At 38.4% G+C, this 286,778-nt stretch overlaps 17 protein-coding genes, 3 long non-coding RNA genes and 9 pseudogenes across 38 annotated transcripts; 14 read left to right on the top strand and 15 right to left on the bottom strand.

Annotated features, from left to right (window-relative positions):
* Nucleotides 1-3,351: 3,351 nt before the first annotated feature.
* LOC148726638 (uncharacterized) lies at nucleotides 3,352-7,735 on the bottom strand (annotated as a pseudogene).
* A 2,018-nt stretch (nucleotides 7,736-9,753) lies between these two features.
* Nucleotides 9,754-33,685, bottom strand: LOC148726637 (RYamide receptor-like). 8 transcript variants are annotated; one of them, XM_088727846.1, is made up of 5 exons: nucleotides 33,593-33,685; nucleotides 33,115-33,197; nucleotides 32,245-32,341; nucleotides 28,826-28,878; nucleotides 9,754-11,823 (listed from the first exon to the last, which is right to left on the bottom strand). In XM_088727846.1, the coding sequence occupies exon 5, from the start codon at nucleotides 11,784-11,786 to the stop codon at nucleotides 10,728-10,730; it is 1,059 nt and encodes a 352-aa protein (XP_088583972.1). In that variant the 5' UTR covers nucleotides 11,787-11,823; nucleotides 28,826-28,878; nucleotides 32,245-32,341; nucleotides 33,115-33,197; nucleotides 33,593-33,685; the 3' UTR covers nucleotides 9,754-10,727. The 8 variants fall into 8 exon arrangements, with proteins under 8 accessions (XP_088583972.1, XP_088583969.1, XP_088583970.1 ...); XM_088727843.1 differs by lacking the exons at nucleotides 28,826-28,878; nucleotides 32,245-32,341; nucleotides 33,115-33,197; nucleotides 33,593-33,685 and adding exons at nucleotides 17,525-17,839; nucleotides 23,561-28,818; XM_088727844.1 differs by lacking the exons at nucleotides 28,826-28,878; nucleotides 32,245-32,341; nucleotides 33,115-33,197; nucleotides 33,593-33,685 and adding exons at nucleotides 17,525-17,839; nucleotides 21,885-23,534.
* Nucleotides 33,686-37,995: 4,310 nt separating this feature from the next.
* On the bottom strand, nucleotides 37,996-40,688 carry LOC111346294 (RYamide receptor). Of its 3 annotated transcripts, XM_088727864.1 has the most exons (3): nucleotides 40,284-40,688; nucleotides 40,012-40,203; nucleotides 37,996-39,178 (listed from the first exon to the last, which is right to left on the bottom strand). In XM_088727864.1, the coding sequence occupies exon 3, from the start codon at nucleotides 39,140-39,142 to the stop codon at nucleotides 38,084-38,086; it is 1,059 nt and encodes a 352-aa protein (XP_088583990.1). In that variant the 5' UTR covers nucleotides 39,143-39,178; nucleotides 40,012-40,203; nucleotides 40,284-40,688; the 3' UTR covers nucleotides 37,996-38,083. The 3 variants fall into 3 exon arrangements, with proteins under 3 accessions (XP_088583990.1, XP_088583992.1, XP_088583993.1); XM_088727866.1 differs by having other exon boundaries at nucleotides 40,012-40,688; XM_088727867.1 differs by lacking the exon at nucleotides 40,012-40,203.
* Nucleotides 40,689-46,933: 6,245 nt separating this feature from the next.
* On the top strand, nucleotides 46,934-47,922 carry LOC148726636 (uncharacterized protein KIAA1958-like). The gene is made up of 2 exons (XM_088726342.1): nucleotides 46,934-47,051; nucleotides 47,177-47,922. The coding sequence occupies exons 1-2, from the start codon at nucleotides 46,934-46,936 to the stop codon at nucleotides 47,920-47,922; spliced, it is 864 nt and encodes a 287-aa protein (XP_088582468.1).
* Nucleotides 47,923-50,097: 2,175 nt separating this feature from the next.
* On the bottom strand, nucleotides 50,098-60,646 carry LOC148726634 (uncharacterized). 3 transcript variants are annotated; one of them, XR_015989626.1, is made up of 3 exons: nucleotides 60,137-60,646; nucleotides 51,090-51,151; nucleotides 50,098-50,608 (listed from the first exon to the last, which is right to left on the bottom strand). XR_015989626.1 is itself a non-coding variant. In XM_088727948.1 (2 exons), exons 1-2 carry the CDS (start codon nucleotides 60,324-60,326, stop codon nucleotides 54,526-54,528), a joined length of 672 nt encoding a protein of 223 aa, XP_088584074.1. In that variant the 5' UTR covers nucleotides 60,327-60,646; the 3' UTR covers nucleotides 54,480-54,525. The 3 variants fall into 3 exon arrangements, 1 of the variants encoding a protein (XP_088584074.1); XR_015989627.1 differs by lacking the exons at nucleotides 50,098-50,608; nucleotides 51,090-51,151; nucleotides 60,137-60,646 and adding exons at nucleotides 54,480-55,007; nucleotides 59,613-59,898; XM_088727948.1 differs by lacking the exons at nucleotides 50,098-50,608; nucleotides 51,090-51,151 and adding an exon at nucleotides 54,480-55,007.
* On the top strand, nucleotides 52,008-54,098 carry LOC148726635 (uncharacterized; annotated as a pseudogene).
* A 1,609-nt stretch (nucleotides 60,647-62,255) lies between the features above and the next one.
* LOC148726633 (uncharacterized) lies at nucleotides 62,256-63,369 on the top strand. The gene is made up of 3 exons (XM_088727994.1): nucleotides 62,256-62,605; nucleotides 62,774-62,879; nucleotides 63,299-63,369. Exons 1-3 carry the CDS (start codon nucleotides 62,353-62,355, stop codon nucleotides 63,357-63,359), a joined length of 420 nt encoding a protein of 139 aa, XP_088584120.1. The 5' UTR covers nucleotides 62,256-62,352; the 3' UTR covers nucleotides 63,360-63,369.
* Nucleotides 63,370-63,377: 8 nt separating this feature from the next.
* On the top strand, nucleotides 63,378-67,339 carry LOC148726632 (uncharacterized). The gene is made up of 8 exons (XM_088727755.1): nucleotides 63,378-63,460; nucleotides 63,654-63,776; nucleotides 63,962-64,881; nucleotides 65,234-65,319; nucleotides 65,592-65,699; nucleotides 65,912-66,108; nucleotides 66,534-66,602; nucleotides 66,815-67,339. Exons 1-8 carry the CDS (start codon nucleotides 63,396-63,398, stop codon nucleotides 67,161-67,163), a joined length of 1,917 nt encoding a protein of 638 aa, XP_088583881.1. The 5' UTR covers nucleotides 63,378-63,395; the 3' UTR covers nucleotides 67,164-67,339.
* LOC148726631 (uncharacterized) lies at nucleotides 66,815-68,965 on the bottom strand. Its single transcript, XM_088727885.1, has 3 exons — nucleotides 68,677-68,965; nucleotides 68,362-68,577; nucleotides 66,815-68,161 (listed from the first exon to the last, which is right to left on the bottom strand). The coding sequence occupies exons 1-3, from the start codon at nucleotides 68,842-68,844 to the stop codon at nucleotides 67,652-67,654; spliced, it is 894 nt and encodes a 297-aa protein (XP_088584011.1). The 5' UTR covers nucleotides 68,845-68,965; the 3' UTR covers nucleotides 66,815-67,651.
* A 10,757-nt stretch (nucleotides 68,966-79,722) lies between these two features.
* LOC111347547 (RYamide receptor-like) lies at nucleotides 79,723-80,790 on the top strand. Its single transcript, XM_022954777.2, has one exon. It carries the CDS (start codon nucleotides 79,759-79,761, stop codon nucleotides 80,788-80,790), a length of 1,032 nt encoding a protein of 343 aa, XP_022810512.2. The 5' UTR covers nucleotides 79,723-79,758.
* A 9,052-nt stretch (nucleotides 80,791-89,842) lies between these two features.
* On the top strand, nucleotides 89,843-90,436 carry LOC111347546 (uncharacterized). The gene has a single exon (XM_022954776.1). The coding sequence runs from the start codon at nucleotides 89,843-89,845 to the stop codon at nucleotides 90,434-90,436; it is 594 nt and encodes a 197-aa protein (XP_022810511.1).
* Nucleotides 90,437-94,672: 4,236 nt separating this feature from the next.
* Nucleotides 94,673-101,676, top strand: LOC148726629 (uncharacterized; annotated as a pseudogene).
* On the bottom strand, nucleotides 97,525-98,550 carry LOC148726630 (uncharacterized; annotated as a pseudogene).
* A 1,036-nt stretch (nucleotides 101,677-102,712) lies between the features above and the next one.
* LOC148726628 (RYamide receptor-like) lies at nucleotides 102,713-105,789 on the bottom strand. Its single transcript, XM_088727872.1, has one exon. It carries the CDS (start codon nucleotides 105,754-105,756, stop codon nucleotides 104,713-104,715), a length of 1,044 nt encoding a protein of 347 aa, XP_088583998.1. The 5' UTR covers nucleotides 105,757-105,789; the 3' UTR covers nucleotides 102,713-104,712.
* Nucleotides 105,790-127,982: 22,193 nt separating this feature from the next.
* Nucleotides 127,983-134,977, top strand: LOC111345552 (octopamine receptor beta-2R-like). Its single transcript, XM_022952839.2, has 2 exons — nucleotides 127,983-129,300; nucleotides 132,973-134,977. Exon 2 carries the CDS (start codon nucleotides 132,999-133,001, stop codon nucleotides 133,971-133,973), a length of 975 nt encoding a protein of 324 aa, XP_022808574.2. The 5' UTR covers nucleotides 127,983-129,300; nucleotides 132,973-132,998; the 3' UTR covers nucleotides 133,974-134,977.
* A 540-nt stretch (nucleotides 134,978-135,517) lies between these two features.
* LOC111345550 (hemicentin-1-like) lies at nucleotides 135,518-163,173 on the bottom strand. Of its 3 annotated transcripts, none has more exons than XM_088727612.1 (21): nucleotides 163,077-163,173; nucleotides 155,672-156,031; nucleotides 155,060-155,332; nucleotides 154,265-154,558; nucleotides 153,546-153,800; nucleotides 152,876-153,136; nucleotides 152,115-152,426; nucleotides 151,242-151,523; nucleotides 150,450-150,701; nucleotides 149,717-150,013; nucleotides 148,901-149,203; nucleotides 147,940-147,975; nucleotides 146,891-147,151; nucleotides 145,569-145,736; nucleotides 144,918-144,948; nucleotides 143,415-143,593; nucleotides 139,651-139,804; nucleotides 138,580-138,794; nucleotides 138,324-138,497; nucleotides 137,734-137,852; nucleotides 135,518-137,212 (listed from the first exon to the last, which is right to left on the bottom strand). In XM_088727612.1, the coding sequence occupies exons 2-21, from the start codon at nucleotides 155,901-155,903 to the stop codon at nucleotides 137,039-137,041; spliced, it is 4,272 nt and encodes a 1,423-aa protein (XP_088583738.1). In that variant the 5' UTR covers nucleotides 155,904-156,031; nucleotides 163,077-163,173; the 3' UTR covers nucleotides 135,518-137,038. The 3 variants fall into 3 exon arrangements, with proteins under 3 accessions (XP_088583738.1, XP_088583736.1, XP_088583737.1); XM_088727610.1 differs by lacking the exon at nucleotides 163,077-163,173 and adding an exon at nucleotides 160,313-160,462; XM_088727611.1 differs by lacking the exon at nucleotides 163,077-163,173 and adding an exon at nucleotides 160,313-160,462 and having other exon boundaries at nucleotides 138,580-138,791.
* LOC148726627 (profilin pseudogene) lies at nucleotides 139,808-143,407 on the bottom strand (annotated as a pseudogene).
* Nucleotides 163,174-163,200: 27 nt separating the features above from the next.
* Nucleotides 163,201-176,946, top strand: LOC111345547 (putative serine protease K12H4.7). Its single transcript, XM_022952834.2, has 9 exons — nucleotides 163,201-163,776; nucleotides 165,531-165,715; nucleotides 166,609-166,792; nucleotides 167,619-167,733; nucleotides 172,523-172,724; nucleotides 173,309-173,402; nucleotides 174,047-174,164; nucleotides 175,037-175,127; nucleotides 175,590-176,946. The coding sequence occupies exons 1-9, from the start codon at nucleotides 163,370-163,372 to the stop codon at nucleotides 175,703-175,705; spliced, it is 1,512 nt and encodes a 503-aa protein (XP_022808569.2). The 5' UTR covers nucleotides 163,201-163,369; the 3' UTR covers nucleotides 175,706-176,946.
* A 2,525-nt stretch (nucleotides 176,947-179,471) lies between these two features.
* LOC111345549 (hemicentin-1-like) lies at nucleotides 179,472-190,094 on the top strand. The gene is made up of 10 exons (XM_088727690.1): nucleotides 179,472-179,756; nucleotides 181,390-181,749; nucleotides 182,108-182,380; nucleotides 182,742-183,035; nucleotides 183,481-183,735; nucleotides 184,173-184,433; nucleotides 184,883-185,194; nucleotides 185,803-186,084; nucleotides 187,810-188,061; nucleotides 188,500-190,094. The coding sequence occupies exons 1-10, from the start codon at nucleotides 179,690-179,692 to the stop codon at nucleotides 188,802-188,804; spliced, it is 2,661 nt and encodes an 886-aa protein (XP_088583816.1). The 5' UTR covers nucleotides 179,472-179,689; the 3' UTR covers nucleotides 188,805-190,094.
* Nucleotides 190,095-191,889: 1,795 nt separating this feature from the next.
* LOC148726625 (uncharacterized) lies at nucleotides 191,890-202,328 on the bottom strand. The gene is made up of 3 exons (XR_015989782.1): nucleotides 202,190-202,328; nucleotides 192,783-192,948; nucleotides 191,890-192,478 (listed from the first exon to the last, which is right to left on the bottom strand). It is a non-coding gene; the product is annotated as an uncharacterized LOC148726625 (long non-coding RNA).
* On the top strand, nucleotides 194,505-198,268 carry LOC148726626 (uncharacterized). Of its 2 annotated transcripts, none has more exons than XR_015989751.1 (3): nucleotides 194,505-194,569; nucleotides 195,443-197,008; nucleotides 197,802-198,268. It is a non-coding gene; the product is annotated as an uncharacterized LOC148726626 (long non-coding RNA). The 2 variants fall into 2 exon arrangements; XR_015989752.1 differs by having other exon boundaries at nucleotides 194,526-195,985; nucleotides 196,826-197,008.
* Nucleotides 202,329-203,429: 1,101 nt separating the features above from the next.
* LOC111344231 (nephrin) lies at nucleotides 203,430-226,906 on the top strand. Of its 3 annotated transcripts, none has more exons than XM_088727605.1 (22): nucleotides 203,430-203,603; nucleotides 207,036-207,344; nucleotides 208,296-208,568; nucleotides 209,213-209,506; nucleotides 210,125-210,376; nucleotides 210,753-211,031; nucleotides 211,659-211,973; nucleotides 213,214-213,495; nucleotides 213,651-213,902; nucleotides 214,666-214,962; nucleotides 215,838-216,140; nucleotides 216,435-216,464; nucleotides 216,713-216,973; nucleotides 218,271-218,423; nucleotides 218,927-218,957; nucleotides 220,078-220,259; nucleotides 220,694-221,054; nucleotides 221,395-221,597; nucleotides 222,547-222,609; nucleotides 223,523-223,705; nucleotides 224,516-224,577; nucleotides 225,518-226,906. In XM_088727605.1, exons 1-22 carry the CDS (start codon nucleotides 203,543-203,545, stop codon nucleotides 225,716-225,718), a joined length of 4,647 nt encoding a protein of 1,548 aa, XP_088583731.1. In that variant the 5' UTR covers nucleotides 203,430-203,542; the 3' UTR covers nucleotides 225,719-226,906. The 3 variants fall into 3 exon arrangements, with proteins under 3 accessions (XP_088583731.1, XP_088583730.1, XP_088583732.1); XM_088727604.1 differs by having other exon boundaries at nucleotides 203,431-203,603; nucleotides 224,462-224,577; XM_088727606.1 differs by lacking the exon at nucleotides 222,547-222,609 and having other exon boundaries at nucleotides 203,432-203,603; nucleotides 224,462-224,577.
* A 12,859-nt stretch (nucleotides 226,907-239,765) lies between these two features.
* Nucleotides 239,766-242,255, top strand: LOC148726624 (uncharacterized; annotated as a pseudogene).
* Nucleotides 242,256-243,164: 909 nt separating this feature from the next.
* LOC148726623 (uncharacterized) lies at nucleotides 243,165-244,908 on the bottom strand (annotated as a pseudogene).
* Nucleotides 244,909-247,011: 2,103 nt separating this feature from the next.
* Nucleotides 247,012-248,692, bottom strand: LOC111344227 (uncharacterized; annotated as a pseudogene).
* Nucleotides 248,693-248,706: 14 nt separating this feature from the next.
* LOC148726622 (uncharacterized) lies at nucleotides 248,707-249,589 on the bottom strand. Its single transcript, XM_088726340.1, has 2 exons — nucleotides 248,794-249,589; nucleotides 248,707-248,726 (listed from the first exon to the last, which is right to left on the bottom strand). The coding sequence occupies exons 1-2, from the start codon at nucleotides 249,587-249,589 to the stop codon at nucleotides 248,707-248,709; spliced, it is 816 nt and encodes a 271-aa protein (XP_088582466.1).
* A 2,188-nt stretch (nucleotides 249,590-251,777) lies between these two features.
* Nucleotides 251,778-252,358, bottom strand: LOC148726621 (uncharacterized; annotated as a pseudogene).
* Nucleotides 252,359-257,650: 5,292 nt separating this feature from the next.
* On the bottom strand, nucleotides 257,651-263,506 carry LOC148726620 (uncharacterized). Of its 3 annotated transcripts, none has more exons than XR_015989939.1 (5): nucleotides 263,076-263,506; nucleotides 261,967-262,072; nucleotides 259,169-259,211; nucleotides 258,550-258,607; nucleotides 257,651-258,149 (listed from the first exon to the last, which is right to left on the bottom strand). It is a non-coding gene; the product is annotated as an uncharacterized LOC148726620 (long non-coding RNA). The 3 variants fall into 3 exon arrangements; XR_015989937.1 differs by having other exon boundaries at nucleotides 262,020-262,072; nucleotides 263,076-263,500; XR_015989938.1 differs by having other exon boundaries at nucleotides 262,020-262,072; nucleotides 263,081-263,500.
* A 1,674-nt stretch (nucleotides 263,507-265,180) lies between these two features.
* On the top strand, nucleotides 265,181-275,729 carry LOC111328619 (uncharacterized). Its single transcript, XM_088728946.1, has 5 exons — nucleotides 265,181-265,345; nucleotides 272,093-272,745; nucleotides 273,371-274,003; nucleotides 274,732-274,920; nucleotides 275,397-275,729. The coding sequence occupies exons 2-5, from the start codon at nucleotides 272,106-272,108 to the stop codon at nucleotides 275,483-275,485; spliced, it is 1,551 nt and encodes a 516-aa protein (XP_088585072.1). The 5' UTR covers nucleotides 265,181-265,345; nucleotides 272,093-272,105; the 3' UTR covers nucleotides 275,486-275,729.
* Nucleotides 275,730-286,778: the final 11,049 nt, after the last annotated feature.

Here is a 286,778-nt window from a genome sequence, read left to right as displayed (position 1 = left end):
TAGTTTCCCTTTAGAAACTCTATTGACGGTGAGTGGTAAATCTTTATACACAATCTTTAAAAGCGGGAATAGAAACTACTGTTCATCAAAATCGTATTAATCCTTATATGCAGCCTCGAGTATTTCTTTTATTTATATTTTAGTTATTTAACTGAACATGTTCGAGAAAGAAGACTTGAGGATCGACATAGGTAAGGGTTTAGCATCTATGGGTAATCTAGCTGTGATGGTTACCTAAAGTGTGAGAATCGAATATTACTACGAAAAATACACGTCATTTAACAAAACGACATGATTTTTAAGTAGTACAGATGTAGCTCAGATTTACGCATGAGTTAGTATAGGAAATCAATGCAAGCTGGCTGAAGTTATAGTTTTTGTTAAGCTTTAGTGTTCATTTTATTGTTTATATATATATATATATATATATATATATAGAGAGAGAGAGAGAGAGAGAGAGAGAGAGAGAGAGAGAGAGAAAGAGAGATTTACCATAGGTAAATGTAAAAACAATAGGACTCTAAGTCCCCTGCTAGGTTTTTACACCCTGGAAACCCAACCCCACCCATCCCACCCCAGGGGAGGACATCCACCACACAGTTATCTCGTGCGAGGGAAATTAACGTCTCCTACCCCTAACCCTGCAGGAGACGGGACCTACGGTTTATTCGTCCTTATTCGAGAAGACTAGAATGTCTATCCATTTCCTGATATTATAGAAAGATAGCACATTCTCCTCAGTAATTTTAAGACCTTGAGTTTTAGTCCGACCGGATCCTGATCAACAGTCCGGCGCTCTATCCATTACGCTTACCAGGAGGCGGTCATCTCAATCTAATATAAAATTCGGATATATCAACAAAGTTGAAGTGGTAAATTGGCCACCGTAACGATTACAAAAGCTGACGTTTCGAGCGTTAGCCCTTCGTCGGAGCGAATAGAGGAATTGTGGGTTGTGTGTGCTTTTAAAGGCAGAGAATGGAGCTACGTTATTGGTGAGAACATGGCAACGAGAAAAACACGAATAAATTAGTGGAATGAAAAGCGTTCGTTGATTCCTGTGGGATTTAGACTGCCGGTTTGAAAGATGAGCTTTTCTTTAAGATTTTAACGGCTTTCCGTGCTACCTAAGTGTAAGGAAAGACCGCAGATTGCCATATGTTGCTTAGAATGATTAGGTAAATTAAAATGTCTAGCGACTGGTTTCGATGTGTCCTTGCCATTCCTTTCCAGTCTCGAAGGTGTTCTCGGAATCGGTCACCTAGTCTTCTGCCTCTGATAGATATACATAAGATATACATAAGATATACATTGCCATGTATATCTTTTTGCAATATGTGCAAGTTATGCATAGATTACATTGGCGGAGGTGCACGTGAAGTGATTGGTTTTCTTAATGGATCGTTTAGGTCCCGATATTTTATCAGTGTTGTGAATGAAAGGACACGTTTTGCATCGTGCACGAGCGCATTTAAAAGTGCCTGATTGGTCATTAGTCTGAAAAGAACTTCTGACCAAAGAATTGCCTATGTTTTTGTCGCGTTTGAATGAAATGAGCGGAGACTGAGAAAAGATAGTGCTTGTCTCTGGATCGTTTTGAAGTAATTTAAAGTTTTTAAGAATGATGGATTTAACTGAGTGGTTGTGAGGGTGAAACCTGAGAGTGAATGGAATGCGGTCGGAATCTTCCTTATGCTACGTTTGTAGTGCTGAATGTCGATCAATAGGTTGGGCGCGGTGGTAGCCCGCTTGAACGACAGAAACAGGGTAACCAGGTTAATCGAAAAACTGGCACATTGACTCTGATTTGTGGTGGAAATCAGAATCATCACTGCATAAACGACGAACTTTTAGAAACTGAGAAAAAGGAATTGAATTCTTAACGCGAGATGGATGCGAAGACGAATATAACAAGTAATTATGCGAGTCTGTAGGTTTGTAATACACACTAGTGCATCAACCGTTACCTTCAATTGAAACTTTGATGTCTAAAAAGGATAAAGAATTGTCAGAAATTTCCCAGGTATATTTCAGAGCCGGGTGAAAAGAATTGACTGCGGTTATGAATTGAGTGAGCTCCTCTCTGGTAGAGGAGGTAGCGCGGATACAGTCGTCGATGTAGCGACCATAGAGTTCAGGTTTGGACCCATTGCATTGGCTGAAAAAATTGATGTTCGACAAAACCTACAAAAAGATTGGCATAGCTAGGTCCCATTTTGGTGCCCATGGCTACACCATTGATTTGTTTGAAGAAGTTGTTTCCGAATGAAAAACAATTGAGTGTGAACTCTAGTTCGGCTAAGCGTAGTAGTGTTTCAGATTTAGGTTCCTTACCAGTACGTTGATCAAAAAAATGTTTAAGGGCCAGAAGGCCTTCGCCATTAGGAATTACAGTGTAAAGAGACGTAATATCCATGGTGAAAAGAAGTTTGTTTTGGCCAAGGAAATTAAAGTCTCGAAAAATTTGAAGAGCGCGTTGGCTTTCCTTAATATATGATGGTAAAGTTTTGACGATGGGAGCCATAATTTTGTCTAGACAGCTGGAGATAAGTTCGGTAGGGCAACTGCAAGCCGAGACAATGGGCCGACCCGCGCTGTTAGCTTTGTGAATTTTAGGTAAAAGGTAAATACGAGAAGTTCTAGGAGTGGTTCTGATAAAATTTTTTGCTGTGGCCGGCAATTCTTGTTTAGTTATGAGTTGGTTGATCGTATTCTTGACGGAGTTTTGATTGCTGGTAGTGAGGTCTTTGTCGACCTTTTGATAAAAAGAGGTGTCAGAAAGTTTCCGCAAAGCTTCCTTTTGGTAGAGGTCGGTGCGCCAAACAACGAATGAGCCGTCCTTATCGGCCGCTTTGATAACTATGTCTTTGCTTTTTCTGAGACTTTTTAGAGCCGACCACACATGTTGCCTGCACCATCATAACACTTTCCCTTGCAGAAATCCATACACAAGCCAAGTTCTTGAACGGCCTTTAGTATAAGAGTGCCTATAGCTTGACCAGTGACATGATCTTCGCACTCATAGAACCCAACGAATTCTTCTCTGACATTTCTTTCTTTACGTATGATGCACGATCCTTCGCAGTAGATAGCGCTATTTATGCAATAGCGAAAATCAGACCTGAAAAAAATCAGGCCTGTACGGGATTCGAACCACTGACCTGTGCGATACTAGTGCAGCGCTCTACCAATTGAGCTAACAAGCCAACTGGGAGCAGGCCGTTAAGTAGGCCGTTAGGTATCTACTGCGAAGGATCATGCATCATACGTATTTAATACCGCAGTTCAAAATATAAGAACTTCATATATTTATTGTATCTCATTTATCATCCCAGATTTTTTACGAATCAACTTAACGGCCTGCTCCCAGTTGGCTTGTTAGCTCAATTGGTAGAGCGCTGCACTAGTATCGCAGAGGTCAGTGGTTCGAATCCCGTACAGGCCTGATATTTTTCAGCTCTGATTTTCGCTATTGCATAACTAGCGCTATCTACTGCGAAGGATCGTGCATCATACGTGGTTTTGACATTATCTGTAAAACAGAACAAACTTATAATATACAAACGCGTAACTTCTTTTAAAAACTCACAAGTAGAAGACATTGCGTATGAGCTGGGGAATCCATTGTAGCTGATGCGGCGAAGCCGTCTGTGAAAGGTGTGATAACAGGGGTGATGTACTTTTCTACAACGGTTCTCACCCTTTTGTTGTTATTTTTTGTTCCTTTTTGAACCTAAGTGGAATTCGTCCTCTTTGTCCCTCGACCTGTAGGCAAGTCCATTTGGGAGAGGGCCGAAATGTTTCGTGAACTCTGTTTGGTACAAGGTAACACTCCGTAACGCTTTGAAGATCTGGTTTTAACGACATAAGGAGAGCCTCCCTCTGATTTAACATAGTGCTCAGTAAAGGCGTTAGCTCCAGGTGCTGTCACAATAGCCTCTTTAACGCGCGATAGATGTACCCCAGCCTTTTGGAACATTTGTTTCAAGACATCGAATGGGACACGAATAATCCCAGACTGTTCCACAGAAATAGACAACAAATTGTTACGAATGCACTCATCCTCCCCAGTGCCCGGCAACACATCATCAGTAGATCTTACCTCCTGATTGTTAAATTTCTTTAAAACCGCCTGTTTCTGTTTGACAGATTTCCGATAGAACACTATCTCTGGGACTTTGATATCATCATACATGGCATCAACTTTCAACTCTCCTGTACCTATCAAAGCCAGTTCCTCCTCCGTTTGCTGTCCCTTTACGGTTTGTCGTATAAGTCAGACGCAAGCAGGAAGTGACAATCGCTTCTTAGCACTTCTTTCCTATTCTCTTTGAAGAACAGAGTTCTTGCGCTCGTTACCATTTTGATCATAGACGCCTGGTGGGAAGCCAAGGCCCGCCATGGAACAAAATTCTGGTGTCATCGTTTGTTTAATAGGGTCTGCCTTATACTTCAAGAAATAACCCAAGAAACGTTTGCCTTGGGTATGGCGTCTCTCCCAGGACTCCTTTAATGACTGCATTTCCTCATTTAACTCGCCAGGTGTAAAACAGTCAATTAATCCAGGCTGTCGATTGGTCCCGATATTTTTTCCAAAAATATCCATTCGAAACTCTTCAGCGACGACAGCTGGTATTCCCAGCTGGGCCAATTTTGAGCAAATGTTGTCCTTCATGTGGATGTCGCACATGAGATGCAACGCGTAAGGGAGCGGCCGTCCAAATCCTTCTGCAAGGTCCTTCTCGCCGTCGGTTCAATATACAAGAACGTTTTGAATCGGTGCATGTAGCTTAATCATTGTCGATGACAACTCATAATAACTGCCAAGATCCTTTCTATGGTGCAAAAGTACAGGTCCAATTCGTACTGGGTGACAATCTTCCTTAGTCCTAAGGAGCAGGTTCCGGTACGTCGTAAGCGAGACGTAATATTTTCCGAAGTTAAAAGCTGCGTCAACACCAAAGACACAAAGTTTGGCAGGATTAGTGCAGAATCGTTCAATGTCTCTCAACTGCTGTTTTGAAGCAAGTACCACGCAAGGATCAGATAAATTTTCTACTTTTCTAACAAAGGCATTGTCTTATCTCTCGCATCTTCCTTCAACATTTGTAGCAGCTCCACGAATTCATCATCTTCGTTTTGTTGCTTTTTCAACTTTATATTTTTTATTTGTTTTATATCTCGTGCATGCCCACCAGCAGATCTTAATTGGAGGATGCCACCACTTTGTTCAATACTCTGGTGGAAAACTTCCTTGGGAGAATGAGTTTCTGAGAGTTGTTCAAGTCGCTGCCTTATTGTATATGACGTGCGATATAATGGCTTTTGGCTCTTGCTGTTTCCATGGGGTTGAACTTTTACTTGGCGTTACACATTGTCCAAAACATATTAAACCAAGGCCATACTGTGTTATTTGCCGTCTCTACCTGGCTAAAAAAAAGGTCGCATTTCGTCATCAAATCAGACATTTGTAACGTTTAGTTAAACAAAATATTGTTTAGAAACTACTCGATTGTGATTGTACGAGAGTAATACCAATCCCTGTTACTGTACAACTTGTCCACTTTATCGCAAAACGTCCGACCTCAACTACCTAATTTATAAGGTTCCTCGAAGGGTTCCGCAAATGTCCGATGGTAGCACGTAGTTTCGCGAACTTTGTCTGACAACTTCTTAATGTTTCAGTTTACCCGAATTTTTGAATTCGACCTAACAGTTAGTTGTATTTGGTGGCCAAGACATAAAGACCATCAGGGTACCTACCTCTAAGATGTATGAGTATTCTAAGTAACTCTGGGTCACTCTAATTGCGGTAAAACGACCGCGAGCACTTGAATACATTAGCGGCTCCAAACATTTCCTCTGTGACCTTGGTCAGCGGTTTCTTTTTGCTCGGCCTGCTTGAAGAAAAATGTCTTTGTCCCCGTTCCATGCCAGGCACCCAAATCATCGGCAAGTAGGTTCTTCACAGTTTTCACATGTGGTGCCTCCAAATGGACAACAAAAAGCAAATTCTTTGATATTGACGTGAGTACATCCCGTGATGCTTTTGAACTTGGGATGTCTGAGCTCAAAAGGATATCAACGGCTTCTTCTTTGGTTATGCTACTTCGTCGACCCATTTCATACACTGGTAGCAATGGATTATCGTTCCAATACTATACACTGCATTCATCTATTTCACTTTCACCCTATAATGGAATTTTGTTTTCATCAGATGGAATTGATCATCTACATCGATTTTGTCACGTGTGAGCTAAATTGCTTTGAGCGAGCCAGGACTGTGGCAAGAGAACTCTAATGTACTAATTATTAACTATTTATTTTTACAGAAGGATGGCAGGTGTTTGGAAATTTAGTGCGTGCTTATAAGAATTGCAAGAATTTAATAATGAATACCTGAGAGCTTTCATCAGACGATGAATCTTTCCTATTGCCGTCACCTGAGCAACTTGTAGAGCTAAATTAAAAATACTCATGGTTATATACGACAATATAAGGGCATAGGCTAAAAAGGAACGCTCATTACAATGTATGTAAATTCTGTGTTGTTCAACGTGGTAAATACAATGAAGCTCGAAAACAATATGTGCGACTGATACATGTTGGATTTATTAAAGCAGGATGTAGTAATCTATTCAGACTGCAAATAACTCAATATGTTTGCGTCAAAGAAAAGGTCTGGAAGGAGAATGAAAACGGACTGAAAACGGCGAGAGAGACTAGGAAGAGATGGGCGTGTGGGCTCGCGCGCATTGCAGGCGTAAGACTCTTTCGCCACGCTTTACCGATTTCGTTACTGATTTTCAGGAAAAACGCCGTGGTCTTTCATTTCTCGCTCAAAATGACAAAACGTCATTAAAGAAGAAAACATAAAAAACTCACGTTCGACTCTCCAAAGGAAGTGGTTTGGAAGACCCCCTAGTGTCCCCTAAGTAGACGACGTCATCACTGCTATCAGAGCTGAGAGATGAAGGCAAGAGAAAGGAAAGTTTAACTCTTGAACGAGGGCTTAAACGTTATACACTTGCAAACTCATGCCACCAGTACCTCCAACCAGTTTTTTCTGGCGGAAAACGTGGAAAGGTCGTCGCCTGCTCGCGGTATTGATACGATCCTTCCTGTTGTCTTGTTTATGAACGTACGATGCAGATTAGGCATAGACTTTAGTGTAGCTAAATACGAACCGTCGACATATGTTAAGAAGTCTTTTTCATATGGACACCGGCTTGAATCTTTAATTTTGATTGCTTTCCCAAGCCGCGTGAAAAATGTTGTAATAATTTTGAGGCGTTACCAGTTTCCCTCTTGATTGGGAAAATAGTACAAAAAAACTTAAAATAGACGAGTTTAATAAACAACCACGTAGTATAATTGTACGATTGAAGTGGCTAAGTGGCAGCTAGATAAATTATCCTTACCAAAAATGCATTTTACAATTCAGGAATATTTTGAGTGAAATACTCCGTGTATAATTCGCATTCTGACAACATTTCTTCGAGATCGGCCGCCTTACCCCTTTTTTCGTACGTTTTTCGATCCATTGTAATAATGCACATACCTGACCTGCTCTAGTTCTGTGTCCGACGATCCCGACCCTGACCCTGACCCTGACCCTGAAACGAAGGAAACAGTTACTTCAAAGTAAGAAGTAAGAATATGTACAAGGAAGAAGTTAGGGCTTCAAGAACTCACCTCTTCCACATACTAGCCTGGTGTAGCCTCTATGTTCCATTTTACTCTCAGCTGTACTCTTAAGGAACTCGTACGTTTCGCAAAACTTCTCAATTACGTTAGAAGGAAACTCTGCACACGCTGGTTCTACAGACGACTTTTATCGGCAACGGATATGCAGACCCGGATACGTAAGTCCGGAGTGGTAAGATAATTTTAACTAACTTGACAAAGTTCCAGTTTTGTTTTACACATTCTTCAATGATTCGTGGTAACTAATTTCCTGTTACATCGGTTTCTTTGACAATCATAGTGTTAATCTATGCATGCGGTTTTACCAGCGGTTTTACTAGCTTAAAGAACTGATAAATTTGTCATTGCTTGCAAAAACTCGATGAAACAATTCCGGTTGCCGTAAGTGCTCGAAGTCCTGGAAAAAAAATGAGTTTCGGTACTCGTTACTATATACGAGATGTATACGGTCTACACGGTTGTTTTAATGAAATATGACATTGTTAAATGGTATAAATGGCAATTTCCTTTCAAAGTCGCACAGGTTTGCTCTTCATTTCCTTGATAGAAATATCTATGTGAGCACATAGCTCGTTTCGATTTCGCAAAAAGTAGTTTTCTACAAGGTTTTGAATTTAAGGTTAAAACCGTGAGCCCCAAAAACACCTTCAAAAACCACTTTCTAGCAAAGAATTTTATCATATGCTGTCCGAAAATACTTGCGGGTGTTTTGTTGTTCACACCCAAACTAGTAACGCGACATGTACTGACAAGGTCTAGTATAAAATAAGTTCCTTTAATGTATTAAGTAGTTTATTTTGTAGTTTATCCAGATGAAGTCTCCCTTGAAGACAAAAACAGTCGATTAATTGACTCAATTAATCGCATAGTGATGCGCATAGTTGTTCGTAATTTTGTCGATACTAATTACAGTAGAAGTAAAATTAGAGTCCAGAGTCCAGGGTCCAGAGTCCGGAGTCCAGTCCAGTCCGGAGTCCCTAGTACTGGTTTTATCCTATGACAATTTTAATTTCACAAAAGTGCGTGTCAAGAGTTTAAAAACTGTTGACACGCACCTTTGTATCTTCGACTACTGTGAAGTGCGTAGAACTTGCCGATAACTTTCAAGCAAGCCTATCACCACCCTTGTAAAGCGCTATTAATATCTGAAGTACATACTATTAAGTAAGTTTTCATGAAAGTTTGCTGCGGGGTGCAATTTAAAATTTTGGCTAGAAAAACTTTATCCTAATTTGTCAAAGATTTACGATTTCGATAACAAATGAAGAAAGGAGAAGCAAAGTTTACCTTTGTTACCGGCAAACCGCAAAATTTGATCAAATTTAAACAAAATTTTGCAAAGATTGGGTTTGTCTTTGAATTCTTGCTGTTATATTTCAAGATGTACTTTTTATCCGCGGATATGAAATTTATGGTTTACGGAGTATTATTCTGCCTCGGTAGAAATTGGTTTCCTGTTTGTCATCCCCAATATTCGCTATCTATGGTTTTCAACAGTGACAACAACCAAATCATGATCAAACTTAAAATGGACAAAATCTCTGAACAGTCAGAAAGCAAGTTTGGAGATAAGCATATCTAGTTGTATAAAAAATAATTAACAATTGATTTTCTTACCTTACCTGAAGAACTGGTCAAGACTTTCCTTCCTTAGGGAAGTTCGTTTGACTGTCGGTTATTACTCTTGAGGTCGAAGATGAGTTTCTTCTGAAATTCAAAATGTCCGAAGCAAAACCAAGAAAGAAGTGTCGCATACGAAAGGAAAATTCGCCTTGAGTTTCGTTTTTATGAGATTTCGTCACACGCAACATATTGTGAGTAATACCATTTCCTTTACATCAATTTTAGATGCAAATCATTTTCTACTATGAAAAAAAAATTTAGCTATTGAAACAAGTTGTATATGAAGCTTTTCTTCACAAACATCTCTAAATAATTTTCTTCATTCTTTGATATTGTTTTTCACAAAAGCACGAACCGAGCTCTCGACCAAAATTAAACCAGGAAACTCAACCCTAATTGCTTCATAATCATGTCATAATCATTTACTGCCGCATTTTTTTTTTTTAACAAACTCCCTGTATACATTGGGAAGAGCGAAAACATTTAGACCTTCTGCCGCTGAGCAAGACATTTCTGAATTTGATGTTTTACTATATTTTAGGGTTTAAAAGTGATGTTTTATTGTATTTTCTAGGCTGGAAACATAGTTCATAAATTCTATTATTGTATTTTTATTAGGCTCTTTTGAGTGTGATAGTTTATGAAAATTCTTAATGTAAATCAATTCTTTAAGATACAGGGCCCGTATGAAGACCAGCCTTGGGGTTGAATGGGCTACCCTGTGTAAATAAAGTTTGCTTACTTACTTACTTACTTACTTACTTACTTATCCATAATTCCTTTGGATTTGCCTTAACGATTGATAATCGAAATGCGTTCTAATAGCCTAGAATTTAACCATTTTTTATAGAGTAGTCTTCGTATACATGATAACGATAAAAGTAAATACTTTTAAATTTTAATCCAAACTTGTTTATATCGACACGCGTCAGAGGTTACTTGGAGTAGCAAACACTGTCTTAAGAACGCTTTTAAACACAGTTTCTACCTTCACTGAATTAAGTATCACTTGAAGAAAACAAACTTATATCAAACAAAGTGCTTTTTCATTGGCATTTTTTACGTGCTATTGGCCTTGACAACGACATCAGGCTTTTAATCAATACCTAAAAGTGATCTTCTCAATGCGACCGGCTTAATGAATTAAACTATATACTGTAACGATGAAACGAATCAGTCCAGCTTATTTATTAATTTGTGCTGTGTTCTTAGACAAGACACCTTTTATCTCGCCTCCCTCGAGCCTTGAGTATAAGTGGAGACTAAGAAACCACTCGGCGCGTATGTAACTTCTGCAAGTTATGTAGGAGTTGAACCACATAAGTGCTCTTGATGGCGATTTGCAGCTACATGAAGAATCAAGTCTGTGTACCCTATTCATGCACTGCAAGCAGCAGTCAAACACGGGTTGTACGAAATATCTCCTCACCGAAGGTCACGTTTCCATCGCGAATCAACCTTGATTCTTGTCTTTCTCCTTCGAGTGACACCAACCCTCTATTTCTGACGCGTAACCTTGCCCTTAATCGGCTAGTGAGATTGAGAGACTCAGATTGACCTTTTTGATAGGAAAAACTGAAGTTTCTCCTGTTTTGCAACAGATTTCGTAGGGCGGACCAGAAGTCGCGTTTGAAAAATGTATAGAGTAGAGGGTTGGCGAAAGATGTGATGTATCGAATGACCATGAATGCTTCTAAGACAAAATCGAAATCTCCTCTTCCTACGGCGACTAAAAGCATGACGGTAAAATAAGGCAACCAACAGCAGGCAAATATGATGGCCATGGCTGCGAAAACCAAGATGCACTTCCGGTCACTTTTGTTTTTCTCCTCCTTCCGCAGCTTATTGCTCTCTACCGAAGATGGTCGTTGTCTTTTAGTAATCGCTCTGAACATGGCTATGAATGCATAAATCATAAATACGTACGGAAAAAGGAACACCGCAACAAGACAAGCCGCAGTGTGAATGATGTCACAACTTTCAGATGTTTCATTACCATGCCAAGCAAGAGGAATGACAGCAAAAACCATAGAAATGATCCAAACTCCGAGCACTACTTTCAAAATCAATCTCTTGGTCACCACGTAGTGTTTCAGGGGGCTAACAGTTGCCAAGTACTTGAGCGCAGTAACAACCAGTATGTGATAAGAACCTGAAACAGCCAGTAATGTATGCGAAGCGTATGACCCATAGTGCATTCCTTTTGGAAAGATCTCAAAGTTATAAGCAATGAAGTATGGAATGGCGAAAGCGCCGGTGCTGTAGTCACAAATTGCTAGGCTAAGAAGCACATAGTTTGAAGAAGTGCGGAGACGGGGACATCGGTAAAACAAGACAAACACGAGTCCATTAGCCACAACTATTGCTATGGCAATTGGAAGAAATTTGCTCAAGGCCTTGACTCCATCGTCGGACTGTTGCTGAGGTAACTTTGAGGTTACATTGCTGTTATTCATTTTCACTCCTGTTGAACGACGAATGAAGATGAAATGACTGAAAGAAAAAATAAAACAACGTTAAAGAAAGATATGTGATTATATTCTGTGAGTACAAAGAGTAAATTAGTTTTTTTGCAGTACAAATGAGCGCATTTCATTAATTGACTAGAGTAGGTGAGATCAGTGCAATTCGCGATCTAAATCGAAATACTAATATTGATCCAAAAATAAAAACTCATGCTTTTACAATTTTCAGGTCGTCGTGAAACCTGATGCAATTTTCCATGGTTGGAACCTCCATTGTCAAGTGGAATTCTGTGTTCTTGTGCTTACCAAGTAACCCGGAAATGAACAGAGACAACGTTTTTGGTTTTCGAAACTACTTAGTTAAAGTATGTTTTCATGCCAGGAAACGCTTTCGTGTCATTACGGTCACTTAGGAATGTCATGTTCAATATTCCGAGAATATAGATGGGATTACTAAAGCTGAATAAACCATTTTCTTACTAATGAAAACAGCAGTAATTTACCTCAGAGAGTTATTTTAATCTTGTCTTAAATTGTTGATTATGAAAAACAAACGTGTGCGTGCGTATTCCAGAAGTTAATTTTCTTTGTTTTTTTTTTTTTTTTTGTACTTGTTATTTTCTGGTTTGGTTTTTTTTTTTTTTCAGCGGTAAAATAAACATTTCACTGTGCAAATGGCAGAGTTTCTTGTACAGCATACCTATAAAATCCAATCAGCGCAAACACATCCCTATCACTGTATTTGCTTCAAAGAACAAACTCTGCCAAATAACAACCTGTCATCTGTTTCCTTCGTTACTATCGTTACATCTCGTTCGTGGCGCTGCGTTATTAGTTATCGATTTCTCGTTGTCTTCTTTCAAATTATACTTTTCATCTTGATCTTATTATTCTTTAAGAACAAAGTATAAAATTAATTGGCATTCAACTATGAATGGCAAACAAAATTTGAATAAAGAAAAATATATTTACAGTCTGTCATGAGCTCAGAACAGAGAAACAATTCTGAGTTCCCACGATAAAGCGAACTTCAGACTGTCGGATTCCGCGTTCCGATCACGATGCTTCACCATTGAGCTTCGAAATACTCTCTGGTACGTGAAGTTATTATTTTGTTCATACAGATAGGTGACAGGCGTCCAAGCTCATGCTACAAGCATCACTGTAGTTGAAAACTTCATGTAGTTTTATAGAAGAGAAAAAATGGCAAATTTTGAGTTCAGCAGAAAAATACTTTTAAAATATTTTAAATGTGTAGATAAACTTCAAATTTGCGGATTTGTGGTCTTATAATGTACTCTTTGAGCAGTACATGTCAAGGGACAAGTGCAGTTGAAAATATGTTTCCATATATACAATTAAAAACCAGCAACAATGACGTTTGAATGGAAAGCATCCAGAAACGCAGAATCAATTCTGTATTCGGTTACACATGTCAATGCCTTAAAATGATAAACCCAGGATCAAATGAATATGTAGGCAGTGGGTCGGTTCGCTGTAATTGGTGCGTTTTTGGCTCCCTGTCATGTGAGAATTATTCAGTCGTCAGAAGGCTGAAACCGTCAAAGACCACAGGCAGTACTTCTCGATTCTGTGTATTCTTGCCTCGGAAATTTCAATTTCACTTTCATTGTCAATATAATTTGAGTAAAATGTTAAATGACTGACTCATATATCTCCCAGTGTAGTGATTTGGTAAAAAAGCTTTTCGTACAAAATCTATCCATGTTTTAGGTATTTTGTACCTCTGTATATCCGTCCTGATTATTGGTGCATTTTTTAATTAAAGCGAGCTATACATTTTGTAAAAAGGGCTGAACCTTAATAGCCTTGAAAACGAGGCACGTTTGCTATGTTCAAAGGGAGGTGAGATATGGTGATGTAACGAAAACTAAGTTAAAGAAAGTAAAAACCTACAATTAGAACAGTAACTGAGTGCCATGAAAACGAAAGAAAACAAAGTAAGAGGAAAATAAGATAACTTGAACGAGCGATGAAACTTAACATATACATGTGAGTCCTTGCCGAACTTGGCGGTTTCAAGCATATCAGCCCCTCTAGTTAACATTTGCGGAAATGGCAGTCTCCAAAGATTCAGACTTTGATGACTCAATTTGAAACTACCCGCATACTTCTAATTCCTATGGTTAGTATGTCATACACCGATTACAATATCGTCATAACCATGATGTTAAAAGCGATTTTCTTTGGAAATACTGGAGATCTAAAACCAAAATCGCACGCGGAGATGAAGCATCGATTGGGAAGCATAATCATTTCAATGCCTTTTCCGGTATTTTCATGTTAGTTTCAGTTTGAGGTTGAAACTGTCCTCGCGGGGCGTTGTCCATATGCGGGCCTTGTTTATCAGCTCGGATCCATAACCTCAATTAGTTAACTCAAGGCTTGTACAGTTATTGTGTTGTTGGCTCGTTGAGTCTCCCAGCGAATTTATCAAATCAATCCAAGAATGTTCTAGAATCGAATAAAATTAAATTGTCTTTGGATGTCGCTTGTGGGATGCATTGTCAGTCTATGCTGTTTAAAATGAAATGTTTCACAAATTGCCGACTGCGCCAATAAATATCTATAATAAAAGCTGTCTAAAATAAACTTAACAATCCTACCTGCCTATATTGGAGATTTTTCAACAATGAAGACGAACACAGTTTTCCCCTTGCAGGCAAACTACATCAGCGCATGAAAAAAGGGGAAAATCATTTATTTCGGCTCTCGGAGTCTTTCACGCGATCATTCGACTAATATAGAAAGTATTGCTGAAACTTGAAAACCTTTTCTTCACATTGAATACATGTGTAGTTACCTGAGATAACAATAACTATTCAAATCAGCGTTTCAATTGATCACTCTAAAAAAAAAACATATTTTAAAAGGAGTTTTTGATGAAAGCGGCTCAGCGTAATTACTTCCGCTTTTTTTTTTTTATCGACTTGTACGTCCTTTTCTTGATTGGTTTTTCTTTTTTTTTTTTTTTCTTTTTTTTTTTGCTATTTTTTGTTTCTGTTCTGAGCGGTGAAATAAATATCCTCATAGCAAAATGAAGTTTGTAATGATAGATCACCTTTAAAACGATTCATTAAATGTCATTGAAAGGCGTAGAACCTGTCGGCTACTGAAAATTAATAACATTCGCTAATTTTGTCTAAAAAAAGCGTTGTCACTCTATTTATTTCTAAGTGCTTGTTACAGCGAACGATGAATTATCAGCTGTTTCCCAGATCTACTATCTCTTCATCTTCATGAAACCGCAAAAAATTTTAACGTACTGAGCTGTCAGTGTCCTATTTTAATTCATAAAGTTCACATAGAGTTTCTTTCTAAACGAAGCCAGTTCTAAATTCTCAGATGAAAGTATAAACAATTATTATTCATTTCAGATTTGTACTCATTTCCTTACCTTTTCGATGCCAAAGTGTTGTTATGTAAGTACGTATTAAGCTCATTCTCTGTTAAGGGACAAGTCTAATCGAAAGTAGGTATATACCTCTAAAGACCAGAAACGACAAAGATCATCTATGCGAAGGACAGAGGAAGAAATACAAAGCCGACATATTAACAGAGGAAAACTCTCTGGGGGGTCTTTATCTCGAGATAAATTTAGGAACTTTTTAAAAAAATGGTTTTCGTTAAGACAAAATGACTTAATTCAACATTTTAGGCCAATATCGCTGTAAAAACATTTTTCATTAATTTCAATTGTTAATACACACGTGTAGAGATATGCACAACGGACAGTGAAGATGTGAACCATATTTTTTTCCAAACGATTTGTAAATGTTTTGTTTCACGATTAAATGTCGCTTTCTGAATCAAATAAGTTTTTGTTCCTCATTCACATTAATATTCCCGATTATCGGGACTATTTCGTTATGGTTCTCGCCATTAAACCGCCGCTCGGTCAATACGGCTACGCTTCGGTTTGAGATGTTCCTGTAACGACAAAACTGCATCTACGCAGATATTATTAATACATTGGGCTGAAATCATTTGCCTTATATACGATTTTTTTAAAAGTTCCTAAAATTATCTGGAGATAATGACCCCACACAGAGTTTGTCTATGTTAATCAGTCCAGGAAACTTCAGAGTGAGACAAATATGCTTTTGATGTTCAAGTATTTGGCCAGGCTGCGCTCACTCGTTAAAAAAAAAAGTATCTTACGCATTATCCTCTGTGCTAGTGTTTTACACAACTTTCCTTCCTATCACAATTCTCCACCTGCAATTTTCTTCAACTTCGCCAGCTTTCGTGTAACATTTCAAACGACATGAAAGGGTCCGATTTCTTGTACATGTTTTGCCACTTGGAGATGCGTGACCAGCATAATCGACGAATTGAAACAGCACAAGGAAATCTTTTTTACTTTAAAGAAATTTCACAGACGTAATATTTAGGGCCATACTGTTTGTTTATTGTCTCCACGATATGAATACGCATTGGCAACACCCCTGTGAATGAAATGCTTAATGGGAATGAAACCTTTGAACAATATATTTAATAGATATCAAAGCTCGTTCGTGGGTAAGTCTTGGATTATCTTAATCATCTAAACAAGATATCATCCATTATGGTGCAAAACTTCGTTAGCTCTCAATTTGCATTATCTTACCTCGTCATTCTGTCTCTTCCCGATATGTGTATTTTCCTTGTGTAATCAACAGAAATGGACGTCTATATTTAACCAATTCAGGAGAGAAACAAATTTCATTGAAATATGTCTCTAGCACAATCTGACTCTTTTCATTTAGGAGCTATCTCTCCAAATTAGATGACAAAACCTACGGCTATCCAAATTTTTAGTGTATTTCGACTCAACTTCAAAATTTAATTTCAAATTTCTATTTCACCAGACGCCAGCTACCTTCAAAGGTAGACATTAAATTCCACCCGATCATTCACCACTTTCCAAAAAAGGTATGTCTCATGATTCTACAGATGACACGTATGTTTTTCCTTCTTGAATATTGCAACAGAATTAAGGTTAAAAAATAAGTTCCGAATGTTGACGAAACACCAAAATTTCACCTGTTTCGTAAACGTGATATGTTCAACAAGCACAGTTAAAGATCCCTATTTTTCTTTTATTACGGTTAAAGTCAGTTTTTCTTATTCTTTAAGCGCAAGAGTAAAAAACCATTTATGCCCTTTCTCCCTTATAAATTATATGGACAACCCAAACATGCTGCCTTGCCTGAGCTATGTTTACTGGGCAAAATTATAACCAATCAACAATTGGAGTAAATGGCTGTGGGAAAAATCCCATAACCGCATTTATTCAAAAATACTGTTCAATCAAATCCTTGATACAAAGTTTAGCCCAGTAAAGGTGAGGGTACTGAAAACACCAAAAATGCAATCTAATGATTTGAAAAAGAGGAGTGGCTGGGACAAGTGGAGGAGGAGGGATGAAAAAACACGTCTTTTACCACCGTCAAGATGAAAAGAAGTGACGCTCACATGTGAGCCTGTTCACTTGGCAAGCACAAGTATCCTGAAGGGTATTGGCTATAATCCAAATAAATGCCACCCCAAGTCCCATGCCCCCCAAAAAAATAAAAAGTACACAATGGGAAGAAGAAGCATAAACAATCTATTCGCAAGCAAATATTTTCTTTTATATTTTGTCTGATGCGAACCTATTTAATTCTTGGAATAGAGAACAGCTTTTGTACGAGATCAGTTTACATGCAGTTTTTAAATTGTCTCACCTAAGTTCAAATATGCACACGACATCAAGAACATACCACTTCTGGTGACAAACACATTTTCTCGTGGTCATGTTAAATCCTCTTTAACTACTCGGATATTGGTTTTCTACCTCAAAAGCCTTGGTAGTTTTTGAAATAACTCCATTCAGGTATTCCTTCTGTTCAATAGATCTTTTGTTCCCAGAAATGTCACGTTTCTTGAGCTGTTTTTATAATTTCATCAAGACTATCGTTCAGAAAAAGTCTTCTACTTTGAAACAGTTATCTCAGTGTCTTGTCACCATATGGCTCACTGGGTGTCGATGAGGAATGTCCCTGGAAATTGAAGGTAAGTTAATCTTTTCACGATTGACGGTTGAATTTTACGGCTATTCTCTATAAATGGTTATTACCAGGATATTTTTCCTTACTTATTGTATTCGGGTCATTTTGTCTTTTGCTGATGCAATGAAATAAAGTTTGCTGTTAATATACAATTAAATTCTACCTCGAAATCTAACTTGCTTCCTTATACTGAAGATCGTAAAGTCCTTCAGCAGACATCATTGTTGCAACATGCCAATCTCCTGTCCTCCCAGTCGCCTGGCAGTTATTCTTTTCCGAGCAGTTTACTCATAGATTTGAGCACAAAGGACCGGAGATCCAATTTGTCTACCAAATTAAGTGAATTAATTGAATAATCTTCAAAACCTCTACTGCTTTAGGGCCCTCCTAAATGAAAACCTGCATTTTATATTGCTCTATTGATTTCTCTTCTCTGTTAATTTACAATAAAAGCAGATGAAGTCTTTTTAACACTTGAATATTATCTCAGCTTGACTAGACCGAATGGCACGGGCATGGTGAGGTCCACCAGAAACAAAGCTTCAAACGTGTCTATTTCCTACCTTTAGAAATACCTGTAAAATTGTCTATCAGTTTCATTCACTACCTCATTTGTCCCTTAAATCGCACGAGATATCGGATAAAAACTTTCTAATCAGAGAAGCACACAGTGCGATCGTGGTCGATTTTGATTTTCGAGAAGTTTACTCCTAGGTTTGAGCACAAATGACCGGAGATCCAATTTGTTCTACCAAATTAAGGGAATTAATTGAATAATCTTCAAACCTTCCAATGCCTTAGCGTCCTCATTGATGAGAGCTTGCATGCCATATCCCTTGATTCATTTGTCTTCTCTGTTGATTTACATTAAAAGCAGACGAGATTTTTCAAACATTTGGATATCGTCTCCGCTTGATTAGACCGAAAGGCGCGGCATGGTGTCATCAGAAATAATCTTCCCCAATATTCGCTATCTATGGTTTTAAACAGTGACAACAGCCAAATCATGATAAAACTTAAAAATGGACAAAATCTCTGAACAGTCGGCAGAAAGCAATTCTGGAGATAAGCATATCTACTTGTATAAAAAATAACTAAAAATTGATTTTTTCACCTTGCCTGAAGAACTGATCAAGACTTTTCTGCCCTCGGGAACTTCGTTTCACTGTCGGTTATTACTCTTGAGGTCGAAGATGAGTTTTTTCTGAAATTCAAAATGTTCTAAGCAAAACTGAGAAAGTGTCCCATGCGAAATGAAAATTCGCCTTGAGTTTCGTTTTTATGAGATTTCGTGACACGTAACATGTTATGAGTAGTATCAGTTCCTTTGAATCAATTTTTGATGCAAATCATTTCCTATTATGAAAAAAAATGTAGCTATTGAAACAAGTTGCACATGAAGCTTTTCTTCGCAAGCATCTCAAACTATTTTCTTCATTCCTTGACATTGTTTTCACTAAAGCACGAACGGAGCTCTCGACCGAGATTAAACCAGGCAACTCACTCCTAATTGCTTCATAATCATGTCCTCGATTATATTACTGGCAAAACTAATTATCAAATTGTCATAAGACGACGTTAAGTTAATACCTTTTTCCCTTAATCATACATGGTGTTAAATTTCTTCTGGAACTGCGCCATTCATTTTCCCTGGTCATTAATAACAGTTTGTTAAGATCGATATCGTATTCGTCAATATGATTTTAAATGTATATATGATTTTACCATTCAGATCTGATACCATTTTTTTTAATTAAAAAGACACCAGTCTTAAAGTTTGAAGTTATCATGCTTGTATTCAATGTGTTGTATGAAAGATGACGATGCAAACCCTCAAAGAGTGAAGCTGAGTTTTTCCTACTTCATAAATTTTAGTGCCAATAAGAAACAATGAACATTTCGTCTCGTTTCCCACGACTGACAAAGTTCCTCTTTACTATTTGAATATTGTTTTGACGTGGCATGCGGGAGTCCATGGCCAGGCTACGCCAACCGTTTGAGGTGTGATGTTTCACTAGTTTCCATCTGCGCCAAAAAATAATACTGATATATGATGCCCAAAATCTACTTTTACAATCCTACCTAACTGCTTATTCGAGGTTTTTCCCCACTAAAAAGCACAAGCAAAGCTTTTCTCCTTGCGGAAAAACTACATCAGCGCATGAGCGAAAAGGGAGATATCTTTTTTTTCGGCTTTCAGAGTTTCTGGTGCGATTATTAGAGATCGTGGGAAGTGTTATTGAAACTCAAAAGCCTTTTCTTCAAATCGAATACAAATGTAAATACCTTAGATATTAACAGTTATTTAAATTAGTTTTTAAATTTCTTTTTCTGTTCCAAGCAGTAAAATGAATATTCGTAGAGCAAAGGGAAACTGTTTATAATGATAATTTAAATTTAAAATTACTTGTCCAAGTCCCACTCAAAGGCATTAAACATGTCTGCTATTAAATTGTAAATATTCGCTAATTCTTTCAAATCAAAGCCTGCTTAGTTTCAAGTGCAAACTAAGCCGAATTATAATTTTTCAGCTGTTTCCCAAAACTATCACTTTTACGTCTCCTTAATGATAACCTCAAAGATTTTAAGGTGCTGAGTTGTCTGTGTCGTATTTCAATTTATGCTGTTTGTCTAGAGTTTTTGGAGGCTTCTTGACAAAAAAATCAAGTTATGGATTTTCAAATTTAAACACAGGCAGCATTTAAACGTGCTTCGTTACCTCTCCGATGCTAATATGTTGTCCTCTAGAAAAGGTCTCAAGATACGTATATGCTTAGCGATAAGTCAATTGAAAGTAGATATATAATATTTACACCAGAAGCCACAAGGATCTGCTATGACTGCCTTTTTCTTTGGCGGATATTTGAAGAAATATTATCATCAAACTGTTTAACCCCGCTGCCTATGAGTTGTTATTAATAGCAGTTTTTATTGTCCATTTTAAAATCAAATATGTATATTTCTATTTATAACATGATTCGGTTCAGTTTTCGATCTTTTTGCTTTGTTTTAGTTTTTGTTTGGTGAAAGAAGATAGATAACCTCCAGAAATTAATTCGGATCAATCAGAGGCTGAAAACTTGTCTAATGGGAATGAAAAGTGTCGCAAACTCTGGCAAAAGACAGTTATGTCCCTGTATTTAATTTTGAGTGTAAACTAAGCTCAACAATAACTTATTATTAAATTCTCCATTTTGGACATTGCATTCCTAGTTTTCTGATTGGTTCACTCAAATCTAAATCATCAGCTCATTTATTGCCCCAATTTTCATTAGAGTGAGAATGTGAATATTAACTGTAACTAGTTGATTAGCTGCTATTAATTATTTAGTTGTTAAACTCTAGGGCAGGTATGACCACCTACTAGGCTTTTTCATTGCATATGTTCAAGAATCTCGAGTTTCTGTTTCACTTTCACCGGTAATGTTACTGATGAAGTCTTATGTGGCCTGACTTGTGGAACCTCCACTGTCATGTATCGATAATATTGACAAACATTGCAAGTTCTTCCAAAATACTGAACGGAGCTGCCCACGCAGCCCAAGTCTCCGCGTCTAAAACTAACTTATGCATAGACGAATAGGAAAAAAGGTTGAGATTGACAAAGCTTCATACCTAAATAAAAACTCTTCTCAAATCTAAAAAATAGTAAAACTGCACCGTTTCTGCAACAATGTCAAAAAATGGCTCTAATCCAAGCACTCAAATTGAAATACCTAGAAGGATTAAAGAGGCTCCAATCGTTTTTGGAAAATAATCATACTTAATCAAATAATACTCTTAAACTGTCTACGATAACTCTGCATCGAGACAAAACTGCATCATCACAGATATTATTTATACATTGGGCTCAAACAATATAACTTCTATACGATTTTTTTAAAAAGTTCCTAAATTTATCTCGAGATAAAGACCCCCCGGAGAGTTTTCCTTTGTTAATATCCAGGAAGTTTCAAAGTGAGAAAAATATGTTTTTACGTGGGAGCATTTGGCCAGGCGACGCTCACTTGTTAAAAAACAAAAACAAAAAACTTACGCAGTATCCTCTCTGTGCTAGCGTTTTCCACAAGTTTCCTTCCTATCCAGACTCTCCATCTGCAATTTGTTCAACTTCGCCAGCTTTCGTGTAAAGTTTGAAACAACTTGAAGGGTCCGATTTTTGATACTAGTTTTGTCACTGGGAGATGCGAGAACAGCATAGTCGACCAGTGAAACAAAAGAGGGCAAATTTCACGGTCGTGGTCTTTAAGGTCATACTATTTGTCTTTTGTATCCACGATATGAATACGCATTCGCAACACCCCCGTAACTGAAATGCTTAATGGAAATGAAATGTTTATAGAAGATATTTGATAGACATCAAAGCTCCTTCGTGGGTAAGTCTGGGACTATCTTTATCAACTAAACAAGATATCATCCATTATGGTGTAAAAATTGGTTAGTGCTCAGTTTGCATTATCTTACCTCGTCACTCTGTCTCTACACGACATGTGTATTTTCCTTGTGTGATTAACAGATATAAACGTTTACACTTAACCAATTCAGGAGAGGAACAAATTTCACGGAAATGTGTCTCGCATCAGCACAATCTGACCTTTTTCATTTTAGATAAAATCTAGGAGCTGTCTCACCAAATTATATGACAGAACGTACGGCCACGCATATTTAGAATAGTGTATTTCGACTCAATTTTACCATTTCCCATTTCAAAATTTATTTCACCAAACGCCAGCTGCCTTCAAACGTAGACGTAAAATTCGGCTCGATTATTCAACAATTTCAAAATAGTATATCTCATGATTCTACAGATAACACATATGCTTTGCCCTCTTCAATATTGTAACAGAAATTAAGGTAAAAAGTAAATTCCAAATACTGATGAAACACCACTATTGCAGCTGTTTCATAAACGTGATTTGTTCAACGCACACAGTAAAATATTCCCAGTTTTTCTTTTATTACGTTAAAGTGAGTTTTTCCTTTTGTTTTTTGGCGAATAAGAAAAAAACACTATTTTTTGGGCTGAGTTTTACGGCTTTTGTAGATAAATGGTTATTACCAGGAACTCTTTCGTTATTGTATTCGGGTCCTTTTGGTCTTTTGCTGATGAAATGAAATAAAATTTGCTGTTAATATATTATTAAATTCTAACTCGAAATCCACCTTTTTTCTCGATATTGTAGATCGAAAAGTCCTTGCAGACATCACTGTTGCAACATGCCAATCTCCAGTCGCCTGACAATTATTCCTTTCTGAGCAGTTTACTCATAGGTTTGAGCACAGATTACCGGAGATCCAATTTGTCTACAAAATTAGGGGAATTACTTGAATATTCTTCAAAACATTTTATGTCTTAGGGCCCTCCTAAATGAAAACTTGCGTTTTATGTAGCTCTATTGATTTCTCTTCTCTGTTAATTTCCATTAAAAGCAGACGAAACCATTTAAAAAGTAAACATTATATCAGCTTTAGTAAACCGAGTGGCGCGGCACGGTGAGGTCTTTAAAAATTTCTATCAGTTTCATTCACTATCTCATTTGTCCCTTAAATCGCATGAGAAATCGGAAAAAAATTTTCTAATAAGACAAGCACACAGTGCGATCGTGGTCGATTTTGATTTTCCGAGCAGTTTACTCCTAGGTTTGAGCACAAATGACCGGAGATCCAATTTGTTCTACCAAATTAAGGGAATTAATTGAATAATCTTCAAACCTTCCAATGCCTTAGCGTCCTCATTGATGAGAGCTTGCATGCCATATCCCTTGATTGATTTGACTTCTCTGTTGATTTACATTAAAAGCAGACGAGATTTTTCAAACATTTGGATATCGTCTCCGCTTGATTAGACCGAAAGGCGCGGCATGGTGTCATCAGAAATAATCTTCTCCAATATTCGCTATCTATGGTTTTAAACAGTGACAACAGCCAAATCATGATAAAACTTAAAAATGGACAAAGTCTCTGAACAGTCGGCAGAAAGCAATTCTGGAGATAAGCATATCTACTTGTATAAAAAATAACTAAAAATTGATTTTTTCACCTTGCCTGAAGAACTGATCAAGACTTTTCTGCCCTCGGGAACTTCGTTTGACTGTCGGTTATTACTCTTGAGGTCGAAGATGAGTTTTTTCTGAAATTTGTGTTCAGTTTGAGCACAAATGACCGGAGATCCAATTTGGTCTATCAAATTAAGGGAATTAATTGAATATTCTTCAAAACCTCTAATGTCTTAGCGTCCCCTTTGACGAAAGCTTGCATGCCATATCGCTTGATTGATTTGTCTTCGCTATTTATTTACGTTAAAATCAGATGAAATTTTTCAAAAACTTGCAAATCGTCTCCGCTTGAATAGACCGAAAGGCGCGGCGTGGTGTGACCAGAAACAAACGGGATCAACGTGTGCAGTTCTACTAAAAATAATATCCAATTTCTACGAGACTTTTTACCAGAAATTCATTAGATAATTAATTTCTAATTAAATACTTGATTTCTGATTTAAATTTAAATTTCACAAAAGTGCTTGTCAAGAGTTTAAGAACTCTTGACACGCACCTTTGTATCTTTGACTACCGTGAGGTGCGTAGAACTTCCCAATAACTTTCAAGCAAGCCTATCACCACCCTTGTAAAGCGCTATTAATATCTGAAGTACATACTATTAAGTAAGTTTTCATGAAAATTTGCTGCGGGGTGCAATTTAAAATTTTGGCTAGGAAAACTTTATCCTAATTTGTCAAAGATTTACGATTTCGATAGCAAATGAAGAAAGGAGGAGCAAAGTTTACCTTTGTTACTAGCAAACTGCAAAATTTGATCAAATTTAAACACAATTTTGCAAAGATTCGGTTTCTCTTTGAATTCTTGCTGTTATATTTCAAGATATACTTTTTATCCACGGATATGAAATTTATGGTTTCCGGAGTATTATTCTGCCTCGGAAGAAATCGGTTTCCTCTTTGTCTTCCCCAATATTCGCTATCTATGGTTTTCAACAGTGACAACAGCCAAATCATAACCAAACTTAAAAATGAAGAAAATCTCTTAACAGGCAGAAAGCAAATTTGGAGATAAGCATATCTAGTTGTATAAAAAATAATTAAAAATTGATTTTGTTACCTTGCCTGAAGAACTGATCAAGACTTTTTTGCCCTCGGGAAGTTCGTTTGACTGTCGTTTCTTACCCTTGAGGTCGAAGATGAGTTTTTTTCTGAAATTTAAAATGTCTGAGGCAAAACCAAGAAAGAAGTGTCGCATGCGAAATGAAAATTCGCTTTGAGTTTCGTTTTTATGAGATTTTGTGACACGCAACATATTGTGAGTAATACCCTTTCCTTTGCATAAATTTTAGATGCAAATCATTTTCTACTATGAAAAAAAATTTCGCTATTGAAGCAAGTTGCATATGAAGCTTTTCTTCACAAACATCTCTAAATATTTTTCTTCATTTTTTGACATTGTTTTTCACAAAAGCGCGAACGGAGCTCTCGACCAAAATTAAACCAGGCAACTCAACCCTAATTGCTTCATAATCATGTCAAATTTTACGCTGAAAACGAAAATCTATAGGATCAACTTACCTTGCAACTTACAATGTAAGAAAGTAACTAGATGCGCGGGGATCCATAAAAATAAATAGCTTCGACTTTCTCAATTTTAAAGAACTGAAGTGTCAATATTCGATCTAGGTGTGAAACACGGTCAGATAACCTATCAAGCAGACGAACAATCGTAAAGAAGATACTTAATTTACTAACCGTCTCAAAAGTCAACAGAAAATTACTCAGCAATTTCAGAGGGTTGATAAGGAAATGCAACGAGTGTCATCTCTAGACTCATAAAACAAAGAAAATCGAAGGTCTGTCAATCCTTAAGACAAGTTATCTGATTCAGCCAAGCACATTACTGTTGTTTATGGTAAGATAGGTTTTTTCAAGGTTATATTTTTCTCATCACGTCATTTCTGTTTGAAGAATTTGTTGACTTCGACGAGAAAAGTTTAAATTTCACGGAAAACAAATGGTGGAATGGTTTGGAGCAACAGACAGTTAAGGAAATTGATTAATATCCTTCAAACATTGGGGAAAAATTTCCACTTAAAGTGCATTTTCTTATTTTGATCTTAAATAACAGTTGGCCAGAATTAATAACTGTCTTGTTAACTAAAAAATATAGGCATACATTTGTGTGATTTTGCTATTCAGAGTAATATACATGGTTGATGTTATCAGAACTTTTATGGAAAATTTCAAATAATGCTTCTTTTATCTGACTAAGTAGGGGAACATAAAGTGGGGCAGTCTTTTTTCCTGTGTCGTCTTTGTTTGAATAGTCAGCTTAAATTGACGAAGGCTGTAAATATTACTGGTAAAACTAATTATAAAATTGTCATAACACGACGTTAAGTCAATACCATTTCCCCTTAATTATACATGGTGTTAAATTTCTTCTGGAACTGCGCCATTTGTTTTCCCTGGTCATTAATAACAGTTTGTTAGGATCTCTATCGTATTCGTCAATATGATATTAAAAGTATATATGATTTTGCTGTTCAGATCGGCATAACTACTAATACCATTTTTTTTTATTACAAAGACACCAGGCTTAAAGTTTGAAGTTATCACTCTTGTATTCAATCTGTTGTATGAAACAATGAAGATGCAAATCCCCAAAGACTGAAGCTGAGTTTCTCCTACTTCATAAATTTTAGTGCCAATAAGAAACATTGCCTATTTTAAGAGCATTAAAATACTCCCAGATAAAGACATTTCGTCTCGTTTCCCACGACTGAGAAAGTTCCCCTTGACTATGTAAATATTGTCTTGACGTGGCTTGCGGGAATCCATAGCAGGCGCGTAGCGTTCTCTACGCATATACGTACGTGCGCGCTTGAAGTGACCAGAAAAATTTAAAAAAAATGTTGTGTTTGCGTCAGGTTTGCTCAAAATAAGGACAAGACGCTTTCTTCTTTGCTTTTATTCACACAACTATTTCAAACAAGAAATAAAGAACGCAGTATTTTTCGCTCAGTTCACTTAGGTTTCTAGATAATATGTACTTATGCGTACTTGAAAAAATGACCACGCTACGCGCCTGCATGGCCAGGCTACGCCAACCGTTTGAGGTGTGATGTTTCACTAATTGCCATCTGCGCCAAGAAATAATACTGATATATGATGTCCAAAATCTACTTCTACAATCATGCATAAATTCTTGTGCGCGGATTTTCCCTACTGAAAGCACAAGAACAGTTTTTCTTCTTGCGGACAAACTACGTACATCAGCGTATGAGCGAAAGGGGAAGAATCTTTTTTTCGGCAGTCAGATTTTCTGCTGCGATTATTAGAGAATGTGGGAAGTGTTGTTGAAACTCAAAAGCCTTTTCTTCAAATTGAATACAAATGTAATGACCTTAGATATTAACAATTATTTAAATTAGTTTTTAAATTTCTTTTTCTGTTCCGAGCAGTAAAATGAATATTCGCAGAGCAAAGGGAAATCGTTTATAATGATAATTTAACTTTAAAATGACTCGTCCAAATGCCAATCAAAGACATTAACTGACGTCTGCTAAAACTTGAAAGTATTCGCTAATTTTGTCGAAACAAGGCCTGTTTAGTTTCAAGTGCAAACTAAGCCGAATTTGTCAGCTGTTTCCCAAAACTATCACCTTTACGTCTCCTTAGTGATAACTTCAAAGATTTTAAGGTGCTGAGTTGTCTGTGTCGTATTTCAATTCATGCTGTCCATCTAGAGTTTTTGGAGGCTTCTTGACAAACAAAGCAGCTTATGGATTTTCAAATTCGAACGCAGACAGCATTTGAACGTGCTTCCTTACCTCTCCGATGCCAATGCGTTGTCTTTTAGAGAAGGTCTCAAGGTACGTACATGCTTAGCGACAAGTCAATGCAAAGTAGATATATAATATTTACACCGGAAACCACAAAGATCTGCCCATGATCACTGCCTTTTTCTTTAGCGGATACTTGAAGAAATATCATCATCAAACTGTTTAACCCTACTGCCTATGTATAGGTGATGGCATAGGGTCGAGTTAAATTGAGGATTAATATCACGCGTATTTTCGGAAGCTGCTGAACTTGCTCGAGACGTGCAGCGACGAGGGCAATTTCTGCGACTTCCGAAAACACAACTGATATTAATCCTTAATTTTACGAGGAACCATGTGATTACTTGTTTATAATATAAGGGGCAAAATGCTTTCTTACTGATCTCGCGCAAAACGGGACGCCATTGCTACAAAACAAACAGAAATTTCTTTACCTTGGCAGCCGTTGCTAAGCGATTTTTTAGCCAATCGTTTTCAAGTAATTTTTCCCAGGGCAATTACAAAAGCTAAGAAAAATGCACTCTGTCTTCACCAATCAAAATTCAGTAATTTTGCCCCTTATATGATAATATTAGTTATTAATAGCCTTCTTTATTGACCATCTTAAAATCAAATATGTACATTCGTATTTATAAAATGATTCGGTTCAATTTCCGATCTTCTGTTTTGTTTAGTTTTTGTTTGGTGAAAGAAGATAGATAACCTACAGAAGTTAATTTGGATCAATCAGAGGCTGAAAACTTGCCTAATGGGAATGAAAAGTGTCGCAAATTCTGACAAAAGACAGTTATGTCCCTGTATTTCATTCTGAGTGCAAACTAAGCTTAACAATAACTTATTATTAAACTCTCGAGTTTGGATATTGCATTTCTAGTGTTTTGATTCGTTCACTCAAATCTCGATTATCAGCTCCCTTATCGCCCCACCTTATGTGGAAACTGGACTCATAACTGCGTGAACTTGGACTTCTTTGCTTAGGCGTGTTTACAAAGGCATGTAATCTGACGAAGAGTGTTGTTTAATTTAATTTCTGCCTGTTATCTGAAAACGCTCGACATCTTTTAGTGTGGATCTACCACGAACAGTGTGTGCTTTTATATGTAGTTTAAGTGCATGAGAAGAGATATTTACCCCTACTTTACGGAGCATCTTTCTGGCCGCCATGATAACCATGTGCTTTGAAGCTGTCGAAAGTAGAGAGTTTTAAGAATGTTTTAGATTAGCATACCTTTCAGTGACAGTTGTTTTTGATTAGCATAGTAAACATGTTCAAATAGTTTCTAAGTGGTGTAATAGCCTATAACTGAGAACAAAGAGGTTCTTGGGATTGAAAAACATGTGCTAGGGAGAGATGAACAAATAATGTTTGTATTGAGCCTTTTGTGATGTTGAGATAAAGTTATTTGATGTTTCCTTGGAGTCAGATAGTTGTTTAATGATTCTTGTTAGAGTATTAGCGCTTACGGAATCGAATACAAGCTTACCTGGGTGTATACTTCATGATTAGATGCCGTATAGCTGACGCTTCGAGCGTTAGCCCTTCGCTCCGACGAAGGGCTAACGCTCGAAACGTCAGCTTTTCTAATCGTTACGGTGGCCAATTTACCATTTCAACTTTGTTGATATATCCAAATTATTTCGTTACCCCCACCAACGCAGCCCCTAACTGTTTCATTAAAACTATCAGCCTTTACTTGTACAACTTCCACTGTCCTATATTGATAACATCGACAAACATTGCAAGCTCTTTCAAAACTCTGGACGGAGCTACCCACGCAGGCCCAGTCTCAGCGTCTATAGCTAACCTATGCATATACGAGTAGGAGGGAAGGGTGAGATTGGCAAGGCTTCAATCCGAAATGAAACCTCTTCTCAAATCTAAAAAATAAGAAAAACTACGCCGTTTCTGCTGCAATGTCAAAAAATGGCTCGAATCCAAGCCCTCAAATTGAAATGCCTTAAAGGATTGACAGGGCTCCAATCGCTTTTTTAAAATAATCATTGATCTTTTTACTTTTCAGAGATCAAATAATACTCTTAAACCGTGTACGATAACTCTGCATCGAGACAAAACTACATCGACGCAGATATTATTTATACTTTGAGCTCATATAGCGAAACTTATATACGATTTTGTTTTAAAAGCTCCTAAATTTATCTGACGATAATGACCTCCCACAGAGTTTGTCTCTCTTAATATCCAGGAAGTTTCAAAGTGAGACAAATATGCTTTTAATGTGGGAGTATTTGGCCAGGCTGCGCTCGCTCGTTAAAAAAAAAGTCTCTTACGCTTAGCCCTCTGTGCTAGTGTTTTGCACAAGTTTCCTTCCTATCCATACTCTCCATCTGCAATTTGTTAATTCGACTGCGCCAGCTTTCGTGTAACGTTTGAAACAACTTGAAGGAGTCAGATGTTTTATACATGTTTTGTCACCGGGAGATGCGAGAACAGCATAATCGACGAAATCGAAACAAAAGTGAGAAGCTTTTTTACTTTAAAAAAATTCACAGTCGTAGTCTTTAATTTAAGGTCATACTATCTGTCTTTTGTCTCCACGATATGAATATGCATTAGCAACACCCCTGTAAATGAAATGCTGAATGGAAATGAAACTTTTGAAGAAGATATTTAATAGCTATCAAAGCTCCTTCTCAGCTATCTTAATCATCTAAACAATATATTATCCCTGATGGTGCAAAAACTCGTTTGCTCTCTGTTTGCATTATCTTACCTCGTCATTCTGTCGCTACACGATATGAGTATTTTTTGCGTGTGTGAAATCAATAGAAATGAACGTCTATATTCAACCAATTCAAGAGAAAAACAGTTTTCACGGAAATGCGTCTCCCATTCGATCTGACTTTTCTCATTTTACATAAAATCCAGGAGCTATTCCCCCAAATTAGGTGACAGAACATACGGCTACGCATATTTAGAATAGTGTATTTCGACTCAACTTTACCATTAAATTTCAAATTTTATCTCACCAGAAGCCAGCTGCCTTCAAAGGTAGACAACAAATTTAGCCCGATCATTCACCACTATTCAAAAAGTTATCTTATGATTCTACAGATAACACATTTGTTTTGCCCTATTGAATATTGCAACGTAGTTAAGGTTGAAAAATAAGTTCCAAATGTTGATGAAACACCAGAATTTCAGCTCTTTCATAAAAGTGATATGTTCAACAAGCACAGTTCACATGCAGGTTTTAAACTGTCTCACCTAAGTTCAAATATGCACATGACAAAAAGAACATCCCCCTTCTGGTGACAAACACATTTTCTCGTGGTCATGTTACATCCTCTTTAACTAATCGGATATTGATTTTCAACCTTTGAAGCCTTACTAGTTCTTTAACCAACTCCATTAAGGTATTCCCTCTGTTCAATAGATCTTTTGTCTCAAGAAAGTCACGTTCCTTGAGCTGTTTTGGCAATTTCATCACGACTGTCGTTCAGAAAAAAAGGGCTTCTACATCTTGGAGTCTTTGACACAGTTATGTCAGTGTCAGTGTCTCGTTACCATATGGCTCTCTGGGTGTCGATGGGGAATGTCCCTGGAGAATGACGGTAAGTTAATCTTTCCACGATTGATAATTCAATTTTACGGCTTTTGTCGATAAATGGTCATTACAAGGAAATTTTTCGTTAATTATTGTATTCAGGTCATTTTTCTCTTTTGTTGATGAAATGAAATAAAATTTTCTGTCAATATACTATTAAATTCTAACTCAAAATCTATCTTGCCTCCCAATATTTAAGATCGTAAAGTCCTTGCAGATATCACGTGCACTGTTACAACATGCCAATCTCCTTTCCTCCAAGTCGCCTGGCAATTATGCCTTTCCGAGCAGTTTACTCATAGGTTTGAGCTCAAATGACCTGAGATCCAATTTTTCTACCAATTTAAGGAAATTATATGCGTATTCTTCAAAACCTCTAATGCCTTAGGGCCCTCCTAAATGAGAACCTGTGTAGTTCTACTGAAAATAATGGAAAATAATGTAATACAAATTCTGTAGTTCTACTGAAAATAATGGTACATCTTTATCAGACTTAAACACTCCCACATTTGCCCTTAAAACTAGAATAAGGCAAGAAATTTTAAATCAGAAAAGCGTACAGCGCGATCGAGGTCCATTTGAAATTACGGGTGTAGCCCAAGAAACGCATTCATGGAATATCGAATGAAACCTCTAAACTCTTTAGACACATGATATGCTCAAGATTTAAAGTGTAACAGAGTAATTACTATTTCAACAGCGTTCAAACAGGGACTCTTTGGGGTTAACCGTCAGTCAACAAACAAGTTTAGATCTAACGTCAAAAAACCCACCAAAAAAAAACGCCTAAAAAACCTGCTCAACATCAATAGTGAGCGTTTTTAAGGTCCTTTAGAACTTCTCGATCTAGTTGCACCTCACGGGATCTTCTTGATCTTGAAGTATCTTTACAATTGCAGAAAAGATTTCTAATATTTAAACTCTTTGCAATCAATTCTATTAATTGTTGCTGCATGTAGCTGGTAGTTTAAAAATATGGCTCACCTCATTCACGACTTGTTTCTGACCACACTAACCAAAACTAATTCAAGATAAAGCTCACTCTCGCCCATGGAACAATTTCTGAAGTGACGTGGAATTTCTAAAAGTTTATAAATTAGATAATATTGATAATTAAGATAGATGGTCAAAAAATTTAAATCCTAACTGCTAAAGAAGTTAAAGAAGAAGTATGCTCTTAAAACCATATAATGATAATCTCTCCATGGAGTACCAAAAAATTACTTCAGTTTCTGTCAATATACCGAAAAATGGTGAGGAATCAAACTCTTGACGCGCACTTTTATCTCTTCGACTACTGTGAAGTACTTAGAACTTGCTAATCACTTCTGAGCAAGCCAATCACCGCCCTTGGAAAGCACTATTAAAATTTGAAGTACATACTATTAAAATAATATTTATGAAAATTTGCTGCGAGGTGCAATTTGGGATTGTGGTACGAAAACTTTCTCCTAATTTTTCAAAGATTTACGATTTCGACAACAAATGAAAAAAGGAAGAGCAAAGCTTACCTTTGTTACTAGCAAACTGCAAAATTTGATCAAATTTAAACACACTTTTGGAAAGATTCGGTTACTCTTTCAAATCTTACTGTCATAATTCAAGACTTACTTTTCTACCGCGGAAATATAATTTATGGTTTCCGGGGTATCATTCTGCCATGGAAGAAATTGACATCCTTTTTGTCTTCCCCAATATTCGCTATGGTTTTAAACATTGTTGTATTGTAACAGTAACAACAGCCAGATGGTGATCAAACTTAAAAATGGAGAAAATCTCTGAACAGGCAGATAGCAAATTTGGACATAAGCATATCTAGTTATATAAAAAATAAATAAAAATAGGGTTCGTTACCTTGCCTTAAGAACTGATCAAGACCTTTCTGTCCTCTGGAATTTCGTATAACTTTCAGTTGTGAGGGCGTAAATGAGTTTTTTCTGAAATTCAAAATGTCCGAAGAAAAAAGATGAAACTGACGTGTCGCATTGGAAATGAAAATTTGCCTTGGGTTCACCATGACAGATAGTTTCATTTTTATGAGAGTTCGTGAAACGTAAAATATTATGTGTCATACAAACTCCTTTGAATCCGTTTTAGATGGAAAACCATTTCCTACCATAGCTAAGAAATAATGTAGCCATTGGAACAAGTTGCATATGAAGTTTCTCGTAGCAAATATCTCTAAATTATTTCCTTCATTTTTTGACATTGTTTTTCACCAAAGCACCAACGGAGGTCTTGATCGAAATTAAACCGGGCAACTCACTCCTAATTGCTACATAATCATGTCAAGTTTTGTGCTAAAAAAAGACAATTTATAGGATCAACTTACCTTGCAACTTACAATGTAAGAAAGTACTTAGATACGCGGTGATTCATAGAAATAAATAGCTTCGACTTCCTCAATTTTAAAGAATGAAATGCCAATATTCGAGCTAAGTGTGAAATATGGTAAGATGAATTATCTGACAGACGACCAATCGTAAAGAAGATACTTAATTTACCAACCGTCTCAAAATTGAACAGATCATTACTTAGCCATTTAAGAAGATAGACAAGGAAATGCAACGAGTGTCATCTCTAGACTCATAAAACAATTAAAATCGAAGGTCTGTCAATCCTCGGGAAAGTTGTTGGATGGAGCCCAGAACTTTTCTGTTGTGTATGGTAAGATAGTTTTTTTCAAGGTTTTTTTTTTTTCTCATCGCGTCATTTGTGTTTGAAAAATTGGTTGACTTCGACGAGAAAAGTTTAAATTGCACGGAAAACAAATGGTGGAATGGTCTTAAAGCAGCTGACAGTTATGGAAATTTACTAATTTCCTTCAATCACTGGCGAAAAATTTCCACTTAAAGTGCATTTTCATGTTTTGATCTTAAATAAGAGCTCGCCAGAACTGAAAACTTTCTTGTTCAGTAAAAAAAAAAATAGGTACAAATGTGTGATTTTATTATTGAGAATGATTTATATGATTGATGTTATGAGAACTTTTGGGGAAAATTTTAAATAATGCTTCTTCTATCTTACTAAGTAGGGGAAGATAAAATGGGGCGCTTTTTTTTTCCCGAGTCGTCTTTGTTTGAACAGTAGACTGAAACTGACGAAGTCTGTAAACATTGCTGGCAAAACTAATTATTAAATTATCATATGACGACGGTAACTCAATACCATTTCCCCTTAATCATGCATGGTGTTAAATTTTTTCTAGAAGTACATTTATTTTCCAATTATCAGTAACAACAGTTTGTTAGGATCGATATCGTATTAATCAAAAAAGATTTTAAAGCATACATGATTTTACTATTTTACTATTCACATCGGCATAACTACTGATGCCATCAAAGCTTTTAGTAAAATATTCGCCTAAAAGTGAGACATTCAGGTTCCCAAGTAATATCTCGCAGACTCTGTCCTTTAGGTCGTAAGTTTACCTTTATCTCGTTACAAAATTATTGATATGGAAAGGACAGCTTTCTCAAAAACAAGTGAAGCGACTCGTATGTAAACCTGACCTTTTAAAACCACTGCTTATTTCACTCCTTCAAATTGAGATTGTTGGTTAAGAAGACACCAGAGCCACCATCGAGAACAGAGAAGTTATTTGAAAAGTCTTAAAGTTTGAAATTGTCATGCATATACTCAATGTGTTGTGCGAAACAATGCAGACGCAAACTCCCAAAGACTGAAACTGAGTTTTTCCTAATCCATAAATTTTCGTGCCATTAAGAAACATTGGCTATTTTAATATCATTAAAATACTCCTAGATAAAGACAGTTCGTCCCGTTTCCCACTATGATGAGAAAGTTCCTTTTGTGTATGTAAATATTGTTTTGACGCTGGCTGAAAAAGTTTCTACCAGAATGCAAATGATAAGCGTCTTGCCTAAGAAATCTCATAAAACAGATGCTTCAGTATTTATGCTTGTAATAGCTCACCGAAAAAAAAAATCCTTTTTTTTTCTTTTTTCCAAGGACTTGTGATGTACGTATACATAAGACGAGGAGGAACTGTAACCCAAATCTTCTTATAATCTGTTCATGTTGTCCTTCAGCAGCATGATTAAAAACATAAAATCCTAAATTCTACTCTTTGGACAGCAGTTTAAGGCCTCCTTGAAACAGTTCGCACGTTTCCAAATCTTTTTATTTAACAGAAACTAAAACAGCATCCTGCTGTTTGATTTAGTATAAGAGCTAAATGAAGAAAATTAAAAAATTAGTCCATTTCATATCAAGGTTACAAAACTGTCGACGGACTTTTTAAAAGAACTTGTTCCCCGTTCATAGATGGGAAAAGGAATTATACAACAACACTTTCTTAGCTTCGATGATTTAAGAAAGAAAGCAAAACGAAAAAAAAATGGAAAAATTAACTCCCCCAGTCTAAAGCTGTAATGCATATACCAATTTGTTTCTCAGAGGATTTCAGCGTCGATCTCAACTATGTGAATTACATCATTTTCACATCCCAACTCTGGAACCATATATGAAGAGGGAAATTTACTTCTGTACGCTCAAATTTTCTAATTTATTCCATGTAAAACTGCATCGACCAACGAGATATAATAAATGATTTACATGTCTGAAGTTATCTTTCTACCTGATTCCATCTTGGAGTTGGAAAAATTACTTACCTATATTCTCAGAATTCAAACCAAGGGCATCTCCCATCTTAGATTAGGGAGAAATAACGTTTGTCGTTTTACTTTAAAAAGACATGGCTCACAACTTCTTTCCTCTAGAGTTCTGTTAATCAAATCCGTTGGGTAGTTTTGTCGATAGTTAAGTTGACACATTTTTAACTGTCTGCATTGATCACTTCTTATCTCAAAACAAAACTTGAAAAGACAAATAACACGTCTGAAAATTAAAATTTCTGCTTATTGTGTCACCTGAAGAGTGAACGAATACATAGACTATGTAAAAAATAGTTGTCTTGTTTCCAATAAAGTTTTTTTTTTCTTTGACAGCTTTTCATCCTTCTGAATCTACCTTAATTAAAAAACTGCAAAAAAACTCAAGGTTGTAAAATTCACTAACACCTGAGTCCTTCCGTAGCCTCTCGCCGGTTTTCATTTAATTATATCTGTTTTTTTTTATTATTTTTGTCCTATCACTCATTTTGTTTGCCTCTGCTTCTGTTTTGATAAGTTCCTTTCAGAAAAAAAGATATTTTACACTACTAATCGTTAACAACTTTTAAAAAAAGGCGAATTAGAAATACGATAGTTTTTCTGTTCTCTTTTAATAAATGTTTTGTAGAGATTTACCACGCACCACGAATTAAGTTTCTAAATAGAAAAAAACCTTTAAAAAACTGTGCTCAAGCATGCTTAAAACACGACGCCGCCATTTTTTAACAGTTCCCTTTTCAAAATCACAACGCTAGCTCATAACGAGGAGAAGCTGCATTAGTCATCCTCAAAAACAATTATTACAGTCGAGTTTCAATTTCATAATTAATCAAACAAAACGCTGAGAGATGGGAAAATGTGGAGTGCACGTTAGACAGGCTAGTCTGCTAGGCAAGATCCAAAATGGAGGCATTCATCGTCAAAATTTAACCACATGTGAAGACAGTAATTCAAAGGCCAGGCTACTCTTTGGAATCTTAAACCACTGTCAGTGTACAAATGACAGAAGTGGTTCCCAATTTGTGGAGATAGAAATTAAAAGGTATCTGGAGCTTACATCTACTTTGACTTGAAAGCTACAACTTCATTCCGACTCGCGTGAATGATATCTAACATAATCTCTTGATTTCTAACGATTCCCTTCATAATCTATAGGCTAAAAATTACTGACTCTTGATTAACAGCCATTACAAAAAATTTTGATAATACAAGACAAAAATTACGGAAATGTACTTATTATTACCTACTTGCGTTAGAGAAAGTTTTAATTGCTTAGAGAAAGTTTTAATTGGGTATCAAAGGTAATCTACACTTGGTAATTATCAAAGGTAATTATAACAATAGACTTAATAGGACCTATTTGTATAAAAAGGTGGCGTCAAGAGTTAGTATCCTTGGCAGTGTCAGAAGTTTCGTAACAAAAAAGGCAGCAACACTTGTTCACAACGCTTTAATTCTTCCATTATTCGATCGCTGTGACACTGCCTGGAGTAACCTTCCACAGTGAGATATAGATCGACTACATGGACTACGGACTAGATCTGCATGGATCATCACACGTTGCTCTCGCTCATATGAGGCAATAGAGCAGCTGCACTGGCCGATTCTTTCCAGCAGACGCTCTTACCACAAGGCAAAACTCGTTTTTCTATGTCTGTACTCATTAGTCCCTTGTTATTTTTTATTATATTTTACTAGATGTTCGAACATTCACAACTATTTCACAAGGCAAAGTATGAGGCTATCCTTATCAAACGTTAAACAGAATTTTGGGAAAGGGGCCTTTCTTTTTACTGGCGCAATTTGTTTCTTAACAAACTCCCAGTAAACATTGCGAAGAGTGAAAACATTTAGACGTTCTGCCGCCGAGCAAGACATTTCTGAATTTGATGTTTTACTATATTTTAGGCTTTAAAAGTGATTTTTTTTAATGTATTTTCTAGGCTCGAAATGCACCTCTTTAACTCTATTGTTGTATTTTTATTAGGCTCTTTGCGTGTGATAGTTTATGCCAATTCTTAATGTAAATCAATTCTTTAAGACAGGGCCCGAGCAAAGCATTTCTGAATTTGGTGTTTTACTATATTTTAGGCTTTAAAAGTGATTTTTTATTTTTTATTGTATTTTCTAGGCTCTATGTACATGAAGAACCAAGTCTGTGTTCCCTATTCATGCACTGCAAGCAGCAGTCAAACACTGGTTGTACGAAATATCTCCTCACCGAAGGTCACGTTTCCATCGCGAATCAAGCTTGATTCTTGTCTTTCTCCTTCGAGTGACACCAACCCTCTATTGCTGACGCGTGACCTTGCCCTTAATCGGCTAGTGAGATTGAGAGACTCGGATTCACTTTTTTGATAGGAAAAACTGAATTTTCTCCTGTTTTGCAACAGATTTCGTAGGGCGGACCAGAAGTCGCGTTTGAAAAATGTGTAGAGTAGAGGGTTGGCGAAAGATGTGATGTAGCGAATGACCATGCATGCTTCTAAGAAAAAATCTAAATCTCCTATTCCTATGGCGACTAAAAGCATGGCGGTAAAATAAGGCAACCAACAAGATACAAATATGATGGCCATGGTTGCGAAAACCAAGATGCACCTCCGGTCACTTTGGTTTTTCTTCTGCTTCCGCAGCTTATTGCTCTCTACCGAAGATGGTCGCTGTCTTTTAGTAATCGCTCTGAACATGGCTATGAATGCATAAATCATAAATACGTACGGAAAAAGGAACACTGCAACAAGACAAACCGCAGTGTGAATGATGTGACAACTTGCAGATGTTTCATTACCATGCCAAGCAAGAGGAATGACAGCAATAACCGTAGAAATGATCCACACTCCGAGCACTATTTTTAAAACTAATCTCTTCGTCACCACGTAGTGTTTCAGGGGGCTAACAGTTGCCAAGTACTTGAGCGCAGTAACAACCAGTATGTGATAAGAACCTGAAACCGCCAGTAATGTGTGCGAAACGTATGTCCCATAGTGCAATTCTTTTGGGAGAATCTCAAAGTTATAAGCAATGAAGTATGGAATGGCGAAAGCGCCAGTACTGAAGTCACAAATTGCCAGGCTAAGAAGCACATAGTTTGAGGAAGTGCGGAGACGGGGACATCGGTAAAACAAGACAAACACGAGTCCATTAGCCAGAACTATTGCTATGGCAATTGGAAGAAATTTGCTCAAGGCCTTGACTCCATCGTCGGACTGTTGCTGAGGTAACTTTGAGGTTACATTGCTGTTATTCATTTTACTTCTGTTGAACGACTAATGAAGATTAAATCACTGAAAGACAAAAATAAAACAACGTTAACGAAAGATATGTGATTATGTTCTGTGAGTACAAATAGTAAATTAGTTTTTTTGCAGTAAAAATGAGCGTATTTCATTAATTGACTACAGTAGGTGAGATCAGTGTAATTCGCGATCTAAATCGAAATACTAATATTGATGCAAAAATGAAAAGTCATGCTTTTATAATTTTCAGGTCGTCGTGAAACCTAATGCAATTTGCAATGGTTGGAACCTCCAATGTCAAGTGGAATTCTGTGTTCTTGGGCTTACCAGGTAACCCGGAAATGAACAGAGACGACGGTTTTGGTTTTCGAAACTACTTAGTTAAAGTATGTTTTCATACCAGGGAACGCTTTTGTACCATTACGGTCACTTGGGAATTCCCTAGAGAGGCCGACGAAAGACTTGTTTAGTGCCCCCTGTCCATGAAAGCTGATTAATATTCTCTTGGAACACCTACAAGCCCTAGCTTTCCTCGGTATGTTGCTCATACGTTGGTAACAGATTAAACTCGTATACATTCCATGTTCAATATTCCGAGAATATAGATGGAATTACTAAAGCTGAATAAACCATTTTCTTACTAACTAAAACAGCAGTCATTTAACTCAGAGAATTATTTTAATCTTGTCTTAAATTGTTGATTATGAAAAACAAACGTGCACGTGCATATTCCAGAAGTTAACTTTCTTTTTCTTTTTTTTCTTTTTTTGTACTTGTTATTTTCTGTTGCTTTAGTTGTTTGTTTCGTTTGGTTTGGTTTTATTCCAGCGGTAAAATAAACATTTCGCTGTGCAAATGGCAGAATTTCTTTTACAGCATACCTATAACATCCAATCAGCGCAAACACATCCCTATCACTGTATTTTCTTCAAAGAACAAACTCTGCCAAATAACAACCTGTCATCTGTTTCCTTCGTTACTATCGTTACATCTCGTTCGTGGCGCTGCGTTATTAGTTATCGATTTCTCGTTGTCTTCTTTCAAATTGTACTTTTCATCTTGATCTTATTATTCTTTAAGAACAAAGCATAAAATTAATTGGCATTCAACTATGAATGGCAAACAAAATTTGAATAAAGAAAAATATATTTACAGTCTGTCATGAGCTCAGAACAGGGAAACAATTCTGAGTTCCCACGATAAAGCGAACTTCAGACTGTCGGATTCCGCGTTCCGACCACGATGAGCTTCGAAATACTCTTTGGTACGTGAAATTATTATTTTTTTCATACAGATTGGTGACATGCGTCCCAGCTCATGCTACAAGCATCACTGTCCTTGAAAGCTTCATGTAGTTCCATAGAATAGAAAAAATGGCAAATTTTGAGTTCAGTAGAAAAATACTTCTAAAATATTTTAAATGTGAAGATAAACTTGAAATTTGCGGATTTGTGGTCTTATAATGTACCCTTCGAGCAGGGTATGTCAAGGGACAAGTGCAGTTGAAAATACGTTTCCATATATACAATTAAAAACCAGCAACAATAACGTTTGAATGGAAAGCATCCAGAAACGGAGAATCAATTCTGTATTCGGATACACATGTCAATGCCTTAAAATGATAAACCCAGGATCAAATGAATGTGTAGGTAGTGGGTCGGTTCGCTATAACTGGTGCGTTTTAGGCTCCCTGTCATGTGAGTATTATTCAGTTCATTCATTCGTTCATTCATTCATTCTTTATTCACACTTATTCTACTGAAAATACAACAACGAGAAAGTGAAAAAGTAGAAAAAAAAAAAGAAGAGAGTTCTAATTATACATGAATTTACACAAAGCAGTGGAAAGAGTGTGTAGTAGCCAAAGGAGCCAAGCTGTCGAGTTGGCCACTACCACAGAGCAGTTACAGATGGGTGAAAGTTAAATACACTTAAGGAGATAGCACATATAATAAGTAGTTAAAATAGTAAAATAGAGCTCTATGATAGGTTAAAGTTGTTCAAGATGTCTGCCTGCTAAGTAGGAAGAGTTTATATTCTTTTTTAAAGCTTTTGGCAGGGAGACACTTTATTTTAATAGGTATCGTCTGTACAAGTTTTGATTAGTGGCATACCTAGTAGAGTAATTATGGACAGCTGAAGCTGGTTGGGCTAGATCGTAGAGGACTGGAGGAATATTCTTTTTTTGATATTGAATTTTATGCACAAGGGAGCCAATTTTTAATTTAAAAATATTCTCTAATCTTAAGATTTCTAATAGTGTAAAATATGGTGTAGAACTTTCTCTTTTGCTAGCAAAGAAGATGCTGCGGATACCGTTGTTTTGACCTATTTTAATTTTATTTAACCTGGTTTGGTATGCAGTTTCCCAGCACATCAATCCACATGTTAGATATGGATATATGAGAGTATAGTACAGTTGTTTGAGTGTGCTAACAGGTAAATAGTGTCTAAGCTTAGATAGAATCCCGACGTTTTTTGTTATTTTATTGTTTATGTGCTGGAGCTGAGCATCCCATTTTAAATGTTCATCAATAAAAAGCCCCAAATATTTTATCTGAGTTTTTTTTTTTTTTTCGCAAGCTGTTATTCTGATATTTGTTCTCTTTTTAAGTGAAGTAATAATCATATAATTAGTCTTCTTGAAATTGATTGACAGCATATTTGCTGCACAGTATTTTAAGACTTTTCTAAGCTCTTCATCAATAACTGATTGGAGCTGCTAAGGGTCTTTTGAAGAATAAAACATATTTGTATCATCTGCAAAAGTCCTAAAAGTTAATTTCTCTGAAGACCTAGGAAAATCATTAATATACAACAGAAACAGCAACGAACTTAGTGTGGAGCCTTGGGGTATACCGCATGTAATAGTTTGCAGGCTAGATTCTGTATTACCAACTTTGACATATTGCTTACGATTAGTTATATAGCTCGAAAACCATGCGTAGGGGACTCCTCGGATCCCATATTTGTATAATTTTTCTGAGAGAATATGATGTTTAATTGTGTCAAAGGCCTTAGAAAAGTCTCAGAATATACCACATGTAATTTGTTGACTGTCAATTGCTGACTTCGAGTTCTCTACAGTTTCGAGAATTACATCTTCCGTGGAATATCCCTTTCGAAAGCCAAATTGATAGTTAAAAAGTAGACATTCTTTTACTAAATAGGACACAAGCTGGTCATATACTAGTCTTTCCAGTACTTTACTGAAGGGAGAAATAACTGCTATTGGTCTATAATTACCTAACTCAGATACACTACCGCTTTTTTCAGAAGGCTGAAACCGTCAAGAACCACAAGCTGTGCCTCTTGATTCTGTGTATTCTTGCCTTGGGAATTTCAATTTCACTTTCATTGTCAATATAATTCGAATAAAATGTTAAATGACTGACTCATATATCTCTCAGTGTAGTTATTTGGTAAAAAAGCTTTTCGTACAAAATCTACCCATTTTTTAGGTATTTCGTGCCTCTGCATATTCGTCCTGATTATTGCTGCATTTTTTAATTAAAGCGAGCTATATATTTTGTAAGAAGGGCTGAACCTTGATAGCCTCGAAAACGAGGCACGTTTGCTATGTCCAAATGGAGGTGAGATACGGTGAGGTAACGAAAACTAAGTTAAAGAGAGTAAAAACCTGCAATTAGAACAGTAACTGAGTGCCATGAAACGAAAGAAAACAAAGTAAGAGGAAAATAAGATAACTTGAACGAGCGATGAAACTTAACATATACATGTGAGTCCTTGCTGAATTTGGCGGTTTCAAGCATATCAGCCCCTCTAATTAACATTTGCGGAAATGGCAGTCAGAAAAGATTCAGACTTTGATGACTCAGTTTGAAACTACCCGCATACTTCTAATTCCTATGGTTAGTATGTCATACACCGATTACAATATTGTCATATGCATGATGTTAAAAGCGATCTTCTTTGGAATTACAGGAGATCTAAAAACCAAAATCGCACGCGGAGATGAAGTATCGATTGGAAGCGTGGTCATTTCAATGCCTTTTCCGGTATTTTCATGTTAGTTTCAGTTTGAGGTTGAAACTGTCCTCGCGGGGCGTCGTCCATATGCGGGCCTTGTTTATCAGCTCGGATCCATAACCTCAATTAGTTAACTCAAGGCTTGTACAGTTATTGTGTTGTTGGCTTGTTGAGTCTCCCAGCGAATTTATCAAATCAATCTAAGAATGTTCTAGAATCGAATAAATTAAATTGTCTTTGGATGTCGCTTGTGGGATGCATGGTCAGTCTATGCTGTTTAAAATGAAATGTTTCACAAATTGCCGACTGCGCCAAATAATATCAAAAATAAAAGTTGTCTAAAATATACTTAACAATCCTACCTGCCTATATTGGAGGTTTTTCAATAATGAAGACAAACACAGTTTTCCCCTTGCAAGCAAACTACATTAGCGCATGAACAAAGGGGGAAAATCTTTTATTTCGACTCTCGGAGTCTTTCACGCGATCATTCGACTGATATAGAAAGTATTGATGAAACTTGAAAACCTTTTCTTCACATTGAATACATGTGTAGTTACCTGAGATAATAATAAATATTCAAATCAGCGTTTCAATTGATCACTATAAATAAAAACAAATATTTTAAAAGGGGTTTTTGATGAAAGCGGCTCAGTGTAATAACACTAGGTTTTTGTCCGCTTTTGTTTTGTTATCGACTTGTACGCTCTTTTCTTGATTTGTTTTTTTTTTTTTTTTTCTTTTTTTTTGCTAATTTTTGTTTCTGTTCCGAGCGGTGAAATTGATATCCCCATAGCAAAATGAAGTTCTTTGTAATTATAGATCACCTTTAAAACGATTCATTAAATGTCATTCAAAGGCGTAAAACCTGTCGGCTACTAAAAATTAAGAACATTCGCTAATTTTGTCTAAAAAAAACCTTGTCACTCTATTTATTTCTGAGTGCTTATTAAAGCGAACAATAAATTATCAGCTGTTTCCCATATCTACTATCTCTTCATCTTCATGAAACCGCAAAAAATTTTAAGGCACTGAGCTGTCAGTTTCCTATTTCAATTCAGAAAGTTCACATAGAGTTTCTTTCTAAACGAAGCCAGTTCTGATTTCTTAGATGTCAGTATAAACAATTATTATTATTATCATTATTATTATTATTATTATTATTATTATTATTATTATTATCATTATTATTATTATTCATTTCAAATTTGAACTCATCTCCTTACCTTTTCGATGGCAATGTGTTGTTATGTAAGTACGTATTAAGCTACTTCTCTGTTAAGGGACAAGTCTAATCGAAAGTAGGTATATACCTCTAAAGACCAGAAACGACAAAGATCATCTATGCGAAGGACAGAGGAAGAAATACAAAGCCGACATATTCTACATTCGGAGGAAGATATAAACAGTCATATAAAATGACATGCAGCTGGTTCGTTTACTGTCATTGGTGTGACTTACACGACTTACGTCAGGGGACGAGTGTAGTTCAAAGCACGAACGAGCAAATGTATTCATATATCAGAAACAATAAAGTTTTCTACAAAGGAAAATTTCAAATAAATAACAACACGAATATCGAATGTAGCAGGTGGTTCGCTGTTATTGGTGTGGTTTAGCTCTCACCTTCGTACTTACTTTCAGAGTTTACACACGCGCCGGTGTACTTTGCCCTTGGCTCTAACACCAGAAGCCGTGATTTGCTACGATCTCCCTTAGCAAAAATTGCGAAGTATCGAGGGGGCTTCAGAATAAACGGTGCTCGTACCTATAACACCCCTCCGAGAAACATTAGAAAAGTAGAGACACCCAGCGAATTTAAAGGTAGATTAAAGCGCCGTCTTAAACAATAAACGGTTTTAATGCTTTAATGTCTTTATTTGTAGCCCTATGAAATTGGATGCCTCTGCTTAAATATAAGTATGAATAAAAGATAAAACTGATCTGGACTCAAAAATTTATTCAAAAGCACTGAAAAAGTTGCTAAAGCTTTGACATTTATCGTCAAGTAAAGATAGAAGGACAAAAGAGAGATCTGGGTATCCCACAAGGAATCAATCAAGCGCTCTGCGTGGATCAAGGATCAGCAAAATGAAGTGAACTACTTTTTCTCGTGCTTCCTACTTTCGATATGCTGAATTTGATCCAAAAATAGACTTTTTTCTTGGACAATAGGACGATTAAAGAACGATTGGACAGAGCACCCCAGGAGAGGGGGGAGGGGGTAGTCTCCGCGCCCACGCTGAAGGTTAAAGCTACCTTAGGCATACAAGATTAACTAAAATTGGCATTGATTCTGCTATGATGTTACAAAATGTCTTGAATCAAATGCTCAAAAACTGCTTTAAAGGTTTTCTACATTGCCAGAAATTTGGGACAATATGGCAAAGGTGGTTCTTGTGTTACAAACAAAATGGCGCCGAAACAGTATAAGAAAATGTATGGGAAAAGATTGTTTTTTCAAAATAGCTGTCTAAGAATAAGATATTCCTTCGCTGCGTACTTGGAAATGCAGCCTGCATCGGTTAAAGCGTCCATCACTACGTTAGAGCGTCCATCAAATACTCAACTTCAAGCCTGCCTACTCTCAAAGTATACGAGTAAACTCATAATTCTGACTCCATTTCCCCATACAAACTCTTAAAATCTGCTTCGACTAGGTGTTACAATTTTTTTTTTTCTTCGTGGGAACAACCTTGTTAAGATTCGCATTCTGCAGAAGTTTGCTTAACTAAATCGCTCGTAAACGGTCCAATATGTTGGCCCACAAATTTTCCTCGAGCCAGGAAACTCTTCGTATTTTCACAGAGCTCAAAAGCCAAATACGCCATTTTTAAATACCCCAGTTTTAGGAAGGAAGAACACGAAAGATACAAGTCCCAGTAACTGCACAATTGGGCCGCCATTTTCCTTGTTTTCACGTCTCCTTTGGCGTTCTGGGACAGAAAGGTACCAGGCCTTTCTCTCGTAGGGTTTTAAGAAAATAGAAAGTTACGTGTCCACTACACTTCCCCCGCCGCCATGTTGAATTGTCTGTAAAACGATATACCGCTGACATTTTGTAACGGGCTCGTAATGTCCCCGATTTCTGGTGATGAAATCAGATACTGCTCTACATTGGGAAAAAAACTGCATTAATGCAGGCATAGTCTACATAATTGGGCTATAATCACCCATATCTTCAAAGAGAATAACTTGTAGGCTTTTAAATTTTTAATTTATTTTAGGAAGTAATCCAGAATTTTAAGATGAGAAACGCATGTACAGACTTATTATTATGACCCACCCATAAAGGTCCTTGGTCAGGCTATGCCAACGTGCAACTTAAAGGGAAATGCCTTACGCCTTGATTTCTCCGTTGGTGGTTTGCAGAGGTTTCCTGTGATACTGCTTGCTCTCGCCAGGTTTTGTGCATCGTTTAAAACAATCTCAAGGGATTTGATCTTTTTGCGCGGGTTTTGTCACCAGGAGATGCAAGAATAGCTTAACCGAAATATTTCATTATTCTAAAAAAGTTTTCGTAAAACGTTTGACGATATAAAAAACAGTAATTAAAAACCTTTGCACGAATTGAGTCCAATTGAATCAATGAGTAGAAAGGCTTTTAATTAGCTTTGGTATGTCTCTTTGTATGTTATTACTGTCTTACACCTGCAGAAATTTTAATTCTTCCTACTCGCATATATATATATATATATAGTTAATATAATGTCAGAGCTAAACAAAGAGTTTCCCGCAATTTGATTGGTCGACCGGTTGCTTATATGACGCTATATAAGCCGCTCCAGGCGGTTTATATAAAGCAAAAACAAAATGGCTTCCAACAGACGGTTTGCAAATGTTTCAAATGAGGAAATTACGGAACTTGACATTGGTGCAGTTCCTAAGTCAACGCAGTATGCAACAAAGTATTGTGTTAAAATTTTTAAAGGTAAGTCAGCCTCTTTGAACTTATTAGTTTTTTGAAACGGTACAAAAAGCAAAAGTATCGACAGCTGGAGCTAAAATAGTCAACAGGTACATCACAATCGCAAACTTTTAATTTGCCTTTCACAGAATGGTTTGCGCAACAAACCAAGTTCAAAACAGAACTTGAGTGCATGGATATCCACGGAATGAACAAATGTCTTTCGAAGTTTTATTTGTCGGCAAGAAAACGAGACGGAGGCCATTACAAGCAAACAAGTTTGTTGTCAATCAGGGCGGCCTTAGATCGTTATCTACGCTCATCTCCACTCAGCAAGACATTCTCAATTTGCGACGGAATTCAGTTTAACGAAGTAAATAAAGCTTTGAATTCTTACCTTAAGCACCTTGCCAGCACCGGTAAAATTGCCGGAACAATCCACAAGAATCCTTTGACGGCTCAAATTGTCCAAAAGTTGTTTGAGAGCGAAGAATTGGCGAGTGCAGATACGAAAATACCTCGCGCTTTGCTGCAGACATGGCTTTATGTTTCGCTATATTTCGGTAAAAGAGGTAGCGCAAATCAAAGTCTTATGAAGAAATCCATGCTTCGCTTGGCAGTTACAGCCGCAGGTGAAGAGTACTTTGAGCTCAATAAAGAAGAACCAGGCGCAGTACTTTCCACCAAAAATCACACGGGCGGCGTTGAGGGCACTGAAGATCACGCAGATGGAAAAATATCTTCAAGCCACAGTTCCAAGAGATGCCCAGTTCAGACCATCAAGTCGTATCTTTCGCATCTCATTCCGGAAGTAGAGTTTTTATTCCAACGGCCCAAGGCAGAATCTACAAGGTTTAATCCAGAGAAAGTGTCTGGTTCGAGAGGAAGGTGTTAGGCCATAACACGCTTGAAAACATGCTTAAAACCATGTCGCAAAGAGCAGGGATCCAGCCGTATTTCACCAACCCTCCCTTAGGGCGACCACGGTCACCATTTTGTTCTCGGAGAACGTGGAAACTCGACAAATAAAAGCAGTCACAGGCCACAAAAGTGAAGCAAGCAACCAAAGCTACTGCGAAAGGCCCACCTTGCAACAATTCCAGCACATGTCGTCCGCGCTAACCTCTTTCATCAACAGGAAAGTAAATACACCACCAAGAGCCGCGTCCAGCTCCTCAGCTTCGAAATCAAAGAGAGATGTGATGGCCCGAAGCAGTCCGGTTCCACCAGGAGAAACCAGTGTCTCCACCATTCAAAGCGACGAAAGCGTCCTAATTTCCAACGGAATTAATCCGAGTTCGATTCTGCCATCGGGGAACTTCCACGAATGTTCATTCAACATTACCTTCAACATCAACAAGTAATGCGATGAAATTTCTTTCATCCTACAAACTTTAACCTGCTTTCTTTTCAATTACGTCTTCCAAAGTAATGCTTCGCCGCAAATTTGAGTGCAGCTATTGCTTAGAGACGTGCTTTAAGTTTGAATAGAAGCTGAAAATTTAACGCAATGCAAAGTTTGTTTGAAGTTTGAGTCATGTGATTCATCATTCGCACGCGGGGTCCCCGCTGGTGCATGTGACCTTTACACCGGAAATAAAATGTTATGATTTCCGAATTTCTCTGTTGTTCAGCTCTGACATTATACTAAAACAATTATTCGCCTCAGGCTCGGTGAATATTGTCGAATAACTGTTCAATATATATATATATAATTCATGGTAATTAGAAGTTTCACTGAAAGCGAACACTGAAAGCGAAGGGGTTGCCGAGGTCAAGGGATGTTTTAAATGTACTAGAACAAGATGCGATCTTTCTCGCAACTTCTTGGTTGAATCTAATTCCTTTCTAAGTTTTCAAACAGGCAAAAGTTAGAAGATACGATCGAAACTTTCCTGTGATTCTAAGAACATAATTTATTTGGTTTCGTGCAAGAAATGTCGCCTAGAATACATTGGTTCCACAACAAATGACTTTAGGGTTAGATTTCGCAACCACAAGTCTGCTATGGTCACTAAGAAAAAGACCTATGAAGTAGCGGTACATTTTAACAAAACACCATATGATTTAAGCGATTTCTCATTCCAATGCATTGATCAAGTGCAGGCAACAGTAAACAATTCAGGTAACATCGAGAAACTTCTAATTACCAAACAAGGATATTGGAGCGCACAGCTGTTCTCTCTGGCACCCTTCGGCTTGAATAAGCGCCAGGAATTTTACCCCAAAAAAGAATAAACTTTAATTAATGCGGAGAATTTTTTCAAATTGGGCGGGCATCAAAGGTTCCAGTCTTAGCGTTAATTGGGAATTTTAGTACAATTCTCGCCTTTCAAGTCAACGCTGGTTCCTTTACATTTTCAGTGGATTCGACTATTTTTCCATTTCTTTTTATTGTGATAATTTTTCGCGTAGTAATTACTGTGTTTGTTTATATGTGTCAGCACGCCCTATATAAATCTATTTAAGGAATTTTTAAGTCATTGTATTACAACTGATGAAGGTCTCGGACCGACACGTTTTTTATTAAAGGTTTTAGACTTTTTATTGAGTATATGTCTTCCTTCGCTCGAAGTTGTCCGTCCTCGTGTGCCACACTACTTCTCTTATATATATATATATATATATATATATATATATCGATATATATATTGAGTTCGAAAATACAACGACTACGCTTTCATCCTACAAGCCTGTTTTCTGATTGCTCACTCATCAGGGGATTTTTTTTCCCTACTTTTATGTATCGAGCACTGAAATACGGAGAAATTGAAACACAGACTTCCTATATACTAGATATATAAATTCATTGTGACATTCTTACCATTCACTTGAAACTGACCGAGGTTGATGAAAACATAGTATTTTGCTATTGATTTTTATTGTAAAAAGACGGTAAAAGGGCTTCCATTTGAGTAGGAGAAGGTAAGCTTTCACTTTGAAAAGAATTTCATGCTCTTAATTGCTGCTATATGAAAACGTTGTAGAAACACCTTCGGTACTGAATTGCGTATGGAAAATGAAACATTCGAGGAAGATGTTTTTAGAACAGGTCGTACAAGCCCTTGCGTGATCTCGTATTCAGCTATCTTTATTATTATTAAAACAATACATCCATCTATGGCGCCACAATATATTTGCGCTCAGTTTGCATTATCTCGGCCTTTGTCCTGCCTCTTCGCGATATGAGTATTTTCAGTGCGTAATCATCAGAAACTTGACAACCTCATTTTCACATTTTGATCAATATAAGAGTTATCTGGGAAACTTAGCGGGAAAAGATACGGCTGAACGTATTTCATAAAAGCGTATATTTACTGAAATTTGCCATTTTTCTTCAATTTACTACACAAAAATGCCAGCTGCTTTCAAAGGCAGGTATCACATTCGTCCCAATTATTCACCACTTTTGATTAATGAGAGTATTTCTCAAGATCTTAAGGATAAAAAAATTGTTTTGTTATCTTAGACATTAATTGTAACAGGAACTAGGATGAAGACGCCAACTCCTTTCAAATGCAGATATCACATTCATCCCAATAAGTCACCACTTTTGATAAAGGAAAGTACGTCTTATGATGCTACAGATAAAAAAAAATTAAATTTTGTTTTGTCTAACTTAAAAATTGTAACAGTAATTAGGCTAAGGAGTAAGGTCGAATGATAAATGGTTAAGGCTTTTCTGTACACATTGATGAAAGACCAGAACTTTGCCTGTTTCGAAAACATTCCATCTTTTTCTAACACAATAAAAGATCCACAAGTTTTCTGTACGTTTGAACTCAATTTCCTCATATAGGGAAAGAGAGGAAAACATTTTTTGCCGGGGGAGAGCTTGCTTAATTTTTATTTGGGACGTTAAAGTGGCTTTTCTGTCAGCTCAGTTTGAAACATGCAGGTGATCTCTAACTTCGATGGTCCTTAAATGGGTTGAAAACTGCTTTAAGTTGAAACATACATGCATGCATGAACCAGAATATTTAAAATTCACTTCTGGATTCAACTCTATTCTATCGCCGGTAGTATAATAAAAGCTGTCTAAAATATGCTCAATAATCCTACCTGCTTATGTTAGAGGTTTTTCAACAATGAAGACGAACACAGTTTTTCCCCTTGCAGACAAACTACATCAGCGCAAGAAAAAAGGGGAAAAAATCACTTGTTTCGGCCCTCGGAGTCTTTGACACGATCATTTGACTGATATAGATAGTATTGCTGAGACTTGAAAACCTTTTCTTCAAACTTAATACATGCGTGGTTAGCTGAGATAATAATAATAATTATTTAAATCAATTTATCAATTGATCACTATAAAAAAACCAAATATTTTAAAATGGTGTTTTTGATGAAAGTGCCTGAGCGTATTAAGGCTAGGTTTTTTTCCGCTTTTGTTTTGTTATCGACTTGCACGCCTGTTTCTTGATTATTTTTGGTTTGCTATTTTTTTTTTCTGCTCCGAGCGCTAAAATAAATATCCTCAGAGCAAAATAAAGTTGTTTGTAACATTGACAGGTCACCTTTAAAAAAACTCATTAAATGTCATTCAAAGATGTAGAAAATGAAAAACATTCGCTAATTTTGTCGAAAAAAAACCTTGTCACTCTATTTATTTCAGAGTGCGTATTAAAGCGAGCAATAAATTATCAGCTGTCTCCCATATCTACTATCTCTTCATCTTCTTGACGATACCGCAAAAGAAAATTAACGTAAGCAGCTGTCTGTCCTACTTCCTGTCATACAATTTACCTTGAGTTTCTTTCTAAACAAAGCCAGTTCTGACTTTTTTTTAAAAATTGGAATGCAAACAATAATTATTCATTTCAAATTTGAACTTATTCCCTTACTTTTCGATGCCAATGTGTATTTACGTAAGTACGAATTTAGCGACTCGTATGTTTGGGGACAAGTCTAATCGAAAGTAGGTATATACCTCTTAAGATCAGAAACGACAATTACCATCAATGTGAAAGACAGAGGAAGAAATACAGAGCCAATATATTCTAAACTCGGAGGAAGATATTAACAGTCATATCAAATGATATGCAGTTGGTTCGTTTGCTGTCATTGGTGAGTTTTAAAACGCTGCCTTATCCATTTCAATCATCATAGTTAATCTCCCTCAGATCGGTGCTTTTTTATTTTATGCATACATCCCTCGAGTTGCTGCTTAAAAGAATCAACCACTTTTTCCATTTCACAGGTCAGCAACCCTTCAACCATCGATGAGTACACCCTATCGTTCTATGACTCAAACACTACTCCAAATCGAGACAAAATGGCATTATACAGCTATCATTTACACAATTCTTGGTTTTCACCCGCGTGACCACCGTCTTGACGAAGGTTGCTATCCGCCATGTTGGTGCCCAAACAAACGCGCTCGGTGGAGAGGTCACAGTGCGAAAGTAAGCTTGAAAGTGGTTCTTTGTATTGTTTTTCAATGTGGAAGTAGAAGTGACCGGGATAAAGGGATTAGATTTTATCGAATACCCTCACTGACAACCAACAAAGGAGAATTCGAAGAAGAACTGACTACAGAGCGGAGAGAAAAATGGATAAAAGCGATTAGTCGTGGAGACACGGAATCGAGAGACGTGCTTAACAGCGATAGGGTATGTGGAAAGCATTTTGTTTCTCGAAAGCCAGCTCCTTACTGGCATAAGCACGACGTGGATTGGGTTCCCACATTGCAACTTGGCAAGAAAATGTTCGCCCTAATTTAGACTATGATGCGAATGCAAAGAGAGCTGTTAGGGCAAAGAAGCGAGAGCAACTTTCTGTCGAACGACAAGAACGCGAAGCGGCAGAGAAACGTCCAAAGCTTGTGGAAAGCAGCCTTCCTGTAGCTCAAATCGACTTTAGTCAGCCAAATACTTCGACAGAAGAAGAAGAGGAAAATCGAAACGAGGGGAACGAGGAGGCCTTTTCTTCTCATCTGGCGGCCATAGCAGTTAGCTAAAGGGTAAATCTCAGCTCGACCCAGTGGACGTTGAGCAGAAAAGAGGCATTGCGAATGTTAGAATTCATGTTGAACGTGTTATTTGGACTGCTTAGACGGAAATTTACAATCTTGGAAGGTACCTTGCCAACTGACTTTCTGATATGTAATCATGAAAACTCCATGTGACAAGCGTACTGCATTGGTGGATCATATGATAAGAGTTTGTGCAGCGCTTGTTAATTTCTGTTCTCCAATTGTGCCATTTGATTAGATCAACTTCACATTAGATACCTCAAGTCTTCTATTAAGCCACCTGGGTGTTTTCAAATTTATTTCAGGGGGTGTAATAAAACTCTAGCAAAGTGCAGCTCAAAGAAAACTATCAGGATACAATATGATATGATATTATGACTTAACTTCCTGATATGAGTTAAAGCTGCAAAGTTTTGCTTCCAAATTTGCTTAATCAACAAGCTCCAAGATACCTAAACTACATGAAATTTTCACGACACCTTAATTTTTAAATTTGCAAAATTTAAGTGTTACAAAAAATAATTGTCATCAACATGACATGAAGCGAAAGTAAAGTGACACATGTAAAAATCAAGAAATGATACATGTAAGGTGATTACCACTGAGTGTGAAAACAGTTTGCAAGTGCAAAAGAAAGTAAATATGGAGTTAACTTTGAAGATGTGTATGTTGACCTGGAGCTATATGTAAAATAAGGTCATGGACTCTTGGAAATCTCCTTTCCCCTTTGAGGTGTGTGGGTATAACATTTTCTTTGAATTTTGCTTTTGCAAACAAAAAACCAACAACAAAAACAAAATAAAGGGAAAGTTTTGTTTGAATGTTATTCAGGGGTCAATTCAATAAAATTCTTATAAGTGTAATTTACAGCTGTGCATAGCTATTGTTTTCAACCTCTGAAACAATAGAAACACTTATGAATTACAACTGTGAAGGTTTTTTTTTTTAACTGATGCCAGGTCTTGATTAGTACATTTGGTTGTAATAAGTTATTAAGAGAACATATTAGTTAAGTTGCCATTTGGAAACTAACTACTTTTATTAGCCAATGAGGCACCCAGGGAACAAAAATTAAAAGATATGCACATTTCCATTCATGATAGGTATTCACATATGTCATTGTTCATCCTTAGTGGGGTAGGACTAAATTGCAAAATTTATTCAACTGTGAAGGGTAGTTTACAGAGTCATAGCCAGTGGCATACCTCGAATTTAAAAATTTGGGGCACAGGGTGGTAGTTTAAGATTTGCAGGCCGCCACATTGTAGTAGTTTTTAACAGTTTTATTGTAGCATTATTTTTTTTGTAGACACAAAATTTACTTTAAAGCTTATAGGCTGTTTACACCCCTTAAAGTATTGATTGATACGCTGAGATACTTTCTGCAGGGTGAGGTACTCTGTTACTCACTGTCAAGCATAATAAGTAATAAAAAGCTAGACTGTCAAGTGCCAGAAAAAGTCAGAATATTTCACATACAAGGTAAACAAATAGCATTACCTTATTGAATTAAATAGCATAAATTTAATTACTAATTTTTTCTAATTCTTTAGAAAACTGTGAAAACAAGATTTGCAGAGACTTCGCAGAGATAATGATACCATCCTTTTCTGCAATGATCCGAATGTTCACAAGAGGATCGTTCATTCGCTGTGAATGTCTCACCTTGGCCACAACAATAATCCTGCCCGCGATTTCCTTCCCTTGAACGGACACAACGAAACCAGAAACCACCTGGTTGTACGCTTCCAAACTTTTGAAGGCCTTAAACTGCTTGTTTGTGTAGTAGCTTGTCTCTAAAACTAGATAGGAAGGCAAGTCCAAGACTTCTATGGGAGGCAAACATTCCGAGCTGAACTGCTCGCTCGGTATGGTCGCTGGATCTACGCCAACCACAGAAATTTTCTTCAAATGGCGCTCTCGGACGTGACTTTCGAGGTTATCTACGTAGGATGAAAGTACTGGTACCTCATCGTGTGATTTTGGGTCGCTTTCTTCGGAAATATCTATTTGTAAGATGAATTATTTGAAGACTTTGAACGCGAGCGCTTAGAAATGGCATAGATTTCCCTACAATTTCACACCACGCATGGGCACCAACATGGCGGAAATCTAATTTCCATAAGCAAATGACGTTAGCTGAAAACCAAGAATTGGCTCGGATCCCTACTCCAAAGATAATAACTTTTGTTTAGAAAATCACTCCAACAAAACTTCTCGAATTTAGTATCCAACAATTTTTATAGTGGAAAGAACATGTAAATCATGGTTTCTGGTACAATGAAATATATGAAGTTCATATATTTTGAACTGCGGTATTAGATACATATGATACACGATCCTCGCAGTAGATAGCGCTATTTGAGCAATAGCGAAAATCAGACCTGAAAAAAATCAGGCCTGTACGGGATTCGAACCACTGGCCTCTGCAATACTAGTACAGCGCTCTACCAATTGAGCTAACAAGCCAACTGGGAGCAGGCCGTTTAGTTCATTCGTAATAAGTGGTTCGAATCCCGTACAGGCCTGATTTTTTTCAGGTCTGATTTTCGCTATTGCTTAAATAGCGCTATCTACTGCGAGGATCGTGTATCATATGTATGGTTTCTGGTGTTGTTAATGGGACCCAAGGCGATATGAATACTGCTTAAGGTAATATATTAAACAAAATCATGCTTCCACCGGGAGATATCTGTTTTTTTATACTTCTCCTGTACTGCGGTTGTTAGGTTTCACTCGGCGGACAACTAAAATGGAGTCTTTCCCTTAAAGTAACGAATTGACTCAATTTATGAGCAAAACAAAAAAACAGGGATACTATTTTTGACTATCCTCGAGTTGATCAAATATTTGGAAGATTATATACGATATCAATAAAACTGTATATCTAATATATATTTTCAAACAAACACAAAATTGTTTACCCTAAGTGTCTGTGAGTTGTTTATATAAGCATCTTAATTAATTAATTTCAAAGACAAATATGTACATCAATATTCTATGGCGCGCTTTTTGTGTCAAAATTCAAATCCTCGAGTCAGACTTGCTATTTTTCTATTCGAACTTCTTGTTTGACAATTCAGATACGCTATTTTTTTACTGAAACATCCATTGTTTCAATTCAAAGCAATATCTCTTCGATTCAGTCATACTGTTTTTCTATTCAAACGTGCAATCCTTCGTTTTAAAAATGGTTTTCTACTATCCAAACATTCAGTCGTCTAATTCAAACATGCTACTGTGCATTTCAGATTTTCCATCTCGCAGTTCAAAATAGTCAGTTCCCCAAGTAAAAATGCTATCTTTCTATTCCAATATGCAATTCTTTACCGCAAACCTGCTACTCGTCAATTCAAATACACTATTCGCCAGTTCAAACAGGCTTTTTGTCGACAGAAACACGCAATCCTTCATTTTGAAACAATCGTTCTGCAATTCAAGCACTCTACCCTTCAATTCAAACCGGAAATTCTTCCATTCCAACGCTTAATCTTTTAGGTCAGATTTGCTGTTCGACTATGGAGACATCCAGTTGTTTAATTTGGTAACCCTATTCATCACTTCAAATATTCGAACTCCTTTTCCAAACATTCAATTATTCAATGCGAACATGATACTCGTCATTTCCAATACGCAATCCTTCAATTCAAACATTCAAACCTTCAACGCAAACACGCTGTCCTTCGTCGTCACCTAGAAACTAGCCCTGCCACGCATACGTATTGGGAAGAAAGGCGAGGAAAAAGAATACGACCTATAGCAGGAACTGTGGAAAGGTAGATTGGCGGAAAATGATCCCAACTCTTAAAACATGGAGCGGCGGAAAATGGCCCAAAATCCTAAAACACGGAACGGATGTCAGGGCATGTTGTGCGAATTTTGTACAAAGACACTCAAGCGCTTGGCTCATTCAACCCCACGACGATAACGCGCGTCACCAAAACTAAGTGTTATCAATTTTTTTTTCTTTTGCTGAGTGATATGAATAATAATGAACTATTATACATGAAAGATAGCTGCGTTTTCGCCTTGTAAACCTGTTTAGTTACCTTTTGTTATGCTAAATTTGCCAAGAGTTTTAGTCGCGGCATAAAAAGTCGCACAGCATGTGAAGACTAACTTGACATACCACATTACAATAAATATAACAACGTTCAGCCCCAGCTCCAAACTTTGACGAGCGTGAGAGCAAGCCCTCGTTACGAGCCCTTCAATACGAGCGTTTCTTCACCCACGAATAAGTTTTGGGCCTTGAGTAACACCAGGTGAAGAGAGGTTTGCAGGGAGTCACGCCCGTGGGAATTTCACATGGCGTGAAAAGACAAAAGAAATTTAGCAAAAGAAAGCCGTCATGAAGAATTTGAAGAATTTCTTCGCGACCAGGTGTCCAAAACACCACCACTTCCCCTTCAAGAAAAGATCGCCCTCGAAACGGCGACTTGCACATTTCCATGACCTTGGGATCGTCCACCGCGATATAGAGCCTGCCAGTATGCTGGTCTCCAACCAGCATTGTTGCACTTTAAAAGACAGCAAACTAGACGAATTAGTGAAATAGCCTCTTTTTTGTCCACAAAGTATATTTCTTCCGCTGATATGTAAGCCGTAAATTTAATAGTAGGATGGTGGTGTTTTGGGCTTGCTCTCACGCTAGTCAAAGTTTGGAGCTGGGGCGAATAGTGTATTTGAATTGACGAGTAGCAGGTTTGCGGTAAAGAATTGCATATTGGAATAGAAAGATAGCATTTTTACTTGCGGAACGGACTATTTTGAATTGCGAGATTGAAAATTTGAAATGCACAATAGTATGTTTGAATTAGACGACTGAATGTTTTGGCTGTAGAAAAACAATTTTAAAACGAAGGATTGCACGTTTGAATAGAAAAACAGCATGACTCAGTCGAAGAAATATTGCTTTGAATTGAAACAATGGATGTTTCAGTAAATCTGAATTGTCAAACAAGAAGTTTGACATCGCCAACTATTTCGGTCACGACAATTCAGCGTGCCTTACGTGACTCCCTCTTACCGCTGTTCTTCTTCTTGTATCTTGTATCATATCGCCGCGAAGTGAGGTACAGAATATATTGTTTATATAACCAAGATTTTAACACATACGAAAGCCGCTGAGGAAAATAACTTGCTTTGAAAAACGTAGTCCACAAAATTAGCTTTCAAACGAGACTTTTTTCAAGAAATTTAGAGAAAAGACAGTCAAGATATCGTCTTTCGAAAACAGGGGATTTTGCAGTTTTATCGTGGACTTCGGTTTGTTAATTTTCTACTGTTTTGCGGCCTGAAAAATCGCTCTGAGCTTCAAAATTTAAATTTTGAACCTAGAGAGGGTCTACTACAGAGGTCGAGTCCGGTAAATGGAGCTCCTAGCTCTAGAAATGATTTACGCCCTCTTGATGCTGCGGATTCACGCGTCTTCGCCACCAAAATTATAAGGTTTGTATGGAATATACCTTCGTTTTTGAGAGACAGTAAAAGGAAGGGTTTACCACACTCGTTTTATTGTTGTTTATTTTTTAACAGATTGCTTTTACTTGTAGTATCAATATCCCGGTCCGGCAAATTGAACAAATAATTCATGATTGCGAATATTTACAATTTTTATGTGCCTTCCATACATTTCTCTATAAAATCGGCAGCGATGTTTACAGACATTTTGTTTTGAAACCGCCTGTCTACCGCAGGCTCGTGACCGGAACAGTTCGCGATGAAAGAAAAATAGCAAGCCTGACACGAAGTTTTGAATTTTGACACTAAAAACGCGCCATAATATTCATGCAATGATGCAGATCAATTTCAATCTTTTGTTATTTCCTAATATCCTTGTTCGGTGAAATAAATTTTCACGTAGCAGAAGGCAGAGTTATTCTCAATAATATCATCAACGAAAATTAATTCCAGATTGTGCTGGAAGGGACGAGGTAAACAAACAAGAATGCATTCAAGCTCACATCTAATATAAGAAACCGTTAAAAGTTCGCATTGGAAAACTGTCATTGACATGTAAACATTTCAACGAAATTTTCTCTGAAAACATTTTGTAACTGAAAACCTTGGAGGGAAAAAACTGAGGAGCAATCAAAGTCTGTAAATCTTTAATCACTAAATGGAAAATTCAGTCCGCGTATTCTTTCCAGAAAACCACAACAGAATATAGGAATCTCAACAATTAAATTTTGTCGCAGTTGCATACAGTCGAACCTCGATTATCCGGACGTTTTCTCTGGTCCCAATTTTGTCATGAATATTTATTCACGATCAAGATCCGTAACCATATTCTCTTCAAAACTACAGCGTTGAACAGTTCAGTATAGGCGATGGTCTTCGTTAAGACAAAATGACTTAATTCAACATTTTAGGCCGATATCGATGTAAAAACATTTTTCATTCATTTCAATTGTTAATACACACGTGTAGAGATATTCACAACGAACAGTGAAGATGTGAACCATATGTTTTTCCAAACGATTTGTAAATGTTTTGTTTCGCGACCAAATGTCGCTTTCTTGATCGAATCAGTTTTTGTTCCTCATTAACATTCATATTCTTGATTATACGTCTATTTCTTTGTGGTTCTCATCAATAGATTCACTCACCATGTAACTATTGCTCGGTCAATACGGCTACGCGCCAGTTTGGGATGTTCCTGTAACCACTCACTTTCAGTTATTAAGAAGTTTATTTCCAGCACGTGCTCAAGGAATAGTTTGTTAATGAGCTGTTTCCGATGCTACAACTGCTACACGTCATTCAGGGAGCCGCGTGAGATTTTAGCATATTTTAAAAGTTGTCTGGATCTTATTTCAAAACATGCTCACTACCTTTATTTCATGCTTCTTTGCACACAAGACATGCTATGGCTATTCGATAGTAACTGCAAAATTTTTGAAAGTTTTCTTACCTTCTAGATGCCGAGGTGCTTTCTAACGGCGTGCGACTTAAACAACTTATGTCAAGGGACGAGTATAGTTCAAGGTACGAACGAACAAATGTATTCATATAACAGAAACAATAAAATTTTCTACAAAGGGGAAACTTCAAATAAATAATGACACGAATGTTGAATGTCGCAGGTGGTTCGCTGTTATTGGTATGGTTTAGTTCTCGCTCTCACACTTACTTTCAGAGTTTGGGTAAGCGCACTTTGTCCATGGCTCTAACGCCAGAAGCCGTGATTTGCTACGATCTCCCTTAGAAAAATTGCAAAGTATCGATAACACCCCTCCGAGAAATACCAGACAAGTAGAGACGACCAACGAATTTAAAGGCAGACTAAAGCGCCGTCTTAAACAGTAACACCTGCGGCACATGTTGCCTTGAAACTTAATGGCTCTTATTCCAGATCCCCGTGCGCGGTTTAGTTGGACAGCGGTTTCCTATATTAGCATACGCGAAAGAGAGGCTCTTGGGTCAAGCACCTCTGAAGACTGCTAGGAGAAGTATATAAAAAGCTAAGACGCTGTGAAAATTTGGGTAAAACGTCATGATTAGACACTGTGTAGCCTTTGGTTGTGCGAGTTGAAGTTTCCGCTATCAAACACAGATCATTTCCAGAAGTGGCTGGTAAAACTCCCATGAGAGAACATTTTTTTGATCAACCTACTGATAAGGAACCTAAATGTGAAACTCTACTACGCTTAGCCGAACTACTGCTCACGCTCAATTGTTTTTCGTTCGGAAACAACTTCTTCAAACAAACCAGTGGTGTAGCCATGGGCACCAAAATGGGACCTAGCTATGCCAATCTTTTTGTAGATTTTGTCGAACATCAATTTTCAGCCAATACAACGGGTCCAAACCTGAACTCTACGGTTGCTACATCGACGACTGTATCGGTGCTTCCTCCTCTGCCAGAGAGGAGCTGACTCAATTCATAACCGCAGTCAACTCTTTTCACCCGGCTCTGAAATATACCTGGGAAATTTCTGACAATTCTTTATCCTTTTTAGACATCAAAGTTTCAATTGAAGGTAACGGTCTACGCACTAGTGTGTATTACAAACCTACAGACTCGCATAATTACTTGTTATATTCGTCTTCGCATCCATCTCACGTTAAGAATTCCATTCCTTTTTCTCAGTTTCTAAGACTTCGTCGTTTATGCAGTGATTACTCTGATTTCCACCACAAATCAGAGTCAATGTGCCAGTTTTTCGATAGATGTGGTTACCCTGTTTCTGTCGTTCAAGCGGGCTACCACCGCGCACAACTTATTGATCGACATTCAGCACTACAAACGTCGCATAAGGAAGATTCCGACCGCATTCCATTCACTCTCACGTTTCACCCTCACAACCACTCAGTTAAATCCATCATTCTTAAAAACTTTAAATTACTTCAAAACGATCCAGAGACAAGCACTATCTTTTCGCAGCCTCCGCTCCTTTCATTCAAACGCGACAAAAACATAGGCAATTTTTTGGTCAGAAGTTCGTTTCAGACTAATGACCAACCAGGCACTTTTAAATGCGCTCGTGCACGATGCAAGACGTCCCCTTTCATTCACAACACTGATAAAATATCGGGACCTAAACGATCCATTAAGAAAACCGATCACTTCACGTGCACCTCCGCCAATGTAATCTATTGCGTAACTTGCACTTATTGCAAAAAGATATACATCGGCGAAACAGGCAGAGGACTAGGTGACCAATTCCGAGAACACCTTCGAGACGTGGAAAGGAATGACAAGGACACATCGAAACCAGTCGCTAGACATTTTAATTTACCCAATCATTCTAAGCAACATATGGCAATCTGCGGTCTTTCCTTAAACTTAGATAGCACGGAAAGCCGTAAAAATCTTGAACAAAAGCTCATCTTTCAAACCGGCAGTCTAAATCCCACAGGAATCAACGAACGCTTTTCATTCCACTAATTTATTCCTGTTTTTCTCGTTGCCATGTTCCCACCAATAACGTAGCTCCATTCTCTGCCTTTAAAAGCACACACAACCCACAATTCCTCTATTCGCTCCGACGAAGGGCAAACGCTCGAAACGTCAGCTTTTGTAATCGTTACGGTGGCCACTTTACTACTTCAACTTTGTTGATATATCCAAGTTATCCCTTGAGAGAACACTCCTTTAAAGGATCCCTTCCAACCACAATACATTGCGCGCGCGATATGTGAAATCCGCCATTTTCTCTGCCATCTGGTATTGGACAAGTGGTGAAGCGGAAAGAAATCCTCGTTCATCCGAGTACATTTGCCTGACTGAGGCCTTAAATTTCCTCAATCGCGTTCCAAATTTATTGTTCTTTCTATTTGACTAGTTATTTCTTAATTATTTTTTCTGTTTGGGAGAAAATTTATCGGGTAAACCGCAGGTCTTCGATGGCCTTTCATGTTCCTCACCGCGGACGACCACAGGCAACCGAGGGAACAAAAAGAATTATCCTTCGAGAGTCAACTTTTCGCCTGTGGAATGAAAGGAAAGAAATGTTGAATATCAAGGGGCTAAGTAACAGCCAATTTGCCGAGATTTTGCTCCATCAAAACATTGAGGAGCTTCGTGCGAGGACGCTGAGGAGCAGTTCCTGTCAAGAACTGCCAGCTGAAACCTCTATCGACAACGGACCCAACTCAAGTAAGATTTGAGTTCCGTTCATCAGTCTATTTCTCTTCAAGGCTGGTGCACTTTCATTTTGATTTTTTCAAACTGTGTTATCTAAATCCAGTAAACAAAAACTGTTTTCCACTTTTTAGCATTGAGTTTGATTTTGGTCGACTCATTTATAAATGATGTTCTGTATAGGTAGACGTGAGCTCTTCCAATCTACCCCTTTGAGCAAAAGAGCAAGGATCGAAATTGATGTATCTCCTGTAGTTCCGGGCAGAAACGAAGAGGACACAAATACACTGTGAGTACAAGCGTTTTACATCAGTTTTACTGAACTTTTAGCCTCAAACTAATGGTAGGCTGGATGAATGTGTAGCTGAAAGTATTATTCTGACCTGCTTTCCATCAAATTGACATGCGAATAAACATAAATATCATTCTTATTGCATACGACACCAGTGCTTCCAGGGAATTTCTAATATGATTTGTTTTACACAAACAAACCTTGGCCAACTTCTTGTGGTAATGTTTCAGTTGTCTTTTTATTGCTATGATGATGATGATGATGATGAGGATGATGATATCGTAATTCTTTAATTTTTAATTATTATACTTTATTACTTTTCCTCAGTTTTCTAGCCCTGAACATTCACACAAATCGTGTTTTGAATTACCACTGCATTGTAATTTTGGACATTGTTATCTTTATTTTCCTCTCAGTGTCGATATAACTGGGGTATCCGTTGGGCAAGAACCAAAAAAAGATGATTTTCGGGCTTAAGAAATCTCAGTGTCTGCAGTGTCACTTGCGCAGGCTATGGCTACCCTCAATCCTGAATTTGGGAGTCTCAGAGGAGATCCTTTTGTGGATGATAGTATGGGGTATGTACATGTGTATTAATTGATTTAACTTTACTGCAAATTTAGGATCATGTTTTGGTTATATATCTTGATCCTCCACTGTTGAGTGCATTGAACACAACATCTTTTCATGTTCAAGATGTCCCTCATGATTATTTCTAATGTCAATAACAAACAATATTTAAGCTTTCATTGTTTTGTCCTTTGTTCCTAGTTCTGGTCCTGTTTCAAGTGATGAGTCCATTGACAGTTCTTTGTCTGATTATGAATCTTCTGATGCCCTGTCCAGTGAAGGTGAACGTGAAGAAGATGACCTGTATCAGCCTCTGTCTTTCAGGTCAGTAAATATCAAATTGATGAAAAAGAAACATCTTGTACTTATTCTAGGGATTGTAAGGTGAAATCCTGAGGTATAAGATTAAGGAAGATTATTTTGGCAGTCAAATGTAAAACTGCCCATATGCCGCAAGAATTTGAAATAATATTAATTTTGATGATTTCAACTAATTTATTGCATTGTAGCTCCTATGAGCATTCAGTAGATGAAAGTGCAACTCTGACAGCTATTGAATCATGCCCTATTGCTGAAGGAAAGTCAGTGGTTCGAGGGCATCAAGAAGAACCTGTAAATACCTGTTCTGATGTTCTACCAGAAATGGTATCTCGTACTTGTCAAGAACACAAGAAAATGTTACAGGAAACTATTCAGAAGGATTTTAAGGAACTTATGAAGGGCAAAAGTTCATCATTAAAATATCAAGCCCTGTATGAAGGTGCACGAGTGATGGTGGATGTGGAGAAAATTTTGCCATTGTTTGAGGTTCCATGTGGGAAGAAAAGTTGTGGAGAAAAAAATGAAGTTGTGGAGCAAAAGCTTGAAGCTGGTGTGTTGACAGTTATATACCAGTGCAAAAATGGCCATCGTTGTGTCTGGCACTCATCCAAAGTTCTTTCAATCAAAGGTGGGCAGAAAGTGTTTGTTTCATCAACTCTCTTGGCAGCAGCAACATTGATTACTGGAAATAACTTTGAAAAAATCAGCCTCTTTGCATCTTCTTTGAACATGAATTTCATCTCATCAACGACTTTCCATCGTATTCAGACATTTTATGTTGTTCCAAGCATCAAGGAACTATGGGTTGAAATGAAAGGAAAAATTTGGAATCTATTTGAAAAGGACCATTTGGTTCTTTGTGGTGATGGGCGAATGGACTCCCCTGGTTTTAGTGCAAAGTATTGTTTGTACACCATGATGGACCACTTCCTGGATTTAATTGTTGATGTTGAGGTAGTGGACAAGAGAGAGGCAAGTGGCACCTCTTCACTCATGGAAAAGATGGGCTGCAAGAGGATCCTTGAGAGAATGGTGGGAATATTAAATCTTCAGGAGTTGGTGACTGATGCATCTAGTGTTATAATGAAGATGGTCAGAGAACTAAAAAGTAATGTTTTAGTAAATTTTTTCAATTTGATTTTCTATACTTGGCCCCACGTGCTTTGTTACCTCCTTCAAAACATAGGCTAAAATTCATGAAGAATTTTTTTTTTTCTGTTTATGCCAGTTGAACATGTGATGGTTTCTTTTCATTGATGTTTTATTTGTTGTTGTTGCTTTCTATTTGTTGTTCATCTCTCAGCTTTTTTCAATTTTTTTCATCCAATTCTTTCCATAGAGTTGAAAAATATCGGGTTTGCATTCACAGTTGAATTTCAATTATGTTATATATAGTGATTCAAATTTCATTCTCTTCTATTATTATTCACTGTAATCTTAATGTATGTGCTTTCTGACAGGTCAGAATTGTGAAGTGCTGGAGCACTTTTTTCATTCGCTAGATGTGTGGCACAAATCTGTCAAGCTGACAGCAAAGGTGTCTGCTGTAAGTATAATTTTTTAGGTATTGGATATAGATTTGCAAAGGTGTGACTTCAGGGTGGGTGCTGCGCCTCCTATTGGTAAGGCATTAATTCTACTGCATTTCAAGCAAGGAGAAGGCCCTCAAAATGATATTGAGACAACACAAATGTGTAGGTATCTTTCTTGGACTATGAATCCTACTGTATAACTTAATCTCAATCTGGATCCTAATTCAGATACCAAAGTAGGTTTCTGATTTACAGGCCACCTGAAGTAAAATCATTTCTTCCATAGGCCTCAAAAATAAAGGGGTGTGAAGCTTTGGCACAGTGGATCGAGCCAATAAGAAACCACTTTTGGCACTGCACTGAAACCTGTGATGGGGATTTGAGTAAACTAAAGGTAGGTCTATCATAATCAGTAGGCTGCTATGCATGTACACATTGTTAGGTAGTCATAAATGTAACACAATTTTACGTAAAAATGGGTTTTTCTGAGAAGTGTGTTCTAACAGTAAACGACTGGCAAGCAACAGTTGCAGTGTCATCCAACTGTGCTTCAGATGACAGTTATTTACAGGCAAGTAGTGAATTAAATTGGTAATATTGTTGCAGGAAATGTGGATCGGAGTAATCCACCATGTCTGTGGAGAGCACGAGTGGGAGAATGGTGAGTGCTCCCATGGACAGTTGACTGATGTAGAAGAGGGAAAGGAGATTTTAGCTAAAGACTCAAAAGCAGCAGAGGAGTTGCGGAAAATAGTATTTGACGCTGAATGGTTGAAGTCTCTACAACACTATGTGAGATTTAGGTATGTTCTTCCTGTCTGGATGCAGAACACACAACATACATTTGTCCCTAGTTACCATTATGAATGAGTTGTATCAAAAAATAGATGTTCAATTATCAGATTACAAGAATGAAGTTGGAATCATCAAAGCCTACCATGCCATACCAGAAACTTTATTTTACATTCAGACTTGCAGAGTAGCAATTGCTGTTCGTTGAAAACAGTAACAAGATATTTGACATATGTAACCTACCATGAGAAATTCTCACTCAGGGTTTGTTGCAAAATTATCCAAACATTACAACATTTGTTAATTTAATCCTTCACGTTTTATAATCTTTCCCTTCTAAATTTTAAAATTTTGGAAATTATAACTTTTGATTTGGGGCACTCCTGGTATTGGAAAGGTTGATAAATGGTTGTTTTGCTTGTTTTCACTCCTCTAGGCACACAAGTAAACTGGAGAACTTTAACTCTATGTGCCTGAAATATGCTTCCAAACGAATTGCATTTTCGTAAGTAGCAATCATTATTCATGCACATATATTTCAATTTTTTTTTAATGTTTGTTAATACCCCCCCCCCCTTTTACTTGACAACATAATTATTTCGAGGTTAATTTGAGATAGCACAAAAAAAAAAAAAAAGAAAAGAAAAAAAAATTGCCATACACTGCCTCATTTAAGAACCTGCTAATTAGAGAATGAATGATTTTATCTATTCTTAGATATGAAGTCTTCACCGGAAGGTGTTTGTTGGCTGTGCTGGATCACAACTTCCATCTTTTCCGGAAGACAATCAGTGGAAAATTCAAGAAATTGTACTCGAAGCGGTCTGGAAACTGGAGAGCAGAAGCAGTGAAAGAGGACAAGAGCTATAGCTACTGGCCAGCACTATTTGCAGAAATATTGTGTAAGAGAGCCGAGGATCTGGAAACTGCAGCAAGACATGTAACTGTGTCTCCAACAAATCCACAGCACCTTGCCCCAACCATAGCCATGAGGGAGTCACCAACTACTGGAGATTTGGTCGCTGCAAGATTGTCAAGATTCAAACAGCAGAAACAGAAATCTTAGTAAACCCACATGGTGACAATTGTCATGATGAAGAAGTGGGAGGATGATTAATCATTGCTTTATGAACTTTTGAATGTTCTTACAATTAGTTTAAAAATGGTTGAGGAACTTTCAAAAACAGGAGTTTTTTTACTACAATATATAAGCTCTAATAAAATGTTTTTATCCTTGGCCAACTCATAATTGCTGATAAATGTGTAAACATAGATCGAAAATTTTCTCAAAAACCCGTCCGTTTTTCGAAGCTATAATCAGAATTTTTATAAATCATAGTTGGCCTTTGTCTAACAACTCTCATTCATAAACTCGGGTAAGAGAAAGGGGAAATCGTTTTTCCCAAACCAACACTCAAAAAAATTTCATCAGATATTTGAACGAGAGGAGTAACAATTACTAGTAGCTTACCAATGTGGTACACTTTGCAAAAATTTTCGCAAAATTACAACAGTTCATCAAGAACAATAAATAACAAAATGCTTATTCAGCAACTAGGATTGCCTATATCCCATATAAATGCCATCTGGAGCAGGATAGAATCTCCTTATTGTGAGAACAACGCATGAAGGCAAAACACGTCGGTTTCCCTTTCCCAGTTTCCCATATTTCCATAAACAGTACTGTCTGTAGGCTGCCTTTCTAAAGGAATTTGAAGAATAATCCGGTTCTTCGGCCAGTATGTCGAACCTAGCCCGGATAGCTAGCGTCAATACTTCCCGGTCAAGGCAGATGTTTTGAAACATGGCGTATGAAGTGGCACAAGTTCTCTTTCTACAACAAACATTCTCCAAATCTAGAGGCATTGGTCTACAAACTGAACAATCACACCATTCAGGAACATCATCTCGATCAGGACCAGGATCAGGATCAGCAGAGTGTGCTGCAGAGTCGCTGATTTCTGCTCGGATGTTTTTCGCATAATCCAGACTTCCCTTGCCTTGGCTGAGAACTCTTAGAAGGATGTGGTCTTTTTCATCCGTAGCCAGGGTTTTAATAAATTCCTTGTGGAGAGAATGAAAAATGATGGAGTGAACTTGAAAGACAGTAGCATGCTTTCATCGAGAAAAAAATTTCGGGTTATTTTGAAACAAATTCGATTTTAAAGTTGCCGAGTTTACATTGAATGTGTGATTGCTTTGTTGGGAAATGTAACCACCGAAGGCAACGATGGCGTGGACACATATCTTAGAACTAAACTTACTTGTATTTCCCTTTGTGCAGTAGCGGCTTGCTCTTGATGACGAGAAAAAGCACTGGGGTTTCTATTCACCACAACTTCGACCGTCTTGTTCTTGCACGCCGTTCTCTTAGTTCCACACGTGCAGCTGCTGGAGCATTTTATCGACGCATTTTGGCATGGACAGCCAGGAGTTTTAGCCGTCTTTTTGCGGCTACATGAATTCTTACAGGAACAGGTCTGGGACAGGAGAAAATACTTGCTATTGTAAATCGATGAATTTCAAGAAAGCATTTCTGGTCTTGTACTATCCCGCAGAAAATGTAGTATTGAGCTTACCACTCGATTCACGATCGCCAAAGGCAAAGGGACAACGTGAGATGTTGATACGATGGATTCCTCGTTTCCTCGGCCGCGTGGTGCCACAGGCGAACCGTACACATTTACGGGTGTCGATGGACCTTCAACATCGATATTCCTGCTTGTCTCGTGGTCTGTTTCTTCCATTTTTGTCGCAATTGACGTCGATCTCTTGACCTTTCGTCACGTCACGCCGTTTGCGAATCACGCTGCTGGCATCAAAACAATAATAGAGGCGCGCAGGGTATTGTGGTTGGAAGGGATCCTTTAAGCAAACACTAAACTTTATGCAACAATCATTTTGAGCCTGAATGCTTTGTGAAGTCTCGATGAGAAGAGGGAATGCGACTAAAACCGGAAGCTATTGGACAGACATTCAAAACGAAAGCGTGTTCTATCATTGTCAGACGCTAGTTCGACTTTTTGCACGTGTCCATGTCTAAATAAGAGAAATGCTTTATTGTCTACATTCTTATAATCTTCATTTGTTTCGCCATCTTGAGCTTTCCTTTCGATGAAATAGTAGACAACGTTTTGCCTGCTACAAACAGGGAGTTGTCTCCCCCATGTACCAGTGATGACCATTCTGGACGATCAGGAAGACCAGTGCTTTTGACAGCTGCGGTAGGTGGTAATAGTTGTTTTGTTCGCTCTTTCACATGTTTACATGCCAAGCTAAGTGCTGCCACTTTTCACTAAAATCGTCTTCTCATTCGTTCTTGATGTAATCCTGTTTAAAAGAAAAGGTACGCAGACATTAAGATTTTGAAATAATTTGTCATCAGGGTAAAAATGGCAAAATTCGAAAAAAAAATCATGAACTCACCTTCGAGCTAATACGGGTTTCGAAGCTGTCGATCAAGCACATTCATCTTTGGTAGTTCCTTTCCGGTACGAAAGCCATTCTTTCGGCCTATCTTTTGTAAAATCACTTAAGAATTACCGCCTAATAATTTCTCTTTCCCTTTGGCTGATAAGAACGCTGATTTTGGAAATGATCCAGTATTTTCGACGGCCATGCCTATAATTCACTTAGCAAGTCTTGTAATCTTCAGGGAAGTATGCCCGAAAGCCTCGCTTTCGCGCACGCTAATATAGGGAACCGCTGTCCAACTAAACCACGCACCCAGAACTGGAATCAATTCATTGCTCTACCAGCGAGATGATGAGTAACTCTATTTATTATGACAAGTGCCCTGCATGCATCCAGGATCAGCAAAATAAAAGCAAACTACATTTTTTCATGCTTCCTATTTTCGATATGCTGAATTGGATCCAAAAATACACTTGTTTCTTGCACAATAGGACGATTGAAGAACAGTTGGACGGAGCACCGAAGTGGGAGGGAGGGGGTAGTCTCCGCGCCCACATTAAAGGTTAAAGCTAACTTAGGTATACAAGGTAACGAAAAAGAGGACGAGCTTGACTGGACTTGAAAATTGGAATGCAATTTCACCCTAAATACAGCTAAAATCTGCATTGATTCTGCAAAGATGTTACAAAATTTCTTGAATTAAATACTCAAAAACCTCTTTAAAGTTTTTCTAAATCAGACACTGATTTGTCGCGACAAAACTGCATTAATGCAGGCATGTTCTACACAGTAGACTCAAATCATCCATATCTTAAAAGAGAATAACTTGTAAGCTTTTAAATTTTTAATTTATTTCAGGAAAGAATGACCTTTTCAAAGCTTCTCGGTGTTGTATCCAACATTTTTCAATGAGAAATGCATGTAAAGACTTACGATCATGACCCACCCATAAAGGTCCTTGGTAAGGCTATGCCAACGTGCAGCCTAAAGGGAAATACCTTACGCCTTGATTTCTCTGCTGTTGGTTTGCTGAGGTTTCATTCCCATCCAAACTCTTCTAATGTGCTATTGCTTACTCTTGCCAGATTTTATGCATAGTTTAAAACAATTTCAAGGGATTTGATCTTTTTTACTCAGGTTTTGTCACCCGGAGATGCAAGAATAGCTTAAGCGAATATTGCATTACTCTAAAAAGATTTTCTTCAAGCTTTTGACGATATAAAAAACAATAATCAAAAACCTTTGCGCGAATTGAGTCCAACTGAATCACTTCGTACACAGGCTTTTGATTAGCTTTGTATGTCTCTTTGTATGTTCTTACTGTTCGTCTTACAACCGCAGAAATTTTAGTTCTTCCTACTCGCATATATATATATATATATATATATATATATATATATATAATGCATATATAATGCATATATATATATATTTAACTATTATTCCACAAACGCGCGTTGGATATGAGATGATAGATAGCCAACAAGGCGCGTAGCGCCGACTTGGCTATAATCATCTCATATCCAACAACCGCGAGTGGAATAATTGTTTTATTAAAAACGTTAAATTAAGTTATTAAATTTTATTAAATTTTTAGCTCCCTTTTAAGTTTAAGCTGACACGTACGCTTGCCATATTTGTAGATTATGGTATATTGGCTGATATACCATAATGGCTAAGCCAATAAAAAGTCTCGAATTGCATTATCCAATGATCTAGTTTTTAATATTAAAAACTGGATCATTGGATAATGCAATTCAAGACTTTTTATTGGCTTAGCCATTATGGTATATCAGCCAATATACCATAATCTACAAATATGGTAAGCGTACGCGTCAGCTTAAAATCAAAAGGGAGCTAAAAAATCCAGTTTCTTCTTACAAAATAATAATTTCTTGGGGGCGTTTTTAATAAAACAATTATTCCACTCGCGCTTGTTGGATATGAGATGATTATAGTCAACTCGGCGCTACGCGCCTCGTTGGCTATCTATCATGTCATATCCAACAAGCGCGAGTGGAATAATTGTTAAATATAACAAGTTAAAAGGCCTCGAGCCAACAGTGACGCCGCGCCAGAAGGATCCAAAAGGATTCACAGTCCAAACCTCGATAAATAATAGGAAAAATATTGTAGTACACGAGCACGGACAACTTCGAGCTAAGAAAGACATATACTCAAATAAAAAGTTTAAGAAAATTTAATAAAAACGTTTCGGTCCGAGCCCTTCATCAGTTGTAATACAATGACTTATAAATTACTTAAATAGATTTATATAGGGCGTGATGACACATATAAACAAAAACAGCAATTACTACGCGAAAAATTATGACAATAAAAAGAAATGGAAAAATTGTCGAATCCACTGAAAATGTTAAGGAAGCGGTTCCTTATATACTATTTAAGGAATTTGCAAGTCATTGTATAACAACTGATGAAGGTCTCGGACCGAAACGTTTGTATTAGACTTTCTTAGAAGTTTTGTTTGAGTATATGTCTTTCTTAGGTCGAAGTTGTCCGTCCTCGTGTACTACAATATACTCGCATATATATATATATATATATATATATATATAATCGCATATATATATACATATGCTCGCATATATATATATATATACATATACTCGCATATATATATATATATACATATATAAGCGAAATAGGCAACGTAGGATCCATGACAGTGCTCGACAATGAAGGAGCGATTACAGTAGCAAATGAACTACTCAAGTTACGCACATATGGATTTTAATACAGCCTGTTTCGTAGACCAACAAAAGTTGATCAACTCATCAGTTAAACTCCATACACACTGAGGCATCGTGACGCCCCAGTGTGTATGGAGTTTAACTGATGAGTGGATCAACTTTTGTTGGTCTACGAAACAGGCTGTATTAAAATCCATATGTGCGTAACTTGAGTAGTCCATTTGCTACTATATACATATATATATATATATATATATATATATATATATTTTTATATATATTATATATATATTATATATATATATATATATATTTTATATATATTATTTTATATATTATTATTTATATATTTTATATATATATATTTTTATATATATTTTATATATATATTTTATATATATATATATATATATATATATATATATATATAGCGGTTATAAATTAATGACAGGAAGATCGTTTCACCGTTACTCTGAGTTTCACGCAGCTTGCGCTGCGATCGACAGACGGTTTTTATTATCGGTGGAAAACATACCGTGCTATAAAGTCAATGAATAAATAGAAATTATGGTTAAAGTAATAGGAAGTAATTAAGAAGACAAAAGGACTGTTGCTATTGGTTTCGCAAGTAGAACTTGTTTTCATGGCGGCACTTGGAAATGAGTTCTGATCGTTTGTTTAATGAAGTGGATTTGTCCGCGGTGATAATGAGGAATTTTTTGGCAAGGCAGAGTTTGCATGTTCTTGAATTTCCTTTGTAAGCTGCAGCTTTGGGGATTGTCGACCAATGAATGGAGTAGGGAGAGTTGGGTGCTCTTAAGTTCTCAAATCTATTTGGATAGTTCGGTGCTGATAGCGTAGGCTTTGTTTCGGAATGAGAGGGAATGCTGCGTGTATCTTTGTTTAAAAGAATTTTCTGTTAGGCCGATGTAGTTTTTGCCCGTTTGGTCTTTGTCTGTGGTTACTTTAGCCTTGTAAATTAAGGAGGAAGCGAGGCAGTTGTTCTGTAAGGGGCAGGCTTGTTTTACTCTGCAGTTGCTCTTGCGGTCTTGGCTGGTCGAGGGGGGACTCAGGATTTTCTGATTGTGCCTCCTGATAATAGAATCCATGTTGTCCATACAACTGTAGCTGACTTTGATGGTGTTTTTGTTAAAGATTTTGTGGTATTTGGGAGAGGTGGGGAAATGCTTCTGAACAAGTGTAAGGAAAGTTTTACCGACGTTAGTTTGGACGTTTTTGCTGAAGGGAGGGTTGAACTAGATTATCTGTCTTCTTCTTTCTGAGCAGTCACGGGAGCTAGGGGGTGAAGGTGTGGCTGGCTTGAAGTAGGAGAGATGGGTGTTATATCCACTTGATTTCAGGGCGTTTTCGTATGTGGGCTTGGCCTTGTTGAAGACATCTTCGTTACAGGAGAGGTCACAGATACGCCAGTTAATAGACTGTGGAAGGTGCTTGATGATAGAAGGGGGATGGCAGGATTTAGCATGGACGTAGAGGGGATCGTTGTTGGGTTTTCTGTAGGGGCAGAATGTTCCTTTCGTTAGGTTTACTGAGACTTCGAGGAAGTTGCCTGTTTTTAAGTTGGAGTTTATGGAGATTGAAAGGCCGTACTGTTTGAAATGGGCTGATGTTGTTTACCTAAAGCGGTCCGCCTCCGGGCCTGATGCGTTCTTTAGTAAGGCTAGGCCGTCGTCTCTGTAGAGGCCGATATTTGTGTTACCTGTTTTTTTGCTGAGGGTGTCGAGGATGAAAAGACCTACGAGTTCGCATAGTTCGGCACCGTCGTAGCTCCCCATTGTGACGTCGAACATGTTGTCATTTGTTTTCTTTTTCCAGGCGGTGTGGTGGTTTAAGAGGAGGAATTTACGACAGTGCATGATGACGTTGATGTCTTAGTCGGTGATCGTGGTGAAGGTTTTGGCGTAGTTGATGGCATCCAGGAGAAGGGTTTCCGTGATCGAGGGGTAAAAGTTGTCGATATCGAAGACAGTGAACGAGTGCTTATGCTTGTCGGGGATGCTGTCGAACCATTTAATGACGTCCATAGAGTTTTTCCACTGGCTCAAGGAAGTTTGCTGAAGGATGCGGTTGTTTATATTATCGAGGAGGCGCTTGCTTACTTTCCCGAGGTCATTCTTCGCGGGGTTGATCAATCGGCATGTGGGTTTGTTAGGGAAGTTTTCCTTGTGATCTTTTAATGTAATAAATTCTTGTTTAGTTGAGACGCGTTCTGTTCTATCTTCGATGTTGAGGTCAGTGGCTATTTGCTTCTTGGTTGATATAGTTGAGCGCATCAGCATTTTCCTTACGATAAGTCGAAGAGATATATATTGTTGGCTACGAGTGTGTAGAACATCATGGGTAGAACATAACAAACCTGTTTCCTCTACGAATCAAGATGTCGCTTTGCTGCTATACTGGTATTCCAGTTTTACCAATCTCTTTCAAATCCATAAGTTTGAGCACATATGACCGGACATGAAATTTGTTTACCAAATTAAGGGAGTCAATTAAATGTTCTCCAAAACCTCTAATGCCTTAGGGTCCTTCTAATTGGAAACTTGCATTTCATATAGCTCTAATGATATCTCTTCTTTGTTGATTGAGATTAAAAGCAGACGAAGTCTTTTGAAAAGTTTGACATGATCTCAGCCAGGGTAGACCGAATGGCGCGGCATGGCGAGGTCCACCAGAAACAAGGCTTAAAAATTGTGTATTTCTAATTTGTCAGGTATTTCTATCGAAATATCGATCATTTTCATATTTCTATCGAAATATCGATCATTTTCTATCGAAATATCAGGTATCGAAATACCTGACAAGTTTCTTTCTCATTTGTCCCTTAAATCGCAAGATAAATCAGATAAAAATTCTCTAATTAGACAAGCACACAGCAAGCGATCGTGGTTGATATTAAATTACTGACGAAGTAAACGAAAATCCCTAATGGAAAATCTAATGAAAATACGGTGGGGCACATGAAACGCACTAATGGCATATCTAATGAAATCTCTAAGTTCTTCTAACATACGATTAGAGCCTTACTATTCGTATTGTTATCATAATCAGATTATTTTTATATCAAAAGAGGAAATTATAGGCTAGTATTTCTCTACTTCATTCCTTTCGTTCATAAACAGGACACTGTGAACCCACTTGAAACGCTAGTTTCATTTTGACCGGGTAGCATTAGCTACAGGGTTATATCTTATTGGCTACTAACGTTTCGTATTCTTTTTATTTTATTATTTTTTTTTTTATCTCTATTTTTTTGGGGGGCGGGGGAAGGCTGTCGAGCGTTTTGAAACCGTAAAGGGTAAAATTTGAAAAAACTAGTGTTGAAAAAGTTTGTTGTTGAAGATTCAACTGAATTGAAAAAGCTTCCTTTTTACACAATTGACGCAAATACGAATCTTCAACCATATTATTCATTTAACATTTATGTATAGAGCATCCATAACCTCTTTTCTAACCATTTTCACTGCATTACCGCAGTAGAGTAGGACTAGAACGGAACATATGCGAACCATGCGAGTAGTCTACCCAATAAATCCCACCCATCCCACCCCAGGGGAGGACATGCATCACACATTAATCTCGTGCGTGGGGAGTTAACGTCTCCTCCTTGAACCCTCGACCTCTCGCACAACAGTCCAGCGCTCTCTCCATTGAGCTAACCGGGAGGCGGTTAATATAATTCAAAATAAATCCTAATTTTTGGAAAAGTTGCCGAATTTCAAATGCCATCTTGCCTACAGAGTCATCCACGAACTTTTACACAAGTCTCTCACATAGCTAGTAAAGTTTTAGAATATGTTGCAAAATCCTGCTTCGCATTCTCATCGTGCATATTGATGACGTAAGTGTACGCACTGAAACGTAACGTAAAGAATGTATTTCTTTTTCCCAGCGTCCAAAGCGGATCTCAAAGGAATTAACCGTTAACCGAAAAAATGGGCAATAATCAAATGTCAACCACGAAAAAAATCCCCAATATCAACAGCTAGCTTTTTTTAAGGTCTTCTAGACCTCATTTATTTATTTTTCCAAGCCACCTGTTGAATGGTCACATTGAAAATCAACAATAAATGAGTAAAGAAAAACTCCAATTGCCAGGCTAAGTTAATAGGGCAGCACTTTCATACAACATGCTGATTATCTCTACTCTTAAACATTTTATTCACCGAGGTAGAGTTAAAAAATGGTGGGTATTTCCTCGACTAATATAAATTAAAAACGGGGTTATGGAAACTTGCTCTAGGAAATAATTTGGAATTCCAATTCGCAACATTTGCATTTGTCTAAAAGAGCTAAAATTCAATTATGGAAGCCACAATTTCAAAAGCAAATGTAAAAATTAAAAAGGAGCAAGGCTTAATACGTCACAGGTAAACAGTAATTTATTTATCACAATCCGACATAATACCTAGGTTACTCCTTAAAATCTCACTGTCAAATTTCTGGATGTACTTTTGACTCGCGGAGATGAAAATTATGGTTTCCTTTGAAATAAATTGTCTTCCTGTTTTTCTTCCACAACATTCACTTACTACCTCAGATATAATATGGGTGGAAAAATTTTAACATCCAAATTTTTGATCAAACTTAACGAAAACTGAGAAAATATGTGAACATTTGGGGAAAAGCGTCAGCTATTAATCGTGTAGGTTGAAAGTAGGTTTTTCTGCGAATCAAAATGTCGTGTAGAGAAGGAAAATTGCAATACGATCTCCATTACAGAGATAGTTTCATTTTGTCTTAGATGTCATGAAACATGACTTATTATTGAATTAATTTTAGGTACGGAATCATACCCTTAAAGTAGAAAACTGTAGCGATTAAATCAAGCTACCTACCGAGTTTTTCTTCCCAGTTATGTATAGATTACCTTCTTAATTGAAACATACTCTTTTTTAACAAAAAAGAAAACGATGTTCCTGATCAAAATTCAATCTACGAACTTGCTCTTAATCGCGTGATGATCATTTCATGTTCAAAGCTTAAAAGCAGATCATTTGCCCAACGATTTACCATGCAATTAAAAAACTTAGATGCACGGCGATTCAGGAAAAAAGGCTTCGAGTTCCTTCAATTTAAAAGAAATGTCAATACTTGATCTAAGTCAGGTACACGACAAGATGATGTAGTATGCAGCCGACCAATCGCTGAGAAGAAAAAATTTACTTCCAAGCTCAAAATTAAACAAAGAATTACTTAGCCATTTGAGGAGGTAGACGAGGAAATGCGGCGAGTGTCTTCTTTAAAACATTAACTGTTGAGGTCGACGGGACCAGCTTAAAATAAACAGAAAACAACTGTTGTAATGCTCTTAAGAAGACAAAAAGTTAAATTGAAACACCATTTTCCCTAAAACGTAGTGTAAATATCATCTGCGAGTACTGTTCTTTTCCTTCGTCATTAGTGATATTTTGTCAGAATTTGATATCGCGTGCGTGGAACTTATCAACTTTTTCCTTCTCTGGGAGCAGTTTGGGGAATTCGAATCGAGAGGTTCTTTCACTCTGATCGCGCAGCGAAAAATAAAGGCTTAAACGGAGCAATCAGTCATTTAAGTTTCATTCTACATATAAAATTTGATTTGTTAAAAAATAAAATCTCTGTCGTTGTTTTTGACGTTCAAAGTGTCCTCTTCGTTTCCTACTACCCAAAGGCCTTTAAAAAAATTCAAATCTGGGAATTCGCCCCTTATGCCGCCATTTCGCAGGACGGGACGATGGTTTAGTTTTCTATGGTACACAGGCAACTAAACAATAGATTTTTTGACCAATCAGAGCGAACGTTGAGTCTAAGTTATGTCATAATTACTGTTACTCCGGTGCAAGAGGCCAAATGAAAATGTTCCACAAAAGAAAACAGTAAGCGTCTCTTTAAATCGTAAAAAAATGGTTCAAATAATACTTTGAAGATATTGAGGCTCTCTGGAAGCTAGTCAGTTTTTTTAGTATTTTGCAGAATCTTCGATCAAGATAGGTCCAGAAGGTTGAAAATTTTTAAATCTTATCTTACTATTCCCATAGCCTCATTCATTCTTTGAGGCGACATATGGATAAATTTTAATTTTCAGACGTGTCATTTTTATCTTGGTATTAACTAAGAGACTGTCAATACAGTCAGCTTAAAGTGTGTCAACTCTACCTTTTGCAATACCAGCCAACAGATTTAATTAACAGATCTCTAGCATTTGTAACAGGAAGCTCTAAGCTGTATAACGACAAACCTTATTTTTTCCTAATATAATTTTACTCTCAGGATCCTGGATCATTCACTTGCATTCTTTACACTCTTGGGAGAATATTTTATTAAAAGCTGTCACCATTCATTTCCCCTGTAATTTAGACTGGTCTATTCAACCCCAACAGACTGTTTAAACACAAACGTCACGATGAAAAATAATAAATATAACTTTGGAAAAAAAGAACCTATTTTACTTCATGCTTTTCTAGACAACAGGAAGGTCCTAGCTGAGCTCAATCACATAACATACCTCTAGGATTAACAGTCTCGTCATTACACTATTATTCCTTTATGTTCCAATGAAGACACTCGTTGATTTTCCTTCTGTCTGCCTTCTGAAATAGTTAAAAAAAAAGGCTTCAGCTGAATTTTGAATAGGTTAGTAAATTTAGTATCTTCTCGACGATTGGTCGTCTGTATGACAAGCCATCTTAACATATTTCTCACTCAGATTGAATATTGACTTTTCATTGAAGTTGAGGAAGTCGAAGCTCTTTTTTTTTTCTTGAACTGCTGTGGATCTGAGTTCTTTATTACATAGTGGGTTGTAAGGTACGTTGATTGTATAAATTCTGAAGCAAGTAAGAACAAGTCCCCAGTTTGAATCTCAACTAGTGTCTCGGTGAAAAACAATCTCTAAGAAATGAAGGAAGGGATTATGAAATAATGGCGCCAAAAGTCTTGGTAAATAACCTGTTCCACTAACTACATCTCTTTACTGTAAGGAAATGGTTATGCGCCTAAAATTTGTTTCAATGGAATTGGCGTTACACATAACTTGTTATCTTATATGAAAGTTTATAAAAATGAAAATATCTCTGTCCTCCAGCACTTAAGTCGAGTTTTCAATTTGCAAGTTTCACTTGTTTCTTCTCTGTCGGATATTTTGATTTTCAAAACAACTTTTAAGCAACCTCCAACAATAAGAACGGACTGTAATAGAAACTTCCCAAGGGGTAGAAACGCCTTAATCAGTTCTGAAGCCGGAAAGGTAAAGGACTAATTTTGGTTATTTGATGTCATTAGATACTTTAGATTTTTTCTCAGCTACTACTAAGTTTGATCAAGATTCGGCTGTTGATATCGGATACACCACAACGATAATTAAAACCACATTACCTGAAGTAGCGGATATTAGGAAAAAAAAGAAAGTCGATTTATTCCAGTGGAGTATGTATGCCCTGGAAATCAGTAATTTTCAATTCTGCGAAGTAAAAGAACACCTTTTTAACATTATAACGCTGATATTTCAAAGAATGACCTAATATTTCTAGAATTGTGATGGAATTGTTTCATTTTTGCCCTCTTTCAGTGTTTTCGTATTCATTCGTCGTCTCAATGGAAGTAAGCATGAATGACACCAATGCAACCTCAAAGTTTCCTCAGCAACACTCCGACGATGGAGTCAAGGCCTTGAGCAAACTTCTTCCAGTTGCCATAGCAATAGTTCTGGCAAATGGACTCGTGTTTGTCTTGTTTTACCGGTGTCCCCGTCTCCGCACTTCTTCAAACTATGTGCTTCTTAGTCTGGCAGTTTGTGACTTTTGTACTGGCGCTATCGCCATCCCATACTTCATCGTTTATAGTTTTGCAATTTTGCCAAAAGAATTGCACTATGGGATATACGCCTCACATACATTACTGGCTGTTTCAGGTGCTTATCACATACTCGTTATTACTGCTCTCAAGTACTTAGCAACTGTCAGTCCACTAAAACACTATGCGGTGACTAAGAGTTTGGTTTTGAAAATTGTGCTCGGGGTTTGGATCATTTCTACGGTTTTTGCTGTCATTCCTCTTGTTTGGCAAGATACTAAAGCATCTCAGCGTTGGCAGACCATCCATACTGCAGTTTGCATTGTTGCAGTGTTCCTCATCCCGCACATATTTATGATTTACGCATTCGTAGCCATGTTCAGAGTGATAAATAATAGGCAGCGACCATCGATGGCTCAAAATGACATGTCACGGAACCAGAAGAAAAACAACAGTGACCGGAAGTGTATTTTTGTTTTTTTAAGCATGGCGATTCTATTTACATGCTGCTCGCTCGCTTACTTTACCATGTACTATATTGCTATGGGAGTCCCAGTATTGTTCAATGTCTTAGAGGGATTTATGATCATTCGACACATTACTTCTTTCGCCAACCCCCTGCTCTACACGTTTTTCAAAAGCGACTTCTGGTCCGCCTTGAAGAATCTCTTGCGAGTCGATAAAAAGGCCAGTTTTTCTGCTCAAAAAATTCAAACCTTATCTTCTAATCTCAGAGGCCGATTACGGTCAGGATCAAGCGTCAACAACATCACTTGAAAACAAAGAAAAAGGATCAAGAAATATTCGAGATGCTTCTCATAAAGAGATTTGCTGAGTCCTCGTAAACAGCAAACATTAGATTTAATACAGACGTAACCTGTAGATATTATACATGCACCAAGTTGTTTCTTTGTTTCCACTTATATTCAAGGGTGGAGAGAGAAATTGTGAAAGTTATCTCGCCCAACTACACAGAAAAAATTAAGAAATAAGTTGGACTGAATCATTTTATGGTTTGTTCGGCTCATCATTGCAAAGGTAGAACTAGATAAACTCCTTTTAATTCTTTCCTAGTGGCAACAAGACGCCTCAATAGCACGTACAAAATATTTACCACGAGTAAAGCACTTTCTTTTTATATTATAATTTCTTCAAGCGATAAAGAATTCAGTGAGGAATTGAAAACACTTTCAGGGCCATTCAGGTGACCTTTGACGCGTGTCAAGATATAAAAATCGAGATTTAACTCCTTGAATATTCGTAATAGCGGAGCCAATTACATTCGACACTCAAATGCAACTTTTCCTTACAATCCAACTTATCAATAATAAGTATAAGCACGCTGAATCTTGTCTTATGCTGTGAAAAGTTATTTTTATGGTTTTCAAATGAGAGCCAAATATTGTTTGTTGATTATGAATGTATTTCTAAGTGGCCATCATTAGATATCTATGGACACGAGTCAGGAAAATGGGTCTAGCACATGAATTGGTGGCTTACAAGCTAAAGGAGAAGTATGATCTAAGGACGTTGTATAATTTCCATCTCCGCAAATTAGAAAGCGTTTATGTCATTATAACGCTGTCCGAGGTTTGAGATTCCAAAGGGTAACGTGGCCTTTAAAAAAAAACTCCTTCATACTATTCATCTGTCCTAAAGAATTTGAACGCCACCATTTTGAATCTTGCCTCGTAACCTAACCACTTTACTGAAACGAGAGTCTCGGCCCGCATTTTCCCATACCTTGTTGATTTGGAACTGCCCATGTAAGAACATAACAAACTCGACTTAAAAATGGTTTTGGCGATGACCAGAGGAGATATCTTTACGAACTGGCGTTTTCGTTCTACATGTCAATAATCGAATACGAAGACCTCATTTTTCTTCTCTGCTTTTCTATATCAAAAGGTGATCAATACGGTCAGCTTATGGAGAACGACCGGGGAGACTCTATCTTTCTACAAAGACGGCCGATCCACCCACCCCATCTCCCTTTCTCCTCCTCTTTCCAACCATGTCTCAATAGAAAAATCTTCCTCAGCTGAAAAAATTTCACTTTTTATTGTGTTTCATTTGGAATGGATTCAGCCACAAGTAATGTTAAAAGTATGCAAAATAGTTTTTAGGTATACACCACGTAGAGTTATATAGTAGAGATATGACCTTCGTGAATGATTTCACAGGAAAGAAAGCTAGTAATAGCTTAACATTATTGGCATAACATATAATTTCATTAAAAAAAAAAGTACTTTTAGTACTTTTAGTTAAAAATACTAACAACAACTACTCGGCTTTTCTTTAACGAAAGCTTATCCTGGGGTATCTAGAGTTAAGGAAAACAGTTCAATTTTCCAGCCTAAACAATATATTTATAATTATAATTGTGAGAAATTGTAGCAAATGCTTTTGGAAAGTGCTCAATACCCATCAGTGTAGAGCGAAATACAGTTCAAAATTACTAAAATGAAACACGCATGATTCCCTGTAACTCTGAGTTTCGTGCTTACGCACTCTTCAGACAGATTTAATGTCTGACGCGCGCGTGTGCGCGAAACTCAGAGTTGCAGGGAATCATGCGTGTTTCTTTTTAGTCATTTTTAACTGTACTTATAATTATTTTTTTTCTTAGTATCAAGGTAATTACAAGCATCTAGAAAGAGAAAAAATATGACCTTCTTCTTCTCATAGTAAAATATGATCTTCCTGAACGGTTTTACAGGAAAATAAGCTAGTAATAGCTTACCATTATCGACATAACATATACTTTTATGTAGAAAAATCTTGTACCTTTAGTTGATGTCTAGAAATACCAACAACAACTACTTGGCTTGTCTTCAACCAAAGCTTATCCTGGTGTGTCTAAAACTAGGGCAAACATTTCAGTTCGCCGGCCTAAACAATATATTTTTATTTTCTTTGTATCAAGGTAGTTACAAGCCTCTTAAAAGAGAAAAAAAAACTTTGAACTTTAATTGAAATTCGAATAGTTGTCATTTTCCCCAAATAGAGCTGGAATAGTCTCTACTGTCTTTAAGAAGCTTAAAAGATTTACCAGAGCTCCCAGTTCTTCTTTAACTTAGGTATGTAAGCAAATGATTAAAAACCTAAATGAAAGAAAGCTCTGCATAGCTATACGACTTGTCTGATTATTCATTTTCCTAACTGACCAAGCAACAATTTACAGATTGCGTGATTTGAAAAAATATATATGCATACGTACAGTAGAATGCTATTGCAGCAAAAAGATAATTTTTGCAAGCGAGCTTTGAGAATGCCGCACAGAATAGCATGTAAACATCTTTCTTTGCAAATGATGAAAATAGACTCTCCAGTTCTTTCAACGAAGATGCTTAATAAGAATGCAACGCTTAAGCCTTTGAACACGAATCTCCTTGGAATCAAAACGATTTTGACCTCGCACGAGCCTCCGAAGAAAAATCCCTTTGTTAAAAACTGAGTCAAATACACCTCTGTTGGTTGCATTGTGTAAAAAACACGTCTGAAATAGTCTCTATCTTTTTAAAATTAAGTTTACGATTATTTAAAACAAAAGCACATGCGGCTGGACCTCAATAGTACATGGTCCTTTAGTTTTACATTGGGTGCTCGATTCAAATTTTCACACATTATGAGGCAGAAATGACGTGGCATCTTGACAACCCCACGTTCCTCACACCAGGTAACTAACATAACTCATATTCGATACTCCACTTATGTCGTATTCACGTTCCTCACACCAGGTAACTAACATAACTCATATTCGATACTCCACTTATGTCGCATTCACGTTCCGTCGGGTCTTCTGGTTTTGAGATGTGCGTCTTTTGTGTCGACTGGGAATTCCGAGAATCTTCGAGTTCGAGTACCTTTATATATATATATACGGTTAAAATATATTTATATATATATATATATATATATATATAACTAACTGCAGACAGTACTGTTTCGGCCTTCTGGGCCTCATCAGTGCAGTGCTAATGCTAGGATGGAGGAGAACCAATATGGTCACCCCAAACGATCCAACCTTTGTGGTATCGTCTAAGCCATGCCAGAGTGCTCAAACTAGAGTACACTAGCGAGCATGCGCAATTGCAGAGCAATGACTCATCCTAGTTAGAGTGCTCAATTTGGACATGAAAGCAAGGCTTTGTATGCCAAAGAGCTATATCTATATATATATATACGGTTACAATCGTAACAGTTACTTCTGGCAGTTGCCTGACGATTGCTTCGCTAGAGCCATGAAACTCAGAGTTGCAGTAAAAGTTCAAGAAACCTAGATCTTGAAGTATAATTATCCACAGCTCTAGCCCTGCTATCGAGCACTTTTTAGTAGATGATGATCTCATTCCGCTATTTTGGTTATATGCTTATATATTGTTATAATCATCAATGCTCCTCTAAGAGTTGAGCGCTCTTTGAAGTACATTCAAATCAAGTTCAAGAATTTATATATATGTATATATATTAAGCTCATCACCTTAGTTGTGATTTGAGCACTCTCGCATGGCAACATGCCTGCACTTGGTCCCACAAGTGTAGCGCCCAGGCAATGGTTAATTCCAGAGCTTGGCCCAGTGTCTGCACTGCACTGACCAGACCCACATAGGTCGAAACAGTGTGCACCTGTCTGCAGTTAGTATATATATATATATATATATATATATATATATATATATATATACTAGATACATATGTTGAGTTCGAAAAATACAACGACTACGCTTTCATCCTACAAGCCTGTTTCCTGATTGCTCACTCATCAGGGGATTTTTTTTTCTTTACTTTTATGTATCGAGCACTGAAATAATGAAAAATCGAAACGCAGACTTCCTATATACTAGATATATATTCATTGTGACATTCTTACCATTTACTTGAAAATGACCGAGGTTGGGCGAAACATCGTATTTTGCCATTGATTTTTGTTGCAAAAAGACGATAAAAGGGCTTCCATTTGAGTAGGAGAAGGTAATCTTTAACTTTGAGAACAATTTCATGTTTTTAACTGCTGCTATATGAAAATGCTCTGGCAACACTTTCGGTACTGAACTGCGTATGGAAAATGAAACATTCGAGGAAGATGTTTTTAAAGCAGGTCGTACAAGCCCTTACGTAATCTCGTATTCAGCTATCCGTATTATTAAAACAAGATATCCATCTATGGCGCCACAATATGTATTTGCGCTCAGTTTGCATTATCTCACCCCTTGTCCAGTCTCTACGCGGTATGAGTATTTTCTGTTTATAATCATCAGAAACTTGACAACCTCATTTTTACATATTTGATCAATATAAGAGTTATCTGAGCAAATTAGCGGAAAAAGATACGGCTAAACGTATTTTGTAATACTGTATATTTACTGAAACTTGCCATTTTTCTTCATTTTACTTCACAAGACGCCAGCTGCTTTCAAAGGCAGGTATCACATTCGTCCTAATTATTCACCACTTTTGATTAAAGAGAGTATTTCTCAAGATCCTATGGATAAAAAAATTGTTTTGCTATCTTAGACATTAATTGTAACAGGAACTAGGATAAAGACGCCAACTCCTTTCAAATGCAGATATCACATTCATCCAGATTATTCACCACTTTTGATAAAGGAAAGTACGTCTTATGATGCTACAGATAAAAAGATTGAATTTTGTGTTTTCTAACTTAGAAATTGTAACAGGAATTAGGTTAAGGAGTAAGTTCCAATGATAAATGGTTCAGGCTTTTTTGTACATTTTGATGAAAGACCAGAACTTTGCCTGTTTCCAAAACACTCCATCTTTTCCTAACACAATAAAAGATTCGCATATTTTCTGTACGCTTGAACTCAATTTCCTCATATAGGGAAAGAGAGGAAAACATTTTTGGCGGAGAGAGCTTGCTTTATTTTTATTTGGGACGTTAAAGTAGCTTTTCTGTCAGGTCAATTTAAAACATGCAGGTGATCTCTAACTTCGATATTCCTTAATAGGATTGAAAACTGTTTTAAGTTGAAACATATCTGCATGTAAGAACCAGAATATTTAAAATTCACTTCTGGATTCAAATCTATTCTATCGCCGGTACTAAAGGAAATTCTGCCCAACGTGTGGGCTTGTTACATTCTCGATTATTACTTCGCTCTTGATTTTCCGCCTTGAAAACCAAGGTATTTTTTATACGATGAATATAAATACCTATAAATCATTTTTTGTCACCCACGTTATAAATTGTGGAACTATTCTCTAAGACCTTTAACAATAAACTAGAACATGCTAGTTCAGTTATTACCTATGCTTCTCTATATTAGAGTTTGTAAAGTCCTTACAGACATTATGGGTAGAACATAACAAACCTGTTCTTCTACAAATCAAGATATCGCTTTGCTGCTATACTGTCATTTCAGTTTTACCAATCTCTTTCCAAATAGTTTACTAATAGGTTTGAGCACAAATGACCGGAGATCAAATTTGTTTACCAACTTAAGGAAGTCAATTGAATGTTCTCCAAAACCTCTAATGCCTTAGGGTCCTCCTAAATGGAAACTTGCATTTCATATAGCTCTAATGATATCTCTTCTTTCTTGATTTAGATCAAAAGCAGACGAAGTCTTTTGAAAAGTTAGACATGCTCTCAGCTAGGGTAGACCGGATGGCACGGCATGGCGAGGTCCACCAGAACCAAGGCTTCAAACGTGTGTATTTATAATTTGTCAGGTATTTCTACCCAAATACTTGACAAATTTTTATCTCGTTTGTCCCTTAAATCGCAAGATAAATCGGATAAAAGTTCTATAATCAGACAAGTACACAGTACGATCGTGGTCGTTATTAATTTACTGACGAAGTAAACGAAAATCCCTAATAGAAAATCTAATGAAGATACAGCGGAGCACATGAAACTCACTAATGGAAGATCTAATGAAATCTCTAAGTTCTTCTAACATACGATTAGAGCATTACTTTTCGTATTGTTATCATAATTAAATGTATTTTTATCAAAAGAGGAAATTAAAGGTTAATATTTGTCTACTTCATTCGATTCGTTCATAAACAGGACACTGTGAACCCACTTGAAAAACTAGTTTCATTTTGATTGGATAGCATTATCTGGAGAGTTATATCTTATTGGCTAATAACGTTTCGTATTCATTTTAATTTTTTTATTTTTATTTCAATTTTTTTTTCTTTTTTGGGGGGGGAGATGGGGAGGCTGTTGAGCGGCTGTTGAGCTGTTGTTAAAAGGGCAGTACGCTCATACCATATGCTAATTATCTCTACTCTTAAACATTTTATTCCCCGAAGTGGGGATAAAAAATGGTGGATATTTCCTCGACTAATATAAATTAAAAACGGGCTTATGGAATCTTGCTCTAGGGAATACTTTGAAATTCCAGTTCGCAACATTTGCATTCGTCTAAAAGAGCTAAAATTCAATTATGGAAGCCACACTTTCAAAAGCAAACGAGAAAATTAAAAAGGAGCAAGGCACAGGTAAACAGAAATTTTTTCATCACAATCCGACATAATCCCTAGGCTACTCCTTGAAATCTCACTGTCAAATTTCTGGATGTACTTTTGACTCGCGGAGATGAAAATTATGGTTTCCTTTCTCCTTTTTTCCTTTCTCCCACAACATTCATTCACTACATCGGATATAATATGCATTTGATTATTTTTGGGTGGAAAAATTTCAACGTCCAAATTTTTTTCAAAACTTAACGAAGACCGATAAAATATCTGATCATTTGGAGAAAACCATATCTAGTGATAAGAAATAAATTAAAATACAACTCGTGAACTTTACTTTAGAACTGAATAAAGGTGCTCCTTCCCTCGGAAATTTTGTATTATAGTAAACTATTAATCGTGTAGGTTGAAAGTAGGTTTTTCTGAAAATCAAAATTTAAGCTTCGCCGACCGGAAGGAACACCGCAAAAGCTTGCGCCAATTACTGCGGGCCCAGTAAACCCACCCATCCCACCCCAGGGGAGGACATCCATCACACAGTAATCTCGTGCGTGGGAAATTAACGTCTCCTGCCCCTAACCCTACAGGAGACGTGACCTCCATTTATTCGTCCCTATCCGAGAAGACTAGAATATCTAACCATTTCTTGATGTTATAAAAAGGTAGCAAATTCTTCTCAATTATTTTAAGACCCTGAGTGTTGGTCCGGCCGGGGCTCAAACCCTGGACCTCCCGCACAACATTCCAGCGCTCTATCCATTGAGCCAACCGGGAGGCGGTTAAAAATGTCCTTTAGAGGAGAATAATTGCAATACGATCTACGTTACAGAGATAGTTTCATTTTCTATTAGATTTTATGAAATCAGTTATAGGTGTGGAATCATATCCTTAGAGTAGAAGGATGTAGCGATTGAATCAAGATACCTACCAAGTTATTCTTCCCAATCATGTATAAATTACCTTCTTAATTGAAACAGATTTCTTTTAACAAAAAAGAAAACGTCGTTCCTGATCGAAATTCAATTTACGAACTTGCTCTTAATCGCGTGATGATCATTTCATGTTCAAAACTTAAAAGCAGATCATTTGCCCAGCGACTTACATGCAATTAAAAAATTCAGATGCATGGCGACTCAGCGAAAAAGGCCTCGATTTCCTTCAATTTCAAGGAAATGTCAATATTTGATATAAATCAGAAACACGACAAGATGACCTAGTATGAATCTGACCAATCGCTGAGAAGAAACTTAATATACTTTCGAGCTCAAAATTAAACAGATAAAAGCATAGTCATTTGAGGAAGCAGACAAGGAAATGCAGCGAGTGTCTTCTTTAGAACATTAGCTGTTGAGGTCGACGGGATCAGCTTAAATTGGACAGAAAACAAATGTTTAAATGCTTTATAGAAGACAAATAGATAAATTGAAATACCATTTTTCCTAAATCGTATTGTAAATATCCTCTGCGAGTACTGTTCTTTTCCTTCGTCTTTAATGATATTTTGTCAGAATTGATATCGCTTGTGTGGAAATTATTTAAATCATAGTCTATGTGGTTTTACTTTTCAGAGCGACATACCTGATGCTATCAGTCAATTAGTTTTAAATAACTATGCATGTATTCAAAGTGTTTTACGATGCATTAAAATTACAACTTCCCGTTTCGTTAATTAAATCTTTTGGCTGACATTTTCTTGGGAGACACATTTTTTAAGACTTTAATAACCCACACAACACCATGAAGGAGATTTGATGGTAAAAGAAATTGGAAACAACCGATTATTAGTTATTCCATGAGCGGGCATTGAATATCAGATAATAAATATCCAATGAACTGCGTAGCGCAGAGTTCGCTTTAACCAAATTCATATCCAGTAAATGCAAATGCATACTTTTCTTTAAATTAATAACTCGATATTGGTCGGTTTCAGTCACGTGACAGTTATTTTTATGCGCTGCCATGTTTTTGCACCTTGTGGAACGTAAACAATTCGAATTAAGATGGTTTTATGCTTGATTTTTGGCTGCGGAACGAAAAGTGGAAGAGATGAAGGTGCTCAGCTTTCAAAATTTCCTGAAGTAATAACTAACGAAGGGGAAGAAGCAAGAAAATTGTCAGAATTGAGAAGAGAACGATGGATTTCGGCGATAAGTAGAGACGACTTGACAGAATCACATAAAAAAAGATGGTCGCGTCTGCGGGAAGCATTTTGTTTCGGGTAAAGCAGCGAACAGGTGGGATAAGTTCAATGTAGATTGGGTGCCATCGTTATGCTTAGGACATGGCAAAAAACTCTCTGAAAAAAACCTAGATGATTGTTACGGATTGTAGACTGACACCATTAATTGTTTGGCCTGATCGTGCTGACCTTTGGAGAACAATGCCCCAATATTTTCAACTTTCTTTTGGAAACAGAGCTACTGTAATCATAGATTGTTTTGAGGTGCTTACCAACAGACCATCAAACCTCTATAATCGAGCACAAACTTATTCTTCTTACAAAAGTCAAAGAACTGTTAAAATTCTTATTCGGATCACTCCTCAAGGAAGCATATCCTTTGTGTCTCAAGCTTGGGGAGGGAGAACCCCTGATAAACATCTCACAGATAACTGTGGGATACTAAATAAACTTATAACAGGAGATTTAGTCATGGCAGATCGTGGGTTCACTATCCATGAAAGTGTTTTAATGCAAAGAGCAGAGTTAGTGATCTCTGCTTTTACTAAAGGTAGGGATCAGCTAGATCCAATAGACGTCGAAAAAACAAGGGGTATAGCGAACGTGCGAATTCATGTTCAACGTGTAATTGGACTCCTTCAGCGAAAGTACACTATCCTCTCAAGCATTCTTCCAATAGAGTTCTTGGCATGTGATAAAAGAAATGAAGAGAATGCCAAGCCAATGATAGACAGAATTATTACCGTTAATTCTGCTCTAACAAATTTGAGCCCAGGCATTGTACCACTTGATTGATTACTGCATGTTATGCACCAGTCAATTGAAAACACCCTCAACCCCCCACCTACAATTAGGGAGTGCAGGTAAATCTAACAACTGTTGACTGAGGAGCTAATGTAGCATTAATACCATCAATCCCCAGGGGGAGTTAAAATTGTCAAAATTTTCCAGGGGGGAGTTCCAGTCGACTGACGCATTTTATTGACACAGCAAAGACACATAAGTTTTAATAACTATTTATTAAAATTTGGATACCAGAATTTATTTAAAATATCTATGTAACAACCAGTTTCTCACAATTTGTATTTGCCATTTATTCCACTGTTCTGATTGAATGATTACCCATGTAAATAGTGCCTAAATAAGAACTAGTGTGATTTCCTTATGACTGTGAAAAAATTACTAATAGTCAGTGTTTATTAGTGTCTAATAGTCATATTCAAACAAAAGAAAACAAATTTGTCTTATCAATGATTGAGAAGGTAGGGCAGGGTTTGTGTGACAAGCTGATTTACTTTGTGAGGCACCTATTCTGCCTGCTCGGGGTTTGAAGAAATTTATACCCTTTCCTTGTTTAATTGTGTCTCTCTCTCAACTTGATCAATGTTCTCTTTAGTATTGTCAAGCTTTATGGACATGCAGACTTTAAGTAATTCTGGATATGATAGCTCTAAGTATTTTTTGTCAAAAAGATCTGTAACAGTAGTGATGTGCCGACTTGACTTGACGTAGCTTTCAGTATAAGGTTGAACAAGACTTAGTACAACAGGCTTTATTTTGCATTCACTCAACTCACTAAAAAGAACGTCCATATCTCCCTGAGTAGGTACTGGAACTGATTTATCTTTGATTTTAGATTTCTTATTTTCTTCATAAAATTGTTCACAATCATCATTCATGAGATTCTCAATATTTTCATCAAGTTCAGACTTAAGTTTCTTAGCAGATTTGAAATTTATATCTCTCACCCTTGCATATTCAACATCTTGAACAAAAGGGGGAAGAATGCATTGGCATTTCATTTGTGTGAAAGTAAGTTTTTCGTGGATCTTTGTCCGAGAGTCAAGGTAATACAAAACACAAGCAATGTGAGAACACGATTCAGCAAGACCAGCTTTGCAACCCAAGCAATGGGCTCCAATAATGACTCCTCTTTCTTCGGAGATAATCCACACAGTTATCAATGTGTCATTCATTCGCTGTGAATGACGAACTTTCGCAAGGACGACAAATTTCTCCGAGGTCTTGTGACCTTGAACACTAGTGACAAAACCGTTAACCAGCTGGTTAAAAGCTTCCAGACTTCGGAAATTTTTAAATTGATCCTTCGTATAGTAACTTGTTTCGAGAACCAAATACGTCAATATGTCTGCAGATTCGACGAGAGGTAGACAATCGGGATCGAAGTTCTTCCCCTTTATCAATATTGGATCGATACCAATACACTCGATTTTCTCTAAATAACGCTGTTTTAATGCCTCATCAAGCTTCTTTGCGTAGTCAGACAACGGTGTAGACGGTTCTTGGTCCGGGAATTGACTTTTATCTGTTGTATTTTCGCCGGAATCCATGATAATCGTGAGCTAAACTACTAATATCATAGCTTTGGCATAGATTTACATGTCCTCAGAGGTGCACAAACATGGCGGGCGCAATAATGTGTGACGTCACACGAAATCGATCTATTGAGGTGGGTGCTCATAAAATTTGTTTTTATATTTAAAGTTCCGAGGTGATACGACTACCAAAACGGTAAAATAATCACGTGACAGTTGCATTGTCTTACGACCGCAGCTGAATGAAGATCCAGGCAGTTTATAATGTGAACATTTTCACAAAATGCAGTAGTTTTAAATCCGAAAAAACTTTCCAGGTTGCTATCGCCATTGCGTACTTCATTGTTTATAGTAATTTTTAAATTTTTCTAAAATAATTGCACCATGGGATATAAGCCTCGAATGCATTACTGGCTGTTTCAGGTTCTTATCACGTACTTTTTAACAATGCGCTCAAGTACTGTCACTCCACCGAAACACTACGTGATGACCAAGAAATTGGTTTTGACAATTGTGCTCAGGGTTTGGATCATTTCTACGCTTTGTGCTGTCATTTTTTTTGTTTGGCAGTGAGTCTATGATTCACGCATTCATAGCAATGTTCAGAGCGATAACTCATGGGAAGCGATCACCGTTGGTTCAGAATAACATGCCACGGAAGTGTATCTTGGTTTTCGCAGCCGTGGCGATCATATTTAAATGCTATTCCTCAGTTTCCAGATTTTATCATATTCTATTTCTTAGCATGAGAATCCAAATTTATTCCAATGTCATTCGATACATCACATCTTTCGCCAACCCTCTGCTCTACACGTTTTCCAAAAGCGACCTCTGGTCTTGCTTGCGAAGAACACAGAAAACCAATCTTTCTGCACAAAAAGTCAAACCCAGTCTCCTAAACTCACTGACCGATTACGGTCAAGATCAACTGTCAACAACAGAAGGTTGGCGTCACTCGAAAGCAAAAGGACACGGAGAATGAATCGCGATGAAAACGTGATTTTTGGTGAGGAGGCATTTCATACAAGCCATGTTTAACTGCTTGCTGGCATTGCTGCTTGCTGCTTGCTGGCAAGCTAGCTGAAGTTATAGTTTTTGTTAAGCTTTAGTGTTTATTTAATTGTTTTTTTTTTTATTATTTATTTAGAGATTTACCATAGGTAGGTGTAGAAACAATAGGACTCTAAGTCCCCTACTAGGTTTTTATACCCTGGAAACCCAACCCCACCCATCCCACCCCAGGGGAGGACATCCAACACACAGTGATCTCGGGCGTGGGAAAATAACGTCTCCTACCTCTAACCCTCCAGGAGACGGGACCTACGGTTTATTCGTCCTTATCCGAGAAGACTAGAATGTCTATCCATTTCCTGATATTATGGAAAGGTAGCACATTCTCCTCAGTAATTTTAAGACCTTGAGTTTTGGTCTGGCTGGGGCTCGAACCTCGACCTCCCGCTCAACAGTCCGGCGCTCCATCCATTGCGCTAACCGGAAGGCGGTCATATCAATCTAATATAAAATTCGCTGCAACTTATATAAGAAATAGTAAAATAATATCAGAAACCCATGTGCTCCGAGCTAAAAAATAAGACATAAAACGTGGCGAAAGCATTCGAGTGTCGTGCATATGGCAAACATGTGTGAGAATATCGACTTGGTATTACATAACGAAAGCGACATTAGCAGCGCGGTTCTCATTAGAAAAACATGATTTTGAGAAGTTTCATGCTGGATCATATTGTGGCTCATTTCCTATGTTCTGAATCATTTTTCATAGTTGTAGATTAAGGAAATCAGAATTTATGCGAAAAATTTGAACCAGTGCAAATAATGCACATATGTGGTCAAAGTATTTTCATTGCATTGCTATAGCACATGTAATTTACCACAAAATACTAATGAAACTTATTAGAAAAAAGAAAAAATTATGGAAGCGAGTGAAGGCTGGTGGATCACCTGACTTATTTTTGAAATTCAAGGAAATGAGGAAAATTACGAAGAAGCATATCCATTTGAGCTATATTTATAAGTAAATTACCACAACCAAATGTTTAAAAATGCAACGTATGTATGACTGATTCTAAGTTTCCATATCATTCTATCTAATTACTGTTGATTTCTTTTTCTCTTTTATTTTAAATATTTTAATAAAGGTATGCTTGCTGTGAAAATTAGGAGGCTTAAAATTTCAAAAATATACTCTCCAAATTATAATGTTGTTTAGTTTCCCTGGCCTGCCAGTCCAACTACAGTCATCTCAGATAATAGTCTACTTAGTCATAAACACATTGAAAAGTACTGTTACATGCATATATATACTTCTTTTAAGTTTACCTCGATTGCCTGGATTTTCGGTGGGAAGCACTGTGAGAGAAAACCTGGGGCATTCATCAATGGAAAAGTCAAACTCGTGGTCACTTGAGTTAGAGTGAAAATCTTCTGAGTACGTTACATTAGGTTCATCTATTGATGAAAGAGAAATTGTGATTAAACACAGCAGCGACTTATATCAGCACACGAAAACATCACACAATACTTCGAGTATGACATAAGGTTTACATTGATGCATACCTTTAACTATCATAAAATCACTCATCATGATGACACCTTGGCTTTACAGCGAGACCTAGACAAGCTAGGCCAATGGGCTAATAGGTGGCAGATGCTGTTCAATCCTTCTAAATGCTACAAAATGTCTGTTTTCCGTAGTAGATCCCCGGTTGTTAAAGGCTACACTCTTTACAACCAAACCCTGGTATCTGTTCGACAACATCATTATTTAGGTGTTTTGCTGTCTAGTGATCTGCGGTGGAATACTCATGTGGACAATATTGCTAAAAAGGGGAACTCTTCACTTGCGTTTGTGAAAAGGAACTTGTATGCCTGCTCTGAAGAAACTAAACGTGCAGCTTATGTATCACTTGTCAGGCCACATTTAGAGTATGCGTCTGCAGTATGGGATCCTTATAGACAGAATCAAGTGGAGAAACTAGAAGCTATCCAAAGTCGCGCAGTGAGATTTATTAAACATGATTATAGCTATAACACTAGCGTGTCCAATTTGAAGAAATCCCTATCTTTGGATTTACTAAGCGAGAGAAGAAAATCCCATCGTTTACAAATTTTCCATAAATCTGTGAACAATAGTATTGCTTTGCCTATCCCATCTTATTATCAATTGTCTATTAGGAAAACTAGAAATTGCTCGACGAATTCATTTATTCAACCACCTGTACATCATGACTACTACAAGTATAGTTTCTTTCCGAGAACTATAAAGGACTGGAACTGTTTATCACCTGGAACTAGATCACTTAATTATTCAGCTTTTTGCAGTACAAAATTTTTCTAAGTTTAAGCATAGCTATATTGTTAATTACATATTTTATTTATTTATTATTTTTATTAGCTATGTTTATATTTTTATATTTTTATTCTTTTATCTCTTCTTGATGTGTAATAGCGTTGAAGAGTAATAAAGTAGATGTAGATGTAGAGAACTACTGGTTTTGCCTTCCTTCGTTTTTGCGCGTTGTAAGTCCGGATTGAGACCAAGCGATCACAGCGATCGCACAATCGCTTCTTAGATTTCGAACTTTGTATATTAATATCATCTGCAGATGGCTTGGCGTCCATTTTACCTTCCTCTAAAGATGTAGGTCAGCAATATGTTCAAAAGCGAATCATTTCCATTCTTTTCTAAAGGCCCGGCTACATAGTTGTGGCGGCCGACTTTAACAAGGGCTTTTGGCGGGAAATTCACATTTCGTGCACGGCGGTACCATAAGTCAGAGTGTCAAGAGTGTGCTTTTAATGCTTCTGGTCTGATTTCGCAAACATGTCCCGAGAGTCTACCTCGATAAATCTCAGCACTTCAGGAAATTTTTACTCCATCGCCTCAACTCCGACAAGTTCAGACCGTCCGGGCTCGAGGTCAAGCCCAGCTAGCCATAGATTTTATCGATCTTCGTCAGTTCTGCTAATCGTTCTAGCTCCGCCTCCAGACCATTGTCCTCAAGAGAAAGTCGAGAAACGATGCAGCAGGTAATTGCTGGTCTTACAGCTTGCCAAAGAACCGTAGAGAAACTACAAGAGTTTGTGCAGAGCTCAAACGAGCGGATCGAAGAGCTGACTGACAAAGTTAATGCTCTTGAGAGCGAACTGATGACCGATCACGTTCTGGAAGCTAATCAGTCAACCAGTGGTGGTGGCCGCGGAGCAAAGAGAAAGAGAAGTACATCATCACTCGTCGTTCAAGTAAGTATGCTTTTTTTATCATTTGGCTACATATAGGTATATATGGCGATCAGTGTTCGTCAGGATGCGCACATGCTAGCAATTAGTATCGTAGGTTGCGATATAAGTCTTAAAAAACCTTTGACGTTTAACATATATGATGTCACCATTAATTCAAAGTAAATGAGACGATCTCAGTACTCGAGTGACATTTAGAGTGCAATTATACCAAAATTACAGTATATACAGTAAATTCAAACTTTTAAACCGTTAAGGTTCAAAAATAAGGGCATTCAGCTTCGTTACCCACAATGAGGTGAGAAATTTTTGGGGAGGAGTTTAAAAGGTGCCGACTCTTTAAAGTGCTACTGCCACCAAAAATGCACCTTTTCTTTTCTCCTCAGAGGTTGAAAGTACTTACCCTAAGTAACAAATTTGCCAAATCTTAAGGCAAAACTCCATCGAGAAATAATTTTATTTTCCCTGTAGATTCGCGATCTAAACGGCCGCCATTCTTCGAACTACAGAACTCCGCGCGAAGAAGAAGAAACTGGGTCGAGGACGGAAGTGACGTCAACGACTTAGCAAACGTGGCTAATTTGGTATGCCGAGAGAGAGTTGTTTTTCTGGTTCCGCAGGAAAGAAAGAGTAAAATTCGAAAGAACTGTTCCCCGGCTTTCTTTTCCGTATTTATTGTAAAGGCCTGCCTTCGCGACGTTGTGTTGTGCAAGGATGCAGTAATGTTTCCGATATCTCGGCCGGAATTTCCATCCATAAGTCGCCGATCGACAAGACGTTTCGCGCGAAATGGAAGCTTTCGTTGACACACATCGTGCACATTTCAATCCAGATGGTCGCTTCGCTGTTTGTTCTGACCACTTTTCGCTAGATTCCTTTGAAAGGTCAGTCCATGTGGATGGCGCCGTTAGAAGGCTAAAGAAAGGTTCCTTTCCAACCATTTGGAAAAAACCTCGGAAACAGAGATCGAGGAAACTCTTTCGAAGCGAGCTCGTCGCATGGTGAGTAGCACTGAACTTATTTGGCTCTCCCCACATAGAGCGGGATATCTCACGTTGCGTGATTCCTTTTTGCTACCCTAGTAATGTTACTCATGTTCATGTGACTTATAAATCCGTTTTTTTACTTTTACTTATAGGCAATCAAAGAAATTCTGCATGAAAATGTTGCCTCCACCTCTGGGTAACAAGAAATGCACACCCTTCCTGTAAGGGACAGTGGCAACTCAATGCAGGTTTAAGCATGAAAATCATTCACAAACATTATTTTCTTTGTATCGCATTGTCAGCATTATTTCCCTCCTTGACCGCGAAGTACACGGTATGATTTACCCGCTTTCGCTTTGAGGTTCAAAGAAGCAACCTCGAGAACCCACCGGTTTAGGCACACATCTCGGAAACCGGGATGGAGGGTAATACATCGATCCTGTAGGTCCAATTGGTCCATCACCTCGCCGACGCGATCGATTTCTTTGTAGCAAATATATTCCTCTGGCTTAATATGGCCTCCAGAGAACAGAAAGAACATTTACATCTATCAAGCGCAACAACTGTTCCATGAGCTTCTCGCAATATTCTACATTCAAATAGTAAGTTACCTTGGAGAAGTACAAGACATGTTATCCGGCTGAAAACACGATAAGAAGTCTTACGGGTACAAAACACGAAAATAAATGAGATACGAGCAGGAGGAAAGTAAATTTACAGCTGTAAGAGTAATGCATACCATGTACTAACACTTGTGTCACCAGTGCGACGGCGTCGGTATTCCTGTTGTTCCTCTTCTTCACTCGCAGAACTTTCTTTGTACCCTGCGACCTCTTCTTCGGTCGCAACGGGCTCTAAACTGTCAGCGTGAAGATATCCTTCGCCATTATCGTCTGATGGATCTTCAGTGAAGGAGAAGTTTAACTCCGAATCGTCGTCGGAAGAAACAGAAGGAGAATTTGAGCGTGAAGACGTGCCGAATACTGCGTGTTTCCCTCTGTTGTTTTGTTGTTGTTCGCGTGGCGAAGTGAGTCAATGACGTCACAACTAAAACCGCTGTAGTTATTTTCGCGGGCTGTCCTGTGTGTTATTCGAGCAATGGCGGAAGAATATTTAAAGTCTTCTCGGCGCTGTTTTTAGGGAATAACGTCGTCAAATTTGAGAAACTTACGCTTATTCTTATAGTTTAGGGTCTAAATGTGAAGTTAACACCAGAAAATTGGGAAAATAAAATGCAAAAATTTCGTCGCAGTAGCACTTTAACTTTGTCTTGGCGGTACCGCCAAACTATGCTACATCTATTCAAAAAAGGTAGTTTGCGATGCCTCATTCGATAGAACAAGGGTAACACTTTTTTCATCATTCAATTAATGCTTGAGATTACAGCTTTAATTTTCAGTTCTACAGCTTTTTAGAATTGGTTGTCTTGTCTTAGAAGGAAGTTTACAAGCTCCACAACAGCAGAGATGTCGCCAATCAGTACAAGGGAAAGGAAATGTGAGTGTTTTACAAACATTTCAAACATTTTTCAAAGAGCCTATCTTTTTGTGAATTACCGTCTTTTCGTCCAGAAGTCTTTTCGTCCAAGTCTTTTCGTCCAAAAGTATTTTCTCTAAGTCTGTTCGTTTACTTGTTAAGTCTTTTCCCGAAGCAAATAAATAACTTTTAGAAGGCTAGATAAGGCTACAGAAAAAACTTGTTGCGAGCCATTCACGTAGTGATGTTACACTTCGTTTCCCTTTTACGCTCAATAGACGCTTAACAACAAGCCTAATATTCCCATTTCTTTCGCGTGAAATAATTAAACGGCAAGCAAATTTTTACTTTTGCCACTATTTAATAAAGTATATTGCGTTACAACTTCATTCGTTCTCTGTGTATTTATCGTAAAATTCATGACGTTGAATTCGTAAACGAAGATTGGTGACTAAAGGTATCGGTACCAAAATGGCGGCGGCTCGCAACAAGTTCTTTCTATAGCCTTATCTAGCCTTCTAAAAGTTATTTATTTGCTTCGAGAAAAGACTTCACAAGTAAACGAACAGACTTAGGTGAAAACACTTTTAGACGAAAAGACTTGGACGAAAATAGTTTTGGACGAAAAGACTCTCGGACGAAAAGACCGGACACCCTTTTTGTCGAGGGTAGAGGGCTCGAGGGTTTCATGTCGAGGGCGAGGTTACCTTTGTAAAATGATTTTGGGGGAAGTAGAAGAGAGTCCAGCGCCTTGTTACGTGTGAAGTCTAAACACATCTGTCTACCTTTCATTGTGGTCGACTCTCGCATTGGCGTCCTCGGTCAATTTAACGCTATTTGGCTCAGCTTTTCTATTGCAAAATCAGCCATTGGTTATTAACTTGCAATTGTTATTAGATAACCAGCAAAGAGGAATTCCAGTATTGTTGCTTTCTAACCATCCTTACGGCATCTAAACTAGATTGCGCGATCAGAATTAAGTATTTGCTGATAAACTGGAAACATGATATCAGTTTGATCAGTACATCGTTTACAGTGTCCACGTACAAAAGAATTTTATCTCAAGGTAGTTTCAAGATCATTCAGTAATTTACTTGTAGCCCGTATACGGCTTCAGCAGTTGCAAGCACTTCTAGAAATTGGACAGAAGTAAAAGGGGGAGAGGTTGGAAGACTAGATTCCTTAAATCGTCTCCCCAAGAGGAATACTATTCACATTTTTATTTGAATAAAGGCTGATAGTTTCGAAAGAAACTGTTTGGGGCTGCGTCGGTGGGAGTAACGAAATAATTTGGATATATCAACAAAAGTTGAAATGGTAAATTGGCCACCGTAATGATTACAAAAGCTGACGTTTCGAGCGTTAGCCCTTCGTCGGAGCGAATAGAGGAATTGTGGGTTGTGTGTGCTTTTAAAGGCAGAAAATGGAGCTACGTTATGGTGGGTGCATGGCATTTTTATTTGACCATGATTACTTGCAACCCAGGTTAACTTCACCTCACAAAATGTAATATTATCCCAGTCACTTTAGGGTCAGTAGTCCTCACAACAAGAAGGTAACACAGTTAATTGTGGAAGAACTCTGTCGCCGCGGTGGATTCCCCAGAGCTGCGGTCGAAAGTAACTGATCATGACCTATGCATCTCCAGCAAAACCGTAACAAGTTTGAGAGATCAATAATATTCTGCACTTTTAAAAATAGGGTCTCCATAAAACTAATAAACTCATTGTTTCTCCGCAGAAACAGCCAAAAAATATCACGAGCACATCCGCAGATGTGTATTAGGAAAGATCACGGAGGAAGTCAAAATGAAGAATAGAAAAACCTCAGAAAAGAGAGGGTAACTTTTTTCCGTTTTGCTCTCCGTTCGACCAAGGAAATCGAGCGAAGTTAACGAGTCAGCCGTGACTGTTGCGAGCTTTTCGTTTGAAAAAGCCCTTCTATCGGCAGTAGAAAATAATGTGGTCATCTTTCACGGCATACCTCACCGGTGTATTTAATCAAATTTCCATAACTTCAAGCTCCGTCTGAAATTAAACTAAGTTATCCTTATAAAATTGTACAAAGGTCAACTTTTTTTCATAGAAATACGGAAGAAGAAAGAGTGACCTCAAGGGTGAAAAGGAGACCCTCGCTTAGGCTTACCAAGGAGCACATGTCAACGGACGATGATGCCACCAACAGTGAAGAGGAAGGGGGCTGGATTTCAAGGCCCCCTAGACACCGAAGTCACGTGCTGAATAACTTCTTTAGAAAGTAAGTAATGCTCACATGCACTCTCTAAGTTAAGATACGACGTTGAAACACCTGGATCGTGAAAGCTAACAATCAAAATAAGAGCGGGTGGTTTTTGAACACGCCGCTAAAGAAAATTCCGTCAAGTAAAAAAAACTTTATTTATATGAGATTTTATATATTTTTTTTTCTACATGCTTGATGAAAGAAGCCAAAGGGCAGAAAGCTCTGTTAACGAGAGGTGGCAGCGAACGAATTCAAAAGTAGGGGAGGAGGCCCATAAATAGCCACCAGTTGGTACGCCCAAGTGGGTTCTCAATGACGGGTGGAGGGCCCATCTAAAGCAAGTAGAAGAGGAGGAGCCGGCACAGAGGTATGTTAAATATTTAATGCACTTGACTATTGAAAAAGGTGTTAATATCAAAAATATTGAAGACACCTCTTCATGTGTATCTTCCATCGAAAGCAAAAAAATGGTTATTTAGTAATCATGGCCTCCATTCTAGAATTAAATTTTGGAGTTGGATTGGAAGTTATTCACATGACTGATGCATGAAATGACCAAGACCTATAGGAGGATTTACTGTGCATTCTAGCTAATAACGCTTTCGATTAAACTGTTAATGCTTCAACGAACTAACCACATTTTTCTGTATCGTCTACAGATGAAGCGGACGACTCGGGGGACGAGCAAGAAGACAGACACGAGGAAGGCATCTCAGAAGAAGAGATAGAGATTCTGTAGCTCACCGCAAGTTTTTCGAAAATTGCCTTCAAGTTTCGTTTCTTTTTCTTTTGTTAATCTTCAATTTGCCGGAGTTCCTCATGAGAACCATGCGCGCGCATGGTGCCGCTAAATTTAAAACAAATAATTTCATGAAAATAATATCATGAAAACTTGCTTCTTTAATTTGTGTCATAAAATGCATTTATCTCAATTCAACACTCTATACTCCTTTCTGGGTTCCAAGGTTCAATGAATTTCTCTGTTTTTTTTTTTTAATATTTCGATATCATTACGTCGATGCTCTGCTCGGCCGGCATGCAATAAATCCAAACGTTAACACAAATATATCAATTCGTATACCCCGTAAATATTCCCAGAATTCATTCGTCTTTAAGTCGTCTCCGATATGTGTATACGCTGCTTTGTATCCTTAGCTATAAGGAATTCAACATGAAGTATAAGAACCCGTATATCTGCCGAGTATGCATACCAGTATATCGCAAGCCACACACAGTATTCATGATGTATAAGGGCATGAATATAATGAATTCAACATGAAGTATAAGAACCCGTATGTCTGCCGAGTATACATACTAGTATATCGCATGCCACACACAGTATTTATGATGTACAAGGCCATGAATCCTGATATATAAGAAATTATACCACCCGTGCATACTGTCCTGGTATTTTCTTAGCATACCCTGACGCGTATTGATCATTGTACGGACCTTACACCTCCTTATATTTACCGTACCCAATTGAGTATACTGACTGTATACGCCCCAAGGAAGGGTCCTGATACAGAGTATATTATGCAGTGCAACTACTTAGGACCACACTCGTCGACTCGCATATGCAAGATTGCAACATTGCGTGTGTCGAAAAAAATTCTCCTTTTCCACTTAACAGCAGCTGTTTGCCATAGCAGGATGATACTATTAACAACAACAAAAACATTTAGGAGCTTCGAAGTCCTTGATAAGTCGCAAGTAAGCAGGGTATCATAGAAGTTGGACTTACCTAGATCAAAGCAGTCAGAGTAAAATAAATGTTTGTCTAAAAAGAAATATAATACAATCTCATTAGAGTATCGGTTATACGTTTTCATAGAACTCGTCAAAATGCGCGGTAACACCGCGCGCACATGACACGTACCGTCCACTTACACAGGCACGACGTGTCACCTGTCGCATAACACTGTCCAATTACAAGCATGATGCGTATACTGTCCTATTAATACTTAAATCGGACTGGTGATGACCAATCACGTTCAAGAAACCTGTTCTAGAAAAAATTAGAAGGTATCTGGAGCATCATTCCTCTACTTTGACTTGAAAGCTACCACTCCATTCCGACTCGCGTGAATAATATCTAACATAATCTCTTGATTTCTAACGATTTCCTTTATAATCTATAAGCGAAAAAAATACTGACTCTTAATTGACAGCCATTACAACAAATTTTGATAATGCAAGACAAAAATTACGCAAACGTACCTACAATTACCTACTTGTGTTTTTAGAGAAAGTTGTAATTGAGTATCAAAGGTAGTCTAGACTTGGTAATTATCAAAGCTAATTGTGACTTAATAGGCTCATGTGGCCTATGTGTATAGAAAGGTGGCGTCAAGAGATAGTATCCTTGGCCGTGCCAGAAGTTTCGTAACAAAGGAAGCAGCAGCACTTGTTCACAAAGCTTTAATTTTTCCATCATTTGATCGCTGTGATACTGCTTGGAGTAACCTTCTACAGCGAGATATAGATCGACTACAGCGCCTACAGACTAGATCTGCAAGGATCATCACAGGTTGCTCTCACTCATCTGAGGCAATAGAGCAACTGCACTGGCTGACTCTTTCCAGCAGACGCTCTTACCACAAAGCAAAACTCGCTTTTCTCTGTCTTCACTCATTAGTCCGTTGTTATTGTTCATTATATTTTACTGGATTTTCCAACATTCACAATTATTTCACAAGGCAAAGTGTGAGGCTATCCCTACCAAACATTAAACAGAATTTTGAAAAAGGGACCTTTCTTTTTACTGGCGCAATTTTTTTTCACAAACTCCCTGTAAATATTGCGAAGAGTGAAAACATTCAGACGTTCTGCCGCCGAGCAAGACAGTTCTTTTGATCACGAGTTTGATGTTTTATCATATTTTAGGCTTAAAAAGTAATTTTGTATTGTATTTTTTAGCCTCAAAATTTAGTTCTTAAATTCTATTGTTGTATTTTTATTAGGCTCTTTGAATGCGATAGTTAATGAAAATTCTCAATGTAAATCAATTCTTTAAGATACAGGGCACGTATGGAGACCAACCTTGGAGCTACCCTGTGTAAATAAAGTTTACTTTCTTACTTACTTCTTACTCACTTACCTATCCATAACTGCTTTGGACTTGCCTTAATAATTCATAATCGAAATGCGTTCTAATAGCTTAGAATTGAATCATTTTCTATAGAGTAGTCTTCGTATACATGGTAACGATAACGTAAAATACTTTGAAATTTTAATCCAAACTTGTTTATCTCGACATGCGTCAGAGGTTACTTGAAGTAGCAAACACTGTCTTAAGAACGCTTTTAAACACAGTTTTTACCTTTCAGCGGCGTCAAGATTTCACTAATTATGTATCGCTTGAGGAGAACAAACTTACGTCAAACAAAATGCTTTTTCATTGGCATTTTTTACGTGCTATTGATGTGGCTTATTGAAACCTTCACAACGACATCGAGCTTTTAATTAATTCCTAAAAGCGATCTTTTCAATGTGATTGGCTTAATGAATTAAACTATATGCTATAACGATGAAACGAAACAGCCCAGCTTATTTATCCTTTGTGCTGCGTTCCAAGACAAAACACTTTTCATCTCGCCTCCCTCCCGCCTTGGGTATAAGTAGAGACTAAGAAACCACTCGGCGCGCATATAACTTCTGCAAGTTATGCATTAGTTGAACCACACAACTGCTATTGACGGCGACTCAGCACGGAAGCTTTTAACGTGCACATGAAGAACCAAGTCTGTGTTCCCTTTTCATGCCCTGCAAGCAGTTAAACACGGGTTGTGCGAAATATCTCCTCACCGAAGGTCACGTTTCCATCGCGAAGCAAGCTTGATTCTTGTCTTTCTCCTCCGGGTGGCACAAATCCTCTATTTTTGACGCGTGACCTTGCCCTTAATCGGCTAGTGAGATTGAGAGACTTAGATTGACTTTTTTGATAGGAAAAACTGAAGTTTTTCTTCCTCTGCGACGGATTTCGTAGGGCGGACCAGAAGTCGCGTTTGAAAAACGTGTAGAGCAGAGGGTTGGCGAAAGATGTGATGTATCGAATGACCAGAAATGCCTCTAATACAACACCTTCTATTCCTAATAGCATGCAGGTAAAATAAGGCAACCAACAGCATGCAAATATGATCGCCATGGCTGCGAAAACCAAAATACACTTCCGGTCACTTTCATTTTTCTTCTGCTTTCGTAGCTTGTTGTTCTCTACCAAAGATGGTCGCTGTCTTTTAGTAATCGCTCTGAACATGGCTATGAATGCATAAATCATAAATACGTACGGAAAATGGAACACTGCAACAAGACAAACTGTAGTGTGAATGATGTACCAACTTTCAGATGCTTCATCATCTTGCCAAACACGAGGAATGACAGCAAAAACCGTAGAAATGATCCAAACGCCGAGCACAATTTTTAAAACCAATCTCTCAGTCACCACGTACTGTTTCAGGGGTCTGACAGTTGCCAAGTACTTAAGAGCAGTAATAACGAGTATGTGATAAGCACCTGAAACAGCCAGTAATGTATGCGAAGCGTATGTCCCATAGTGCAATTCTTTTGGGAGAATCTCAAAGTTATAAGCAATGAAGTATGGAATGGCGAAAGCGCCAGTACTGAAGTCACAAATTGCCAGGCTAAGAAGCACATAGTTTGAGGAAGTGCGGAGACGGGGACATCGGTAAAACAAGACAAACACGAGTCCATTAGCCAGAACTATTGCTATGGCAATTGGAAGAAGTTTGCTCAAGGCCTTGACTCCATCGTCGGACTGTTGCTGAGGTAACTTTGAGGTTACATCGCTGTTATTCATTTTTACTTCTGTTGAAAGACGAATGGAGATGAAATCACTGAAAGAGAAAATTAAAACAACGTTAACGAAGGATATCTGGTTATGTTCTTTGAGTACAAAGAGTAAACTATTTTTTTTTATTTGCAGTACAAATGAGCGTGTTTCATTACTTGACTACAGTAGGTGAGATCAGTTCAATTCACAATCTAAATCGAAATACTAATATTGATGCAAAAATTAAAAAACTCATGCTTTTAAAATTTTCAAGTCGTAGGGAAACCTACGTAATTTGCCATGGCTGGAACACCCATTGTCAGTGAAATTCTGTGTTGTTGTACTTACCAAGTAACCCGGAAATGAACAGAGAGGACGTTTTTGGGTTTCGAAACTACTTAGTTAAAGTATGTTTTCATCCCAGGGAACGCTTTCGTATCATTACAGTCGCTTGGGAATTCCCTGGAGAGGCCGACGAAAGACTTGTTCAGTGCCCCCTGTCAATGAAGGCTGATTAATATTCTCTTGGAACACTTACAAGCCCTAGCTTTCCTCGGTATGTTGCTCATACGTTGGTAACAGATTAAACTCGAAAACATTTCATGTTCAATATTTCGAGAATATAGATGGAATTACTAAAGCTAAATAAACCATTTTCTTACTAATGAAAACACCAGTCATTTACCTCAGATAATCATTTTAATCTTGTCTTAAGTTGTTGATTATGAAAAAACAAACGTAGTGGGTCGGTTCGCTGTAATTGGTGCGTTTTTGGTTCCCTGTCATATGAGTATTATTCAGTTGTCAGAAGGCTGAAACCGTCAAGGACCACAATCTTTACTTCTTGATTTTGTGTATTCTTGCCTCGGGAATTTCAATTCCACTTTCATTGTCAATATAATTCGAGTAAAATGTTAAATGACTGACTCATACAACTCCCTGTGTAGTCCGGATTTGGTAAAAAGGTTTTACGTACAAAATCTATCCATTTTTTAGGTATTTTGTACCTCTGTATATTCGTCCTGATTATTGCTGCATTTTTTAATTAAAGCGAGCTGTACATTTTGTAAGAAGGGCTGAACCTTGATAGCCTTGAAAACGAGGCACGTTTGCTATGTCCAATGGGAGGTGAGATATGGTGAGGTAACGACAACTAAGTTAATTAATGAAAGTAAAAACCTACAATTAGAACAGTAACTGAGTGCCATGAAAACGAAAGAAAACAAAGAGGAAAATAAGATAACTTATTCAAGGGATGAAACTTATCATATACATGTGAATCCTTGCCGAACTAGTCGGTTTCAAGCATATCAGCCCCTCTAACTAACATTTGCATAAATGGCAGTCTCAAAAGATTCAGACTTTGATGACTCAATTTGAAACTACCCGCATACTTCTAATTCCTATGGTTAGTATGTCATACACCAATTACAATATTGTCATATGCATGATGTTAAAAGCGATTTACTTTGGAAATACTGGAGATCTAAAACAAAAATCTCACGCGGAGATGAAGCATCGATTGGGAAGCGTGGTCATTTCAATGCCTTTCTCGGTATTTTCACGTTAGTTTCAGTTTGAGGTTAAAACTGTCCTCACCGGGCGTCGTCCATTTCCAGGCCTTATTTATCTACTCGGATCCCTAACCTCAATTACTTCACTCAAGGCTTGTAGAGTTATTGTGTTTTTGGCCTGTTGAGTCACCCAGCCAATTTATGAAATCACTCCAAGAATGTTTTAGAATCGAATAAAATTCAAATGTTTTTGGATGTCGCCTGTGGGATGCATGGCCAGTCTATGCTGTTCAAAGTGAAATGTTTCACAAATTGCCGACTGCGCCAAAAAATATTAATAATAAAAGCTGTCTAAAATATGCTCAACAATCCTACCTGCCTATATTAGAGGTTTTTCAGCAATGAAGACGAACACAGTTTTTCCCCTTGCAGACAAACTACATCCGCGCATGAAAAAAGGGGAGAAAATCACTTGTTTCGGCTCTCGGAGTCTTTGACGCGATCATTCGACTGATATAGATAGTATTGCTGAGACATGAAAACATTTTCTTCAAATTGAATACATGTGTGGTTAGCTGAGATAATAATAATTATTTAAATCAATTTTTCAATTGATCACTATGAAAAAAAACAAATACTTTAAAAGGTGTTTTTGACGAAAGTGGCTGAGCGTATTTAGGCTAGGTTTTTTTCCGCTTTTGTTTTGTTATCGACTTGCACGCCTGTTTCTTGATTATTTTTGGTTTGCTATTCTTTTGTTTCTGCTCCGAGCGCTAAAATAAATATCCCCAGAGCAAAATAAAGTTGTTTGTAACATTGATAGGTCACCTTTAAAACAGCTCATTAAATGTCATTCAAAGATGTAGGAAATGAAAAACATTCCCAAATTTTGTCCCAAAAAAACCTTGTCACTATTTATTTCAGATTTATTTCAGATGCGTATTAAAGTGAACAATAAATTATCAGCTGTTTCCCAGATCTACTATCTCTTCATCTTCTTGATGATACCGCAAAAAAGTAAAAAACCTACGCAGCTGTCTGTGTCCTATTTCATGTCATACAATTCACCTTGAGTTTCTTTCTTTTTTAAAAAATTTGAATGCAAACAATAATTATTCATTTCAAATTTAAACTTCTTCCCTTACTTTTCGATGCCAATGTGTAGTTACGTAAGTACGAATTTAGCGACTCGTATGTTTAGGGACAAGTCTAATCGAAAGTAGGTATATACCTCTTAAGATCAGAAACGTCAAAGACCATCTATGCGAAGGACAGAGGAAGAAATACAGAGCCAATATATTCTAAACTCGGAAGAAGATATTAACAGTCATATCAAATCATATGCAGTTGGTTCGTTTGCTATCTTTGGTGCGTTTTAAAACGCTGTCTTATCCATTTCAATCATCATAGTTAATCTCCCTCAGATCGGTGCTTTTTGATTTTATGCATACATCCCTCGAGTTGCTGCTTAAAAGAATCAACCACTTTTTCTATTTCACAGGTCAACAACCCTTCAATCATCGATGAGCACACCCTATCGCTCTATGACTCAAACACTACTCCCAATCGAGACAAAATGGCATTATACAGCTATCATTTACACAATTCTTGGTTTTCACCCGCGTGACCTCCGTCTTGAAGACGGTTGCTATCCGCCATTTTGGTGCCCAAACAAACGCGCTCAGTAGAGAGGTCACAGTGCAAAGTAAGCTTGAAAGTGGTTCTTTGCATTGTTTTTCGATGTGGAAGTAGAAGTGACCGGGAGAAAGGGATTAGATTTTATCGAATACCCTCACTGACAACCAACAAAGGAGAATTTGAAGAAGAACTGACTACAGAGCGGAGAGAAAAATGGATAAAAGCGATCAGTAGTGAGACACAGAATCGATAGACGTGCTTAACAGCGAAAGGGTTTGTGGAAAGCATTTTTTTTCTCGAAAGCCAGCTCCTTACTGGCATAAGCACGACGTGGATTGGGTTCCCACATTGCAACTTGGCAAGAAAATGTTCGCCCTAAATTAGACTATGATGCGAACGCAAAGAGAGCTGTTAGGGCAAAGAAGCGGGAGCAACTTGATGTCGAACGACAAAGAACGCGAAGCGGCAGAGAAACGTCGAAAGCTTGTGGAAAGCAGCCTTCCTGTTGCTAAAATCGACTTTAGTCAGCCAAATACTTCGACAGAAGAAGAAGAGGAAAATCGAAACGAGGGGAACAAGGAGGCCTTTTCTTCCCATCTGGCGGCCATAGCAGTTAGCTAAAGGGTAAATCTCAGCTCGACCCAGTGGACGTTGAGCAGAAAAGAGACATTGCGAATGTTAGAATTCATGTTGAACGTGTTATTTGGACTGCTTAGACGGAAATTTACAATCTTGGAAGGTACCTTGCCAACTGACTTTCTGATATGTAATATTGAAAACTACATGTGACAGGCGTACTGCATTGGTGGATCATATGATAAGAGTTTGTGCAGCGCTTGTTAATTTCTGTTCTCCAATTGTGCCACTTGATTAGATCAACTTCACATTAGATACCTCAAGCCACCTGGGTGTTTTTAAATTTATTTCAGGGGGTGTAATAAAAATCTAGCAAAGTGCAGCTCAAAGAAAACTATCAGGATACAATATGATATGATATTATGACTTAACCTCCTGATATGAGTTAAAGCTGCAAAGTTTGGCTTCCAAATTTGCTTAATCAACAAGCTCCAAGATACCTAAACTACATGATATTTTCACGACACCTTAATTTTTAAATTTGCAAAATTTAAGTGTTACAAAAAATAGTTGTCATCAACATGACATGAAGCGAAAATAAAGTGACACATGTAAAAATCAAGAAATGATACATGTAAGGTGATTACCACTGAGTGTGAAAACAGTTTGCAAGTGCAAAAGAAAGTAAATGTTAGAGTTAACTTTGAAGATGTGTATGTTGACCTGGAGCTATATGTAAAATAAGGTTATGGACTCCTGGAAATCTCCCTTCCCCTTTGAGGTGTATAGGTATAACATTTTCTTTGAATTTTGCTTTTGCAAACAAAAAAACAACAACAAAAACAAAATAAAGGGAAAGTTTGAATGTTATTCAGGGGTCAATTCAATAAAATTCTTACAAGTGTAATTTACAGCTGTGCATAGCTATTGTTTTGAACCTCTGAAACAATAGAAACACTTTTGAATTACAACTGTAAAAGTTTTTTTTTTTAACTGATCCCAGGTCTTGATTAGTACATTTGGTTGTAATAAGTTATTAAGAGAACATATTAGTTAAGTTGCCATTTGGAAACTAACCACTTTTATTACCCGATGAGGCACCCAAGGAACAAAAATTAAAAGATATGCATATTTCCATTCATGCTAGGTATTCACATATGTCATTGTTCATCCTTAGTGGGGTAGGACTAAATTGCAAAATTTATTCAACTGTGAAGTGTAGTTTACAGAGTCATAGCCAGTGGCATACCTCGAATTTAAAAATTTGGGGCACAGGGTAGTAGTTTAAGATTTGCAGGCCGCCACATTGTATTAGTTTTTAACAGTTTTATTGTAGCATTATTTTTTTGTAGACACAAAATTTACTTTAAAGCTTATAGGCTGTTTACACCCCTTAAAGCATTGATTGATATGCTGAGATACTTTCTGGAGGGTGAGGCACTCTGTTACTCACTGTCAAGCATAATAAGTAATAAAAAGCTAGACTGTCAAGTGCCAGAAAAAGTCAGAATATTTCACATACAAGGTAAACAAGTAGCATTACTTTATTGAATTAAATAGCATAAATTCAATTACTAATTTTTTCTAATTCTTTAGAAAACTGTGAAAACAAGATTTGCAGAGACTTCGCAGAGATAATGATACCGTCCTTTTCTGCAATGATCCGAATGTTCACAAGAGGATCGTTCATTCGCTGTGAATGTCTCACCTTGGCCACAACAACAATCCTGCCCGCGATTTCCTTCCCTTGAACGGACGCAACGAAACCAGAAACCATCTGGTTGTACGCTTCCAAACTTTTGAAGGCCTTAAACTGCTTTTTTGTGTAGTAGCTTGTCTCTAAAACTAAATAGGAAAGCAAGTCCGAGACTTCTATAGGAGGCAAACATTCCGAGCTGAACTGCTCTCTCGGTATGGTCGCTGGATCTACGCCAACCACAGAAATTTTCTTCAAATGGCGCTCTCGGACGTGGTTTTCGAGGTTATCCACGTAGGATGAAAGTACTGGTACCTCATCGTGTGATTTTGGGTCGCTTTCTTCGGAAATATCCATTAGTAAGATGAATTATTTGAAGACTTTGAACGCGAGCGCTTAGAAATGGCATAGATTTCCCTACAATTTCACACCTCGCATGGGCACCAACATGGCGGAAATCTAATTTGCATAAGCAAATGACGTCAGCTGAAAACCAAGAATTGGCTCGGATCCCTACTCCAAAGATAATGACTTTTGGTTAGATAATCACTCCAACAAAATTTCTCGAATTTAGTATCCAACAGTTTTTATAGTGGAAAGAATATGTAAATCATGGTTTCTGGTGTTGTTAATGGGACCCAAGGCGATAAGAATACTGCTTAAGGTAATATATTAAACAAAATCATGCCTCCACCGGGGGATATCTTGTTTTTTATACTTCTCCTGTACTGCGGTTGTTAGGTTTCACTCCGCGGACAACTAAAATGGAGTCTTTCCCTCAAAGTAACGAATTGACTCAATTTATGAGCAAAACAAAAAAACAGGGATACTATTATTGACTATCCTCGACTTGATCAAATATATGGAGATTACATACGATATCAATAAAACTTTATATTAAATATATTTTCAAACAAACACAAAATTGTTTACCTAAAGTGTCTGTGAGTTGTTTATATAAGCATCTTAATTAATTAATTTCAAAGACAAATATGTACATCAATATTCTATGGCGCGCTTTTAGTGTCAAAATTCAAATCCTCGAGTCAGACTTGCTATTTTTCTATTCAAACTTCTTGTTTGACAATTCAGATACGCTATTTGTTTACTGAAACATCCATTGTTTCAATTCAAAGCAATATTTCTTCCATTCAGTCATGCTGTTTTTCTATTCAAACGTGCAATCCTTCGTTTTAAAAATGTTTTTCTACTATCCAAACATTCAGTCGTCTAATTCAAACATGCTACTGTGCATTTCAAATTTTCCATCTCGCAGTTCAAAATAGTCAGTTCCGCAAGTAAAAATGCTATCTTTCTATTCTAATATGCAATTCTTTACCGCAAACCTGCTACTCGTCAATTCAAATACACTATTCGCCAGTTCAAACAGGCTTTTTGTCGACAGAAACACACAATCCTTCATTTTGAAACAATCGTTCTGCAATTCAAGCACTCTACCCTTCAATTCAAACCGGCAATTCTTCCATTCCAACGCTTAATCCTTTAGGTCAGATCTGCTGTTCGACTATGGAGACATCCAGTTGTTTAATTTGGTAACCCTATTCATCACTTCAAATGTTCGAACTCCTTTGGAGTTCGAATATTTGGAGCGGCAGAAAATGGCCGGCAGAAAATGGAGCGGCAGAAAATGGCCGGCAGAAAATGGAGCGGCAGAAAATAGAGCGGCAGAAAATGGAGCGGCAGAAAATGGAGCGGCAGAAAATGGAGCGGCAGAAAATGGCCGGCAGAAAATGGAGTGGCAGAAAATGGCCGGCAGAAAATGGAGCGGCAGAAAATGGCCGGCAGAAAATGGAGCGGCAGAAAATGGCCGGCAGAAAATGGAGCGGCAGAAAATGGCCGGCAGAAAATGGAGCGGCAGAAAATGGAGCGGCAGAAAATGGCCCAAAATCCTAAAACACGGAACGGATGTCAGGGCAAGTTGTGCGAATTTTGAACAAAGACACTCAAGCGCTTGGCTCATTCAACCCCACGATGAAAACGCGCGTCACCAAAACTAAGTGTTATCAATTTTTTTTTCCTTTGCTGAGTGATATGAATAATAATGAACTATTATACATGAAAGATAGCTGCGTTTTCGCGTTGTAAACCTGTTTAGTTACCTTTTGTTATGCTAAATTTGCCATGAGTTTTAGTCGCGGCATAAAAAGTCGCACAGCATGTGAAGACTAACTTGACATACCACATTACAATAAATATAACAACGTTCAGCCCCAGCTCCAAACTTTGACGAGCGTGATAGTAAGCCCTCGTTACGAGCCCTTTAATACGAGCGTTTCTTCACCCACGGATAAGTTTTGGGCCTTGAGTAACACTAGGTGAAGAGAGGTTTGCAGGGAGTAACGCCCGTGGGAATTTCACATGGCGTGAAAAGACAAAAGAAATTCAGCAAAAGAAAGCCGTCAAGAAGAATCTGAAGAATTTCTTCGCGACCAGGTGTCCAAAACACCACCACTTCCCCTTCAAGAAAAGATCGCCCTCGAAACGGCGACTTGCACATTTGCATGACCATGGGATCGTCCGCCGCGATATAAAGCCTGCCAGTATACTGGTCTCCAACCAGCATTATTGCACTTTAAAAGACAGCAAACTAGACGAATTAGTGAAATAGCCTCTTTTTTGTCCACAAAGTATATTTCTTCCGCTGATATGTAAGCCGTAAATTTAATAGTAGGATGGTGGTGTTTTGGGCTTGCTCTCACGCTAGTCAAAGTTTGGAGCTGGGGCGAATAGTGTATTTGAATTGACGAGTAGCAGGTTTGCGGTAAAGAATTGCATATTGGAATAGAAAGATAGCATTTTTACTTGCGGAACGGACTATTTTGAATTGCGAGATTGAAAATTTGAAATCCACAATAGTATGTTTGAATTAGATGACTGAATGTTTTCGTTGTAGAAAAACATTTTTAAAACGAAGGATTGCACGTTTGAATAGAAAAACAGTATGACTGAATCGAAGAGATATTGCTTTGAATTGAAACAATGGATGTTTCAGTAAATCTGAATTGTCAAACAAGAGGTTTGACATCGCCAACTATTTCGGTCACGACAATTCAGTGTGCCTTACGTGACTCCCTCTTACCGCTGTTCTTCTTCTTGTATCAACGGGCTCATATCGCCGCGAAGTGAGGTACAGAATATATTGTTTATATAACCAAGATTTTAACACATACGAAAGCCGCTGAGGAAAATAACTTGCTTTGAAGAACGTAGTCCACAAAATTAGCTTTCAAACGAGAGTTTTTTCAAGAAATTTGGACAAAAGACAGTCAAGATATCGCCTTTCGAAAACAGGGGATTTTGCAGTTTTATCGTGGACTTCGGTTTGATAATTTTCTACTGTTTTGCGGCCAAAAATTGAAGGGGCTGAAAAATCGCTCTGAGCTGCAAAATTTAAATTTTGAACCTGGAGAGGGTCTACTACAGAGGTCCAGTCCGGCAAATGGAGCTCCTAGCTCTAGAAATGATTTATGCCCTCCTGATGCTCCGGATTTACGCGTCTTCGCCACCTAAATTATAAGGTTTGTATGGAATATACCTTCGTTTTTGAGAGACAGTAAAAGGAAGGGTTTACCACACTCGTTTTATTGTTGTTTATTTTTAACAGATTGCTTTTACTTGTAGTATCAATATCCCGGTCTGGCAAATTGAAATCGGTAGCGATGTTTACAGACATTTTGTTATGAAACCGCCTGTCTACCGCAGGCTCGTGACCGGAATAGCTGGCGATGAAAGAAAAATAGCAAGCCTGACACGAGGTTTTAAATTTTGACACTAAAAACGCGCCATAATATTCATGCAATGATGCAGCTCAATTTCAATCTTTTGTTATTTCCTAATTTCCTTGTTCGGTGAAATAAATTTTCACATAGCAGAAGGCAGAGTTATTCTCAATAATATCATCAACGAAAATTAATTCCAGATTGTGCTGGAAGGGACGAGGTAAACAAACAAGAATGCATTCAAGCTCACATCTAATATAAGAAACCGTTAAAAGTTCGCATTGGAAAACTGTCATTGACATGTAAACATTTCAACAAAATTTTCTCTGAAAACATTTTGTAGCTGAAAACCTAAGAGGGAAAAAACTGAGGAGCAATAAAAGTCTGTAAATCTTTAATCACTAAATGGAAAATTCCGTCCGCGTATTCTTTCCAGAACACCACAACAGATTCTAGGAATCTCAACAATTAAATTTTGTCACAGTTGCATACAGTCGAACCTCGATTATCCGGACGTTTTCTCTGGTCCCAATTTTGTCATGAATATTTATTCACGATCAAGATCCGTCACCATATTCTCTTCAAAACTACAGCGTTGAACAGTTCAGTATAGGCGATGGTCTTCGTTAAGACAAAATGACTTAATTCAACATTTTAGGCCGATATCGATGTAAAAAACATTTTTCATTCATTTCAATTGTTAATACACACGTGTAGAGATATTCACAACGAACAGTGAAGATGTGAACCATATTTTTTTCGAAACGATTTGTAAATGTTTTGTTTCGCGACCAAATGTCGCTTTCTTAATCGAATCAGTTTTTGTTCCTCATTAACATTCATATTCTCGATTATACGTCTATTTCTTTGTGGTTCTCATCAATAGATTCACTCACCATGTAACTATTGCTCGGTCAATACGGCTACGCGCCAGTTTGGGATGTTCCTGTAACCACTCACTTTCAGTTATTAAGAAGTTTATTTCCAGCACGTGCTCAAGGAATAGTTTGTTAATGAGCTGTTTCCGATGCTACAACTGCTACATGTCATTCAGGGAGCCGCGTGAGATTTTAGCATATTTTAAAAGTTGTCTGGATCTTATTTAAAAACATTCTCACTACCTTTATTTCATGCTTCGTTGCACACAAGACATGCTATGGCTATTCGATAGTAACTGCAAAATTTTTCAAAGTTTTCTTACCTTCTAGATGCCGAGGTGGTTTCTAATGGCGTGCGACTTAAACAACTTATGTTTAAGGGACGAGTATAGTTCAAAGTACGAACGAACAAATGTATTCATTTCACAGAAACAATAAAATTTTCTACAAAGGGAAAACTTCAAATAAATGACACGAATGTTGAATGTCGCAGGTGGTTCGCTGTTATTGGTGTGGTTTAGTTCTCGCTCTCACACTTACTTTCAGAGTTTAGGTAAGCGCACTTCGTCCATGGCTCTAACGCCAGAAGCCGTGATTTGCTACGATCTCCCTTAGAAAAATTACAAAGTATCGATAACACCCCTTCGAGAAATACCAGACAAGTATAGACGACCGACGAATTTAAAGGCAGACTAAAGCGCCGTCTTAAACAGTAACACCTGCGGCACATGTTGCCTTGAAACTTAATGGCTCTTATTTCAGATCCCCGTGCGCGGTTTAGTTGGACAGCGGTTTCCTATATTAGCATACGCGAAAGAGAGGCACTTGGGTCAAGCACCTCTGAAGACTGCTAGGAGAAGTATATAAAAAGCTAAGACGCTGTGAAAACTTGGGTAAAACGTCATGATTAGACAATGTGTAGCCTTTGGTTGTGCGAGTTGAAGTTTCCGCTATCAAACACAGATCATTTCCAGAAGTGGCTGGTAAAACTCCCATGAGAGAACACTTTTTTGATCAACGTACCGATAAGGAACCTAAATCTGAAACACTACTACGCTTAGCCGAACTATTGCTCACACTCAATTGTTTTTCATTCAGTAAATGGTTTGAACCCGGGGGTAACATGTGAAGGTGTAGTCTGATCGTCCGGGTGAGTGTAGTCCTGAGAAGGACTGTTGTCGGTGGTAGTGACTGACGTTTCGACAACCTGTGCGGAAGTCATCATCAGAGTCAAGTGAATGATCGTTGTCAGTAGAATGTTCTTATTCCAGTTCGTGTGAAATGATCGGTTGGTTTTGCCGAGATGTTATTGGCTGTAAGACTCAAGTGACGTAAGTCGGTCGTGATTGGTCTGTTTCGATCTGTCGGTAAAGTTAGGTCGTTCTTTTTCGGTCGTTTGTGATGTTTATGTCGTGAATGAGTCGTTTGTATGGAGCGGGTAGTTGTTGACATCTGTTTAGGGGAATCCACTGAAGACTTCATTAACGCTACCAAGACTGTTCAGATACCTGACGACTACAAACTAGTGTCATTTGATGTGAAATCACTGTTCACAAGTATTCCACTTCAATTGGCATTACAATGCACTGAGACTGCAATCCGACAATCTACCGACCCACTACCGCTACCGACAGACGACATTATGGACTTGCTAAACATTTGCTTAACGTCTACTTACTTTCAGTACAACTGTAAACACTACAAACAGTTACACGGCACTGCCATGGGGTCTCCAGTTTCTTTTGTTATAGCAGAAATTGTGATGCAGAACATCGAGGAACGCCCCCTTTCGACTTGCCGACAAACGATACCGCTTTGGTTACGTTACGTTGACGACACCTTCACCGCCGTTCGACACGACGAAATTGACGCATTCCACCGCCACCTTAATGAACAAAACACTGACATACAGTTTACCAGAGAAGTCGAAGAAAATGGCAAACTTCCTTTTCTAGACTGCCTGGTAAGCCACAACAACAACTCATTACGGACGACAGTTTACAGGAAACCGACACACACCGACAGATTACTAGACGAGTCATCCTACAACCCTACATCACACAAAGCCCCAACTATCAGAACTCTAACACGACGCGCACAACTAGTATGCGACTCGACAGACAGCTTATCCGACGAGAACAAATACCTTCACCGTGTTTTTACGAAGAACAACTACAACAACGACTTCATCCGACGAAACACTCACCGACCCACTACCACTACCGAAACAAACGACACCGCAACCCCTACGACTACAGCAACCATACCGTACATAAAAGGCATGTCTGAAAACATCTCGCGCATCTTACTACCCTTCAATATCCGCGTCGCCCACAAACCCATCACCACACTACGTCAGTTACTAACCAACGTTAAAGACAAAGACGATCCGAGGAACAGACAGGGAACGATTTATAAGATCAATTGTTCCGACTGCCAAGCCTCCTACATCGGTGAGACTGGCAGAAACCTCTCACAACAAGACTGACTGAACACAGACAGGCGACGAGGAAAGGTGATGTCAGCAATCACATTGCTGAACACCATCGACTTACCAACCACAACATTGACTGGGACTCTGCGCAATCCCTAACCTACAGCACTGACTATTTTCAACGACTGACTCTGGAAAGCTGGTTTACTAACTTAGAACAGACTCCCCTAAACAGATGTCAACAACTACCCGCTCCATACAAACGACTCATTCACGACATAAACATCACAAACGACCGAAAAAGAACGACCTAACTTTACCGACAGATCGAAATAGACCAATCACGACCGACTTACGTCACTTGAGTCTTACAGCCAATAACATCACGGCAAAACCAACCGATCATTTCACACGAACTGGAATAAGAACATTCTACTGACAACGATCATTCACTTGACTCTGATGATGACTTCCGCACAGGTTGTCGAAACGTCAGTCACTACCACCGACAACAGTCCTTCTCAGGACTACACTCACCCGGACGATCAGACTACACCTTCACATGTTTTTCATTCGGAAACAACTTCTTCAAACAAACCAATGGTGTAGCCATGGGCACCAAAATGGGACCTAGCTATGCCAATCTTTTTGTAGATTTTGTCGAACATCAATTTTCAACCAATATAACGGGTCCAAACCTGAACTCTACGGTTGCTACATCGACGACTGTATCGGCGCTTCCTCCTCTGCCAGAGAGGAGCTCACTCAATTCATAACCGCAGTCAACTCTTTTCACCCGGCTCTGAAATATACCTGGGAAATTTCTGACAATTCTTTATCCTTTTTAGACATCAAAGTTTCAATTGAAGGTAACGGTTTATGCACTAGTATGTATTACAAACCTACAGACTCGCATAATTACTTGTTATATTCGTCTTCGCATCCATCTCACGTTAAGAATTCCATTCCTTTTTCTCAGTTTCTAAGACTTCGTCGTTTATGCAGTGATGATTCTGATTTCCACCACAAATCAGAGTCAATGTGCCAGTTTTTCGATAAATGTGGTTACCCTGTTTCTGTCGTTCAAGCGAGCTACCACCGCGCCCAACTTATTGATCGACATTCAGCACTACAAACGTCGCATAAGGAAGATTCCGACCGCATTCCATTTACTCTCACGTTTCACCCTCACAACCACTCAGTTAAATCCATCATTCTTAAAAACTTTAAATTACTTCAAAACGATCCAGAGACAAGCACTATCTTTTCGCAGCCTCCGCTCATTTAATTCAAACGCGACAAAAACATAGGCAATTCTTTGGTCAGAAGTTCGTTTCAGACTAATGACCAACCAGGCACTTTTAAATGCGCTCGTGCACGATGCAAAAAGTCCCCTTTCATTCACAACACTGATAAAATATCGGGACCTAAACGATCCATTAAGAAAACCGATCACTTCACGTGCACCTCCGCCAATGTAATCTATTGCGTAACTTGCACTTATTGCAAAAAGATATACATCGGCGAAACAGGCAGAAGACTAGGTGACCAATTCCGAGAACACCTTCGAGACGTGGAAAGGAATGACAAGGACACATCGAAACCAGTCGCTAGACATTTTAATTTACCCAATCATTCTAAGCAGCATATGGCAATCTGCGGTCTTTCCTTACACTTAGGTAGCACGGAAAGCCGTAAAAATCTTGAACAAAAGCTCATCTTTCAAACCGGCAGTCTAAATCCCACAGGAATCAACGAACGCTTTTCATTCCACTAATTTATTCTTGTTTTTCTCGTTGCCATGTTCCCACCAATAACGTTGCTCCATTCTCTACCTTTAAAAGCACACACAACCCACAATTCCTCTATTCGCTCCGACGAAGGGCAAACGCTCGAAACGTCAGCTTTTGTAATCGTTACGGTGGCCAATTTACTACTTCAACTTTGTTGATATATCCAAGTTATCCCTTGAGAGAACACTCCTTTAAGCAAAAACTAAACTTTATGCAACAATCATTTTGAGCCTGAATGCTTTGTGAAGTCTTGAGGAGAAGAGGGAATGCGACTAAAACCGGAAGCTATTGGACAGACATTCAAAATGAAAGCGTGTTCTATCAGCGTCAGACGCTAGTTCGACTTTTTGCACGTGTCCATGTCTAAATAAGAGAAATGCTTTATTGTCTACATTCTTATAATCTTCATTTGTTTCGCCATCTTGAGCTTTCCTTTCGATGAAATAGTAGACAACGTTTTGCCTGCTACAAACAGGGAGTTGTCTCCCCCATGTACCAGTGATGACCATTCTGGACGATCAGGAAGACCAGTGCTTTTGACAGCTGCGGTAGGTGGTAATAGTTGTTTTGTTCGCTCTTTCACATGTTTACATGCCAAGCTAAGTGCTGCCACTTTTCACTAAAATCGTCTTCTCATTCGTTCTTGATGTAACCCTGTTTAAAAGAAAAGGTACGCAGACATTAAGATTTTCCACGGCCATGCCTATAATTCACTTAGCAAGTCTTGTAATCTTCAGGGAAGCATGCCCGAAAGCCTCGCTTTCGCGCACGCTAATATAGGGAACCGCTGTCCAACTAAACCACGCAACCAGAACTGGAATAAGAGCTATTGACTATCTATTTTTAATGCTTTAATGTCTTTGTTTTGAGCTGAGTCACGGCTCCATCATGATTCAAACTAGCCCTGTAAACTGGATGCCCCTGGTTAAATAGAAGTATGAATAGATATATCTTATTAACCAAGCGCGAGGGTCTTACTGGGAGAATACCGGCCCGAGGTCTTGACAGTACGGACCGAGCGCAGCGGAGTCCGTACAAAAAAGACCGAGGGCCGATATTCTTCCAGTACGGCCCCGAGCAAGCTTGGTTAATAAGAGATTTATTATATGACTGCAGTTCAAAGGGACACAAGTGCGGTATCATTCGGGACCATTCGGGACAGTGCCCGGTCCAATAGTTAGAGAATATCGGACCGGCAATAGAGCATTTTGATTGGTTGATTTTAGTTATTGGCCCTCTGACTGCCCGAGTCGTGTAATAAAAAATAAAATTGATCTGGATTCAAATATTTATTCAGAAGCACTGACAAAGTTGCTAGAGCTTTAACATCTATCGTCGAGTAAAGAGAGAAAGACAAAAGAAAGATCTGGGTATCCCACAAGGAATCAATTCATTGCTCTACCAGCGAGATGATGAGTAACTCTATTTATTATGACAAGTGCCCTGCATGCATCCAGGATCCGCAAAATAAAAGCAAACTACTTTTTTTCATACTTCCTATTTTCGATATGCTGAATTGGATCCAAAAATATACTTGTTTCTTGCACAATAGGACGATTGAAGAACAGTTGGACGGAGCACCGGAGGGGAGGGTGGGGGTAGTCTCCGCGCCCACATTAAAGGTTAAAGCTAACTTAGGTATACAAGGTAACGAAAAAGAGGACGAGCTTGACAGGACTTGAAAATTGAAATGCAATTTCACCCTAAATACAGCTAAAAAAACTGCATTGATTCTGCCATGATGTTACAAAATGTCTTGAATTAAACACTCAAAAACCTCTTTAAAGTTTTTCTAAATCAGACACTGATTTGTCGCGACAAAACTGCATTAATGCAGGCATGTTCTACACAGTAGACTCAAATCATCCATATCTTAAAAGAGAATAACTTGTAAGCTTTTAAATTTTTCATTTATTTCAGGAAAGAATGACCTTTTCAAAGCTTCTCGGTGTTGTATCCAACATTTTTCAATGAGAAATGCATGTAAAGACTTACGATCATGACCCACCCATAAAGGTCCTTGGTAAGGCTATGCCAACGTGCAGCTTAAAGGGAAATACCCTACGCCTTGATTTCTCTGCTGTTGGTTTGCAGAGGTTTCATTCCCATCCAAACTCTTCTAATGTGCTATTGCTTACTCTTGCCAGATTTTATGCATAGTTTAGTACAATTTCAAGGGATTTGATCTTTTTTACTCAGGTTTTGTCACCCGGAGATGAAAGAATAGCTTAAGCGAATATTGCATTACTCTAAAAAGATTTTCTTCAAGCTTTTGACGATATAAAAAACAATAATCAAAACCCTTTGCACGAATTGAGTCCAATTGAATCACTTCGTACACAGGGTTTTAATTAGCTTTGTATGTCTCTTTATATGTTCTTACTGTCCGTCTTACAACCGCAGAAATTTTAGTTCTTCCTACTCGCATATATATACTCGCATATATATATATATATATACTCGCATATATATATATATATATATATATATATATATATATAGCGGTTATAAATTAATGACAGGAAGATCGTTTCACCGTTACTCTGAGTTTCACGCAGCTTGCGCTGCGATTGTCAGACGGTTTTTATTATCGGTGGAAAACATACCGTGCTATAAAGTCAATTAAAAAATAGAAATTATGGTTAAAATAATAGGAAGTCATTAAGAAGACAAAAGGACTGTTGCTATTAGTTTCGCAAGTAGAACTTGTTTTCATGGCGGCGCTTGGAAATGGGTTCTGATCATTTGTTTAATGAAGTGGATTTGTCCGCGGTGATAATGAGGAATTTTTCAGCAACGCAGAGGTTGCATGTTTTATAATTTCCTTTGTAAGATGCGGCTTTGTGGATTGTCGACCAATGAATGGAGTAAGGAGCGTTGGTGCTCTTAAGTTCCCAAATGTATTTGGATAGTTCGGTGCTGTTAGCGTAGGCTTTGCTTCGGAATGAGAGGGAATGCTGCGTGTATCTTTGTTTAAAAGAATTTTCTGTTAGGCCGCTGTAGTTTTTACACGTTTGGTCTTTGGCTGTGGTGACTTTAGCCTTGTAAATTAAGGAGGAAGCGAGGCAGTTGTTCTCTAAGGGGCAGGCTTGTTTTACTCTGCAGTTGCACTTGCGGTCTTGGCTGGTCGAGGGAGGGTTCAGGATTTTCTGATTGTGCCTCCTGATAATCGAATCCATGTTGTCCATACAACTGTAACTGACTTTGATGGTGTTTTTGTTAAAGATTTTGTGGTATTTGGGAGAGGTGGGGAAATGCTTCTGAACAAGTGTAAGGAAAGTTTTACCGACGTTACTTTGGACGTTTTTGCTGAAGGGAGGGGGGGGTTGAACCAGATTATCCGTCTTCTTCTTTTTTGAGCGGCCACGGGAACTAGGGGGGTTAAGGTGTGGCTGGCTTCAAGTGGGAGAGATGGGTGTTATATCCACTTGATTTCAGGGCGTTTTCGTATGTGGGCTTGGCCTTGTTGAAGACATCTTCGTTACAGGAGAGGTCACAGATACGCCGGTTACTAGACTGTGGAAGGTGCTTGATGATAGAAGGGGGATGGTTGGATTTAGCATGAACGTAGAGGGGATCGTTGTTGGGTTTTCGGTAAGGGCAGTATGTTCCTTTCGTTAGGTTTAGTAAGACGTCGAGGAAGTTGCCTGTTTTTAAATTGGTGTTTATGGAGATTGAAAGGCCGTATTGTTTGAAATAATCCGATTTTCTGATGTTGTTTTCCTAAAGGGGTCCGCGTCCGGGCCTGATGCGTTCTTTAGTAAGGCTAGGCCGTCGTCTCTGTAGAGGCCGATATTGGTGTTACCTGTTTTTTTTGCTGAGGGTGTCGAGGATGAAAAGACCTACGAGTTCGCATATTTCGGCACCTTCGTAGCTCCCCATTGTGACGTCGAACATGTTGTCATTTGTTTTTTTTTTTCCAGGCGGTGTGGTGGTTGAAGAGGAGGGATTTACAGCAGTGCATGATGACGTTGATGTCTTGGTCGGTGATCGTGGTGAAGGTTCTGGCGTAGTTGATGGCATCCAGGAGAAGGGTTTTCGTGATCGAGGGGTAAAAGGTGTCGATATCGAAGACAGTGAACGAGTGCTTATGCTTGTCGGGGATGCTGTCGAACCATTTAATGACGTCCATAGAGTTTTTCCACTGGTTCAAGGAAGTTTGCTGAAGGATGCGGTTGTTTATATTATCGAGGATGTGTTTGCTTACTTTCCCGAGGTCATTCTTCGCGGGGTTGATCAATCGGCATGTGGGTTTGTTAGGGCAGTTTTCCTTGTGATCTTTTAATGTAATGAATGCTTGTTTAGTTGGGAACCGTTCTGTTCTATCTTCGATGTTGAGGTCGGTAGCTATTTGTTTAGCTTCTTGGTTGATATAGTTGAGCGCATCAGCATTTTCGTTACGATAAGTCGAAGAGATATATATTGTTGGCTACGAGTGTGTAGAACATCATGGGTAGAACATAACAAACCCGTCTCCTCTACGAATCAAGATGTCGCTTTGCTGCTATACTGGTATTCCAGTTTTACCAATCTCTTTCAAATCAATAAGTTTGAGCACATATGACCAGAGATGAAATTTGTTTACCAACTTAAGGGAGTCAATTAAATGTTCTCCAAAACCTCTAATGCCTTAGGGTCCTCCTAATTGGAAACTTGCATTTCATATAGCTCAAATGATATCTCTTCTTTGTTGATTTAGATTAAAAGCAGACGAAGTCTTTTGAAAAGTTAGACATGATCTCAGCTAGGGTAGACCGAATGGCGCGGCATGGGAGGTCCACTAGAAACAAGGCTTAAAAATTGTGTATTTCTAATTTGTCAGGTACTTCTATCGAATACCTGACAAATTTCTTTCTCATTTGTCCCTAAATCGCAAGATAAATCAGATAAAAATTCTCTAATCAGACAAGCACACAGCGCGCGATCGTGGTTGATATTAAATTACTGACGAAGTAAACGAAAATCCTTAATGGAAAATCTAATGAAAATACGGCGGGGCACATGAAACGCACTAATGGCATATCTAATGAGATCTCTAAGTTCTTCTAACATACGATTAGAGCTTTACTTTTCGTATTGTTATCATAATCAGATTGTTTTTATATCAAAAGAGGAAATTATAGGCTAGTATTTCTCTACTTCATTCCTTTCGTTCATAGACAGGACACTGTAAACCCACTTGAAACGCTAGTTTCATTTTGATCGGGTAGCATTAGCTACAGGGTTATATCGTATTGGCTACTTACGTTTTTATTTTATTTTATTTTATTTTTATCTCTATTTTTTGGGGGGGTGGGGGGAGGCTGTCGAGCGTTTTGAGACCGTAAAGGGTAAAATTGGAAAAAACTAGTGTTGAAAAAGTTTGTTGTTGAAGATTCAACTGAATTGAAAAAGCTTCCTTTTTACACAATTGACGCAAATACGAATCTTCAGCCATATTATTCATTTAACATTTATGTATAGAGCATCCATAACCTCTTTTCTAACCATTTTCACTGCATTACCGCAGTAGGGTAGGACTAGAACGGAACATATGCGAACCATGCGAGTAGTCTACCCAATAAATCCCACCCATCCCACCCCAGGGGAGGACATCCATCACACATTAATCTCGTGCGTGGGGAATTCACGTCTCCTCCTTGAACCCTCGACCTCCCGCACAACAGTCCAGCGCTCTCTCCATTGAGCTAACCGGGAGGCGGTTAAAATAATTCAAAATAATCCCTAATTTTTGGAAAAGTTGCCGAATTTCAAATGCCATCTTGCCCACAGCGTCATCAACGAACTCTTACACAAGTCTCTCAGCTAGTCAAGTTTTAGAATATGTTGCAAAATCGTGCTTCGCATTCTCACCGTGAATATTGATGACGTAAGTGTACCCACTGAAACGTAACGTACAGAATGTATTTCTTTTTCCCAGCGTGCAAAGAGGGTCTCAAAGGAATTAACCGTTAACCAAAAAAATGGGCTATAATCAAATGTCAACCACGACAAAAAATCCCCAATATCAACAGCTAGCTTTTTTTAAGGTCTTCTAGACCTCATTTATTTATTCTTCCAAGCCGCCTGTTGAATGATCGCATTGAAAATCAGCAATAAATGATTAAAGAAAAAATCCAACTGCCAGGCTAAGTTAAAAGGGCAACACGCTCATACCACCTGCTGACTATCTCTACTCTTAAACATTTTATTCACCGAAGTAGAGTTCAAAAATGGTGGGTATTTCCTTCACTAATATAAATTAAAAACGGGCTTATGGAAACTTGCTATAGGGAATAATTTGGAATTCCAATTCGCAACATTTGCATTTGTCTGAAAAGAGCTAAAATTCAATTATGGAAGCCACAATTTCAAAAGCAAATGTAAAAATTAAAAAGGAGTAAGGCTTAATACGTCACAGATAAACAGCAATTTATTTATCACAATCCGACATAATACCTAGGTTATTCTTTAAAATCTCACTGTCAAATTTCTGGATGTACCTTTGACTCGCGGAGATGAAAATTATGGCTTCCTTTGAAATCAATTGACTTCCTGTTTTTCTTCCACAACATTCATTCACTACCTCAGATATAATATGGATTTCATTATTTTTGGGTGGAAAAGTTTTAACATCCAAATTTTTATCAAACTTAACGAAAACTGAGAAAATATGTGAACATTTGGGGAAAAGCGTATCTAGTGATAAGAATTAAACTAAAATACAACTCGTAACCTTTCCTTTAGAACTGGACAAGGTGTTTCGTCCATCAGGAAGTTTGTATTACAGTCAACTATTAATCGTGTAGGTTGAAAGTAGGTTTTTCTGCAAATCAAAATGTCCTTTTGAGAAGTTAAATTGCAATACGATCTCCATTACATAGATAGTTTCATTTTGTATTAGATTTCAGGAAACATACCTTTTTATTGAATTAATTTTAGGTGCAGAATCATATCCTTAAAGTAGAAAGCTGTAGCGATTAAATCAAGTTACTCACCAAGTTTTTCTTCCCAATTATGTATAAATTACCTTCTTAATTGAAACATTTTTTTTTTACAAAAAAGAAAAAGATGTTCCTGATCGAAATTCAATCTACGAACTTGCTCTTAATCGCGTGATGATCATTTCATGTTCAAAGCTTAAAAGCAGATCACTTGCCCAACGATTTATCATGCAATTAAAAAACTTAGATGCAAGGCGATTAAGGAAAAAAAGGCTTCGAATTCCTTCAATTTAAAAGAAATGTAAATATTTGATCTAAATCCGTACACGACAAGATGACCTAGTATGCAGCCGATCAATCGCTGAGAAGAAAAAATTTACTTTCAAGCCCAAAATTAAAACAAAGAACTACTTAGCCATTTGAGGAGGTAGAAAAAAAAAATGCAGCGAGTGTCTTCTTTAGAACATTAACTGTTGAGGTCGACGGGACCAGCTTAAATTGGACAGAAAACAACTGTTGTAATGCTCTTAAGAAGACAAATAGTTATATTGAAACACCATTTTCCCTAAAACGTAGTGTAAATATCCTCTGCGAGTACTTTCTTTTCTTTCGTCATTAGTGATATTTTGTCAGAATTTGATATCGCGTGCGTGGAAATTATTTTAAAAGTATATGTGGTTCTACTTTTCAGAGCGACATACTTAACTGATGCTATCAGTTAATTTAAGTTTTAAATGACCATCCATATATTCGAAGTGTTTTATTAAAATTACAACTTCCCGTTCCGTGAATTAAATCTTTTGGCTGACTTTTTTTTAAGAGACACCTTTGTTAAGACTTTAAAATCCCACACAGCACCGTGAAGGAGATTTGACGGTAACAGAAATTGGAAACAACTGATTATTAGTTATTCAATGAGCGGGCATTGGATATCAGATAATAAATATCCAATGAGCTGCGTAGCGCAGAGTACGCTTCAACCAAATTCATATCCAGTAAATGCAAATGCATATTTTTCTTTTAATTAAAAATTCCATATTCAGGTGGGTGCTCCTTGAATTTTTTTTTACATTTAAAGTTCCGAAGTGATACGACTGCCAAAACAGTAAAATAATCACGTCACAAGTACATTGTCTTACGATGGCGGCAGAATGAACATCCAACACTAAGTAGTTTATAATGTGAAAATTTTCACGAGATACACTAGTTTTCAATTTAATTAACCTTCGAGGGTGCTATCGCCATTGCATACTTCCTTGTTTATAATTTTTTTCAACTTTTCTAAAATAATTGCGCTATGGGATATAAGAAGAACACAGAAAACCAATCTTTCTGCACAGAAATTCAAACCCAATCTCCTAAACTCACTGGCCGACTACAGTCAAGACCAACTGTCAACAGCAGAAGGTTGGCGTCACTCGAAAGCAAAAGGCAAGGAGAATGAAGAATGAAACGCGATGAAAACGTGATCTTTGGTGAGGAGGCATTTCATACAAGCCACGTTTAACTGCTTGCAGGCATAAAAAAAAGAAAGCAGATTTAGTTTTGCATATAAGGAGATCTTGCATCAATAATCATTATGTGCTAAGACCTAACGTGCAGATATCAATTATTCTCCAACTGGTTTTTTAGTCTCCGTTTACCTCAGGCGTGGAGAAAGACTTTGTGAAGGGTGACTTGTCCAAGAACACAGCACAAAAATTGATATATAAGCTGGACTGAATCGCTTCAAACTTTGGCTCCTTAAGCTTAAATCAATTGCTACGATAGGATTGGTTTAACGCCTTGACGTTGTTTTCATGGTGACAAATAGGCTCCCCAATAACATGTACCAAATGAAAAACAAATGATTTCATGGCGCTTTGTATGATATCATTTTATATTCCTCGAGCGATACAGAATTCAGTAAATTTTTGAAATCGCTATTGGAAGCAGCCGTTTTAAAAAGTTTGTGCTCACTGAAATGTCCTCTTACGCTTTTCAGGATTAACAATTTGCAATTAAACATCTAGAATGTTATGGATTATGAATGTAAACTTGTGGCTCTCGTTAAATATCTATGAATGCGAGACATGAAAAACAGTCTGCTACATGCAGCGGTGGCTTTAAAGTTAAGAGATAAGCATGACCAAATGACCTTATGATTTCCATCTACCCATGTCATTATGACGCATTATGTGCCAAACGATTTCATAATGAACGACACTAGTTGAACGTCCGCTTTGGCGATAAGCAGAGCAGAATCTCCTTGTGAATGGGCACTGAGGTTTTGCATTTTCGGCTGAGTAGATGATTTGAAAGTGATAGCGTCAAGTTTTTTTGGCACTTTTGGAAACAGTCTTTTAAATATCTAGTTCTCCTTTAGAAACTTCATTCACGGTAAGTGGTAAATCTTTATATACAATTTTTAAAAGCCGGAATAGAAGCCATTGTTTGTCAAAATCGCATTAATCCTTATATGCATTTTCGAGTATTTCTTTAATTTAGATTTTAGTTATTTAACTGAACATGTCGGAGAGAGAAGAATTGAGGGTCGACATAGGTGAAGGTTTAGCATCTATGGGTAATCTAGCTGTGATGGATACTTAAAGCGTGAGAATCGAATATAACTACGAGACTTACACGTCATTAAAAAAACCACATGCTTTTTAGTAGTACAGATGTAGCTCAGATTTAAGCATGAGCTAGTATAGGAAAACAAAGCAAGCTGAAGTTATTGTTTTTGTTCTGCTTAAGTGTTCATCTCAAACTAATATAAAATTCGCTGGAACTTATATAAGAAATGGTAAAATAATATCAGAAACCTATGTGCTCCGAGCTAAAAAATAAGACATAAAACGTGGCGACACTGAGTATTCGAGTGTCGTGCATATGGCAAACATGTGTGAGATTATCAACTTGGTATTACATAAAGAAAGCGACAATACCAGCGCGGTTCTCATTAGAAAAACATGGTTTTGTGAAGTTTCATTACTAAGAATCACACTCTTGGACTCACATATACAAGATTCCATGTAAATGTGATAAAAACATTGCGTGTGTCGAAAAAATTCTGCTTTTAGACTTAACAACAGCTGGTTGGCATAGCAGGATGATTCTATTAACAATATGAAAAACATTTAGGAGCTTCGAAGTCCTTGTTAGGTTGTAAGTAAGCGGGGAATCATAGAGGTTGGACCTACCAAAAACAAAGTAGTCAGAATAAAATAAATGTCTGTCCTAAAAGATCGGACTGGTGATAACCAATCACGTTCGAGAAATCTGTACTAGAAAAGATAAGGAGGGAAGTCTCGGTTACCTCAATTAGGTTGAACTGATCATTGAGGTATCAAAATAGCATTTTCCCGCAAGTGTCGTATCTATAACCCAACTTCTCTCCTAATTTTACCCTTACATCTTTATTCAAGCAATAAAACACCCTTTTATCGATTTATCGGCTGATAAAGCACGCGGGATGTTGGGAGATCTCGAGAAATCCATTAAGTTTGTCGCTGCAATTTTTCCTGACGCAAAAGCTTATCAACTTTTTCCTTCTCTGGGAGCTCTTTGGGGAATTCGAATCGAGAGTTTCTTTCATTTTGATCGCGCAGGGATAAATAAGGGCTTAAACGGAACAATCAGTCAGTTAAGCTTCATTCTACATATAAAATTTGATATGTTAAAAAATAAAATCTCTGTCGTTGATTTTGGTGTTCAAAGTGGCCTCTTCGTTTCCTCCAAACCAAAGGCCTTTAAAAAAATTCGAATCTGGGAATTCGCCTCTTATGCCGCCATTTCGCAGGACGGGAAGAGGGTTTAGTTTTCTATGGGTACACAGGCAACTAAACAATAGATTTTGTGACCAATCAGAGCGCACGTTGTGTCTAAGTTATGTCCTAATTACTGTTACTCCGGTGCAAGAGGCCAAATGAAAATGTTCCACAAAAGAAACCAGCAGACGTCTCTTTAAATAGTAAAAAAATGGTTCAAATAATACTTTGAAGATATTGAGGCTCTCTGGAAGCTAGTCAGTTTTTGAGTTTTTTGCAGACTCTTCGATCAAGGTAGGTCCAGAAGGTTGAAAATTTTTATATCTTATCTTACCATTCCCATAGCCTCATTCATTCTTTGAGGCGACATATGGATAAATTTTAATTTTCAGACGTGTCATTTTTTTCTTGGTATTAACTAAGAGACTGTCAATACAGTCAGCTTAAAGTGTGTTAACTCTACCTTTTACAATACCAGCCAACAGATTTAATTAATTAATATAACAGATCTCTAGCAATTGTAACAGGAAGTTCTAAGCTGTATAACGACAAACGTTATTTTTTTCCTAATATAATTTCACTCTCAGGATCCTTGATCATTCACATGCATTCTTTACACTCTTGGGAGAATCTTTTATTAAAAGCTGTCACCATTCATTTCCCCTGTAATTTACAATGGTCTATTCAACCCCAACAGACTCAGTTTAAACACAAACGTCACGATGAAAAATAAGAAATATAACTTTGGAAAAAAAGAACCTATTTTACTTTATGCTTCTTTACACAACAGGAAAGTCCTAGCTGAGCTCAATCACATAACTTACTCTAGGGTTAACAGTCTCGTCATTAAACTTTTATTCGTTTATGTTCCAATGAAGACACTCGTTGATTTTCCTTCTGTCTGCCTTCTGAAATAGTTAAAAAAAACCTTCAGCTGAATTTTGAATAGGTTAGTAAATTTAGTATCTTCTCGACGATTGGTCGTCTGCATGATAAGCCATCTTAACATATTTCTCACTCAGATTGAATATTGACTTTTCATTGAAGTTGAGGAAGTCGAAGCTCTTTTTTTTTCTTGAACTGCTGTGCATCTGAGTTCTTTAGTACATAGTGGGTTGTAAAGTACGTTGATTGTATAAATTCTGAAGCAAGTAAGAACAAGTCCCCAGATTGAATCTCAACTTGTGTCTTGGTGAAAAACAATCTCTAAATAAATGAAGGAAGTGATTATGAAATAATGGCGCCTAAAAGCTTGGTAAATAACCTGTTCCACTAACTACATCTTTTTACTGTAAGGAAATGGTTATGCGCCTAAAATTTGTTTCAATGGAATTGGCGTTACACATAACTTGTTATCTTATATCAAATCTTATAAAAATGAAAATATCTCTGTCATCGAGCACTTAAGTCGAATTTTCAATAGGCCTTTTGCAGCTGGGGTCACGTGATCAATTTTAGATATGTATTATGGGATACAAGTTGAAGAATACCAGAGATGGAAAGAGCATATCGAAAATACCAAAACGGCCAAGTTTGGGACCGGGAATTACAGAGCACTGTTTATACAATGGTTTGAACTTTCGGAAAATTTAGAGGATTTGTATGGAAAATGTTGCTGGAGAGCAAGGCCTTGCTCTCCAGCAACTTTTACCATATAAACCTTCTTATTTATTAAAAAATTCAGAGTGTCGTCAAATCTCATTTTTGAATAATGGAGGCCTCAAACTTGGCCATTTTGTTATTTTCGAAATGCTTTTTCCTTTTCTGAATTCGGCTAAGTATAGCCCATAATTTCATGAAAATTAGGTCACGTGATGGCTTAGCTGCAAAAGGCCTATTTGCAAGTTTCACTGGTTTCTTCTCTGTCGGACATTTTGATTTTCAAAACTACTTTTAAGCAACCTCTAACAAAAACAACTGACTGTAATAGAAACTTCCCAAGGGATAGAAACGCCTTAATCAGTTCTGAAGCCGGAAAGGTAAAGGACTTTAATTTTGGTTATTTGATGTCATTAGATACTTTAGATTTTCTCTCAGCTACTACTAAGTTTGATCAAGATTCGGCTGTTGATATCGAATACGCCACAACGATGATTAAAACCACATTACCTGAAGCAGCGAATATTGGGAAAAAACAGGAAGTCAATTTATTCCAACGGAGAATGTACGCCCTGGAAATCAGTCATTTTCAATTCTGCGATGTTAAAGAACATCTTTTTAACATTATAACACTGAGATTTCAAAGAATGACCCTTTATTTCTAGAATTGTGATGAAATTGTTTCATTTTTGTCCTCTTTCAGTGTTTTCGTATTCATTCGTCATTTCAATGGAAGTAAGCATGAATGACAGCAATGCAACCTCAAAGTTTCCTCAGCAACACTCCGACGATGGAGTCAAGGCCTTGAGCAAACTTCTTCCAGTTGCCATAGCAATAGTTCTGGCTAATGGACTCGTGTTTGTCTTGTTTTACCGATGTCCCCGTCTTCGCACTTCTTCAAACTATCTGCTTCTTAGTCTGGCAGTTTGTGACTTTTGCACTGGTGCTATTGCCATACCATACTTCATCGTTTATAATTTTGCAATTTTGCCAAAAGAATTGCACTATGGGATATACGCCTCACATACATTACTGGCTGTTTCAGGTGCTTATCACATACTCGTTATTACTGCTCTCAAGTACTTGGCAACTGTCCGTCCACTAAAACACTATGTGGTGACCAAGAGTTTGGTTTTGAAAATTGTGCTCGGGGTTTGGATCATTTCTATGGTTTTTGTTGTCATTCCTCTTGTTTGGCAAGATACTGAAGCATCTCAGCGTTGGCAGACCATCCATACTGCAGTTTGCATTGTTGCAGTGTTCCTCATTCCGCATATATTTATGATTTACGCATTCATAGCCATGTTCAGAGTGATAAATAATAGGCAGCGACCATCGATGGCTCAAAATGACATGCCACGGAACCAGAAGAAAAACAACAGTGACCGGAAGTGTATCTTTGTTTTTTTAGGCATGGCGATTCTATATGCATGCTGCTCGCTCGCTTACTTTACCATGTACTACATTGCTATGGGAGTTCCAGTATTGTTCAATGTCTTAGAGGGATTTATGATCATTCGATACATCACATCTTTCACCAACCCCCTGCTCTACACGTTTTTCAAAAGCGACTTCTGGTCCGCCTCGAAGAATCTCTTGCGAATCGATAAAAAGGCCAGTTTTTCTGCTCAAAAAATTCAAACCTTATCTCATAATCTCAGAGGCCGATTACGGTCAGGATCAAGCGTCAACAACATTACTTAAAATAAAGAAAAGGATCAAGAAAGATTCGAGATGCTTAAAGAGATTTGCTGAGTCCTCATAAACAGCAAACATTAGGTTTAATACAGACGTAACCTGTAGATATTATACATGCACCAAGTTGTTTCTTAGTTTCCACTTATACTCAAGGGTGGAGAGAGAAATTGTGAAAGTTATCTCGCCCAACTACACAGAAAAAATTAATAAATAAGTTGGACTGAATCATTTCATGGTTTGTTCGGCTTATCATTGCAAAGGTAGAACTAGATAAATTCCTTGAAATTTTTTCCTAGTGGCGACGCGGTACGAGGCGCCTCAATAGCACGTACAAAATATTTACCACGAGTAAAGCACATTTTTTTATATTATAATTTCTTCAAGCGATAAAGAATTCAGTGAAGAATTGACAACACTTTCAGCCCATTTAGGTAACCTTTGACGCGTGTCAAGATAAAAAAATTGAGATTCAACTCCTTGAATATTTATATAGTTATATAGTTAGATGAAGTCTATTCTGTAGAAAATGATTGAATGCCAAGTTACAAGAGTGTATTTTAAGATTCGTAATAGCAGAGCCAAGGCAATTCCCAATTACATTCGACACTCAAATGCAACTTTTCCTTACAATCCAAGTTATCAATAATAAGTATAAGCACGCTGAGTCTTGTCTTATGCTGTGAAAAGTTATTGTTATGGTTTTGAAATGAGAGCCAAATATTGTTTGTTGATTATGAATGTATTTCTAAGTGGCCATCATTAGATATCTACGGACATGAGTCAGGAAAATAGGTCTAGTACATGAATTGGTGGTTTACAAGTTAAAGGAGAAGTATGATCCAAGGACGTTATGTAACTTCCATCTCCGCAAATTAGAAAGCGTCTATGTCATCATAACGCTGTCCGAGGTTTGAGATTCGAAAGTGTAACTTGGCCTTTGAAAAAAACTCATTCATACTGTTCATATGTCCTAAAGAATTTGACAATAAACGACACCATTTTGAATCTTGCTTCGTAACCTAACCACTTTACTGTAAAGAGAGTCTCGGCCCGTATTTTCCCATACCTTGGTGATTTGGAACTACATAGGGACTGCCCATGTAAGAAAATAAGAAACTCGACTTAAAACTGGTTTTGGTGATGACCAGAGGAGACATCTTTACGAACTGGCGTTTCGTTCTACATGTCAATAATCGAGTACGAAGATCTCATTTTTCTTCTTTGCTTTTCTATATCAAAAGGTGATCAATACGGTCTGCTTAAGGAAAACGACCGGGGGGGGGGGGGAACTCTATCTTTCTACAAATACGGCCGATCCACCCACCCCATCCCCCTTTCTCCTCCTCTTTCCAACCATGTCTCAATAGAAAAATCTTCCTCAGCTGAAAAGTTCTCACTTTTTTTTGTGTTTCATTTGGAATGGATTCAGCCACAATTAATGTTAAAAGTATGCAAAATAGATTTTAGGTATGCGCCACGTAGAGTTATATAGTAGAGATATGACCTTCGTGAATGATTTCACAGGAAAGTAAGCTAGTAATAGCTTAACATTATTGACGTAACATATACTTTTATTTAAAAAAAAGTCTTGTACTTTTAGTTAAAAATACCAACAACAACTACTCGGCTTTTTTTTGACAAAAGCTTATCCTGGTGTATCTAGAGTTAAGGCAAACAGTTCAATTTTCCAGCCTAAACAATATATTTATAATTATAGTTGTGGGAAATTGTAGCAAATGCTGTTAGAAAGTGCTCAATACGCATGAGTCTAGAGCGAAATACAGTTCAAAATGACTAAAATGAAACACGCATGATTCCCTGTAACTCTGAATTTCGTGCTTACCCACTTTTCAGACAGATTTAATGTTTGACGCGTCCGTATGCATAAACTCAGAGTTACAGGGAATTATGCGTGTTTCATTTTAGTCATTTTGAACTGTACTTATAATTATATATATTTTTTTTAGTATCAAGGTAATAACAAGCATCTAGAAAGAGAAAAACTATGACCTTCTTCTTCTTCTTATAGTAAAATATGATCTTCCTGAACGGTTTCACAGGAAAATAAGCCAGTAATAGCTTATCATTATTGACGTAACATATACTTTTGTGTAAAAAAAAATCTTGTACTTTTAGTTGATGTCTAGAAATACCAACAACAAGCACTTGGCTTGTCTTCAACCAAAGCTTATCCTGGTGTGTCTAAAACTAAGGCAAACAGTTCAGTTTGCCGACCTAAACAATATATGTTTATTTTCTTTGTATCAAGGTAGTTACAAGCTTCTTAAAAGAAAAAAAAATTAAATTTTAATTGAAAGTCGAATAGTTGTCATTTTCCCCAAATAGAGCTGGAATAGTCTCCATTGTCTTGGAGAAGCTTAAAAGATTTACCAGAGCTCACAGTTCTTTTTAATTTAGGTATGTAGACAAATGATTACAAACCTAAACAAAAGAAAGCTCTGCAGAGTTATACGACTTGTCTGATCATTCATTTTCCTAATTGACTAAGCAACAATTTACAGAATGCGTGATTTGAAAAAAATATATATGCATACGTACAGTAGAATGCTTTTGCAGCAAAAATATAATCTTTGCAAGCGAATTTAGAGAATGCAGCACAGAATAGCATGTAAACATCTTTGCAAATGATGAAAACAGACTCTCCCGTTCTTTCAACGAAGATACTTGATAAGAATGCAACCCTTAAGCTTTTGAACACTCCCTGATACTTTTATAATCAAGCGAAAAGGTAAAGGACCCAATCTGATGACTTTAAAAACAAATCGATTCTCCTTGGCATCAAAACGATTTTGACCGAGAACGAGCCTCCGAAGAAAAATGTCGTTGTTAAAAACTGAGTCGAGTACACCTCTGTTGGTTGCATTGTGTAAAAAACACGTCTGAAATATTCTCTATCTTTTTAAAATTACGTTTACGAGTATTCAAAACAAAAGCACATGCGTATGGACCTCAATAGTACAAGGTCCTTTAGTTTTACATTGGGTGCTCGATTCAAATTTTTACATATCAGGAGGAAGAAATGACGTGGCATCTTGAAAACTCCACTTTCCTCACACCAGGTAACTAACATAACTCATATTCGATACTCCACTTATGTCGCATTCACATTCCGTCGGGTCTTCCGGTTTTGAGATGTGCGTCTTTTGTGTCGACTGGGAACTCCGAGAATCTTCCGAACCCTGCGAGTTTAGCCTTACTAGTTGACCATCAACTGTTGCATAGCGCTAGGAATTGAAAAAAGGTAGCTCTATTAAGTAACTTACAGAGAAAGATTCAAAGGGTAAGCTAATGTACTTTTAAGGGAACACGACGTCGCTACATAGCTACAAAACACGGGTGACCTGTGGCTAATCGCAAGACCCCACTCCACAGAAAACAAAGAAGGGGCATGGCTCAAGTGGCGACTTCTAAATCTACCCTTGGTTCATAAAGTTTCTTGTGCCTAACTGCAAATAGTCCAGGCACGAGTTTCGTGTCATGGTTGTGGAGTTTGTTTTCATCGCTGTCTTCCTGTCTTTTTTGAAAGCGGGAACACTTTTTAAAGTAGACAAAAAATATAGAAGACAAACACATATCAAAATGCTATCAAGAAAAATCTAAAGCTCTAAAAAACATGTATCTGTTTTTCACAGAGTTAACCGAGCTAAATATTACAAAGTAATGTCTGAACTGGAGACTGAGCACAGATGAGGTGTTTTTTTTTTGTATTTGTTTTTGTTTTTGTTTTTTTAACGTCTATATCTACCTTTCTTGGTCGTCCTGGCAGAGGTGGTTGATGTGGCATATTTGCTCCGTAAGTTTGAGCTCGTGCCTTTCTGTTGATAGGTATGTAAAAAAATCCTGGTGGTCCGGGTGAACCATTACCTGGGTGAAATTGCAATGAGATATAATAAGGGACCGATCATCGTTCATCGCTTGGAGCGGCGAAGGGGGGGGGGGGGGGGGCTAGAGTATCAATTTACTTGGTCTCCCCACAAGGTTCTGTAAAATTCTTATAACCACCCTATCAGCAGTCAGGTGGCAGTCAATTTTATATAGTCCCTCTTTATACTCTGTTGGTGACGAATGTTCTCGCCTCGTAACCCCCTGAAAACCATGTGATCCTACCCTAGAATCCCCTCTCCCCCTCCCCACCAGTCGATACATAATGGCTGGTCTTTTAGGGCAGGCAATGTTTTATAGTCATGAAAAACCTATACAGTTAACGAAAAAGTATTCATATGTATCAACGGCGCTAACCCTGTTGGCGCTTTTACCGAACAAATACTGGCTTCTATCAGTCATAACGACAGCGAGAGTAATAAAGCGGTACATCAAACAGCACTGTAATCATACTTAGATTTTTTGGGAAGGTGTTGGCGGCCTGCCTGCAGGGCAACATGGCTATGGAGGTTGGTTTTTCTGATGGTCTTTTGCTGGCTGGAAGGCTGGAAGGGTCATCCAGATCTAGATCTCCAGGTGAAGGGTCCTCTTTAGGTTTATCTTTCGAAGGGTTGTGTCGAACAGGTTCTGGGAATAAAAGAGACAAAACCTCGATGAGTTGGTAACAGAAGATTTATCATAATATGATTGAACAGTACTGTGTCCTTACCAGTATTTGCTGAGTCTTGTGGCTCTGGACGAGTTCTCTTAGAAGTCTTTTTCTTTTGAGATGTAGCATAATGTACCGTTGGATCAAGAGGTCCTTTGACCACGCCATTTTGGTGTTTGGTAGGCAAAGGCAAGGTTGACTCTTTCGTTTGAGAAAAAGACTCCTTTTTGCCCACTGCTGTGCAGACAGGATTCTCGATGGCGGTTGTATTTCTACTGCGAGGTAGAAGAGACGAACTTGGTTAAAAACAAAGAAAATTAATAATTTTTCAAGTTGCCAAACAATAAAAATTAAATAAATCAAGAGGGAAATAAAATAAGCTAAAAGTAACCAGCTACGTAAAATATATATAGCATAGCCTCTCGAAAAATCCTAAATGTAACAATCCTTATCCTTGTAGTTAACAGCACTGATCCCTAAGCCAATGCCCTTAGTTACCTCTGTGTGTGATGAAACTCTGTTATTAATAGAAACGAACTATGGAGGAAAGCCTCGGAAAATAGCATTGATGTTCATTACGATACTTTCCTTGCCACTTCGTTATATCGGATTTTATTGCATCATTGCCATTTGGGTACGGTGAATATATGAAGTTCATATATTTTGAACTGCGGTTATAGATACGTATGGTGCATAAATAGCGCTCTCTAGTGCGAGGATCATACATCATACGTATCATTGCCATTGTCAGTCTAATGTGGGCCCACACTTTATGTTCGGAGATTATCAAACTATGGTATTGGCTTCTCTATGCAAAGGTTGTTCAAGGGGTATCTGCCTATTATTATTCTAATAATCATTATCGAATTATCATCATCATTATTATTATTATTATTATCCTTAGTATTATTTAATACTCGTGTGAAACGGTCCCCTTGGAAAGATGACAGAAAACATAAGAAAATAATCAAGATAAATTGGCTATTTCCGGATTTTCCTTTAACGTCCAAATCAGGATTGATCTTAAAAAGTGCCGACAGTATAAAACTTCTACGTCTTTAATTTATCACAAATGTCAGCTTCTGTGGGGGAAATACGATCAAACAATACGCCAAAAAGGCTTTTACTTACCTTGGAGTTCGAACAAGTTCGACGCTTGTGGCAAATGTGTTGAAATCTCTTTGTGGTCCTTTGGCTGGGTAGGCTGAGTCTGGTTCAGGTTTTTCTTTGCTGTGTACAACGTGGCCATTTTGCTCCTGACGAGAGCCTGGCTTGAGTAGTATCTCTGTTTTTTTTTTTTAATAGGAAGTGTGAAGATAAGATCATTATTTAGCAATGAAAGTAAAAGCTGTACGTGAATTTAGATTCTGTTGTGATTCAACAGTTATACATGACTAGATCAAACGTTTGTGTTGCTCTTTAAGAGGGTCTCTATGGGGTAATGGCTTTTACGGCCAAGTGTTAAAATTTTGGCCATTTTACGTTTCACGGTTAATTTTGTTTTTCTTTTAAGGTTAACGGAAGTGGTAAAATTGGTTAAACTGACCATTTTACGAAAATGATGATTACTTTCATTGTTCGAAAGCTTATTTAGTCGCTCAGTTTTAACACTAGAGTCAGGCACTTAGGAAAATTCCGGATTGAGCTGCTGTTGGAACATAATAGTCTAAAATTATGACACTTCCCAAGTGACACATCAATTTTACCCTTAAATGCTAATTTTTTTCGGCCGTATTAGCTGTTCAAGGTGTGTGAAGAGAGTTAGGACGGAACTGACGCAAATGCTTAAAACCACTGAGGTATTTCTCAGATACATCAAACACAACGGCCATGCCTCCAGGAGATCCACACAGTTTTATATGTGTCAACCTGCAGTTTTTTTTTTTGGTTTTTATTTTTCAACTGCTCTCAAGAAAAGACCTGATTCAAAGGCTATCAAAACAATCCTTTCCCATCCCAATCTTAATTTACCGTAAAACATCAAGTTGTCAATATGTGAAATTGTCAGTCACGGTCGTTCCGTGGGTACCACTGTTTCAGTTGAGTCGTTTTGTACACAAAATAATAAAGTATGTTTCCATGTAAGTGTATTTCACGCTAGGTCGGTTTCTTGTTTTAACTAGCAATTCGCTCTTGCACGTCCTACGCGACAATCAACGGCAACATCTGTTCACGTGCTTGCGCGTAATGTACTTTGAATGATTGTATTTGGCAAAGGTACGTTTGGACCAGCGATTTGGGTTCGAACCGACTCAAACTGTGTACAAATCGATTGAATTTGAGTACGAAAGGACCGTGGGTAAGAAGACTGGACTATAATTTGTTGGCATTCATCTACGCTTTTTATCTTTCCTGGATACGCATCGAAGTTGTTATTCCTTTCGTTAACTTAAGCTAAAACAATCCTCGTTCACTGAGGGACTTGATTCATTCAAAGCTCAACATCATGAAAGCAGAAAGTCTGTTCAAACCTTGATAATTAATTTATTAAGAGCAGACTTCGACCTCACAGCAAAGTTAACTTCCTTTTATATACCTGGAATTATATCGACCGCTGATCATTGTGGGATAAACTTTTTGCAGACATGCTTAACAAGTTAAAGGTACCATGTCACGCGTGCAAGGCAAATTAAGGTGTGTAAAGATGGAAAATGCATTGAATTTAGTAAGATAGATGAGGAACATTTAATAACGTCACAAATCGTGATGACCTTGTTAACTCGTAAGCTACACTTGCGATACCTTTTCTGTGTACATGGGTTGCACTGGTTTAAATAAAAGCCTTCACATATCTAACCTGACTGCAATGCATCGTTTAAGACCAAGTACATCAAAAAGCCTTAGAGCTCTGGATAAAGAATTATTCGACTTTTTTAAACATTTGATTGCGTTCAAGCGCAAAACTCCTGGGTGACTTTGATGATGTTCGATTGCCGAACCCAATTAAAGTCAATCAAACGATTGAAGTTCGACTTCAGACTTCTATCACTAAACATTTGATCAGCAACGGCGGGTAGTTTGAACGCACACAAATCAAAAGCATTACATGCCCACGCTCTCCAGATATTCTGCAATCACTCCAACAGCTTTGATGGCCTTTTGAATGTTGTGCGACGGACACCTACAGAGTGTGTATGTGAATGCGATAACAACTGCTGACTTGCTTGCTTGCATAGTCACCCACCGATCCGCAAACTTTGCAAACGCTATTTTCTTGTCTATCTCGCGTATGAATATATAATATTCATAGTCTATGTAAACTCCATCAGTCTCCGTCAACGGTGTAAAATCCATTTCCTTAAAGCACTTTGCAATTCTTTGTGCTCCAGATGGAGGTATTTCCAAAGCACATGGATGCTGGTCAGACGTCCACATTGCGCCACCATCAATCCCAATGATACAAGCTTTATCTATATGCTGTTTGCCAGAATCGTCCCTAGACTGTTCTATAAGATTATCAATGAAACTGTCCCAAGACATGTCAGTCTTCTTCAACAAGACGCGGGATTTTGATAGTCAAGTCGTTTTTACCGTCTACTTAGAAAAGTAGAATGTAGGCAAAAATATACAAAGGAAAAGGAAAATATGACTTAACACATTTTTTTAAAAAGGTATCATGATATTGTTTAACGCTATGGGAGGCGGAAATGACCAGAGGTTCTTGATCACGAATGTAATGGCTATGATGTCATAACTTACATGATACTAATGCGCAAGTGGGCGATGAGAACATTAAAAATGTTGTATTCACGGCATTTTTTGCGACTTTCCTGAAATGTTACCCGAGTTACAACAGAAAAAAGTACACAACAAAGCACTTGAGGAATTAAACATGCATTAGTATTTGTGGAGATCAATCGCTCTGTTCGACGCAAAGAACGATGAAATTATGAACCCTCAAGCTTACGATGCCTTGTTTCAGCAAGAAGGGGCATGATGACATTTTCCACTTGCTGTTAATATTGTCTTGCATCACTTCTATCGGAAAGGCAATATTTATCGTTTAAATCTTTCATGATCGATTTATACGCCTTTGACTTAAGCTTGAATCTGTTTAAAAATATTGAATTTCCGTAATTGCTTGTATAAAATGAACATAGTATACCACGGAAAGTTTGTGCGTGTGGTATGTTTATATCAGAAATCGCACTCGTTCGTTTTCCGATTCTCCCAAGTCGTACGTAAATTCCTTACGGATAAGGAAAAGGAACATATGCGACTCTACGAATTTATCACGACATAAAAATACATATATCTTATTAACCAAGCGCGAGGGCCGTACTGGGAGAATATCGGCCCGAGGTCTTGACAGTGCGGACCGAGCGCAGCGAGGTCCGTACAAAAAAGACCGAGGGCCGATATTCTTCCAGTACGGTCCCGTGCAAGCTTGGTTAATAAGAGATTTATTACACGACTGAAGTTCAAAGGGACACAAGTGCGGTATCATTCGGGACCATTCGGGACCATTCGGGACAGTGCCCGGTCCAATACTGAGAGAATATTGACCGGCAATAGAGCATTTTGATTGGTTGATTTTAGTTATTGGCCCTCTGACTTCCCAAGTCGTGTAATAAATCAAATTATTATCCAACTGCACCAAGAGGAGTACAAATAACGCGACAATCGAGTGCGAATATCCCGCGAAATTGGATAGTTGCTTATTTTGTACTGTAAAAAACTCCCGTTTAACCGATCGGCTGCGCAGGTTACGCTTATCTATCTGCTTCGCTTTTTCCGCCTTATAATAAATGCATATAAAATTAAAGAAGTTGGATAATGAGTAACTTACGAGCCGTTCGGGCTCGTCAAAATGCGGCACAACTCATTAATATACTTTGCGATACCACACACGAAAACATCTGTTTAGGTTCATATAGTGGCAGCTGTTTCCATACCTTCAGGCTGGTATCCATGATTGATAGAGGCATCAAGTTTTTTCTTTTTTCTATCCGTTGAATCCAAGGCCTGCATGGATGCAGCGACTACAAACGGATCGTCTTCTATAGATTCCTGGCCCCCACACGAGCCTCTCCTACTCACTGTAGGAACCACATCTGGACCGCCCACTACATAGCTGAGTAAAAGATGATGATGTGAATTGGACACCGTAGAGAGTTCTTTGCTCTGACTAACGCTTGAAACGTAAAGCTTCTTAACTCTCTACGGTGGCCACATTATTTAATGAGGAATTGTACCTAGCTTTCATATCATCTAATTCTCAATTAATTACTTTATTTATTTACTTATTACTGTTTTGAGAAACAATTTATAGATATCTACTAATTTATTAGTACTTTTCTATATAGTAATGTAAGCGCATCGAGTTTTCTAAATGCGCCCAAAAAGCTTTTTATTATCATTATTAGTATTGAAATTATTATTATTATTATTATCATTATTATTATTATTATTATTATTATTATTATTATTAAACCGAGGTCCGATTATTAATTCTCCCCTCCAGCTACTAGACATCTTGCAAATTAGCTGCGAGAGGTTGGTGGAGATCAAGATAACAGCTTCTACCTGATAATTGATAATAATAATAATAATAATAATAATAATAATAATATTAATGATAACAGTAATAATGATAATAAATCAATATTTAAACAAGATAAACCTATCAGTACAAATAAGTACTATTATCAAAGGGGTCGTGTAAATACTAAAAAAGTAAAAAATGTAAAATGTACGAGTGATAAAATGTAAAATGTAAAAGCGGCACCATTAAAAACTACAAATAAAAAAATCTTCGTTGACTTTTTGCCTAAGTAAGACTAGGGAGTTCAGTTTCCGCATCTCTAACGGTAAATTATTGTAAATAAGAGCACCTAAAAAAAAAACTTTGTCGACCAAACTCCAGTTTCATTTGCGGAAGTTCAATTGATAAAAATCTGTTCCTCGTGTTAAAACTGTGATTTGTCCTTGTAAAATAGTTTTCAAAAGGCGTACATACATTACCAATTAAGCAATAAAATACATACAGACAGACTTTTCCGTTTCAAATAACTGAGTATCTTCATTACCTAGTTATTAGATTATATGTATGGGAGACGTCATATGTTTATCATCTTTGGGAGCTGTCTAAATGACCTTGATCCCAGAAATTCGAAAAAAAACAAAACAAAACAAAAGGTTGGACGCTTATTAGGTATCGTAAGGCTTCTTCACACATACGTTTTTATCCACAAGAGCAGACGGATTTCGCAGGCTGTTAAAGATACACCTATCATTACCGTGTTCATAACTTTTGTGACGACACGATACAAATAATTTTACTGAGATGGGAGATATTCAGATATCAAACCTGTCGTTCTGACTGATGCTATACTCTTTGAACAAACTCTGAAGTACTGAGTAATACGATAAGGTTTTTTTTTTTTTTTTTTTTTTACCTTGACGGTGCATTCTTCTTCCCTTGTCCAACTGTAAAAGGAAATAAGAAAAAATATAGAATAAGGAACAGTGATGAATAATAAGTATCAAATCTATTGAATTCTGGGCTATGAATAGCCCATTTCTGAATTGCCCTTGGCCTCATTTTCAAAACGAGTCCTGGTGCTCATCCTTTCATATGATAATAAGTTTTCATTCACATGCAAACTAAACTAATTTTCACAATAATTGTTGAGCATTAGGCCTCGTTTTGAAAAAGAGGCCAAGGGTAACTCGGAAATGGGCTATTGAACTTTGCTGAAATGGACTGTGACAACAAAATTAGGGAAAACGTTAAAACTCTTCATTTTTCACTTAAACTTCCAGCAATAAAGAGATAACGAAGGGCTCACATACTAAAGAGCTACAACACAACATACACTATCAAATCAAATGATAAATTGTAATGTTCATGAACCAATTTCTTGACCTTTTTCCAACATTAAACGGAAACTCAGTAAAGGTTTTTCTCAAGTTTGTAAGTTTAGAATCCCTACTTTGAACGCTTGGTTCAAATCATAAAGCAACCTATCGAAGTTTAATTCTTTTGTATCTCAAGAGCAGAATGCATGTAGTACTGGTTGAAAAAGAGACTGTTTGCAGTTACTTGCCTTCATCAACTGTCTTGCGACGACGCCTACGTCGACAGAGGCAAAGAACAAAAAGGAGAAGAAGTAATGCTCCTGAACTACCAGCAATGACAGAAATCATCCACGTTGGAAAGAGGAACGCTTTTTTTTCCCTCTTCTCAGGTATGGGGTTAATATGACCGGCTGGCACTGAAAGAGAAAAGGGAATGATTATGTAAACTCAGCACAGATTTAAGACAAGAAAGGTTTATTTTCTGACAGGAAGAAAAGATTGTTTTGTTGTCTTAATCGTCGGAAAAACTTGCTGTTGCATGATCTGTGATGGCTGTTCCAAGATAAGAACAGTTTTCCAAGACTGAAGCTCGAGGAAAACTGTGAGCTTCGAGAAACAGATAACGTCCAAGGAAAAATATGCGAGTACATTTTCGCGTAGAATAGAGGCCATTGTGTTTATAATCCTTTGAATATTTTGCAACCCGCGTAAAAAAAATATTTACGAACAGTGTACTGTTTGCTGCGTGGGATATTTTATTTCGAGTGTTCTCTGTTACAGTTTTTAAATCAAACATAAAATTTCCCTTCTTCTGCATGGGTGGACATCATAAATTATTCACATGCGAATTTGAAGGCGACCTCGCTTAGAAGAGCCCTTAATTAGAGAACAATAGGTCAAGATTGGCCAACTAGGCTTCGTAATACTCACTTTTCTGAGTATTGGAAGTGTTTGCTTCTAAATCAACGCACGGCTTTTTGAAGATTAAAGATGTATTAAGTAAAACCCACACAACGTTTTCTCATTTTAATAAAATTGTAAAGGAAGACTTCTCGCAGTGGACTTAAGGTTTGAAATTTGGGAAATATCATTCCAGTGATATCCGCGGATATCCCCTGTTTGCGCTGGGGAATATTTATTCCTGTCATGCGTCTAGACCAATCATGCGCAAGCAAAAAACATTTGATGGATCATTATTATTATTATGACTGGTATCTTCATCACCATCAGTAACTTTTGATCACAACATTTCCACCGTAGTTAGCTAAGAATGATACTTACCGTCATGCGTTTTTCCAAAGGCAATAGTACCAAACATTTCAAAGTGGTGACGCAGGAAATTTAAAAGTTAAATCATTTCCAATTCATTTTCGTTTATCAGGAGGTGACAGTCTGTTCGGTTTATTTTGACCTATTTTAAGTCTAACAGCTTCCAACCGTGCAGTTTTTGGGGTATGATCGTGGGCTATCCTATGTCTTTACTTTAATGTACTAGTGGCTAGAAGTCAATATTTAATATAATACCATTTTATCCTATCTTGATATCAGATAAAGAAAACTCTGCTCGTACCTACGTCACTATACACATACACAGGATTCTGCTCCCTTGGCCTTCTCATGTCCATTCTGAATCTGTATATCTCCTCGACCCTGAGACCTGTCACTGTGAAGTGTTTTAGAGACGTATCCACATTACTTGCTCTAGAGACAGGCTTCCAAGCACCCTCCCCACCCTGCTGGATTTCAAGGTTCAACTTTCTGACCTCTTTATCTTCTATTGTCCACTCAACCAATATTACAGAGGCGTCATCTGGGTTTCTTGTTGCATTGACTGTAAAATAAAATGACTGAAAATCACACAAGAAATGTAGATTTGCAGTAACTCATCTGTATACATTAGTTCGTATGATGGACGATCCTCGCAGTAGATAGCGCTATTTGAGCAATAGCGAAATTCAGACCTGAAAAAAATCAGGCCTGTACGGGACTCGAACCACTGACCTCTGCGATACTAGTGCAGCGCTCTAACCAATTGAGCTAACAAGCCAACTGAGAGCAGGCCGTTTACATTAGTTCGTTACCAAGATTCTTAGGTGCCCACTAAAAACCTCAAGAAGAAGTATATCACTTATTTATACACACAAAGGCAGTCTGTTGACCACTCTTTTGGCTACATCAACTGTTAAGTCAGAGCTACGGCTAAATAATTGACACAGACATGACAGGGATTAAAAGTAATGCAAAGTCCTATGATATTTAACTAAACCTTTGATTCCTGTCACAATTTTTATTATGTAGGCCATATTTGCCTTATATTAAGTCACCTTTGACTAGCATGAAATAAGTAAAAGCTTTAGTTATTTGCTATACGATAGATGCTCACCAGAAGTGATATCAAATCTAAATATTACATATTTTACCTCATCCTCTGATGAGGATCAGATGTGTAGCAAATCCCATAGACCACGTACGTTTACAATTATAACCTGGAAATCTGTTCAACGGGGCGAAGGGATATTCTTATTTCGAATGTTTTTAAGCCGCAAAACTATTCAAGAAGTTATTGTCACTGAACCAATGAGTCTAACACAGACTGCAGAACGGGGGAGATGCACATACCTTTTCCTCTTTTAGCTGGTATGGGTATTGAGGATTCTAAAAAAGAGCAAAAAAATGTATTAAATTAAATATAAGGTAGACATCCAAAGTGAAAATCTGTCATGTATGGGGAAAAGTCAAAAAACCAGATAGTGGTAATTTTCATAAGGGATTTAACTCAGATCGTCAAATTCTTTTCAGTTACAATAGTGCTGTTTTTACAGAAGAAAAAATCAAGGCATACCACGCATTCTTCAAAGGAAGATGCAATATAAGTGTCGATCCTGTTTTATGAAACCATAAATCGTCCTTGTGTGCGCAAAGACGTTGAATTTCAGAAGTGATGAAGTGAAATTCAGGCGTCACGAGCAAAGGCATAACTTCGAATTTCATACAGTGTACTTGTCAAATTCAAAATTTCCCAGAACCTTTGATTTCAAGGTTGTCTGCATGAGTTGCCTTGAAAATCAAGGATTTTTAAAAAAATGAGCTACAACTTTGCTTTGAAATCAAGGTTGACATGAAGGCAACCTTGATTTCGAGGTTGTCTTCATGAGTTACGTTTACAATCAAGATTGTCTCAAAAATGAGCCAGAATCCCCATTGCATAACTACTGGTTATTTGCTATCACTTTAGATGCTTCTCCTTCTCAGAAGTGATATCAAATCTAGATATTACATTTTTATCTCATCGTTAAGACCGCGTAAATGTACAGTTACGACCTGGAAATCTGTTGTAAGGGGTGAGGGGATGGCCATCTTTGGAAAATTTTCAAGCCGCTAAATCATTCAAGAAGTGATTTTCACTGAATCAATAACTCTTGTCTTAATTAGTCGGTGACACAGACCACAGCCTCAAGCAATGAACATACCTATTCCTCTCTTAGCTGGTATGGAGGATTCTGAAAAAGTGCTAAGAAAATATATTAAAATAGATCTAAGGCAGATATCCAAAATGACAATTTGCCATGCACAAGGTTACCTGGCGTCACAACGTTAACTATGGTTGATTTTTGACTTTTGCCATCTATATTTGAAGCCTGAACAGTAAATTCATAGTCGGTCTTAGGGTTAAGTCCTCGTATGGTGTACATGTGGTTTTCTGAGCGTCCAACATATTGCTCCTCAAAGTCACTGTCGCTTCCTTTCACACGAAAATAAATTGTAAATGTTTGTTCATATCCTCCACTGTATCCAGGTGTCCAAGTCACGTTCACATTCACAGTTTTAGCACCAGCTACTTTAAAAGCCAGGAGTTTCACATCGCGTGGAGGATCAGGGACACCTATCAGACAAAATTTTTATTATTGATTATTGATCCCTAACCCACAGCAATATACAGCTTTAGTCCACCTATGTTGACCTATCTCGAACAGAGGAATTTGTCAAGAACAGATCAGCGAGATACTTCAAAGCTCTGGAAACTACAACGCGTCCATTTTCCCGTGAAAGACCCTACGTACGATCATTTTTCTTGCAGTGAAAGTTCATTACTTTGATCATGGGAAATCGTGTAAGGGTGTATGCGGGGTGATTTATGGGAGCCAGTGATGTTTTGAAAGCTATCAGATTTTCGCCATTCACTCGTCATTTCACTAACCACTTGTCCTTGACCATGCTGCAAGAAGATATTTTGTTGGTCTTAGATTTCTTCTTTAGTATGGAAGATTCCGCTGTGATACACAACTTTTTCATAAAAATGAGAACGCAGACCCGTTCACACGCTTAGCTATAAGAACAACGATAAGAAAGTATTTACTATTAAAACTGAGCATGCAGAGATTTTATTTTCACTTACCTCTTCTTCGTATCGTATATCTCAAGTTGTCGCTTCCAAGAGGGTTTGAGGCCACACAATGGAAATATTCACCCGTGTTGTTGACTGTCACTTTCATGGTAGAAGTGTCGTTCATCTGAGAGATATTTTGGACATAAGAATCATTTTTTACACTCAGATCCGTTCCATTAAGTAGTCTTTTCCATGATGCACGAGGACGCGGGTTGCCACTGAAAGTGCAAATCAAGGTCACATTGTCCCCTTTATTACCAGGTATCACTGTGACTGTGGAGCCGAATACCTTGATCTCTGGGCGCGCTGTAACAAAATCAACATCGTTGGTTGTTTTTATAATACGTATTTTAAAACCAAGCTGAAAAGCAGGGCTTAAAATATATTGTTTTCTCTCAAGCTTGATGAGTAAAGTGGTTTGTGTGGATAGACGCATGACTGTAAAATATATGTCTGTCATAACCATAACGTCAACCGGAAATGAATGAGAGCTGCTATCGTTTGCCTTGAGTGGAGATCGCTTGGAGAAGGAGGTTAAGGGATACAGCCAAAGTTTGGAGTATCTGATGGCTTTGTTATAATGTGGTATTTAAAAAGACATTTAAACTTTGCTCTTTGCCAACATATGGCTGCATATTTCAGGTGATAGCAGCACCTCGTTAGTATCTGTAAGTTCTTTCTATTGTTGCTTCTATTCAGAGCAATTTACCTTTTAGATCAGTTTACCACACATTTCACTTACTTTGAACATTCAACGTGACCTCCTTTGTGTCCTCCCCTAGGTAATTGCTTGCAGTACAACAATACAAACCATTATAAATGTCCTGGGCATTGAGGACATGAAACTGTTCACCAATTTCGAGAACCTCACTAATGCCTTTCTTTTTCCAAACAATTTTAGGTTTTGGCAAGCCATCTGCCCGACACAACATGGAAACATTTCTAGTCTCGTTTACTGTATATAGTTCTTGCGAGGAGATTATTGTTGGACGATCTATGAAAAGATGTAGGACCCAGTTTAGAAGTGGAAATACAGTGTTTCCTCTCAGAAAAAGGAAAAGAGAGATTTTAAACTGAATTTTTTCTCTTACCCACAAGCCGTGACTGCCTGCTATGAATTCAACAAGGCAATAAGCATGATCAAAATACATATAGCTATCGTTTCCTGTCATTCCATTTTTCTTACACAATGGTTACAAGAAATTAGAGACCAAAATTAAGATGTCCAAATGCAAACTTTTAGCTTATCTGCTTATAGATGTTAAAGACGCTTTTAGTACATTTTTAGAATTTAGAACATTCAACGTAAATGTTCCCAAGGCACACCACTAGGATGGTTGGGTGTAAAAAAACAGTTTGTTAAAGATGACATTTTGGTAAAAAAAAAAAAACCTAGAAGTTCTGAGAAATATATGGTTCAGCTTGCCATAATTCAAAGAATCAAAACTGCTCACGCGGCGACAGGTCAGATAATTTCTTTTAAGTACTGTTAAACAAAACGGGAATGAATATGAGCTAACAAATTGGTACTTACACTTAACTGTTAAATATGCCAATGCAGGAGGACCTTCTCCCAGAATGTTCCTGCCAGTGCAAGAATACCACCCAGCGTCAGTTTTTTTCACGTAAGGTTTTGTGAACGTTGCTATATGACAACCTGAGCAGTTAGCTCCCGAAATTCTGCCTCCATTAAACTGCCACATGTGAGCTTGGGTAGATGGATAACCCTTTGTTTTACAAGTGAAAGTTGCATTTGCTCCCTCATCCACGGTGAGGTTTTTAGGGTGATCTGCCATAGACTGAACAACTGGTCGATCTACGGAAAAAAATTATCAGATAAAGATAAGCGAAACTATCGCCTCTTCACAGTCATTAACGACCACTACAACAAATATTTCATACACGTAAACATGGCCACAACACGGCCTTGATGGCGGCACAGTGGTTTTTATGCTGGACAACGGATCGACAGATTTTTCCATCCTTGTGTGACAAGGATGGAACAATCGGATTTCCCATCCCTTGACAGGTGCATGGATGGGTACAGTCAGAATCGCTAAAGTTTTCCATAAATGGGTAGGCATCCTATCAGCCCTTCCCTCTTAGCCATTTTCTGCTCCCCCAGTCCCCTTCCTTTTTTTATCGTCCCCAATACCCAGGGGCATGGCACACCCCAGCGTCACACGTTAGCTGAAAAACAGGTGAGATCTTTTGGGGATGAGTGGAGGAAAAGGCTTTTAAAGTGAAACGCTCTCCCACTGCATGATTCACTATTTTTGCTCTCCTTGCGCCTGCCTCTGCTCGCCTGAAAACGCACAAAAATTTCGCCTGTTCCTTAGGCCAACCAACACGTTAACTGGTTTGTAAATAGACACCTAACCCTTCCCAATAGGTGACACGAACTTACACTCGACTTCGAGTTCTGTAGATTGTATCGCTTGACCAGCGTCGTTGAATGCAAGACAAGAAAAAGTACCACTTTCTCTCCAAGTTAGTTGTTTAATGGTGAGAACTGACTGAGTCGTCCTAAGCTTATCGGACGATACAAGCACTGTGGTGGAGATATCGAATGGTGGTTTAGCGATAAGATTCTTTCCTTTAAATCTCCAGGTAATGTTTGGTGCCGGTTTGCCTTCAGCTCTACATAGGTACGAAGCTGCTTCATTTTCCTTTTTTACATTTTTGGAATCTGGAGGTTTTCCAGAAATGGTCGGTGGAACTGTGAAAAGATTAATCAATGAAAATTGGTGGCAGAAAGGTTATTGTTGTTTAACATTTAATTATGTGCCGATCTGAAGTGTTAAAGAAGAAACTAAGTAGAAAAAAGGAAAAAAGACCGAAATAAAATCCGCTCGGTACGTATTATCTAAATACCGAAATCTTCTTGAGTTACTTGAAAATTGAAAGGCACACAGGAGCATGAAAATAAATTAGCAGTCTAGACGCGCTGAGAGGAATGCTTGTGTGCTTCATTTCCATTTAAGGAAAGGCTCTACAAAGAAAACAGTTGCTCTTTAACTTCACTAGAACGACAGAAACACATCCATGCAGTCACAAGTTTGATAAATCAAAAATGTCTAAACAACAGGAAGAGTTCGAACACTAATCTCCTCTGTTTTACAATATTACAAAAGAGTTGCATTACTAAAAAAAGGCAGTGGTACTAACCTTGCACTGTAATCTTCAATTCTTTCTTAGCGCCTGTTCCTATAGTATTGTTTGGCTCACAGGTGTATATGGTATATTCTTCGTTGAGCTGTATGTTGGGTATTACAAATCTCCCCACATTATTGATAACAGTTTCATTTCTTTTAATGGTGATCGTTGGTGCAGGGTAACCATTTGCACTGCACGTAACCGTCACGTTTTTTCCTTGAACTACAGTGTTTTTAGGAGTTCCAGTAGTAAATGAATGAACGGCAGGGGCATCTGATGACAAAAGTTAAAATGAGTTACACGAAGTCGTCAGATATCTCGTGACTTAGTGTCACTCAGTAAAAGTAAAAAATGGCCAACTGAGGTCTTTAATAGAGTTTCCTGAAAATGAATTTCAAAAGACTGAGCAGTTTTTATGAAAAAAGTGAAAATAATCATGGGTTTTTTACTTCAATCCACTCTGTGATCGGTTTAGAAAACTCGCTATGCAAAGTTGTCATTACTTTGAGCTAAGTTTTATGGTAGTTAACAGAAAAGTGCATTTGCTGTCTCAGGTCGGATTGAAAGGTTTTCTTGGCATAAGTATCCATCCTTCTGTACGGCTGGATCAACTAATATAGCATGGAGCCGATGATACTCTAAGCAAATCTTGTCGACCTATTTTTATGCCATGTAAACTCACATTCTACGTTGACAACTCTTGTTGTGTTTTTGCGTCCAAAAAAGTTTTCTGCTACGCAGGTGTAGTTTCCTGCATCGTTTACTTGTACATTCGTTAGCTTTAGGATGTTATGAATAGCTTTGGTGAGAGTTTTTCCATTAAACATCCAAGAGTATCGAGGTAATGGAACAGCATCTGCCTGGCAAGTCAGAATTAAAGTCTGATTGAATCTCACAACTGCTGGATCTGGTTTTAGAGTTATTTCCAGAGGAGCATCTACAACAAATAAAAAGAACCGTTAGAATCCTGAAATAGCAAACAAATGATAAACAAAGATCTGTTTATTCAAGTACCGCTTTTCTCCATATGATCTCAACATTATAGTAATTGAAGCTTTGCTCATTTAGTCGTCGACCGTGCAGCAACTCTCTCGGCAGATATGGTGTATGACAGCAGGGGAGCTTATCGGAATAATATCACAGTAAGAGACAGAACAACATAGATATTAGCATTTCTTTGTGCTACAAATTCCCAAATGATATCGACAGAAGCACAATGATTTGTTTACTTCACTTACTTGCGCTTCAGGTAAGTCTGTTGGTAAAATGGTGGCTACGGAGGTCTTAATCTTCATTCCCCCATCTTTCATAACCATTGATCACAATTATTCAACATTTAAATAACAGGTATTAAGTTTATGGATACTTCTCAGAGAGAAAGGGACATGCAGTAAAACTTACAATGAACAGTTAAGAAAACGGATTTCTTCTTTCCATTTCCAACGTCATTATTTCCATAGCAAGAGTATCGTCCAACGCTACTTTTTTTAACTTGCTTAACCGTTAGTCTGCTTTCTCCATAACCGAAATTAACGATCGTATAGTCCCTTGAATTGGAAATTTGGTCGTCATTCTTAAACCAGCTGTACTGGATTGCAATAGGGAATGCTTCTGTTCGGCAATAAAACATTGCATCACGCCCTAAATAAAAGGTTTCATTGCGTTCCAAACTGTTAACTTTGTGCTGAGGCTTGTCTGAAAAAATAAGTTATCAAAAACATTCATGTTAGATGAAGTATTAAGGTATGAATTCCGTTGGATTGTTCCAAAAAGGCCTTTGATTCGTTTTACTTCTGTTCGGTCATAAGATAAAGTCTACACACCACGCGGGGTCACTTCGTCTCAAAGTGATGTCCTGATGCTCACAAAAGACGTAACACCTCACTGTTTTAATAGCTGACAAAACCAAAACTTGGAAACAACAACTGATATTAGATCCACAATATGGTCTTGAGATAGTTTTTTTCTTAAGAAAGGGCTTCATCCAACTGACAGATTGCCCATCAAGACAAAAGACGTTCTGTGACTAATGACTATCAGAACATCACAAGCAAGGTCAAAGCTTCCCATGCCTGAACAGATCCAAAATGCATGGAGAATGCAGTTGTTGGAATAATGGAACAATTTTTTTAGAAAATTAGTTTTATGTTGCAGCTAGCAAAGCAGGTTTCGCAAAACTGAATATCTTCTACTTACATCTTACTGTTACACTAACATTATAGTCAGCCCTATATGGACCCAGCGTTGAAGTAGTGACAACAGCTTCACATCGGTACATCCCTGTCTGATACCTATTGGCTGATGTTATTGTGTAGTTGGAGTTGTCGGGACCTTCCTGAACCTTTACGTTGTTTTTATACCAAGTGTAGGATGGTCTAGGGTTGCCACTGGCAACACATAGCAGCGTTCTGGTGTCTCCTTCGGTCATCACGAGGGCTTGCGTCGTGTAAAGTGTGATCTTCGGTTTAACTTTAAAGGAAAAGAAAGAAACGTAACTAGCTGAGGTTTGTCCTTTCTTACCAATTAAAAGCAGAAAAATAAACAGAATCACATCCGTGTATATTTGATTAATATCAGCAATCATTTCCTTTCGATCTTGTTTCTTATAGACACTGGTCACAAACGAAACATGGAGAGCCAACATTTTGAGGGGAAAGAAGGAACGAACAAGGTTATTGGGGGAGAGGGGGAGGAAACATGATTGCGGCAAGTAAAAAAAGAGGAAACGGGAGGGGGGAAATCCTGCATTATTGATCATTTTGTCGCTGATTGCAGTAATTGCCATGACAACTCAAGTTGAAGACTTACCAACTACAGTTAGCTTAACAGCACTCATTATCCAGGGGTTAGATACTGATGAGAAGTAAACCTTGCATTCAAATGTTCTTTCGTCGCTTTCAGCAATGTACCATATAACAAAAGTGGCTTTCTCTGTTGTAGTGGTAACTCTTCCAAAATAATTAGTTGTTCTCGGGACTTGGAGTTGGTTTCCAATTTTTCTGGCAATGAGCTCGTCTGAGGAACCGCTCTTTTTGTACATCAGATCCACCCAAGTAACTGTTTCTCCGTCTGTGTTAAAGTCCCACGATAACGCAAATGAGTTGGTGCCTTTATCCACATAGACTTTGCCATTGCTGCTGGGTGTCTTGGTAAAGGCTGGCTTACAGTCTGCCGAGATAAGATAAAGATGAAGGAAATCAGCTCAAATGATAATAGTTTCAATCAAACTCGCCTGACGCTAATTCGAGCAAGTCTCGTAACATTTTGTAACCCAGACATAATGTAGCCCGCATATCAAGCACTTTACTTGCGATATAAGCCTGATAAGGATCTCTTTCCATGTCCTACGTGATCGCTTTTCAAATTCACTTTCTGCTCTCCTAAAACATTCCGTGTTGTCTCAGGATCGTCGGACTTGCAAAGAGGTTTTGTCCCCTACTGTTGTTTTGGTCGTTTTGGGTGTACTCGTAAGCGCTCAAAAACATTCGTAGTTCCCTCCCCCTTCTGAAGTAAGGTGTACGTAACTCATGCATAATATGTACTTAATGACTGAGGAGAGGGCCGACCTAGAAAAATTTGGCTCGAGTTTTTCCTTTATGTTTTTGCAACAAACGGCCGGATGGCTTTTACCAGACCGGCTCACGTCAACCTATCCGGCCCTACACGTCAGCTTTCACTATAGTTTCCTATGGAATTGCGCGGGGCCGAACGGGTCTTATGATAACTTCCCATATGTTCATGAAAGACACTACACGATAGTGTCAAGCTATACCCTTCTCAATCGAGACGAGATTAAACGATCAAGCAACGGCTGGATCAGATGAATCAGTGGGGGAGCTCTTCATGTAAAATATCTGATCAGGTGAATGCATGTCCAGCAGAGATTTGGAGGAATGGACTTAACGCATAGAAACAAAGAGCATCTCATCGATGCATCCATAACGCCAAACTAAAGGTACATTGAAGCAATTGCTGAGCGTAGGGCAGGTTGGAAAATCTAAGCCAAATGCACCCAGATGAATGAATAATGGCTATCTTTACTTTCTGGTTGCATTTACTTGAGAGGCAAAGACAAATACATATTTGACAAGTTTTTTATGTGTATTGAACAAGGATTAGATGACAAAGGAGCTTATTTTCTTTGATGGTGACACCCGTGAGACCTCAAGCGAGTCACACGACACTTTCATCTATCTTCCATAAATCCAGATTTTCACTCTAAACAATTGTAAACCTGTTCGTCGGCAAGAATCCGTTTATAGAATATCTTTAAGTTGCAAAATACGAGTGTCATTATGTGATGCAACGCATTCATTATAAGATTCCGCTGCACGCGAGAGTTGGATACTTCAAATTAAAGGTCACCTACTACTTCCCTCGAATCAAGAATCATTCCCATACCACTTGCGTGTTGCAAGTATTGGAATACGTTACATCTGTATCGTTGCTTTTGAAAAATGCTACCGTCGTGAGAATCGCGTGATGTTTCGCTTTAAGACTTCCTATCACCATTTATTGAATTTAAGTTAACAAAACAATAGGCAACAAGCAATAATACTTCGACAGAAAACGTGGAGATCGACTTTCATCATAGACAAGGAATTTGAATCTGCATGGATCCTATTCTTTGATGAAAACGAAATCCCGCAGAATCTACTGAACTCTTCTGGGCTGATTGTCAATAAAAGAGAGAGTAATGATAGAAAAATTTTTCTTTCTCATTTATTCCCCTCACCTTGAGCGGATATAACTAGACCCCCAAGTAAGAATTGGCGTTCGTTTCATTAAGCATCAATTTACTATTTTTCGTTTCTCACCGGCTAAAATAAACATAAAAAAAACGCTTTCAAAAACGTTTACATAACCAGCCAGATAACTGGTTTGCTCCTTGCTGGACATCTGTTGTTACAGTAGTAACAGTGTTTAAGCCAATCAAGCAAGTTGTATGACATCACATATAAAAAAATTCAAAAAAAGTAGTGGTAGAAACGCGAACTCGAGCTTTGAAAAAAACCTGTATTCCCAGATAAGATTAGACAACCACCCTGATTTCAAGCAGAGCGCGTTTACGTGTTACGTAATCAAATATCTCTACACGTTTTGATTGATGAATTTTATCACTAATTGAACAAATTTTGTACTAGGTATCGCGCAAATAAACGTGAAAAAAATATCGCATCAGTGGTGTCAGTTGTATGTGTTCTGATATTAACTAATGCAGGTTTTACACTCCAGAAACGATTCATCATTCACACATCAAAATTCTTCTGGAACTTACAAATCATACAGAAGTCGAGTAGTTTTTTATAACCTGAGCTCAAAGTACCTGACTCACATTTGTAAAATCCATATGATCTGAGTTACATAGTAAGAAATGCTTTCTTACATTTTACTTAACGGCATTTATTTGAAGACAGTTGCAGAAATCGTTGTCAGAGAACTAAGAATAAAAGGCTGTTATTACAAAATGATACAATTAAACGCCAAAACCAAGATATCTATCATTTTCTACTCTAACTACTGCGGGGTTTAGATCACATAATAAATTATCATTCAATGATCATCTTCCACCCTACTAGACGCGGCTCGATTTACGAATATTTCATTTCAAAGTGTATAGGATAACTGAAATAATCACCGGCTAGACAAGACATCAACACAAGTCTACAAATTGCATCAGGAAGGAATTAAATGAACTACTCGTTGTCGTTTTTTTTATCAACCCAGAGTCCTCCCATTATCAAGCAAAGTATCGCATGTGGTCAGCTTTGAATTGCTTCCAAAGCGATTTTGGAAGAAATGGTCATAAAGCAGGGTAAATAGGAAAGATCCACAGACTTATCTATTTAAGGCGTTTAAAAATGGCGCAAAAGTAATTTTAAACTGATTCCTTCAGTGGACTTTTGGACCTGATCTCCATCACTAAGTGTAATTTTCATCAAAACGTACTACGAGCATAAATTGAATTAGCTATTGTCGGCACGTTTTTAAAATGCATGTCGTGCTTTAAGTTCGGTCTCAAATCTGCGTTTTCACTTTGCATTACACTTTTTTCCCAATTTGTCTGGTCGTTTGACGTTTGGAGGATTCTTCAAAAGATATGCAAAAATTGAGACAAATCCCACATTTCAAGCGATATCAGTAGAGAAAGTGCCAAGGTGTGAGAAACATCTTACATATTCAGCGATTTCTGTAAAAGAGTATTTTATAGTAATTAAATCGATACGAATGTTGGTTAGGCAAAATGATGTCGTCACCAGCGAGATTAGACGACAAGAGTGGGTTTCGCCTGTACCATACACGAGAAACGCTTGTATTCCTAAGATCTTCCTTCCCAGACGATTCAAGAAGCTAGCATAGAATTTACGTACATTGGAGCAAAGAGCAAGTGGAACTTGTCGCGGTCAAGTTTGTTGAGACAACCCAAGGGATTTATAGCAGGAAATACCTTGAATTATAGACCATTAAAGTAACAAAAGCGTCTGATAAAGGAATTTGACTGCTGTCTCTATTTAAAGAGTAGCTGTGGAAAAATGGTCCTTGCACATTTTCTAACTTATGCTTAAAACTCAGGTTTACAATATTTCAAAAACCCGAACGTATTTATAAGATAAAAGTCACGATTAATTTCTTTTTCTTAAGATGGAAAAGATAGCCTCTACATTGCTAATTGGTAGATAGATTATCAGCAACAGTTAACGCGATTAACAAGAAATAAAACAATTGTGTGATTTTTCTGAAAGATGTAAACAAGAAAACTAAATAAATTCCACATTTTCCTTCCACTCCTTTCTTTGTTAAAATAAGAAAAACAAACTGCTTAGAAAGTACTTTCAGAAACCACAAGGCTGCAATGTTTGCCTAAACACTCTATTAACGTCTTTGCTCAGTTTTCTGTTATCAAAATTTTGTCAGCATTAGCTATAAAAATCTAAAGAAATCTCCAGGGGAGTGAACTTCCCATAGACACAAATGAAATCCACGCGCTCATCCGTTCGCGTGATCATTGCACCTCATGATCGAGACTGAACATGGGAAGTATACTGAGTTAGGTACACGCACAAAAAAAAAGGAATCGAAAATTGTCAAAATTAATATTCTCCTAAACCTCACTATTGCAATATTTTTAATTGTAACAAAGCAAAAAAAAAAAGGACAGTGGTCTTTGAAATGAGAAAAATCTGTTTAAGACTAGGTGGGCTACATGGGGAAACCAATCCTCCCCTTGCCGGCCGGCTGGTATCTACAACGTCTGAGGAAAAACGAGTTGTACACCTCAGATGCTATTTATTTTTTGAGAATCAGTCCTGATATGTTTGACCTATTATTCGCTGCTGATCAATAGACAAGCTTACTTTTTATTGCATAGACAATCACGACTAATCCAAATTTAGTTAGGTGAAGACCTGGTTCGATCAAAGAGTTACTTTCCAATATTACTGCACTTACCTACAAAACACCACTCTAAGGAAGATAAAGACAGCACAAGCCCAAAATAGATCAGCTGCATCATTTTATGCCTTCACGACAAAAAGACTCAGAGAGGCCATCAAACATCGCCAAGACTCTTCGTGAATTTTTTTTTCCATGCAAGAAAACAATCTTTTGCAACCGTGACGACAGCGGGCGCGGATACTACAGCGAGCCAATCAGAATGCGTCATTGTCGTGACTCTTTGGTAAAGTCTCGAAATTTCGCAGCGTGGTGTGAGACCTAATTTCCGGTATCAATCATCATTTATGGAGCTTTTGTTAATTAGATCAAATAACTGTGATAGACAAGAATTTACATGCACCTAACTTGTCAAGGAGTCACTCTTTTGCACTGAAACAAAAAACAGATTTATGTGGGTCCATATGATAATTGAATGGCAGTAAATTTTTAAAGTGGAAGCCAGATTTTCTGATCCAAAAACAAATTGGACAAAGAAAATAAAAAAAACAAACTACGAATGACCGGCTTAAGAAAAACCAACGAGTGGACTTTCGTACTCTGACCTCACGCAAAACTCGACTTAAGTTCTTGGGCGAAGGAAAGGAAAAAAACAAAGAACAAATAATCCTCTTATTTGGCATTTTGTAGAGTGTCGTAGCCATGTGATTTCTCCTTATCTGTATTTCTTTCGTCATGCCTTCAAACGTTTGAAGTTTTACAGAAACCCTCACTCAACTGACTTCTAAGTAGACAGGCAGGCCCTGAGGTATAATTCGAATCGGCATACTCGATGAGACTCGACAAAACTCCTCTGTGTATTCCTTACAGGCGACGCTGCAAAACCTTAGTTAAGCCGAAGGTCAAACGGAGAGAAGGATTAACGGGAATTATTAAAATCTTCGTGATTTTATTTACTTTACAATCTGGACAAACAAAGAGCGAGGAAGTTCCTTAGCTAGTAAAGCTTCCTCGGAGACAAACCTCTTCTCTGGGAAAACAAACCTGCTATTTTTAAAACGCTGGACAAGTTCGACGCATCACGAAACGAAAGTCGAGATGAGAAATCTGTAAGGCGACGTTTTAGCCAGAAGCAGGAGAAATGAAAAGTTTCACAAATGAAATCAGTTGGCTTCTGATTTACTTTCAAAGAGTTCACCAGTTTACTGAGACCCTTGGAGATTGAGGCTCAATCCGTCCCTTTCTGCCTTCCTCGGGTAATTGGAGAACACCCACATTTTGGGCAAGGAAAATTTTTACTACTGATGAAAGTAACTAGCTGTTCTGCCAAAAATTTAACCACCAGTATACTGAGAGGCTAAGAATTTGGACCTTAATTCGTCGTCTGCCCTCGTAGAGCATACAGAGTGCCACGAAGAAGAGATGCATTTTACAAACTGATTTCACCTTTAAACATTTTGCGGAAATTTTCAACGATTTGCGTCATCTACGGGGATTTACTGCGATACTAAGCACAACATATACTTTATAATCACATTTGGGGTCCTGTAAGGCGATCCTCAGCAAGTGTCTCAACAGACAATAGTAACGTTCGAAAGTCTGAGGTCAGTCTATTAATAGAGCACGCTTTGCCTCGCGAACTAATGACTGATGCTCACATGTCATTAAAACCTTTAAAACATGTGGCATTCTATTACAATTACCCGTACACTAAAAAGAGTCTTTATTTCCCGGTATAGTCTGTTATGCGAGTCAATAAGTAACTTGGTCGGCGACGTGGAATTCACAGACAAAGCCAGAGAGTTTGACCTCACACAGCTGAGTTATTTCACTTTTTCACTTCCATTATGTTATTAGTAACTCTCCTTACAGTACGCCATACGATTCTTTTTATTTTGGTTTGGAGAATTTTGCATTAGATAAACTGATTAACAATCGTCTAGTTGATATTATTCTTTATTCTCATCGCTTGTCTGCTTGACATTGTGTTAATATTGTCAGGAGAAATTCTGTCTTGGTCACTCATGATGGTCATACTCTACTGTATGCGGTTTTCGTTTCGTGAATAAGACCATACAGTCACGCAATGCGATCGCGTAACATGGCGGTCTATAATTAAGTTTCAATGCGAGGTTAATTCAAGTCAAAACACAATCTAAATTAATTCCTTTACTCCTTATCTTTGTATTCCTTATTTTTCACTTGCATCGCTGCAAGAGCTCGCGTGTTTCCGTTTTATTTTGTGAGCGATAAGTGGAACTATTACCAGGACAAAGAGGCAAGAGTCCCTACACGATACGAAATGACGAAAAGCCAATAATGTCAAACCGGTTGCTGTGAAAGTGTTTTAAAAGCTCAAAGTTACCCAGGAAAAAGTTTTTTTTTAAGTGAATTTTGGCGAGTTGTTTTGAAGATTCATCGAAATAGCAGAGTTTAGCAAGAGCTTAACTTAGTACCCAAGAAAAGGCGTTAAACAAGGCGAGAATTGTTCGTTTCGTGACGGCCATGATTGTTTTAAATGTATTTTTAAAACGGTGGAGCTTTGGGAAATTAGGTCGGCAAAGAACTAACTAAATGCTACTTCTGCGATCGACACGATGTTCAGTCAAGGCCGTAGGATGGAGCTCGAGTTGGAAAACTAGAGGCCGAAATACTAAAAAGATTGAAAAGTGTTTGAACAATATACTCCTCCTTGAATGGTTTAACTGCATACGAGCGAAAAGTTTCCTCATTGCTTTTATGTTTCCTCGTAATGAAGAAAGTCGGAAAAATACTACGCAACACGTAAAATATCTGCACCGAATAATGTGTACATACTTACAAATTTTTTCCAAAAGTAATGTAAATCCTTTCCAGCCTTAACCATCTGTGTGCCCCCTTACCCGATTTTTAGCTATCCCACTACTTCCATGTTCGACATAGTTTTCTCATGCGCTACACATAGTTGCGTGACACAAAGAAATCAAACGACGTGACACGATAAAGTTGGTAGTCTGGGGTAACGTCATGTCACACAGTCATAATGCTGCTGGCGCGCTCATGTGACATCCCTATGACAAGTCACCACGCTTTGATAGCTGATTTCACTTTTCGTTTGCAACAATCTCAGGCACCATGCTTTATATCTCGAATGCCTCGCTCTGCTTGATATTCATTGTTTTTCTTGGACTCACAAACTGCTCTCAAGCTTCGCTACGATTTCTTCGTGGCCGACCGAAAGGTGGAATGTTAGTTGCTCCTGCAGCAGAACACGTGAATCAAAAGCTTCCTGAAGCACATTGGTTTACTCAGAGGCTGGATCACTTTGATGACTCCAACACGAAAACTTGGCAGCAGAGGTTCTTTTATAACGATACCTTCCATACAAAACCAGGTGGACCGGTTTTCGTCATGATCGGTGGAGAAGGAACGGCGAACCCAATATGGCTGACTGTGGGTGATATGATGAAGAATGCGAAGAAGTTTGGTGCTTTTACTTTCCTTTTGGAGCATAGGTTTTACGGCGAGAGTCACCCAACAAGGTGAGTAAGCGAGGGAAGAAAGCGATTTACAGGATTGTGCACACTTTTGATTAACTTTAAATAAAGATACGTATGATGCACGATCCTCGCAGTAGAGAGCGCAATTTTATGCAATAGCGAAAATCAGACCTGAAGAAAATCAGGCCTGCACGGGATTCGAACCACTGACCTCTGCGATACTAGTGCAGCACTCTACCAATTGAGCTAACAAGCCAACTGGGAGCAGGCCGTTAAGTTGATTCGTAATAAACCCGTGATGATAAATCAGATACGATGAATATATGAAGTTCATATATTTTGAACTGCATATATTTATTGCATAAATAGCGCTCTCTACTGCGAGGATCGTGCATCATACGTATCTATAACCGCAGTTCAAAATATACGAACTTCATATATTCATCGTATTTAAATAAAGAGTGGAGTAGTTATTTACCAAGGACTTAACCCCATTGCACCCTAATATCAATATGCATATTCTCCATACTGTTCTCTACACATTTCCAAGGGCAGGACAAAGAGAACTAGTTGAACAATAAAATGCTTTTTAGTTGATGATCATTTCCTTTATTCTCCTGACCTTAATGTGTGTTTCAGGGGTGATATTTTAAGGAGAAATTAGATAGAAGTCACTTCAAGGGGTCTAAGGGTTAATTGGAACAAAATAACAGTCATGAAAAACACAAGAAAAGCAAAGAAATTATCCTGGTAGGCAGACTGCAATTGTAGCAGTTGCTAAAAAGAAGCCTGAAAAAAATTTAGATGTTGATGGGATTAAATTAAACTCATACTGCTAACTTTTCATTACTGACTAGCTAAGTGGCTAATGACATCTTTGATGTTACAACAATTTCAGTTTGTTTACTTGCCAAAACCATTAGCCAAAACTGAATTTCTACTAGTCTGTGGCTAGTGGGCTACTGTTAGTGTCGATCCCGAAATAAAAAGGAAGCTGAGACTTTTCTGATCCTGAAACATCAAGAGCAGGGTTTTTTAAACAAAATTTAGCAATCAATGTTTAACAAAACTGCATCCTAAACAATCCTTAATTTAGCTGGACCTTTTATCTGAACACTTATTTTGGTGAACAGTGTCAAGGAGGCCAAAAGCTTATAGTGGAAGGATAAATATTGAATTGAATCAACCCTGTTATATAGAAAGCCTGAGGCCCACTGATTGTGGTAAACCATGGTTTGGGTAAGACCTTGTGTAAGTAATCTGCGTTAAGAGACCAGAAGCTATGAGTACTGCTGCCACCTCCCTGGATAAGATGCTAGTCACATCACAGGTTAACCACCCACCCCTCCCCCACCTAGTATTTTATCTAGTGTAGGGAACAGTTACCTGATACCCATTTGTACCTCTGAGTGGAAAGAGACACTGCGAGTAAAATCTTTCACCCAATTAAACACAATGCAATAACTTGAAAAGAAAGCCCATCTGGACATTTCTATCTATATGTATGTAAATCAAACACTGACTTTTAGAAACCATGTTTCCTGACATCACAACATAAGTTACAGCTTACAATTACAAGCTTGTGTGGGGAAATTGGGCAAGCCTGAAGTCCTCATTTGGTTTTATTAAAAGCAGGCCTTCAGCATGTAGCTTGTGGGCCATGGTTTCTATGAGTGCCCTTACTGCCTGAAAACTAAGGGTATGCCCTCCCTTTTTTTGGCTTTGGTTAATTTTGCCCTGACCAGAAAAATTACCTAACGACCCACTAATGTAAATTTTTCTTCTACTTTTCCTAGCGATATGAGTGATTCAAGCCTTAAGTATCTAAATAGTGAACAAGCATTAGCTGATTTGGCAACATTTTGTCAATCAATGGCTGTAAAGTTTAACCTGACAAACAGCAAGTGGATATCATTTGGTGGCTCATACCCTGGGTCATTATCAGCTTGGTATAGACTCAAGTATCCACATCTGGTGCAGGGTGGGTAGACTGTGTCACTATTGTGACTGATAAATTTATATAAAGTTGAACCTCTCCACAATGGCCACCTTGAGGAGAGAAGGAAATGGTTGGTGTGGAGAGGTGGCTATTGTAAGAGGGGTTCAAATGAATGTATGGACAGCCCAACAAGACCTAAAAAAAGTGGCCATCGTGGAGAGGCGGTCATTGTATATAAAGGTGGCCATTAATGGAGGTTTAACTGTAGTAATGCCATTTGCTAATTAAAACTAATCACATGGAAAAGTTTACATTGCACTAAACATTGGCAAACTAGAAGAAGCTTGTGATAACAATGGATCAAGTTACTGGTAATTCATGTTTTCACAAGTCTCTGAACGTTTACAAAGCTTATCAAAAAGAAAACTATAACAAAATTCCTGACAATGGTTGGTTTCTAAAGGTTTGTTAGAAAAAAAGTTGTTAATAGTTTTTATAAAAATAATTGTCACAAATATGCATATAAGTCTGAAACATCGCTGTCATTTTTACTTATCCTCATCTAAACTTACCCATTGAATAAAGGCTGATAGTTTCTAAAGAAACTGTTTGGGGCTGCATCGGTGGGGGTAACAAAATATTTTGAATATATCAACAAAGTTGAAATGGTAAATTGGCCTGACGAAATTTGCTCCGGCGAAGGGCTATCGCTGGAAACGTCAGCTTTTGTAATCATTACAGTGGCCAATTTACCATTTCAACTTTGTTGATATATCCAAATTATAAACTTACCCATTGACCAATAGGAACAGGCATAGTCCCTCGGTTAGTTATTTAAACAAGTTAAATGTTCTCCTCGTATTCTATTCAGTTGATGAATTTTAACAAGTAGTTTTATTAGTATCTTTGTCATTTCTATTCCATTTTCTTTTTAGGAGCTGTAGCCTCAAGTGCTCCTGTCTTTGCAACAGTTAATTTTCCACAATATATGGATGTTGTTACTGCCTCACTTGCAACAACTGGACCAGACTGTGTGAGAAATATTGATAATGCTACAAAAACAATGCAGGCTTTACTGACCACCGAGGAAGGTGCAAAACAACTCACAGAGCTATTTGAGTGAGTAAATTCCAGACATTTGATCATGTGTCACATATGCAGGGCTCAACACTAACAGTAGCCAACTAGCCACAAACTAGTAGATATTCAGTTTTGTCTACTATGCTTTTCAATTTCCACTGGCCAGTTTGGCTAGTAAACAAACTGAAATTGTTGTAACATCTAAGTTGTTACTAGCCACTTGGCTAGTAAGTTGAACATGCTTAATCATCTTCCAGGCAATTTCACATTACCAAAACACTGCTGGATCACACCTTAACATTGTGCAAATTAAGGAAATGGTCCACAACCTAAGAAGCTTTAATTGCTAAACAAATCCTCTTAGTCAAAACCAAAGAAATGTATAGAGAACAGTATGGGGAATATGTATTCTGATGTCAGGGTGTATAGGTTTAAGTGTGCAGAGGTGTTCTAATGCTCAAAGTGGAGGGAATAAGAAATGTTTTCTGATAGTTCTCTCAAACTCTTGTTGTTCGAACTACGAAAAATCAAGTGGAAGTGACTGTAAGACATTCCAAACTGCCATGTCAAACATTTACACTGAAATAAAGAAATCTCTTACATATATGTTTGTACTACAGGTAACTTTTGATTAAAACTTATCAAAAGCTTCTCAGTCCTTTGTTTTGAGTTATTTTTGACACAGTCAACAACACTCGTTGTCTTGTATATTTTGCTATAACTTTGAATTCTCTGTTTTGTTTATCCCCTCCCAATGAGCGACAGTACAGTGATCATACGGCGTATTTCTTTATCAATCAAGAAACTCCTGATGACCCCATAAACTGTATTTAACCATCCTAATTGATTATTCTTTTATTCATAGGCTCTGTGGACCACTTGACAAAGACAGTGTCAATGATGTGGCAACTTTTGCAAATGACTTGTCGGGAAATTTTGCTGGTGTTGTTCAATACAACAAGGATAACAGAGCATTTGAGGTTAGCAAAACTGATTAATAGAAATATTGATTCTCTGTACTCCCCTTCGTACACATCGTTTTTGTTTATTCTGAGAATTTAGTGTTAGTAAATCAAGTTACATCTCTCCTTTGATACTTTCCTCTGTTGTCATGACCCATTTGGGGTAACCCTTCACACCCTAACATCAGTATGCATATTCTCCATACTGTTCTCTAAACATTTCCTGAGGTGCTGACAAGGAAAATTGGTTTAACAATCAAGAGCTTCGTTAGTTGGTGATCATTTCCTTTATTCTCGTGACCTTAATGTGTGATTCAGGGGTGATATTGTAAGGAGAAATTAGATGCTGGTCTCTCCCAGGTATCAAAGGGTTAATGTCCCAATCAATTCAAAGCTTTAACATCCTCCCTTCCGGGCAACCCAAGGGGATTTTGACCGTTGTCCGTACAGGGGACGGGGAATTTGAACCAGCCTTAGTTGGGTGAGGCATTTGAACCGGAGGTGTCAAGTCTTTTCAGCGGAATAGACCGGTTCACGCTCTTGAGTGCATGCTGGGTAATTAGGGCAAGCAAATCCAAAATGGCGGATACGAACAACACTCTTTTGCTCGATCTGAATACTTATAGTTCAATATAGAAGTCACAGCTACATTTTGAGCTCTTTATGTTATTGCCATCTCGCTCAAAAGTCGTTGACAGTTCAATATCCCAACAACACGATCATGGCCACGCACCTCGAAGATTTTTTGGAACTTTCATGTGGGGAATTGCAGTTTTATCTTAAACAGCGAGGTTTGCCCTCTGGAGGGACACACTCGGATCTTGCTGCTCGTGCTTTGGTAGCTTTTGAACATAAAACGCCTATTCGAGATTCGGCCGAAAGCCAAGCCAAGTCACTACAAAATGAACATGTAGAACTACTACGCACATGCGGTATAAAGGATCCGTTATCCATGGTCGATTGGGAGGACTGTGTAACAAAGTGGCCGCATACAAACATTGGTCAAATATTCTCGTTTATACTTGGAAAAAAAGCTTTCGACACTGACTATATTGGTCAATATAAAATCAGAAAAGCGTATTCATACTTTAAAAGTGGTTTTGTGCACACTGTATACTCAAAAACAATTCATGGACAAGACAAAGTTCTGTTGTTTGCATCTGTCACTCCATCTCAAAGAATTCGCGAAGAACCTCATAAAGTGTGGATAATTTGTAAATCTCCCGGTGAAATTCTTGGGGCATATTGTAGCTGTACAGCTGGATACAGTCAGTGCTGTAATCATGTCATAGCCCTTTTATATAAAGTTGAGTTTGCCAACCAGAAAGGTTTCACAGATCCTTCCTGCACAGATAAGGCATGTGTGTGGAATAATACTAGCAAGAAAGACATCCAACCCATGAAATTAAAGGACATGGTGTTCCAAAGCCACAAGGTAGTCAAAGAAAACCCAAGTTATGCTATTAATAGCAAGGAAAAACAGAACTTTGATCCTCGGCCAGAATCCTTGAGGGTTGTTACCGAAGAAAGCAAGCAAAAGTTTCTAGCTTCTCTTCGAAACATAAATCCTGATGCTGTCATCCATATTTCATATGCACCACCAACTTCTGATGATGTTCCCCCATCACTACAAATTATAGCTGATGATATATCCTCTAAAAACAATGGTGTAGATGCTGATGAATTAGTGAGACAATTTCTGGAACAATTATCTTTCAATGACAGTAGCATTAAAGAATTAGAAAAGGCCACAAGGGATCAGGCTAACTCCAGTATATGGAAAGAGCAAAGAAAAGGTAGAATAACTGCATCTCATTTTCATGAAGTATACACAAAGACAAAAACAATTCTTAGAAAAAGAAAGCCAAATTGCAAAGTAACACCTCTTCTTGAGCGAATTTTAGATTGTACCGATCTGTCAATGATACCTGCCATTAAATGGGGAAGAGAACATGAGAGAGATGCTGCTGCATCATTCTTTGCACAAGAATCCAAAAAACACAAAAATGCAAAGCTTCAGACTTGTGGCTTGTTTATATCTAAAACTTACCCTTTTGTGGGAGCTACCCCAGATGGTATTTTTCACTGCGATTGCTGTGGTCATTCTTGTATTGAGTATAAATGTCCATACTCACTTGCAGACATGAAATTTGATGAGCATTGGAACAATACAACTTATCTAGAATTAGTGAATGGGAATATCATGCTCAAGAGAACCCACAGTTATTATTACCAGATACAAGGACAAATGGCCCTAACAGGATGTCCTAAAACCTTTTTTGTTGTTTGGACTCCACTTAGTGGTGCTCATATTGAAATTATTGAGTTTGATTTAAAACTGTGGCAAGATATCATACCAAATCTAACAATTTTTTTCAAGACTTATGTTGCTAGGGTGTTGCTAGGTACTAGGCCTATTTATTATTGTGCTGTCTGTGAAAAACCCTGTCTTGAGCCAGATGAAATTGAATGTGATGATGAAAACAGTGTTCAGTGTGAATGTTGTATGCTATGGTTTCACTGGGCCTGCTCAAATTTTGAACAAGAATCAACATTCATTTGCAGATTTTGCAATGAACAAGCAATAGATAATGATTAAAATTATAGAGTGGAAGCAATATGACCTCAACAAACTACTAAATAGTACAAAATAGTGCGGATGAAACCAAAACATTATAGTATTTAGTATTACTAAAGTTTCAAAGTTATTGTTTGAACATTGTTGTAGCTATATACAAACATGTTTGTGTAATTCCATAAAGGAATTGTATTCTAGAAGATGTGTAAATAAACTTGACTACCATAGCTTATAACCTGTGAGAAAATTGAATGGGAACATTTTGGACTGGTACAAAATGCAAACATAATTGATGAAATGAAATCTATGTACTCAAAGGCTTTTTCATATTACATATTGCTGCACAAATGATGATTATGTCATCCAAATGGGAAAGAATGCTAATGGGAATTTCTTGCTTTAACATAGCAAAGTCTTTAATTCGCTTGATAGCCTGCTCGACATAAATCCGTACATTAGCAATAAGTGATGTGTTCCTAACATCAGCACCTGACATCTGGAGATTGGAATGCTTGGAGGGTGGAATTGTTAGAGAACATTGGTAGTATGCTAACAGGTCATGAATCTTGAATCCCCTGTCTGCCATAACTTGGTCATGTGGCTGAAGATAGTTTAAGAAACCACTGTTTTCTACAATAAAAACATCAGATGACCTCCCACTGAAGGTCTCAGAGACAAATGATATGTGGCCATTTGGTGTTATCCCTATCAAAAACTTTAACGTGTAGTGTTGTTTGTAATTTGACCAACACATTGCCGCATTCTCTAAGCTTGATGGGGTTTCAGAGAATAGTTCTGTGCAGTCAATGATGACTCTACACTTTCTGTAATATCGTCGAAACATATCAGGCATATTTCTTTGAATTAAATACCTATCTGGCCAGGAAATCATCCACTTTAATTCTTTAGACATCAGCTTAACCCAAGTGGTAAAGACAGAGCTGACAGTCGCCTCGGAAACTTTGAACCTTAAAGCCAGATCAAATACAAAGAGTCCTAGCTTGATTCGCATCATGGTTAGCAAAAACTCTTGCTCCAAGGTTAGAGCTCTCTGTACATTATTTGACCTGGGCTTGGTGGTGTCCTTCAAAGCACTTTCTTTGTCTCCTTTCCAGTAGTGCATACACATGGCTTTTTCAAAGAGTGTATTAAACATCAATTGAAATGTTTCTACGTTAGGGAATCCAGTGAAACGCTGGACATCTTGCTCTGTTGTTAAATCAGCAAACTTCATACTTCCGTATGTTAGCGGATTTATTATCAAGCATTGAGTTCCTTCTTCTTTGAAGCTTGAGTTATTGGATGCCTCAGCAGTAGAGACAACTTCGTGTCTTGCCACAAGCTTTCTTTTCTTGGGTGAAGGTTTGTTAGAGTCACTTGGCACCATATACAAAGTTGGAGTTGGTGAGGAGTACGTTGGCTTTCCATATTGAAAGTGATTCGAACAAACAGTCTTGTAGTTGCCGGGTTCGAATCCAACAAGTCCTTTGGATATGCTGGCAATCCATTGGGCTCTTTTCTTTGGATCCTTCGGAATAAAATGCCAGCGAAGATTTTCGACATGTGACCGTTTCACTATCTTTTTTGGATATCTTGAGTCGTTGTTACAACCTCCAACACAACATCGGTAGTTAACCATTATATATCTTATTTTTTGACGCATTAAAATCGAAAATACAGAGCTCAAAATGTAGCTGTGACTTTTATCTTGAACTGTGAATACTAAAAATTGCGACCAGTTCTGAAACAAAGCCGATATTCATTAAGTATTCAGATCAAGCAAAAGAGTGTAGCCGAGCGTGTCCGCCATTTTGGATTTGCTTGCCCTAATTACCCAGCATGCACTCAAGAGCGTGAACCGGTCTATACACGTGTTTTACATGTAATTCAGGAGTTTAAAGATAAAGAGTCTGTTTTCGTGAGCGAATGGCTTAGAAAAACAATCGTCACATCATAGAATAATGTTTCCAAGCGAGAAACCCAACAACAGCGCCAAAAACTATTACGTGACTTTCCTAAATTCAACAACATTGGTTGATCGCACAAAGAATCGTTCAATATTGAGTGGGCATATGAACGTAATTTTGGCTTGGGAGGGGGGGGGGAGGGAGGGGCACGGGATGTTGAAGATTACAACGCACCATAGATCGGTGTAAGTTAACAGATGTAAAACTTTTACCCGCATGAGTGACGAATGTAATAATTTTACCATGATGTTTTTTTTTAAAGGGTGCCACCGGTACTAACATTACAATAAGCACATTGTGTGGCATCATGAACGATGAAGACATTGGAGCTCCATTGGAACGTTATGCTAAAGTGAACTCCTTAATGCTTCATACTTACGGTGAACAGTGCCTTGATTCAAGCTACAAGAACTTAATAGCAGCTTTACAGAACACATCATGGAGCAGCAGTGCATCTGAAGGAGGTAAATTCATCATAATATTGCGTAATATTCTCCTTACTGTACAGATTTATTCGGCGCTCTAAGCTGCACCTTTTTTGGTCGCCATGGCGAGGGGGAAAAATGGCGACTAAAAATTTGCAGCGAAAGTCGCCCCATTGCCGAACTGTATTCGGCGGTCGTATTTAAAGCTGTAACGTTCTCATTGCTTAATGTTTATAGGCTTAAGGTAAGTGAGATATGCGTTTGCATAATATCTTCGATGTCTTTTTAATTTTTTTCCAGCAAGGAAAGTTAGGGAAGATGTCATTTTGGTGGGAAAAACTGTGGTAGCCGCGTTGATGGTCGCCATTTAAACGACTTACAATCTGTTTTTCTTGGCTACATGCATGTCCTACGAGTTTATACTACGAGTTATAACGAGCAATATTTATGTTTCTGGCGACTTCGTAATGCTTGCGTTTTAACATGGAGAGCGAAGTGGGGACCTTCAAACACATCCGACAACAGCACACGACATTTTGTATGTTTACGCACTTTCCCTTTCAGAGAAGAATGTTTACAACAGTTATGTTCCGGTGGTAAGAGCTTTTTTTGTTTTTAACCAGGTCGCCAATGGATGTATCAAACATGCACAGAGTTTGGATTTTATCAGACTTCAGACTCTGAGAAGCAGCCGTTTGGAGATCTATTCCCTTTGAAGTATGTACATGATGGCAATACAGCATTTACCAAAAAAAAAAAAAAAAAAAAATACAAACAAACAAAGATAAACATCATATCAAGACAGAATCGTTGTGTGCTTGAAGAAATTCCACACAACGCTCCTGAATGTCCTGGCGTCCGAATAATGAGTGCTAATTGATAATGTAGTGATTTATTTTCAATTGCGTGTCGAAAGTTATTCCACATTGTATTGGTTTCGCTCTCTGATTTGTCCGAGAAACTCGCACCACTCTACCAACCAAACAGATGCAAAACTTAAGCCAATCACGACTTAGTTGCTCGCGTTTTCCCGCTTTAAGAAGTTTGCTTGCTTTTACTTGTGTTCTCGCTGGCTTTTAAAGGGTTTTTTCTATTCATACGATTGCTCTTTGCGATAGCGTTGGCTTTGGTGTATACAATGGAAAAGCACTCTATAAAGTCTGTCTCTAAGAAATACCTTTTTCGATCAGAACTATTCATGTATTAAAGACGCCGAACGCTGTTGTCCAGCAAAACATAACTTTAACTGTTCTGTTGTTTTTCTATTGGACGTATATCATTTCAGAACTGACATAACATCGCCCATTCATCTTTAAAAACTGTCTTAATTATGACTTATGTTCTTAATGTTTTTTACCAAGGTATTCAATTCAACAATGCATGGATATTTATGGTGCCCAGTTTAACGAAGAGAACATCCAAAGCGGTGTCACTCAGACAAATACTAACTACGGAGGATATGGTATTGCGTCTAGTAAGGTCAGTTGATATTCAACTCAGAACAGTTGGAATCTCGCGCGTACATACATTTTATTTACAGGGCGTGAGGTCCTTATGGGGAAAAATTGACCTGAGGTTGAAAAGGGGGGGGGGGGGGAGAAAGAACCGCCTTCCTAGTTAGCTCAATGAATAGAGCGCTGGACTGTTGTGCGGGAGGTCGAGGGTTCGAGCCCCGGCCGGACCAACACTCAGGGTCTTAAAATAATTCCCACGTGCTCACAAAGCACCTGAGACCAAAGAAAGTAGAGTGAGCGTGATTTTCAGCGCTCTCATCCTAATCCATTTTCCTTAGCAGTTATATTACCCGAGGATGTTTACAACTACCTTTGCAACAGGTTTTATTAGCCGTATTCGCAACAGCGGCCCGTGGGCCGTATCGTAAAAAGCTAGACCGGTCACGAGCGCGCGGTTAGCCAATCAGATTAGCTCAGATGCTTGAATAATTTTCCTATGCGTCACGCGTACCACAAAGAAACTAAGACTCGTTTTACTGCATTCTAAAAGTGGGCCATGGTAAATGTTATCGAAGAAAAATCTTAAATTCCATGTCCAAAGCAGTCCGGGATTGTGACAATTATGCCCTGGAGGATGTGGTGGCCTGACGGTTGCCGCCTTGGATTCCTAGTCGAGGAATCCGCGTTTGGGACCCCATCGAGCCATTTTTTATGTTTTTTCCCAACGATTGTTCAACTAGAGGCTACTCGAAAACGTAACAGTTATTTAGCCTCCAGACTCTTCATTTGAACAATTTCTCACTATGTTATAAGTAGAAATAGTATTTTTCTGTACTGTAAATCTGTAATGTGCAAGAGGGAATGATTCAATGTAAAGTCTACAGTAAATATTTTCAGATTGTTTTCCCTAATGGCTCCATCGATCCATGGCATGCACTTGGTATTATAAAAGATGTGTCTGCCACAGAACAGGCCGTTTTTATTGAAGGTAAGTGAGAGAAGGTGCAATATACATTTGCCAATTTTATTTTGTGATGATTCTTCATGGTTTTTCGAAAACGGATCTTCAAGATTTCCCTTCATTGTGGTGGAGATCGCGTTTACATCAGTTTTTGTTTAGCTGGCTGGATAGCTGAGTGTTCCAGTTTGAGAGCACCAAAAAAAAAACAGCCAGCTACACAGGCTTTTCTTTTTTTCTATCCAAAGTATACGCTATTAAAAACTGAAAGAGGAGAAAAATCAATTCGTGATATTTTATACTTGGAAGTTTGGGAATTAAAAGCCGGAGGATGTCGTTACAAAATACTTTATACCTTTGGCGGCGACGGATTCCCCTGCTTCCTCCCTACCCCCCCCCCCCCTCCCTCTCCCCTCCCCAAGGCGATCGATAATGAGTGTTCCCTTATGTTAATGTCACTAAATTATTGTCATCATTTCTTTGTTTTTCAAGGTACAGCTCACTGCGCCAACATGTACCCAGCTATTCCGTCAGACCCCCCTCAGCTGGTGCAAGCCAGAGAACAAATTCAGCGACACATCATGATGTGGCTGCAAGCGGATTCCTGAATGAATCGATTCGCCACCTCAACATAATTCAAGTCGTTAAGACTTTAAAACTGATTAATAGGTAGAAGGAAATCTTTAAAATATTAGGTAAGAAGTCGAAGGAGCCCTCATAGAGGTATAATTCGCGAAAGGGTGGTAGTAAGTGGAGGAATGAACTTGGAATGTAAATGATAACCTTGAAAATCATTTGATTTTACGGACATTTTTAAAGGCAAATGAATAATGAAATTCTCTTTTGGAATGCTTTATCTTGTTGGAGAGAAACGCTACTGCTGCTCTGTTTTCCCCAACAATCATTTGTGATCCGATGTAGTAGCTCTTCCATCTGAACAACTATAAAAAATTGTGTTTGGATTCACTTGCTATTTTACAAGTACTTAGTGTTTTCAGGGACGAGGCAATGAAGATTATTTTTTAATTTGAAGTTGCTAGCCGAGTAAGAATAAGTTGTTTTACTCCATCTTCGAGAAAAATACTGTTTGTATCAGTTTTAACATAGATATTGTCTGACACTTAAAACCCCTCCTGGCTCTGAATTTCCTAACATTGAAGTTTTTATGTTTTTGATAAATTGTGACTAGTAAGGTAGTTTTTCGTCAGGAATAGACTTTAGGTTGCAGGCGATTCAATACCTTTTTCCATCAGCGGCTGCCGATGGTTTAATTGGCGGTCGGGTCGAAAGGCGTAATTCAAACACGAGACCCTGTTCTCAGGCTCTGGTTTTTCTTCCCGTACCCCTTCTCCCTCGCTTTGTCACTCGTCCCAGATCTTCCACCCGTCCAATATGGCGGCCGAATCTTGGCCGCGCTGAATCCACAAACTACCGCCTGCAAATAGACTCAGGCTGAACAGACGGTGCTGAGAGATTTTACAGGCAGCAGTGGGTCAGCGGTAACCAGCTTCTGTTGAAACCTCTGGTGGTGGTAGAGGAAAGAGTTACACAAGATTAGTTTTGAAAGGTAAGCTTACACTTGCCATCTACAATTTTTCAACAGGAAGACCTAAAGTGGATAGGATAGGATAGGATAGAATAGGATAGAATAGGATAGGATAGGATAGGATAGGATAGGATAACTATTTATACACGGTTTTTCCATCAGTTCATTTTATTCTATACTAGAAACCTTTCTATCTAATCTACAAACCTATCTATCTAATCGTATTCCTATCTAACTACAATAATAATTTGATGATAACAATTCAAATAAAAGAAAGAAATAAAAAATTCTGCTTTTCATGGAGGCCGTGTCTAGAATTTACTTAAAATTAAGATCTTTCTTTAAACTGTGGCAATTTAATTTAGATTTGAAATCGGCATCTCACTCCATTTAATGTTTTAATTAAAGTTTATAATAGCCTTATTCAACCACATTTTGATTATTGCAACGTCGTGTGGGGAAACTGTAACAAAGGCTGCAAAATCGGGCAGCTCGACACCTAATGTCAGTGAGCTATGATAGTAATTTGGATGATTTGTTCCGGGCGGTAGGGTGACGAAGACTCTACTATCAAAGATTGGAACAGAACATGTCATCCCAAGGTTGGGCTAAGATATCCGCATAAAAATTTGCGCTATTAAAATGTTTAAAATGTCTATATGTGCCAGTCGAAAAGCAATTTATAGTGTGTGAATTTCTTAATTAAATTTTGACACGCACTCGATACACATGGTATCAATGTTACTATAAATGTATCTCGCAATTAGAACGTGCGCTATGATTGGTCTAGATTACGAGCAGTCCCTCCTTTTCGGCGAGGTCGGTCGCTCGAGTAAAAAAAAAAATTGGTGAACAATAATTGATTTAGCGTGCCGCGGGAACCTCTTGAAGTGACGCTCGCTTATCAAGTATACTAGTTTATCATTAGAATGACCAAGAAATCAACTCTCAACGCTTCGTGCCCCTTAGGGAAATTCTCCTTTTGCGACCTTCCCTTAGACGGAAAGGTTCGCTTGTCGCAGATGTGGCTCTAACAGATTCGTAAGGCGATCTCACGAACCAACGGTATATCAGCAAGATTAAATCGCACTGCAATTATACCGTTAATTCAACTGGATATGTAGTCAAATCGATTCCTCGACTCCCTTTGTCACAGGAAAAAGGAAGGGAGTTTGACTTCGATTTTGCGCACACAATACCTGCTGTGCTGACATGGAGATTGGTGGGATTAGAAACTTGACTCCTTAACCTTTTAATTCCCACAAGTGACCAAGACAGAGTTTCTCCTTACAATATCAACTCATTATCTAGCAGACAAGTGATGAGAATAAAGTAAAATATTTATCCGGGGATTATTAGTTGATCTAATACCAAAATAATAAGAATCCTAGGGCAGACAGTGAGAAGAATTACTAATGACATCTTGGGAGTAAAATGGTTAAATAACTGAGCTGAGTAAGGTCAGACTCGCTGGCTTTTGACTGTAAATACCACGTCGCCAACCAACCTGGAAAAAAGACTGCCACATGTTTAAAGCTTTTAATGACATTTAAGCATCAGTCATTAGTCGCGAGGCAAAGCGTGCTTCATTAATAGACTGGTCTTAGACTTTCGAACGTTGTTATTGTCTGTTTAGACTCTGACTGAGGGTCGCCTTACAGGACTCCAGATGTGATTATAAAGTATATGTTGTGCCTAGTATTGCAGTAAATGGCCGTAGATGTCGAAAATCGTTAAAAAATTTCCGCCAAATGTCAAGGTGAAATTTTGTAAGATACGCCTCTTCTTCTTTGCACTCTGTATGTTCCAGAAGATGGAGGACGAATGTAGCTCAAAACTCCAAGTAAACTGGTGGTTAAATTTTCAAAAGTAAAGCCAGTTATTTTTTATTTGCTAAAACTCTTGTTGTCCAAAATTTGGGTGTTCTCCAAATACCCGAGGAAGGTATACAGGAAAGGATTGAGCTCCAACCCCTGAGGTTGTCAGTACACAGGTGGACTATTTGGCAGTTTACTAATGCGAAATTAATGTAGGTTGTGAAAACTTTCATTGCTCCTGCCTCAGAATAAAACGTCGCCTTACAGACTTTTCATCTCGACCGGCGACTCTCGTTTCGTGAAGCGCCGAACTTGTCCAGCGTCTTAAAAATATCACCTTTGCTATCCCTGAAAAGAGGTTTGTCTCCAAGGACACTTTACTTGCGAAGGAAAGTCCTCGCTCTTCGTTTCTCCTGATAGTAAAGTAAATAAAATCAAGAAGATTTCAATAATTTCCGTCAATCCTTCTCTCCGATTGACCTTCGGCTTAACTAAGGTTTTGCAGCGTCACCTGTACGGAACCGACAGAGGAGTTTTACATAGTCCTGTCAAGTACGCCGATTCGAGTTATACTTTAGGGCCATGGGGGCTACCCGGCATGCTCAGGAGTCAGTTGAGTGAGGGTTTCTTTACAAAGGCAAAGGTTTCAGGGCTTGACGAAGGAAATACAGATGAGGAAAATTCATATGGCGTCGTCACTCTCCAAAATGTCAAATAGGAGGATAATCTGTTGATTTCTTTTCATTTCCTTCCCTCAAGTACTTAAGTCGAGTTTTGCGTGAGGTCGGAGTACAAAAGTCCACTACAAAGCTATTCTTAGGTAAGTCATTCTTAGCTTGTTTTTCATGTTATCCTTGTCGAATTTGTTTTCCGTTTAGAAAATCTGGCTCACACGTTAAAAATTTCAACGAGACTCAACCATTGAAATCTGTTCCTTCTTTGTCAATGCAAAAGAGTCACTCCTTGGCAAGTCAGGTGCGTGTAAATTCTTGCCTATCACAGATCATATTTGATCTAATTAACAAGAGCTCCGGAAATTGATACCGGAAATTAGGTTCCACGCAAAAGAGTCACGATATAGACGCATTCTAATTGGCTCGTTTTAGTTTCCGCGCCCGCTGTCGTCACAGTTGCATAAGATTCTTTACTTGCTCCGAAAAAAACATTCACAAAAGAGTCTTGGCAGTGTTTAATGGCCTCTCTGATTCTTCTTGTCGGGAAGGCATAAAATGATCCAGCTAATATATTTTGGGCTGGTGCTGTTTTTATTTTTTTCCTCAGAGTGGCGTTTTGTAGGTGAGTGAAAGTGCAATAGTGTTGGAAAGTAAGACTTCGATCGAACCAGCTCTTCGAGCTCATCTGACTAAATTGAGATCAGTTGTGACTGTCTACGCAATAAAAAGTTAGCTTTTCTATCGATCAGCAGCGAATAATAAGTCAAACATATCGGCACGACTGATCCTAAGAAATTAAACGGTATCTGGGGTTTACAATTCCTGTTTCCTCAGACGTTGAGGATACAAGCTGGCCGGCGAGGGAAGGAGTGGTTTCCTCATTAGCTCATCCAGTCTTTTTTTGCTTTGCTACAACTAAAAACATAGTGATAACGCGGTTGAGGAGAATATTAGTTGCGATTCCTTTTTTTTACTTCCCATGTTCAGTCTCGATCACGTGAACAGATAAAAAAGCGGATTTCACCCGTGTCTGTGGGAAGTTAACATCCCTGGAAATTGCTGTAGTTTTTTACAGCTAATTCTAACAGAATCTGGGAAAAAATCTAGGCAAAGACGTAAATAGATTATCTTGGGAAACTGAAATTCCAGCATTCTGGTCTCTGAAACTACACTGATTCGAAGCAGCGTGGTTTCCTCATTTAAAAAAGAAGGGACAGGACGAAAATGCAGAATTTATTTAGTTTTCTTGTTCATATCTTTCATAAAAATCAAACAAATAATAGCACAGTTGAATTGCTTCCTTGTGAATCGCGTTAAATGTTGCTGATAACCTCTCTGCCAATTAGCAGTCTAGAAGCTTTTTGTTTTCCATCTGTTCAAAAAACATTTTTTTAGCGTGACTTTGATTATAAGAATTTGTCGGTGTTTTTGAAATATCGTAAAACTAGGGTTCAAGCAAAGGAAACAGTATGCAAAGATCCGAGTTTTCCACAGCAAATATTTAAATAGAAACTTCAGTCGGTCAAAGTGCCTTATCGAACGCTTTATTTTTGATATTTCCAGTTATAAAGCCTTTAGGTCGATTGTGTAAGTAAGGTGCCGGCACACTTTGGTTGTCTCAATAGATCTGACCGGGACGAGTTTTTCATGTTCTTCTTTTCCGGTGAGAAACGAAAACAGTATATTGATTCTTAATGAAATGAGTACCACTTCTTACAGGGCAGTCTAGTTATTCCTCAAGGTGAGGGATTAAGTGAAAAAATTAATTTCCATCACCACTCTCCCTTTTATTGGCAATCAGTTCTTCCAGAAGAGTTCAGCAGATACTGCTGGGTTTCGTTTTCATCAAAATATAGGATCCACAAAGATTCAAACTCGAGCTCATTGCCTAAGATGCGAGTCGATCTCCACGTTTTTCGTGGAAGTTTTATCGCTTGTTACTTGTTATTTTCTTAACCTCACAACAGAAGGGGGGAAAACCTCTTTGTAAAACCTCTTTGCAAGTCTGCCGGACAACCAGTTCAGACAGCACACGATATGTTAGGAGAGAAGGTAATGAAAGTGAAAAGCGGTCACGTAGGACATGGAAAGAGATCCTTACCAGGCTTCAATAGCAAGCAAACTACTTGATATGCGGGCTACATTATGTTTGGGCTATAAAATGTTACGAGACTTCCTTCAATCAGCCTCATGCGAGTGTGATTGAAACTAATATCGTTAAAGTTGATTTCCTGCGTCTTATCTTATCTCGGCAGACTGTAAGCCAGCCTTTATCAAGACACCCAGCTGCAATGGTAAAGTCTATGTTGATAAAGGCACCAACCAATTTGCGTTATCGTGGGACTTTAACTCAGACGGAGAAACAGTTACCTGGGTGGACCTGATGTACAAAAAGAGCGGTTTCTCAGACGTGCTCATTGCCAGAAAAATTGGAAGCCGACTCCAAGTCCCAAGTACCACTACTTACTTTGGAAGGGTTAATGCTACAACAGAGAAAGCCACCTTTGTTATATGGTACATTGCTGAAAGCGACGAAAGAACATTTGAATGCAAGGTTTACTTCTCATCAGCATCTAACCCCTGGATAATAAGTACTGTTAAGCTAATTGTAGTCGGTAAGTCTTCAACTTGAGTTGTCATGGCAATTACTGCAATCAACGACAAAATGGTAAACATGACAGGATTTTTCCCCTCCAGTTTTTTTCCTTATCGCCTTATTGGCTTGCCGCCTCCATGTCTCCTCCTCTTCCCCCCCCCCCCCCCCCTATAACTCAGTTTGTTTCCTCTTTACCCCTCGAAATCTTGGCTCTGTGTGTTTGTTTGTGACTCACAGCTATAGGCGCTAAGATCGAACGGAGATGTTTGCTCACATCAATCAAATATACTCGGATGTGCTTCTGTTTATTTTTCTGCTTGTAATCGGTAAAATAGGGCAAACCTCAGCTAACTACGTTTCTTTCTTTAACTTTAAAGTTAAACCAAATATCACACTTAGAACAACACAACCCCTCCTGCTGGACGAAGGAAACACCAGTACGTTGCTATGTGTTGCCAGTGGCAACCCTAAACCATCCTACACGTGGTATAAAGACAACGTAAAGGTTCAGGAAGATTCCGACAACTCCAACTATATAATAACATCAGCCACCAGGTATCACACAGGGATGTACCGATGTGAAGCTGTTATCACTGCCCCAGCGTCGGGTCCATATAGGACTGACTACAACGTTAGTGTAACAGTAAGATGTAAGTACAAGATATTCAGTTTCGCTAATCCTGCTTTGCTAGCCGCAATATGGAATTAATTAATTAATTGCTTATGATATTCTGACAAACACTAGTTAAAGAACGTCTTTTGTCTCGATGGGCCATTTGTCAGTTAGAGTAGCCCCTTCTCCCGAATAAAAAAACTATCTTCATTTCGGATCCTATATCAGCTCTTGCTTCCAAGTTTTGGTTTGCCAGATATCTAAGCAGGGAAGTGTTACGTATTTTGTCAACCAGGATATCACCTTGAGATGGGAAAAACAGATGTAAAACGAATCCAGGGCCTATACTTACAAATTTCATTTAACATGAACGCTTTTATTTATTTTCCTTTTTTCAGACAAGCCCCAACACAACGTTTATAGTTTGGAACGCAATGAAACCGTTTATTTAGGCCGTGATGCAATGTTTTATTGTCGAACGGAAGCATTCCCTACTGTAACCCAGTACAGCTGGTTTAAGGATGAAAACCAAATTTCCAATTCGAGGGACTACACGATTGATAATTTCGGTTATGGAGAAAGCAGACTAACGGTGAAGCAAGTTAAAAAATGGAACGTTGGACGATACTCTTGCTATGGAAAGAATGACGTTGGAAATGGAAAGAAGAAATTCATTTTCTTAACTGTTCGTTGTAAGTTTTACTGCATGTCCCTTTCTCTTTGAGAGGTATCTACACACACGTACGTGTTATTTAAATGTTAAATAAATCTTGTAAATGGTTAAGACGAGGAAGTGTAAGGAAAACCCTCCTTAGCCACCACTTTGCCGGCAGACTTAACTGAAGTGCAAGTGAAGTGAAGTGAAAATATCCCTGTGCCTCTGTCCATATCGTTTGGGAATCTATAGCACATAGAAATTCTATTATTTATCTTTTTCTGTCTCTGCGGGAAAATTATTCCGAGAAGCTCCCCTGCTGCCATTCACCCTACCTTCAGAGAGAACTGCGGCACGGTCGTCGACTAAATGAGCAAGGCATTAATTACCATATGGAGAAAAGCGGTACTCGAAAAAACAAACCTCTGTTAATTATATGTATCCATTCCAGGATCTTAACAATTCTGTTGTATGTGTTGCAGATGCCCCTCTGGAAATAGCTTTGACACCAGATCCAGCAGTTGTGAGGCTCAATCAGACTATAGTTCTGACTTGCCAGGCAGATGCTCTTCCATCGCCTCGATATCTGTGGATGCTAAATGGAAAAAATCAGACCAAAGCTGTTTATAACACTTTAAAGCTAACGAATGTACAAGTAAATGATGCAGGAAATTACACATGCGTAGCAGAAAACTTTTTTGGACACAAAAACACAACAAGAGTTGTCAACGTAGAATGTGAGTTTGCATGGCATAAAAAATAGGTTCACAAAACTTGCTGAGAGTATCATCGGCTCCATGCTATATTAGTTGATCAGCCGTACAAAAGGATGGATACTTATACCAAGAAAACCTTTCCATCCGACCTGAGACAGCAAATGTACTTTTCTGTTACCTACCATAAAACTTGGCTCAAAGTAATGACAACTTTGTTTTCTAAACCGATCACAGAGACGGACTGAAGTAAAAACCTACGATTATTTTCACTTTTTTCATAAAAACTGCTCAGTCTTTTGAAATCCATTTTCTGGGAAACTCTGTTAAAGACCTCAGTTGGCCATTTTTTCATTATTGAAATGGTATCTATGCAAAGCCTCTTTACTTTTACTGAGTGACACTTTAAGTCACGAGATATCTGACGACTTCGTGTAACTCATTTTAACTTTTGTCATCAGATGCCCCTGCCGTTCATTCATTTACTACTGGAACTCCTAAAAACACTGTAGTTCAAGGAAAAAACGTGACGGTTACGTGCAGTGCAAATGGTTACCCTACACCAACGATCACCATTAAAAGAAATGAAACTGTTATCAATAATGTGGGGAGATTTGTAATACCCAACATACAGCTCAACGAAGAATATACCAAATACACCTGTGAGCCAAACAATACTATAGGAACAGGCGCTAGGAAAGAATTGAAGATTACAGTGCAAGGTTAGCACCATTGCCTTTTTTTAGTAATGCAACTCTGTTGTAATATTGTAAAACAGAGGAGATTCGTGTTCGAACTCTTCCTGTCGTTTAGACATTTTTGATTTATCAAACTTGTGACTGCATGGATGTGTTTCTGCCCTCCTAGTGAAATTAAAGGGCTACTGATTTCTTTGTAGAGCCTTTCCTTAAATGGGAATGAAGCAGAAAAGTATTCTCCTCAGCGCGTCTAGACTGCTAATTTGTTTTCATTTTCCTGTGTGCCTTTTAATTCTCAAGTAACTCAAGAAGATTTCGGCATTTAGATAACAGGTACCGAACGGATTTTATTTCGGTCTTTTTTCCTTTTTTTTACTTAGTTTCCTCTTTAACAATTCAGATCGGCACATGATTAAATGTTAAACGACAATAACCTTTCTGGCACCAATTTTCATTGATTAATCTTTTCACAGTTCCACCGACCATTTCTGGAAAACCACCAGATTCCAAAAATGTAAAAAAGGAAAATGAAGCAGCTGCGTACCTATGTAGAGCTGAAGGCAAACCGGCACCAAACATTACCTGGAAATTTAAAGGAAAGAATCTTATCGCTAAACCACCATTCGATATCTCCACCACAGTGCTTGTATCGTCCGATAAGCTTAGGACGACTCAGTCAGTTCTCACCATTGAACAACTAACCTGGAGAGAAAGTGGTACTTTTTCTTGTCTTGCATTCAATGACGCTGGTCAAGCGATACAATCTACAGAACTCGAAGTCGAGTGTAAGTTCGTGTCACCTATTGGGAAGGGTTAGGAGTCTATTTACAAATCATCGTTAACGTGTTGGTTCGCCTAAAGGACAGGCGAAATTTTTGTGCGTTTTCAGGTGAGCAGAGGCAGGCGCAAGGAGAGCAAAAAGAGTGAATCATGCAGTGGGAGAGTGTTTCACTTGAAAAGCCTTTTCCTCCACTCACCACTCACCACTCACCCCCAAAAGATCTCACCTGTTTTTCAGCTAACGTGTGACGCTGGGGAGTGCCATGCCCCTGGGTATTGGGGACGATAAAAAAAGGGAAGGAGGCTGGGGGAGCAGAAAATGGCAAAGAGGGAAGGGCTGATAGGATGCCTACCCATTTATGGAAACCTTTAGCGATTCTGACTGTACCCATCCATGCATCTGTCTAGGGATGGGATATCGGATTGTTCCATCCTTGTCACAAAAGGATGGAACAATCTGTCGATCCGTTGTCCAGCATAAAAACCACTGTGCCGCCATCAAGGCCGTGTTATGGCTATGTTTACATGTATGAAATATTTGTTGTAGTGGTCGTTAATGACTGTGACGAGGCGATAGTTTCACTTATCTTTATCTGTTCATTTTTTTCCGTAGATCGACCAGTTGTCCAGTCTATGGCAGATCACCCTAAAAACCTTACCGTGGATGAGGGAGCAAATGCAACTTTCACTTGTAAAACAAAGGGTTATCCATCTACCCAAGCTCACATGTGGCAGTTTAATGGAAGCAGAATTTCGGGAGCTAACTGCTCAGGTTGTCATATAGCAACGTTCACAAAACCTTACGTGAAAAAAACTGACGCTGGGTGGTATTCTTGCACTGGTAGGAACATTCTGGGAGAAGGTCCTCCTGCATGGGCATATTTAACAGTAAAGTGTAAGTACTAATGTGTTGGCTTATATTCATGTCTGTACTGTTCAACAATGCAAAAAAAAAAAAGAAGAAATCTCTGACCTGTTGCCAGGATGAGACAAAGGACCAGTTTTGATCTGATTCCAATTGGTAAGCAGAACCATCTATTACTCAGAGCTTGTTGGTCTTTTTTAGCAAAGTGTCAGCCTTTAAGGCACAAAAAAATGTGTGCACCCAACCATCCTTGTTTTATGCCATGAGAACACTAACGTTCAATGTTCGAAAAGTTCTAAAAAGTGCCCTGAAAGCCACTTCGACATCTATTGGCAGGTAATTAAGCTAAAGGTTTGGATTTGGACATCTTAATTTTGGTTTCTAGTTTCTTGTATCAATCGATAGAATGACATATATATTTATGTATATATATATATTTATTAAAAACTGGATCATATATAATGCAATTCAAGACTTTTTATTGGCTTAGCCATTATGGTATATGAGCCAAAATACCATAATCTAATATCTGTACATTGTAACGTCCGGTTTCTTTTAACAAAATAAAGTCGAGAAGATTTGTCTAACATCTTGGGGGAGCTTTTTTTAATAAAACAACTATTCCACTCGCGCTTGTTGGATATGAGATGACTATAGCCAACTCGGCGCAATGCGCCTTGTTGGCTATCTATCATCTCATATCCGACGCGCGCTCGTGGAATAATTGTTAAATATATATATATATATAAAGTGTAAAATTTTGATGTTCGTAAAACAGTGCTCAATACATAGAAGTAGTGCGATGTATATATTGTGGGAGGAAAAAGACATAAACTACAAGTTCATCCCTACAAGCCTGTTTCGTGGTTACCCACTCATCAGGGGATTGAATGAGAATAATCTTTACCATCGCTTATATACAATATAATATAATTTACATAATCTTAATGATCTAATTTATGCAGCGCGAAATTTAACAGTTTAGTTGTTGCGTAAGGGGGCTTTGTCTCTGTGGCGGCAGGAAGACACGAGTTCTAATTCATTACGTTTGTTTGGTGTTGATAGTTTGGGTCGGCAGATGATTAAGAATTTTTCTTTGAGGCTGAGGTTACATCTTTTACTTGAGCTGTTGTACGGCGAGTGTGATGAGAGAATGCGCCACGAAATAAAGTGTTCGATGTTGTTGTCTTTGAGGGTCCAGATGTGCTTCCTGAATTCGGTGGACTTTCTGTCATATATATATATATATATGACAGAATATATATATATATATATATATAAACACAGTGGTTTCGTGGTTGCCCACCCCTATTGAGTGGGCAACCACGAAACAGGTCTGTAGGGATGTAATGTAGTTGATTGATTTTTTTCTGCCTATCACACGCCATATATAAAAAAGGACGTAACTACATTTCCCGACAAGCCTGTTTCGTGAATCGCTTCACTCTTCAGGGGTTTAATATATATATATATATATGTATGAATCGTTGAAATTACCTGATGAGTGTGGTCATTTTCGACCATACGAAACAGAGCTGTCGTAATAAAACGATGAACAACCTCTGAAGTCTTGAACCAGTTTGTTATAATTATATGTATATATAGATATATGTTCTTGCTCTCTGCTTAGTTTAAGTTATAGAGACAGTCATGGCTTGTGCGTAAAAGAAAAAGTCAGTTCACAATCTCTCTTTTCCTTCTCCGAAAGGAACATTGTACTTTCAATTTTTACCCGGGTCCTACATCTTTTCACAGACCGTCCTAAAATAATCTCCTCACAAGACGTATATACAGTAAACGAGACTAGAAATGTTTCAATGTCGTGTCGGGCAGATGGCTTGCCTAAACCTAAAATTATCTGGAGAAAGAAAGGCAGTAGTCAGGTTCTTGGAATTGGAGAACAGTTTTATGTCCTGAATGCCCAGAACATTGATGATGGTTTGTATTCTTGTAATGCAAGCAATTACTTAGGAGAGGACACAAAAGAAGCCACGTTGAATGTTCAAAGTAAGTTAAATGTGTTGTAAATTGATCTTAAAGGTGAATTGCTCTGAATAGAAACAGCAGGTGAAAGACTGAGAGCTTACAGATACCAATGAGGTGCTGCTATCACCTGAACCAAGCAGCCATAGGTTGGCAAAGAGCCAAGTTTAAATGTCTTTTTAAATACCACATTATAACAAAGCCATCAGATACTCCAAACGTTGGCTGTATTCCTTAACCTCCTCCAAGCGATCTCCACTCAAGGCAAACGATAGCAGCTTTCATTCTTTTCCGGTTGACATTATGGCTATGACAGATATATACTTTACAGTCGTGCGTCTATCCAGACAAACAACTTTACTGATCAAGCGTGGGAGAAAACAATATATTTTAAGCCCTGCTTTTCAGCTTGTTTTAAAATACATATTACAAAAACAAACAACGATGTTGATTTTGTTACAGCGCACCCAAAGATCAAGGTATTCGGCTCCACAGTCACGGTGATACCTGGTAATAAAGGGGAAAATGTGACCTTAATTTGTACTTTCAGTGGAAACCCGCGTCCTCGTGCATCATGGAAAAGACAACTTAATGGAACAGATCTGAGTGTAAAAAATGATTTTTACGTCCAATACATCTCCCTGACGAACGACACCTCTATCATGAAAGTGACGGTTAGAAAGACTGGTGAACATTTCCATTGTGTGGCCTCAAACCTTCTCGGAAATGATAACTTGAAATACACGATACGAAGAAGGGGTATTTGAGAATTAAATCTCTGCCTACTCAGTTTTAACTGTAATATCGTTGTTACTATAATATCGTTGTTACTATAATATCGTAGTTATTATAACTAAGCGTCTAAACGGGTTTGCATTCTCATTTTGCCAAAAAGTTTTGTTTCCCAGCCGAATCTCCCATACTAGAGAAGAAAAATAAGACCAACATAATATCTTATTGCAGCATGTTTAAGGAGAGTGATTGGTGATATAAAAAGTGAATAGTGAAAATCTAGTAGCTTTCAAAACATCACTGGCTCCCATAAATCACCAAATGCATGCGTTGTCACATGATTTTCCATAATCAAAATAATGAACTTTCATGACAGGAAAAGTGGATCGAACACAAGATCTTGAAAATGGAAAAATGGACCCATTTTCGTTTACAAGAAAATTTCGCTGACCTGTTCTCGATAAATTCTTCTGTTTGTGAAAGACCAACATAAGTGCACTACAGCTGCATATTGGTGTGTGTTAGGAATCTGTAATCAAAATTTTGTTGATAGGTGTCCCTGATCCTCCTCGTGATGTGAAACTTATGGCTTTTAAAGTAGCCGACTCTATTACTGTGAATGCGAACGTGACTGCGAACTGTGAATGCGAACTGTGAATGCGACTGAATGCGAACTGTGAATGCGAATTGTGAATGCGAACTGTGAATGCGAACTGTGAATGCGAACATGACACCTGGATACAATGGAGGATACGAACAAACGTTTACAATTTATTTTCGTGTGAGAGGAAGCAGTGACTTTGTGGAGCAACATGTTGGACCATGGCTAGAAATTCCGGACATCGCGACGGCGCACGCGCGGGTTTACTTGGCAATATGGCCGCCAAATTCTTAAAGGAAATGTATGGCAGAAATAAAACAAAATAAAATAGAGCAAGTTCTGGCTTACCAGGAACTAGTGCCGCGATCGTGTCGAAATCTTGAAAGTTTCCTCGGCTATTCTGACTAAGTTGCTTTCACAGACGAATGTTACTGGCCCTGATGTTTATTTTCGAAGCTTGGTTCATACAATGCTCTGTATTTCAGAAGCTTGAAATCCAATTTTTGCAGCCGAACCAAATTTTGATGCGCCGTAGCGGTCAAAATTTTCAGTGAAAAACAGGCTTTCTAATGCTGTAGTATAGTATAGTTATTACTGTTTTAGGAGCATCTCGATTAAAGATTAAAGATTAACATAATCGGGATAGACCAAGTGCCGCGATCGCTTGAGGAAAAGCACCGTATGAGGTACTATTTCACCAATTTTCACCCTCCATGCTGATTTCTTCGCTCTGCTAATTGCCTTTAAAAACAGTTCACAGAAGCACAAATCAGTTCTACCGAAAGCAAAGATATCAAATGTCACGCGAACATCTCGTTTGTGTTGATCCGAGAACCACATGATGTATTCTGGGGAAAAAACCTCGTATTTTGCCTCAATCCCTGCCATGTTTGGTATCAAAATTTTCAGTGAAAAACAAGCTTTCTAATGCTGTAGAGGACTCTGGGATCTACCTTAAGCCGACGGTTAAATTGGTCAGCAAACATAACGATGTAGCTTCAAAAGATTCGCGGGAAAAAGAAAATATATTTCCTCTCTACTTTCACCGCTTTCTACCGGAACTTTCTTAACTCTTTTAGTTTAATATTTTAGAATTCACAACGGTTGGATGAAATATGTCAGACAAGTTTAATTTACTTGATGTGGAGAAGTTTAAGAACGCTGTTAGTGACGGTCGGGAATGATCGTTGCGAAGGATCGTGCACATATACGTTAAAATAGGTTCGCAAGCAAAGTGTTTCTTCTAAAGATATACTCTTGACAGTAATCATCAAATATGACTGTTTGCGACACTTGTACGAAGCGAAGCAAGCTGCATCAACACGCCAGATAAGCTGTAGTTATGTTGATCTACTAAATGTTTTCTTGGCTACGAAGTATTCTGCTAAAGTAAAGGAGGATTGCAGCAGATTAGAGCTAGGGCATTTGTGGGGAGGTCAATAATGGATTTAAAAGAAAAAATGGGAAATCATACCGGGATATACAGCAGAGCGAACTTAAGCTTGCCCTGAAAGCAGACGAAATTTTAACTATATCTGAATTAAACAACAGTGAGACATAAAAGAATTAAGGATAGAGCTGAAGCAGCATTGAGAGAAAATGAAATGAAGTTTTGAAGGCCCGCTGTGAAGAGCTTTACAACAAAATGGTTGTATATGAAGCTTCCAACAAAGATACCAGTGAAGACCTTGCTGTGGCAAAAGCAAAGATTGACAGTCTTGTAACTGAAAATAATAAACTCCATACATACATTGAAAAGCTTGGACACTAATTTTGATCTAGAGTAATTTATATAAAAACCAGGAAGTTCAAAGGAGTTGTTTCTTTAAAAGGTATGGGCTCGATCAGTGGATAAAAAAAAATAAGTCAACAACCAGAGAACCAAATAAGACTGACCATAAATTAAAAAATGGGCTCAGTCAGTGGATAAAAAAAAAAAATAAGTCAACAACCAGAAAACCAAATAAGACTGGCCATAAATTTGAAAAAGAATAGCCTGGTGACCAATAATCAATTTAGATGTATGAAGTGCTCTCTCTAAATTTTCATCCATCAGAGAGATATCACACAGAATAAATTTCAAAGCAAAAATCCTCAGGTGCAATAAGCCATTAAATACTAGCAGAAAACTATTTTGGAGAAAAAAAATTTAAAGAAGTCAAACAAATATTGATCATGCTTTACCACAGAATACATGTACCACATCAACCAATTATCATTTTTCAATTAATGTAAACCACAAATTGCTTCACAAAATAATTTGAATTCCAAATCAATCACAGGGGTTGAAACTTTGAATGTTGAGTGCCGGAGAATTCACCCCCAGAAGTACAATAAATGGGATACCACAAAAGATGTGCTCTGAGTTCAACTGACAATTTATTACGGTGGCCAATTTACCATTTCAACTTTGTTGATATATCCAATTTATTAAACAAACAACATTATTCACTCCGACAAAGGGCTAACACTCTAAACGTCAACTTTTATAATCTTAACGGGGGACAATTTACCATTTCAACTTTGTTTATATATTGAAATTATTAGGTTAAAGGTTAGACCTGTGAGTTTCCATTCCTTTCACAAACTAACAAATTACAAAATGGAATATTTTACACAGTCACACTTTTTATGCTGTTGATGCAGGGCAGTCTGAGACAAAAACACTACAATACATAAAAAGATTCTCTAAGTTGCATGGCCTTTTTGCCATTTCAACACATAGCTTCTCCAAGGGATACCTAGGAGCCTTGTAGAGTATCCCATCTTTGTTAACATGATGAACTGGGGACTGTGACAACACGGGCTTTATCTTAATCGGGATTAGTCTATGGCAAATCCCTCTCCATGTTCTTTCAAAAAGTACCACGAGCGTTTGGGAAGGTATTTGAACCTTGTGAAGTCATTTCTTTGAAGTGAAAAATACCCTCAGCGTTCTGAAGGAATTCCTTTATCATGTGAAACAAAGCGCCATATGTCTAATTCCAGATCCGCATATAAAAGGGTGGGTGTGAGGAACTTTTTACACCAGTTAGCATGCCAACGGCAAATCGCCGACTTCCTTCTATAAGCCTTTTATTGCTGATTTGAGTTGGCCTCAAAAAAGATCTGAAAAATTAGAAAAGATTGCTTAATTCCGTAATACTCTTCTTTATTAATTTTTTTTTTTATTTTTAGAAAAATAAGATTGCAATCTCTAATAAACCTTAGCAAATCCAGAATAAGATTTTCAGATGGCTCCCAGCTGCAAGCTTCCAGTGGCCATCCTCTCCATTTCAACAAGTAATCATAACCCTACAATCACATTTATATACAGAATATAAATTATATACTTCAATAACGTGAGAAACTACTTTGCCGACTCAGGGAATAATAAAAACACGACGAGTAAAAGAATACTAACAAGACTTACCGAGTCACATTTTCGCCGGGTAATAATTCTCTCCACATCGAAAAATCTTCCCCTATTTCTTGTGTGGGTGGCAGTGTCGTATAAAACGACAGAGGAAAACGAATGATGTTGTTTGTTGTCAACCACGGGATTTCGACTAGCGACTAAATACAGGAATGGCTCCGACCTGTAATTGGATGATAAAAATAGTAAAAGTTAATAAGTTACATCTTAACTCCTTGCACGTGAGTATTGTTTAACCTTGTGCCTCCAAGCGGAACAGTGAAATATGAATGCGACTGAAAACTCCGATGTGTCAAACAAGAGATGGTTACTTACATAACGAAGGGGAGACCTTTCTAGTTCAGCGATATTCCATCTGCTGACTCGTTCCGCTGACTAAACTCATTAAGTCAGTTCAGACTCAGTTCAGGTGGACGACTAGAGACTGGAGCCATTCCTGTATTTCACCGCAGGCAGGAATGGCTCCGAATCATGCGTTTATTAATTTTCTTTTTTTTTTTTTCGTTTTGGCGAAATAAATTTTAAACTGAAATAAAATCGAAAGAATCGTGGTACCTCGACATGATTCAGTGCGAGAATTCCTACCACTGGTTTGACTGGTATGACATTCTTTTTTGGTTTGTTTTGTTTTTTCCTTTTTTCAGGTATAGTGGAGTTGTTAAAAATTACCAAGCGAAATTAAAGTAATCCGCGACTTTCTTCCTTTAGGTGTTGTGCAAAAATAGATAAGGAGCCCGATAAATGGATTTGTCTTTCATGTGAATAGTTTTCCCGGAAGTCAATATTCCACGAAGAAAACTCCCTCGATTGCGGCCAAGCCACATTTCTCCAGCAGAGCATGCTGTAAATTAAAAATATCGGTCGGAGCGTCACGTAACATTGCGTGATTTTCAAAACGTGACATGCAGTTGCTGCATTATTTTAAAACTTAGACACTACGTGGCCCCGTTTTTATTTAAGAAGGCTTCATTTACAAGCATTGTAATGTCCAACTTAAGAAGAACTTAATAAAAGGTGCTTTTGATTTTATCTTAGTTTAAAAATTATTTTAGCCAAAACGAAAGAGACATTTATAAACTCTTGAGTCGGAGCCATTCCTGTCAGCAGTGAAATACAGGAATGGCTCCAGTCTCTGATCGTTCCCCTGAACTGAGCCTAGACTGACCAAATGAGTTTAGTCAGAGGAACTAGTCAGCGGATAACTTAGTCATCGCCGGATCACCGCTGAACGACCTCGCAGAACAAGAAAGGCCCTCCCTTCGTCATGTAAGTAACCATTTCTTGTTTGACACATCGGTGTATTCGCTCGCATTGCTATTTCACCGTTCCGCTTGGAGACACACGGTTAAACAACACTCACGTGCAAGGAGTTAAGGTGAAACTTATTAACTTTTACTATTTTTATCATCCAATTACAGGTCGGAGCCATTCCTGTATTTAGTCGCTAGTGGGATTTCGCGAAGACGCCATATTGCCTCATCAGCATAAATTCATTAACTGGCCCGCTGCTTATGCGCGGGCTCAAATGTCCGGAATTTCTGGCCATGCGCTCAGATAACAACATGTGCACCATACAAAGACTTAACCCTAAGACCGACTATGAATTTACTGTTCAGGCTTCAAATAGAGGTGGCAAAAGTCAAAAGTCAACTTTAGTTAACGTTGTGACGCCAGGTAACCTTGTTCATGACAAATTTTTATTTTGGATATCTGCCTTAAATCTATTTTAATACGTTATTTTTCCACTTTTTCAGAACCCTCCATACCAGCTAAGAGAGGAATAGGTATGTTCGTCGCTTGAGGCTGTTGTCTGTGTTGCCGACTAATTAAGACAAGAGTTATTGATTCAGTGACAATCACTTCTTGAATAATTTAGCGGCTTGAAAATTTTCCAAAGATGGCTATCCTATCACTCCTTGCAGCAGATTTCCAGGTCGTAACTTTACATTTACGCGGTCTTAAGGATGAGATTTGTTACACATCTGATCTTCATAAGAGGATGAGATAAATGTAATATCTAGATTTGATACCACTTCTAAGGAGCATCTAAAGTGATAGCAAATAACCAGTAGTTATGCAATGGGGATTCTGGCTCATTTTTGAGACAATCTTGATTGTAAACGTAACTCATGAAGACAACCTTGAAATCAAGGTTGCCTTTCTGTCAACCTTGATTTCAAAGTACAGGTGTGGCTCAATTTTTAAAAAATTCTTGATTTTCAGGGCAACTCATGCAGACAACCTTGAAATCAAAGGTTCTGGGAAATTTTGAATTTTACAAGTACACTGTATGAAATTCAAAGTTATGCCTTTGCTTGTGACGCCTGAATTTCACTTCATCACTTCTGAAATTCAACGTCTTTGCGCACACAAGCACGATTTGTGGTTTCATAAAACAGGATCGACACTTATATTGCATCTTCCTATGAAGAATGCGTGGTATGCCTTGATTTGATCTTCTGTAAAAACAGCGCCATTGTAACTGAAAAGAATTTGACGATCTGAGTTAAGTCCCTTACGAAAATTACCACTAGCTGGTCTTTTAACTTTTCCCCATACATATGGTAGAGGTGAAATTGTTCTTTCTGTGATAATGTTCGTAATTTTTTTCAGGTACACCTGAACCTAGATTTATTTGTTTTTATTTCTTTTTCTAGTGAGGCTCCACTAATCCAGTGGCAGATGATAATTTTCCACTTTCTTCCTTGCGTTAAGTTTGCTTTTGTCCTGAGTCCTGCCATGGTTGAACATCAATGATATTATCATGATGATTATCTGTTTCATGATTGTGTCTTTGTAATTTTTTTTTTCTCCAATAACAATTGTGATATTGTTCTTGTTCCACCAATAGCAACATCTCCGTCTTTTTCAAGAGAAATAAAGAGGCCTCACTTTTTTAATAGTTTTCTTTTTTTTTTTTAAGTCAACGAATTCCCTCGGGAGGCAGCTCCGATTCAGGGGAGACAACCTGAAGCTCTTCTCTGACGAATCCACGCTTTAGTCCATCTTTTAGATGGTAGAGAACAGGCTCACCTTCGTGCACATTAAAAAATATTTTCAACTGCCATGGATTTCGCTAGCAACCTTTGTGGCATTAAAGGTGTAAAAGTGTGGAATCCCTTATGAAAGGGTTTCCAAATCTCCACAAAAATTGTGGCCTATTAAGGGGAAAGGAAGCATGTGCATGAGATCGAAGTGTTGTAAGTGTAAAGAAAATAACAATTTTAGTTGTTAAGTACAGCACTTACGTTGAGGGACCAATAGACTGCAAGGTAGCTACATCAACCGCAAGGTAGCGCCAAAATTAAAACAAATGCTACTTAAATTGTTCACTATAGCGTTCAGGGACCAATTGACTGTAAGGCAGCCACGTCGACCACAAGGCAGTACAAAAATTTAATCATAATAATGGTAATTTTAATAATAATAATAAGGAAGGTTAGAATGAAATAAAATGAGATAGTCATATGATGACTAGGTTGGTTAGTTAGTGTTAAAAGAAATAGGTGGGGTGAAGGGAACTTAAATCTTAGGGAGGGGGCTGAATATTTGATTGATATAAGGAGGTTAGTATGGGTTGGTCTGAGGTGGTTGCCATTGATTTTAGGTTAATGATCAATAAAAAGCTACCGATATCTGTCTTGAATTTGACTGGCAATAATAGCAGACTGACACAATAGTAAAGGTCAAAATAATTTAATGCTATGAAAACTTGACCAAGTTATTTTGACAACACGGTAAATAATGAAATTATTGCAAAGTATAAACGAAAGAAAAATTCTCCTTCTCCAATATTAGCTTAATTCAAATAATGGAACTTTCCACTATGTAAAATTGACAGTAATTCGTTTTAAATGATAGATATTTAATGTTGGATAAAAAAAAATGCAGGTAACGGTTTTTTGTAATCCTAGCTTGTTCGTTCAAAAAGAGTCACTTTTTGGTCTGAATCAAAATGAAACCAAATGTTTGATTTTGATTTAACATTCAGGTTCACGATGAAATCCATTTTTCTATCTCATTTTTTCCTTTCTTTACAGTTGCTCAATGTTGTGAAGTGAGGATCCAATCAGTGATAAGATGCGAAGAACAGCCATTGCCAAGGCAAAATGTCATGTCGAGCTTAAAGGTGTCTTGATCGCTAATCCGTTTCTTCCAGAAAGTGAGTACCATGTCTTACGGCCTGGAGGAAAGTGGGTAAAAAGCAACACCATTTACTAGAAGTAAGTAGACTTTTTTTTTTTATCATTCTGTTTCTGGTCAGGCGTCAGATGTTGGTATTGAAGATGTTTAATTTCTTGCTGATTAGTAGTTCATTGCAGCCAGAGAACCTTCTTTAAGCGATAGTATATATTTAAGAATTGGAGTGGAAAAGAAATTTACTTGGAAAGAACAGTATATCTAGAAAAAGAGAAGCAACTTGGTTAAAAGTGTAAATGGAAATGGAATTAAACAATGAGGACATAAACCAGATGTTAAAAACCTACTGAAAATTTTACAGTTTTGTTTAGAATTTTTGTATTCGCATGTGTAAAAAATTGTTTATGATATTTTCGTAGAAATTCAATATCCATTTATGATGTAAAAAAATTGTGTTCATCATATATAGTAAACTAATCAAAAATGGAAATAAATCAACTTTAATCATGGTGCAATTTTTTAAGTATATAAAATCACGTAAATCCATCATATTTCAAAATTTTTTATTGTTCCAATTTAATATTCAGAATTTTCCTGATCAAACATTATTCTGAAATTGGAAAAAAAATTCGTAAGAATATAATCTGACTAAAAAACTTCAGCTCAACATCAAATGAGAAGCAAAATGAAACAAAATAAAAAGTGGATTATAAAACTTTAAGAGAAAGGGAAGAGGATGCAAATAGCTACCCGGTCCTGGCGAAGGATAGGGTCGGACACATCCCTGCAGAGTCTTAAATAACTGACGGTGTGTTACCCAAGTGAAATGTGGTAAGTAGAAAGGATAAAGTGATTTTGCCATTGTGTTTGGTATAGGTGGCCGTGAGTGGAACACATCACAGAAAGAGAAACAGAGAGAGAAAGAAAAATGAAGACCTGGGGGTAGAAGACGGAACGTCGACACTATGGCTCGTATAGTTGAGAATCTTCAGGAGCAAAGCTCAACTGAGCAGGGGTGTTTGTTTCTAGTCTGGTGCCAGACCTTTGCTCGACACCCCCCCCCCCCTCCCCCCTGCCGAGTCCAAAAGAAAGAAATGACAATGCTGGTCACAGGAATTGAGCATACAGATAAAAGGAATAAGAGAACTTAATTAAGTAGTCGTGGCTGATTCAAGAATAGAAAAGATTTATTTCTTGATAATATTTGTAACGCATACGATGCGTCGCGAAGTAAAACTGCAAGAGTGGAAACACTTCCCCTAATGATCGTTTTTGATAAAAAATAGTCCAACAAATGTTGTATAAGCTAAGAATTAATGATTAAATAAAAGGTACTCAGGTTGATTGGAAAAAAAATTTTTTCACAGTCTCCTGTGGCCGGGTGTAAGTTTTTCGAAAATTATATTTGTGTTATAACCAATAGAAAAGAAAATGAATTTTTTTTTCCTCATCCCCTGACGCCACGATTGCGTAATTTCATTAAGTAGAGTTCACGCACGAAAAGGAGTATGGTTGTGTTGGAAATTTCTTTCGACTTTGAGTGACGATGTGTGCTAAAAAACGTGGCACGTCAAAATTTAATAATAAACTTTATTTACCCCGCAAAAAATGTGTCAGCAATTCCATAAGGAACCGTTGGTATTAATACATGTGCAGCAAATATAAAACTATCAAAACTATTAAAATGGAAAAGTATATTTAACAATTATTCCACGAGCGCGCGTTGGATATGAGATGATAGATAGCCAACTCGGCGCTACACGCCTCGTTGGCTATAATCATCTCATATCCAACAAGCGCGAGTTTTATTAAAAACGTTAAATTCAATTATTAAATTTTATTAAATTCTTAGCTCCCTTTTAATTTTAAGCTGACACGTACGCTTACCATATTTGTAGATTAGGGTATATTGGCTGATATACCATAATGGCTAAGCCAATAAAAAGTCTTGAATTGCATTATCCAATGATCTAGCTTTTAATAAATGTATTTATATATATCGTGTCCTCTTGCCGCCATGGAAACACGATAGATACTTCGAAGATACCAGGAAGACACGATAGATACTTCGCTCTGCATTAATGTATTGAGCACTGTCTCACGAATATCTACGTTCTACACTTTATATATATATATATATAATCTTTTAACCAAGCGCGAGGGTCGCACTGGGAGAATATCGGCCCGAGGTCTTGACAGTGCGGACCGAGCGCAGCTCCGTCCGTACAAAAAAAGACCGAGGACCGATATTCTTCCAGTACGGTCCCGAGAAAGCTTGGTTGATAAGGGATTTATTACATGACTGAAGTTCAAAGGGACACGAGTGTGGTATCATTCGGGACCATTCGGGACATTGCCCGGTCCAATACTGAGAGAATATTGACCGGCAATAGAGCGTTTTGATTGGTTGATTTTAGTTATTGGCCCTCTGACCTCCCGAGTCGTGTAATAAATATATATATAAATAAATAGAATAAATGTTTGAAAAGAAAATTTGCCCTGAGTGGGATTTGAACCCACGTCCCCCTGTTACTAGTCAAGTGTGATGACCATTACACTATCAGGACAACCATGCTGGCAACACGGCAACTGTGATATACGTGATCGGAGAAGTGGTCTCCCGCTCAGGGAAAATTTTCTTTTCAAACATTTATTCTATTTAAGTATGATTATTTGGGGTGTACAGGGTCAGGGTTTCCCTCGTATACAGAATTTGTTTAATTGAAATTGGCCTGTATCCGTAATTGGATCCTCCATTGTCATCCGCTGAGTTGGCTTCGGTCGTGTATCTTTAATAGATCCTTAGCTGGGTTTCATATGGGGTTATAGGCTTCCCCTATCCTGTCACCTTGAAAATTAAGTTTCCCGGGAGACCACTTCTCCGATCACGTAAATCACATCTTTGATTGCCGTGTTGCCAGCATGGTTGTCCTGCTAGTGTAGTGGTCATCACACCTGACTAGTAACAGGGAGACGTGGGTTAAAATCCCGCTCAGGGCAAATTTTCTTTTCAAACATTTATTACATTTAAGGATGATTATTTAGGGTGTACAGGGTCAGGGTTTCCCTCGTCTACAGAATATATATACATACATATTTACGATATAACTATGTTAAAACTATGTTAAAAAAAAATATATATATATATATAATGAGCTCCACGCTACCTTGGAGATGGTTGATATAATCCTCAGGATGCAAAGGAAGTATTCATTGGGATGTATTTGGAATGGGTAATCGAGGGAGGGTGGTGACTAACGTATAAAAACAAATTACGGATGTGATGGTCAGAGCGGTTCGGATGGTAAGTCTTATCACCGATGCGTGACTGATTTTATTGTATAACTGGCAACGTCCGCGGGCAAGATAAACCGAACCCTGGTTCCTGATTGGCTACCCAAGCGGGTAAGGTCGGCCCATTTTGCCAGCTCGAGATTGTCGTCTTTAATCCTGCGCAAGAAAAAAGTGCGTGGAGCGGCAGAAAGTTCGTCACTTTTGGACTACGTCGGCGACGAAGTTGTAAAAAGTGGCAGAAGACAGTTACAACTAAGAAAAAAAAATTAAACGACCCTCTTGGATTTATGGTGCTACAAACACAGTTGGCTTTCTTTCCCGGCTCTTGAAATATACAGGTCATTCTTTATTCTTATCACAGCAAAATCTTTTTGTCATATATAATAAATCCTTTATTGACCAAGCTTATCCGGTCAAGATGGCTAGAAATTATCCCCCGTTCCTTTTTGGCGTTTTTGTAATATAGACTTCCGGTGGCAGATGTTCAATACCTCTTTCCATAAGCTATGATTGGTCAATGGCGGGCCGTATTTCACTGTGCGGACCGCTAAATTCAAAAGTTTGAACTTATTGATATATTTGAACTTATTGATATAATAGATATTTTACTGACTTTGTTTTCTCGGTCCGTACGGAAAGTAACGTAACCTCGCTTTTTCTGCTTGAATTTGTGGCCCATACCTGGGCCACAAATTCGAACGAAAAAAAAAACTGGTCGCGTAAGTTTCAGTACGAACCTCTAACTTGGTTAGTCGCAGTAGGAGGTATTGACTTCGCAAAGGTGGAAATTTTTATAATAGTCTTTCTGGTGCGTAGTTCAAAACACAATAAAGGTCTCTTACTCACACGATAGTTTTTCCTGGATATCTGGCATTTTCAGTAAATCGTTGAAAAATTAATCTCTGGTCATCTCTTCTTACCGATCGAAAAATTGTGGCGGAGCAGCTCAGAATGACAAGATTTCCCATTTCGGTGGGCAAAATCACCCAGACAAGAGGGGAAAATTATTCTCTCTTTTGTTAGGTTTTTTTTTTTTTTTTTTTTTTTTTCGTGCGGATTGTTTACATGCTTTAGAAGCGCACTGTTTTCCTCGTGTTTTGCTGTCAGAAAACTATTCCCATCTCGAAGCAGATGACGGCTGCAAGAAACTGTTTAACGTTGCACCTAATTAAAACGCCGACAACCACACAGCCCACAAATAACTCGTGTAACGCGGGTGCGACCTTCGAACTTCATCCTTTGATCGATGACCAGCCAAACTCAAGGTCAAGAAGCGACAAGTCACAGAGGGTCACAAGCAGAATCGAAAATCATTGATACTTGTCGCAAGTAACGATCTGCCCAAACTATTTTCGCTATCGAACATTTGGTATTGTTTGCCGCCTTTGGGTCGAACCAAACCCAGCAGTATCAGCAGAACCTTTTGAATTAGATATTATTTTGTCCGGAACTAAGTCATCGAAATCAGGCAGATTAAAGTAGAATACGAGCAGTATGATAAGCTAAGCCGATTGTAAATCGGATAGATAGCTGGCATCGCAAGCTTTGTATATCGCCTATAATCCTATACCGCAGAAGACTGTCGGGCCCGAAAAACAATGGGTGGAAAAGGAAGCTGAAAAATTTTGTAACGTCGTCGTGGCACTCAAATACGTATCAAGGAACTTCAGAGGTTCAAAATATAAGCAATGCTGGATTTTTGTTTGTTGTTTGTTTGTTTGTTTGTGTTAATGGAAGGCTAGAATTAGAAGCTGCCAGAGGAATTCCGAGAAAGTAGATCCGATGCAGCTATGACCGGACGATTACCTTGCCAGCACTTTAAAAACCGCCGCCCGGTTAGCTCAACTGTGTAAGCGCCGGACTCTTGTGCGGGACGTCGAGGGTTCGAGCCTCACGTTTGCATTTAAACGAGCTATATAACCACATATCGCTCATATGCGATATGTGGTTAAATAAAATTACTTACTTACTTTCTTAATCTCGTAGTATCAGTAACTTTATCGGCTATTTACGTCGTAATGGCGCCTTATCTCATCCTGTCGACTCGTAGCAACAGGGCCGTAGCCAGACTTCAGAACAAGACGTGGCAAGTTTCGGGTCTGGCATGCGCCCAACCCCCCCCCCCCCCCCTCCCAGAAAATTTTGAAATCTAGAGGCTCAGAAATACTCTTTCAAGCATTTTCCGTGGCATTTTTCTCAGAAAAATTAATCTTAGGCAAGTGTAGAAGTTCACTTTTTGCTCTTTTTTATTGCTGAGCGCTACTTGTAAGAAAAAAAAAAAAAAAAAAAAAAAAAAAAAAAAAAAAAGGCCAAAAAATCTTTCAAGTTTCCGGAACAATTCATGATCGTACCCTGAATTGTTTGTAAAGAGACTAGAAATATTTCGTAGGTTTCCGGTAATAAACCGCGATTAATAATGTTTCCTAGTTACATGCAGAAACAAAAATCTGTCAACTGAATAATGGAAGCCACTGACCCTTTCACGGCTCAGACATCAGTTCTCACAATCCATAATACACTTTTTATAACTGATTTTAGCGATATAATTAAGTTTCTAAATTAAATAATATTCGCCATTTCGTATTTCGCTGTCTTTTTATCTTCTCTCCGCTTGAAAATGTGTTAACATTTGATGGAGAGATTTTGTTTAAGTCGCCCGAGAAGTTAGAGGAATACAGATTAACATCCGACAAAATGGTATAAAATGGAACGCCCGCACTGGTCTCTGACGCCCCAAGATTTGGAGCATAACATGCCGATAACAAAAGACATAAGAAACTAAATAATTTATACAGTATTATACACTGTTTGATTCTACTTTCTTTACGTTCACAATATCAATAGTAATATTGCAAATTTCAACCATTTCCTCGTCACGCAATATTTCCCTCCTGTAAGATTACCGTTTTAGAAATTTCGAAGTACAATTAAAAAATAGAGTGCAATTGTTGATGATTCCGTCGGGGTATTTTCGGCGATCAAAGCGTCGATGCAGTGAGCCGTTGTAAAATCCTGCCCGACTTCCTCCGGACGAGTCATGAATTTGTTACGCGGTCATTCCAAAGATTCCAATCAATTTTGCTCATCATTGTTATTTTTATCCACTAGTTCGACTCCCACAATGCTGAGGTCATTCGAATACTGATCACATGACTTTCACAACGCTCTCCTATTGGTCACGAGGTTTCTCTCGAGCATCCACCGTTGATAAGCATTGTTTTCCTTGTTTCCTGAAAATAGTTCAAAACATGCATTGGTGAATTCGGAGCCTAGTTCAAACGTGATTTCGAAAGCCTTGTTGGGACCATAAAACGGTGATAGAGATGTTTATGGTGTATTTTAGACTCGTGGCTTTGTTATCTATCGTTAGATTGCGGTTTGTAGGTGAGTAATATTGATAACATACGCACGATGTTCGGTACAACAGTCGACCCTCCAAGGTTAAATGTTTATGCTATCGCGAAGTTTCCCAGGAGTTTTCAGTTGTTTTAAAATTTAAAAGTAAATAAACTCTTTTAATCGGAAAGTAGGAATTATAATGATTGCTTGTATTGTCATTTTCTTGAGCCCTAATCGAAGTTACTGTCGCCGTTAAGCTCAGCTCGTTCAGATTCGTGCTCAACTGAAAACTTAAGTGATCAGGGCTAGTAACTTGCTAGCATCAAACGTACAGGTACCCAGTGTTAAGGAAATAAACTATTGTACCTGCGTCGACTGTGTAGTTAAAGCCTTACATTGTTAACAAAAGATTTCTTGTCCTATGCGTAGTAAAGTATTCGGCTCTCCTTTCTAATCTAACCTCAAATATAAGCTTATTACAAGCCCCAGATGACGGATTTCACCATGTTAATCGCTAATATCTTCTCGAGTTTGTTAAAAATTCTTCTTATTTTCATCACGTTTTACGTGAGGTTATCTTGAATGCATAATCCAGCAGTTATTTGTTTGTTTTACAGTCAAGAGCATCTCATTAAGTTTTCTTCAAACTAGCAGCGAATTAACATCGAGTACATTTCGTATTTGCCATGTATTGTAAACCCGGTCATACTGCATGCTTTTGTAACGATAGCGATAAATTTAGCAAATGGGGAGCAATTAGGCGAATAATTTCACATGAGCTGATTTAAGAATGCACGTGTAGTTCGATTTTAAAGAGTCCTGCCCCATGCCAGACTTAACATTAGTGATTTATTCATGATGAAGTTAGCATACTGTAAAATTGAACGCTGAAAGCAACGGATCACTGGCCATCGGTTTAGGTGGCCAATGAACTACTAATAACAAGATGTAATCTATTTTTCCTGCATATTCAACTACTGCTTGTCAAACCAATCAAGTGAAACCATTTTAGTTGGAACACTTAAAACAAGCGCCAGTACAGCTGTTACAAATGCTATAATGATATTAACTGATAAAGTTAGGAATCTGATTAAACTAAATCCAGGATTGAAAAGCAGTCATTACAGGGCTTGTTCTTGCATGGTGTATTGAAATATAATAACAAGCCATACCAGTGTGTGCAAGATTCATTCAAGCCTAAATCAGCATGTATTATTTGCGTGGTGTTTGGCTCAAGGGACAATTTGAATCACCTCATGTTCATTTTAAACCAGACTTTAGAAATGTTGAGCTGTAACACAGGTTACAGGGCTCGACACTAACTTTCCAACTTAACAGCCAAGTGGGTAGTGATAACTTAGATGTTACAAAAATTTCAGTTTATTTATGAGCCAAACTGGGTGGTGGAAATAAAACACTAGCCAAAACTGAATTTCTACTAGTCTGTGGCTTAAGTTGGCTACCATCAGTGTCGAAGACTGGGTTACTTGTACCAATCCACCAAAGGTCAAGTTTTATGTTAAGATGACTTGCCTTCTGTTATTTGTGTGATACTGTATCATTCTGAATTATAACATATAGCTTTTAAATTTGTGTAATCTATCGATATGCTTTCCCACTTCAATTTACTAATATACTTGCTGTTAAGTTAAATGCTTTAAAAAGTGTAGGGAAGGAAATTTCCCATTTATCTTAAAATTTACAATTTCCTTGACTGTGATTGGTTTTAAAAACTCCTTTTTTCTACTAATTCACTTCCCAAGTTGTAACAGGATGGTTCAATGAGCCAGTCACATTCAAGTTGTAGTTTAAATCAACCAGTCACATTCAAAAATTAAAATTACCAATCACAATCTTGGTTTCCTTTAATGCAAATTTTCCCATTCTTTCATACCTTAGCTATTCTTCTTTTCTCTGAAATTGTAATTTTTATGATTTATTGGTAATTTGTTGTCCAATTCCATTTGTAACCTTACTCCTTATAAATGAATTGGACTTCAACTATGTGGTCGTCAGATTTTGTTGTCATCCACATGAATACAAACCAAATTAGACTCCACTCAGTCCTATTAGCATTACATACAACTTTTAAATTACCATGTAAGCAGTGTCATTAGACAATCAGCTCATTTATTATCACTGTCTTCATTGAAAGAAAAAGTAGTAAAGAAAAGTACTTGGAAAACTTTAGATAGTTCTTTGTCCTTAGGAGGCTAGAGTTGTTTTCATGAGCATCAACTCTTAAAAATCTTTCATGAATGCTCTCCAGACTTCCTGTGTGCACTATAGCCTTGTGAATCAATGCTGAAATAGTAATTATTTCTTAAATGAAAATCATCTCCTTGTGCAGCAATTTGGTGGAACAATCAAGGGAATTAGCAAGACTTGAATGTTTTTTTCCCTTTGCCTTTTTACTCCTAATACTCATTTATAGTAATTCTCCTCATAATCTGCCATATAATTCTTAAGATGTTACATGTAATTCTGATAATTTGGTATTGGATCAACTAATAATCCCCTTATTGATATTTTTCTTTATTCTCATCACCTGTCTGCTTGGTATTTTATTGATATTGTAAGGAAAAATTCTACCTTGGTCACTCATGGAAGTGAAAGGATTAAGAAGGAAAAAAAAGATATTTATCAATGTCTTGAAGATGTGATATCTATTAAAAATAAAGATATATTAACTTCTAAAACTTTTATTTGATATATTTTTTTACTTTATGAAAACTACATTTAAAACAATAAGTAATTTGGGAGTTAAAGGGAAGGTGCAAAATTGGAAATAGACTTATAGTGTAAAGCATCTTAGCATGAAAGAATAAGCTCTCATTTTTTTCAGTGGGAATAATTAACAATTATTCAACAAGCGCATGTTGCATATGAGATGATATAATCATCTCATATCGAACAAGCGTGAGTGGAATAATTGTTTTATTAAAAATGCCCCCAAGAGCTTACACAAATCTCACCAAATCTTAAGTTTTTTAGCTCTTAATTTTAAGCTGACGCGTACGCTTACCATATTTGTAGATTATGGTATATTGGCTCATATACCATAATGGCTAAGCCAATAAAAAGTCTTGAATTGCATTATCCAATGATCCAGTTTTTAATAGTAATTATTATAAAATTAAATTAAATATCCAAGATCAGTGTTTATCAAGCTTTGAGAAAATGTATACTTTTACTGGGATAGTGCACATAATCTTTACCCAATCTCAGTTTTAATTAAAATGCTAATCTTCCTTCTGTGATACCTTAAATGAGAAGGATGCTTCAACACCATAACATTGTCACCTCCACCTTAAGATAAAAAGAAATGATTAAAATTCTAACCCTTTTTTAGACTTGAGTTTCCCAAATGGCAACTGTTACTGAGAAAAGTTAGCTGAGAAGTGCTCTTTTTATTCTTGTTCCTTTCACTGTTATTATTATAACTACTTTTTTTTTTTTTTCTTTGTATATTTCCAGACTGTCAAAGTTTTACCACTAAACCAAACAGTCCTGTGTATCAGTTAAAGGGTCGGTCTGCAACCTTGTCATGGACTTACAACACAGCTGGCAAAACAGTCACTGGAGTACATTGGAGTCACAATAATAACTGGATTGCTTCTAGACCATCTAGTGGACAAACCAGTGTTCAGTATCAGGTATCAGGGCCTGCAACACTTACAATATCAAATGTTCAGGAAAAAGACAATGGGGAATATGATTGTCAAGTGGCCCTCTCCAATGCTCCCCCTCCTTTCATTACAGCTACTGCTGAACTTATTGTAGTTGGTAAGTAGCTGATCAAAACCATTTTGATTTGGAATGTGTGGTGGAGAATTTTTCCTGTTTGGAAGTTTTTTCAACGAAAGGCTTATGTGAACCTTGACAGGGGTTTCATTAATGTTTTCGGCCGGAGGGCGACTGGCTTTCACAGGCAAGCAAAACTTTTTTAACTGAACTTCATTCTAGGATAAACTTTAGATGGTTAAACCAGGCAGGCAAATGCATCCTCTCAACCAGTCAATTTGTCTGCCACCCAGTTAGCCCAATGGATTGCGCGCTGGACTGTTGTGCGGGAGGTCGAGGGTTCGAGCCCCAGCCGGACCAACACTCAAGGTCTTAACATAATTGAGAAGAATTTGCTACATTTCTATAACATCAAGAAATGTTTAGTCTTCTTGGATAGGGACGAATAAATGGAGGTCCCATCTCCTGCAAGGCTGGGGTAGGAGATGTTAATTTCCCACACATGAGATTACGGTGTGATGGATGTCCTCCCTTGGGGTGGGATGGTGGGTTTGTATTTTTGTGAAGGCCGTAATTTAGATAACTCATTGGGTTAATTACGTCACCTTCTTTAAATAAAGAATAGTTATTGTATTGTATTGTGTGGTGCCCAGTCCTTAATGAAACCTCTGCTTGATATTAGATTTCTTCTCTTTGATGGACGAAGTTGTTACATAAATTTATTACACCCTGAGATCAGCAATCAGCATTCATATTCTCCATACTCTTCTCTATACATTTCCAAAGGTGCTGACAGGGAGAATTTGTTGAACGATCCTGAGCTTCTACAGTTAACAATCATTTTCTTTTATTATATTCTTGTGACTTTAATGTGTGATACGGGGGCGATGTTGCAAGGAGAAATTGGATGCTGGTCACTCTAAGGGCCAAAGGGTTGATAATGACATGGTTATCTAGACTTGTCATTCAATTCCAATCCATTGTTATCTGCAGTTAGACCGTCAATTATACTCAACACTACAACAGCTCAAACTTTGAATGAAGGTGCTTCATTGAAGTTATTATGTGTTGCTAGTGGCAACCCCAAACCATCCTACACATGGTACAAAGATAATGTAAAGATTCAGGAAGATCCAAACAACTCTAACTACACAATAACATCAGCTGATAGGAATGATGCAGGAACGTACAGATGCGAGGCTGTTGTTAATGCTCCAACTCTTGGCCAATACAGTGCCCGTTACAGTGTCCAGGTTACAGTTAGATGTAAGTCTACATGCAATACTTCTTAATAAGCTTTTAACCCCTGGATTGATCAGTTTGTACATTCTGGTTACTATTTTGATACAAAGTGAAACAGTTAGGCAGTGAGCTACACTTGTATTCCACCTGAAAGACATGACATGTCAGGTTCAAATTCCCCACCCCAGCTAGGCAAGGTTCAATTTCCCCCCTCCCTCCTCCTTAGAATATATGATGATTAAATGCTGTGGGTTGCCAAGGGGGGGTGTTAAAGCTTCGAATTGATTGGCGCTTCACTAACTTTTTTTTAGTATCATCAGCAACTTCTTAGATATAACCAATAAATAAAGGTGTGATCAACTGTTCAGAAAAATGTTATCAATAAGGACATTTGGTAGAATTTTATTAATGAGGACACTTAATAATACAGAGAGGGATTGTCATTGACAATCAATTCTGAACACTATCACTCAGAAAATAGGTTTAATTTATTTTCTTCATGTTGATGAGGGTTCATATTTATGTATTTTGAAAAAGATGGAAAATGTTCCAACTATTCCTGTAAACAGTTAGGACTGTAAAATGTTTGCATAGCTTTATGACTTAATCCTGAAATAAGCTAATGATAAAGCTTTCCTTAAATGTCTATTCACATTTTTATCTTGCAGTCAAGCCTGCACACAAATTAAACAGTTTGAGCAGTAATCAAACAGTCCTGCAAGGCAATGATGCCACATTTAATTGCCGGACAGAAGCCTTTCCTACAGCAACCACATACAGATGGTTTAAGGATGGCAATCAGATAACCAATTCAGGAAATTTTAAAATTTCCAATGGTGGTGCTGAAGAAAGTACACTGACCATCAAGAATGCTCAGAAGGGAACTGCTGGACAATACTCATGTGATGGCAGAAATGGAGTTGGAACTGGAGAGAGAAAGACTGCTTTCCTATTGGTCAATTGTAAGTTATATCCATTTGTGTGTTATGAACTACACAGTGTTGTAGATTTGTCAAATGTGTGTGCTTGTTACCATATCTTGTATTCCCTTTTATAGCAGTTTACTTGGTATAATTGTACAGTTGCTATTTGATTTTTATGACATAAGTTACATTTTGTTTTTAGTTTATTTAAATTTTTCAAGAATGTATGTTTGCAACAAATTCAACAAAGCAACATAAAGTGAATGGGTGGTTCATGGCCACCCCTACCTGGACAGGTCTAGGTTCCCTTGGAAAATTTTTATAGGTTAAGACTTTTGCAGTTCTACTCTCCTGCACTGTAGTTCTATGATTTGTGTTGCTTTGTTGTTACAATATGTTGTACTCTTTATAATTTGTGTTGCTTTGTTGGTCCAAGATGTCAGGTGATTTGAAGAGAATTACTGGCATGTTGGGAGGACAAAGATGTTTGTGTAAATAATACAAGCGTGCATCCAGCAGGGTAGATTTACCCACTGTCCAACTACTGTTAAAACCCCTGCCTGAAATGTTCCACTTTGGAACATGTTTTGGTTTCTCCATGCTATGAAGACTACAGTAAGTTTATAAACTCACTTCGCGTCTTTTTTCTCTTGCTAGATAAACCTCAGCTAGTCACTGTGACTCCAGACCCAGCCGAAGTGGAACTTGGACAAAGCATAACACTCACATGTGAGGCTGATGGATTTCCAAAACCCTCCTACTCCTGGAAGTTTAATGGAGCAGCAATTGGAGAGTGGCAAAACACTTTGCAACTTGCAAGTGCACAAGTATTGAATGCAGGGAACTATACATGTGTGGCAAGAAATAGCTTTGGTAGTGCTGAGAAAACAAGACTGGTGAATGTGAAATGTAAGTTCACTTCCATAATGAACTCTTGAGGATTTTAACAGACCTTTGTGTCACAAGTTAATTTTATTTTAAACTAGTGTGATTATGATAGTGTTACTGTGAGAAAAGTTAAAATTTTGTTAACCTGAAAGTCATTTGACACTACAGCATGTACTTTAAGCCTGTACACCCTAACATCAGTTTGTATATTCTTCTTAATGTTCTCCCAAACTGTTGATAAAGTTATCATTGTGGCAGCAGCACTTTGCATGTTACAAGAACATAGATACACATATGGCATACGCATGGTGAAAACAAAAAATTTTATCATGTCAATCAGGTGATGAAGTAGCATGCAATTTAAGAATTTTTCTGAGTGTCTCCTATTTGTTAACAGATAAACCAACTGTTACAACCTTTACAACTGGGAACCCTGATAATACTGCCGTGCGAGGAAAAAGCGTGACTCTTACTTGCAGCGCTAATGGGTATCCTGCTCCAACATACACCATCAAACGCACAACATCATCAAGTACATCAACCCTGAGTGGCACCTCAGGTGGAAGATACACAATTTCTAATGTGCAGCTTAGTGAGGAGGATAACACATACAGCTGTGAGCCACAAAATGTACTTGGAAATGGACCCGAACAGCCACTGAAGATCACAGTTATAGGTGAGAAATAGTGCTGGTTAAACATACATGATTTTTAGCGAAGTCAAACCACAGTCTTTTAGAAGGAAAAACTAAGTATTATCCAGAAATTAGAATGAAGACAAAATCGCCCGATTTGTTCAAAAGTAGAGGCACATCAAATATCAAAGAAAATTTGCAATTTCCTTAACGTGGGGTTCATGCAAAAATCGTTTGCTATCCAAAAACTGTTTTTTTTAAAAGTGTCAAACTGGTGTGAAAAACAAGAAAGTGTTTAAGTGCATATCCAAGGTCTTCCTTGACAGGCCTTACATTATTACGTAGGAAGCAAAAGGAAAATATTCACAAGATGTGAACTACAAAAGTTAAATAAAAAAGCTCATCCATCAAAATTTAGCCAGACCATTGTGGGTAGAATTTGTAGAATAATTTGGTCTCCATTGGGAAATGAACACCTTTTGCAGATTAATTGTGCAATTGATCTCCCATGTTTCAGCTGTTGTTCACCTGATTTCACAGCCAGTGGTTTGTGCAGCATTGCATTAAAATTCTCTTATTTTGTTTGTTTTTCTTTTTCTAAGTATTTTAGACTCCCTATAAAACGGTTTATTTCGAAACTCATTTTAATGTTGCTTGCTTTTATTTCAGTGCCACCAACATTTAAGAGTCAGTTAGCAAACAGACAAACAACGACTGAAAATGACACTGTGAACTACGCATGTACAGTTCATGCCAAACCTGCTGCAAAAGTTGTTTGGAAACTAAATGGAAAAAATCTGACAAACCCCACACATCCATACAATATCACAACTGATTTCGCACCAGTTCCAAGTTCTAAACTTTTGAGGACTCTTTCTTATTTGACCATTGATAAAGTAACTTGGCAGCAGAATGGGACTTTCTCTTGTGTTGCTTACAACAATGCTGGTCAGAGAAGTCAAACCACAGAGCTTGAAGTGCGCTGTAAGTATTCAACAAAATGAAGAGGCAATTTTGTTTGAATGATAGCCATTCTTTTGTCTTGAAAGAGTATGAGAAATGCTAAGTTTGGTCTTATTGTCCATGCCATGCTTGGCTTAGGAGCCCAGTTTCTCCCACAGTTGTTGCAGACAGAGTTGGACAGGTCTATGTCCAGCTGAATCTGCTGTCTCTGTTTTCTTAGGTTGTTTTATTTCATGCCTTATTCAAATAATAGAGGGCAATGAATGCAGTAAAAGCACACAGACATTTACGTGTGCATCACATGACTGCAAAACTACAACTCAAGCCTGGCAATTCCCCCAGGCCTGGAGCCAAGTTTGAATTTTGATATATTGAAAATGGTCTTTTGAACCAACATCTGGCAATAATTTTTTCTAAATTAACAGCTTTGCTATTACCCTGCAAACTTTTCATTTATAGAAACCACAATTCTTTTAATACTGCTAGAACATGCCCACCCCTTTTTTTTTTTAGTAAAGGGAGGGGTGCAGTGGCCTAGCAGTTTAGCTCATTTCCTACCCAGGAGTAGGAATGGGTACCAGTGAATTGTCAGGGAAGCTTGAACTTTTGTGGAGAGGAGTCTGTACTGGACTAGCATCTCAACCTTGGGTGGGGGGGGGGGTGGGGATTTAGCTAGACACTTCATTCTACAGAAACGGGAAAAGCTCCGACTGAAGGGGCCCCTTGCCTCAACTACATTCCAAGGCCCTTACCTCACTGCTGCGATTTCATTTGAACACATACCTTTTAAATTGTTTTCGAAAATTGGTTTCAAAAATGGTACTTGTGAAGATGCATCGTTTTAGTGTGGACAGGTAAAAAATGAGGCTGTTGTGATGGATCCCTGTCCTAAACGGCCCATTCGATAGTGACCTTTAGCTTTGCTTAGTGTCTTCAGCTAAACACAGCCTCGTACAATGTGAAAGTCAATTGGCGAGACAGAGGAAAGAGATCACGAAAATATTGATCTTATTTTCAATTCCAGGTCCCACTCGACAAGTCAAAACGCTGGTGTAGGCAGAAAAATTTTGCTTTTGTTTTGCCGATATGAAAACGGAGAACGATTTGTGCTGGATCCAGTAGAATTTATTGGCCATTGCCCATTAAACTTGGGTCGTTGGCGTATGAAAATTCGTAACCTTGGTATTTTTTTATGTGTATAAGACGATTCTATAGATTTTATGTTGAAATAGTGTTTCAAGGATGTCTGTTAACTCTTCAGATCGACCAGTAGTTCAGTCTGAGAATGATCATCCTCAAAACCTCACTCTGTCTGTGGGGCAAACAGCAACCTTCACATGTAAAACCATCGGCAATCCACCTACACAGTCACAAAAGTGGCAATTCAATGGAGTTGACATACCCGGAGAAAGCTGCTCGGGCTGCTCAAAAACAACTTTAACAAAGGCTTCAGTGACCCGGGAAGATGCAGGATGGTATTCCTGTACTGGAACCAACTCTCTAGGAGAAGGACCTCCTGCCAGAGCACAATTACGTATTAAGCGTATGTTATATCTTTCTTTTATGGAGCGCTTTTCAGTTGATTGTCGGAAAACTTTCTCCATTTCTCCATTTCATTAGAGGAAACCTTTTTCCCTGTTCCAGTCACCTGTGATAGCCATTTTTATTTATTCTTTCTTTTTTGTTATTTTACCAAAGATCCACCAACCATTACCTTCTATCAAAGTGCATTCACAGTTAATGAAACAAACAACGTGACAATGATCTGTCGTGCAAATGGGGTGCCGCAACCAACAATTACTTGGATAAAGACAGGAAGTAGCGACGTTCTTGGTTCTGGTGAGCAATTTACCATAATTAATACAAGTGGCGGGGATGATGGAACCTACACGTGTATTGCTAAAAATGAGCTTGACGAGGACAGGAGAGATGTCACTCTTAATGTCCAAAGTAAGTCCTTGTGCAGGTTAGATATTTTAAAAGTGGTCTTAAAATAATTGAGAGGAATATGCTACCTTTCTATAACATCAAGAAATGGTTAGATATTCTAGTCTTCTCAGATAGCGACGAATAAATGGAGGTCTCGTCTCCTGCAGGGTTAGGGGCAGGAGACGTTAATTTCCCACGCACGAGATTACTGTGTGATGGATATCCTCCCCTGGGGTGGGATGGGTGGGTAACAGGACCCCTGTTGATACCAGTGTTAACTACACTGAAGGGGCTATCCTGTATAATTATAGATGTCTACTCTACTCTACGACTTGTATGTGTGTTCTTTGGCAGCAGTAGATATATTTTTAGTTCCAGTAAACAAAGTCTTCTGATTGAAAGTCGGAAATCCAATTTTAGTGAACTATTAGCGTGTGAGCATGAGCAGTTCCTCATCATTGGCCCGGTAGCCAGAGCTTTTTTTCACCTACAAATAAGTTTGATGCTTTGAGCAACGCTAGCCTGCAAAAGGTCTGAAAGTGGTCTGCCAGACTCCTTGCAGACTTCTGGCGTTCTTTCGTTGCTCAAGGCCTTTAACTTACTTGCGGGTAGAGAAACGCTCTTGCTGGCAATGAAATTATACTATTACGTCCAGGAAAACTTGATTTCAAAGGTGGGATAGTGGCGATGATTGATACTAAATCACCGAAAAGCAGAAGAAAATTATCAGTCAGAAAAATGCTGTACACGATTTGGATAAACGGGATCGATTGTTTTTTAACAGCTCGTCCGACCATTGTTACATCCACCCCTACAAGCACCCAAATACCTGGTGATGCAAACGAGCAAGTGGATTTAACTTGTATTGTCAGCGGTAAGCCTCCGCCGACATTGTCATGGAAACGTCAACTTAATGGACAAGATCTGAGTTCATTGAACGATAACAAAGTGAAGAGTATCACTAAGGAGAGGGACACCAGTGTGTTGAGGGTTATAGTCACAGCAATAGGAGAACATTTCTATTGTGTGGCTGTAAACCTTCTGGGAAGTAATAGCCAACAATACACCATAAGGAAAAGAGGTAAGTCACTGAAAGATCGTTAGAATGTTGTCTCAAGAACGAAAAAAACAATTGGCGCCTATCAATTCTTTGAGGTTTGTGTAACATTGCAAGGCATTATACGAGGAAAACTACTAAGATCATAAGCAGCTAGTTAAAACATCATTACATGACTGCTGAACACAGGTTGCCAGATAGATGACCTTAAATGGATCTTTTTAAGATATTTGAAAGATCCTCGTTAAATCCTTGGGGGTCTTGAAGGACCCTTGTACAGATCTTGCAAAGATCTTGACGAGGATCCTTTCAAGATCCTGAACAAATCCGTAAGGATCCTTGCAAAGATCTTACTAAGAACTTCGAAAGAGTCCTCCAATAGGATCTTGAGGAATCCTTACATAGCTCTTGCAACGATCTTGACAAGGACCCGTCTAAGATCCTGATCAAATCCTTAAGGATCTTAGAAAAGATCTTGCCAAGATACTTGAACATCTTTGGAAGATCCTTGGTTTGTCCTTGAGGATCTTAAAGGTTCCTTACAAACAACTTTGCTAGGATCTTGGAGGATCTTGGCAAATGACTTTGCACATAAAGATCTCTGAAGATCTCTCACAGATCCTTTAAGGATTCGTGAAGATCTTAGTGTTTAAGAGTCATTGGCAGGTCTTTAACGGTCGTCAAAGATTCTTAAAGATCCTGTGAAAATTTTCACCACGATGATTATGCAGCACTTAAAAGAGATCAATCGCCACCCCAGCAGTCTATCCATTGCCAGGAAAGACTAATTGCAAGCTTAAACTAAGTGGAACTACTTTGCATACTAAGTAGTCTAATGAATTGGTTTTTTCCTCCCTAATATATCTTTAAAAACTGAAACTGAGTCATTTTCTTGGCAGGGCTCCCAGATAAACCAATAAATGTAGTAGTAAAGGCATTTCCAGTCCAGAATTCGAAAACCGTGAATGTCAATGTGAGTTGGACACCTGGATACAGTGGAGGATATGATCAAGAGTTCACAATCCATTATCGCGTGAAACAAAGTAATAGAGACTTTATAGAACGGTTTGTTGGTCACCCGGATAATAACATGCACACTATAGAAGGACTCTACCCGGAAACCGATTATGAATTTACCGTTCAGGCTTCTAATAAAGCTGGCCAAAGCCAACCGTCAGATCCACAGCAGCTTAAAACGCCAGGTAAAAAAAAAAAAAACCACGCCAGTTAAAAAAAAAAAAACACGCCAGGTAAAAAAAAAAAACACGCCAGGTAAAAAAAAAACACGCCAGGCAAAAAAAAAAACAACAACACGCCAGGTAAGAAAAAAAACACGCCAGGTAAAAAAAAAACACGCCAGGTAAAAAAAAAAAAAAAAAAAACACGCCTGGTCAAAAAAATAGAAAAAATCAGAGTGTTTGGGAATGTTATGAAATGTAACGTGATGATGGTGACAACTGTTTTTATGGTTTTGTTTTTTATGTGTTCGTTTTTAGAATCCCTGGTACCTCCGGACAGAGGAACTGGTATGTTTACAATTTAAAGTATTTTATGACTAACCGTGTAAATCTGTCACAAAAGTTTGCCGTTTCACAACTAACGGTTAACCTCATTGAGATTGAGACCTTCTTAATAGCTAAATGCTACAGGCTGGCTGAGCAACTTGGCTTACGCGCAGACTTGCCCAGTTTTTTTTTTTTTTTTTTTTCTTTCCTTTCCTTCCACCTTCTCAGCTTGTAATAGAATGTTCCTTCTTTTTTTTCCCTTCTTTCAGTCACAGCAACGAGATCATCAGACGATGCCTCTCTCATACTGGTGGAATGGACAATAACCGATGACCAGGTAACAACAGCGACCCTTGAAATACAGCAGGGAGGGGAGGGTTCGTGGGAGCTTGTCGAGAGGGCATCTCAGCTGCCAAGATCTGAATTGGAGTTTAAAGTGACCGATCTGAAGGCTGACAGTTCATACAGATTTAGAGTGGATATGAGACGACCTGGGGAGTCTACTCCGGCTTATGTGTATAGTGATACAGGTACGTGTTGCAATTATGTGTATATTAATATATATATATATATATATTAATAATATATTATAATAATAATATAATAATATAATAATAAATATATAATAAATAATAATATATAATAATAATAATAATATAATAATATTATAATAATAATAATAATATATAATATAATAATATATTAATATATATATATATATATATATATATATATATTATTATTATAAATATTATGTGTATAGTGATACAGGTACGTGTTGCAATTTGATTGGGTTAGGGAACTTTTTGTACTAACATATTTATTCGTTTGTATAGTATTAAATATCTTAATCAGTAGTTTCACTAGCAACCTTTGTGGCTTCCTTTGGTGTTGATGTATGGGATCCCATGAAAATGGGTTCCCACTCCACTGATGAGCAATCTCGTGATCAGTGGGTAAAAAAGGAACAAAGCGTATGCAGGGTTGGGGATGAGTGTGTAAAATGAACATAAAAGTTAGGTGTTAAAATTGAGGGAGCGACTTCTGTAACAATTTGACTAAGCGACTTGGGGCCCGTTTCTTGAAAGTCCCGGTAACTTAACGGGCCCAAAGCCATGTTTTAAAATCAAAATTTATGGGATAGGGAAGCAGGTTCTGGCACCCAAACCAGTCCTTTTTATTTCTTTAGCTGATAGTTTTATCGTGTCATTTTAAAACTTTTGAAATCACCACCTTAAATGAAAACAAAACAGCTTTACCGGGACTTTCGAGAAACGGGCCTAGGTCCGTTAAGGCTAGGGCCTAGGGCCGTTAAGTTTAAGGCTAGGGCCATTAAAACTTTTGAAATGACCACCTTAAATGAAAACAAAACGGCTTTACCGGGACTTTCGAGAAACGGGCCTATAGCCGTTAAGTTTTCACCGTTTTTAGAATGTATTGTCAACAAAACGAAATAGCGAAAACAAAATGTAAATGAATTTTAACTTTTTATTTAAAGTTTCTTTGAAATACTATGAAAACGCGGTTTTCGGGGAAATCTCATCGTAGCACTAAGTCGATTTTAATGTCATCGCTACTAAGGTAAATTAGAGGTGGGGGCTTATTCGAGGCTGGGCGCTTTTCATGTTCTTCAGTACCCACAAAATGGGCGCTTGTTTAAGATAGAGTGCTCAATCGAATACGTACGGTACCAGCCTAGCATAGTATACTTCTTTTAATTTAGAAACCGGCTGAAAATACCTCTCATGCCCGCCCACGGTTCGCCGAATGTACGAGCAGTTCATGCATTCTGTCCTTTACACGGTTTTTTTGCTGTTTCTGTTTTAGTTCCGGCGGGCCCCATTCCAGGAGCGAGAAGTGATGGTGAACCGTTAAAAGACTGGATGATTGCTGTCATCGCTTTAGTTGCTGGTATTCTTCTCCTGGCCATTGTCGTCCTTGCATTGTGTTGCTTTAAGCGTCGGAAGAAGGAACATGGGGGTACGTACAAGATCGTACAGCCAGTGGTTAAAAAAAACCTTTCGGTACAAATCGGTATTTTTGAGTGGTAGGCAGATAGCTGTGAACGTCTTAAGGGCCTCCACTTTCAAGGGAGTTCTGGACTCTTCTGGGAAATTTAGAAGGTTTTAGACTGTTACTTTGTTTTTTTTGTAGACGTCAGCCAATTTGAAGAGAATTACACATAAGCTTGCAGTAGAGTGGTGCTTATGAAAAAGAAACGAGCGGGGAGCCCGCGAGTTACAAGCGAGTAGATTTACCCGCCACTCAGCGGCTAATGTAACCCCTTAACAAGCTTATTGTACGAATTCTTCTCCAAAACTAACTACACAGTTTGTTTGTAGCATTATCAGCTCTGTGAAACCACACTTTTTGTGGCTGCATTTACAAGTTATTCACTCCAGTATTTTCGAGAACGTGTCTGAAACTGCCTATCGAAATGATTAAATGCCATTTGATTGATTTTTCCTTTTTCCCTTTTGTAGCTAATGATGTCCACATGTCTCAAACTTCAAGGTAAGAGGGTTCATCCAATAGGCATACATATTTAAATGTTTGAATGATCAACCTCGTTTTTTTCCGTCGGAGGAACGCTTTGTCAACCTGGACAGCAAGGGCCGGTTATTTACAAGGGTTAATGCAAGCTGTGGTCCCCGGGGATTCTCTTCAAGTGGGTTGACTTCATTAAATAAATTTCCTTCCACTCTTAGCTTTCGGTCCTATTGACACTGTTCACCGAAATAAATGTTAATAAAAGGTTCAACTAAATTGAGGATGGGTTAGAACGCAGTTTTGCTTAACATTGGCTAAACTCTTTGAAATAATCGGCCCTGAGAATCCTAGTTAAATGAAGTGAAACACAAGTACCCGCAACAATTGCATACGTGTGCAAAAATAAACTATTGCAGGTGTGTACTTCTGCCACCGCACACGTGCTACTGCACGCATCGAAAGTGCTCGTATTTGCTTCGCATTAATTTGGATATATCAACAAATTTGAAATGGTAAATTGGCCACCGTAACGATTACAAAAGCTGACGTTTCGAGCGTTAGCCCCTCGTCGGAGCTCGAAACGTCAGCTTTTGTAATCGTTACGGTGGCCAATTTACCATTTCAAATTTGTTGATATATCCAAATTATTTCGTTACCCCCACCAACGCAGCCCCAAACAGTTTCTTTCCAAACTATCAGCCTTTATTAATTTGCTTCACATTACACGCGTTTGATGCGCAAGGAGGTGCTGCAGTACACGTGAAGGTTGCTTTAGGCCCTACACGAGGAATCGAATCGCAGTCAGTTTCCTTCTCTCAGTCAAACGGATACTCTGCCTACAATGGACTAAGCTTCAAAGAATACGTTCGTGAACTAGGTTCATACATGTTTGTTTACTTAATCAGCCGTGTCCTAAAGCGTTCTGTGGTACTGAATTTGCTTCGTCGTTGAACGGGAGAGCATAACTCGTCTGTCACAAGTTGGAACAAAAAGCGTTGATCGATTAAAACTTTTGAAAGTGAACGGTGAACTGGTGAAAAACCACACACATGTGTTCGTATACTGAAGCCGAGGAAAGCTGATACAAGTTGGAAATGTTGTAGCAATTTACTAAAGCGATTTGTGTCATTTCTACCTTACTTAGCTATGTTGTGGGTGGCCCAGATGTGACCCGTGCTTTGGAAAACAGGCATAGCTACGGTATGGAGTCTGTTGAAGATGATCCGTTCATTGCAGCAGCGTCAATGCAGTCTGTGAACTCAACTGAAGGAAAAAAGAAAAAACCAGACTCTAGTCAGGGTGTAAACTATGGATACCTGTCACAAGGTATATAGCCTTTTGATAGTTTGCATGCTCTCGGCTTCCATGCGATAGATATGCACTAGCTTGCTTTCATTCATACTCGAGATACATATTTACAACTTACTCACGAGCAGTTCTTCCTCAAGGCTGTGCCCAAAGGTTCTTATTTAACAAACCTGAGGTGCCTAATTCCAACAAGTCTTCATAAAAGTGAAGTCAAACAAGTCGCCCAAACACATAAACTTGGTCACCTGAGGCACCCAGGCTCTGCTAAACCACAACCCTGTCCTTTTTCGGCGAAGTTCGTTACGTGTGTCGAAAAAAATCACTGAAAGAAATTATGGCAGCGCGCCGCACCTCGCGCGATGGACATGTACAGCTGAGTAGCTTAGAAAAAGTGCATGTTTCATGGTACCAAACAATGAAAAAATAAAAAAGAGTGCCTTTTTTCTCCTCAGATTCTGTCCAACAGCCTGAAATGTTACTTAATCCAGGTTCCCGCATGGTGAGAAACGGCCGTTTAGCGCAAAGCACTGGTGAACTGGATGCGAATTCAGCATACCCGGCAAGGGGACCCCAGAGAGACTTCAGCACGCTCCCCCCGTATCATGAACCACCTTCGTTTGAAGAAGCCATGCGGCAGTCAGGAAGGAAGCCGAAGACCAGGAAATCAACGGGAGATCTCACAGGGCCTGGACAGGGAAGACATTCAGGCCGCAGACCAAGACAGGCTCGACCAGCTGATGAACCCACAGACTCGAGCGATGGAGAACAGCGGTTTACGCCTCAGAGAACTGCACCCCCTCCCCCGAGAGTGAGGTTAGTGCTCAGTTATAGTCAGTGTTATGGTGAAACTTCAGAGGGCTGATAGCTAAAGACGCCGGATTGGAAATGACTTCAACAGTCATATTTCTAACGTTTTGAAGGCAACTTTAGCGCGGTCGGGTTGCTTTTTGAAGTCTCAAAACGTGTTAAGGAGTAGATTTTTATAAGTATTCTTCTTGACGAAAGTAAAAGTTGTGTGATTTTTTTGCAGCATACATTTCCGTAGTAACACTGTGCACGGCCTGGGTCATATAAAAATGTCTTCACTTTGTTCGTCAATTGTATATATATCCATTTTTCATTCTTGTTCCTTTTGATTTGTTATCGTCAACAGACATGTAGAATCCATTGAAGAGCCTGGGTACGCCGCAGTGGACAGGGACGGACGTGTTATAAGGCCACGGGTGTTGCCAATAGAGGCTAACCCGAGTGGTCGCCCTGCAAAAGGGCTCCCAGATCCCACGGTGCCTTATGCTTTGCCACAAAAGAAATCCAAATCCAAGAAGCCTCGGCACGAACCACGTGAGCCCGCAATTGGTAGGTTTTTTAAAACGTTTTGAAAACACTACGACTATCAGAATTATCCGCAAACCGGAAACTACCTGCCTTTAAAAAATAACCAGATTTTGTGGGTTTACATGCTAAATCATAAGTATCGTGAGAGGTAATTTGCTGATTAACACTTCAACATCTTGCATATGATGCATTTATAAATGCCTTATCTTAATTTAAACGGATAGCGCCTATTTTACGATTAAAAAGAAAGTTATAAACATGAGACTTCAACCATATTTAATTAATGTACTACAATTCAATTAACACGAAATGACTGTTTGATCATCGCTAATATCAATTCGCTTAATTCTAAAGTATTAAATTTCTCCATTTCCGGCACAAAAATAAAAAAAATTGTAATTTGCGCAATGTAAATATTAAACTATTATTATTATTATTATTATTATTATTATTATTATTGATGGCAACAATACTAGTTTACTCGCGCGTAAACCTTTCACTCCCATGATCCCTTTCACTCCTATGATCTAGTTAGTAATTCTCACTGTCTGCCATACAATTCTTGTGTTGTTGCTATGGAGAATTTTGAATTATATCAGTTTATAATCCCCTTGTTGATATTTTTCTTTATTCTCATCACTTGTCTGCTTGCTATTGTATTGATATTGTAAGGAGAAATTATGTCTCGGTCACTCATGAATTCGCAAATTTTTGCAGACGATTGGCACCTTCATTGTGAAACTTAAGAAGAGGCCGTTAGGTGATGCAAAACGGCTCGTTCGGAGCGTGACATTCTCGGTCTACCTTCGTCAAATACTCGGACAGTTTCCGAGTGTTATTAGCCAATCAGAGAGTAGTGCCAGCTCTCAGATGATGGTACTTTTAACCTGCGGAATACAACTTTTAAATCCCCTCTAAAGCATTAAAAAAAATTAAGACCTAAATTTGGAAACATGCTATCGTTCAACAGAAAGGCTTCGCCCACCGCCACAGATGTATGGGCCTTCATACTGGAATGACACTTATAAAGGATGTTAGTATAAACTTTAAAAATTAACTTAACTTAGTAACCTTTTCTTATAAAATTTTTTTATTAAATTCCTAAAACCTTTAAGAAATTAAGGCAACTTTATTCTCACTTTTCTATTTTGAGATTTCTCTGAGCTGCGTGTAGGTACTCACACAAAAACGAAAATTGATCTTAAAATCCTCTTAAGAATTAACTTTCATTCGTTTTCAAATGTATTTATGCATTGTTAAACTTCAAACACGATGGAGTATTTGTATTGATTCTGAAACCGTAGTTTCCGCTTTTACCTAGGTAAGGAAAACCATTTTCAAGAGGGTTGGGCGAAAGGTGAAAAGAAAAATTAATACACAATTTTGACTGCAAGCCTCGTTTGATTCCTAACTAAACCCTTGCGTTTCTTAGAACCATTTTCAATCAAGCGCTGAAATTAATCTTGGAGGGCTTAACTGCAGTCCTGGTCACAAGTGCAGAAAAATTTCCCTCTTTCTCCCTTCTTAGTGTTATTATCGGTAAAGATTTGTTAATTACGGGTATGACTAAAGACAGAATTGGACGACACGAAGTCCTGTTACCAATAAATCAAAACTATGACAAAGTTTGAGAAACAGACTAGCTCTTGGTTACACGTTTTCATAAAAAACAAAAAACAAAAAAAAACTAACAAACAAAACAAACTAGTGGTTGACTCGGCGAAATGTGGAGCAACAGCGCTTGTACATGACGCTTACTGACCAATTACACAGTCATAATGCGTGAACTGCCCAGTTAGTTTTCAAATCGGGCTGGAGAGAACAAATCATGTTCGAGAATTCTGTTCTAGTTTTGAATACGTTATTTATCCCTGTTCTTATTGGCCACAGCAATTGCTATGGTTTTTGTCATTTTGAAACTCATCGAAATGCACTCAACCACACAGGGCCTCCCCCACAGTACACCCCTGAAGACAGATCTTTCGAGAACCTCCCAATGCATGATGACGACTTAGATTTGGATGATCCGTCCAATCTCCCACCGAGTGAGAGGCCCCCGGACCTACCACCCCCCATGGCTATGATACCCAGCAACCGACCGATTTCTAATAATTACGAAAACTATCCAGGTGAGCTTGTTGTCTTTTAGCCGACTTTGAATGAGTGGAAATGGTACTGCTGAGTTTTTGAAAGGTGTTACATCCTTTGCTATGATTGCTATTGCTATGATTATCATTGTCATTGATTTGATTAAAAAAAAAAAAGAGAGACAGAGACAGACAAACACGGAATTAGAATGTAACACACTTAATAGCTTACAAATCGCGTTAGACCTTTTTTCAAGTTCGTTCGTTAATAAATGTTAAATATTACCCTTTCCTTACCCGTTTGGCTCCTAAGAGTGTGTAGCATCTAATGAAGCGGGTTAGTTTCCAAAGAAACTGTGAGGCTGCGTCGTTGGGGAGTTTTGCAAAACAGTTTGGCCTTTTTTTTTCAACTGAGTTGATAATGTAAAATACGATAGAGAGTGTGAAAGCTGACGTTTCCAACGTTAGCCATTCCTCATTGCCCTCGGTCTCACATTCGGAACGTCAGCTTTCAAACACTCTACGGTATTCTGCATTAGAAACTCGGTTGATAAAACCAAATTACCTTTCATCCATACAGTTTCTTTTTCATCAAAAGCCATTCTCTTTGTCGCAAAAATGAAAACTTTATAACTCTTACCAACCCCCGTGTACCTTTATTTTGAGATAAACATCGTGCAATGTGAAGCATTTTAGCCTTGAATTTAAACGTCATTACTGTTGTTGTTTGTGATTTTTGTTGTTGCTGTTGTTGTGTTACTTTGTCTTTTTTCCTAATGGCTTTTGCTATTAATTCAGATGATGGCCTTCCAGAGCCGCCTGCCTTCTTACGCGATATTGTTTATCCACCAGATGGCCGGGATCCCCGATATGACTCGGACGGACCTGCGCCTTACCATCCACCTTCATCACGGGTACGTACGAGGAGGGGGGTCTGGCCAGGGCGACAAACCGCAGATCTTGGGGGGTGGAGGGGGGGAAATGAAGGATAAACGAAGTTTTAACGCGCCAATCTTTTAAAACGACAATATCTAAAGACACATCCGCTAATCCTTAAGCTTTTGACCCCTGTGAGTTTCCAGCATCGAATTTTTTCCTCACAGTATAACCCCTGAATCACACATAAAGAGATCAGCGGGAGAACAAAGGGAGTGGTCACCAACTATAGAAGCTCAGGATTGTTCAACAAACTCTCCTTGTCAGCAGCTTAGGAAATGTATAGAGAACAGTATGGAGAATATGCATACTGATGTTAGGATGTAAAGGGTTTAGCTCAAGGGTTTTCTGCTTTGGTAAAACCGACAGATTTGGCTAGCGTAGGTACATCTTTGTTGTCACCTCATTCAGTTTGTGGAGCAGTTTTCAATTGGGTGTGGAAAAACTTAAACAAAAGTCAGCACAACTACTAATCAAAGGAAACATTACGTCATCATTAACCAATGAGAAATCAATGTAACAAGAGGCAACTGGCTTGAAAACGCGAGTGACCAGGTTGGGAGTGGTTCTAGTTTCGCATTTGATTGGCTGAAGTGGTGACGCGAATTTTCTCTATCGATCAGAGAGCGAAGTAAAGCAAAACCAAAGCAATCCAAGATCACTTTCGATACTCAATTGAAAACTGCTCGATTTGTGAGGTTAGGCTCTTGTTGTTTTGTAGCCACATACTCCCATGCACCCTGCTTTGCTTGACAAAAATGCAATGGAAGTGTGAAAAAAATAAATAATAATAGATGAAAGAGTAGCGAGTTCAGTTAGGAGACTGCTTCTTTAAAGGCAAGAGACAACTCACTCTTTCCTGCAAGCATCTTACTCCAGGTTTTTTATATTTTCGCCATCTTTTCTTTCATGTTATAGCCGTACATCAATGTTCATGGTCAACTCGTTAGGCCTCCATCGCAGGACTCGGACGGTTTCCGGAGACCTGAGTCTTTACGATCGTCACGAAACACACTTACCCCGGAGCCCGAACTACCTCCAAATCAATGGCAACCGCGGGGATCTGAGCCCGAGGACAGAGGAGCGCCTGAGATAAATTACGTCAGTTATTTGGTTTGATGAAAAAATACGTGCAGAATCTCAAGGGATTCTGGGAGTGAATTACGAAGAAGCCAAATAGCGATATTCGTGTTGTATTTTTGACAAGAGAAGATTATTTCCGTCACTACTAGGTAATATTTGCTACAGAATTTTTCTGCAAGGAAGACTTTTCCAGTCGAGCGAAAAAAATCAAACGCCCGTTCATTGGTGAGTTCACCAAAGATGAATGCTTCTCACTAGAGTTCGCCGTAGATAGAAATTGAATTACATTGTTTGCGGATCGATTACAAGAAAATTAATTAGTAGTTAACGCGAGACTGACAAGAGGTGAAATAAATGTTCTCGTGAGTTAACCATGTTGAGAAAATAGGACATCAAAGTCCCAAGCCCTGAGAAAGTTGTTAGTTATGCCGACATAATACGAAGAAAAGCATAGCATAGTTAGGTACGGGTTAATTCTGTTTGCTGAAAAAAAGTTGAAATCAGAAAGATAGCCTGCGATTCACTCATTATTTGTGCTTCATGACACTGGGTTTGTTTGTTTGTTTGTTTGTTTGTTTTTTTCTTTTTCGTCTGAGAGAAGATTGAAGACAAGTCAGGAAGGTTTGCCGGGGGCCTGGTGATTATCAGTACCAGACCCCTTGCAGACCTCTCACCGTTTCGCATAGCTCAAGGCCTTAAAATATCGCACGGGCGCTCGTAGGTAACAGAAAGACGATGGTACTTCTCGTACTTTGATATAAAATCTAATGGTCACTCATTTAAATTTCATCATAACCTCCAAAATGAGATCAGCGTAACTTATTTAAAACTGTTTCGGAAAGTTCAGTCATCGTCGACCAGGTTTTATAAGTCTACTGAGTTTGTTAGATGTGAAATTGTAAATAAATTTTTAAAATTCTTTGGCTGTTTCAGTGTACTAGATAATTTAAAGTGTTACCTATCAAATGTAGATTTTATTTTAAGGGGTGGATCCTTTGCAGGTAGTTGATAACAAAATATTTTTTTCGTTCATATGCTCGTTGAATCCAGTATTACGCATAGTTTCAGTCCCAGTGTGCTCCTGTCAATAATGACGGAGTCTGGAAGCTGGACCTGTCCATGAATCACATATCTAGTGTCCTGTAAAAGTTATGGAAAAACTCGTTGGGCTGTAAAATTATTTCGTAAAACATGCAAAAAGAATAAAAGTTAGGTTTGGTTTGAGAGGTTGTTAGTGGTTTGTAGTAAAGCTGCGTTGTAACTAATTCAGCAATGTAATGTGAGATTCCAGAAAAAAACCCAGAACAATTTAACAGCTGTGTGCAACTGAGTATCGTCAGTGATCCGCGGTTTCTTTGGTGTTGCTTTACTTTGCTCTGATTGGTTCAGAAAACTCGCGCCACCCTCTCAACCAACCAAATTCAAAACAAAAATATTAAGTCATACGCGTTTGCCCGCGCTTCAAAAGGGCGCCCCTTTTACTTTGAGTTGTCAATGATGATGTTAGCCTTTGTTCTGATTGGTAGATATGATTATTTCGGTTTTTCGACACTCAGTTGAAAGCTGGTCCAAAGCAAAACCAGAGTAACCCTGGATTTTCCGCTGAATTTTATTTAGTTGCGCGATCGACTTCGCCGAAAAGGAGGGACTGCGTGGTGTAAAAAAATCAAATCTTACAAGACCGTGGAATCCTAATTATAATCGAAGGATTAAGGTATTTCTGTCAGTGATACAATCATGCGACCTGTTCAATTTCTCTCAACTGGATTAAAATAGAGAACCTTCTGGAAAAGCCCTAAGGAGCAGTTCTCGATTTAGTATCTAGGATGGATGTTACTAAAACGAAACGGGGGAAAGGGCAAAGTCAACATGGAACGGGAGTCTTAGACCGAAAGTACAGTGCTTTAGGGAGATCATCTTGTATTCACTCTCAGTTGTCATTCAGTCATGCAATATTCACTTTTAGCAAATATACTAAAACAGAGGACAGCGTTGACGGCGCGCTGTGATTGGCTACCCAAACTCCGAATACTCGGCGATACCACACAACAAAGCGTTTAATAAGAGATATATCCAACACACCAAATTTTTATTTCAGTGCAAGCGAATTTCGCGGACATTTATTTACGGACAGAAGTGCGGCTAAGCGGATCGGAATTGGTGCGGGATTTTCCTTAATAAATGGTGAAATTTCATTGTCGTCTAACTGCTTTTCTTCGTTTGATTTGTCTAATACTTGGATCAATATTCGCCAGCCATTCCGACTCTTTGTCGTCAGAAAAATAATTTAAATTGTCCGCCATTTTTTTCGTAACTTCAATCCATTGTTGTCGAGTCTCTAAATTACTTCTTAATTAGCCGATAGAGAGGTCGTTAAGGGAAAATCTTAAACTGAGGCTTTGCCATATTGACCTCGCTATCGCGCGATAATCGGCCCGTGGATTTTACCACTCTATATTGCCCTGCTCTGATCTCGCTCATAGCAGTGACGTAGATAGATAGATAAATAGATCACTTTATTTATACACGGTAAATTCCATTCAGTCGTATACAAGCAATAAATCTACAAATGTAAAACTTAAAACTATATAATCATTATAAAATATATACAAAGATTAAAAGCCTAATCTAAAGGAACTGAACTAACTTCTTATTAGAATGAAAATAAATGAAAATAAAAGTATTGCTTTTCAGGGACGCCGTGTCATTTGTTCACTCAAAACTGAAGTTACTTAGCTTCGTCTTAAACTCACCTAATGTTTTAGATACTCCAATATCAGTCGGAAGGCTATTCCACAACGCGGCACCGCTATAAGAGAAACTCTTACGAACATAATCGGTACGAGGTTGTGGAAGAGCCAGCCTCATTTCACTATTTCGCAATCTATAACTAGTAGTATCATTACGAAAGATGAATTTATTTGATGAATAATTAGATATCTGTCCATTTAGAATTTTGAACATCATAACGGCTTTGGCAAAAAGCCTCTGATTCCTTAGGTTTTTCCAATGAAGTCTACGGAACAGGTCTAGAGCACTAGAGTCATAAGGGGTGGACAACAATATACGAGCCGCACGGTTCTGCAGCCTCTGAAGTTTTTCGGCCAGACTTGAACCACAGCAATCCCATACTAAGCTGCAGTCAGTCAAACTGGGGCTTTACCAAACCATTGAAGATGTTCAAAAGAGTGTAGAATGGTACAAAATCTCTAATGCGCTTAATTAAGCCCAAAGCTGAAGAAATTTTCTTACAAACAGTTTCAATATGGGCCAGCTTAAGTTTTCATCGATTGATACACCGAGAGACTTTGCTGACGACACCTGCTCAATAGGAAAATTATTAATGGTAAGAGACGGATTGCCTGACAGGTAAACTCGCCTTTACCTTGAAGTTATTATTAATAATTCGGTTTTAGTCAGGTTCAATGTGAGTTCATTAGAAGACAACCAGGTATTAACAGAATTCAAATCTTTGTTAAGATAATTATCAATTTCGTTTAAATCTTTGCCAGCGTAAGTAATGCTGGTATCGTCAGCATACATTGGAGGATGAGAAAAATTAAGGCACTGAGGTAAATCGTTAATATAGACTAAGAATAAAACAATAAAAGAACTCTGCTATTACTGCGCGAAAAATATTTTGAGTGGAATCTTTGGTGACCCAATGGTCTGTTACCCAGACCTCTCACGGCCAGTTGTGCTGCATTCATTACACACGAATAGAATCCAAGCACGAGTTTACTAAATGAGTCGATAAACGAATTGATGTGCCGCCTTATTGACTGAGAAACGTAAGGTTGATCAAGAAAATTTTCCGAACTGTAATAACTTTGAATATACAATTCATATCTATTATACAACATTCCTCTAATCTGATAACAAATAGCACACAAACTGCAGTTATAAACATGACAGTAAAACGCATGTTGGAAAACAAGATTAATAAACTTGACGTTTCGTATGTTTCGACATACATCTTCAGAAGTGACAGTTAATAATACACGTGGCGACTAAGTTTAAATTTAAGATAAGTAACTAATTAACATAACAACGAACAAAAGTTGAGAAGAAAAAAAATTTTTGCATATTCAAAGATGCAAACTAATACAGACAAAGCTTGTCGCTGCTGACGTTATCGTTTAGAGTAGGTTTAAGTTCTTGAATCAATAGAGTCTCCTCTATCTTGCAATGAGTATCAGAACGACCATTGCAAGATATCATTTCAACTGAGACCTTGCCTCAGCGTCAAAAGTCGTACGTGTAAATCAGTTTCAGTGTTCAGTGTTTGGATTTCGCTTGGCGATCTCTTTTCGCGTACAGCGACCAATAACATCACCCGCATGTGCATATGGTAAATATAACTGAAACCCCCGCTACCTAAATTACAACATGAACAAAAAATTTGATAGGCTTCTATTGACCATCCAAGAAACGATGTTACTTAAAGTGATAATGAGGAACGGGGAACGGGGAACGGGGAACGAGGAACGGCGAACGAGGAACGGCGAACGAGGAACGGCGAACGAGGAACGGCGAACGAGGAACGGCGAACGGGGAACGGCGAACGGGGAACGGGTGTACAGCGGTAACCCGCCTGAGAATTCAAAATGGTGGAGTAAAGGGAACTAAAAGGGTCTGGCAACTAGTATTGAGCACGTGCTTTTCGAACGCGATCGTCGGAGCAAAAAGCATGGACGGTAAGTGTAGGTTTTATTGAAGGATTTTACTTTGAAATGTTGAGTGCCTCATAAATTTAGTTGTTGTCTAGCGCACATTGCAGGTTGCATAGAAATCAAATCCTCGGAGAGGTGAGTATCTTACAATTCATGCACAACATTTAAACAATCAACTCAGAACTACAAGCTCGCGGCATTTATTCTTATATTCATAGAGTAATAGTACTGCAAGTTTTGTCGCTTAAAATGATTTCTTATCAAATTGAAAACAATGTCTGAGAAGGAAAATGCTATTTATTGCAGTAAAAGACAATTTTAACCTGGTTTGGTAAACCTTCATTTTCATATTTCATATTTTTTCGTATTTTAGCATGTCTTCAAAGCTTTTTTTAGGGCCTTTCGAAGATTAAATATTAAATTAAATGTTAGATAACATGTTAAATTAAATGTTATTAGAGGTTCTGTCAATGTTTGTTTTCTCTATTGTTTACATGGAAGTTTACGGGTCGATACAAAGATATATTCCTGATGTTATTTTGCGGTAAGGTAAGCAGATATCTGCATGTAGTAATTTTAATAACTAGGCTAGTTATTACGTTTCCTAGCTCATTTCTGCTAATCTAAGATATTACCTCCTTGCTACTTATCTGCAAAAAATGCTGTTGGGCAATGAAAACAACCAATATACCCAAACTCTGCCAAAAAATGCAGTTTTCAGGAAGGAAAAGCTAAGAGAGACGTCAGAACAAAAGGTGGCAGCCATTGCAGAAACGTCATTTGACTTCGAATTCTCGCCTCGGAATACTAGGCTTCGTGACTTCGCCTGGGCAATAGTTAAATAAAAGCAAGTCGTCTAATTTCGCTGCAAGCGGCGACCTAGCGATAAAATCAGTGTTTGTAAACATCGTTTACTCCGCCATTTTAAATTCTCAGGTGGGTTACCGCTGTACACCCGTTCCCCGTTCGCCGTTCCCCGTTCCCGTTACTAGTTTTAGTAACATCCTCCAAGAAACATCGTTCTCTTAACATCATCCAACTAAAGTTCTCCTCCTTCCTCATCTCGATAGCCAAGAACTCCACCTTCTGAATTCCTGTGAAAAACGCCTGTTGTCCCCGCACGACATCTCAATGAACCTTACAGTTATAACCACTTTATTTAATTATCCCACGGCCTAAGAACTTGCACACAGTCATCCTTCTCTATTTTCTTTAATGCATTGACGAGGAAATCCACGGTAGAACCATCTTTTTGTCCTCACCGATAAAGCACGTTTTGAGTAGCCTCGTAGACATTCAATTTAAATCTCATCAGTGGCAAAGTCGAGGTACCCCACTAGTGTCACCCACTTTTGCCTGACATGGGTTTAACATATTAATTAATTTCCAAGCTCGATTGAACACATTTGTCGGAAGGTTTCAAACTAAAATGTAACCTTTGGTAAAGATATCAAAAATGTTATCTTCATGTTCCTAGTTTAACATAAAGTACTTTTTTGCGGGTCGAAACGGGAGGTCTGGGGAGAGGTCGCAAGTCCGCCGAGAGTTCAGCCTTCAGGGGGTGGTTGACATCACTCCGCGGGTCAGCGGTACACGTCTGCAGTTCAAGACGTTTATGTCTTCGGCTTGGTTTCATGTTTCCCCTTTTAACCAAACGCCTTGAGATCGTCATTTTTATGTAATCGATGGAGTCGTGACCGGAGTATAATTTAATTCTTGATGTTACTCAATGAAGCAGTTGTTACTCCTCCTTGGTAGAATGAGTCAAGAGTAACTCTTTGGGACTAACTACCCCGCCTCGGAGAATTGCAGTAGAGACCTCAAGATGCCACAAAATCGGTGTACGGGTAACCGGTAGCGCCATGTTTTTTTCATTTTGCGATGATTCATCGATCTTACCCTGGTAGACCCAACCGTTTTTCCGGGGTAGACATCAGTTCACCCGTGGAAGAATTACGAGTACGAGAGTACGAGAAGGACGAGCTACATGATGGAGAAACGAGTGATTTTTTAAGACGTTTTGATTTGTTTGACTCCTTGGAAACGTTATTGCAAGTCTGTTGGAATATTTTTGCCAAATTTGAAATTTTAATGGCAAAGAAAGCGCGTCAAACTGGATTGACTTTCGATCTCAAGTGTGAGGGTTAAACTCTGAAACGATATCAGTTTATGGCGGTAATTTGGGGGATTTCTGAGAATTTCTCCAACGGTTGTGTCTTCGAAAACCACTAGCATTGAAAAATATGGCATAGGAGTCAATACTGAAGTTGACAATCAAAGAAATTATTTGGTGATGTGCCTCGATCAAATGGCGGGTTTTGCGATAACAAGTGTGGTGCGCTCGCGCTTTCGAAGAAGAAGCATGTCATTGGCGTACTTTCTAAAGACAGAACACTCGTGAAGGAGAATTTTGGATACATTTGATAGACTTAATGAAACAGTTTAGATAACTTATTTCTGAAGAAAAAGAGCAAACCTTCCGCCGCGGCCGCCATCTTTGTAGGCAATCGTTACAAATTCCTGCGTGTTAACTCTTCGGGTATATCTTAATCAAATTAGCTACGCATATGAACATTTTACTTGTACGGGAACACTACCCGTACTTGTACACCGATTTCGGGTTATCTTAAGGTCTCTAGTGTTTAGTGGTAAAGGTGGAGTTCAACAGCAGGTAAACAGTAGCGAGCAGAGACAAAGCACTGGCCAAAACCAAAAAACTAAACTTAACAGTAAGAATTGAAAAAAAAAACAAACAAACAAACACAATAACAACGAAAAAAAAACATAAAAATACAGGTGGGAAGTAATGAAAAGATGCATAATAAAGGATAACCAGAAATAGAAAATAGAAAGACGTTCTGAAACTGAAAGAGACCATCGATGAGGCATACAGCGACTTGATCAAGGTTCATGATCCAGCGGCCCATTTAATGTGTAAAAAAAAGGTTTCATCATCAGAGTCATAATCGTGATAAGATTATCTGTGATTCTTCCGGAATAGTGTTGAATTATTGTATTTTGATCTTAAATCTTGCATGGCTATAACTTACTTTTGCAACAATTTTCATTGACGATCTTGCCTTTCTGCTTTTTAGTTGGAAAATGTCTTTCGATGGGTCTGCATTGTGGTGTCCACTCGTTCCTTACAAATTCTTAAGTTTCTCTCACACAGGATTACAGATTGTGCTAAAAAGTGACAGGTTTGGGATAGACAAAACCGTCTGAACTAGAAAAATAAAGAGCTTAAAATCTCCGGTTTAAAAATGTCACACTACACGTAATAGGAAATGGCACGCAGGTGTCACGCGCGCCACTGTTAGCTTTTCAATGATTACCTTGTATACAGATCAAACTCTCTCTCATTTACGACATACTTACTTTAAACGGTGCTAACGCTGACGCTTTGTAAGGGGCCTAAACTTCCCTGAGAGTTAGAATCTCGTTGATGTCTATTTGGTCTCGAGGAGTTAGTCATCTGTCTTCCCCGAAGTCCGTACTTCGGACTTAAGGGCTTTTAGTTGATCCAATACAGAATTCTTCAAATTAACATCAAGAATTACATGGCAGACAGTGAGAAAAAGTACTAATGAGATCTTGAGACTGATTGAGTTAAGAAATGCGTAATTTTGAATGTCTGTCGCATCATTTGCATTTTGCGGGATGCATTCCATGATCTGTTGCCTTCAGTCATACGGATGAGTGCTACTGATTCTTCTGTAAAAGATGATTGACGTATGATTGTCAATGATAGCGTGATATGACAAACTTCACCTCCACAACGCATTGCATCTAAATGAAAAATTCTGGATCGACGGACGTAAGCTTAAAGTCCCTATGACACTTATTTTTTTATTATTTTACATCAAAATATAATGACTCTAGAACATGTTTTAGCAACAGTAGCGGTATTTTACCGTTTTTTTTTTTTTTTTACTTTTTATCACGCTCTATAATCTGTAGATAAAATGTCTGGCCAAGCAAAGGGGACTGGGCTCCGTTACGTCACAGTAGTAGCCATGTGTTCTTATCGTGCAAACAAGTGGGCTTTGTGATTAGTAATTTCCCTGGCTATTTCGGTGATAGTTTCGTTTCATTATGTTTGATATTTCTTGTTGTTCTGACGAAAGTTTCTTCTCCGATGACTCGGACTTTAATTATATTCCGGAATACGTGGCGATTGAATCCGAAATTGCAACTCAAAGCGGTGAGCTGGAGGACAGGGAGGACAACATAGAAGAGTCAAATTCAAACGAGCCATTAGCGTATCGAAAAAAATAGAAAAGGGACAGAATGTTAAGAAGTCGTTTAAAAGGTCTCGAATCTACGGAAATTAAAGTAGTACGTTACATGCATTTTTTCCGACTTTAGTGACCGCAAGTTTAAGCTGGACACCGTCGTCTTCTCACGCCGGGTTCTCGAATCTTACATCCGGTAATATCGCTCTTATTTCTCTTATGTAAGACTTACAAAGTTTTGAAGCATACAACTTGCAATTTGTTTGATATGGTTGGACATAAACAAAAACATAAATTTTGTAATCAGCAAATCTTCTTAGATCTTTCGAGCGGAAATTCACAAACTGGAGTTGTTGTGGCAATTGATGCACCGAGTTCTTGATAAATTTTAAAAAAGGCCATTCTTGTTAAAAGAGCAAAGATTACACCGATTCTCTCAAAACGCCGGCTGTACTGGAGGATACGAGAGAGCCGATCGATTGAGAAATCCTTCCGCTTGAAATGTACCATATTTATTTTCATAAAAGCTGAGCGATTTTTGCACGAAAATACACTGAGAGCTAATCAAACGTTAACAAGACTGGGGGTTCGGCTTATGGCCTAGTATTTCTTTAAAAAAAATTCTTACGTAAATCGAATGTATCTTCGGCTAAAAGCCGCACGATCATCAACACATACAAATTACGAGTCTTACGAAAAACTATAGCCACCTAATTACGTTTAATAAAGATAATAATAATGATTATAATAATAATAATAATAATAATAATTATAATGGTTTATTACTACTCCATCTGTTGGCTCTCCTGTACTAATTCAAGATATATGAGATATATATATATTGGGGTGACCATATTGGTTCTCCTCCATCCTAGCATTAGCACTGCACTGATGAGGCCCAGAAGGCCGAAACAGTACTGTCTGCAGTTATATATATATATATATATATAAAAAGGGATCAAGAACTACTTGTTGCCAGTGTTATAAAATGTTTTCTGCATTTACTGTCGAATACTTTGGGTTCTGTACAATTTTTAATATCTTGAGGTAGACTGTTGAATAGCATCGCAGCAGAATGTTGTAGCGTTCCGGGAACAGTCGATCGTTCAAGGCGACGCTCACAAGATCTTAGAGCCCTTGCAGGTGCATCTTCGACCAGTTTGAGGCAGGTTGGCCAGCAGTTTTGATGTAAAGCCTTGCATATCCTCCTGGTTATGTGATAGTCTCGGCGATAACTAATGGGGAGCCATCCGAGTTTCGAAACATCCGACATATCCGCGTAGTGATTGTAAACAAAACCTGCCGCAGCGAGTTCGACACGTTGGAGTCTCTGCGTCAGGAACTTAGGAATGGGATGACAGACTATATCGTTGTAATCGATTAACGATAACGTAAGGCTCTCTGCTAGGGGGTTTCCTGACGTGAAAAGGGGCAAGATTTCTTGAGTTTCTTGATAATAGCAAGAGTATTGTAGCACTTTGATATTTTGGAAAGAATGTCATCGTTCCATTTCAAGTTTTCGTTGATTTCCGTGCCAAGTAATCGAGTGGTTTTGATTCGTTCTAATTTACCACCGTTTGTATGCAAGTTGATCGGGTATCCATCAACCTTATGCACACAGTTGTTGAGTCGAGAACAGCATCACTTTTGTCTTATTAGGATTTAAACTAAGATTGCTCCCACTTGACCAAGTCAAAAGCTGATCCAAGGCGTGTTGTAATTGGTCTTCACACTGCTAGATGTTTGCAGGTTTGCCGTGCGCGTAGATGGCTGTGTCGTCAGCGTACTGGTGTGAGGTTATGGATGCCTCCAAGCTATCTGAAAAGTCATTGACATAAAGATTGAAGATGACAGGCCCCAGTATGGAACCCTGGGGGGCGCCGAAGGCCACCTCAATGGTACTTGAAAGTTTGTCATCTATCTGAACAAACTGTTCTCTCTCAGTGAGATAGCTAGTGACCCTGAGGTTCGATTCGGAGAAACCAACCTTGTGTATCTTTTTTAACACAGTTTCATAGGAAACTGTGTCAAATGTCTTCGAGAAATCAGCCAAAATGGCCATGGTTACCTCGGAACGTTTCATTGAGTGTAAGATATTGTCCTTCATGGCAAGAAGAACAGTAGTGGTGCTGTGTCCTTTCCTGTACGCTCCAAGGGATTCTTTAAGAATACCATCGCGGCCAAAGGATAGAAATTTAGCCACTGACGTAATACAAGACACTCATATACTTTGGACAAGACAAGAAGGATCGAGATAGGGTGGAGGTCGCTGTTGGACTTGATCTCTTTGACTTTTGGAATTGCGCTAATTCTTCCTGTTTTCCGGGCGGATGGAAATGTTCAATTGTCAATGCAGTTGTTTAGTATGTGGGTTAACGACGGAGTAAGTTGTTCAGCAACTATCTTGAGGAACTTGACTGGAATACTATCTGGGCCACATGAACAGTCGTTTCTTAGTTTCTTTAGCTCCGAGAGAACTTCTTTGCAAGTGACATTACGAAGGTGAAATGAACTGCCTTTATCTTCTGGAGGAGAGTCTATCAGCTTCTATAGTTCGTCGGTTGGAATGGTAGATGCGCCGGTAACTCTTTCAGCAGTAGAGGCAACTGAAGAAAGAGTTTAGCTCTTCAGGTTGTACTTTAAGCGGTTGTGGGCTTGGGTGAAGGATTCTGTGTATAACTTGCCATATATCTTTAGGTTTAGAAGAAGACAGTTCATTTTGATAGAAATCGCGCTTAGTTTTCTTCATCTTGGACTTGAGTTTATTCCTCATATCTCCATGACGAGTCCAAGTGGCTTCATCTTTGCTTACACAGGCGGAGGTCTGGAGAGAGAGACAGTCTTTTTGAAGTTGTTGTATATCCAAGTCCTTCATCCAAGGCGCAGGAGGACGTGTGACTTTAGTCCGTTTTAAGGGCGCGTGGCGGTCAATGCATTCGCAGATAAGGTAGCTTAAAAGATCAACTTGCATGTAAGGATTGTCGGTTGAATACACGATACTTAGGGGCAGCTGTTCAAAGTCCTCAATAAAAGCGTCAGCGTTAAAGTTCTTTTCGTTCTGGATAAATTTATGCCTTGGGACGAATCTAGTGATGCGAACGTTAATACAAACGTAAGGTGCGTCATGATCACTGATCTTAAGAGAAGAAATAAAATTAGTTTGAGTTACCTGGTTTAAGTATATTCGTGATTATATGGTCGATGAGAGTTGATGAGTGTTGAGTAGTACGTGTTGGCTTCGATACCAACTGGTGCAGACTCTTGGTTTTAAGAATATCACTATGCTTCATAGTTGCAGGGATACCAGGTCACTGGAGGTCGATATTTCAATCGCCATTCGGGAGAAGTGCGCCGTCCCAATGAATTGCTAAATACATCACTTAACAGAGATTTAAATGTTACTATTCAATCGCTGTAAGGTACCATGGATTATGATCGGTAGATGCTTCCCAGGAGGAGTCTACTGTGCTTGTTGCGACCTGGGATCTCCAGCCACAAGTGTTCTAGGGTGGAATATCTTTTTTCATTATCTGATCGCCTTTTAAACTTGATGGAATCCTTAATATACACTCCTACACCGCCGCCCCTCTTTTTGTCTCTGCAATCTGGAATTGCAACGTATTGAAGTAACGGATGGTTCTCCTTCAACCAAGTTTCGCTCGTAGTAATGACTTCGAACTTAAAACGATCGACGGCTAGCAGCAAGTTATCAGAGGTGGAAATCGCCTCTCAAACTTTCTTGACGTGATTTTAATGAACAATGATCACCGCATCACTGACTCCGTTGTTGTTCCTGTTTCACTGAGTGATCGCTACCTCGTATATTGTGTTTTAAAAGCAGGTATAATTAAGGCACCACCAAAAACAATTGAATACCGCTCGTATAAAAACTTTGATGAGAACACCTTCCCAGCGGACTTGAATAGCGTCCCATGGCATGTTATTGAAAGCGAGGAAGACATCGACGACGCTGTGTTTATTTGGAATCAATTGTTCTCTGAAATAGCTGACCTGCATGCGCCTGTAAAAAGGCGAATAATACGAGGTGTTCCGCTCCCGTGGTTGAATGATAAAATCAACGGGGTGACGAAGGATCGTGATTTTCACCATCATAAAAATGTGAAAACCAATTCTGTTTATCACTGGGCTTGCTATAGGAAGCTAAGAAATAGGGTCAATCGCGAAGTCAAGGCAGCAAAATCCAGGTACTACTGTGACTTGATTCTAGAGGCAAAAGGAGATTCAGGGAAGATCTGGAAGGCGGTGAATGAGGTGTCTTCTCGCAAGACTAAATCCTCGAGCCCACAATTTATCATAGCTGATGGTGTTGAACACACCACTACAGCCTCTATTGTATCCGCGCTCAACTATTATTTCGGTTCCATTGGCAGAAGTCTTGCAAATAAAATATCAGCTGCTGTTATGTTCCCAGTCAGATCGGCCTCAAAACTACAGTATATCTCGCTTTACGAAGTTGATGAGGAAACAGTACTCAAGCATCTGCTTTCTCTCAAGACAAATAAAGCTATTGGCTTGGACAACATCAGTGCGAGACTCTTAAAGTGTGGCGCGCGTGTTATTAGTCCCTTGATAACCAAGTTACTGAGTCTCTCTATTCGCACTGGCAATTTTCCTGAAATATGGAAAGGCTCGAAAGTGGCTGCACTTTTCAAAACTGGAGATAGGACAGATGCATCAAATTATCGCCCAATTTCTATTCTGCCAACGATAAGTAAAGTACTGGAAAAAGTTGTCGACTTCCAATTCTATGACTTTCTAAATTCAAATAACCTCATTTCAAACAAACAATTTGGCTTCCGTTCCAAACTGTTTACAACATCAGCTCTCACCAGCACGCTACAGTGGTTCAAGTCCTGCCTGAGTCATCGTAAACAGCGGACTGCCTGCAGTGATGCTATGTCTGACCCTCTCCCGATGACCTTTGGGGTGCCACAGGGGAGTATTGTAGGACCGCTTCTTTTCTTGGTTTATATTAATGACCTGACTCTGGCTATAAAGAATTGCAAGGTGACTTTGTATGCTGATGATCCGGTCCTGTACTACTTTGCTAAGGAGCCACATCTGTTGGAAGAGGCACTGAATGATGGTCTCTTGCAAGTTGCCCAGTGGCTACATGGAAATAAGCTTACTTTGAATCTTACTAAGACGAAATCCATGATTATAGGTTGAAATAGGAAACTTGTTGGCATTTCCTCTTTCTCATTATCTATTTTTCATACTGATGTAAATTCTGTAACTAGTTTTAAATATTTGGGAGTTAGGTTGTCCTCAACTTTTACATGGTCCGACCACGTTGAGTATATTTCATGTAAGGTTAATAAGAACCCTGGTCTTTTACGTAGGATTAAGTATTATTTACCTTATAATGCCCGGTTACTTTTTTTACAATAGCTTAGTGCTGCCTATTTTTGATTATGCTGATTTAGTCTGGGGTGACAAAGACAATGTCACACTAACGAAGGAATTGCAAATTCTGCAAAACAAAGCAGCTAAGTTGATATTAGATAGATCACTTCACTCCTCATCCACTGATGCATTAACAGTCTTGAGATGGCTGAATCTTGAAGAACGTAGGAAATGTCATCGATGTATATATGCATACAAGTGTATTAATGGCGAAATTAATCATTCTTTGGACATTGTAAGAAAGAATTATATGCACTCATACAGTACGCGCAATAACGATACTATAAAGCTCCCCAGAGTCAAATACAATTGGTGAAAACATCGTTCGCGGTATCACTGTTTCAAGGACTTTAATGAGTTAGAGAGAACTGTAAGAAACTCAGTAAGTTTGCCAATTTTTAAAAAGTGTCTTTTTTCTTCTTTTTATGATTAAGTATTCTATTAATTAATTTTTGCAGTGTATATGTTGTAATCACTTTTATATTTCGATTTTAGCTAACATTTCTATATTTTAATTGTATTTTTATATAAAACACATCTATTATTTAGGACCTCTATGTAAACCATTATTGTGATGGAGCTTCCTAATAAAAGATTGTTATCATTATTATCATGCTTTGGGTGCTAATGTGCAGGACAGTTGTTTGCTATTTTGCTTCAAGGCTTCTAAATGCAGGTGTTCAGCAAAGGCTGTGTCAGCTTCGTCACGGGGTGACACAGAGGTGTGCCAGATATCCCGGCCGTAGAAAGGCATTACTGAAATGAGACATTTTGGACATGTCCACTCTTCAGCCCGAGTGGATTTGATGTAATTAATGTTAGTATTTCCTATTTAAATTCACGACTCATACACAAGAGTGGGTGTGCAGTTCCAACTAGGAGCCCGAGTATTTAATGCCGTCCGACAAAGTTACACAGAGTAGTAAACAACTAGTCATCACCTCTCGGGCCAAAACGTTTAGTGTGCCGCCGCCTGATACGAAAACCCAAAAACCCAATGGGAAAAATGAGAACGTATTCTCCATCCAAATGCAGGCGCACCGACCTCTGGGAGCCAGAGGTAAATCAGTTTAATTACATGCAAGTTCAAATTTAACATAAAACTAGAAAAGTTCGAGAGCTGAGATGAATACATTGCAAATGTCAAACCTTAAATACACCATACAACAAAAGACTCAATAGCCCATTTCCTAAGTACCTTTAGCCTCTTTTTCGAAGCGAGTCCTGGTGCTCATCTTTTCGTATGGTAATAAGTTTTCATTCACATGCAAATTAAGCTCATTTTCATAGGTATGGTTGAGCACCAGGCCTCGTTTTGAAAAACAGGCCAAACGTAATTCGGAAATGGCCTATTAACGCCATAGCAGCCCACGTGCTAACATACCAATGGGAAAATATTTACATTCTTTGTCACTGCCACATACAGTTTAGTTCCAGAGAATGTAAATAAATTTCCTACTTAAATTCGCGACTCATACACAAGAGTGGGTGTGCAGCTCGAACTAGGAGCTGCAGAGAATACAAAGAATGGGAGTTATAGGCCTAAGGAAATAGAAACCGTTAAACGGCTTTGTAGCGAGTCTGCAACATAACAATCTTTAGCGTTTTCCGAACGCCATCTACCGTCTCTTAAACATTCTGTCAGAAATACCGCCGTTAGCAGCGGAAGACGCACCGCCACTTCTAAAGCTGTGCCAGCAAAAGGATGTACGATCTAGGCCTACGTCAGCTAGCTTTTTCGACAAAATCTCACGACATCTGGCGTATGAAATCCTGGATCCGGCGGCAGGGACAAATTGGTTTCCGGATTTAGTCTGTATGTTCCCAAACAGGAAGTCATCGCCGCCATTAAGAGAAGAGGGGAGAACGAGCTTAGCTTGGGACAAGTATTTGACAAGGTTAGCCCAGGGACAGAGGCTAGTACTGGTTTTGAAAATTGGTATGACGGCACCCTCACGATACTGATCGGTCTTGCTACTTTCAATAAATAGTTCAAAGTATGTTGGATGTGGAATTACGTCCTTGAGTCATGTTTGAAAGCTCATCAAACTTCAAGAGCCCTACGTAAGCGAGGAGTGCCATGGCCATAAATCTTGTATCGACCAAAAAGCCATCCAGGCTCTGGAAGAACTGAAGGAGGATTTGTGTAGTCATGGGGGACTTCTTGGATTTCTGATGCCACAATCTCCGTCGGGCAGATTCCAAAACTTTCTGTGGAAGCGTGTGGCTCCTTGGTGACTGGAAACCAGCAAGATCATGTGCCCACTGGATGCTATACAAGGCCGTCTGGACCGGAGCTGGAGAAGTAGAGGCTTGAAGGACACTGAATAAATACAAAAACACGAAAGCCGGGAATGCTGTGAAGACGCTGATTTCAGGGAACCTAGAGGCCCAAGAACACCAGCGTTTAAACGCAAGGATACGTAGCAGTTGTACTATCTCTGGAGCCAAGGACCACTTGGGGTAACTTGTTTGTTAAAAAACGCAAAAAAAGATCTTGAATGTGGGTAAGCTCGAACCACATGGGACTGGAAAAAACGTCTAGGAAGAAAAAAACGGAAAAAGAAGGAACAGTAGCCAGAAAATTGGTTGGGGGCCCACGGAAAAAGTGAAATACTAGAAACGATCCTACGGATTAGAACCGAGTCAAAAAACGGTAGGAATAGTATGAAAACCACACAAGGCATGCAGACACGGATATTACAAACATGAACGGCCGCTAAACGTGCACAAGTGCACGAAACGAGAAGAACACACAGCCACCGAGGCACGCAAAAATATAAAACAGGACTACTAATAGCACCGCCAACGAGGCGCGCACAAGTCTCCTAGACTAATAAGCATAGGTAGCCACGGAGGCAATCACTAGTCACCGAGACTAGAGGCACGCATGGCCACCGAGGCCGACAGTAGACACCGAAACTACAAACATACTGAGCTACGAGATAGAGCCTACCTACGCGAGGTCAAGAAAACACCGTCAATGGGAAAAAATTCTCCAATGAGAAACTGTAGAGATGAAGAAAAAGGAACACAAGTTACAGCAATAATAATATAATTTAGTCGGACATATAACGAGGTGAAGATAAGAGGTGCAAAACTACAATGGCGTGAAAATGAATAACAAATCAGGGAAATAATCGTAAGCTAAAAATCGGATAAACGAAATGCTAGTACATAAGACTTGAACTTAGACCCATCAAAAATGGATTTGGAGGAGCCCCTAACAAAAATCCCTGCAACGTCAGTGAAAGTAATGATGCCCTTGACAAGGGAATGGTAAGGAGACTCGATCCCGAAGAGCATGGGCCAGAACGGGGACGAAACCCATTGGGGTACGATAAGAGTACCCGCAGCTTTGCAATGCGCAAGATGCCTGATAACCCGAGGAATAAGGGACACTGGGGGTAGTAGCCAATTATTCTCCCCAACCCAGTCGTAGCAAAAAGCGTCGACACCTTTAAAACCAGGGTTCCAATAGTGTGAATAGAACCTAGTAAGCTTAAAATTGTGGGAATTGGCAAACTGATCCACAGAGTGAGGGCCCCAAATACCATCCACATGGCTGAAACAGTGAAGGGAAACTCCCCAATCATCGCGGTCAATAAATCTGCTAATGGCATCCGCTCGCTCGTTAAGAGATCTAGGGACCCAGTCTACTTGCAAATCATAGTGTTCCCGAGAGCTAATCTAAAGATGGACAGGGCGAGTTCGTGGAGATCCGGCTTCATACTACCATTAGAAATAATGGAAGGGATGTTACAATCATTCGTAAACCACTGGACAGCACAACCGGCTAAAGATATGGAGCAACTAGAGAGGCAAATGTAGACCGCTTGCAGCTCACGCCAGGAAGAACTGCGGCCCGCCTCTGAAGGGAGCCATGGAAGGTGGCAAATGAGGCCATCGTGCCCTTTAATGACCTCCCCCCAGCCCCTAAATCACTTCAGTTCCTCTCCAACGGAGGGGGCCAAAGGAAATTTGACATCTCAACCCGATCGAAGAGCAATAGTCATATTAAGGAATTTAGTCATAAGGTTGGTGACATTTCCCACCGCCAGGTTGAAAGAACTTATTCCACCGGCAACAGCAGAAAGCTCTCTAGCGGTAGAATGACTAGTTTCCAAAATCGAAAGAATGTCGGACAAAGCCCGCTTAATTTTCTTCCCTCGAACAAAGAGTAAGCCCTGAAACAGATCAATAGTAAACCCCAACCAATCAATGACAAGGGTGGGGACCCAAAGAGATTTCTCCGAATTGGGAACAAAGCAAGAGTGAACTACATCCCTCTTTACTTTCTCGCTACTAACCGAGGCAGCCTGATATTAAGAAGCCTCTCCTAACCCGTCGTCGAGATACACAACGATATGGATGCCCTGTCGATCTCCTCCAGTGGGAAACGGGAGGTCTAAATATCTTAATAAAGATATAAGGGGCTGAAGAAAGGCTAAGGGGAAGGACTCGGAAGCAAAAATATCTAACATTACCCTTGCAATACCAGGAAAACCCCAAAAAACACTGGTGAGGAGAGAAAATCCCAACATGATGATAACCACTCTTAATATCAAATGAAAACATGAAATGACCTGCATCCAGAAAATTCAAAGCGACCTTAACGTCTTCAAACTTAACTCTCTGCTTCCACAGGTGCTTGTTAATAAGCCGCAAATCTAAGATTAAACGCTTCTTGCATGAGGACTGCACAGATACAGATAAAGGATTCACATTTTGCGGTATCGCGTCAGTTTCAAAAACACGATTGGTGAGTGGCAATTCAGATATTGCTTCTTCGACGAAACCCGCATTGGCTAAGGCAGACTTATTGTTATCTGAGAAGCTAACAGTGGGCATGGAGTAAAAAGGAGTACGATAGCCTGTATCTATGACATCTAAAATACTAAAATATTCGGACTGGTTCCAATAGATTTCCAAAACTGAATGTGGGTCTACCCGCCACAATAATAAGTCTACCCGCCACAATAATATTAGAGCTTAAACCCTGCTCATATTCATAGAAGTCATGATTTAAATCTAAGTATTCAGGAGAAAGAATTAGAGACTTATCTCTGTTCGGTAAAAGCATGGGACTTTCCGCGTCCATTAAATTCGCTTGCTGGACTGGCTAGCTGTGGGCTGAACACCACGAAAAGGACACTGACTTAGAAAATGGCCAAACATCCCACAAGCAAAACAGGATCCTCGCAGGGCGGATGAGCTTCTAGGCCAGGTAGTAGTGGAGGTATTCTGCGAGGCGGTGGCGGAAAATGTTGGAGTTTGGAGAAAAGGGCCATGAGAATGGAAAACCGTAGGACTGTTGAAGGAAACGGACAAAATCGGTAGATATGGGGACCGCGGGGATGTAAAAGCTGTTTTTCTCTGCGATTGAGTTCCACGGCGCTTCTGATATGTTCTTGCCTCGGCCTGTCTTATGCGTTTGTCGTCGTCGCTGTTATAGGCAAGGTCTCTGTGCTCGTATTCATCAACCACTTCCCAATCTTCTTTGGAGGAGTCGGCGATTAAGATAGGCTTATTCCTGTGAGCGAGCTTTTTCTCACCTTCTTTAAGTTCTTCAAGGGCCTTTTCAACTTGTGGTGGCGTAGATTGGAGGAATGAGGAGGCAGACTGAACGTGATTGAGGACTTGAGTATTCACCTCAAACTGCTTCTCGTTGCTTTTCTTTTTAAATTCCGGTGCTGATGAAGGGGTGGACTTGAGTCTTTTTATCGCTGATTCGTGCTCCTTAGACAATTCTCTTTTGAGGGATGCAAAACCATCGCGAAGCTCCTCCTTTAAATCGGATACGGTTTTGGCGAGATCAATTTCAGGATCGGACGGCATTTTAACATAAAATTAGAAAAATTCGAGAGCTGAGATGAAACATCACAAATGTCAAACCTTTAATACACCATACAACAAAAGACTCAATTAACGCCCTAGCGGCCCACGTGCTAACAAAAAAATAGGAAAATATGTACATTCTTTGTCACTGCCACTTACAGTTTAGTTCCGCCGAATGATAATACATTTCCAACGCACCGGACGTGAGTTTGATCTTTGCACACGACACAAAATAAGCGTTTCTCATTACACCGGTCGCCTCTCAGACACTGCAGGCAGACTGGGGCTGGGGTTCTTGTTGACTGTTTACTTGACTTTTTGCGTGTTTCTTGACCAGGATTCTCTAATGAAACAGGCCCAGAATTCAAGTGACACTCATTTACATGTCATTGAATAAGAATAGCCTGTATTGTGAAGAACGAAGCAAACGCAATAGAGTCTATTCTTATTCAATGACATGTAAATGAGTGGCAGGGTATTCTGCAGTTACTCCCGGGGCGATATCGCTGGCACGTAATAACAGCTGAAATGTGGGGGAACAAATTAGGTAGTATGGCATACGAGAGTTTGTCCTCCGTGATTTGATTCGATGGCAAATGCCAAAAGCTTTCCAATTAACGCAAACTACTCCTTCGTGACAAGCGAATAAATAGATCCGAGCAGGTGTAACAATGAAGCTTTCATTAGCCTCCTTCCCAAATGAAGCGTGAGAGAATAGGTTTGTGTAGCTATTGAGACCAGCGACAAAGAGGCCCCCCTTGGCATCATTCACGAGTAAATCGCGCGCGAAAGGGTAGATCTGTGTTGCTGTGGAGACCAAGATTTAACCAAACATAATTATTGCAGTATACACTTCTGAATGCTTCAGATTAGAAATAAAATTGATATAGGGCGCCAAAGGCGTAGCCTATTCAATTGTCACTACTACATAAATAAAAGCTAAACTTTAAAAAAAATTTCCTAAAAGGAAACTAATGTTCTATCAACCTTTTAAAACTGTGCTTGAACCTAGCGTCGTTTAAGGAACTTAGTCCGATAGGTCCTTAAAAGTACAGACACAAATAAACCTAAAGGCTCTGAAATAGTATACCCATAGACCCTAAAATGGAGATAAAAGTTTAAAACCTATACTGAAATCTAACGTCGTTGGAAGAACTTAGTCCGATAGGACCTTGAAAGTCCTAGAAATGTTAAGGGAGCGAGAGACTACAACTTTCTGCATGTTCCCTAGCACTGAATTGACACCGGCCTCTTCCAATCAGTTGGCGTATGCTTTCCTTGACCCTTCGCGAGCTCCCTCCAAGTGCGTCTATTATGATGTTATGCTGTTCAATCTTGTACACTGGGTATCTCCTTCTTAATTCGTACCGCAGCGGGGCGTACTTGTTCGTCTTCTCTGAACATTTGATCTCTCTATTACTGACCCAGGGACAGCTCATTTGAAGTAACACTACTTTCTTCCTCTCCTTGTCTATAGCCATACAGTCTATTCTGTTCGTGTTTCTCACCTCCGCGTGTTCCGCATATAGTGGAATGTCTCAGAGTGCCTTTCCTCTCTTGTTCTCGTAAAGTGGCTACGGCGTGTTCTGAGAGTACCACGGTGGTACTGTTTTCACTAAGTCTAGGTCTTTCAAGAGTTCGTAGAAAATTACCTTAAGCGCTGCATTATGCCAGGTCATGTATTTAGACTGGGCTAGCGCTCCACAACCTTCCAGCACGTATGCTTGCATTTCAGCGGCCTTACCACGCATGCGGCACTTCACATCATCACTTGTGTGAGTCCCTGTCTTTTTCTGTTGGTAGACTTTCGTTGGTAGGAGTTGCTGGTTTAGTTCCTGCAGTCCCGCTATGGTGTGAGTCGGAGCAGTCGTCCACTCGCTCATCCGTGAAAAGCATTCAACTTCTTGATCCTCCCACCTCTCACTTAACAATTTTCCTTGCCATCCCTCTGCTTTTAGTTCCTCAACATCCCATTCCTTGGCAGCAGTCTTCAACCACATCCCAATCTTCTTCACAGGTACTTCCAAATCGTTCGTTATATCAGATATGTGATCAATGGTTGGGGATGCACCAGAGATAGATTGAGCCCAAACTCAGATGAATATTTCTTGGCATCCTTCACCATTGATCTCCGGCCCATCTCCTCTGATCTCTCCTTAAACCACCTTACTACCTCCATAGCGGATCTTTATTAGTATAGTCTTACTTCATCCTTAACCTTAGCTTGCTTGTACTCTCGTTCAACACTCCTCAGCCCACGGCCCCCAAGCCCCCTCGGTAGATATTCTAGGGCTGTGGACCCAAGAGCGTGCCTGCCCCCATTCTCAACGATAACCTTTCTTGCTTCTCTGTCCAGCCTCTTGAGTTCTGCTATAGGCAAGCACTGAGTGGGCATCAAGTAACTTAACACCGGCATAGCAGACTGATTTGAAGCCTGCACCTTGTTCTAGTCCATATCAACGAAAGACGTTGTAAGTAAGCCTTGCCTGCGATCTCGAGACTGAGTTGAGATTATCATCCTGTTTAGTGCTTTCCAAAACTCCGAGAAACTTGTAATGAGACCCCTCACCCAAACTCTTGATAACCTCCCTCTCGCTGTCCCCCACACTCACTGGCTTCTCTGACTCCCATGTACCTCTTTTCACGTGGGTCTCTGAGCACTTTCTTTTGTTCCACTCAAGTCCTATGTCCTCCATCGCTCCTCTCACAGCAACCACAACCTTTCTTAGCTTCTTTCTTGACGCTGCAAAGATCTTTAAATCATCTATATACAAAAGATGAATTACCACCTGTCCGATCGGCTTAGATAATCTGTAGCCTTCAGTCGCTTTCAACATCCACGAGACCGAGTTCATGCATAGCGTGAAGAGCCTGAGGCAAAGGGCGTCATCCTGTGGAAGTCCCTTCCTATAGGTTATCACCTCCAATGTTTCCATACCTTGGGCTGTGCGCACCAATATTCTGGTGTTCCAGCTGGCACTAAGCTTGTGAATGATCTTGCAAAGCCATGTTGGGAACCTATGTATCGTAAACATCTCCCTTAACCATCTATGGTCCACACTGTGATAGGCTTTCCGTACGTCCACCCATGCCATGCTCACGTTGCGCTTCCCACGCTGACCAACCATTCTCTCGATCAACAAGTTATCACCAGTTCCGCTACATCCTTCCTTCGCTCCACGTTCATCTCTCTGCATTAGACCGTACTTCTTGAGGTGCTCATCTACGGGTCCCAGGAGACAGGACGTGTACCACTTGTATATTGTGTTCAAGCTCATTATTGGTCTGGTGTTATGACTAGAAAACACGCCTGGTTCGGGAATCAGCGAAGTTTTCTGCTGGGTAAACCAAAATGGGACGTCATACTCACCCCTTCCGATCTCCCGGAAAGACAGAGTAACACCCTCATGTAAAATTTCCGCCCGTTTCCACCAATAGTTCGCAATCCTATCGGGTCCTGGAGCACTCCAATTCCCTTTCTTAGCAATTACTTTCTTAACTTGGTCACATTCAATATCACAGTTTCTCCTATATGTCTCTGGTACACACGCTGTGATTGACTGTCTGACCTTTTTCAACCACTCTGCCGACTTCTTCCCAGTCCCCTCGCTCTCCCACAGTGTCTTCCAGTAACTCACTGCTTGTTCGATGTTCTCGAAAACTCCTCCCCCGCTATGGGTCTCTCGCCTTGCTTCGTACTTCAGTCTCTCTTTATTCGCCTGCTCGCTCGCCATTTCCCTCAAACTCGAATACACCCGCCGTGGGTCTTGCTGGAACATTTTGCTTATCTTCCTAGCTTCTTCAGTTTTCTTTTCCCGCGCATACGCTCTCTTCAGCTTCCTTAACCTTGACTTTCCTTTTTCCATTAAGTTCACTAATTCGTCAACCGATAGCACCTTGCAATCTTGCAACAACAACTTTCGACTCCTTCTCCCTTTTCTTGTGACCCTGCCATTCTCCTTAACCCTATCCAACTCGACAGCTATCGACAGCTTTCTCCTTATTTCCTTAACCTGTTCCTCTAACACATACTTGTCTTTCTCTGCCATTCGCTTATTCCCAGCACATTTCCTCTTCCATCCTTTGTTGAGTAAGAATGCTACTACAACTGCATACAATATGCAATCAACAACCCATAGGTATCGAAACGGGTCGTTGCGCGGGCTCCCTGTGCTCTTGCTACTGAGAAGTTTACCGCAAGCATAATTAATATTTTGAAAATCAGCACACGTTGGTTGTTGTTTTATTCTGGTGTCGATTAGTCTATTTGAAAAATCTCCGGGGACCGCTACAACAAGATCGTACAGTGGACTCGTGAGGTCAATTGACTCGTTCGCCTCTTGGGACTGAATGTCGGTAGACGTCTGTAAATCCAACTGAGTTGGCTGTTCGCACTGTGAATTAGTTATCTCGCTACCAGAAATAAACTGATTCTCGTTGCCAATATTCATTTCATTGCTTTCCCGTTCGTCTGTTTCTCTCCGTCCCACATTATTCCTGATAACATCCATTACATCGCCAAAGATCCTTCCAGATATGCAGCCTGGTTTCGCAGATTTAGATTAGACTTTCAAAACGGCGTAACCCATCTCATCCCATAGTTCCTACATGAGTTGCATATAGCCTTTCGCCTTTCCGTCGGACTTAATTAAGCGGCGGGTCGTTCGAAGCTACCTTTTCCTTCGCTTTAAACTTGCATTTGTTTAAATCCATGTTCATTGCGTCTGTCCATTTTAGCCATAATAATAATAATAATATTATTATTATTATTATTATTATTATTATATTTTAAGTTCACCATTCGTCTCAGTTAACAACTCGCGTTGACCTCTTTACAATATTTCATCAAAAGGTTTGGTCTCGGCTTATAGGGAAATGTTTGCAGTTCTGAACATGTGCGCGAATTCGAAGTCGGTGTCCACTTAAGGTGGCTCTATATAGTATTTTACAAGGCTTTGGGTATTACATATGCATGAATAATTCAGTCTCCCTTGGCAAATTTTTATCTCACAGCACTCGATAGAAGATCAGTAATGAAAGCCTACAGCCTTAGACTATATATGGAAGACCCTTTCAGAACCTTAAAGTTGTTGCTATGGCAACTATTGATAGAAATGCTTGGCTTGTTTTTTTTACCTACCTGACGTCTAGATGGTGTTTCTCGGTTTCTACGCGGTAAATTTTCTTTGTTTTTGGAGAAACAAAGTTAACATTCAAGGAGTTTCAACTGCTAAAGCCACAAGAAAATCTGTACATAATTTTCGGAGTAATTCGCAATTTTCATTTTTGACGCGTATTACATTTATACATGTATAAAATTCGATGATTTTTTTGTAAGAGCTAGAACAAGAAAAATCCCATCTATGTACCAATTTTCAAAAAAATTCACCGTCTGGAACGCGCCCAATATGCGCCTTTACATCACTCTAAAACCCTCGTTTTTCGTGACGTCATCAAAACAGAAATTCTTCAAGTTACCGTAATGCACATGCTCTCGTCGCTCTTTCTTCAGCACGTGCTAGCTGAAAATTAGCCGAGAAATAGACGCTTACTTTTCCCCACCACAGCGAAAAGTATACCTGCGTGTGGAAAAACATATGGAAATGCGTGTTAACTTGTAGTTTCCTCCGCTGCTTTGAAGTGTTCAACGATCTTGGCTAAAATACGGGTTGTTTTTGTTACTCGCGGGGCTTTGCAAATTGTTGAAGATGGAGGGAGAGACAATACGCCAACAAGCCCTTTTGCTCCGAACTTCTCGAAAACATTTTTGAGATCTCGGTATGAAATGCCACTTCCGGCTATTTTTTCAGCAATTTGTTGCTTGATGGGAAATTCTGCGTTTGTTGGATGATAAAGAGTTCCTCGGAACGTCTGCAGGAGTTCATAGCGACGATCAAGGTATTTCATGTCGACTTAAGAAAGCACTTTTCTTAAAACTTTTAGGTGAATTGCTAGGTGCCACACATAGTGAAAACAAAATTTTAACTACACCTGACTTAAACGGGTTTCTCTTTTTTTCGGTGGCGACCAATCTTCTACCATCCCATTAAAATCTAATTTCCTCTTTGCCCTCCACTCCTTTATCCCACGAGTCCTGTCCTCCACGTTTCCACTTCGAGTGGGTTTCTTATGTGAAAACCGACCCTTTTCGTCACGCATTGGTGGTTGTTTTTCCTGTGTCAGTTGCACCTCTGCAGACACTCCAGCCGTTTTCAGTGTATCATCACCCATGGAGCTCAAAGCGAAGCCTCCAACCATAAAAAGTGCACCGTGACCACTCTGCGACTTCCTTCGCGTTCGATCACGACCGTCTACCCTCTCTGATATCGGCGCAATAAATGCTGCGAATTTACTCCTCAGTTTAACCACGTCAAGAGAAGACGAAAGAAGTGTATCTTCAAGCACTTTTTTAGGAGTTTGTAAGTGGAACGCGACTCGCGATAAAAGTCTCGCCGCCATGTTTATTTTTGTTTTTCTTTTAAATACTCGCGCGCTCGCGACATTCGTACCCATGCTTCGCGCGCCGAAAAACTATATAGAGCCACCTTAAGGCTTATTTCTCTTAAAAATCAAACAGCTTCTGAAAGCTAAAAGTTTAGGGTCTCGGCTAATAGCCAGGATCGGCTTATAAGCAAATAACTACGGAATTGAACCTATGCGTGAATTCGGAGTCGGTGTCCAGTTAGCACACTCCGCTCACAGACTGAATCCACCTCTTTCGCCTTTTTCATAGCTGGCCTTTGATCGCCCTCGAGAGGAATCTCGTAGAGCGAAATATTCTTCTTCGAGTCAGGGGTATTCGAACAACACCAAACTACGTCTCGAGTCGGCATTTTATCTATTTTATTTTTTGCTTAAAAGATCGCAAGCAATGGATTCCAAGCCTACCTAGCTTCTCTGATAAACTTGGACTTACTACCACGACGTCACGAATATTTAGGTACCAGTACTCATCAACACGGCAGAAGAGATACGGGAAGCCTAAGTTCGCTACAATTTCGGACTTTTATCGCCTCGTACAAGTGCACCGTTGCACTTATGTCCTTTTGTTGTAGATATGTCCTCTGACGTAATGTGATACAATGGCAAATCATATCCTGTGATCTATAGAGCAACACGCGGCTTGGGACTGGTAAGAGACTCCGTTGCACTTATGTCCTTTTGTTGTAGATATGTCCTCTGACGTAATGTGATACAATGGCAAATCATATCCTGTGATCTATAGAGCAACACGCGGCTTGGGACTGGTAAGAGACTCCGTTGCAGTTATGTCTTCAAGCAAAAGTGCTTATTCAAGGGGGTCGGGATAAGTAGAAAATTTGACACGTATGAGCAACTTCCAATCGATCATGTTAAAAAAATTTTTAAAAAAGTTTGGCCTTCATTTGTTTATTTCGAATATCATAGGTTTTTTCTGTATGGCAAAAATTTGAAGTAGCAGATTGTGAAAATTTGAAATAGTAGATTGCGATGGGATTTTATTACGGTTCCGCTGATTTTAGCTGTACTTTTTTTAGTTCTGTCTCTAAATGTCATTACGGTTCCGCTGATTTAAGCTGCTCTTTTTTTAGTGCTGTTTCTAAATCCTTGTTGGATTTGCTGCACTTTTGGGTGGATTTGTCATAATTTACCCCGTTTACGACAAATTCACATAATTAATAATCAAATCGAAAATTGGGGTAAAGATGGCTATGGCAAGTCAGTAGGATATATTCCACCTTAAGGATGAATCTCACAGAGTTTACTCCGTTTTTCTAGAATTCGCTGATCAAATGGAAGAACCAGGTAAAGAGGATGGTATATGGAAACTTAGAGTGTTAGCCACTCGCGGATGAATTCGTAGAATTTATCCCGTTTTTCTGGAATTCATTAAAAAAATGGAAAATCCAGTTAAAGATTGGCTATGGCAACTAGGGATCTATTTAATTCGGAGGATGAACGCTTAGATTTTACCCTGTTTTTTGTCAAATTCACTGAAAAAAAATTGGAGATTCGGGATAAAGATAGCATGTGGGAACTTCGGGTATTATTCACCTGTAACATGAAGGCTCAGAATTTACCCCGTTTTCCTCGAATTAATTCGCTGATCAAATGGGAATCGGGGTAAAGAGGGCATATCAAGGGACTTAGCGTGTTAGCCACTTGCGGATGAATTCGCAGAATTAATCCCGTTTCTCCAGAATTCATCGAAAATAATGGAAAATGGGGTTGAAGACTGGATACAGCAACTTGGGGTCTATTTCATGTGGAGGATGAATTCTTAGATTTTAACCCGTTTTTCTAGAATTTGTTGAGAAAAATTGAAAATCGGGGTAAAGATATCATATGGGAACTTTGGGTATTATCTACTTGGAGCATAAATGCTCAAAATTTACCTCGTTTTTCTAGAACTCACTGATTAAATGGGGTGAACATGGCATATGAGAACCTAAGGTATTAGCCACTTGTGGACCGAATTCTCAAAATTCATCCCGTTTTTCTAGAGTACACTGAAATAAAAATGGGAAATCGGGTAAAAGATTGGATTTGGCACTCTAAGATCTAACCCACTCGAAGGACGAATTCTCAGAATTTATCCCGCTTTTCTAGAATTCACTGAGAACACAAACATTTTTTAAATGCGTAATTTTTTTTCTATCTTCCATTTTAACTAAGACTAGCGAGCCGCACAAAGAAACACTTTTTGTAGCTGTAAGCTTCTCATTTATTTCGGACGCGTTTCGTCCCCAATTGAGACTTCTTTAGGGAATGATTACAATTAAAGAGGAACAGTACATTATATAGCGCGTTGTTGTGTCTAAGTTTTGAATTTCTATGCAAGTTAATTCATTAATAATTACTGAAAGCGGGTCGGCGTTATAAAAAACTCCTAATTACAATTAAGCTATTTGCGTATTGCTTTATTTTAAGGGGCTAACGATTAGCGCTAATCGTCGAATTCACCGCTGAAAAAAGAAATGGAATATCGGGGTAAAGTAGATTAGATGTGGCAAGTCATTAGAATATATTCGACTTGGAGGATGAGTTACAAGAATTTACCCCGTTTTTCTATAAGTCCTTGAAAAACATTCCAAAATCAGAGTAAGATAGCATAAGGGAACTACGGGTATTATCCACTTGTAGCATGAATTCTCATGATCTCAGAGTTTACCCCGTTTTTCTAGAATTAATTCAGTAAAAAAAGGAAATTAAGGAAAGATAAAGATTTGACATGACAACGTAGGTGATATTCCACTTGCGGAATTAATTCAAAGAATTTACCCCTGTTCTCTAGAGTTCACTTGAAAAAAATTGGAAAATCGAAGCAAAGATGGCATTTGGGAACTTCGGGTATTATCCACTTGTAGCATGAATTATCAGAGTTCGTCCTGTTTTTCTGGAATGAATTCATTAAAAAGAAAAAGGAAAATCGGGGTAAAGATTGGATATGACAACCTAGGATATACTCCGCTTAAGGTATAATTTCACATAACTTACCGTCTGGCCCCCTTTTTTCTGGAATTCATTGAAATAAAAATAGAAGACCAGGTTGAAGATTGGATATGGAAACTTAGAATGTATTCTACTTATGGGGTGAGTTTTCAGAATTAACCCCGTTTTCTCGGAATTTATAAGAAAAAAACTGAAACTCAGGGATGTACCGAGTTATAATTCATTCGGCACGTTGGAATATATTCTTTTCATGACATGAATTTTTTTTTTTTTTTTTTTTTAGAATTCTCTGAAAATAATGAAAATCGGATAAAGATTACACATAACAAGTTGGGACATGTTTCATTTGCAGGATGAATTGTCCGATTTTACCCCATTTATTACAGAATTCTTGGAGAAAAGCAAAAATAACGGGACAAAGATTTAATGTGACGTGTTAGGTTTTATTCCACCTATGGGTTGAATACTCAGATTTTACCCCGATTTTCCAGAATTTACTCAAAAAACGGAAAACCAGGGTGAAGATTCACTATGATCATGAAAAGCTATGATGTATCCCACATGTGGGATCAGTTGTCAAATTTAACCTTGTCTCTAATAAACGAAAAAAAAAATGGAAAATTAGGGTGAAGATTTGATGTGGCAACTAAGGTTATATTCCACTTGCGTGATGAATTGTCAGAACTTATCCCGGTTTTCTAGAACTCGTTGAACAAATGGACAATCGGGTAAAGATTGGACATGGCAAGTCATGCTGTTAACCACTCGAATTGTCACGATTCCCGTTTTTCTACAGTTAATTGAACAAATCGGGTAAAGATTGGATATGGAAAAGTTACGATATTACCCCTTGTAGGATGAATTGTCATAATTAACCCCAAGTTTCTAGAGTTGATTGAGAAAGTGGAAAATTGGGGTGAAGATTGGATTTGGCACGTTAGGATATATTCTACTTGCTGGACAAATTGTCAGGATTTATTTCTTTTTTTCGAGAATTTCCACATTTGATGAAAAATGGAAAAAGGGGTTAATTAACAAATATTCACCGAAGTGGAGGTGGTTAGCGATGGATATTTACCTCGCCGCTCCGACAATGAGGTGAATAGTTGTTTTAGTATATACTAAAACAGTGAGATAATATACACTACCAAAATTGATTTTAATTTATACATTCCAGCAAATTAAAGTGACGATCCAACGCAGCTCGGATCGCGGTAAGTGACTTTTTCTTGTAAAAACTGCCGTCTCGTTCTCTCGCTGACAGATAAAGTTTCTGAAGACATTTGTTTAGCTCTGGTGGCGACATTTCTTCAAATAATGCTGCAAGCTCTTTCTGTATTTGAAACCATTCTGTAAAAAATTTCATTCAACTTTGATTTTCAAGTTGACAAGTGAGGGTACGCAAGATTAATTTGCATTTGTAAACAAAACCTTTCGCATTGGTTTTTATCGATAAACTCCGGGTTAAAGACGTAAACCATTACCTCTAAACACGGCCAAACCAAGTTTAGTCACTTTCTTCGCGTCTTCAGGGACTGCTTCGTTGTTAATTTGAGTGATTTCCTCGCTTGTCATGGATGCAAACCGGGAAACCATATTTTCCCGAGTTGCTCTGAGGTAAATAGCAAAGGATATTCGGAATTTGACAAGCCAATCAGAGCGCGCCTTGAACGCTATACACTGTTTTAGTATATACTAATAATGGATATGTCAAGTTTGGATGTATTGCACGTGCAGGGTACGAGCTCTGAAATTGTTTTGATTTTCGAATGCACTCAAAACATGGAAATAGGGATAAACAGATATACTGCAGTTGTAAGTTAGATCCCTGGAAGTGCATCCTTAATTCGCGTAAGAAAATTTGGGGTCGGGGGTAGTTGCCGGAAGGCTATCCCCGGGTGAGGTCAATAATTTTAGCCGATACTTTGTAGAATCCCCTGCACAAAGCCTTGGGATTATTCGACAAATATCAGTTTGAGGAGATTATTTAGCTGGAAAGGAGAATGTAGCCTTCCCCATAAAACATTTATCTGTCTGCAAGTTTTGGTGTTGTGTTTCACCGCTGTGATGTTCTGATTGTTGAAAAGGGTCTGCATATTATTCACACCCTTGGAATTTAAGACAATTTAGTGTTAAAAATTTTTCAGGCACTGAGAAATTTTCCCATAAGTCGCTTTATACACAGATACATGTGCATGTATCGACGGCAAACTATTGATTTATCTTTGCTTGACACGCAAAGTGAACGTCTACGTAGAGGCGCACGGGTACTATTCACCGCCAGATAAAACATTGTAACAATAATTAGAGGGTTGATTGCAAAAGAAGCCCTAGGTGACTTAGGATAAACTACTGTCGTCTCATTCCAACGTGCTGCCTGTTTACTTGTGGAACCAAAGGAGAACTTAACATGACATCAAGAGTAACTTAGTAGGGCTTCACAAAAAAAAATCTATGTAAGCAAAGGACAAGTTTTAAGTTTCTCTTCCAAATATTTTATGTCTTCCGATGACATTGACGTACTAATATGGCTGTCCTATTATAAACAAGATCATTAAGCTCACTTAAAAAAAAGAAACAATATACATTAAATTTATATCCCTGATAGAGTAGTTTTCCAAGAGATTATGATTTCACACATTTGAAAAAAAGAGGAATTACTGTGTGACATAGATATATAGGTTTAAAATTTTAAAAGGGATAACTTAAGTATAGGTATGTGTCGGAAAAATGATCTTCTCCCCCTTCTTTGTTTCTCTCTTTTCGTTTGCTCCTCCCTTTTTCTTTGTTTTTCTCTTCCTCTTTCCAGCTGCTCTTCCATAACTATTTCTTGTTCCAGCCAGTCCATGTTAATCACATGCTCTTCAAAACATAAGATATGTATCACTTAGTAATATCAATATACGACATTTTACAAAGCTGTTTAGCCCTGAGCCTTTGTGGTTTAATACTTCCTTCAAAATCCGTAAACATGGCCGTCCAGTGATGGCCTTTGTCAAAAATATCACCACTAATGTTCATACTAGAGATACTATGCCAGACACCCTCATCTGAAGTTGTGTGTAATTCACAACAGCCTTGTTCACTGGTTTTATTTTATGATAGGCGATAAACCTCAAAGCTACTTCAAGAACTCCCTTAGAACATTCAATTTAAAAGGGACGATTTCCTGTTGAGTTGTTAGGTTAGTCAAAATTCTGTTCTTTTCTGAAAGTACGAGAAACCCTCTCAGGATGGCAGAGAAGAAATTAGTTTATCTCACCACGTGGTCCTCCATCTTGAGCCATGGTAGTCAACTCAGTAAAAATTGATCAACAATCCTATTTTAAAGAGAACGAGAGAATATGGGTGGTTACCAGTTTGCTCAGCTCCCAGGTATTCAGAGAAAAACATAAGAGGATATGCAGAGGCTAAAGCCACTGTGTATCAAAGCATTCACTTCAATATATAAAAGTAATGTAAATTTTTCGTTTTTAGGGCAGATTTATGTGATACGACTTAATCGCATGCGACAAGCTCAAGGTTACTTCCCACTTTTGCGGATGTCCTTCGGGAAAAAAATTGTTTGCACACTACAGTAGTTTCACTAAAATCTTAGCAAACTATGTATCAGAAGAAAGCTTCATTTATGTTTACGATAAAAATGTCTCAAGCAACTTTTCTTTTAAGGACGTGTCAAGATCCAATAAGGCGTGAAATGACCGAAGGGTCTTCTATTGAATTTATTGGATATGGGATTCTGCAGCACGAGCTAATTCGCTGCACAGTCTTATTCACACTTATTACACAACACCTGTGCAAACCATGTCAATTAAAAATAACAAATATGGAGAGTGCAGACTACTTTCAATAATTTATAGTGCAAGCAATTTGTTCCTTACCATCATTATTTTGTGTTTACTTTCCATTTACAGACTCAATTGGCTGTAATAAAAAAAATTCCAAAAATGTTACCTTTAGTTACTTCTTAAAGTAAGAAATCACAAGACTAAACAAGTGTAGAAACTTAAACATACCTAGGCTAAAACTCTGATTCAAAAATAAAAAACTACCCCCTTGCAAAAAAAATTATACCAGTCTTTGATACCATCCTGTTAATCTCCAATTTTTTTTCACTTTTCTTTGCTTTTAATTTTGTAAACACATATCATGCTCCTTCTCAATGGCAAGAGCCTGAGTTTGCAAGAAAACCCAAATAACCAAAAAGAGTATTGGCAAGAAAGATAACCAAATGAGCAGTGGTATAAAACTAGAGCTTGGAGCAATTAACCGACCTGAATGACTGCTACACCCCATTCTTTTTTCCCAGGTCTATGTAAACTAGATTTTGAGCAAAGAATGCAATACCTTGCCAAACATATGCTAGGATGACTCTATTAAAAGTGTGCATGATCATCATCTCTTCCTGAGAGAGCACTCTTCACTTCAATGTTTTTATTACTACACATATGGAGGCTTTGGTAAGATTGTGGAAAGGAGGGACAACATTTGAGCAGCTAGGAGGGACCAAAATGACAGTGTGGCAGCCATTTATTCCCAATTGGATGGCAAAGTCTGGGGAACCTTCCCCTTGAAATTTAAAAGTTTGGATGTCCAAAAGGGTCCATTTTTGGTTGCTATTTCCCAAGTTGGCTAAAAATTATAGCTACTATAAGGGAGAGTATGTGAAGGTACGGTCGCCTCATGGTTTGCGTGCTCGACTCTGGGTCGAGTGGTCCGGGTTCGAGCGCCGGCCCAGACATTGTGTTGTGTTCTGAGGCAAGACACTTTACTCTCACAGTGCCTCTCTTCACCCAGGTGTATAAATGGGTACCGGCAATTTAATGCTGGGGGTAACCCTGCGATGGACTAGCATCCCATCCAGGGGGGAGTAGAAATACTCCTAGTCACTTCACACTACAGAGACTGGAGTTAAGCTCCGGCCTAATGGGCCACTAGGCTCGTAAACAGACTTTACTTACTTTACTATGAGGGAGAGTATTGACATTGAATGAATGAATAGAGTAGCTTTTAGCTATCTGAGTACACAAACATTATACATAGCAATGTTGTCTCTGTTATCTCTGTGTGGCCCTTTATTGATTTTTAGCTTTGCCTTGCTCAAAAAATAAAATTGTGCTGAGGACAACATTAGATTTTGGGATATGGTGCTGTGATTTCTAGCACAGAATCTTTAATGTGATTACTGATAGCAAAGGAGTTAATTACTGTCTTTATCCATGTATAAGTTGACCCCCATTTTCAAGGTTGAAAATCAGATTTTTCATTATTTCTAGTAAAGAAAAATTCAGACTGACAGAAATTTCCCATATGGTTTATCTCTTATTTCTGAGAATGTATTGAAAACACGGTGAATTAAAAAAAACTGCAGAGCAAAATGTAACCATGTGCTGTGAAGTTTAGTAGCACTTGTTTACATCCCCACGATTCATGATTTAAGCATATACAACCACTTCGATTTACTGGAGAAGTAATTCACCATCTTTTGCAAATCGTTTTGAAAATGAAATCTTCATGCGTTTAAAAAACCTTTTGAAAGGAGATTTAGTAGACTAAAGGAACGCCGAAGAGCTTCGAAGGATTGCTTGATGAAAACACAGCCATCTTGGAAAATACACAATATTTAACATAGATGGTTCACCCACATAACAAACAAGACCGCACAAGAAAACAGCATTTGCCAGGTCACTAAGTTACTGTAATCATTTGCTGAAAATGAGAATTCAGCACCGAAGCTGTAAGGAAAATTGTCTGCTCTACAGATCAGAAGATACAATAGATATCAGCCCCACTAGGTTTCTGTTTAAGCCACATAAAATTTATTATTTCAAACTTTTTCATCGATGAAGAACGCACTGAAAACTGACAAAACTTGAACACAATTAGAACTGGTTTTGTGGACCTGGTTTTCCTAATGGACTTCAAGCAATTGTTATGCTAATTTCTTGGATTGCTCGGGTCAGGTCTTTATCTGTGATCCGTATAAAAGACGAGGGTGATTTTTTGGGCTAATTTCTCCGTCATAAAGAGTCAACTTATACACATAAATATGGCGATACTTCAACAATAAATGTAGAGCATGGCAATCAATGAAATGATCAGTGTCTAATCATGAACTAGCTCTTTGTCAGTGACAAGTTTGCAAAATTAATATTGGAGAAGGGTACATTACTTCATACAACAGTTACTGTAAAACCATCATACTGAACAGTATGGCGACTGCAACACTCAACCAGACCTCTTTGTGCTAGAAAATCCTGAAACCACTCATAAAAACAAGCAGTAAAGGTCTCAAAAATTTAAACCTTGCATATGTTGTTGTTTTGTGAAATATTGCTTTCTACATGTGCCTTAGCCTAAAAGTAATGATAAAATGTACAGGTGCCATCTCTGTCTGTCAGTGGATTGAATCTATTGGGTGAACACCAGAAAAATAATAATATTGATAGAATCAAATTGAGGGTTTAGTATTGGTACGCTGTGGTTCAGTTTCATCCTTAGTTTAATTCTTTTACTTTTAATAGAGGCCAAATTGATGGTGACACATCATCTCATCATAACTTACACTCTAGGAGCTACATTTTATATTTCTTTACACAAAATGCATTTTCATTCATATCATTAACAAAACCAAAGGAAAATTATGCTTACACCAAGGACAAAAATTAATCACATTTACCTTTTTATAACTAGTACATAATTTTCCAAGAAAATGTTTACAATGGAGCTTACCACCTCATTAGCACTTTTGTTTACTTTGCTTTGCTGCTGGTTGTCATCCATGCCTGTACGTATGAAATTAAGTAAGGGTGAAAACATTCGTATTTTTTTGCAAAGATAGTTGCAGCGAGTGTCTCCCCTAATATATGGATCACCAGAGGCTCACATTGAAAGCCAACAAGACCAAGTTCTTGCTAACACATGCAGGAGCAATAATTGCTAACAATAGGCAATAGTCTGTACTGAATTAAGTATTCAATTGTGCATGAATTAATATTTCTTTCATTTCAATATTTGAAACACATTGTTGAAAAAGTATGTAAAGTGTGGTAACATATAACATGCATATTATTATCATATTCTTTATGATTTAGTTCAAAGGGCTTTATCCTAAATAGATCAAAAGAAAGTGGCTTACGTCAGCCACTGATTTCAATGAAAAAGCACATATTATTAAGTGAAGAGTAATTTTGCTGCAAATCTGTCCTCTTCTGGGCGAGCAAAGAGAATGATTTAATGCATTGTAACCCAACTGTTTCTTGCTGGAGAGCATGGGAGAGAGCACCCTATCCTTTATAAAAGATACCAGATCTTCATCATGCGTGTCAACAGTTTGTGAGTTAACTTTCCAGGATATATGATGTTTGACATCAACCATACCAGAGGTTGCATTTTTGCGTAGTCCCTTACAATTACAATGAATACATGTCTTCAATTGTCTCCATAATAACCATCAATGTAGACACTATGAGATTGCTACATGTAACATAATAAAAATTATAATGAGGCTGGAAGAAAATCACAAATTTTCGGTCATTGAAACACGGAGATCTGTCTCGTTTTTTAATTATGTATCATCCAGTTTTGCATGTCCCAAACAAAATAATAATAAAAAAATCATCCCTCGACACAGAAGGATTCAATGAATCCAGGTTAGTAGTTACTCGGACGCTTAATCGGTATACATCTGACAGTATTTAGCCCGAAACTTGAACGCGATCTTTGAAGAATGGTTGTATTATTTAAATTTAACAAAAATACTAGCATGAAGTGCAACCGAAACCTTACCTTACCGTACTAGTTCCGATAGAAAAGCACAACTTCGATCACCAACGCACTCCAAACTAATAAGGGAATCGAAGCCACGAGGCAATGTCAAATTCTCGTCGTCCTGAGCTTTCCAACGTATCGAAGAAAATTTCGCCAATAATTCGCACTTAAAAACGCAACCAGAATCTTAATCTTTCACCAATCCGAAGTGTCCCAAACGACACCAAGGATAGCTCATGAAACAAGGATATCCCGTGAAATTCTTAGCCTTCGAGCGCGGAAATCTTAACGATCTTCTTACAATTTCATCCCTCCCCTAGTTGGGAAGTGGCAAGCAAGAGACACGTTCACAACGCCTTTTGATTGGAAGAAATAAAACCACATTCTATTGGTTATTAGTTGTGAGGACATAACTGCAAGGGAAGACACAACTGCAACGCTACAACCGGCAACGCCATCACCGGAAGTCGTGCGAGACTCGTGTCCAGACTATTCCGCGCGCTCTCACGTTCTGAAATGACTTTCCCTTCCTCTTGCTAGGGTGATGCTATATCGAAGGCGCTCGTCGAGGGTAAGAGTAAACGGTAAGTTTGGTCAGCGGGGAAATTATGAAACCCGCGAATATTTGCGAAAGCCCGCGAAAGGATGACATTTAAAACTGAAAACAGTTTTTCAGTGAGACACTAAAATGCGTAATCATGGCGGCGACTATTCAATCGTCTTTAAACAAATCGGAGATTGAGTTCCTTGAGGAAAACCTTGAAAATTGTTCTGTTAAAAACCAGTACTTTTTGGGTTATTTCGATGGGAAAAGAGACGAGTTCGAGGATATGCTCGAGAAGTTTCTCCTTTTAAGTTCCACATGCTTTGTAAAGAAGGCATTGCACTCAAAGGAGTTAAGTCACAAGAGGTTTTCGAGTAATTTTATTTAGCAATAATTTCTCTACAATACAAAATATTAACAGCGTAAAAAACGATCCAAAATAACTGCCTTTCGGCTCACATCTACTCCTTTTTTTTTTGTCAAAGCGTCTGGAAAACTATAAATAACGGAGTCAAATCTGAACAGATTCAAAGTCTAATAATCTGATAAGTAAAAGCATACCTAAAACTATACAGAAAAGAGAAAGGTGAATGGCAAATCTAGAACCCTAATTCTAGATTTTAGTTAATTTTACAAAATCGTTGCAGATTAGTGACGTAAATTGATATTGGAGAAGATTCTTCCTAGTGTGGGACTGACCTAAGACTAGGCTGGGCTGTGTACAATTCCTGAAAATCTTGTTCGTTATTTTACGAATCGTTTGATGTTTCAGTGTTGACAAGTTTTTCGTATTACATTACTAAAAAAATTGACTTAACGCTCCAAGGAGAATCTCTCTCAAACTTTACTTTTTAAGAGATGAAGCTACCGTCTAAAATTCAAACGTTACTGTTAGGTTTATTAGCGCATTGACAACCTTGTAAATTAGCTCAAACACAATGAAAACATTTGTATCAGTTTTTGTATATCTTTATACTTTGTTCAGTGCGATCTTCCACATTTCGGGTTTGAACTTTTCGTTGGGAATAAGTGGTACAGCTTACATGACATATTTCATATTATAACATAACCAAAGTAAAGCGCGCGCTCTGATTGGTCAATTTAGCGTCCCCCATTTGCCCATGGGTGTACGCTGCTGACGTGAGCACAATGCAAAGACTATTTTTCCGCGCGCGCTTGTTTTTTCTGGTCACGTAAGATTTGTTAAATAAAAGGGAACTCTTTAGCTACAATGTATCAATGTTATGTTATAAAACAAATGGTAAACACCACACCGTACACTATTCAGTTATGGATGCACTTGGGAGGTTTGGTCAGCACTCAAGAAGCCTGAGTCGCTCTCGGCTATCGCTTCAAGCGACACTTACGCTTCTTTCGTGCTTAGCAACCTCCCGCGTGCATCTATAACTCAATAATGGCCGCTGTGGTGTTTAACATTTGTTAATTTAACTGCTGTACTATAAATTTGTGTTCGACCCTCGACGAGCGCTTTCGATATAGCATCACCCCTCTTGCTAAATCTCACTAATGTTCCCAGGGACTCTTCATGCTCTAACTTGAAATAGACTCAGTCCTTGGATCTCCGAGGATCCTTCGGCCGTGCTTTAGACGGCAGACGTCACCTATCTTCTTTCTGTATCAATTCTCAATATTTCAAGACTCGCGGGGTTATCAGCCTGAATTGCAGGTTATGTCTACCAGGAAAAACTTGGTGGACGGTTCTAGGAGGACGATTCTTGCCAAGGTAAAGTCATTCATTTACCATCTACTTTTCAACTTGGCTCCTGTTGTTACGTTGTTACTAGCTAAAAAGATTGTGTTTTCGACCCGGTTTAACCACGTGATTCAGTGTGCGGCACTTCCTAACTCCAGTTGAAGTCGAACCATTTGCAAATTGCTGCCTATAGCTGCCTATAGCTGCCTATCTATATTCAACTGTCGTTTTCACCGAATGTGGCTTGAATGGCTCAGCTATCCGCCTTGAAATTTGCTTATGTAGACATATGCCAACTTAAAATTATTGAATATGCTTAGAGCAACACTCGATGTCTGTACATTCGGTAGTATTCACTGATTATCGATTACTTTTCCCAACGATTTTGGAGTGTGATCAACGCTTTTTCGCCGCTGTTTCATCAAAAATGGAGTTAGGCATTGTTGATACGAGGGGAGCCGGGTGACAGAATTTGTTTTGCTCCTCCTTGGGCAGACCGGTCTCTGTGGTCATGGTTAACCCTTTCTCTTCCAACATGTCATTACTCCTTACTTCCCTCCTTCTCATAAAGTCAGTTCTGAGGATTTGGTATTGGATCAACTAATAACCCCCTAATTGATATTTTCATTATTCTCATCACTTGTCTGCTTGATATTGTAAGGAGAAATTCTTTCCTGGTCACTCATGGGAGTTAAAGAGTAAATAATTGTTGACCTGAGACAAACAAAATCTATGAGAGTTAGAATAAAGCTCCAAAAATTACAGATCTTTGTTACATCCACTTTGAAATCACTGGTGGTCCCTGTAATCTGATTGGCTCTAATTGGTGCGACTTATTCATTTATTACGTCCATATTGAATTCACCGGTGGTTCCTGTAATCTGATTGGCTCTAATCGGTGCGATTTATTCACGAATTGCATCATTTTACGCTTGACTGAGTTTTTGACACATGATGTCAGTCTTTCTGTTTTGCATACAAAATAAGATGTAACAGGGTTTCTGGTTCCACTTATTATTTAAAAACCGGCTCAGTACTGCATCAGTAAAATATTTGAATTGACCAAGTCCTTTATTTGGGCGATTTTAAAATGGATGTAGTAAAGTGGTAATTGAACCTCGTTTCGTGCAATTGCGGTCTGAAATCATACTTGTGATTTCAAATGGAACTTGTGCTGCACACTCATTTGATTTTGAAATCATGCATAGGATTTCAGCCCAAATTGCACTCCACTCAGTTGAATTACCATTATATATCATCTGTACATGTAATTTCCTTTAAGGCTTATATTCTCAAGTTTTGACACCATGACCAAATCTAGCTTCACCTGGCCAAGCCATGTTCTATTGTTTTCCATTTGTGCATCACTTTTTGACTCGCAGATCTTTGTTTATAGAACTCTCTTCTGCTTGCAATTAGAAACAAACTTCTTAGTCTCCTGCCTCAAAACACAGAATGCATTTCTTGTGATCACATTTTCTTACAAGGAGAAATCAGAGATGTGCAGCAGGGAATTCTACAAGTATTGCCTATTGGATAGACCCCTGGATTACTTAATTCAGCACCCAATGTTTATTTAAAATCATTAAATTAAATCGATCAGCTAGTAAATTTAAATTGTTCCCACAGCTGGTGTTTCATATCACATCTTTATCAATGGTTGAGTTGCCAAGCTTCAGAAAAAATCATGAAAAGCCAAAACTTGCCTGTGTAACTGCTAACCAGTAACCATTAGAATGCGGTCTTCTTTGATTTTCACAGGCAATTCAGGTTTTTTTCAGTGAAAGTTAGGATGCTAAGGGCTGGTTATTTACACAAGGGCTAACCCAAAATGCAGGTTTTACGCAAACAGTGGGGCTCAAGGATTCTCTATAAGGGGGTTGATTTAATCAAATAAATGTCCTTCCACTTTTAGCTTTGAGCCTTCTTGACACTGTTCACACAATAAATGTTCAGATAAAAGATTCCGTTAAATTTAAGATGGCCTAGAACGCTGCTATGTTAAAACAGTGGCCCTAAGTGTTCAATGGCTGTTTTTGTTTTTGTATCTTTGTAGTTAAGCCTCAGTGGAGCATTTTTATGAAAATTTATTATCTTTGCAGACAAGTTTCACATTTTATTTGCCTTTGTTGTGCATCATTTTCACAATTTTGATTTTTATGTTTGATATATAACTAGCAGTTAAGCAGAAAATATTTGCTGATCTCAGTTCAGCACAAAGTTGTTTGAAAATTATCTTAAATTATCAACGATGTGTACTTCTGCTTTGTGCATATTGAGCTTTGTAAACTCAACCAGAACAGGGCAAAGTATACCTAGCAATTCACAACAGAGTTAATACTGGCTGGAGCTCTGCAGGGTGCCTGGCCTTATTGAAAGCACTGCTAAATTACATCTTGGTCAAAGTATCTCATTGAAGTCACATAAAATGTTAATGGATTCATTTGTGGTATTTTTTCACCTTCACCCTCACCTTCACCCTCATCTTCACCTTGAAACAGCCTGTGTGCTTTGAATTCCTTTGGTCAATGACTTTGGCTCTGATCATATTAGGAAAGCTGTATTCATCTATCCAGCATTGATTTTTTCAGAAAGAGTTGCAGAGATGAATCTCAAATTTGGCGGAGGGATTGAACAACATCTTGTAAATCAACAGCCAAAGCCAATTAGATGAGATTTTCAGCAGTTTGGCATAAATTCAGTTTGAAGTAGAGGAGGTTGTGTCAGTAGCCACCAAGTGGCAAGGCTAATCTCTTTTTCTTCTCTCTGCAATTTTCGGAGCTTTATTTTTAACCCTCATAGATTTTGTTGGCTTCATGTCAAGAATTGTTAACTATGAACACACAGTGTGGTCTGCCTATGGCTCCATGTAACCTCTCAAAAATAGTTGTCCCTGCTAAATATTAAATTTGTCAGTCATGGGTGCACTGAAACCAGCAAAATATTTGTTGACATAAAAGTGTGAATGACATGAATGCATGAATTGAACAGTACTTGGGGTCTACTTGGACCTGGAGATTCAGCTTGAACAAGTATTCTGAGTACTGATTGTTATGCAACATCCTGAGGCACAAATCGCCTATCTTCACTGTTTGATTACTGAGGAAAAATTAAAATATTTGTGGCCTCCTGCTTTAGAGAGTCACATTTTAAAAGCAATATCAAATTGTCATGAAGTAAATCGAAGGGCTCGTATATGCTTAAATCATGAATCATGGTGATGTAAACAAGTGCTACTAAACTTCACAGCACACTGTTAAATTTTACTGTGCAGTTTTTTTTAATTAACCTTGTTTTAAATACATTCTAAGAAATAAGAGATCAGCCATTTGGGAAATTTCTATTGGTCTGAATTTTTCTTGCCTAGAAATTATGAAAAATCAGAATTTGACCTTGAAAATGGGGGGTTGACCTATACACGGATAAATACAGTAACAGCATTTATTATATGGAAGAATATTTTTGATGCAGCTAGCAGTAACTGAAAAATTAAGACTTTGTCTCTGACGAAGGAACAGCTGCAGTAAGCATCATCACAGCCTAAGAGCAGGGGGGTTTGGCCTCATCAAGCAATGTAGGAGAGAGAGCATTGCACGATGAGACCAATTTAGGGCTTTGGAAGAGACTACAGGAAGTGTGGTACCAGTGCAGTTTATTTTTGCCAACAATTATTCCGACACCTGTGGCAATACTATATAAAATACTTGTGTCTGAATGATATTCAGTGGAATCTTTTGAAAATAAATGCTTTTTTTTTCAAAAAAGCAAACGTCAGTTACTAAGTGTCCGATTTCAACTCACATGTCCAAAAAAAGTAACTCCTGTATGCATAGCATGCCTATTCTATTTTTTTTTTCTTCTCTGGAGCCCTGATTAACTCTCTCCTTAATGTGAATAACTTCAAAAATTGTTCAGTCCATGGAGGAGCTTCCTGTTATTACAGTCCTAAATCATTTGGGTTCTTTTGGAAAGCATTCCGTAGAGTGTTGGAAAAATAAAATATATATGTATATTTTTTAGTTTATTTTCCAAGCAATGAATGTTTTCATTTAACTCTTTATTCCAAAAATTTTTTTTATGGTATTTCTAATTTTTAGGACATGTTGCAACCAAAAGGGAGCAAATATAGACCACCTCTTCTACTTAGTCATGCCATGTCAGATTGAAAGTTGTGAAAAGTAAAATTCTTGACAAAAGGTACTTCATTAAGATTGGATTTCATCAATGACACAATCACAAATGCAAGCACAACATTCATTTCACAGTAAAATGGGCCTCAGTGCAAGCACAAGCACTATCCCAAGACATTGGAAAATGACTGATCCTTGTGCTTTTGCAAAGCCATTTTCACAGTTTCTTAGAGCACGGCCTTGTATAATTATTTCTTAACTGAGGCAGACATTGTCATTGAAATCTTGAAGATGTAACCAGTGGAAACTAATTGAAGAACTACAGACAACAGTGGAACCTTTTACCAGAATGCACTCATTTTCTCAGGTGATGGTGAACTTGATGAGATGATGAAATGCAAGTTTATATTTTTGATAAAAAATATATTTTTTTTCATTATCTGAAATCCCTAGTAACATTTCAATTGTAAAAGGTTAAATTCCCTTGCGATAGAGACAGATTCCTCAATTTGACCACCACAGCAACCCCCTTAAATTCAGAGTCTATGAATTCTGTGTTATCTCTGAAAATTTAGTTTATTTTGGTTGAATTCTTAGACTACTTGTAATGCTGCCAAACAGAGTAAATAATAGCCAAACAAGCCTCCCACACCACCTTAATGGTCCCAAAATACTGTATTACAAATTTAAATTAGTAATAAATTACTTGGAAGTAACTCATTAAAGCCTTTTTGTTTGTACTGCAAAACAACCTTTCACCATATATTTCCTCCTAGTAACTTGCAGTGTTTGACTCCTACCAATCCCAGAAATCTTTGTGTCAACGTAAAAATCCAATTACTGGCAACTTATTCATTTTAGGGACATCTCTATGTTTGTAACCAGGGATGGAGAGACTGGCGAAAATGCTCCAATCAAGTTAAAGCCTCAACATCCCCCACTCCTGCCACTACAAGAATTTCACTGTCACAGATCTTGCTTTTCACCAAATAGTTGACTATCAAATCTGTTTCTTGGGTAGAGCATTTAAAAACTGTTTTGGGACAGGGGGTTGGGAATTTGAACAGTGGTGGGGGGGGGGGGGGATGTTGAAGCTTCAGATTGATGGACACATAACAGCCAGATTCGACAGAAAAAAGCTTGGCCTGATTAGAGAGCTGACCACAAATGCCTGATACAATGAAAAATGTCATAAACTTGAATTCATAAAGCAAACATGGAACAGTTTGATTCCACAATTGTACAGTAACTTTGTTACAGTTTTTTGATAGGGTATGAACTTAATTTGGATTTTCTGTGTCTAATAGCTGTGAGATATATTTTTTCAAAAACCAAATCATTGAAACTCTTGCTAAAGTGCTTTTGTCAGCACTTCCTCTTTAGTGGAAAAACTCATTTTTTCAATGCATTTGTTATTCTTTGATGCTCAGAGTTGCTTTTGATATCTTCATATACAACAGTTTTTAATGTTGATTCATTGTTTATCTATTATGGCATTTAATTTGATTGACCAGATGTCATTGTTGTAAAATTATAAGGTGCAAAGGTTTACTACTGTTAAAGCCTGAATTTTTCTTTTCTGCCCTTGCTCAAATTGCAGCTATCCTTGGAGGATCATATCTTCTCTTAAATTTGTCCACAGGTCCAAATGAAACCTATTTCAGTCTTTAAAATTTGTGATCAGATTCCTCTATGGGAACAAAGAACCCACTAAAAATTTGTCTTGCACCCAGCTTGTGGCTTCATAGCTCAGTGGGTAACAGCCCTTCATTAGCATTTGGGAGGTACATGATTAAATCCTATCAATGCCTGAATTTTTCAGGCTTCTGGCTTGCCTTCAAGATCATTTATTCACTTGAACAGTAATATATTTCCTCTTTTGTATTGGAATGAAGTTCCTTCAGAAGAAATTAAACCAATATGATTCTGATGGCTTCTTGTTTTGTCTTCAAAACGAAAATGTTTGATTGAGCATTTTTAGCTATCAATCACAACCTGTTTGGATATAAGCTTTTAACCTTTTTGGTTATGCACAGATCCTGTGTGAAGGCCTTTTGTGCCTATCAGCTGAAGGATGCCTCTAGCTTGGTAATTAATCACTACATGGTGCAAACATGCTTGCTGATATTAAGTGCATTTACTGAGTGATTCATAACATTTTGATAGTTTGGATTTAAAGTCATGATAACTGTTATGTCAAATTCAAAGCTCCAAACCCCCTCCCTCTCCCCTTGCATCCCCAAAAGTGTAAATTGGTTCATTCAAATTCTTGTTCCCCCCCCTCCCCCCTGGGTCAAAAGTTTATTCAAATACCACACCCAATTGTGAATTTGATACTCCTGTTGCAATAATTGCATCAGTGACTTTCTCCTGGACCTTTTATTCTAATCCACATGCTCACAAAAGTGAAATTTTTACCTTAAAATACGTCCATATTAAAAGTTAAAACATGTACATTCCTCTGGAGAGACTTGACAGTTCATGTTCACATTTCCCACCCCACTCATGCTAGGTACAAATTCCCCACCCTCTGGGCATGAAGGATAGTCAAATGCCTTTGGGTTGCCTGGGTGGGGGATGCTGAAGCTTCAAATTGATTGGCGCATTTTGTCTCTAATAATTTGTCTCTAATAATTTTAATTTATAGGAGACATGTTTCCATGGATTCTGTGAGCCCTTTGTGTCTGCTTAGCAGAGGAAGAGATAACTATGGTAGGCTGTGTCGCCTACTTGTTGGGGTTGGAAATTTTGTGCTAACAGATCTCTTTGACAGGATGTGCCCACCACTAAAACTGAACACAATTTTAAATGATGCCCCAAGTTGTAACAAACTACAAATTCTTCGAATCAAAGGTGTCTTGAGTATGAGCCAGTGGCAGAAACTATATCCAGCAGTCAAATCATCAGTTAACTCCAAAGACTTTAGCCCTTCTCTACAGCTACTTCTGCTGAGCAGTTTTTTTGGTCTGAAACTCCCTGCTAGTGGCCAAGGCAACTTTCTCCCAGGGACAGATACTTCTCCGGAAGCTGGAATTGCCTATATCAAAGTACTTGGAGACAAAGTCTACTGTCATTCTAATAGTGGTTCAGTTGATGATATAACGTTCAATTCCTATTGGGAGGAAATTAAATGCGTCTTTCTCCGGTTTGGAAGGGCTAGCTATGAGGATGATATTAATGCTCTTAAATTTGAAAAAATGGATGATGAAGATGCTGTTTATCATGGAGAGTGTCTCAGAGAGTGGAAAGTGCAAATGGAGGGTTCCACTGACATTTCTGAACAAAACTCAGGCAGGGAAGGTTCGTGTAATGTTATTTTTAATAATGAATCTTAAACTTACGGTGTAGCATCAACAGTGCTTAACAATATCAGTTATGGCTCATTTAAGTGCCACTTCCCCCCCCCCCATTTTTTTTTTTGACCAAGTAAATCTCCTCCTCTCTCTGATAACGTGGGCGAAAACAATAACATTGTGACTAAGTAGTTATTTTTTCTAGTGGGAGACCTGTGGCAGGCCCACGTATGGTTTATGCAGCGCTCCTTTTTCATTGTGGATGCAAATCAAGAAATTCTTGAAATTTTTGACATTTTCTGTATCTCTTAGCAATGTTTGCACAACATTGTTTCTAAGTAGAAACACAATTTTGATGAGAGATCACTGCTTTTCCACTGCTATTTTATCACAAATGTATTTACATGCAGGTATGAGTTGTACGTATGTTGATGTGAGAGGAATGTACGTTTGTGTGATTGTTTTTACTGAGGGTCCCCAATTTTTTTTTTAAGGAGTCATAATTAAGTTATTATTCAGACTAGTGTTGTTGGTGAAAACAGTCTTCTGACTATACTTGAGAGACAATCATCTACAATTAATGTTTGCATGTATGTACACATGTGGTCAGAATGTAGTACTTTATTTTGTAGAAAATGGATCAGCAGGGAATTCCATGGTCAGCCCACCAAAGCTAACTGTTACAATTCCAATGATTAGTGAGCTTCCTGAAACCTCTCTTCTTTTGAACAATGCTGAACTTCCAGTCGATATCCTATTATTCACCGTGGAAAACGTAGAGTTTGCATCTTGTTTTGCCTACCTGGAAGAACCCATGAAGTATTACCGAATCGATACTGGCTATGTATACATTGGTTGCATGACTTATAATAAGGAACACAGCCTTAAAATTGCATTAATGAAATGCTCCAAAGGTTCTATTGTTCCTGGGGGTTCTTTGTCTGCTTCACAAATAGCCATCTCACTTTTGAAGCCCAAGGCATTATTTTCTGTGGGTGCATGCAGTGGTGTGGACAAAACAAAGGTCAAGCGGGGAGATGTAATTGTCTCATCAAAGCTGATAACGGTTGCACACAAAGTTCCACCTAGCAGAAATATTTGCAACCTAATCAGAAATATTGCTGACGGATGGAAAGCGCCTGTGGAAAAAGAGGATGGAATTAATCCCGTGGTCCACTGTGGAGCGCTTCTGAGTATCTCAGAGGAAAACAAGGACATAATTGACCAAAATCGTGAAGCAATTGCAGTTGAAACAGAAGGTGCAGGTGAGAATCATACTTATTATGTTTGATGAGCCAGGGAGTTTTCAGCAGTGTAACAAATTTCCCTTCCTCATTTGACATGTAGCTTGTAGGAATTGATTTGAAAAGGACTTCTGGAATTGTTTTGGCTGGTCTAAGAATTGACATACACTGTACCATATAGAATGAAGAGTTTGCAAGAATTATATAATGTATATGATTAATTATTTTGTGTCAGACTGCAAGACCGTTTTGCCAATTTACAGTGACTAATGTTATTCAGATGTAATTTTACCATTTTTTGTGTTTCGAATCAATATCTTGCACCAATTACAGCATTTGGGTATTGTTTTTCTTGACAATGATGTCATGGAATTAGGGGGCCGTGCACAGCATTTCAAACCTATTATTAGAGTTTTGTATGCTAAATCAGGTAGTTTTGAATTGTCAAAAATTTTTCATCTGAAAGATGTAGAAACTATCTTTTAAATAGGGTTGAAGCTTGAGAAAAAGTATCACAGTCCCTGATAAGTCAAAAGTCAACAGTTTGTTTGCTGATGTAGTTTTAAAGTCTCTAGACAAGCTTCTTGTTTAATCATCAGCTGCAGGAATTAGCCTTTGGTAAGACTAACATCCTCTGGTGTTCACGTTTACAAATGTTTGGAGTGCTAATCTTGGTAAACTTAAAAGTTTGAAAAAGTGATTTTAATGATAGAAAAGAAATATAAACAAACATTTCTTCCTTTTTCTAGGTTTTTTTACGGCAGCTAATGATTTGAAAATGGAATGGCTCATAGTAAAAGGGATCAAAGACTTTGTAAATGATAGCCAGTCTTGCAATGAGAAGTGGAAAGAATTTGCCTCTGTGATGGCAGCATCTGTTGTGGCCAACTTATTGAGAGATCCAGTGATATTCGAAGATTGGCCTCACTTTAGTGCAGGTATTTAACAATTATTTGATGAGCACATGTTGGATATGAGGTGATAGATAACCAAGGAGGCGCATAGCCCTGAGTTGGCCATAATCATATCATATCCAACAAGCGTGAGTGGAATAATTATTTTATTAAAGACGCCCCCGAGATATTAAACAAATCTAACCAAATCTTATTTTTTAGCTCCCTTTTAATTTCAATCCAACGCGCACGCTTACCATATTTGTAGATTATGGTATATTGGCTCATATACCATAATGGCTAAGCCAATAAAAAGTCTTGAATTGCATTATCCAATGATCCAGTTTTTAATGATACTTCTTATCCCAGTCACCTTTTTATATTTTGTAAAGGAAAAATTTGATTGTTATCTTCCCAATGCATATTCTTTTATGTATAGTAAATAAAGATGGCTTATTCCTATTTGTAATCGAGTCTACAAATAGGAAGTTAACTTACCTTTTCTCAATCCTTTCTCCTAGTCTTGAGTTCCCTAAATAAGTTAAAAGAGACCTCGTTTGGTGTTTGGGCAGAAAGTTGTGGTTTCATCGACGGATGTTATAATGAATAACAGTACAGTCGATAAGGATAAAACCTTTATTCCATAGTTAGCTTGGTTTATATAACACAGCCATCAGATGAAAAAATCAGAGGCTAACTCCAAATTATCTGTAGAATGGATTTTCAAGGACATAATCAATTCCTTTAAATTCGTAGACTTCAAAAAGAACTTAAAAGTTCAACTCAGTGCAGTGGGGAAAATGTACATTGTTTGCACTTAACTTCCCAAACTAGGTGCTGCTTCTGAATATTTTGATGTTCAACCACCGACTCATCAAGACCATTTTTTGTAAATCGGTCAACATTTATGCAACATAGCTCAAGCTGTCAGATCATTTTAACTGAAGCTTTTAGGTGGCAACTTTTCATTTTGACAAATATTTGACTGTTGTATTTTAACCCAAATTTATTGTGTTATCACACGAATGATCCTTTTGCAAAACCTACAATGTGGCTAAGATATAAGGATCGCACTTTCATAACACACCTAAAATTTCTGCCTTCTGCAAAGTTATGGCAGGCTCAACAAGCAAACCGTACAAATGCTCATAAAAAAATCGAAATAGTGGATGCTCAGTTTTATAACAGTTTTAGACCCGGGCGATATATTTACCCTTATTGTTTACCTAACTTCGTGGCCATAAAATCGCGTGGCATTGTGCTAAAATTTCTGGAAATTGAATAATATAAAGACAAAATCTTAGATCGAATAATACCTTAAGAACATTTGGACAAAAAAAAAATAGCAGTCCAAATAATAGCTAAACTGTCGCAAAGCCTCACTTGAAATCAGTGATCCCCTGTTTTCATTTTTCGGCCGTAGTAGTCCTTAGCCTTTTTTGAGTTTCATTCTCGTTACTCCAGCGCTAATTCCTTCGCTTTATGTCTTAAATTTCAGTTATTCGTGGATTAGATAGTTTTCGTTTCAACACGAAGGCGCGCTATAAAAGGAGCCTTAGGTCCCACTGGACCATTTGTCAATCAACCGTCGTGTGATGTAGAACTCTTAGGGTCAAGTCAGCTTGAACTACAGCTACTCCAAAGCAGTGAACAGCGGGCTTATTCCTCAAAACTGTTTTTTATCTTCATCACAATACAAGAATTTTTGAGATTTGTATTTCCTTTCTCCAGTGGAAACTGTCTTTATTTGTGGCGGTAAATTTGAGATCGAAGTAGATGGTTCGCACGTTACCTCATTGCCACCATGCTGCTAGATGTAAACAATAGATATCTCATTAGCTCCTTTTGTTCGTCTACTAGCATTTAAATTTGACCCGCTCACATTAACGGTGAGTGACAAATGAGCCTAGGTCTTCCCAGGGAAGACTTCCTCATATAGCGCGCGTTCGTGTTTAAGCTCCAGAAGGTCTACCTTAATCCGAATGGAACAGAATTTTTAACACAATGCTACGCGATTTTATGGCCATGAAGTTATGTAAACAATGACGGTACATATATCGCCCGGGTCTCGTGAATGCAAGAAATGCGTTGTGTTTGCTTCTGATCGGTCTGTTGTAGCTTTTTTTTTTATTATTATTAAGGGATACTACAGGTTATTTTCCCTTGAATTTTAGAATTTTGGTCAAGAGGATATATTATGCAGTTTGTATTCTCATGAGTTTACTTTGGTAGCACGCGATTGTCTGGTAATCTCGACAAATCGGCATATTGACATCTTAAATGTTTATTCCTGGGGAAAGCCATGGGAGTAAAACCATCAATTGACTTCCATTGACAAGCGGACAAAGGAAAAAGAACAATCGGGATTGTATATCGCAACTGTTATAAAAACTGAAGATGTCATGAACAAAACGTTGCCGCGAAATGTAAATAACAGATTTACTTCAATTTACGTACCCCACAGGATATCTTCGGTTAGCATGTTCTCCTCGGCCCATCATGGAGCGAGAGAAGGTTGCAAACAAACTTTTTTAACCTTTTTTAAGCTTTTTGAGACTACAACAAAAAGAACCGGGGCTGTGTGAAACGGAATGGAACGGAAGGTGTAAGAATATATTACGGACTTCAGCACGAACGCAGTGGAAGCAAAAGGTTTTCGTAAAAATTTTGCACCTTTCGGGATGTCCACGGTCACTTTCACTTTCCCGCATAGATAAATGATCACCTCGACCCATCATAAAAAGCAAAAAGGTTTGTAAACAGACAAATCTAAGGAATTTGCGAAACTTTTGGACTCTACATCACGAAGCAGCATGCTCCTTGAGCGACCTGGTACTGGCTCGGCCAATCCCGGCATTCATTCTGACCCTAGTATTAGCAAAGTCGTCTATTCGCCCGCACTGGCGTGTTGGATAATATATAACTTAGTAGACGTTTTGGTGTGTCGTATCGCCGAGTATTTTTACTCTATCGTCACTTGTATTTTGACTCTCCCTACGGGCTCGTCAAAATGCGGCACAACTCGTAAATATACTCAGCTATGCAGGAAATGGTTTGAACCCGGGGGTAACATGTGAAGGTGTAGTCTGATCGTCCAGGTGAGTGTAGTCCCGAGAAGGACTGTTGTGGGTGGTAGTGACTGACGTTTCGACAACCTGTGCGGAAGTCATCATCAGAGTGAAGTGAATGATTGTTGTCAGTAGAATGTTCTTATTCCAGCTCGTGTGAAATGATCGGTTGGTTTTGCCGTGATGTTATTGGCTGTAAGACTCAAGTGACCTAAGTCGGTCGTGATTGGTCTGTTTCGATCTGTCGGTAAAGTTAGGTCGTTCTTTTTCGGTCGTTTGTGATGTTTATGTCGTGAATGAGTCGTTTGTATGGAGCGGGTAGTTGTTGACATCTGTTTAGGGGAGTCTGTTCTAAGTTAGTAAACCAGCTTTCCAGAGTCAGTCGTTGAAAATGGTCAGTGCTGTAGGTTAGGCATTGCGCAGAGTCCCAGTCCATGTTGTGGTTGGTAAGTCGATGGTGTTCAGCAATGTGATTGCTGACATCACCTTTCCTCGTCGCCCGTCTGTGTTCAGTCAGTCTTGTTGTGAGGTTTCTGCCAGTCTCACCGCTGTAGGAGGCTTGGCAGTCGGAACAATTGATCTTATAAATCGTTCCCTGTCTGTTCCTCGGTTCGTCTTTGTCTTTAACGTTGGTTAGTAAGTGACATAGTGTGTTGATGGGTTTGTGGGCGACGCGGGTATTGAAGGGTAGTAAGATGCGCGAGATGTTTTCAGACATGCCTTTTATGTACGGTATGGTTGCTGTAGTCGTAGGGGTTGCGGTGTCGTTTGTTTCGGTAGTGGTAGTGGGTCGGTGAGTGTTTCGTCAGATGAAGTCGTTGTTGTAGTTGTTCTTCGTAAAAACACGGTGAAGGTTTTTTGTTCTCGTCGGATAAGCTGTCTGTCGAGTCACATACTAGTTGTGCGCGTCGTGTTAGAGTTCTGATAGTTGTGGCTTTGTGTGATGAAGGGTTGTAGGATGACTCGTCTAGTAATCTGTCGGTGTGTGTCGGTTTCCTGTAAACTGTCGTCCGTAATGAGTTGTCGTTGTGGCTTACCAGGCAGTCTAGAAAAGGAAGTTTGCCATTTTCTTCGACTTCTCTGGTAAACTGTATGTCAGTGTTTTGTTCATTAAGGTGGTGGTGGAATGCATCAATTTCGTCGTGTCGAATGGCGGTGAATGTGTCGTCAACGTAACGTAACCAAAGCGGTATCGTTTGTCGGCAAGTCGATAGGGCGCGTTCCTCGATGTTCTGCATCACAATTTCTGCTATAACAACAGAAACTGGAGACCCCATGGCAGTGCCGTGCAACTGTTTGTAGTGTTTACCGTTGTACTGAAAGTAAGTAGACGTTAGGCAAATGTTTAGCATGTCCATGATGTCGTCTGTCGGTAGCGGTAGTGGGTCGGTAGATTGTCGGATTGCAGTCTCAGTGCTTTGTAATGCCAGTTGAAGTGGAATACTTGTGAACAGTGATTTCACACAAATGACACTAGTTTGTAGTCGTCAGGTATCTGAACAGTCTTGGTAGCGTTAATGAAGTCTTCAGTGGATTGTAGTTTATGTCTGGATTTGTTGGTTAGCGGTTGTAGTATTGTCGTCAGGTACTTGGATAGTTGGTATGTGGGAGAGCCACAGAAGGAAACAATAGTGACCCAAACGTGAGCCACAGAAGGAAACAATAGTGACCCAAACGTGACCCAACTCCTGCACTTCAACGTAAACTCAACAGTAAACTACTGACACTCAAGAAAACGGACGCCTTTGACACCCAACGGTACTATCGACTGAGGTGCTCGGTACCACAGCCACCGAAACTCTACGGTTTGCCGAAACTACACAAACCTGGTTTTCCGATGCGACATATTGTTAGTGCCCCAAATTTTTTGGATTGCTTTCTAAGATGAAATGATGGATTATAAAGGGGCACTTAAATTAGAGTTGTAGCTTTCTGGCAAGGGGAGACATTTGACATCAAAGTTTTCAAATATTTGAGTGAATCAAAAAGTTAAAAAACACAGTCATTCATTTGCCTCTGTTGATTGACAAGCCATCAGTCAAACTGATTTTGCATTTACTAAGGTTGTATTAGTATGTATGCAAACCCTCAGAGTAATTGGCGGAATACCATTACAGTGAGAGCTTCATACATTTCACCTATTTTGAAGCGATTTCCTTGCTGATAACCTAGAAAAACCGGGGGTGGTGTATCTCTCCCCAGAAATAGTCAGAAGAGAAACCAGTTTGTTTGTTTGAGTTTAGGGGTAGATCCTTTAAACTGGCAAAGTTTCATGAAAATCGGTGAGATGGCATGTAGCACGACTGCCCAGTACTCTCGTGGACACGTTTTTAAGCTCTCGTGTATGCGCAGTGTTTGACCGCTGTGTTCATGGTATATACCACACTAGCTGATTGGCTAGTTCAGAAGTGAGTAGCAAGTTAGTATTATTCACCTCCCAGCAGCCTAAGAGAGAAAGTCGCGGGTCAAGAGTTTAATTTCCAATCATTTTTCGGTATATGGAAAGAAATAAATTTATTTTTTGGTATCTATATGGTATATACTTCGCGCGGCTCGGTAAATCTCAACCACTATTCACCTCCACTTCGGTGGATAGTTGGTAATTATTAAGTTCCCGGTAAATCAAAATTTGAAAAGTACTTTACAAGTAAAAAAGAACGCTTCACAGTCCTTAATGATGCATACGATATTTGCGATTGTGAGATTCTTCCATTGATCAGACTAAGACCAAGAGCTTAAAGGTCTATATTCTCTCATAAGCTTGCGTGTTAGTTGCCCTGTCCTCAAAACAGCGTTAAATGAGAATTTAAGAGCGTGTCCACGAGAAAACCAAGCAGGGGGCGATAAACCTCAAATGACCAATTTGGCTCAAACTTGGCACAAATGCTAAGTATCATGAGTTAACAAATGCTCGAAAATAATGGGTCAAAATATTTGATTCCCTTGGAGATATAGGGTCCCTGGGAAAGCCCCAGTTCCTGCATTTTTTGCATAATTAATTAGCTAACTTTGCATTGCTGCTGGACAAACTGAAAATCCATCTGCGAATTCAATCAACTGGGTTGTATTCCACCATATCTATCAGACTTCACGAAAATTGAGTTGTTTTAAAAAAAAGCGCTTGCGTTTTTCCTTGAGAACGATAGAATACGCGACAAATTCGCACGAAAAATACTTCAGATCTACATATTCAGAATATATCAAGTTATATTTACCTACAGTGAAAGGCCGCTTTTACCGCCTTATTGAAAATAACGCTACCACAATGCAATGCAATCGGAGTGTGCACACACGCCTGATGTAAGTCGATAAGTATCACGCCGTAAAAGACCAATCATTTAATGGATCTTTCCAAGAGCTCTGTCCGCGTTTGATATTTCAACAAGGCAACGAGGCAAATCGAATCCGGTGCACTGTTGACATAATGGCTACTTATCTAATGATATCAAGCCAAAAGTTGCAACTGAGGCACCACAGAGACATGTATGTACTATCAAGTTTCTTCCAAGATTTCTTTTATCAGAAAGTTCGACTACATGCGCCGTTGATGTTCATGATCAACTACTGCGTTTCCTCGAGAATAATCCAAATGTAGCTGCGAAAATAGGTCTCATAAAGGTCTCAACTTCCGCTATTCAAAGATTCTCTCCTCGTTCATGTTTAAACGGTACTCTCTGGGAAACTCCTTGTAAATCTCAAGTTATCTTAATAAAACAAAAATGTGGTGTACGGAATTTTGATGATATAGACTAAAGAGCGGGAGGTAGATGTAAATTTCACGTCAGCACGGGTTATGAAATCAATTGCCCCAAAATTTTATTACTGATTTTGGAAGTCCAGTGATAGCTTTCACTGCCCATAGGGGAATAATGATCAGAAGTGATTGGTCACCGGAGGTATTGGGCCTTAAAATACCCTTATTTTTTGACTTTCTCAAAACCAGAAAAAGTCGTCTCTACTTAAGCAAGAGGTAAGAGAAGAAATGAAATAAAAAAGTTAAAACAACTCAATTTTCTTGAAGTCTGATAGATATAGAGTACAATCCAGTTGATTGAATTTGCATATGGATTTTCAGTTTGTCACAGCAGCAATGTAAAGTTAGCCAATTAATTATGCAAAAAATGCAGGAAATGGGGTTTTCCCAGGGAGACCCTATTTCTGACAGGGAATCTAATATTTTGACCTATTATTTTCACACATTTGTTACCTCGTGATACCTATCATTTGTGCCAAGTTTGAGCCAAATCGGTGATTTGGGGTTTGTCGCCCCTGCCCGCTTCTGCCCGGTTTTTTCGTGGACACGCTCTTAATACGGCTAAACTATTTGTTCTTGTGTTTACATTATTCAAAGACTAAAGGAATATTCTAATTTTATCTTTCAGCCGCAAGTTCCTCGTCTGTAGCGTTAACAGCATCTGACAGCAAGTGCACAATTTTATAATTCCTTTGATCACTCCTAGAGTACCCTTATGATCGCGCGTTTCTTTGTCAGAAAATCTGAAAAGTTCTTTAAAAAATCTAAACGGCCCTTGCCTCCCATCCTCCTTTCCTCCCTCCTCCCTCTCCCATCCGAGAAAACCATTGCAAACTTTTTGCAACTTTGTAAACTTCTTACGCAATAACGCAAAACATTTCACTTGTAAATGTTGTCAAGTTATTACTTTTAAGCCAGCACTATGGTAACATGTTGGAGTAGTGTACTTTTCTTCTTATTGTGGAAATAACATGTCCAGCATATATGGTTACAAATTATGACCTACATCATCTTAAAGCGTTATCCTTGTAGTTCGTCTCTTCCTATTTGATATCTTAGCCCGTCATAAAGCGGCGCATACAGATTGAAACGGGCGCGGATCCTTACCGGTTTCTACCGTTTTACGGAAATCGGTCAGAATTTTCGTAATAAAAAAATTGATATGTATATATTTTTTAATAAAAGTAAACTGCAAGTTGAATCTCGAAAATAGTTCTGACATTTATTTTTTAGTTATTCTTTTTTGCCAATTACCAGAAATAGACAAGGGTCATAGACACGTTCTGGCGGCAAAATTTTACAGTCGGGAAATCACTAGTCTTCCGACGGCGGTCACGCCATCACATCGCCGCGGGCGTCCATACCAAACTAGATTTCCCCGGACGATTTGTGTAATTCTGCTACTCGGTTAGCCTGTATGATCATTCAACGTCTTTGGAAAACGACTTCAACAAGAGTGTGGAATACGTAACAACGGGAGCATGCCCCCGGACACCCCTAGGAGCTTTTGCCTTCGGCGCTTGTTTTGCAGTTATATCGGTCAAAATTTCTCCTAGGTCCGCGCCTGTGTAGAGAGTTAGTGCTTGAGCTTACGGAGTCGGCACGTTCTTGGAAATTAAAAGGCATTTTACCTTGAAACGTGGTGTTCGAGAGGACAATAGAGTAGAACCCCGCTGACTCAAACTCCCGAGGGAAACGAAAAGTGGTTGGAGTTAGAGTAGAGTAGAGAAGACATCTTTATTTATACAGGATAGCCCGTTCAGTGTAGTAAACACTGGTATCAACGGGGGTCCTGTTATCCACCCATCCCATACCCACCCAACCCACCCCAGGGGAGGACATCCATCACACAGTAATCTCGTGCGTGGGAAATTAACGTCTCCTGCCCCTAACCCTGTAGGAGACGGGACCTCCATTTATTCGTCCCTATCCGATAAGACTAAAATATCTAACCATTTCTTGATGTTATAGAAAGGTAGCATATTCTTCTCAACTATTTTAAGACCCTGAGTTTTGGTCCGGCCGGGGCTCGAACCTTCGACCTCCCGCACAACAGTCCAGCGCCCTATCCATTGAGCTAACCGGGAGGCGGTTAGCCCATAAGGGATTCGAGTTGTCATGGTGGTGTTGAGTATCAATTTCCCTCTTAGTTAAATTTATATTATAGACCCTTACGGATGTTCTTCCCAAAGACATGTTTTGACGCGCTATTTGAAGCAGAACAACCATACACCGTGCGTCAATGGAAAGTTTATGAAATTAACTATTCGGCAAAAATTATTTTGTTTTAGTTTCACCTAATCGTAAACCGAATGGGGTGCGTCAGTCCGAAATGGACGATGTTTCTTGGAACAATTAATTGGATGTCAAATCTGACCGCACTATTGAAAGTTCTGCACAATTTCAATCCTGAGGGGTAAAACTTAATGGCTGCTGATCGAGTGCGACCAGCGAAGATTCCTTAAACCACGAGCCTTTATCCGTTTCGGTGAGATTGCAACCCAAGCCCCCAACATCACACACATTACGCTTGAGCCGTTTGTGGGTGAGCACGTGAAAAGTTTATAAAGCACGAACCGCATTACTTGTAGAAGATTTTCAGAAGAGGCTCGTTTGATCCGCTTCATCCTCGCAGCTTTCTTGTAGAAATCGGACAGTTCTGCTTTCATCTTTCCTTTGTCGCCATCACGTAACTGAATACCTCTCTCCCTCAAATAATTTTTCACTTTTCCACCCTGAATTCCGAGAGATATTCGCTCATTTTTACTACCACTATTCGTTATTCTTTATACCAATGACAGCGACTTCGCACTTAGCCTCGTTCTTTCGGCACGAGATCACTGAACTGAGAGAACTCAGAAACATCGCTGAATGAAGACATTGGGATAGAGAAACTGAGCAGAAATTATAAAGAAAACTTACGAGAAATAGAGGTATGCAAGAGGAAAGCACAATTTGTAACATGCTACTGAAGAATTATTCAACTTGAACAATGAAAACGCGATTTTGTAGCCACAACTACCTTACTACTGCGATTGCATACTGCAGGCTCTGCAAGTCGTTCTTGAAGGCGCGCGCTTTGTCTTCCTTGTAAAGATATAGAAACAACCACCACCACCAACCAATATATTCTGCATATTTACTTTCATGTATAGTTTTTATTACAATTTAGTTAGTCATTATAATTTAGTTTTAATATTAAATTTTTAGTATCGTAGGCCTTCACAGATGAAGAGCCACACCTTTTTATGTGGATATACTGTGAATAAACCGTTATTATTATTATTATTATTATTATTATTATTATTATTATTATTATTATTATTGCGATCGAGATGAGGATCCGGACAATCTGTGTGGAAAGTTTTTTCAGTTTGCAAGCCTGGGAAGCAGTTTAAAAATTTCCGGAGCGTTTTCAGTGAAATCAATGTCAGTTGTAGAATTAAGACTGGTCTAATCAAGAGAATATTCATATTCTCCTCAGTGCCTAAATTTATTTCTATTGTGAGCGACAAAATCACGAGACCAGCATCGAGTCGTGTGCACGGATTCAAACTCCGTCCAGCTATATTTCCACTCGTAGTACTCTCTTTTTCCTTACAGAAAATTTGTTTCTGTTGCCTTAGCTCGAATTGAGGCTTTTATATTGACTCCTCGTTAGAATTTACCGGATGTGCTTTTAAAAATCGTTTAAACTTGATAAAAACCATCGATCTAATGAAAACTGAAAGTGCAGACAGCAAACGGTATTGCCATAGAATCTTGAGTGCTTATCATGGCACTTCCCAAGTGGATTTTGTTTTCATGTAAATAAGATTTTTAGTGAATATCCAACTGAGAATCCAATTAGTTTGTCGCTGCAATTTTCATGCAGCAAAAACATGCCAATTTTTCCTTCGCAGTGAGTAGTTTGGGGAATTCTACTGGAGAATTTCTGAAGGATTTTTCCCTTTAAAGCGCGCAACGAAAAATAAAGGCTTAACTAATGAGTTAAACTCCATTTTAAGGACGGTGCCTGCTAAAAAGGGATCGAATTTTGCCCGGCCCATGACTATGCAATTCAAAACTGGGGTCACCTCGCACTGACTAAGGTATTTATCTTTTTGTGCCAACTAATTGTAATGAGTTGCTAGTAATCTTATCCCTGTGTTTGCGCACAGATTTCTGGGATCGCCACGAGGCAGACATTGCAAGTTACTAGAAGGAAACATATGGGGGTAGATTGTTTCGACGTCCGACGGTTGTTTTTTGCCGCAGTCTATTTTATTGGTCCTAGTTATATTTCTGACGTTTAAATTTAAGACATGTAGGCTATAATCTCAGGGGTTAAGGCAGTAATCTGGCTCAACCTCATTTTAATTCTGAGTGGCTGCATTAATCTTTCTTCTTCATTGCCAGTAAGCTATGGAATAAGTTTCCTATGGAAGTTAGGAAAAGTGAAAACATCAGGGCTTTTAAAACAGCTTTGAAGAAGTTTGACTTAGAATTGCTTTTTTTAAGAGGCATGTTTGATAACAGAGCTACCGATATTTTATTGAACATCATAATAGTTATAGTAGCTGGGGATTTCTTCAGTATTACATATTTCATATATATATCGGGTTAGAAGGGACGGTTAATTAATGATGAATTATACATTATAGTAGTTGGGGATTTCTTACTGCACATTTTCGGGTTGGAAGGGACGGGTCATAAATCATAAATTGTAAAGACTACGATTTTCATACTTTTTATTATATGTTATACCATATTTTTTAGTATTAAGCACGTGCACGTTCTTACGAGCTTTGTCGTAAGCTCTTTTGTGTTCAGCGTGAATAAATAAACTTACTTAAACTTACTTACTTAAACTTAAACATGGGTTGAAATAATGTTGATACGAGGGAAGTGTAAGTTTTGTTGGAATTACCGCGAAACATGTTTTTAAATATGCTAATAAACCTCTCTCCTTGCGAAAGGTATATTGTGAAATTGTCATAACGTAATGGTCTCGACACATTGAAAAAATTAGTCATAAATCGCTAAGAAACGACTCATCTGAGTCTTTTCATTTGTATTTATGTAGGTAGAGCCTGTTTTCA

This window comes from Stylophora pistillata, chromosome 7 (assembly GCF_964205215.1).
Source record: "Stylophora pistillata chromosome 7, jaStyPist1.2, whole genome shotgun sequence".
Taxonomy (NCBI): domain Eukaryota; kingdom Metazoa; phylum Cnidaria; class Anthozoa; order Scleractinia; family Pocilloporidae; genus Stylophora; species Stylophora pistillata.
The sequence above is the reverse complement of the archived record's forward strand: the minus strand, read 5'-3'. Positions and strand labels throughout refer to the sequence as shown.

What these genes read in the sequence shown, in the direction of transcription:
- LOC148726637 (XM_088727843.1), bottom strand. Translation starts at nt 17,595, where the DNA reads ATGACCACGAGAAAATGTGTTTGTCACCAGAAGTGGTATGTTCTTGAT. An exon ending in GTGTGCATATTTGAACTTAG is followed by an intron (nt 11,824 to 17,524) that starts GTGAGACAATTT and finishes TTTTTCTTTCAG; the next exon opens with TCATTTCATCTTCATTCGTC.
- LOC111346294 (XM_088727866.1), bottom strand. Translation starts at nt 39,142, where the DNA reads ATGAATAACAGCAATGTAACCTCAAAGTTACCTCAGCAACAGTCCGAC.
- LOC148726636 (XM_088726342.1), top strand. Translation starts at nt 46,934, where the DNA reads ATGGCTTCCAACAGACGGTTTGCAAATGTTTCAAATGAGGAAATTACG. An exon ending in TTGTGTTAAAATTTTTAAAG is followed by an intron (nt 47,052 to 47,176) that starts GTAAGTCAGCCT and finishes TGCCTTTCACAG; the next exon opens with AATGGTTTGCGCAACAAACC.
- LOC148726634 (XM_088727948.1), bottom strand. Translation starts at nt 60,326, where the DNA reads ATGTGCCGCAGGTGTTACTGTTTAAGACGGCGCTTTAGTCTGCCTTTA. An exon ending in CGCTTACCCAAACTCTGAAA is followed by an intron (nt 55,008 to 60,136) that starts GTAAGTGTGAGA and finishes TCTTACAAATAG; the next exon opens with ATATTTCCGAAGAAAGCGAC.
- LOC148726633 (XM_088727994.1), top strand. Translation starts at nt 62,353, where the DNA reads ATGGCCTTTCATGTTCCTCACCGCGGACGACCACAGGCAACCGAGGGA. An exon ending in CGACAACGGACCCAACTCAA is followed by an intron (nt 62,606 to 62,773) that starts GTAAGATTTGAG and finishes TGTTCTGTATAG; the next exon opens with GTAGACGTGAGCTCTTCCAA. An exon ending in GAAGAGGACACAAATACACT is followed by an intron (nt 62,880 to 63,298) that starts GTGAGTACAAGC and finishes TTTTCCTCTCAG; the next exon opens with TGTCGATATAACTGGGGTAT.
- LOC148726632 (XM_088727755.1), top strand. Translation starts at nt 63,396, where the DNA reads ATGGCTACCCTCAATCCTGAATTTGGGAGTCTCAGAGGAGATCCTTTT. An exon ending in GGGATTTGAGTAAACTAAAG is followed by an intron (nt 65,700 to 65,911) that starts GTAGGTCTATCA and finishes ATATTGTTGCAG; the next exon opens with GAAATGTGGATCGGAGTAAT. An exon ending in CAACACTATGTGAGATTTAG is followed by an intron (nt 66,109 to 66,533) that starts GTATGTTCTTCC and finishes TCACTCCTCTAG; the next exon opens with GCACACAAGTAAACTGGAGA.
- LOC148726631 (XM_088727885.1), bottom strand. Translation starts at nt 68,844, where the DNA reads ATGGAAGAAACAGACCACGAGACAAGCAGGAATATCGATGTTGAAGGT. An exon ending in TGGCGATCGTGAATCGAGTG is followed by an intron (nt 68,578 to 68,676) that starts GTAAGCTCAATA and finishes CTCCTGTCCCAG; the next exon opens with ACCTGTTCCTGTAAGAATTC. An exon ending in CTGCACAAAGGGAAATACAA is followed by an intron (nt 68,162 to 68,361) that starts GTAAGTTTAGTT and finishes TCTCTCCACAAG; the next exon opens with GAATTTATTAAAACCCTGGC.
- LOC111347547 (XM_022954777.2), top strand. Translation starts at nt 79,759, where the DNA reads ATGGAATTGTTTCATTTTTGCCCTCTTTCAGTGTTTTCGTATTCATTC.
- LOC111347546 (XM_022954776.1), top strand. Translation starts at nt 89,843, where the DNA reads ATGCCCCAATATTTTCAACTTTCTTTTGGAAACAGAGCTACTGTAATC.
- LOC148726628 (XM_088727872.1), bottom strand. Translation starts at nt 105,756, where the DNA reads ATGAATAACAGCGATGTAACCTCAAAGTTACCTCAGCAACAGTCCGAC.
- LOC111345552 (XM_022952839.2), top strand. Translation starts at nt 132,999, where the DNA reads ATGGAAGTAAGCATGAATGACAGCAATGCAACCTCAAAGTTTCCTCAG.
- LOC111345550 (XM_088727610.1), bottom strand. Translation starts at nt 160,376, where the DNA reads ATGATGCAGCTGATCTATTTTGGGCTTGTGCTGTCTTTATCTTCCTTA. An exon ending in CTTAGAGTGGTGTTTTGTAG is followed by an intron (nt 156,032 to 160,312) that starts GTAAGTGCAGTA and finishes TTATCTCGGCAG; the next exon opens with ACTGTAAGCCAGCCTTTACC. An exon ending in CACCTTCCCAAAAAATCTAA is followed by an intron (nt 137,853 to 138,323) that starts GTATGATTACAG and finishes AATTTCACCCAG; the next exon opens with GTAATGGTTCACCCGGACCA.
- LOC111345547 (XM_022952834.2), top strand. Translation starts at nt 163,370, where the DNA reads ATGCTTTATATCTCGAATGCCTCGCTCTGCTTGATATTCATTGTTTTT. An exon ending in GTATCCACATCTGGTGCAGG is followed by an intron (nt 165,716 to 166,608) that starts GTGGGTAGACTG and finishes TTTTCTTTTTAG; the next exon opens with GAGCTGTAGCCTCAAGTGCT. An exon ending in ACAGGCCGTTTTTATTGAAG is followed by an intron (nt 175,128 to 175,589) that starts GTAAGTGAGAGA and finishes TTGTTTTTCAAG; the next exon opens with GTACAGCTCACTGCGCCAAC.
- LOC111345549 (XM_088727690.1), top strand. Translation starts at nt 179,690, where the DNA reads ATGATCCAGCTAATATATTTTGGGCTGGTGCTGTTTTTATTTTTTTCC. An exon ending in ATTGAAGATTACAGTGCAAG is followed by an intron (nt 184,434 to 184,882) that starts GTTAGCACCATT and finishes ATCTTTTCACAG; the next exon opens with TTCCACCGACCATTTCTGGA. An exon ending in GGCATATTTAACAGTAAAGT is followed by an intron (nt 186,085 to 187,809) that starts GTAAGTACTAAT and finishes ATCTTTTCACAG; the next exon opens with ACCGTCCTAAAATAATCTCC.
- LOC111344231 (XM_088727604.1), top strand. Translation starts at nt 203,543, where the DNA reads ATGTTTATGGTGTATTTTAGACTCGTGGCTTTGTTATCTATCGTTAGA. An exon ending in TGTCACTCTTAATGTCCAAA is followed by an intron (nt 213,903 to 214,665) that starts GTAAGTCCTTGT and finishes GTTTTTTAACAG; the next exon opens with CTCGTCCGACCATTGTTACA. An exon ending in TAATTACGAAAACTATCCAG is followed by an intron (nt 223,706 to 224,461) that starts GTGAGCTTGTTG and finishes CTATTAATTCAG; the next exon opens with ATGATGGCCTTCCAGAGCCG.
- LOC148726622 (XM_088726340.1), bottom strand. Translation starts at nt 249,589, where the DNA reads ATGGCGAGCGAGCAGGCGAATAAAGAGAGACTGAAGTACGAAGCAAGG. An exon ending in ATTGGTGCGCACAGCCCAAG is followed by an intron (nt 248,727 to 248,793) that starts GTATGGAAACAT and finishes CCTTTGCCTCAG; the next exon opens with GCTCTTCACGCTATGCATGA.
- LOC111328619 (XM_088728946.1), top strand. Translation starts at nt 272,106, where the DNA reads ATGGATTCTGTGAGCCCTTTGTGTCTGCTTAGCAGAGGAAGAGATAAC. An exon ending in AGTTGAAACAGAAGGTGCAG is followed by an intron (nt 274,004 to 274,731) that starts GTGAGAATCATA and finishes TCCTTTTTCTAG; the next exon opens with GTTTTTTTACGGCAGCTAAT. An exon ending in TTGGCCTCACTTTAGTGCAG is followed by an intron (nt 274,921 to 275,396) that starts GTATTTAACAAT and finishes CCTTTCTCCTAG; the next exon opens with TCTTGAGTTCCCTAAATAAG.